Source organism: Andrena cerasifolii, chromosome 10 (assembly GCF_050908995.1).
Source record: "Andrena cerasifolii isolate SP2316 chromosome 10, iyAndCera1_principal, whole genome shotgun sequence".
Classification (NCBI taxonomy): Eukaryota; Metazoa; Arthropoda; class Insecta; order Hymenoptera; family Andrenidae; genus Andrena; species Andrena cerasifolii.
The window spans coordinates 9,788,072-10,000,000 of record NC_135127.1 but is presented as its reverse complement, the minus strand read 5'-3'; the positions used below and the strand labels follow the sequence as shown (position 1 = coordinate 10,000,000).

Below are 211,929 nucleotides of genomic sequence, written 5' to 3'. Positions count from 1 at the left end.
AGCGAAGTCACTCGCCAGAGGTTATCGTTTGACAGGCTCTCTACCCCTCCTGCTTCAAAGCTAGAATGCACTTGACCTGCAAGCATGCGCTTCTTATACTTCAAAGAGAGTCTTTATTTATAAATTTTCTAATAAAATGGTGTAACATGGTGCTATCGGGGAACATTGGCTCTTTTCAAAGGGACTTGCCTTGTTCTCCGTGGACCAGTTTGTAGGTGGATACCCCAGGGTGGAAGGAAGGATATTATGGACGGAAGGGTGCAGGCTTCTGGTATGCAGATGCATCGATCGAAGACAGATAAATACACGTATGTACGCGTGGTATAGGCGTACTGATACGTGCATACGTCGTAAATGCATCGATAGCAATCGCTATGGGCGGAATTCTGTAACGCAATGTGTTTCGCGAGATGGAAAGATGGTGGACATGGTGGTTGCAAATTATACGATGGCGATAGAGGCTGGTATGCACGCGAACACCTTTGTTGACGCGAAGGGAAGCTGAATATCGTATGACCGGATTATTTTGTTGCAACTATAGTCGATCATCCAGGTCGTCGACTTAGTTCTTTTCCCTTAGCCTTTGTCCTCGCTTGGGCATTTCCAATGGACGTGGGCAGAGTGCTCCATAATGCAGCTGCAATTTTTCGACCGGTCGGGTACGATATTTTTCTCGCGACATGCCTGCTAAATTAAATTTCCAGTTTGTTTAAAAGGAGAGACGCCGCCCGATGACCGGGCAAATATTTGCCACGAAGCGTACGCGTGTAACAGGTCCCGTGTTGACGGTTACAATATTTAGTCCCGTTATTAACGCAAACTGAATTTTCAATCGCGCACCGTTTTTTCTGCAGCGGGCACGGTTCGTTTGAGCCTGCAGATATCCGACGTCCCGACGTTGTTTGTCGTGCTACTGTTTGCCAATGTTCAATTCGTCAACTGTCGATTTAACGGGGAACAGCGGCTATCGTGGCAGAGGATTTTCGGGAACAGCGCGCTCTGCGAAATTAGAACTGTCATTTTCTCCCTCCCGTTCGATAACGGACTTATAACGATTTACAAGAGTCCACGGGTCGAAGATCCTAGCTTTTAACGCCGCTAGGAATTACGTCCCTCAAATCCTTCGAGACTTCTCGAATGTCGAGGGAACCTCCGCATCATGGGTGGAGCGTTCTTCGATCCTGTCAACCCTCCCTTATTATTATTCGAGATCGCGCGCGACGTGTCATTTGAAAATTCGTGCACCGTCAATTTTCGCTCTTCCTCGCCGGCAGTTGCTGAAAAATTTATGAACACTACGCGTCGTTAAATCAAGCGGCGACCGACGTGGTATTCCTGTCGTCGCCGGGCGCCTCGCTCCTTCGCTTCTTCCCCCCCGGTTTGGAGATGAAAATTGCGGTTAGGCTAATTGCCGCCCTCCTTTTTCCACGGTAACAATGAATTTTTTCGAGACTCGTCAGGGTTTGTCGCTCGGCCGCGTCTAACGCGCAGGGTAAATAAGCGGCTGTGGAACGTATCATTACGGGAATTAAGTTTCAAGCACGTCCTCGTGTTCAGGCACCGCCGCGGAATTGTATAGCGGCTACTTATGCTCGTTTCACATTGGCGCTGGTTTGTTGATTATTAGTATTACGTCTTTATTACGCGGGACGGAATTAGATGCGAAGAAAGTAGCTTGTACGATATAAAAAATAGGTTCAATCTTTTAGAATAATTCAGAGAAGCTTAGTAGGCAATTGTAACTTAAGCTGAAACCCAAACTTGCATAAATCCAACGCAAATAAGTATCGCGTTAAATGTGTAGGGTCGGGTAAAAGTCTGGTTTAGACCATGTGCAGAAGAATGAAGGATCTACAGGAGGAATCATTCACCAAAATACTGTTTTACGAATCAGAAATACATCGGTGTTTGGTCACGTGCCAAACTTTGACAAATGGATTTCGTCCACCAAACTACTTTGCATTTCTGTTAGAAGCTATTAGAGCTCCATTCTGGACTCCTCACGTTGACCCATAACCTTCACCAGTTATTCAATTAATTTTACTCATCGTTCGACAGGCATCCTTGCTCCATTCGAGTTCTTTCAGGGGGGATTCTCGGGTAACAGCCCCCGAAATTTATGATTTTTTTTTGTAAAAACTATTGTTAATATTGCATTAAACTCTTTTGGAATATAAGGAGGCATCTTTAAACTAGTAAAATTTATTTTTCCATGTCGATCCTTCCTATAATTTATTAATTATTGTGGAATCGTGTTAACCTCTTCGACGATGTTGGCGTCAGGTGTAGCACCTGTCACAATCATCTGATTGCAAAAAGGAGAGAATTTTCTTAAAGCTAAATAACTTGTGCTGGAACTGGACCCAAAATTGTAATTTTAGTTTCTATTTATAATACTTATATAAGAATAATATGAAAAATTTGTCTAAGGAAAAACTCACTTTTTCTTTCAAACGCTATAACTCCTTCAATTTTTCATTGTTTTTCTTTAACAAATAATAAGAAGGTTCAACATAAAAAAATATTTTCTTCAAGTTGAAAGATGCCTCCTTATATCCCAATAAGAGTCTAATCCAATACAACTAACAGTTTTAAAAAAAAAAATTCTTAAATATCAGTTACTTTTGGAGCTAATAGACCAGACTCCCCCCTTAATCAAACTACCTTTCCTACATTCCCAAACATTCCTGACACCGAATCCACGTACACACACTACTTGAGTAATATTATCAACGAGAGCAGATATTCGTTTGTTAACGACAATTGAGCGTAGAACGAAGCAAGGGGTCCACACTCCACACCTCGTCACTGCCTTCCTCCGTCACGGTTGCAAGGGGTGCTTGTCACTACCCCTGATCGATAGGAGACCTCCCTATTCGGATCTAGCGCGTTCCTCCTTCGAACCTCGCCGGCAATTCTTGTCAGCCGACTAAAAGGGAGAATTTTATGGTGGAAGCTGAGGCGGTGGATAGAAGCCGTAAAATTCGCCTCTTTCTCGGGCGGGCCGCGAGATAGATCCCGTCCTCGTCTCTCGTCGGAGATGCAGCGGCGGATGAAGGCGACAGGGGAGGGTGGCCAGGATCCCAGGTCGTAGGAAAAAGACGAAGGGGAGATGGTGACGATCGAGGGAAAATCAGGCCTCGGGATATTAAACGGCGAACGATAGATTCTGACGGGAACGGAGCTCGCCGAGGACCCGTTATCAATGACGTTGACGTAACCCAATTCTCTAACAGCCGGTAACTACGTTGCGACGGTGGCTTGCGGGCTGCGTACACTTTCGAGGTCGAATCAGATTTACGCGACGGCGAACGGTTAACCGGATAATTCGGCCCGGAGTCCCGTCGATTTGCCGGCATCCTGAAAGAGGTCGTAATACGATTTCGACGCTGGCAGCTGCGACAATTATTCGATCGGTCGTCGTCGATTACCCGGCTCCCATTCCTATTCCACGGCGCCGTACGGTTCACTTTGAAAAGTATTCAGGACCAACCGCGGAAACCGAGCCCTGCTCGGAATCAGCGGCTATAAATGTATGGAATTGATATCACGATGGATTCCCATCCAACAAGAATGTTGGAAGATTCTCGTCGAATCGGTGCGGTGCTGCCGCGAGAAGGGGTGGCGCGGCGTGGGCGCCTGATTCGCTCCATCCAACGCGGATCAGATTCCTCCGCGGGCACGTGTGTGCGTGCGCGCAAGCCTTCAATTTACGAACACGGTAACGACTGGCATACGTAATTGCAGTACAAGCGGATTTTATATTATCCCGGCTCTCGTGGCGCAAAGCAGGCGCGCGTAAAGTTACAACGTCGGACGCGCGTTACTCACTCGGCCCCGGATACAAAATTGCGCTCTTTATGAGAGGGATATTGCAATTTACATTTATACGAGACGCGCGTCTCTCCGCGGGACGGGTGGGCGGGAGGGGGCGAGGATGGCGGCGAGGAGTGGGGTTAAAAATGTTGTCTTTCTGGGGCGGGAAGCGGTATTAATTAAAATGTTAATAACACAATGGCGACGAGCGCGTTGCGCGCTGCGACGTTTCCGCAATTAAAGGGATTCAACCGGGAAGCCGACGCAGAGGGCACGAGGGTGTAGCGGGGAGGGGGCTGGGAAAAGTTATTCGCGGGATTCCTCGCTTTGATGTTTCTGTTCCGGGATCGTTTAGCCGACGCGAATCGTTTCTCCGATGCCAAATTGGAATCCGTGGGCGTCGCTCGGCGATCGCCGCGAATTTTCGTCCGAAGGGGGAGGAAAAAGGGGGGGGGGCTCGAGGGGCTTCCATTCTGCTTACCCGGCGGAGAAAAGACCCCGAGGAATTATTGTTCCTTCTGATATCCAATATCGAGGTAAGATAACTCTTTCCTTTGAAACCAGTGGGACGTTCGAGTTATCGGAACAGGGGTGGGCGACGGTTTCGTGGACGTTGCAATTACGCCCCTCTCCGCGGCCCCGCTTGTAAGTCAGTCACTCCTCTCTACGTTTCAGGGGTCCCTTTTGTGGACGCGTAACTACCCGACTTCGCAGAATCGATGCTTGTGTTTTGAGCTGCGCTTCGGTGCGCGCAATATTTTTTAGTCGTATCGATACGTGGCAAGTGGGGTGGAAGTTTTCCTCTTGATTGCAAATAAAGTGATTACTTTTAGCTTCCGCGGTGTTTTTATTCTTTCATGAGACTGTCTGAACCACGGACACGCGGCTGGGGTTCCGTCACGCGGCAGCGCGAATGAGCGCGCCTTTGTTTTTCGTAATTAAGTGAATTCCATTCAATTAGAGGTCCAGCTGGTCCAGCACCTGCCACAGAGGCGGCGCTTGTGTACGCCAGGACACCTAGCCCGCCGTTTCCTACCATTTGCCGAGCAATTCACTGCACAGAGGGTACGCGCAAAATTCTTTACCGCGGTTTCGGCTCCGTTGCTTCTGACTGACGTTTTCGACCGCGAATACAGATAGCACGGACAAGGATGGATGGGCAGGCAGGCAGCAGACTGGTTAACGCACCTCAGACCTCTTCATTAGCGGGAATGAACGTTGACTGGACAGTGGCGAGGGAGTAAAGCAGTATCTACTTTGAGGAGATGTTAAACGTCTTTATAGAACGTCTAACTCAATTATTCTTTCTGCTCTCCCTGTTTATTTTATAGTGACAAATTTCACCACATCTCGTTGTCCGTTGGCTTGTCCTTCCTTCTCGCCTAAACAGCTGAACGGATTTCAATGAAATTTTGAATATACATTATATACGCCCTAGATTAGATTATAGGCTCTAATAACCGTTGAATATACTAAGTTTTTTAATATTAATATAGGAATAGGATATGGAGAAACGTGGGAAGCAACATAAATAATTCCCAGGTGAAACTGGGCAACGGGTCAGCTAGCATACAATAAAATTCATCCCGCTTCTGTCTATCCATAAAATTGAGAACAAAGTAAATGTAAGTAGCATATCAAAAGTGGTGAAGGTGATTAGTGATTCTTAATTAGACGAAACACTCGTTCCCTTCGAAGTCATTCTTAATACTCGTGAACATACAACTGCAAGTTTTTCCAACAAATGGGGTGCGATATATCACACGTATCCGTTTACATTTCCACCCGTTGGTACAAGGGCGCGAGTCGATTCGTAAGCGCTGCATGCACCGACAGAAATAGCATCGGGGCGAATTAGATATGGCAAGTCCAATGAAACTGCTTACACACCTATCCCCCGATACAATCTACCCCCACCCCCCGCATTGAATAGGTGCGCACAGTTCCATCGAGTTTGATGTTTCCCGCGATACCGGTGTACGTACGTGTTCGGTTTCCATTGAATTTGATATTTCTAATTCGCGGACCGTCGCGCCGCGTAAGCTCTGTCTGCGAGATGTAAAGTTATTGCACGTACCGTGGCGTTTTGTTCTCGTTTCCCGCGGACGAACCGACGATTCTGTCCTCGTTAATTCCATCCCCTGTACTCCCGTGCCGAATTACCGCCGATCTACTCCGCAATCGCCTGCTCGTTAACAATTGCCGAGGATTTGCGTGTTTTGGGGCGAGCTCGATTAAAAAGCTGCAGAATTTCTACAGTCTTCCTTACCGCGAATTCGGTGAGAATTTATCCGACGAATAAAGGTGAGTTTTTTATTCGAAGAGTTGCATCCGCAGCGGCGAATAAATTTATCATCCGCGGCTTCATCTTTTATTCGAAATAACGACGACTATGACGGTCTGAATTTCCACCGTTCTTCCTCGATCGCGATCAAAGTCGACCAGGGGGTGGTAGGAGCTTATCGACTTGAGAGAACTTGCCAGGCGTTCGTCCTACCCCGGCGAGGGTGTCCAGTGGCACGATAAATCTTGATATCAGAGATCAGCGTGTCATTAGTCGTCGCGTCGCCTCGTGGAAGGGAAAGTCGAGGCGTCCCTTCGACGGGGTTGGAAACTGCAGCCGGAGCACTTTCTCCCGCGACCCTTATCGCGGAGTTATCCGTCCGGTCAGTCATAGACGAGCGAAGTAGCTGTCGCAAATCTCTAACCACATTTCACTTCGTACGTAGGCGGTCTTTGTACAGGGACGGTGGTGACGTAGTTTTAATGAGCGAACGAGGTTGTCGACGAAGTGTGATCGCGAGCAGGATGGTAGGGGGTTGCCGGAGGACGTAGGGAGGCGAGTGAGAAGCGCTGAGCGCCGTGGAGGAAGAGATCGAGTGCCTTACTGCTAGGAGATCGAGAGTGGACCTTGCGGGAGGTCCTTCGCCGAGTGGTTTTTGATGAGTGCATGCGTGGAGCGGGATGCACCCACTTCTAATTACTTTGTTACTCCCCTACTACCACATACATAACTGCAGAGCCGCTTTGGAGAAAGAAATTAGAATTCGCGACCAGTTTCCTGGTGGAAAAGAGTATGGAAGTTCTGGGAAATTTGATTGAATTCGAAGTGGAGGTAGACTTTTGCTCCTCGAGGAGTTCGCGTCCACGCGAACGACGGAAGTCATGGAACAGCCGCAAAACCGAAGGGAATCTTCGTGTTAAGCGGTGAGGATCTGTCGAGCAAACTGCTTTTACATAAATTTTCCTTAATTCTTTGTTCTGCCGCGCCGTCAACGTTTCTGTCTCGACTGCGGGTCCATTCGTCGTAGACATCGTTCCGATGAGAAACCCTCGGGTACCTTTGTTCAGGCGACTTTAATACCCGCGCATCTGAACGGACACGTTGAAAATTTAATGCAGTCCCGCGAAGAAATCTCCCTCGTTAACAAACCGAATCTCCATAATTCTCCTCGGCCTGTCCTTTTGCTCGTTACTTCCTTCCAATCTTCTTTAGCTATCCTCGAAGGTCCCCGCGTTCTTTTAATCATTAAATCGCAGCCGCGCGACCACTCTGTCTTGCACAGTAAAACCAGCAAGATTCTCCACGCGAATACGTGTTTATTAATTGCTAATCCGTGGAATAGCGTGTAATCTTGAACCTGCCAAACTTAGCGAACACCCGCGGTACCCCAGGATTTAGCATTCGCGGTAATTTCTGATCCGAGTAACTTCCGACCTTTCAGCGGTGATTTTCGAGCAAGTTTGATAACCTGCTGGAAGCAGCTGCAGCTGATTTTTCATACAGAAGCGGAAAAGTTGAACTCGAAATTCGGTTGGCCGCGCGACTGCTCGCGGAATAAGAAATTAAGCGATGGGTGATAGCGAGAACGCGGGATCCAGGAAAGGCTTGTTAAACGATGGAAAGGGAAAACGGTGTTTCTGAGTCAGCGGCTGACGGCGGTCGAATCTTCGGAACTTTCCCCGCACAGGTCAGTCTGACGAACGAAAGCCAGACTGTTGGGACCGGAGACAGCGAAATTGCACAGACACCTGTAATACTTTGGATATACCTTGAAGAAAGTCAGCAGGGTAATCGGATGAAGAAGATAGAGTGGAGAAGATACTGGAGCGAAATGAAAGTAGGACGAAGTTGAAAGCCCGAAGAAAATGGAAGAAATAGTAGTTTAACGAGGTAGCTACTTCTAATTAAGCGAGCGGAGAGTTAGAGAGGCGGATGTTGAATAAGAGAGCGAGGGAATAGAGGAACGAGGATGACCCGGTGCGATCGTGAGAGACCGATGATCCCCTCACGCTAAATCCCATAACTCGGTGAAAATTGTGGAAGTTGTATGGCAGCGGGGGTCCATCGTCGCCCCGGCAAATCGAGTCACGAAGCCGCGTGCCCGCCAAAACTGGGAATCGGGGCGGGGAATAAATTTTCCTCGAGATCCCCGTCTCCTTCCTGGACGAAAACTGCATACTTAGGTTTGTACATAGCCGAGCGGCTCGGGGCCCGGAAAGCTCCTCTTCTTGCCTGTTTGTCTTCTCCCTTCGACGCAACCGCTCTCCACGCCACGTCGAAATAAGCGTTTCGCCGGTGGAATATTTTTGGACGGCAGCCACCGGCGTCTGGGAATCGCGCGACAAACCCGCGGGGATGCCGAACGTCGTCCAAGTACCGTGTTCTCTTATTTATTCCCGCTTCCCTCCATTGTCTCTGCAAACACGCGGGGCCCTCCTCGTGGCCTCGATCACGAAGACTCGCGGCGCGGCGCGATTAATCTGTGCCAGCGGAGGTGTTCCTTCGTTATCGAAACGGCGGGGGTGTGTAGGATCGCTGTCGTCTCTGGATAAATGTTACTTAACACTCCGGGTAGCGCAGGGTTTTGAGAGATGCCTCTTCTAATCGGTCTTAACATTCCGTGGTCGCACCTTCTTATAATCACAAATTGGTCACATGGGGTTCTGCACCCCAGCGTCATTTTTGAGTTACCAGTTTCGTATTTTTAAATCTTTTAACTTCCGAGTGATAATTGTACATTCGGAACTTTGATACGATAAAGATTGTAGTTCAAGAAGAGCGATTTTCTATGGTTGTGGAAAAAAAGATATTTTTTATTTTTTTTCGCGATAAATCCCCATTTGGATGTCATAAAGGCGTGACAGTTGAAGTCGAAAATTGCTCTTGGGGTGCGATACACCCCGCGTGAGCTAGAAAGGTTAAGGGGTCATTCCGGTTAGACGATTTGAAAAAATAGATTTTTTAAATTCTTTTTGGCAAGTAGGTGCATATCCTCAATACTGTTAAATTTTCATGGAAAAATTCCGATTATTTTAGCTTTCACAGAGGCATTTTATAGAGAGCGCAGAGGCTCGGCCTCCATGGATGAAAACTTTGACCGCGTTTTTCTCGGAACGTCATTTTGTCAGAACGTGGAGATAAAATCTCAAAATCTATCGAAACGATTGCTTTATAAATTTTACTGCTAATTCTGCACACCTATGACTCTCGCAGGGACTACAACCAAGTATTTTCATTCAGTCTAATCTACTTTTAAAATCGAAAATAGCAAAAGAAAAATGCCGAAAAACATTTTCCTTGTATTTTGTCCGCCCATTTTGCTAATTTTGAAGATAAATTCCTGATTATAGTCCGAGTAATAGCCACAGTCATACTGATCAAGAATATATTTGAATTTTTGTGTTTATACCGCTTTTAAAAGCATTTGAAAAGCAATAATATTATTACTTTTATATTTTTTATTTACCGTAGAAATTTAGTTTAATAAATAGAAAAATATTTTACTCCATTGCTATAATTACTTTCGTCGCAATAAGTTCCTGAAAATCGCTGAATTTATCGGCGCGCTAACCGGAATAACCCCTTAAGGGGGTATACCCGTTTGAACCCTCGGAGAATGTATACATTTTGTGGATTTTTTTACAAGTCAACGGTTTGATACAGATTTCCCGCTTTTTAACTATGTTTACATAGTATTATGAACTACTTATAAAAAAAGTTTCAGTTAAAAAACTATTGTTTTTCGGAAGTTACGGATACATGTCCGAAAGTCTCTCGATTTTAGACGGCTAAACGGTGGCCCTAAAAACTCGCGCTACGTTCAACCAATTCACTTCCAATTTTGCATGCAGAATCATAATAAGATTCCGCATCGTCCAACGAAGGCTTTTTTTATTTCGATTCCCCGTTTATTATTTATAAAGGAAAAAGGTGGATTTTTCTCTTAGAAAAATTTAACTTTACCTTTGATCTCTCACCATTTCTTTATTTTTCAAAATTTTCAAAATCGCCTTCGTTGGACGATGTGGAATCTTATTATGATTCTGCATGCAAAATTTGAAGTAAATTGGTTGAACGTAGCGCGAGTTTTTAGGGCCACCGTTTAGCCGTCTAAAATCGAGAGACTTTCGGACATGTATCCGTAACTTCCGAAAAACAATAGTTTTTTAACTGAAACTTTTTTTATAAGTAGTTCATAATACTATGTAAACATAGTTAAAAAACGGGAAATCTGCATCAAACCGTTGACTTGTAAAAAAATCCACAAAATGTATACATTCTCCGAGGGTTCAAACGGGTATACCCCCTTAATTCAGCCTGAGCAGGGATATTCACGTGAGATCAAGGTGTCACCGCACCTTCATTATTTCTGTGCGATACGTATACGTTAACACGCGGTGTAGAACGACAAATAAGCCTTCCTTCTCGCGTTCCTCTGTAAACGTCTGACACAGTACGGACGTTTCCACTGGGACGAATGACCACGCGCAATTAATGGAGAATTCCGTGTACGGCGAAGGGATTCGGGTCAGATTTAATCGCGTACAAATAATTCCGCCCCTCGCCGCCGCCCTTCCCTCCTTCAGCGCCAATTTATTCCCGAACGCGGATAATCGAGCAAACAGCAATATTCCCCGTCCAAAGTGACGCGATTCGAAAATATCGCCGGGCGCACTTGCATAATATTTGTCGACGTTTTCGCGGCTGAAGCGTTAACAATGAACCACCGTCAGGTGAAAAGGACTGCTCGATATTCCGTTCGTCGACGGAGTTTCGAATTGTGTGGAAATCGCGGGCGTCGATTTACTTCCCTGTGGCGTTCGAAAATTAATTAACACGCGGCTGAGTTTGTCTGCCTTTTTCTAAGGGGGTAGGGCGAGGGTGGTGGCAGCGATCACAGCTATTCGCCGGTGGCGAAAAGTTTCAGCGTGTCTCGATGATTTAAATGGAACAACGCCCCGGTGCTTCCGCGTTTCCGCGCGGAACGAAGAACGCGGGGCGGTTTGCCTGTAAGTCGGGCGTAATTACGCGAGCAACATTAATTAGTAGCGGCGTTAATTCTCTACTTACGAACCGGCGCTCCCTCTCCCACGCCCCCTTTCTTCATTGGCGATGAGCGATCGCGGTTGCGTTTCGCGATCGAAATCGCCCCGGAATCCTCGCGCAAAACGATATTCATCAAGCTGCAGCTCGCGCTCTTTCTCTCTGTCTACCCGGCGATTGAATAATTTCGCCGAGGAACCGAGATTTCGTATGAATGCTTGACGCTGTTTGTGCTCGTATTGATCACGCTGGTATTTAGTCCATGCTTCGCGCCAGACAGGCGTGGAAACTGAATCTGTCGATCTTATCGAGTAGTTCTCGTGGAAACGCGTCCATACATTTCTACGTTGTCTCGCGATCGGGTGTTTCGTGGTTTAGACACCGATTCCTTTTGTTTGTTACTAAATTGCGAGACGTTTGCTAGGTTATATTGTCGCGAGTGGATGGCTGTAGCTAATTCTTCTTCTTGACTTCATTTATTTTCATCAAGGAAATGGTTAACAAAATATGCTAGTTACATCATATCCTTGTTAACTTTACTCGATTTTTTAAAGGAACAGTTAAAAGTCATTGCTTATTTCGCTAAACGAACGCGGAGAATTTCTAAATTCTCTATTGAAAGACTCTCGGCGTTTAAATGGGAAACTTCGGAGGGACAGCCGCGATTATAGCGGTCGTTTAAAGTGCGTCTGAGGAGGGGAACGTTAATCGCGCTGAATACGTGTGTATAGAACGTCAGGCGTATTTGGGTTAATCGCGTTTCAGCGAAAATTGCAGCGACGACCACGCATAATGGCTTGAATACGGCCGTGCGTAATAGAAATATAATTTCGCGTTAAAGGGACCATCGGAATAAAAAGGAAGATAATAAAGAGAGAGAGAGAGGAAAAAAAAGGAAAAATTGTGTGAAAAGTGATGAAATACTTTGCCTCGTTCTTCCCTGCCTCTCTCGCCCTAATTATTTAATGGCGACGTTCAATTTGCGACGCGTTCCGCGCCAATACATTTCTCGCCGGCCGCTTTCCTTCCTCCGAACACTGTGCCGCCCCATTGTTTGGCGAAAATTTCAGTGTGCCCGACGTTCCTCTCGCCGCACCCCTAAAGAATGAATCATCGAATTCCCTCCAGCGAAACTGATGGCTTCTCCATACATATTCCCCCACCCTTTGCGCCGCGCTCGCTAAAACTTCCCCACCCTACAAACAAACACCGAATTCTCTGCCTCTAAACCAAATCCGACCATCAAAGCCAACGACAACTATCGAGCTGCCTTCTAGCCCCTGCCAAACATCAACTTCCCCGAAAGTGACTTAACCATCGGTCAGGTGGCGTGCAGCCGCAGGTGTGCCAGTGGAAAGGCCCCTGGATACGCTCGGCCCCTCTAACTTGCCGCCAATCGAGGCAATCGTGATTGCAATTAGCCGCGGGATTTCAGACGATCAGCGGGGAGGCGCGCGTGGATGGTTTTCGTCGCGTGGAAATCGAGGGAGGGTGGCCGGTCGGTGTCGGTGGTCGCAGATTTACACGGCCCAGCTGCCGCTCCGCTGCCGCTGAGAACCGGGCCAGATTGTTGTTTACCCCGTCGCATAATTGCCCGCTCCATTTACGTATCAATCGGCGCATTACTGTTGCGCCATAGCCAATTAACGTACGTGCCCGTTCACGCCCGCCAGATAATGCGCCCTCGCTGGCCGCACAATGCGCGTCCGCACGTTCCATATGCGGGCGCACACGCGTCAGCCGTTCCACTTACAGGTCGATCTGCGACCGATCTTCACCCCCGCATCCTCGATTCGGGAAACGACGATGCAAGCGTGCTTTCTTCGCTGCGTTTTAATTCACGAGCCACCGGCGGGGACAAACGTTTGCCGGGCTAATTTCGGGGCCACTCGTTTCAATCATGAATCGAAACGTTTGCGGGGGAAGCGGGAGGGGCTGTGGAAATATTAGCGGTCTTTATTTGTGGTGCGGCAGTGCCGGGTGCAGAGATTGCCGATTGATGTTCAGTAGATTTTGAAGCTCAGCGTTCGCAATGATTTTTCAGGGAATTTCGGTGGTGCGGAGGTTTGGTTTGGTTTGATGTGGAGGTTGGTGGAGATGCAGGCCTAAACTGTGGGGAACTAGTGTTTTAGGGAGTACATTCGGTTCTTTGAATGGGCGTAACAGGGTATCGGGGTTTCAATCGAGAGCACTCGAAATTGCAGTGGGGTTTTCCTTTTAATCGCTGATCGAGAGATTAGCAATGTGGCTTTCAGTGGTCTTTTCAGGCTTTTCCTGAATCACAGATAATTAAATCGAGGCCGGATAAGGGGAGGCTTTGAAGCTTGCGATACTAGTTGGAATATCGTCGAAAGTGGCTTCTCACTTCCAGAGGAGTAAAATTAATACTGCTTTGGATATAATCACGAGGTGTTCTAGTGGTCTGGTAGATCTCCCCTTTGTTTCACACAAGGACACCGTCACTTATTGTGGGCGAAAAGGGCGTGAATGATTTAGAGTGGAGGGGTAAAAAAGCAGAGGAGACGCTTTCAATCCAAATTGCTCGATCCAGCGAGAGGAATTTTTTCAAAGCTCTGTCCAGCCGCCCTTTGAGCGGCCCGCACCTCATCGTCGATCGCGGATTATAATCACCGAGATAAAGGGGTAATGAAACGTCGATGGAGCATATCATCTGCCCGCGATAAATTCAATGCATTCTGCTGTGCACCGGATCTGGCACATTCGAGTCGCTGCGCGGTGAATTTATGCTGCTGGGAACGAACCGTGAAGTGCTAGAATCCTGAAACGTTTGCGGTTCGATGGAACACGTGCACTAATTCACCAAGAAGGAAAATTGTCCCTCTCTGTAACAAAGTGTACTGACGTTTGCATTCCGAGATCGATTAAAGCCATCGGTTCAAAGATACTTCTCAATCCCACCCTTAAAAATAAAAATACTAGGGGACGTTTCCCAGACGTCACCAGCTTAATCAGCTTTCAGTCTACTTCATCGAAACAAGTTTTCCCATCTCCAGTACCGTAGCTCCAACTTTGCTCCCCGATTGCTCTATGCCAGATAAGAATGCACAGAAAGAAATCTTTCCCAGCGACTCGTTACGAAGCGAACCGCAGGCGCCACGTTCGTCAAACGTTCTCGTTACCAGCGTCTCTGGACGAAGGCTTAACGACGCCGGCATGAATTTTAATTGCCGATACCGAGCTCCGGATCTGCGGAATAGCCGTGCGCGGCGACGTTCAGATAGCCCGTGCTATCCCCGCGCGGAATGATAATGATAACGGTTATTACAGGGGCCGTTAGCTTGAGTAAGATCGCCGTCTTGTTTGGTGGTCGGCGTTAAGTGTCTCCGAGGCTCGATCGCAATGAACGAGCTTGGCTGGCGTTCTCTGCAATCTGGTTGGAGTAAGTGGACGGTGCTTTGGTGTTTGAGTAGCTTTTGCAACTATTGGCTAGGTGGTTGATAGGTAGATATCAGCTAAATTTTAGAGTTATAGCTGGAGGCACTAAGATACTCGATGTGATGAAATCTTGATACCATCTGATGGGACAAATGGGAGCCGTATATAACACAGTTCGACAGCCATCTGGACTTGTAACATTCAATAGCCGTTCCTTATAGGTTTTCGTGCGCTGAAAACGAATATGCAAACTGTTTGTCGCCATCAACCTCAGTTTCTGAGAAATTTCATTTTATAGAATTGCAAATTTTCAACTTTGAACATCTTTTGCGTCGAAACAGTAATAGTTATTCGGTTGCTTGTTGCGTCAAATTATTTTAGGCACCGTCCCGAATACAATGGTATAAGTTATTAGTGCATTATGAACATTTAAATATGTTTAAACACCGATCAAAAGTTGTCAGATATATTTCTGTGTAGTTCCAAAACTGAGGGTCTAGGAAAACATCTGACTACTCCACGCGATGCAGCAGACATTTTTCCTTCGGAAAGCGTCAATAGAAGTTGTAAGTCACGTTTTGTTTTCAATACAGAATCTCAAAAACTGAGGATGATAGCGACAAACGATTTGCGGATTCGTTTTCAGCGCACGAAAACCTATAAGAGACGGCCATTGAATGTTACAAGTCCGAAAAAAGTAAAATTTTGTCAATCTGTGTAATCAGTAACACTCTGCTCCGGTAGATGCAGGTCTTCCTTATTACTTAAATCCTGGAATAAAGAGACACTGGGCCGTTTGACCGTGGAACAGACAAAGCTAAGAATGCCTGTTGTTCGCCACACACACTAGGTCCATGGAACTGTGAACTATACCACCAGACTGCACAGTTTCCATTCCACCGTGCCTTTTGTTCCACGCACCGTCGCGGCTATAGCTCGCTCCACGGCGCAGATAACATTATCAGCGAGTGAAAATAACGGCGTTCACGAGCGTCAGCCATTTATCGAGCCGATATAACGCGTTAAGAGTCATCGCGTGCCAGCCATCGGGCGATAATCGCGATATAATGCGTTCGCCGGCCGTCCACTCTGTGTAATTATATCGGAGCGGGCGCGAAGAGGCCCGTCGCCGCCAGCGAATAATTTTCAGACCGCGCAAGGATAATTCCAGGGGCCATGTGCATCCTCCAGGGCCAGGCGGACTCGTTGACACGCCGACGGTAAATTTCGGCGGAGCCGCGGCACGCTGGACTTGCGATCCTAGAAGCCGCTCCGCTATTAATGCGACGTTGATTCACGGGCAGCTGCATCGCCGACAATCCGTCCGTTTAGCAACCGCACTCTCCAATCGCGACTGATTGCTGTGGCTGGATAGGTGTATCCAGCATGATTGTTCGAGTAACGCGAGACGTCCGGAAGCTTGGGGAGGAAAAAGGCCGGAGGCGTGATTTTTCTGGACGATGAAGTGCGTGCAGCATTTGCACCAATCGGGCTTTTCATCTGAATTTTACGTTCGATAGTTTCTTTTCAAGTAGTTGTTACGTACCACTGATGGTTTTTTCGCATATGAACACTGATGATTTCTGAATTAAATATTAATGTCACATGATATGTGATATATATTATGGATCGCGCCAGGATTTTTAATCCACGAGCTAACTATTCACTCCAGCTTTCAGTTCTTTACCCAGGCATTCATCTTTCGAGCGTTTCAGCTATGAATGTAAGGCGCAGTAGTATATCTGACGAGACTCTATCAGCTCATAGCAAGGCGCCATCAAAGGTTACATCGTTGTCGCGTGCCAGGCTGAACGAATTAAATTCCTCCCGTTGAATTCCGCGTGGAAAGAATTCGTCCGCCAGGGGAGGCTATCGCGGAACCGCCCATCGCGATCATCGATTTGGAAATTCGTTGCCCCAAGGAACGGTGGCTTCTACGTTCGAAGCAATTGCCCCGGTTCTCCAGCGACACGCCGCTGGTAAAAGTTACAGGCGACTCTTCTTTTTACCAACCCCCTACCCTCGCCGGCTTTGATTGTTCCTGGACGCGAGCGCCGCGCGTGGCTGGCAAGCAATTTTGCTAATTAGCACTGGAACAACTCGCCAATTAACATAGACGTACGCCAGTTAACGGCTGGAACCTCCCAGCGGGTTATTTTGACCGTTTGCGTTCACTGGAACGTTTATTTCTAATTTTCATTTGCACGCGCCCGGGGAACGACGCTGTTAAACCTTCCGGCGACCAATTCACGTTGGGACAGTCTATTTAATTATCGGGCAACCCATTGGCTCTGAGGAATGGTCGGGCTCGCGGTGTCTTGGTGTATTAACTTTACAGCAGCAATGAAAACCGCGGTGTCGCAACGGCTGGACATCGCGTAAATCATTTATCTGAAGAATCACTGTCCGTCCCGCCGGACTCGTCAAATATGAATCAATCGGAACGCGAAGCAATCCCTCAGTGCTCGCGGTCATGGTTCATGCAGGAAGTCTATTTAGAAAATAGCTCGTGACTCAGCAAACCGAGGCCCACTCCATCTACCCCCTACGTTTTCTATCTTTTTACGGACTTCGTCTCTTCGGCGGGAGATAGAAGTTCGGTAAAGGTTTAATTTCCCAGTGCTGGGTCCAATATAAATTCAAGCCTCAGGAAAATAGTAACGCTCCGTGGATGGGAGGGTCTGCCTGGAATTAGCGAAAGTTGTCGGGGGTGTGTTTGCCTCGAGGCTCAGAATGCACAGAATTTTTGTCGCGCTGCGCAAAACGAACGCAGCTAACGACCTGGAAAATGAACTAACCTTTTTGCGCGTTTCAGATCGGAATCGATACACTTTATTATAAATAATAGGACGTCGCGCTCGCGACCGAGTCGTTACATAGACCACTGTTTTTACACAACAGTTCCGCGCATGGTCGCTGGCGAGTATCGGCCGAAGGTACCGGCGGTGTTTATCATCCTCAACTCGCACTGTCAACAAGCATTTGTTATTGTTCGTGCCCAGCTAGCCAATTCCAACGTTGCCTCTTAATTGCTGGCATTATTTTTGTTTTTCACCGCGCCGTTTCCACCTGCCTCCACCTCGCTCGTTTGTTCGTTGCCTTGGTGCTCTCGAACCCCGGTCTTAGCGGGGAGCTCCTCGTAATTTTGTTCGCGAAACTGCCCGGGGGAGTCGTTCGCGAGATTATTAAGAGGGATGGTTAATCTTGTGGTTAATTTAATCTTTCTCTAATGGACTCTTGCGAGGAAAGGAGCACTTCAAAAGGAATCTACTGATTTCTGTGAGCGGGTCACTCGAGATTATTCCATCTACCTCCGCGTGGATGATATTCCAAATTATACTTCGTTCGGTACACTGAAAAACATTTGCACAGGCTTCGCCACGTCGGAAAAGAGATATCCCGAAATTAAAATCAAACACCCATCCCCCCAAACTTATCCAACGATCTCTGATCACAGAATCCATCCCTCAAGTGCGCCCCACGTGCTACCCCCCGCGACGAACGCCGCAGCCATTTTTCCTGTCGCCGATTACAACGTCCTTTTTTCGTGGAAATTAGTTCCCCGGAAATCTGAGCCCTCCGACCGGTTCCGTGGCGCCAATTAATTACGCCCGGCTCTGTCGCGATGTTTAATTAAAAGTGCAAACGAGCGGCGACGGGGAGCCCCCCGTCCGAGTTTGGTCGCGATTTTCGCCACGCGAGCCGCGCTTCTCGCCGTCGTCGACGCCGCGGGGCGACACTTCTTCCGCGTAATTAATTAATGGATTTCGAGGTACCGTCCAGTCGAAACGCCCTCTACGACCAACGCTCTCCCCCTATTGGAACAATTTCTACCCGCGCTCCACTATTCCTCCCCCAACGTTCCTCTTCATTTCCCTTCTCCCAGGGGCGTGCGTACGCGCGCGGACGGTCTCCTCCGTCGAGCACGGAATCGTCCAGTTCCCGGCGCGGGAATCACCCGAAAAAAGGCGATTAATCCGTTCGCACTGCGACGGGGTGGCAAGGGATGGGGCTGAAGCAGCGGACAAAAGGAAACGGGAGCGAAAACGAGAAATACATTCGTCGACGACGAGGCTGGGGGGCAGTGAAAAAGAAGCATTAACGACCACCTTTTTTCGATGGTGTTCTCTTCTTTTTTTTCGTCGCGTTCCCACGGCTTATCGTCGATCGCGATTCGCAGGCGTTTGCATTTTAACAACCTCGTTGTCGATCCTGCTAACGTCCGCGAATGAATTCCCGAAGCTCTCCGCCCCCCACGGCTCGAGCCCGCATCCTCGCCAAGGACCCGCGTTTTACGAGCCTTTCGAATTTTCCACCGAACTCCTGTTAATTCGCGCGGAACGGATTAACGAGGAGCGCGCGAAATATATTTCCGAATTCGCCAGTCGAACGGCGCTGCCCGCCCGCCGCTCCAATCCACCATCGAAGGGAATCGTGTCAGTCGTTTCTCCAAGCAGAGCTGGGATCGCTGGAACGCTGAACCAGTGGCTGGAATGTTTAGGATACCGGGGAGCTCCGGGAGTGTTGCGTTTACTTTGAGTCTTCCTAATCACTGGTTGCACGTTGCAGTTGCAGATTGAAATTGTATCGCGGGCGTCAGAAATAAAGGCGGAATACGCTGACTCGTTCGCGTTTATCTTTACTGCGGCAAATTCGACGAGAAACGCTTAAATGCCCCGCGGAACGCGAACATTCAGCTCGATTTCGTTCATTCGCCACGTCTCGCGATGGCTGGTCCAGAGAAACAGATTTATGTCTTATAAAAGTGTTTACAGCCTGCGCGTTTTTATGTTGCATCGGCGTAATCACTCGGATTCATTTCAGAGCCAGGATCACTCTGTATTCTGAATAAACTCGCCAATTTAAGAGCCTTTGAGTTTATAAGTACCTGTCTGTTTGCGCGTACTCGAGCCTCCGATTCGAAATATTCATCGCAGAATCGTCGGTGGATCGTTGAAGCTTGCGTAATTAATTACCTCGCGCGGTTGGACACGCTTATCGACTTTTCATGGTGAATTACAAGTTGCCGGGGGCGCGTGTTTAGGGGTGCGTCTTATCGTTTCTACATTAATGACCGGAGTCATCGCGCGAGAGCGTTTCAAGGGAAACTTGGCGTCTCGTAGCTTCTCTGTTTTCGCATCAATTTCAAGCCATCCAGCTGGAAATCACGTGCCACGACATGGGTGCAAACACGGAGGAGAAACGTCCACATTCTCGCCATTATTTTATTAAAGAAGCAAGGGTATTAATGCGCAAAGTATTCTCCAACAATTCGCTTTGAAAGTCTAGAACGGTCGATTGGGATACCGGGAAAACAGTCTCGAGCAACGCGTAAGAATCTGGAGTATCCACTCGCGATAGTTTCGCTGGGGAAAAGTAAACGAAAAGAAGGGGGTAGTTTTCCCCATCGACGAGGGTTCCACCGATTCTTCGGAGCAGACAGAGGGGCAGGGAAACGGGGGCTGGGATCCGCGGGAGCTTAAGGAAAACGGAGCTGGAAGTATCGAAGTGAAACGAGTAAAAAGGGCGCGCTCGAGGGAAAAAAGCGAGAAGACAAATATTTGTCGTAACTCCCTTTGGTTTATGGAGGCCGCAAGTTATCAGTTGGTAACTCCAGCAACTTCTTCCTCGCGCTTCCTCCCTCCTCCACTGCGCCGCGCTTTCCACCCTGCGTTTTTCTTTCGCAGCGAAGTTTTTTCGAACGCGGAGCCGGGAAATTTCCATCCTCGCCCCTTGGCGACGCTCATATTCAAACAAACCCCCGCCCCTGGCTCTTTCGAAATCTCCGGACCTTAAATATTCTAAAAGAACGAGCGCTCATTGATTCCATATTCCTCCTTCGCGCCGGAGCACCCGCCGTTCATCGCTGCCGATATCACGTTTCGAGGCGCGCGATTCGAGAGTCACTCGAACGGGTAAATGGAACGACGAGCGTCCAGAATAAATCAGAGGTCCCTGCGTCCGTGCTCTTCTAATTTTGCATTGGTGCTCGGCGATCCGTGACACGCGAAGAAGAAGAAAACGCCACCCCCCGCCGCACCCTACGCTTTCCTCGCGCTGTCCCCTTCCTTGCCCTCCGATACCTATGATTCTTTTTTTTTTTCTTCTTTACGCTCGTCGTTAACTCGTTTCGCTTCGAACCGTCTGCTTTTGTTTTCCTCCCACGACGCCGACGTCTCGTTACAGACGGTCTGCTCGCGAACACGCTGAATGCAACGGCCAGCCTTCCAATTATTTTACTCGAACCGGGTTACACGGTGACAAAGCTACTCGATGTCAATTAAGGCCTTAACGAATTCGTTGTCGACGGCCTCGTTTTTTCTCTCTCTCTCTCTCTCCCGTGGCTGCGTTTCGATCGAAGCTTCAGCGCGCAGCCGCGATCAACGATTTCGCCGCGGCCCTGTTACCAGTCGTTAATTGGACTAAATCGCTCGCTCGAAAATCAAGGGTCGACGTAGGCTCCCCGCGCTTTCTGTCTTCGGGAACTGCAGATTGGTCTGGGTGCATCGAAAAGGGTGGATGTTCGAATTCATTTAGGGACTCTGAATGCGCTTTAGAGTGAAAGGATTTCTGAATGAGTTGGTTTGTAGTGAAGAGTGAATTTGATGGTTGACAGCGACAGGTGTCTGGGCGAGGAACTTATAGTCTTAAGCTTTTGAAGTTTTGAAGTCTGCTATCTCGTAGAGCTGGGTTCAGTTTAAACTTCCATCTTACAGAGTGAAGTTTGTATAGACTGGACTTCATCAGCAGCCTGCACAATGCAGCTTGCAACTTAGCTTGACAGACGCGAGCTCGGAGGACCTGTATAGTCCGCTCCGGCAAAGACAAACCAATCGGCCCGGTGATTCAGGAAGTCCAAAGGATTTCAGAGTCGCCGATCGTAATTGATTCTCACGCGGTCGTCCCGTAATATCAAGCCCGTTGCTCACCTACGTCTAATCTACGTCGATAATCTTGACAGAGAGTTTATTACTCCGAAGCCACGGTCTCCCGATAATTGGCGAATTAATATCTCTTCAGGGGTATTAAGGCCTGGGCCCGAATGCCTCGAAGCAGAACTTATCGCGAGCCCTCGCCCCCTGGACATCTTATCCAGCGGGGAAGTTTATTCCGAACTAAAACGATCAATTATTCTTAGTGGCTGGTGAATCGTGTCCCGTCCCTGTTACAGGGACTCCAACACCGTAGATCCTCGGCTCGATACTTAATCCCACCCGCAGCATCGATGCATCGAGTCATTACTTACCAGTTGAATCCAACCGAGAGGCTTAGCTCGTGGCTAATCGAAGATTCTCAAGGAGTTCTGAAGGAACTCTCAAAGAGTTTCCCAATAGTACATTCTAAGCACCCTAGGCGATTAACCCTTTACACACTGAGTTACGTTATCCATTTCTATGTTATCTATATTGCCCAATTTATCACTGAATCATTCTCCAGATCGTTCCCTAAATCACAAATCCATATCGCTTGAGAATTAATAATCACGATTCCTCTTAGATAGAGGTACGCATGTTCCTCTTAGCCCAGAGGTGCTCGCTAAGAAATCTTTTCAAACTCATTCCCCTTCACCGAAAAAAGATATATAACCTCGGCAACGCCGTGAACTTTAAGCTAGTAATATTATACAACGATCCTCTATAAGAGCCACGTTAATTTCAACTCCGCTAACAACATACTGCCAAGTAACTGCCAAGTATCGAAGCTAATGCACGCTAAAAATTCATGAAATAGACCTCGCCGGCGCCGCTGGAAGTCACGTTCGACCGTCCCATGGATTAATACGGGCGATCGTGTAATCTGGAGAAGCTTATCCGCGCAATCTAATGGCCCCGTCTAATACAGTCTCCCCAGGGGTGGCTGGTAAATATTCGCATTAAAATTCAGTGTTGGTTATCGGCGAGGGTAGCTCGAATTAGCATTGTGCACGTATAACAGGCACGAATGCAACGTGACCAGAGGGCGAGTGGTCTAAATCAAGCTTTAGGCGTCCGCGCACGTCACGACGCCTCCAAGTAGCGCGGCCACGTGCTGCTGCCCCCCCGACGAACACGTGCGAGCGCAGGGTGACAGAGAGAGGGAGCAAGAGGGAGAACGGTGTTTTAATTTCGTCGACTAGCCAGATGGACCGAATGGCTGGCCATTCCTTTACTACCACCCTGTACCGCTCTTGATTAACGTCGATTCCGCGGTGGTCGCCTTTACCTTTTCATTTTCTTACCCCTCCCTGGCGAGATCGCCTTTCTGTCTCTGCTCGCGAAGAAGTCGGGACACGGGCGACCTAATTTCACCGCGAGGCAGTTCGAACGCGAGCCTCCAGGCATAAACGCGGGGTCTTCCCTCTGTTACTTGCGCCCACGTGTAACAAAACGCACGTACGTATTCGTTCCGTGAACACTTTCAGGGATTCCATTATTTCTAATCGTTCCTAAAACCAATCGTATTCCAATCATATTCCTAATTAATTACTTTGAGACGTAGCTTTTAATTATTTACCGAGCAGCCTGTGATTAACCGAACCTTAGACGACTCTGCTCGTCGGACATCGCGACAGAGCGTTAAGGATCGCGGAGCTACTTGCGCTCCGGGGTGAGCGTAATCCGAAACGTTACTCCCTTTGACCCGTCTCGAGATTGATCCAATAAGGAGCGGACCCAGAAAATTGCCACGGCTACTCGTAAACGGTGAAGTGCACTCGGTGGGTTACGACGTCGAAATACTTCCTGGATACGAATTATGCCGGCGTAGCCGGCACGTGACTCTTCCCCTCCCTGTAATTGCGCCCGAAAGAGTTTCGGCGGTGCGGTTTATCGGCTCGTTAAATCGAATTATTAAATTTATCCTTTCATTCGCCGAGGACGTGTGCGTGCGTTGTGTGGCAGGCGCGCGTCCATGTATTTACATAAACTGATGCTCGTTAACTTGCATCGTGGCAATTCGAGGAATTTAATAACGCCGCCCTTGTTACTCGTTTCACGGCGAGCTCGAGGGGAGAGTCAAGAATGGATCCTCAATTATTCTACCCATCGATCGGCAAAACTGCACCGCTCCGCGCGATGCAACGTAACGATTTGCACCCTCCAATTGACCATCGCCGATTTGCTAAATTGAATTCATTCGAATCAAACTTATTATCCAAAGGGGGCAATTATTCTAGCAGTCGGGTGGCCCTCATTTTCAATCTGCGATTTCTTTCGCTCTCGCGCCTTAATATGGTTGCATTTCATAAAGAAATAGTCCCTGAAAAAGATTGTTGCAATCGGAGAACAGTAAAGGGTGCCGACCAGGCCTTAAAGTTTAGAATTCATCAATGGTTTGAATTTGTAAAATATCTCAAAAGTGATAAGTCCTATCAAAATTTTGATCAAATAATATTCAAAGAGCGTTAAATTTTCTACAATTACTGTATATATAATTTGATCGTGCTTCCAACCATTTGTTAGATAATAGCGTTTGAATATGTACAGCGTGACGTATTGTCTATACGTGCGTAGTGCGGACCTCTCTATGTATATTTAAACGCTATTATCTAAAAAATGGTTGGAAGCACGAAGAAATTATATATACAGCAATTGTAGAAAATTGAATGCTCTTTTAATATTATTTGAACAAAATTTCGATAGGACTCACCATTTTTGGGAAATTCTTTAAATCCAAACTATTGATGAAATCTAAACTTTAAGAACTGGTCAGCACCCTTTCCTATTATCCGATTGCAATAAACCTTTGCAGGGACTATTTTTTATCAAATGTTCTAGGAGGTGAGAGCAAAGAAATACAAAAAAAAAATCGACACATAAATAAGGGCCACTCTATTCTAGCAACTGTGCTTCAACTTGCATCCCGATTTAAAGCGTACGCGACACGGTTGCCTTCTGTATCGTCGAAATCCCGTCATCTCCTATGCAACTTTCCTTTATTCGACCGATATGATGTAATCCAGGACGTACAGGCTACAGCTTCCCCGGGATTGGAATGCCCCTTGACCCGAACAATAACATCGAAACGATCCACTTACCTCGAGTCCTCCTCGACCTCGTTCCCGTGCCAAGATGGGGCAGGACGAAAATGAAAGGCGGGAGTCGGTTCATCGAACATACTTCGTACGGTAATTTATTACAATTTGTACAGATTACAAATCGGTACCTATGGTGTCGCGTCCCCCCCAACCCCCCTTCCCACCCCGGTTCGACATCTTAAAAAGGAGCGGATATTGAGCAGAACGCCGCTCGTCGCTGCGCTAACGTTAATCATATCAGTTAGATTAATTACCCCTCTGTATGTATATCTATTCCTCGACGCGCGGTGAACACTGGGGTCACTAACCAATTACGAACGCGAACGGAACGATGAATACCAACAGAAGTAACAAGCGCTCGGCGTGACTCGTCGGGGTGCGCATCGCTTGCAGGAGGTCACGACGAAGACTCGACACTTTCGCACCCCCGAATATCACACCCCTCCGATCTTCGACTTTAGCCCCTTCTCTGCCACCCCCACCCACGCGTGCCTAGTCGCGCATTGCTGTGTTCACCAGGCGGCCCCCAGGAAGATCGCGCGATTTCGATCGTCTGCATCGTTGTTCTGTAAGGATCAACGATATTCCTTGTAAATGATAATTGTAATGCAATGATTGGCTCGATCCTCGGGGCCGTCTACGCCGACCTCCCGCGTACCCAGGCCCACTTCGAATAAAAATCATTGTTATTCCGACTATCTACTCCATACATAGTAACATACATAACTGGAAGCCCTAGACTACTAGGTTTTACATGGACGATGTAATCGGGTCAGATTGTGGCAGCGGTGTCCTCGTGGACGCGCGCGAGCTACCTGCTGTCGCGGGTATCCACGACCATCGTTCTCGTGGCAGACGGCAGGAGCACGATCGTCGCCAGCGCCAGGATCACCATCGTTCCAGTAGTCCAGGTCGAGCTTAAGCCAGGCGATCCGTTCCCACCTGTCGACAGACGGAGGGTAGTTTAGTCTTGCTTCGTCTTTACGCTTGATTGTCATTCGTGAATCATAGGAAGTATTGTGTCAAGCAGTGGCGCACGCAGAGGAGGGCCTAAGGGCCCTTGGCACCCCCAAAGAAAAAGAAAGGAGATTAATGTAACCACGACTGAAGTTTTTGAAAACTGGATTTTATTATTTAAATAATTTTTATAACCACCTACGAATTTGATTAAATTTGCATCGAAAATATTTTTATCCGTTCAACTCGGCTCCCCCCAGATTGAATCCTGAGTGCGCCACTGGTGTCAAGAGATTCGAGTATCCTTAGAAGCTTGTGAAACCATCAGGGTTTGAAATATTGATAATTAATCTAATTTCACTATTGTAGATTCTATTATAAATGATTGTGGGACACGCGAAAACGCCCGGCAGATTCGTGTGTCTGGGATATCACGTGGCACCGCGGGCGAGGGTAATGATACCCGAATTCCAAAGCTCGTTTGAAGGCAGGAATTAATTTCGAGATACTTTAGAACCGATAGCGGTCATATCGAAAATCCATTTGTCGGGGACTTCCGGAATTGCTGGTATTAATCAAGCTCTGTCGTGGTCCCGTGGAACGCGGCCTAGCGTTCGTGGTCACCTTCGTCAAACGAAGCCCTCCCCGGCAATTATAAATCCGTTGCGATGAGTTACGGGGCGCGGATCACTTTCGCCGTCTTTTTAATTATAATAAAGAGCGGAACGATCGTTGGGGCAGGCAGGGCACGGTGCTCGTTAGTTCGGGGAAAAATGTGCACCCTGGAGGATCCAGCGCGGCTTCGTTGCCAAGTCTTCCAGCTCGCACTTGTTTCCGCCAAACTTTGCTGCCTCCGATAGCTATTCTTAACCCGTAATCCTAAGTTATTTGCAAAAGAGCGCGGCGCTACGGAGAAAATTGTTTTTTTTTCGGCGGGTGGCCCGCTGAATTTAAGGGTTCAACCACCTAAGCGACTGCGTGCGATACTTGGAAAGGCTAATTAAATCCTGGGCGGTAATTAGAGAGAGAATAAAAGTATCTCAGCCTGTTAGAGCTGTGGAATTGTTTGAATTTTATACTCAAGTGTCTACAAACTCCATCTGAAAGGCAAGGGGGAAAACGGGAACGTCCATTTTTCGTAATTTCGCGATTTATAGCATATTTTGTGGGCGACAACTGGAGCTACGGAACTGACGAATCACAAAGGGTTATAAAGCTCAAGTACGATAAAGTTGAAGATTTGGTAATCTGTTTAAAACTAGGAAATCTCCACTCCGCACTGGAACAAAATACGGAATGCCCAGACTCTTTGCCAAAGCATAATCTTCTGTCTAAAAATCTTAAATTCATTGAACCTTGTTCCAATATTAATGAACCAAACTATTAAAACTTAATTCTCCCGATAACGCTGCTTTGTGACATTCCCTGTCCCCCCTTACCCTTCATTTGTTAAGGTTGTGTTGATTTATTCTAAGTAGATCGATCCTGTAACACTAAATAGTGTATCAGAAATTCTGTTCCCTTTTCGGAACATTGTTGATACTACCTTCCTATTGTTCTACAATCTTTGCTGTCTCGTAATCCCCAAATAACAGAATTTACTGCCTGCCATTTAATAGAAGGGTCCATTGCGATGTAACAGCTTTGTCCCATAGAAATAAACTTCGATTAGTGCTCCATTTAATCCCGCATTTTGCTTTATGGAAACGTGTGTGAAACGGTCAGGTGACAGGTTGAAAAGCTTCGAATCTCCTCCAGCTCGTATTACCCTGTCGTTACAAAACGTCCCCGCGATTATGTCCCTCGATTAAAGCAACGATTGAGGGACGCGTGATGGGGCACGTGTTCCATACCAGGCATGGTAGAAATCATTTCCACGAAGCGGGCGATTCGATTGGTTACCGCGTCTATAATGTTGCACATTCTGCGCTGCATCCCGCCATCCGCCCCCCCTTCGATCCCGTAATTTCGCCGCGTAACAACGCAGGCGGTAATGCCCGTTTGTATGTAAACGATCCCCGACCGGTGGAATAATTATTAACAGACAGTATCGAGCGGGGTGTAGTTTAAATAGTCGCCCGTTAAATGGATCCAGCGTAGCGGGAGCTTCGCCTGGGAACGAAGGGTTCTGCGAGCGTAATTCGTGGGGCGAACGGAAACGGGGCGATCCTTTGCAATTAGAATAATTAAAAATATGCCGGGAAGAATTTCGATACGATGCTGCGCGTTCTCGGGGGAAAAAAAACACAGCTTGACGTATTAAACCCTCCCCCGTCGTCGGATAATGAACATAAATTTAAAAGAACCGCGCATCCTCTTCCTCCTACCAATATTCCTTTATCGGCGGAAATTCATCCGTAGCACGTATTTCTCAGTTTCCTCCCCTCCACTCAGAAATTCGTTATCCCCGTTCAGTTCCCATGTATACGCTGCAGTGTTTCGCCATAGCGCAGCGTTTACGTCATATTACTAAGCGAAAGATTAAAAGCTAGAAAGGAAAGTGGAGGTGGGCAAGCGTGTCATCGAGAACGGAGGCGTGGAAAAAAATATCGTCAGCCGGCGAAATCCAATTAATCGAGTATCGATCGCCGTCCTCTCCTCTGTTTCGTTTTTCTCCAGGCGTCCCGACGTCCCCGTACCGTTCATTACGGAAACAGTGACCCGCCTACCTGGACAAACCGTGCGATTCCAGGTTTATGAAGCTCCGTATATTTCGCCCCGACCGGCTGCCGCTAAATTCACCACCCTCCTCCTCTTTATCGCCCGTACGTATCGAGAGGGGGGGTGGGCTAATAAAGTTTCACGCGGGATCGCCAAGGAAAAACGAGGAGAAATGGGAGGCGGGTGGGAAAAAGCGCGGAAACGAACGGACCCCTGGCTATTGTCGGCTAGAAAAGTTGGGGCTGAAAGTTGGTGGGGTGGGGATCGCGGGTGGGACACGGATGAATTATACATTCGGTCACGGGGAGGCGGGGGCGAAATTAAAAGCGATCGCGCGCGTAAATTGGGAGAGAAGTGTTCGATCGAACTAGTTATTTTCATCCCTTTCGACTGCTGTTCTTTCTGCGTTCTTCCCCTCTAGACTGGCTGGCACGATGCGCGACCTTTATCTACGCATCGAGCTGTGCGATTGGAAACAGTGAGACCAATCGGTGGGAAATTATCGAGCACACGCTGGGTGTTGACCTGTATCGCGGGTAAACGGAGGGGTTGCTCGAGGCACGGCTGCTTGCACATGAATTAAATTCACGGGGTTTACGTCTTTGCCGATCGATTCTATACTCCGCGTAGAATCGTACAGTAGGCGACGCGGAGAGGGAATTATTCTTCGAGTGAATTAATTGCAGCGGGGGCTACTTAAAATCGTTCATCTTTAAGTGACTTTCTGGAGCCATTCTTGAGTTCGAAGCACAGCTTCTTGGACGTAGTTAATGTGCGCCATTCTGCGACGGGCGAGGAAGATACGAAGAAGCCACAAGGCGGGAGCAGTAAATCGGGGGTCGTAAAAGAACGAAGGATTTTCGAACGGTGAATCGTTCTGTCGATGGGGCTTGTTCGAAGGATAGCCGTTGCTCGAGCACGCGGTTAAATCGAGAGGATTTCATGGGCCAACGCTGTCAAAGTGCATCCTTTGAGGCGACAGTGTCCCGATCAAAGAGACTTCTTTCGGACCTGGCAGTCTGTTTCAACTGCGTCCTCGTTCTGTGCTATCGAAAATGAACATCATTCGGCTTCTTTCGCGGAAGCCGAGTTATTTCGTAAGAGAAGAGGCGATAGAGTTCCTTGGAAGGGGTCGCGACACTTTATTATTTAATAATTCCGGACGGAGGGAAGGATTCGCTTAGTTGCAAGCCCGCGAGTAACTCCAACGTTTTCTTAAAATATATTCTTTGCCGCGGAAGCCTCCTTTCCCTCGCGGGAACTACTTTTCAGATTAAATTAACGCATTACCACTGACACACGAGCGGAGCTTAAAAGCTGAGTTATTAAAATAATGCGTGCAAAGAATTTCCGCGGGATTAAGTTAATAAGCGCGGCCTTGCCGGCAGCGAAGTTTAAACGAACGTGTAGGAAAAACGAAATACGATATTAAGAAGCAGGTCGTTTGGGACGTTGTGAAAGGTTAATCCGGAAAATTAGGATAATCCAATCGAGGTTATTACAGGGACGATTTAAGGAAGTAGAACGAGATTATTAAGATCCCGCCGCACAGCTTCTGTCTTGAAATTAACCGGCATTTTTAAGACGACTTCCCTGCAATTCTCGCATATCCATCTCTGGAAACATTTCCCGTAAACCTTTATAATTAAAGGAAAATAACGAAAGGAAACATTCCTGCCTGGCTTTTAGAGCCACAGAAATTCCATCTCAGGGTGGGCTGGATAAAATTCACCCCTTTAATGGACAGTTTACCCGCACGTGTTTCCTCTTTGAGCGCCGCTGACAGTATTAACAGCAAAACGAAATGAAATTCAGATCCTATCGAGGCGCCGACATACCTCGCCGAGACCATTAGCCCCCGTTAAATTAATCTCCCATCCGCATAGTAAACGAAAGCAGGGTAAATTGAAGGCACAGAACGCGATGCGCCCGGCCGAGGGTGGCGATAATACAGATTGCGACGTCGCTCGCAGACGGCCCCTTGTGGGTACGGGGTTGAGAAAAAAACGCTCGAGATCTAACGAGATTTCGCGGAGGACCTTGTTGTTCGACGTAATAACTCGCATCGGCCGCGTCAGCCGTCCCGGCAGCTATCCAAGTAGCTGCCAATACGGGCCACAAGCTCGTTAGAAAAACGCTCTAAACGATTTTTGGTCTTGCACCGATCACTCGCGACACGATGGTTTCACCACCTGCCAGCGACAGGGTGAATTTCTCATAAATGCAGCCCTTCTTTTCCCCGGGAACTCCACGTCTATTCTCTGTCGTTTCGAGGTCTTTCGCCGAGCAGACTGCATTGCTGCACGGATATTTTTGCTGCATAGTCGTGTGGATATTCTGTTTTTAGGAGAAAACTGCTTATTGTCAGGAGCACCGAGCAGGGAACAGCATGGAAACGTGATGGTAGATAGAATGTTAAGGGACCTCGAAGGAAATAATGAGGGTTAAAGGGTGGAAAGGAAACAGAGAAGAGTCTGCGTAGAACCGTCTGATGTTACTGATAGTCAGACATGAGAAATCGAATATTGGTAATAGAGACCTTCCACAAAGAGCTCGTGCTCGCGATAAAACGTGGATAATAATACAGCAGTGAGAATCTACTGCAGTAATGTTTTTGAGTGATGTTTGATGTTAGTTACTTCTCCCAGGATCACTGAAAAGTATCTGCTCCAAACATCGCGCGTCCCTCCTGGGTTAATCCACATTGCCTGCCACGAAGATAATGAAGAGAATCCCCATTTTCCTGTAAGCAGGTGAAAAGTGACTGCGATGCTCTCATGGAAGAAATGGCCTGCATGTCACGGTATAGCATTCTCCAGCGGATCGTGAAACTGGGATGGAAAAATGGAATAAAATAAGGGCGACCGTCCGCGGCCCATAAGCGAATATAAATATCCGCTTTGTGGAATAATTATAGGATCGAGGAAGTGGCTCAGTGGCCGGCCGTTACGCTACCGGAGACTAATGGTACCCGCGAGTCGCGGCCTCGACTTTTAATTATGAGGATGACGATATTTCACATCGCGCGGAGAATTATTTCATTTCAGACGACGGGGCGAGATATTTTTCCCGCGGTCGGAATCGCCCTTACCGCATCCCCCTCTCCCCTCGACGGTGGAATTTATCAAAGATCGCGCTGAATAATGGAGGCTCGTTTGCGAGAAGACGTTGGGAAATTACTGTTGCCATTCGGTTCCGCGAAGAAATCGCCGCTGTCGCGCCTGACGGACACTCGAGTGGTAAATTTTCTCGGAAACCATTACTCCTCGTGGTCAATCAGCAAATCACGGTCAGGGTTAAGGCTAGAATTTTGTTTACAATTGAAAGTTTTGCCTTGAAGCTTTAGCATGGCCCTCATCACTGAAAGTGGTCAGAACAGACTTAAAACAATAACTCTTTCTCGCAATCCTTTTCATTATCCAAGCTGAGATCATTAGCTTCTACATTCAATCGCAGAGACTGCACAACCTGCAAGGGAAGTTAGGCGACCCGGGAATTCAGAAAATTATGCAACTTTGTTTTCTTGATTTTCTGTTTTTGAATTTTCTTTTTCGCGGAATATCTCGGGAACGGTGATAGATATCGCAAAGCAGTATGAACAAAAGTTGCAATAATTATCGGGTTAAGGGTTGGTGGTAAACTTGAAAAATATGAATTTTTCGATAATTATTTTTACGTGGTTTTGTGGATATAAATAAAGATGCAACTTTTGTTTATACTTCTCTTCGATATCTCTCGCCGTTCTCGAGATATACCACGAAAGAGAAAATTCTGAATTTTTTCAAGGGATGATTTCACCCCCTAAACACGTACTATGACACCAACAAAAAATAAGTTTGCCTTACCCACTGTACTTGCACACGGAGATGCATAATTTTCTGAATTTCCGGGTTGCCTAACTTCCCTTGTTAGTAACAGAACGTATGAACGCTTCTTTTTCTGTTCCCTCATCCGACCCCGCAGAACCCTCCACGGAATAAAGCTGCCCGGCCAGCTCGCTCGCTCGCGATCTTGAAATCCCCTGGAAATTTCGAGCGTCCCACTCGTCGCGCCGACACGACCCGATGTATCATTCACGCGAGCGTTTTCGCGTTCGCCTGTCAACAGGGAGAGGCTGTCGACGAATTACGCGCGGCAACAATAGCTCGCGCCTAGCGTAGCGGGTTGTTTCGAAACGTCAAATCGAAATAACGTCTAGCGCGTGCACGCCCCGTAGCTTGGCGGTCGGCCAATTATTTGTTGGCCCGGAAACGTCGGTTTTCGGTCCTGGGAGCCGCCCCTCGCTCTTCACCCAGCGCCCCTGTCAGTCGAAGGTAGGAAGGAGCGCCAGGACGAGGGGGTGGAGGCCTCTCCAGCTTGTCAAAACGTATTCGTACGCGGATACAACGCATTATAGAACGCGCTAGTCGATGGATCGCGTCGTTCGAATCGCAGGTTCCGGTGATTGCAGTCACCGGCTCGAAAATCCAGTTGAAGCGGGGAGAAACGTGACAGGGACAACGGCGCTCTGACTCGTGTCCATCAACTCGCCCCCATCCGCCTAGCCACCCCACTCTGACGCCCGACCACTGGCCGTTCCCACTTCATAACAATTTCGATAGCGGCCGCTGGTTGTAATTGCTTTTTCCACGCGCAACGAGCTTTTCGAAAAACGTCTGCACCGGCACTGGAACCGCGATTGATTCTGCGACGATTCATCCCATTTTCGATTGGGGAGAGATCATCGAGGACCCCCAATACTCTAAATCCTTTCCGTATATTCTTTTTAGTTGAATGGCTGAACGGTTCGCGAAACGATTTTCTACGGTGTGCTCGTTGCATCGGCTTGCTTACACGCTTCTCTGTGTGGTTAACGGATTTAGGGCGTCGATAAGAGGGCTGGTGTTATTCCGTTCGTCGGGAGGAACGTAGAGGTTCGATTAGAGGAACGACGCGAGGGTGTCGTTCGCCGTGATCATCGATCGCTCGCTTGAGCGCGCTCCGCGGGAAACGTTGGAGCGTTTACGCGTGTAACGCGGTTTATCGCGTTACCCTCGGCGACAGCCGCGATATTGTTCGCTGCGGGACACTTTACCCGAAGACAAATAGCGTCGGGAAGCGACGAGACGGTATCGAGATACGGCGCGCTCTAAGTAGTACGAGCCTGGATGGGTCAGACGTAAGAGACGCGCGGCGCGGGGTTCGTAGCGTGGGCACTTGATTACTTGGCGAGTCGTGAATTAACAGTTAGGACGGCCCTCTGTGCGTGATCGATGGTCACAATGGTCACGTGAAAGCAGTTCGAGGCAGTAAATTAAAATTCACTGGACAGTAATGAAATACTGTACTATGTTTCTTAGCAGACAGCTTCCAGCTTTTAACTTCCTCGAAAAAGGGGTGATCCATTAATCATCCACTTGGGAAAGAATATAAACTCTCGGGAAGGGCGATTTATTTTCCTCTGCTAAGAAATCGGTGCACTGTAGCCATTGAATTCTAAGAAAAATAATAAGTATTCCAACTAAAATTGATATCGAGACGTCAAGTCCAATCCTCACTTCACGAATATATATCTAATCAATATCTCAAGATAATATCTAAAGACAGAAACACTTTGAACATACTCCATCCGATCACTACCCTCGTTAAACGCTGTCTAAATTCTCAGCATCCACATTTTCCAATTATGAAAATCATCCCCTTCTAAGAAACAGCTGGTAGATCTCCCAAGTCGATTCCCCCATCGACTCACCTACAGAAGCTTCCTAATTACCGATTCAGAAAGGTTCCCTGTAAAACTAACACGCTTGCGAGCACGGTAGACTTCCAAGCTCAGAGTATGGAACGCATCAAATCAATCCAACTTTCCAACTAGCCCCTGCTTCGTCACGATGGTCCAACCGCGTCGTCGCCGTGGTTAGGGGCTTATTGTTTTTTGAGAATTCATTCCTATACCTCCCGTAACCCATCTGCCGTCGACCAATTAAATTGCCGGGCGCGGCCAATTTATTACGTAGCCGAAATTGTTCCGTTTTGATTGACAAGCGGACTGGGATCTGACCGCGTGCCGAGCCAGCTCCGTCAAAGCGTTCACCGAGATAGCGTTTCACGCATGTATGCAGCGTATCGCCCGCATCCACCCCCTCCGCCGACAGATTATTTTAGGGGAGGTGGGTTAGGTCTGGATTCAAAGCGGCCCCGCCACCGACGAGGAATTGGGTCGTCGCGAATTTGCACCTGAATCGACATTAGAACAAGACGGGCCGAGCCGGAGCCACGAGGCCGTGATTGCGAGGGCGAGAGGGAAATCGAAGTCGATCGATCCCCGCTGCCAGCCAGACAATCCTCTGTAACCGTTACTTCGTTTTCTTGCTCCTATTCCGTCGGGCTGATTGCTCAGGAATCGAGTCTTTCTTATTCGTGGCCATTGGGGGATGATAGCCGGGCGGAGATTCTATGGGGTTGTATTATGAGTCGCAAGCTGCTGCGTCGTGGGATAAATCTGGATCGTGCACGAAGGGGAAGGTGATTTTTATATATCTGAAATGTTTGGAGGCTAAGGGATGTGTTAGGGGTAGAAGTGAGTGATTAGTATATGTACAGTTGGGGACAAAAGTATGTGGACCGTATAAAATCGTATAACTTGTGTATGATGCAAAAAAAAAATGCAATTGGGCGGATAGTGAAAAAAAAATAAAGGTCGTTTTTTCCAACTCTTTTTCGGAGCCTGTAATGGAAATTCAAAAATCGCGTTTGTAGATTTAACTAAGTTGTATACATGTTCAAAATTTCATCAAAATCGGTTGACGTTGCCCTGAGCTATAAACGCTTGAAAAACGTAGCATAAGGTCGAAAAACGTGAAATTCCCGAAATCAGCGATTTTCGACCTTATTCTACGATTTTCAAGCGTTTATAGCTTAGAGCAACGTTAACCGATTTTGACGAAATTTTGAACATGAATACAACTTACTTAAATCTACAAACGAGATTTTTTAATTTTCATTAAAGGCTGAGAAAAAAAAATTGAAAAAACTTTACTACTTTCTTGCTATTTCGACCAATTGCAATTTTTTTCAAAACGACAAAACACGTCACCTTGTAAACTAATCCTTCTAGCTTTTCAAAAAAAAAACTGTAGTCGTTTGGGCCAATTTGAAGCAAGTTATACGATTTTAAAAGGTGTCCACATACTTTTGTCCCCCACTGTAGATCGTGTAAGGGTATTGAAGCAGCGTTTCTTCAAAACGGAGTAAAAAAAGGGGGAAACGAATTTACCGCGCGAGTGGTTGGGCGGAAGTGCACACAATCTGATATTGCTGAACTAAAATTCCTCTTCAGCCGTTAATGGCACGAATTGTTAGGCATTCTGCAGTCAATTATTGACAATTTATGTGTATACGAAGCTGCGAAGGGTTGAAATGGTGGGGTATGCATTTAGCGAAATGCTGGAACGATGGAATGCATGATACGTCGAGTTTCAATTCGTTGCATTCTTCAACTCTGTGTTATTTCGAAAAGCGTGGATTGCCTGCGGTGGAGAAAAATATTTATCCCCCGGTTTATATCGCGCGCCAACTCTTTCTACTATTTACAGCCGTTCGAAATCAAAAGATAACAGAAAAACGTCCCTTTGTTGCCCTCATAGGTGAAGTCCACAGTAATTCGAACCAATTTGAATTTACAGCAGCAAATTACAAACTGAATGGGATCAACAGCAGCCCAACCAGCTTCCATTGCATCTGCTCAATGGGAATGTTAAAGAAGCCCCTTTACACCCCTCTCGTCGAACAAAACCAGATTCTCGTTGCATGTATTACATTAATAGTTCATCCTGTTCCAACCTCCACTGACAAGAATAAATCTCCATATTTGCATTTTTCTTACACGTCCAGCTTTCCCCGCGCTTCTTCCTGCCTTTCGCTGCTCTTTTTTCCTGAAATCCCTTTCCGCCTTGCAGAGGGGTTGCTCGTAATTCCGGGACGAAAGAAAAACAGTCTCACTGGATCGAGCTTACGTTACCGAGTTACTAATCGAAGTAGATAGTTCCTTCTTTTCCCCGAATTCTCTCTCTCTCCTACCCCCGCGGGCGATCTCTCTCGCTCCCTTTCGCCTGGCCCTCCCCCCGCTCCCCTTCGCCCCCTTCGTTCGGCCTTTTTCCTACACTTTATTTCCCTCAGATCTCTCGTCGTTTCTCCCTTGTTCCCGCGCTCCCAGGCGCTCGCTGCTCTCATTCCTCTCGCGTGCTCTCACTCGACATACAAACGCGCAGCCAGCACTCTCGTTGCTCCTTACTATTCCGGGATACCCTCGAAAGTGCAGCCGAGAACTCGCCTCGCATTGATAATGCCCGAGGTATATTCCGTCGATGGACGAGCTGGAGGGGCTGCTGGAAGGATGCTCGAGGGAGAGTTCCACGAGGATAGAGGGTGGAGAAAGAAACGCTGGAGAGACTCAGCCCTCTCCCTCCTCCCTCCCTCAGAGGCGAGGGGTATCGAGCTCAGGCTACCTCGGGACAGAAGAAACCGGAAATGAATATTAACCGAGGCCTGTCGCGAACGACCTGCCCCAGTCGAGTGTCGACTGTGTCGGCGCGAATCCTTGATCTTTCCACTCCTGCAGCTGGCATCTATTGATCCTGGACCGTTGCGACCTTTCGGTCTTGATACCACTCGACGGTCTTTATTCCAAAGGCTTGGAGATTCACGGAACTTGGTGCCGAAAGGAAATACACTTAATTCTCTGCTGTGGCACCGAATTCGAGGCCACTTCAGCAGGAACGTTCGAGATTCTAGTTGCTCTCAGATTCAATAGCGATTAGTGTATCATAGCCCAGTGCAGTGGCTAGATCTCGGACATTTCCAGTAGGGAAACAGGCTGTGGGATAGAAGGTCCGCTTCCCCGAAAGGCACGCCAACTTGCATCGTCGCGATGAAGAATGCAAGGCTGCGCTTGCGTATCCCACGGCGCCATTAGTAAATTACTTTCCCCGTGGAGAGCCACGTCCTTTTGCGGCTAGGTTCCCTTTGCGTTTACGCCCCGATCTTCGGTCTGCGCGACGGATCCAGACGACACACATCCGCAGGCACGGTCTAAAGTTCGGTGATCGGTCACCGAAACCCGGGGTCCACCGTCCAATGGACACCCGTTCAAGAATACAAGTGGACAGTCCGTAAACGATCCTCTAAAGATAGCCGAAGCTCTCCCGAATACTTGGTTAGTGATATCACCAGAATTTGAAGAGTCCTTGTAGAAAAAAAGTATTATCAGAAGATGTTCTACGTGTGAATGGTAATACTGTAATACAGAATTTGATTTTCGGCAATTGCAGTATTTTCTACGAGGACTCTTCAATGAATGCACCCACGCATCCCTATCACTCAAAATCACCGCAAACAGAACTCGGCAGGGCCACAACAGAGACGTGTAAACTCGTAAACAACGACGCCCCAGATGCTCCCAGCTGCATAGCCCGAGAAGACCGGGGAAAAAGCGTCCCGGCAGATGCAACGTTAACGTATGAGCCGGAGCCTCCGCCGGATTCGGTTCGTTTCGTCCTGGGGAAGACATGGAGCTCGGTATAAAGGGGAGCTTCGATTTCCGTCTGGGGAACGCAGCGAAAGAAGAGCGCGAGGGGGCGAGGGAACACGCTGCAGTCCTTTAACGGTACGTTTACGCTCCTTTTACGGCGGAGTAATGGTATTGGCAATCGGGTAGGCACCGACGCCATTCGACCACCCTCGTGGAGTGGCGACGCCGTCGTACACGCTCCGTAGTTGTCCGACGACGTATGCCGCGAGCTAGTCAATATCGGCCGCGTAATCGCGACGGCACGCGCGTAAATCACCCGCGGACAATCCGCGGCCAGACGAGCTCCTTGGGCGATGAGTCAGCGACCTCGTAAACGAGCCACCCTCGTTGCAACATCCTGCCTCACCCTCGACCGCCGACGTCCTCCTCGAGTGTCTCGTGGATTGAGCCATCAAATTGATTTCTGGGGAGAAATGAGGGTTGGGGGAGGGGCCACCTGGCCTGGGAGAAATTGATTCCCCTCGACGCGCAGGAATTTTTGCGAGGGTCTTAAGTGGAGGCACTTTATGTAGGAATTAGTGGCAAGGTTGGGATTATATCATTGGATAATGACTCCCTTTGGAGATATTCTTCTTTATGAATTCAGGGGTTGAAGGTGTCTGGGAAGGTTCAAGTTTAGGGTACCCTCGACTTCCGCGCATTTGAATGTGTATTTTGGTAATAAAAGGCGAAATTAGTAGCAATAATGGAGGCGCTGGGCGCGCGGAATTCGCGCAGAATTTCAATCTGCTCGGTTAATTGAGACGGTCCCGCGGTGGTTCGGGAATCGAGGGTTGAAATCGCGGAATCGCGCCGCCAGGAATGTCCGCTCTTCCCCGGCAGCTGGTATCGGTGGTGGATTAAAATTGAAAAAAAAAAGAGAGTCTGCGGTCGAACGGGGCGGCAGAGCGACCGCGGTGATCGAGCCAGAGCGGAGGGAAATAGGGCAAAAGAAAGGGTTGGAAAAAGTGCGAAAATGTAGGGCTTCGTCGAGGTGAAGCGGCCGGAGGGGTGGCTCGATAAAATTTCGTATATAAAATGAGCTGGACGTGTGTGCGGGTGCATCGCTCTGGGTGCGTAATTGCGCGCGTGGACGGGTGTGCTCTTGTACGTGTGCGAATACAGGGTGTTAGGGGGTGAAAGAATAGCTCTGCAGAATCGAGAGAGAAATCTGGCTTTATTTGTGTCGTCCGTGAGATTTAAATTACAAGACAAGTAAATCACATAGAAATCGGGGGAGAAGGTGATGGTTTGAATGACGAAAATAAAAAATACAGAACCAAATAAAATGATAAATTCTGTGTAATTTAACTTCTACTGAATTCTCACTGTATACAGACGTCAGTGATATTGAAGGAACAAAGTGCGGTGGAATAAAAAGTTACGAGAATTGCGATTGATTAAAATTGTTCTGGATGGTCCAGCATCGTGCGAAAAATTCTGTGTATCGCAGCTGGTATTTTACAGAGAAGAGACGCCCTTTATAGCAGAGGAGCATATCCGTTCGATGCTCCATAGCGCGGGCGTGGGTTAGAGTGGCGCGTTAATAAAACCAGAGCGTTAATTGCTGAATTCCCCATTGATTAATGGCGCTGAAGGCTCGCTGAAGGCAAGAGTCAAGTGAGCCGACAATTTCATAAGCGAAGGAAATAGCTCGGCTTCTACGTCACCGGCCTCCAAATTGCGGAAATATTCCGTGATTGTGCCGCGTCGACAATATTTCCACCGCCGATTTCTCCCGTACTACCCACTTTTTCCTATTTATTTCCCTCGTAATGGAACACGCCCACAATTCCACTGGAATAACACAGACCTTCGGAAGCTTCAGCTTCTGATTGGGAAAACAGGACTTCCCGTTTTTCAACCCCCTGAAAATTCGCTTCTACCGCTTTCCTGTTGAACTACCGAATCTGCTGGACACAGTGGACATTTCACACCACCGTCTTGAGAATACGTATGTACGTACATAAGTTGCAGCGTTTCCCTTCATCGTGTATCTGTCATTCGCAGTCACGAACGTTCATTTTCACGCTCGTCCGACGTTAGCCTCGAGAGAAACCCAGCGTTGAGTTATCACGGAAATCTACGACGTGCACTCGGAACTTGGACCCAAACGAATCAGATTTCTGTAAAGTCTCTTCATCGAGTCGTTGTATTTTCCGTGAACATGGTATTCCATCTATCTAACATCACCTTGCTCTTCCTCCACGCAGGATTAATTATTATTAGATGCCTAAAAAACGACGATAGAAGCTGCGAGATTTGTAGCATCGCCCAGGTGACGGCCAGTGGATCGATCCACTGGCGTAATTAATACAAATCCGCATCATGTTCGGCATTAATCTTGGACGTTGCTAATAAGACCCAGAGAACGCTCCACTTCCTGTGCCTGATTAATGACTCATCTTGGATGCTTAAGGGCTGGCACGCTTCTCCGAGGGTGAAATACACCTACGTAGGTGCACGTCGAAGCGATGTGTGCTGGAAATAATTATGTTTGCCCTGCGTGCCGAGGAAATTGAAGCTTCTTCTGTTTAACGCCTCCACGCCTTGCGGAGTCACTTCGGGGACAGATAACCATTCTATCTGTATCTAAAACGTTGCACGAGAGCCTGATGGAGCAAGCGAGTGACAAGTGGGTCTCTATATGCTATCAACTTAAAAGATCAGCGCCCCGCGGAGGAGCGGGTCGAAAACGGTGACAAATGCCCTGGAAATTCCATAAAACGGGATCCAATACGCGATCGGAGCACCCGAGTGTTTTAAAATACAAACGGGGACGGAGTTAACAGAAATTTATGCGCATTTAGATACCCCCGAGGATCGTGTTCCTCAACTGCCTCGATGTCTCGTATTCTAATCGGAAATGGATTCCCCGCGTGTACATATTTCCTTCCGAGACATCCTCCCCCCCCGCGAAATGGGTTTCCTCAAAGAAGCCTACAAGGATCTTTTTCCACGGGGAGGTCGAAGGATTCGCAGTCCGGTTCCTCAGCTTGGTAACAGTTTTTACATCCGACTGGTCAGCGGAATTCTGATACGATTCGCGATAACGTTTCCCCTATTGCGCGCCGTGGGAATCTCCGTGGAACGACTCGCATACGCGAGTTCGCTCCAAATTGCACGTCTCCCGCATTTCCATCAATAACACAGGGAATCGAGGAAAGAGGGGATTGCAGCGACGAAAGCCAGAATAAAATTTCTACAATAAAAAACAGATATCCAGAAAAATAGCCTTGGACTTTTCCCTGCATGAGAACAATTGCTGCAAAGCACTTCGATCGCAAGATCGACAGTTCACCCCTGGAAACGCCTTGAAGTGAATCCTCGTTGTTAGCGCAGGGCTCGAAATTAAATTCAGCGGAATAGAGTGACCACGTGACGAAGAAGCCGTGAACAGGGCGAGGGTGTGTCCACTGCTCGTGGAATTGAAATCAGACAGGGGCGCGCAATAATTGCGTCAGAGGCGGAGAGGAGAGCACGGAAACGGAAAGCCACGAGGGGCGCGGGGGTGGTGGTGGTGGTGTGCTCGCGGGGAAATGATTCAGTTAGGGACGCGATCCTATTTCCCGTAACAGGGTAACGGCTTTGCTTTTCCAGCTGGAACAATCGGCCCTGCCCTCCACCGTGCGCCGTTGGCTTCTTGGCGAGGAGCTGATACGGCCGGCGAAGCCCACATAACTGCCATGGGGTTGGCGTGATTCACATGAGAGATCGCGCGGGACTCGATACATCTGTCCGCCAACGCGGCCCATAAACGTTATTGTTCCTGTTAGCGTTATTACGTTTCGCCCGAGGAATACCACCCCCGCGACTCGATCACTCCTTTGTCAGGGGCTCGGTACTTACGGGGACGAAATGGACATTGGCAAAACGCATCGCTCGTATACGTTCCGTTCCGATTAATCCTCCAGCAGTCACGTCTTGGCGTCGAGACACTTATCTCGGTTAGATTCGCCGTTGCGTATGGGGTGGAACAGCAGTTGCCAGCGACGTGCGCTAGCGCAGGCTTGCGCGATCGAAAACAGATAGGCAGTGTGGAATGAAGTTTCCCTGTAAGGGGCTTCGCGTGCGGGGAAATCGATTTTGAAGGGGCCTGCGATCCTTCGATAGCGAGTTGTTTTAGAATCGAGCTTCGTATAGAAGTGCATTAGACAGTGTGGACGTTAGGGTGGAGCTTAAAAGTTAAAAAAATATTTTTTTATAAGTCTCACCACTCTGATTTGTTCCTTTAGATATACAAACGCTGTATAAAAACTTCGGACAACACATTCTTATGCTTAGGGGTGGCTCAAGTGAGTCAAAGATTCTAGAAATTATGAAAATTCAACATATAATGGCCTTATTTTAATTTATACATTTACATTTATATGTGATAATTTGTTGAATTTATTGTTCACGGAAGCTCAGACATCAGACAGTGTCTGTTCCCTGCTCTCAGGGTATAATCTACTAATTGTTTTACATAATTATACGTCAGATGAGGGACAATGGTACCTTTTCTCAGTTTCTATTTTTCTTAATGAAAAAATTTCTAGTCTTCTATGCCCTTCCATATAATTATCACGTACAGTGGAAATTTCCCCATCATTGAGCTACCCCTAAATATAGATCAATTGTGCTCATATTCTGCTCGATTTTATTTTTTATGAATAGAAACAAATTGAGATGGTAAGAAGGTGATATTTTCATAGTTGAAAAATAAGCTCCACCCTAATGCTCATATTTATGTAGCATCACTTTATAGAGATCGGTGGATTGAAATGTACCTGAAGAAAATATTATAGAAATTTATTTGCAACAGTTGTAAAAAATTTGATGTTGTTACATCATGTACGTTGCACCTCGGTCTGCCCAGTTCCCCATAAACACTCCTCTCCTCGTTAACCGATCCCCAACAATTGCCCACGATTTACCATTAAAAATCACCCATTATAGCGGCGTATGCTTTAATGAATCCGCTCCTCGTTAAATAACACAATTATTTCATCGCTACATTTAAATTACAGGCCCGTGCCTCATTAACAATACCAATAGCACTGTGTTTGCCGCGTTACCTTCAGGATTCGACGGTTTTAACGAATTTCCATGCGAAATCTCGCCGCGGGAATAATCGTCGCGCTTCGGCCGATGTGTTCGCCCCCTCGGCCGGTATCCGAGCGTCATTAATTAATCTCGACTGGAAATCTCGTTTGCGCGACTCGAAAAAGCGGCGCGTACACAGGGCGGGCAGGCGCGAGACTCTTGCAATTTGTAAATTCGCCGGGGCAATATTTTATCGAGTACCTGCCCCGTTGTCGCTTCGAAAGCACCCCTCGAATTGCCTCGAATTTCAAGGAATTAGTGCCTGGCGGAGGAATTTAAATTATTCCTGCCGATCCCGCGAAGTCGATTCGCGTCGTTATAACTTAAGAAGAGAATTCTGAGCCGTCGATAGTACCCTCGTACACCTAATTCCAGCGGCAAGAGCGACCACGATCTTCCTCTATCTGTAACAATGCCTTCGATTCCCCAGCCCCACCTTTTCTTCGGCAGTGTGCATTGGGACATCAGAGCCAGCCATTCGGAAAGAAGATAAAATTCCTGGATGTCGGTCCGCCTCGTTAGATCAGAACGACGCAATTAACAACGCGATTCGATCGATATCGTGCACCGCGTCTGCTCGGACGGTCGTATTATCCTATCGAGTCTGATCCGTTGAATTTTACCGCGGCGGTGCATTGTTCCCGTCGTCGCTTTCCCTGGATATTAAAGGGGAGTACAAACGCCTGGCAATTGCCTGGCCCAGTTTCCCAACTTCCCTCCCCCTCCTGAGCCAGTTCTCGGGAAACTTCATCCCCCTTGTCGTCATCCCACTTTGTATCGACGATTCCAGTTGCCACCTAGCACAATCGAGGCTCGTGAGCGCGACAAACGAGCGGGATCCAGCGGACCCTCCATTAAACGCGATCTTTCTTTCGGCCTGTTGGTAAGGGAGGATCACCGTCGGAGAAGCTATGAATTCGCGATCTCCCGGCTGCTAGCAGTGCTTGGAACGACACGAACCGTTTCAAGACCATTACTACACCCGGATAAACGAGCGGGAACATGAATCGTCAAAAGCCCCCGCTGTAATTCTTTCAGCCTTGCCTTTTTCTCAGCAGGATTCCCGCCCCCACGAATTCATCTTGTTAACCGTGGCTCATAAACTGCGCTGCAGCTTGGAGCTCCCTCTATTAGCTGTGTTTACTGAGTTAATGGGGGGAGCAGCGGCAGAGGGAATCGTTTGATCAGGCGTACTAGCTGCGAGAATTCTTCCAGCTTGTAAATTGAATTCTTCCTGGCGAGAAGGGAGCTTTTGGTAGACTGCGCGGAATGTGTGGGGCTTTATGTATATTAATGTTGTGCCGTAACTCGTGGACAGAAATGGTAGGTATGCATTACGAGTTGACTATTACATTTTCATTCAATCTTTATTAATACAGAGTTATCTCTGACTCGATAAAGATACGTCGTTCGCTGCCGTTCTGAATTAATGATCGAGTCGATGCCCACGCGTTACGGGGCAGCTCTGTGTCACGGGGGTAGGTTTACTCACGGTGTCCTCGCGGCGGCGATTCCCCGGTGATGGACGCGATGCGCGGCGCGTCCTCGTTGATTTCGATGTCAGCCGATTTCCGGTAGACGTCCGCGATGAAGGCGGTGCAGCGCAAGTGCAGGCGGCCGTTGTGGAACATGTCGTTCGTCACCTTGAATTCCAGGATCGATTTCGAGACCTCGGAGTCGTCGTCCTGGGGGATCGGGAAGTATCTGCTTCTGTATTGCGCGCTGTCGTCCGCTATCTGCAACGAGAGACGTAAAGTTTCGCAGAGTTTCCAACTACGAATCACCTGACGCGAGCATCCCCTGCGCGCCCACCTAACGTGGGATAATAGCTTCGTAACTTCCTCTACGCTATCGCCACGGAATTTCTACGTTTCATCGAGCCTCGATCCGCGAACGGGGCGGTCGCGGGCTCCGGGACAGTTTCCTTGAGAAATGGAGAAACAGTTCGCGCCTTTTGTCAGCGAAATTTCACGGAAGATTTACCTGCGAGTTACATTCATTGCGCGGCAGGTGCGGTGGGATATCCGCGCGTTAATAATGCAAGAAAACAAGCGCGGAGGGCCCGAGTAAATATTTAGCGAGCAGAAAATGAAACAGATTAATTCTGAAACGCGGTGTTCTATGCATTACGGAAACGGGTGTGTGTAAAGCATGAATTATTATGCCACGTCCATGGTTACGCGAAATGCGCGTTGTTTGGAAACGTAACGCCGGTTTCACGCCGACCCAAGCATCGCCCGTTCTTTAACGTGTGGCTTATGCATTGTCGAGATTGCGAGCGCTTAGAAACAACAAGTTACAGTAACCGCGGTAAAGGTTGATTCCAGGGAAGCTGATTGGAGTTGAGGCTTGATTTATTCACTGACTAAGAAAAGCTGGAATTAGAGGCTAGAATCAATATTCGTATAAACCAGGTCCCCCATTCGCGTACACAATTATTCTGGTTATTCCTCAACGACCTAAGAGTCCCGAACCCTTTCCAAGCAGCTCTCAAACAAAATCCCCCCAGCGCGTCTATCAAGACTCACTCGCCTTATCCGCGAGCTCCTTCTGACATCATCAACGAACAACGCGAACAAACGACACTCTCTCTACTTCCGCGAAGCATGATCGTTTAATTAGTACGTTGTTTAAGCCGCTGTCGCAGCATTATTACGTTACAGGGTCCCTTTAACAGTTCCCTAGGCAAATACCAGCCTCGGTACCCGCCTTCGGTTCAAACACGGCGTTCAATTCAATTTCTCGCGACCCCATCGAAGGCGGCGAGATTTTCCTAGGCGAAGCTCGAGCGGACACGGTGTCTTGTTCCCTTCTGCTTAAAGGTATTACGCAGTTCCGTTGCTCTTAACGTAAATGAACGGGCGCAGGGCGCAGGCCCAGCTTCCGCCTGCTCGCCGACCATCTCGGCCATTCCCTATTTTTTTTTTTTTTTTATTCCTCTGCCCTCTACCGCCTGGCGCTCCTTGAGAGGAGCCGAGGGAAGAAGGAGCGATGGCAGGGTACAAGAGTCGCTCGCCGTTATTACTTCGGGGAACAAACGAGCAGGGCTGTGCATTAAGTCCCGCGGACTCGCGATGACGCGGTGACTATGGCGGCGTGTTCATAAAACATAATGCATAAAGCTTGCCGTTGTCGTCGAACCGCCACCCCTTGCGCCTCACCCCCGTGCCAGCCGGCTATCACCGGAGGATTTGCAGCCGGGTTTTCCTGGTGATCCCGCGTTTCCTCGGCGTTGTTCCGCCCTATCGGTGTCGTGGGAAAGGCGCTGGGACGCGGCTGCAGGCGTCCACGGATAAACCGTCGAGTGGAATGTAAATTCAGGCATCGGCGGGGCTGGAAAATCGTCGCTGATTGCATTAACGTATCCGCTGGATACCGAGCGCTCAGGATTCGGATACTTTGATCGCGAGCCAACTAATCTCGCGTCGCTGCGCGATCGATCGGGGACGGATGTTTGAGCTGCTTAATTGTTAGACACTTTGCTCGGAGATTCAGAGATACTGAGATGCTCGTTAGCATGGATGCTGGAAGAATTAAGAGGGCACTTGAGTTTTTGATACTGGTGCTGGGGCATTGTTTCTGGTTTTGTGAGTGGAAGCGGAGAGGATCTATGAGGCTGGATTAATCTGTGACTTTTTAATTATTTCTGAACACTGAAGCGCTTGTATGCCATTCTACCAGGGTTCAGATGAACAGTTGGTATTGTTCGATCAATCTTCAACGGAGCTGGGTGAAACTTGAATTCTTGTAGGGGAGGGCCGGGGCTAGTTGATATGTTATTTTGTTTTCATTTTTTTTTCATTTTTATTTGAATTAATTACTTAATAACAAATACGCCAAAATATACTTTGGTTGTTGCTCTTTAATATGTACTAAACGAAAACTTGAGAAAATGCATACAAAATGAATGAAAAAATGTTATTTAGACGATCAATGTGGATGTATCAGAACTATTTATTTTCTCTCTATATAAACGGAAACAGTTAATACACGATTGTTAACGTCAAGGTACACAGACGTACGCTGGATCGTAGTAAATAATTCAACAGCAAACTTCACATAACTCGCTCAAATGGAGACTCATATATACCGTGTCGAGATAATTCGTCTGAATGAACTACCCCCGGTCTCCCCTACTCTATCCGTGTAATGTTTTAAAAAGGAATAAAGTAGAGACTGTTCTCCAGGTCGTAAGACTGCGAAATTTATTGAGCAATCGCCGAAATATGGATGCAGCTAAAGTCTAAACTCGTCTTCATCTTTCATCCCGCGAAATTTCACTGCAGCAGGAAAGTATTCATCTTCAGTTTGTCACGCTGTAGATTTTACGAGTGTTTTGTGTCCCCGCGACGTTCCACGCTGATGCAAATTCTGGGAGCTTTCTCAAAATTCCAGTCGCCCTCGTTTATCTTTCGAACGTCAGCGTAACATACTGCTTCATACGAAATTCCTTCTACGGACCCTTCCCTCGCGAAATATAGGTCACGTTCTTTCCTCGTAACCGGAAGCTGACGGCCGCGTGACGGCGCAGACATTTTTCCAAGTCCATTAATTAGGATTAACACGAATTCAGGAATCCCGGCCGCGAATTGGGATGAAACTTTAACCGCGGACGCTATTCTGGCCCGCTTCAAGTTTCTTCGTTCGCCACCGAGTCCTTATTATCTCGCCACCTTCTAACTGCAAGTTTATACGTATTTTTCAGACCACTCTAAGCCCTTACATTCTTCGACCTCCTTTCTTTAGCTCGAGATTCTCTGCGTGGCCAATTTCAGCCTCTGCTGTATCGATCAAAGAATTCATTTCGCAGAACAAGTTTCTGTGGATGACTGGCGAAGTTGAAGAATGTGGACACATTTAGGGTAGGCCATACACCCCTGGGAGTTTCATATTTTATATTCTACACAGTCCTGCCATTCCCAGGCCACGTAACACCATTTACTCTTTAAAGTAATAGCACACAGAATGACTATACCAAAATAAGACTGTGCTGTCGATATAAAATGCCTAAAGTGCTTCAAATTCAGCTCCATCCATTACCAGGAACTGCACCCTTCAACCTCAGGCTGCATTCATTTGAATAGCTCAACGAATCCCACCTCAACGCGCAAGATGTACCAAGAACTTCGCGCACTCGTCAGGCAAGAACCTCTCGAAATAAAAGACGTCAACGAGACGTTAGTTGATAACGCACGGGACGTCCTTATCAGTTCTCACGTCGCGTCGGAAGGAAGCCCTAACGACCGATGTTTTCGTGCCCCCGATCCCCGCCATTGCCCCGACAAATCCGTGACACCGACACCCCCGATAATACCTTTCCGATGACCGACCCCAGAGTCGCTGTGAAAACGAGGAAAGAGGTGGTCGAAATTCCCCCCCAGCCAGTCGATTCGATCCGCCAAATTTACGAGGCACCGCGAGATCCAGCGGCTGATTTGTTGGAAATATTCGTCGATGTTTCACGGACCGGCGAAAAGCTTCTGAGGAAGGAGCACGCCGAGCGAGGCGGAAGAATTGGCGGCGAGAAAATACGAGCGGAAAGTTGATTCCGGATAGGTGGAACACGTCGACGATCCTCTTGGCAGAAGATCAAGTACGTTCGAGTTGAGTCGCTTAAACGTCGAGGCTCTTGAAGCTGTGTACTTCGCTTCGAATCCTCTGATTTTCTAAGGGGGTAAAAGAGGGGCGTGTAGTTTGCCCATGAGGTAGAATAATACAGTTGAAAGTGTACACGTTGTTATAAAATCATCGCAGGTATCCACGAAGCCAAATAAAATTCCAATTTCTTCGATTTCACCCCCAGCGACATCAGCAGCGTCCCCTTAAATGCGCAAAATTCCGTGCCGTCTATCTCCGTCGACGATTTCACGAGATCGCGACCGAAGCGTCGCTTGATACACGATGAGAGGTATTTTTAGTATCGCGAGGGGGCGAAGAATGCTCGGCGCAGTTTCCCTCCAGGGGATGGTCCCGTAGAACGCGGGGCGAGCTCGGAAAGCTAAGGGAACAGCGCCGGGAGGACATTAAGAGAAAGTTGTCGACAATGGCCAGGTTAGCTTCGTTCCTTTCCTCGAGCCTGTGGCCCTCCGCGAGAGGGTGAGTTACGCGAGCATGGGCGGGGTGACACGCATCAGAGTTGACTACGGGCCCGGGCGCCGAAAATGGCAGGGTGAAATTGCTGGCTGGGTGCACTTTCCAGCGGCCATTGTTACAGGCGTCGCGGCGAGACACGCGAATTTTCAGTTACGCTCGTGACCCGCGCGCGCGCCCACCGCCCATCCCGCCTCGCCCTCGGCGAGAGGAAACTAAATCGCCCTGCTTTCAACTCGTCGCCGGCACGCGTTAATTATAACCGATCCAATCCCATAAAGCGGCCGAATTTATTTCCCGGCCGTCGAGCGCGGCAAAATTATTTCGTCAAATAAATCTCCCTCCCTGTCCCTCCGGCCGGGCGGAGCCATCCGCGCGAAAACACACAGGGAACGTCGAAGAGCGCGTTAAACCCGACTACGGGACAGACGATACCGCGTTTAAATTCGCCGACGAAACGTATGATGGCTGTGACAACACCATAAGGCAGTGGGGCTGGCTCTAGACTGAAAGGGGAGACGCGCGCTGCGCGCGGGGTAGGGGGTTGTATTTCCTGAGCGAGACGCGCGCGTCGGAGTTTACCGAAAACAGGGTTTGCTGATGATGTTTGCTGGCGTAACAGCAGTGGATGGCGAAAATTCGGGAAAGGAGCTCGCTTCTATATGGCGAAACTGCGTAGGGTTGAAATTTCAACGGCGCGCGTGTACAGTTTTTTTTTTCCCCTCCTTCGTTCGTTCCAGCGCAGTCTCGTTTTTTGTTTTTCAATCAGTCCACGGGCCTGTAACTAACCAGTTATTTCGCATTTCAGCGACATCGGGGAATCGCGCGTTGGTGCACCGGGGCTGCACCGTTCAGGGAATTTAAATTTATCGAGATCCGCGGTGATACATCCGCGCGATGGCCGGGGCGTGTGGGGTAGGCGTTACGATGCCTCGTATGCAAATAAATCGTTATTCCGCGGTATTTGTTAAATCAACCAAATTATTCCGTTAAATCGCCGCGCCGCCGCGCATCGACGCGTTTAACCGGTTACAACGGCCGCGGCCCGAGGGGAGGGTGAGTTATATGTTTTCCGATCGACGAAAACACGCCGGGTTCGAAGGAGCGCCGATTGCCTCCGTTCGTTACCTTCCGTCCCCTGTTTTCCTCTTTTTCGAGTCGATGCCCGATTTAACCGGCCCGTGAAACAAATGGACGCATTTCCATATTGCCAGTGTTTTATGCGCCGCTGGGAACGGGTTAGCGGGGCAACGCGCTCCTGGACAATATAGAAAAACGAGGCGAGCGCGGGGGATGGTGGAATGCGCCGTGTACTTAATGTTGGGGAATCGGTTGAATATTTCTGGGGAATGGGTGTGTTGATAAAAGTAATGGAAGCGAACGGTGGAGGAGCAAAGGCGGGTGTTGACGTTGGGGTAGGTACAATTGATGGCTACCGAGGATCTTCTTTTGCATTAAGGCGTCATTCCTGTAATCACAAAGTTCGGCAACATTCAGGTTTTTTTTCTCACTGAATACAATGAATAACAATGTCAAACATTTTTTTCATTTATTAAGGGGGGGAACCCTATTTTTTTCTAAGAAACTGTTAAGCGGATCTTTTCCAAACCTTCAGGGTATTTTGGTTCACATTCAAACAATAAAAATTAATTTCTTCGTTACAAAGTGTTCGGTAGAAAAGGAAATATATGAAGACGTTCGTTAGGACTCGCGCCCTGGACTCGCAAATTTGCGATTATAATGGTGGCTCCAATTCTTCCCTGAAATAAAAAAACAGAGGATTTTCTTATTTCTAGTATGATTACATTGTCGATGAACGTAACAAACGGAAAAAAGTTAAAAGTTGGCAAATTGGTGGGACTTCAAAGAAAAAGTTACAATTCTGCCCCAAGATATTTCTTATTATTTATGGAAAAAGAGTTGTCCAATTCAATTTATTTATCAAAGTTTTAGGTTCATCGACAATGATGTCCACGTAAGTCAACATTTAACAAAATTGCGCACATTTAAATTTCAAGCAGAAATGGAAAATTTCGAGACTTCAAGTTTGAATGCGCGCAATTTTGTTAAATTTTTACTTACGTAGCTAATTCTGGCACCTGTGATAGGGGTACTCATAATGATTAAGAATCAGTTTGGTGTTTTTGTTTCAGAAGAGTCTGTGAGCTGAAATCAAAGATGCTTTTCAAAGATGCGACTTTTACCTCCAGATAACATTGAAAAAGCCCAATTAAAAGTGTATTTAAAAAATTGTTCCGTATACGTTATAAGTAGCTTAATAAATGAAAAAACCGTTTGACATTGTTATTCCTTGTATTCACTGAGAAAAAAAACCTGAATGTTGCCGAATTTTGCAGCGTGATTACAGGAATAACCCTTTAAATCTGGGTGGCGTGTGTACCTACACTTTTATTTGGTTAGCGTGTAACGTGTCTCAGTATTTCCTACGAATTTCGTGGGAAATTTGTATTCGATTGGACTCCAGAAGTAGGTCTGTAAACGTATCGACGTTTGCTGGTGCTCCTCGAGGTCTATTATCCGAAGCTGTGACAAAACGAATGTTGTCCATTAGAGCTAAGAACAAGGGTACGTGGGGAGTGAATAAGAGGTGTAGCAGGAGAAACGACATTCATTAGTTCGTCGCCAGGGCTCCCATTGGATATCGTGTGAGTAGAGTGTCTCTCTTCGAGGTGCCTGATTCATCTTTGCCCTCTAACAATAAGACTAGCAGGTGAATCTTTCTCCAGTTCCATTCAATAAGTTCCATTGACTCTCATTGAATCTACACACCTAAATTCGGAAAATTATTCCTGCGCTTTATGTACACATCAACGCCCCGGTATTAAACTTGAATCACCCCCAAAGAACAAATCGCCAATATGCCTCTAGAACTTCAGAATTTCAAAAATATTGGATCGAGCAAACGTGCCCTTCTGATTATTCATTCCTCAAAAAGTTCGCGCCAAAGTGGAGCCAGCAATCTTTCATCCAGGGCCATTTTAAAATCACATCACCCACGCGCCAGAGATTTATCAGACACTGGCAAAGCAATAAAAAAAATCTGTGTATGGGGAGTGCTCCCTCAAGACTTCTTCCAAAATCGATCCGCTTGGTAAAGCGATGTTGTCGACGTTGTTTCACGATTTACCAGCCACCGTCATGCTCGCCATTCCGTACTTATTCCAGGCGAGGACTCATTTGTGACAGGTGGCGACGAAATAATTGCCCCCGACCAAACAAACCGCCAAACTTTGCGGCACGGGCATAAATGTTTAAGCGTGTTTACACGCGCAGCGTGCACGTTGAAATAATTCGCCGGTGGACGCAAATTAATTACGAATTATAAGCGGAACATCAAATCGCTCTAATTAATTAATCCATCACAATGGACCCGAATACACCCGCGCCACGGCTACCGGTAATGTCGAGGGCATTAATAATTCACTCGAAATAATCGGCCGCGGCGTTATTATTACGGTCCGTCAGCCAGCCTCGCGGAAAATCATTTCGCGGACTTTTTTTTTTTTTTTATTTCCCGCTTTCGCATCGCTCGACAATCAACATTCGCATTGTCTACCCGCGAAAATTCCAATTCTCGCGCATCACCGCACTCATTCGCGCGATTCTGATCACGAAAAAGTGACCAGCCCCGAGGGTATGACCGGGGTGAATATCGCCACCCCGGCGATATTCCCGAAACATACTCTAAAAAATATTCCGATTTCGCTGCTCGGTGAGCTTCACACATAGAATTATCATTTTGATAGCTGGCGTTCCGGAAGGACCGGCGTTTAAATGCTCTCGGAGCTTGAAATCCGCGTGAAGTAATTAAATTCCAGCCGAATATGCGAGAAATTTATTATATTTATTATAATAGTCGCGCGAGTGGCGTACTTAGTTTAGGAATTTGTAATAAACAGTGGAATAATGAATATAGGAAGCTGCAGCAGATTAAAAACTCTCTAACCGTAGCGTTCGAATTTACCAATGATTATAGTTTCGAATGTTCCACACGTTGTACCTACACGCGCCTGTTGCGACGGAAGGAAATTCAAAATCAACGAGCCCCAAAAGTGGTGGACAGCGAAACACATCGGGAGATGTAGCGACGAGCACTCTCGCGATCCACTTACCCCTCTTGCATCCCCGAACAACGCAACCGACAAGTGTACTATCCACCCCCTAGAATACGCGCGTTGAATCCGTGATACCACCGCCCGCTGCAGTCCCTTTCGTTTCTGCATCAGCAAATATACCGCGCAATATTTGTCACCTACCCCTAAGCACTTAATCCCTAAGACTACTTCCTCGCGCCATCGACACCGGCGACAACCAGTACAACATTTCCACATTATACGGATCCTTATTCTCCCCGAGCCAATTAAATCCACTCCCCCGGAGCACACGCGACAAACATCCACCCACATCGTCGCCACAGTCTGCATCGATTTTCCTCAGACATTCCACCCCTGCATAACCAATACTCCGCCGCGGCCTCTTCAAAAGGAGCCTCTCCTCCCCTCGGCTGGTCCTCGACGCTGTCAAAAGCAGCGAACACTTTTCAGCAAGCAACGCCGGCCACCCCCGAACCTATCCACACTTTTCATTTGTCCCTTCCAGGGGGACACCCTCCGCGATAGTAGCAACACGATTCAGTGAGCGGCACGTGGAGCGCGGAGGGTGAGGAGCCGCGGCTATTGCAGAGGGGGTGGAACGTAAATGGAACGGAACGACACGGGCCGCGGACGGGGGTTCGGCGGGTGGTTGGAGGGTCGAGGGAAGGCGGAGGTGTCTTCCGTGTGGAACTTTAATCATCCAGTAAGGTCACGTAGCTACGGCTGGAGGACGTATATAGAGGCGATGCTGAGGGCTGAGGCGAGAGAGAGCTTGGCGATATACTTACCAGATCCCCGTTCAGCTTCCACGTAATGGCGGAGGCGGGCCTGGAGTTGCCGGTGGTGCAATTCGCCCGGAGCATCTCGCCCACCGCTATGCGCTCCTTCTCGGTGCCGATCGTCGGGTCCGTTTTTGGGGCGTCTAAGGCATAATAATTATGTCGTTTAGCACACGCGACCAGGGCCAGGCCACGCCGCTAACTCGACGCCTGGCGTCGCGCCAGACCATCGAGCCACCTCAGACACGGGGGTTGACAGGGGTTAGCGGCCAGGAAACACCTGTACAACCGGATCGCCAACGGACTTCCTTTATACCCGACTGTCCCCTCATGTGGCATGAATTTCGGGCACACGGGTAGACTTGTCATCCTTAGAGTTCCTAGACACTAAAAGGGTGTCTTCTATGTTGCTACAGATTCGAATATACGGACACGAATTTTACGAATATCAAAATTTCATTGCCAAATCTTTCAAATTGACGGGGCTGTGGTCAATTTTGTGAACACATGTTGAGTAACTGACCCTGACTCGGATCTAAGCCAAATTGTATCAAGATCTATGACTATTTTTATGACTATATTTTTTCAATATTCTATATTTTGTTTCAAATATTGTGCAAATATTAAATAATATTTAATAAATTCTCCATTCTATGTAAGAAGAGCCTGGGATGTTTATAATTAAAATTAATTTCACTGATTAATTTATTACACAATTCCAACTGTAATAATGTCTATAATTTTTAAATATTACAGACAGTTTTACGACACTTCACTGTGTGTAAAACATATCTAACTTCGTAATATTTACAGATACTTTTCTCGAGACTGACTTTTTCCACCGAGGCCCTTCTTGCATCCAACAGTACAATTTCTACCGATTGTTCGTCGTTAAGTAAGGGAGGAACTTGTCTTTAAATGATAGTTGAAATGAGTTCCTATTAAACGTTGACGATTAGAGGATAACTGGATGCAGAAGGCTCGGGTATTCGTATTTCCATCTCCCCCCAGGCGTTCTTCCAGAGAGGATCGGCGTCTACGTCGCGTTTCTTCCGGTGAACTCACGACGATCCTAAATCTGACATGAAAATGGGGCGCACGTACGGCGCGCACGTGCACGGCATTACGGTGCACGCGATTCCCGGGATGAGGAATTTGTCTACTCGGTGAAACTTTTTAATTCTCCGGCAGACTCGCACTTACCTACGACCTCCATTCTGGCTCTCTCGATCATGGTGTGATAGGTGGGACTTCCGGCGGACACCTCGCACTTGTACTCCCCCGTCAGCTTCCTGGACACGTCGACCAGCGTCACGTCGTGTGCGTCCGATTTCGTGACCTGCGAAAAAAAGGGAACGACACTTGAACACCTGATATCGTCACCACTTAGGTATATGCATATCGAAGAAGAATCAACTGATGGAAATCTTCCACCGCCATATTTCTTGGTTACCCCACTTCTCTGTCCCTCGCCCTTTCCTACGAACTCGGAAACGCACACTCCTGGCAGCGGATTGTCTTTCGATTACAATTCGCATCACATATTAAACAGTCATTCCGATTCCCATGTCAAGAGGGTAGGGGAGACCGGGGCTAAAAGTTCCGGGGGTAAGTTGCTCCGACGGCTCTATCTTCAAAATAAAAAGAGCGTTGTACTTTAAATTATTTTTTCCGTGTGAGTTGATCACGCCACTCTGTCGCCCACTATAATAGCGTCCGCGACAGCGAATTGTGTGGTTGTAAGCAAGGAGCTATTAGTCGCGTACCAGATAAGTAAAAAATTTTCTATCATTACTTTTTGGTCTATTTCAATTATTTAACGTCGATATTATAGATTGAATCGTTCTTATGGATCAAATGACATTTAAGAACATGGTGTAATAGTGTTTATCGTTTGAATACATGTATAAGCAGAATAGTCTTTGAAATTGCTACATGTGTCGGTAGGGGCTAGTTGTTACCGTGACTTGGGGCACGTTGTTACCGTAAAAACTTGCCCCGCCGCAAATAGGTCTGTGAAGATAGCACCCCCAAATTCGATTTTTTAAAAAAACTCAACTGCATTCGTTTGTTCATCGTATGCCCATGTTTGCCCATAACAAAATTTGTTTTGCCCACCCTCCAAAAAAAGTTATGAACAAAATAAAAAATTTGTCTTCATCACCCACGATGAATGCATTTCAATTTTTTAAAAGAAGGATACGAATATACCCGACCTGGCCACGTTTGCCCACTCTCAGATTTCATTTGCCCACCCTCCAGAATTTAAATAAAAAATAAAAACCTCGAAAAGAAGGGTACAGGTGAAGCGATCGCGTTAAAGTTCGATTTTTCTAGAAAATATTATCAAAATCGGTCTTTCAACGATGCAGTCCGTTAGTTTAGATGTAGAAGAGATTTGCCCATGCATTAATTTCGTATGCCCACCCTCCAGAATCGAATTATTAATAAAGATAGCCAAGAAGTGCGGTACCCGTTGAAGCGATCGCGTTAAAGTTCGATTTTTCTGGAAAATATTATCGAAATCGTTCTTTCAACGATGCAGTTCATTAGTTTAGATGTAAAAGAGATTTGCCCATGCATTAATTTCGTATGCCCACCCTCCAGAATCGAATTATTAATAAAGGTAGCCAAGAAGTGCGTCGTTGGAAAGAATTCGAGGGTATCGCAGACATCTGTTTACGTTTCGGCAGTGGCACTCGGCGCTGCTACCCTTTAGGGTATCAACGCTGCGTGTCGTCATCGAACGTGCCGAAACGTAAACAGATGTCTGCGATACCCTCGAATTCCTTCCAACGACGCACGAAAGTCAGTCGGTCTACAGAGTTCGGACGCAACTCTTGCAAGACCGTGCATTCATTTACGGTTTGTGAAGTAACTGTGAGATTATATTATTTTCCGTTGTGCGATATCATTGCGGTAATTAGTGAAAAATGACTAGAAAACCACTCTGGTGATATTCTGCACATGCTGCAGATGTGTGAAAAGTGTGAAGTGTTCGATGAGCGATACAAATTTAAGTGTCGTTCCAATAAAGTGAGAAAGAAGTGTGTGCAACATTTTTTGGATAACATGTCACCAAACACCTTCAACCTTTACGGTGAGTACAATTGATTTTGATAATTCATTCGGGAAAAAACGAACGGAAAGGTATTCGGTTCAACGGGTACCGCACTTCTTGGCTATCTTTATTAATAATTCGATTCTGGAGGGTGGGCATACGAAATTAATGGATGGGCAAATCTCTTCTACATCTGGACAAACGATATGCATCGTTGAAAGAACGATTTTGATAATATTTTCCAGAAAAATCGAACTTTAACGCGATCGCTTTAACGGGTACCGCACTTCTTGGCTATCTTTATTAATAATTCGATTCTGGAGGGTGGGCATACGAAATTAATGGATGGGCAAATCTCTTCTACATCTGGACAAACGATATGCATCGTTGAAAGAACGATTTTGATAATATTTTCCAGAAAAATCGAACTTTAACGCGATCGCTTTAACGGGTACCGCACTTCTTGGCTATCTTCATTAATAATTCGATTCTGAAGGGTGGGCATACGAAATTAATGGATGGGCAAATCTCTTCTACATCTAAACTAACGAATTGCACTGTTGAAAGAACGATTTTGATAATATTTTCGAGAATAATCGAACTTTAACGCGATCGCTTCATCTATACCCATGTTTTCGCGGTTTTTATTTTTTATTTAAATTCTGGAGGGTGGGCAAATGAAATCTGAGAGTGGGCAAACGTGGCCAGATCGGGTATATTCGTATCCTTCTTTTAAAAAATTGAAATGGATTCATCGTGAGTGATGAAGACAAATTTTTTATTTTGTTCATAACTTTTTTTGGAGGGTGGGCAAAAAAAATTTTTTATGGGCAAACGTGGGCAAACGATGGACAAACGAATGCCGTTGAGTTTTTCCAAAAATTCGAATTTGGGGGTGCTATCGTCACAGACCTACCGCAAATGTATAAATTGTTTCCGCTGTGCTTTAAGATGCGAACATATGAATGAAAGGCGGAAAGGGACACGACTTCGATCGAAGTTATGCGTAAATATAAATAAAAACTGTCGCTTTTGGTTTTCTTTTAAAGATATTACATTTTTGTTGGTCCGAACCTTCATAAATAACCATTATTAATAAAATTCTGCTTTATTTCATTAGAAAATGAAATATTTCATTAAAAGGCAACTCTTATATCATAGTAACAACTTACCCCAATGCGATAACAACTTGCCCCATGTAGGGGTAAGAAGTTCCGCTTCGATCAGCCACAAATAAATTACTTTCTATGGGAAACCTATTACAATATATTAAACACAAGCGTAAAATCAGAAGATATAATAAATTTAACAAGAAATTAGTCAATAGTGAAGAGAATAACTACATTATTTTCTAGTCATTTTTATGGTTTATCGAAATCGGAACTTTTAGCCCCGGCCTCCCCTACTTAGAAATCTAACCCAGACCTCGCGTCGACCTAACTTCAGCATAATCCCTCCCTAATCCTGACACAACACTGACCTAATCTTAACCTAATCCTCCCCTAATTCTGACTCCATTCTGACACAATTCTGATCTAATTCAGAGGCGATTCTGACCTATCTCTGGCTTAATCCGAAACCCAACCCTGGCCCATAAAACGCGTAATTTGTTCTCCGGCTTAATGAAGAGATGTTCCAAGAGCGAGAGATTGGGCGACCACGCTAACCGTTTCTTTTATACTTTTGTCCGTGTGTTTCGCGATAATCCACAGTATCATCCCCCGGCAGCTATAAACGGGGCTACTTCCTCCGTCCAGCGTTCTTCCGAGTAATGAATACGCTCGTGTACGCTGTTACACCAGCTTACGTAACATCCTCGATTTTCCATGGCCCCTCCTTCCTGCCTGGTGCACGGACAAATCGATCCAGCGGGCACGGGGGCGGGGAGGGTTTTTATTTCGATTCGTGGTTTCGTCGATCGCCCCGTTAAACGTGGGAAATCCGAAAACTACGGTGCTTTCGGGAACGAGGGCTCCATCCCGAGCGGCTGGAAGACGGGGTCGCTTGAAACACCGTTCGAAGAACGCTCCGCGGGGGTGTGAGATACTTTTACTAGGGGCGGATCGAACCGAGTTTGAAATCTGATAGCGGCAGACACAGGCTGCGAGGAAGTTTCTCCTCCGTCTTCGAGATACCGTTCCACTCGCACTTGATTCCGCCCCGTTATAGGATCGATGCGCCCAGTAAAATGTATTCTTCTATCGTTCACGCTGGAACACTTCAACCCCCCGTGCCCCGTCACGGATTCGATTAATTCACCCCGCAGTGGCATCGATTTCGGACTGCGTTTCATCTTCAGGTTCCACTGGACCATTCGAGGGCCGATATGGAATGATTTTTCGTCGAAATAGACCGATTCAATTCTATTTGAACGACGCTTGGAGAGCTTCCGAGCAAGCACGGAAATACCATAAAATATTTCAGCATTTGGGCTTGAAATGAAAAAAGGGATTGTTGGTCGATTTCGGAGTCAATTGCTTCTGGCAGGATTTCTATTTCGAGAGGGGGGACACTTGAAGTGTTGTGATTTATTTCCTGCATATTTTACTCAGTATCTGGTAATGAGCGTATAATATCGTAAATATAACACTTTTCTTCTTCATTCTTTTCTGGACGCTGCAGCTCCCCAAGAAATTACTTTGTATTCCACGCGAATGTCGGCCTTCCATCTAACCCTCTCCACGTCTAAATCTCGATCGGACTCTGCTCTCCCACCCCTCAGGCTCTGCAATCATTTATATGCATCGCAGCAGGTACCTCTGCCTGCTTTACAAACTACACCGGATGCGGGGACAAGTCCTTTTCACCGTTTCCGCCAGGCCTGATGGAAGCGTGGCTGCGTCATCGTCGGAAAGAAATATCGACGAGACTTCTCGAACGCTTCGTTGAATGGTAAGTCTCGTCTTTGCTGTAACATGGTCGTCGAGTGGCCAGGTAGACCCTTGTGCGACTCTCGAGCCACTCTCCACCACATTTTCGCGATAATTTTCCTGCAAATATTTGCCCTTTCTATAATAAACACTCGCCTTCTTGTACACTGCCGCGATTGAATTTACAGATTAGTCTTTGTTGTTTGATTATACAATATGGCTTTTATTTTCCAAAGCACCGTCGGAAACATATTAAAGAATATTATGAGGGCACGGTTAGGAAGTAGGGTAGTTAGTTAACTAAATCGAACAACCCTGCGCGGGTGTTCTTTTTTCGAACCTGACATTTTGGGATGGCGATCAGATTTGTTTGATTTCGTGTTGCACACTTGCGTAACGGTCCGTCATGTTGACAGACCTCCTCCACATTCGAAAATTTTGCGCTGTAATTCAGGGATTTCGACTGTGTACAAGGGGACATGTATTTGTTAAATCCCTGTTTACGAAGGGGAACAAATACAATATTTGTTTTCGAAATTTAGCTCGGCGCTGTTGCGCCATAACGCGGATTGCGTTCAGCGAAGTCAGATGAGATTGCAATCCAAACGGTAGCTCACTCGCCACGTTAAACTGACCTATTTTTAACGATCTTTACACGGTGACAATTCCACAACCAACAAATCACCAGAATACTAATTCGGAAATAATATAATTTCATCTCATTTACACAGGAGAATACAAACTCACTGTTTAAAGCAATCAAACATCCGCCTTCCCACAAAATGCACATAAAATATGAAACTTCCTAAACAAATTATCATTGCATTAATATCGCGATAAATTGAACACTCACAATCAGTCTACATAAAACTTCGAATTTTTCACGCACAATCCCCAAATTCCTGCGAACAGTCAATCACAGCTGAACCACCCCCTGGACACTTTACATCGCACCCAATCACCACCGCACCCTTCTGAATTTCTCAACGATATCTGGCGCAGAACACACCGTTAAATCCCGAGGATGTCGATAATCCTCTCCGCCGTAAACATCCTGCTTAAAGTTTCACGCGACAAAAATCGTGGCCGCTTAAGGGTGGATAAAGTCTGTAGCGGCAGCGGGCATATCGTGCGCGCCAGTTTGTTCAGGTTCAGTGTCGTGATAACGTGTAATGACCAATAAAAGGGGATACAGCTAAGTGGCGATAAAAAGGCAGGATTATCGGCACGGTTACGTCGAGACGTTTAGGTGGGCTGGGGGTTATCACCGTATTGGACCGACATAATTCCGCCCTCGACTATGGCCGCATCATAGTCGAACGGTCAGGTGAATGTCTGCCGTCGTTCGACTATCTCCCCCTTGTACACGCTACGTTCTTCTGCCTGTAAATATTATACGAGCAGCCGTTACTTTTACGCCCTTTCCCGTATTTTCATACTCCGAGCGCATCGTGGCCTAGGAATTTCCACCCTGCTAGAGGATTTACGAGCGATTTTTCACGTCGTGGACTCGCGAGCTTACTTTTTGGTCATCCCTCGTAGAAGAATCTACAAATCTCATTCACCACTCATCTTCACTCTTGAGAGAAACTCCTGTCCACCTTTAAAGTCTTAAGAGTCTGATTCTACTTGATTTGAACCGAAGAACTTGAATAAAATAATTTGAATTTCGACCGCATAAATCGTTCCAATTAAAAGAGTGTTGTTTCGGCGCACTGTTTCGGTCCTTCGAATATTTAAACAAAAACTAATTGCAATTTTGAAACATTTTTCAACATTTTCCAAACGTTTCGGTCAATAATTCTCACCACTTTCAAGGAAAGTTAAAATTTATTTTTCAAAAAGTGGAAATACTACTTTTAATAAATTCGTTTTGTAAACAGTTTTTACTTATACATTTGATTCATCCCTTTAGCGAACGCGATGAAAGTCAGAAAATATTATTTTCACGAGAATTTGTCCAAGGGCCGCTGTGGCAAGCCCATCCAGTGCGACGACGAGGAAAAATGATCCCCGAGCTGGGGAATTCCTTCCCGTCGGAAGTCCGGTACAAATTTTTATTAAAGATTCGTATCTGCGAGTGGCGCGTCGCTCGCGAATGAAGAATCTGTTTTCCAGTGTCTCGTGACTCCGTGGAAAGTTCGCGGGATCGAATCGATAGGGGCAGTTGCGAGCGAAACGAACCCCACCCCCCCCCCCCGTTTCTGTCTGCCTCGATTCTCGAACGCTGGCCTTGGCGAACGCAGGCCAGCCCCCTCTATTTATCCAAACGCGTCCCTCAGTTTCTTCGAGGATACTTTAAACCTCGCGGGATTACGTCGGGGCTGTCTCTGAACTCGCCGCAACCTTTCTCAACGTCAAAGGTTCTTTGCACCCTCGCCCCTGATTCGATCTATTTCCCTCGGTTTACGTCTTCGACCGTCCCTTTGATTCCACCACCCGCGCCGTTCGTTTCTTCCCTTTCATTTTTCGCCGCGTCGAATAAATTTGAACGAAACGGATCCGCGCGGCCCTTTTACGTTCCAGCGAGCAAACAGAGCAGAAACGTTGTCCGTTTTCCTGTCTATCAGCCCGAAAACACCACGATCGGATTTCACTTCGCGATATTTCACGCGGAATCGCGGGCAACTCGGTGTGCGAATTTTTTCGACCGGAAATTGCCGCGCGAAATATTATCTAAACACACTGTTCCATCGGTGCTCGCAGTTTCCGCTTTCCATACCCCGTTGTCGTCTCTGCGTGCTACGAATCGATGTGGGTAAAATTTTATTTCATTCAAGAAATAAGGGGGCATTAGTAAAATACTCTACAGAAATCTGTTAACCATCGTTATAATTAATTTTGCAAAGATAACTCAGACTCAGTGGATCTGCGATCTCCCACGTTCTGTCCATTATCTTCGCCACGGGTTCGTTCCTAAAACTTCAGTTTGCGTCGTCCCTAGCGATCATCGATACTCCACGATCCACGCTGCAACTCTCAGGTGTATGTTTTCCTCGAGAACGTTAACGAAGTTCCGTTCAGGTCTCGGACAAAGGACGGCGAACAAGAGGGACGTCGATGGCGAGGGAAGTTGATGCTCCAACAATTATTGCGACCACGGGGTCCAAACGATCCCTGGGTTAGCGGCAGGTTTCCGTGGCCGTTTCAAAGAAAGAGAACGAATGGATCTCCGAAATGGGCGAGAGCGAGGCGCGTGAAGATGGCCACGGTGCCTTCTCTAGCGTCTTTCGTTCGCATTGGGGCGAATTTCACGAACCACTGTCCTCGGCCAAGAGGACGCGAAACGTAATAATAAAGAAGCTCAGCCCGTGCCGCTCTTGGGAAATTCTGAAGGAGGTCTGGAAAGGCGAGCTACTTATTTACGGTCTTGATCAAACCACGCGGAGTCACTCGGAAGCCACGCGGCGACAGTGGCTTCCTTCATCCTCGACTCCCACGTTTTTCTCGGTTTACGCGACCTGCCCGTGCCTCTGGAATTATTACGTTACATTTCCCCCGTAATAATCAAGGGCGGCGAGGGCATTTTCTTCAGCTTCCAACAGCTTTCTCTGCTACCTGCTGGGATCTCAAAGCAGTCATTAACGTTTCTCTTCGGTCCTTCCCTTGAACTATTTAATTTCTCTTGATACTTGCATTCGTACGTATCGGGCCCAGTATTACCTTGAATTCGATATTATTTTCAATAAACACCTTGGTAATTAAAATAAGAGTTCACCTAAATTAAGTCCACTGTCGTCGAAATGGTTGACCCGAACCACTTGCGAGTTACTTTATTCTAATCACGGCCTCCAGAAGCCAACATGCAATCTTCCTGCCCCCTCAGAAACTTGCTGCGCGTCATTACTTTTTCAACGGCAGAGATAGCAGACGAAAACCAAGAACCGAGGTTGAACTGCAGAGGGTTAATAAATCAGCTCGCCGACGATTTCAAAAATCACGGCGGCTCGTTCTCCGCGGTAAATATTTAAGGGAGGCTGCGCCCGTCGGAAGGAAAAGTGGTACAGGTGGATGGCAGGGCGTGCAGGCGGAAGGTGGTCGCCGAGGCGGGGGGAATCGACGCGGGTAAAACACGGAACACGCTTGACCCAGGTTCAAATCCACTCGAACGGAATTCCAAAGGGTCGTGTCGCGGCGGTAGCACACGCCATAAATCAGCCCTATCGATTTCTTTTCGGTTTGGTCCACGTGCACGTTTTACCTTCGCACTTACGCCGCGGAAGAGCGGCCCACCCCGCCTGGGGGGTGATCTAGCAAAAAGTTTCACCTCCGTGAGACAGCGACGGCCCCAAGACTTTTATCGACTTTCCCCGTTTCCCGTCGGCAAAACACACGGTGCGCATTCTAACAATATCACTCCAAGCATTCCCCCTACTTTGAAGTATCGCCTGTGACATTACCGAGGGCTCCCACAAAAGCAAGTGCAGCTAAATTATTTAGGCAGCAAGTTTTCAGGTGAAACAAGGCGAACACGAGCGCGCGCGGAGGGGTGGGTCCTCGAGGGTTGCCAAAGCGCGGCGACGGGAATTCTGTTAGTTGGCCTTTATCTGCCGCAGCGTCATGGGGGTGTGTCTCCGTCCCCCCACGGGGCAGCTAACTGTCTTTGTCAGTCCTATCGAGTTTCGGGTCCGATAGAACTTGGGTAGTTTTGCAAATATTCCGCCAACAGTGCAACAGGAACTAGCAGGTTCGCCCGGGGAAGTTTCCGCTAAATCTTAAACTATCGGGGAGGACACGGTACTCGAGCGACGAAATTCTCGGATTCCACGGGATATTCCGCGCGCGAACACACCCTGTACATTTTTCCACGGCGGGGGAAAAAGGCGAATCCTCGAGTGGCGAGGCGGAAAGATCGGGACGCCACTCGGCCTTATCTCGACTCGCTTTCGAAACAGAGGCCAGGGACTGATAAATGGACGTCGCGGCGCGTCCTTGCGCCGTTTCGCCAAAGAAAATTGCAACTTCTTCTGCCGCCTCGACTTCCACCGCTCGCCGGTTCCGCGAGAATAATGTTGGCGCTGCTGGATTTATCGGCGAAACGGTATTCGGGGCGATCGGGTTTTTGCCCGCGCGTGGATTTCGTGAATTTTCGCGGAAATTTTAACGATAACGGCACCGTAATAACTTCGCAGGGGCCTGGGGACGAGCATTGTCCCAATTTCCGCGGATTTCCCAGCGATTTAGTGACCACAGGAGCGCCAAGTAATCCGAAATTTCCCGTTGTTCATGAATTCTTGACGAATTTATGCGCGCAATCGGAATCGTTGTAACGTTACGTTATCGTCGCCTTCTTTTCCCGTCCCCTTGTTCAGCAGTCGTGTAAACGGTTCCGCGTCTCTGTTTATCCAGCTCCGTTCGAGTGGAAGCGTGGATTATTTTTTCATTGGGAACGGTGATAAACATTTTCAACTCGATTCGGAAAGTTTGGCCTGATTATAATTCACTTTCCCCACCCCCGCTGAAGCTTGCCCGTGCTGACGGCCCTGTTTCACGGCGGCCGGGCACCGAATCTAACGAACGGCTCGCGGGACTTAATGAGATTTGCGTCATAAACTTTCATTGAAGTGCTCATTAAGAGAGCCGAAGTTTAATTGCGCGCATTAATTGAGGAATCGGGCGCAACAAGGCGCGCGTTTTCGGCTGGCCACCCTCTAGCGAAGAAGCCACGATTCCCATCCGTAATTAACAACGTTCCGCGTTAACGAAGAAACCGTGACGTCCTTGTTTCGAGTGCTTTGCGTGCGACTCTACAGTACCGTGCTTATCCGCACGTCCATTTCAATCGGGTGGGAAAGATGGGTCAATGGAGGGGACGTGTAGCAGAAAAAATCTCGCATCGACCCCTTCTGAATTGCTGTGTGGATAATATTAATAATAAACTCTTGATAAAAGCTTCTGTCTTTTATAATATGCGATGAATGCTTCAGTTAGTCTTCGCCCTTCGGTCTACTAAACACTTCTGGGATTGCAAACCTAAACCCAGATAGTAATCATGTTAGGAAACTACCTGTGGTTTGAACTTGCAAGGCTCGTGGAATATATGGGGGACTTAATAGTGAGATTTCTTGTGGATAAGCGAAGAGGCGTACTCACATTCACGTGTATTCCGTCCACGTTGAAGGTGGTGTACGGTGGGTTTCTCTCAGGCAGGTATCGATAGAACTCTTTTTCTCCGAAGAACCACTGTATCGTGTACAATGGCAGGCCTTCCAGGTCGTAATGGCTGGACAGTGTCACTGTGTCACCTGATCGCACCACTGCTGGCACGTTCACTGTCAAATCCTTCATTCCTGTCGCACCTGCAAGCAAACATCCACCTTTCAGGCCTGACCTCCTGGTAGCAAGACTCTTCTTCTATCCTAATACCGTTCGTAGGTATGTGGCTTAGAAATTAGAAACCTGACGCCACAGACTATTATTCCATGCTTCACTATCGATTTGTAAATTAAATGTGACTTCTGTGCTCCGTCGCGGCAATACGGTGAACGTATTTTTCTCTGAGATGTAAATAAGTTCCATTTGAAATTCGCTGTTCCGCTCGAGAGCCGAGCTTGTAACGATATTCCACTCGAATTCGCCTCTCGAACTGCGATTCTCTTTTTCGCGTGGCGGGGATCGAACGGTATTCGAGGGGGAAACAAAATTTTAGGGAATTCGGACCGTCACGGAATTTGATATTGTACGCGGCGGTAAATATTGGGATTGAAAAGGAAAGGGAGCTGTTTGGCGGGGAAGTATGAACAGATACAACTGATAAAAAAAAAAGTATTCCCTATCGCTTGCGAAAAATAGAGATCGCCTTATTGGAGAATATCGCGGTCCACATTTGAAGTCGTTGATCTTTCGAAACCCAGAAAAATCGCATCATGGTTATTTTTTAATCAACTTCAAAAAATAGGAGGTTATAATTTCGACCCGTAGGTATTTTTTTTTTTAATGTTTGTCCCCCCGCATAACTCCTCAGCATATTAACCGATTCTGGTGATCTTTCGTTTATTCGAAAGAGCGCAATGCCACGATGGTCCCATCCTACGCTGCATCAACAGTGGCTCAATATTTTGCCAGTTCTGATTAATAATAAAAACTATTATCACCTAATTATTATTATTTTATATACGTATGCGCTTATGTACGTATCTCTTCAGCATGTTGTGCCAATATATATAAAACTAAAAAGTTAAAAATAAAAAATTTAAAAAAAATTAAAACCTAATTGAAAATAATAAAAATGCACTAAAAAGTGAAAAATAATTTTTACCCTTATTTATCTACGACTCTCATATTTTTTAAGTCGGCGTCTCATCATTTGCACGGTGTAAATCTGGCGCCGGCTTAAAAAATATGGGAGTCGTAAATTAAATAAGAGACAAATTTATTTTTTACTTTTTAGTGCATTTTTACTATTTTGAAGTCGATTTTAAATTTTTTAAAAAAATTTTATTCAGAGAACGGTACGAACAAACAAAAAAAAGTATACACTGCTACAGGTATCAGTTTCGTAGATGCCCTACGACAGGCTGGGTGTTGTATTACCAATTACGAGGAAATACATCATAACCACGGTAGCAGTTTTTTTTTTTATTGATAGTATTCGTTTACTGCTCTAATTGCCAATGGAGAAAATGGAGGCAACAGAACGATGAAAATATACCTCTCTGATATTTCGTAATTACACATGTTGGGATTATTAAGTCTGAAATAAAAGAATTCCTATGAAGAAAGATTAGAAGCTACTTTGCATGGAACACTTTTTTACTTGCCACTTTCTATCCAGCGTTTATTTATCGTTCTAATTAGATATTCCAGTCAGGGAGAGACGCTAGAATGTACGACAATTAAGGCCCGTTCCCAGCGTTAATCTAATCGCGCGAGTAAAGTCCATTTAGACCGCCAAGTATCCCTTTAAACGGATAAGCCATCTCAGGGTATTACGTTCAGCCTGGAAAACGTCTAATCTTGACGCTACCCAGTTTCCACGTTTACGCTCGTCCATTCCGCCCGAGTGCAACTTCCTTTCTCATCTGCCCCGAGCACGTATCCATTGCGCAGCACGCTCTTAGAATTCTGTGCACCCGAAGAATCACCAAAAATTTCTTAATACAAGCCCTTACAAATCGACGATAAATCTCTGTTTGTTTGGTCTCCAAGAAGCGGGATACAGTTTCTGGAAGCGGGGAGCTCCAACATTGATTTACCGTTTTCTGAGAAACTTTCCGCCGAAACATTTTAACGCTATCTCGCCCGCTGGCGCCCCCAATCCCTCCGTGTTTCTCCCGGAGATGCTTTCTCGTATGATTTTACCGAAGCTCTTGTTTGGCCTGCCATTTCTCCGCGGTTTTATTCAGTTTTCGGCCCAGAAAGTATCTGTCGACGCGAACAGACGCACCATAATGTAATACGTTCCTCCTCCCGTGTCTCTCTCCTTCCTCTTCTCCCTAATTTTAAGGAACCGCTGCTCCAGAAATTTCAAGCAGAATTCGTTGCTCGCTCCCAGATGATTCTTTTTACCATTCGCGATCGTCATCGATTCCCCACAGCGTTTCAGCGCCTCGGCAAGCTTGAAAGCTTCCATCGTCGCGTTAAATATTGATTTTGAGGGGAGGGTAGCGCGATAACCGGTGAACACTGTGTATTTTTACGGGCGCGGTGTTTTTATAGGGATGCTTAAATAGCCAGTCGCCTGCCGCGCGATAGTCCGTGGCTAGGTTTGGTATGGACTTATTCCGAGAGGAACGTCCCCGCGAGAATATGGCCCCACGTTTCCACCATCCCGTGGGAAACAACGGTAATATGGCTCGCTGGACCAGCGATATTGGCAATTCCTCGTGGCACGACGGAACAATAACTCTACTTTGGGGAATTATTGCCCCCTTTCCTCTGTCTAATTCTTCCTCCAATTATTCAATACACACCGCGCATTCGAGTGAAATGTATACACCGAGTTCTTCATTGATATACGAATCTCAATGGGAGATACGTTTTATATTGACAGTTTAGTTCCCCCGGATATCCACTCCGAAACTTATGACTGAGCAAAGAAATAGCGACGTGGATAATACATCACTGTCAGAAACTAACAAACCAGTGATAGAAACAGTAATTCTTCGGACGTCCATAGTGGAACAGTTTTATATACCTACGCCGAGGACTGCAGTAGTTTATACGGAAGCTAATTACACGATGATTAAACGTTTGCTTGATTACCCACGTGTGCCCCTCCACTTTGCCAGCGAATTAATATTCCCAGCTTAATCGAGCTTCCTCCTTGCTAAACGTTCCGCTCGCCCGAGCGAAGTGGCGGGCCGCACGAAGAAAAACAAGCGTCCTATTGGGGCTGATTGCAAGATAACCCCGGTCTATTGGCTATTATGCCGCTCGCAGGCAAAAGTTTCGTTCCCCGGTGCAACTGCTCCCCGGGCAAACAGCAACGGTGAATTGGAACGCAATAAAATACCGATGAACCGCGCGCACACGCGGCCCCCGATTGCCGGTATAACATTACAGAATCGAGCGCGGGGTGCGAAGGGGGCGGTTAAACGCCCCCTTCGATCGTGCCTATCAAGAGTGAGCGTTTGCGGGAAGAGACTGCTCGTAATCCAGGTTCAGAATATTTTTCCACCGCCTCCCTTCCTTCCAAACGAACCACTCGGAGCCACTATCGAAAAGCCACCATTACCGGTGCACATACAAATTTTCATCAAATCGAACCACAAACGTGGACGCTGTTAACCACGCCGAATTGCCTCGAATAAAAGCGGTGGCGAACCGTGGTCAACGGAAGCTTATCGCGTTTTCTCCAGCGATTAATTGTCTGAAATTGGGGAAACGAGAATTCGAATTTTCCGCCAATCACGAATAGCTGGGATCATAGCCATTTTTCGTTCCGCTTCGTCGAAACTCTCCATGCCATCTAAAAGCATCAGTTCTCCTAGAATCTCGCTGGATGTTTCGCTTGCCTTTGAAACCGGACGTCGAAGCCAGGCGTAATTTGAATTTGAACGGTAACTAGCACGATCCGGCTGAAACGTCGAGGGAGGCGATCGTCATAATGTTTCAGACAGCCGCTGCGAATGCGGCGCACGTGGAAAAGTAATCGGGACCGAGCTGCGTTGAACGATGGAATCGGTCCAATTTCGTGGATCGCTGGTAAGTGAAATACACTGGATGGGGCCGCGTATCGGAATGGGTGTGTTTGAGCCCGGGCCGCGGCCTAATTACGTGGATAATTATCGCGGCTGATTGGTAGGCGACGTTGGTGTGGCCCACTAATGAATATGGATAAATCGTAAGTGGCCCGATATTGGTTTTCGCCGAAACGGGCCGCCGTGCAATATCGCTGATTTATGGGATCGACGGTGCGTGGGCGGAAAGCGCGCGATCATCGTTCGGTCCATTTTTGCCCCTCGCGAACGCACAGTGGAGAGGATTTGTTATTGATAACCCGAGGGAGGCAGGCCCCGTGCATTTCGAGTTCCACCCTCCGAGTGTAACTTTCGCAAGCGTTCCGCGGAGCGTGGATAAATTTGGGTGTTTGCGTAGCCTGATTAGCGGGGCATCGTTGCGAGCACGCGTTCGCTTGCTGGCGTCGAAGACGGAGGTGGTGCCACGTTTCATTGACACGTGGCTTGTAACTAGCCCGCGTGCCATTTTTTCACAAACTCCCGCGCCACGTAGCGCAATCAACGCGATCCACAAATTCGCGAAGCTTGGCTGCGCGGCCCATACATATTGTCCAATTAACACGGCTCAGAATTAACGTAGCTCCGTGTAAATCACGGCGCGCAGTCGCCTAATTCGTACGGTGTAATATTTGCGAAGCTACCCCCGCGTGCAGTTTAATAACGCGCTGTCTGCCGCTGCAGCCTGCTGGCCAATTCAACTTTCACGAGCTTCGCACGCGGAACAATCAGTGCTTCCCTTCAATTTCGCGAAGTTCCCGCGTCGCGCGTACAGCTTAATTCGCGGGGCGCTATTTTTGCTGCCGCCTGAAAGGAACTGGGAGAATTAGTCGACTCCGCTGTTTCAATCTCGCTCATTATTTATTCAACCGCGAGCCGGCGATCATTGAATCGGATAATAATCGAATTCAGAATTAACAGAGGCCAGATAGGAATTAATAAACGGAAATCCGCAATTCTTAACTGCACTCTCAGTTCGAGCTCCAGTGATCTGCGATCGCGTTGCAAAATATAGTTCCCTTCTCGTGGAAAGCTCTTTCGATACTACAGAATCCAGAAAATTTGCAGTTCAACAATAAATATTACACGAAATGTGTACAACCACGGTTTGCCAGTGTTTCCCAGGGTCCAGGCAAATTCTGCAATGATTCGTTGCATAAACGAAGGGAATGTTCATTAGGGGAACTATATCACGGTTGTATAACATAAAATCATCCGTGACAAACGCATTACCGCCATAACATTCGGCCATGCTGAAACAAATGGAGCCGCAGGGACGCGTTACAAGCGCGTCCCTAAATGCGATATAATTACCTTCGGCCGCGATATTCATTTCGCATCCACCGATCATTAACGCATAATCACGGGCCATAGCCGGGATTTTATCGCCTGAAACCTGGGCCGGCAAGCAATCACGGCTCTGCACCTGCGGAGGGCCGACGAATGAAAGATTAAACAACCGCCGACGCGGTTGTGATTAAACCAACGTGCTGGTGACTGCGGTAGAATTAAATATTTGCTGAGAATTGATCAATGTTTCGCGCGTGGGGCAGAATAAAGAAGATGCTGGGCAATAACACGCGCGTTATTGCCTGTGTGCAATGGGCGTTGCGTCGCTAATTAGAATTTTCGGGCCGGATATTGACTTTCGCCATCCGCGGCGATACAATTGAATTATTATTAACAGCGGTGTTTTAACCGATGTTTCCCACAGTTCCCGAAGGATATTGATCACGTTGCGTTTCTGCCACAAAGTCCTGCCACCTTCAGGTTTTCAATTCCCCCGGAGTTCTCCGGGGCGTGGAAGCCGCGAGAACGGCGGCGCGTTAATCTTCGGAAATGTCGCGAGATATATCGCGAGCTGCAGAGCAGTTGAGCTCGTATTAGCGGCAATTGGGTCGGGGGAGGGCGTGATAAGAACGGGGGATGTAAACTGCGAAGTTGCCAGCTTGGAACCGATCGTGTAAGCAGCGGTATCGCGTGTAACGCGCCTTAAGGACCTCCCCGATCGGCGTTCGAGTAGAAATTTGTAGCGCGAGCTTAAGCCTCGAACCTGCGGGGCCGAATTTGGCCCCGAAACTATCACAGGCGCCGGGGATTACCGTGGAAACTTCTTGTCTAAGCTCTTACAACGACTTCCCTCCATTCCAGATCCTAAAAACCATATTCCCATTCGTAGCTTCTTCTGCGCGCATTAAGTGACAAGAATTTGCATTACTGATGAAGCATGGGCCGTCTGTCTTCTTCATTCTTCCGTGGATTTTTTTCCCGGAGGTCTGGTCGGTTAATAAAATTTATTTCAAAGGAAGAAGCGAGCCTAGAGACACCACCGTCGAACGATACTCGCTGACTCGGGGAGGAACGGGCCGTTCCTCGCGTTACCCAAAGGCCAAGGGGGAGGGAATTGATTTAATCTGAAAAGTATTCGATCCCTCCGACAGACGCGGCACGCGCAAAAACTTGCGAGGCTACGTCGCTGGCCTTTAACAAGGGGATTCTTTCCGCCATCAGCGGGAAGGAATTCGCGTAGCCATTCGTTTCCTCCAACCCCCCAGCACGAAATCCTCCCGGGAGAAAGTTCCTTCCTCTGTAAAAAATTATTCCCCTGTCCACCCCCACTGCCGAGCTCGTGGGGATTTTTCTTTGAGAACCTATTGCCGTGAACGGAATGCTCGAAAATTCATTAAACTCCTTACGTCCTCTGGCTAAAGGGGACGCTCTCGCAAATGAAAATGCCTCCCTTTGTCCCGAAAAACTGGACTCATCGTCGCGAAAGACTTACCCGCGTCTCGTTCGATTCCTTTGAACAGACGCTCGCCCTTTGTCGCGCTCGAATATTTAATCGACGCGGCTATTTGTCTGCCGTAACGAAAGCTAACCAAATCCTCTCTCAACGCTCCCTTTGTTTCGTTTTCCATTAAAATCTCCGCCCACGGACGCTGCAATGTAGACACTTTCTTCGTCAAGGGATCCTAGGCGAACAACTGAATCGAGAATATTCAACGGCGAAGCGTTCCCGGAGCACACGTTTCCAAACTTCCAGAGTTTCTTAAAAACGAAGCCTCGTGCGAGCAACTTTTACAGCATCTTCTCGATTTATTCCTCCACGGAGAATCCCCTTTGGCGGACTCGCCAGGCGACACACTGTACTTTCCTTCGATTCGGTCTCGATTCCTTTATCGAGGCGCGTAAAAGCGCCGTAAAAGCGCGCGTGCGTGAAGCTACGTTCGCAATGGATCGCCATCGAGGTATTAACATCCCTCCACCCTCAGCCTGGTCCCCGCGTCGAATACTTGCGATCTTTCGATTGTCTTGCCGTGGCCATCGCTGGATACGGGGCAGAAAATAATCGCTGCTTTTACGACGACCCTCCTGGGACGACTTTCTTTACTCCGCTCGCGACGCCGCCATTGTTCTTCGGCCCCGTCACTTAAAACGCCATCCCCGTCGACTGACGTCGACTGGTTTATTCCACTGGCGGGGACGTAAAAGCGAAATAAAAAAATACGAGCGTCCGTCGCTGTGGTTCCGTCGCTATGGCTTATCGTTACAGTGATACGAGTTTTGGAAGGGTTGAAACGATCGGGCAGTTGGGGGTGGCTTGTCGTTGATACGCGGGCCTGTAAGCACGAAGCTTCACCGTTCGAACTCGCCCGTTTGTCAAGAATCTTGTAATTCCTCGGTTCTCGTTAAGCTGGGGATTTTTACACCTTTGAATTCAATGATGGATGGATGATTAGGGTGGCTCTTATTCGCGAGTTTTGAATTTTCATCTCCCAGAATATATTCCAAATAATAAAAACAAATCTGTGTAAAGTTTGAATAGGGGAAAAGGAGCTCCTGGTCCTTTCAACATTGAAATAATTACTTAGAAGCGCACAACGTCGATTTTATTTAATTATCCTCTAAGTTATTGATTAAAGGGGTAGTCCAGTGTAACTGCCCATTTTTCAACGCCATCTTCCGGAATTTATTTAACAAAAACTATAAATTTATACTATCTGGCGCTTTGCCTGCATATTAATGTAGGTTTGTAGTAATACTCAGAATTTTTTTGTTCTAGTTTATTGCACATATACATAGATATATTCGGAGGCATAAAATTCTTAAAAAAAAAATTCTTTTCCAGCGGGCGTTGGTGTGGGAACTTTTCTAGTCACACAAAATCGGAAAACTAAGATTTAATTTGGTTGAAAAAAAATTCTGGATATAACTTCAAACATATCTTAATATGCAGGCAAAACGTCACATACTATAACCGTACAGTTTTTATTAAATAAATTCTCAAAGGTGACGTTGAAAAACGGGCAGTTATCTTTCATATTGTATTCCTTTTTCCCTGGGGTGTGCCACGAAGAAACTCTTGAAAGAAATTTCACCTAAATAAAAGCCACCCTGATGGCGATCCATTTAAAAGAGGGGGTTGCAAGAGGAATTCTTCCTCGAGATTGAATATCTCCATTGATTAAGTATAATTACAAATTATTGTCATTACGCGAGGTTTTCTCGTGTTTAAGAAACTGTTAGCACTAAGGGTGCTCCCGAGGTCGCCCAGGTTTGCCCCCGACGACGCCATTACGTCGCGCGCTGCCCCGGTAGATCGTCGCGGTATCTCAGCCCGCTTCTATCATTTCTTATCGCCACTAGCCACATTTCCTAAGATAGAGAGAAAATAATCGCGACCCCTGCGATATTCTCGGCACGGTGCATCTCTTTTTCGCTCCGGTTGCCATGGGTTCGCGGCGTCGCTATTATTCTCCGGAGTCTCAAGCGCGGAGCTTAAAGCCCCGTTTACAACAACGCGCGCAACGAGCCTGCCGCCTCGCGTCTCTGAGAGAGGACTGAGTAAACAGACTGCAATATTCGACGCATGAAACTGTGATGAAACTGTGTTTCTACTTAGACTCAATTTTCACTGATAGATTCCCAAGCAGGAGGGTGGTGCATTCCTAAATGTACGATCCAATTGTACCGATGTGAACGGTTGCTTGAAATTCATGCGTTGCCTTGTTTGAATAATATATTTGCGACTAGAAGTTTCCGCGAATACTTCTCCCCGTGATAAATGCTGATATACAATGGCCACGTCTTTAAATAGAGGGTGGAGAAGAGCGATCGGCTGCTCTTTCCGCTCCCCTAGGCCGTTCCTCCGCGGTGTTCAAGTAGATACCCTCTCCCCTGTAGTTTCGTAGCCGTGAGGTGCGATATCGTCTTAAGTTTGCCTTAATTACGCGTTTCTAATTACTCGCTGCACGGGGGTGGATGCGTTCCCGGGCGCCTCGCCTGAGATACTTTGCATTTAGACTCGTTTACAGTAATTTCGTTCACGGTGCTCCTACTGTGTTACATCATTAGCAGTTGATTAGTCGATACTCGTTAATCAAAGCACGATCGATAGGCAACAAATTTCGCCCCTCTGCAGGAATAATTTACCGCCACCACAGTCTCACTTCGCGTTCACTCCTTCCACCAACGTTCACAATGAACGACACAGATCGTGTTCGTATAGTTCCAACATCGCGACTGTGGCAAAAATAATCATGTAGCATCCACCACCGGTGTACTCACCGAGCATCCAGCTTTTTCCCAAACGCATCTCGAAAAAAAAAGACAATCTTCCCTCGCCGAACGCGAAGGGACTCGCTCCCGAAGGAAAAGCGGCGCGCAGAGGCTCCGGCTTTAATATCGAGCCCGAGCATCGCTCGTTATTAACGGTTTACGGAGAGGAGAGGCGGAAGTGGGCGAAAAAAGGGAGTGGAAGAAATGAAAAAACGCCACTGCCTCGACCGTGGGCCCTCTTTAAGCTTTCAGCGGTGACGAGTGCTTAACAAAGTAGCCGGGGAGGTCGCTTTGAGGCGGTGGTTTTAGTGTTATCACCGTTACGTGTGCCAAAATCGCAGGGAGAAGAAGCAGGGTTGGTGGGGCGATGGGGGATAGAGAAAAACAGGATCGTGGAAACAAAACGCGCCGAGCAAAAAGGTAGGATCGGCCGGGGGCGCGGTTCGAGCTGCTCTTTCTTAAAAGGGGTGAGATACACCCTCGTACCTCCTTCTCTCCTTCAACCCTCCTCCTCTATTCCAACCCACGAACGAATGGGAAATTCAATTTGCCGCTCGCCTTTCTTATTTGATCGCGCGCAAACACAGTGCCCCTCGCCCCACCCCCTTGGCGCTCGTCGTGCATTTTTCAAAATCAGACCACCGCGAGGGAAACACGGGACGAACGCGAGCCCGCGGTTTTAGCGTATCGCGGAAACGAAATCGGAGGGTAGGGAAGGATCGTCGAGGGTGGTCCTGAGCGGGTGCATACCCTCGCGGAGATCGATAAGACGAGTCCTGGATTTTTTCCCTTGGAAGGGGCGGTGGAAGTGGTTTCATCTACTCGATACTCGAGACGCATTCGCGTCGCGTGGTTCGGAAAAGTAGGTTGATTTAATTGTCGCCCTTGCTCGCGAAAGCTACTCGAATTCTTGAGGGACTTCAGTGGAACCCTTGCGACGAATATGATGTGGTTGGTATCTCCGGAATTGATAGCATTCGTGGAGATTTATTCGTTGCAATTGATACTCTGCATTGGAGTCCCTTTACCCTCATTCCAGTCTACTTTCCGCCGTGAAGGGGCGTTCAAGAATAATTGATGGATGAAACCAATATCAGTCATTTTCTATGACACGTTCTAATACTGAAAAGTGAAACTGCTAGTGGAATAATTAAAGCCTGTCCTCCAGAGGTCTCAAACCACGTGTCAATCTCTTACACCCAGCATCCCCAGAAATATTCACAATTAGGGTAAACTGTACAATGATTGGCACCCTAAGCGGATATCTCAATTGGACTGTCTACATTTTTTTTGTGAAGTTTTATATGGTCTTAATTTTCAGTTATTATCAATGATTATGGATTTCTCATTAAAATAAAACATCTTGAGTACCTATTAAGTCTTTTACTTTAAAAATATTCAATGAAGACCAAAAATAGGCATGAAAGTACAATCATTGGCACCCTAAAATTTGAGGTTACATAGAAAAACATATGTACTTAAAAACGAAGTTTAAAGTGTTCAAACTGGCTATTTCATTCACTATTAAACACCTACAACACTTAGTAAATCTGCATTTCAATTCGTTACTTAGTTATAAAGCGACAAAATACACTTACCTACCCCTCATCAAAATTTAAAAAGAACGCCTAAAACTCAGCCCTTTGTCCCACTTTGTGGTGTTGCCAGATGTAAAGAGTGTAGTTCAGCTACTGGGCTTTGCAGTGTTGTAGTGAACGAAAAATAAGAAATTGTGAAAAAGTTCTTTCTAAGCTTGTACTTCTTAATATTTTACTTTTTAATCAGAAGTGCCAATGATTAGTGCAGTTTACCCTACTCTGATCAGGGGCGAATAAATTCAGTCCGGAGAACTCATCTGAGAATCAATAGAGACGGTTTTGTTGATCGATCTCTAAGGAAACAAGATTAACGGTGCGTACATTGTTGATGTCGATGGCCACGGAGTCAACAGAAGCATTCCTCTGACAATTTTCATCGGGAACCCCTAGATCGCTGGCTCGCGTCAGCCACGTCTCCGCGCCTTCCACGGCTATCCTTCGAGAGGCAAAGTTTCATCGAGTATCTGCTCTTTCCATCCCTCGCCTCTTATAACTGCCTGTTTCGCCCGTGTCGAGGGGCGTGCGCCACCCTCGCTGATTCTCCATTTCATCCCCTTCCACCGGCTCGTCCCGTTCACTCCCCCGTTCCATTCACCCGGGCACGGCGTCGTTTCCCTTGTTTCTCTTCTGATACAGTCTACCCCCGTCTCGCAGCGACAATAAACGTCGTTTAATCAGGTTAAGAGGAGAGTCTGGAGCCTTGCCAGCCGTGTACTGGGTGTTTCGAAACTGCGCGCGTACACACGCAAACCGGCGGACTCTGAGCTCCAGTTCTGCGGTATACGGATCGGTTAGCGTTCGAATAATACCCCTTGGAATCGCGGGGATAAATGTCGAGTGTTTAACGGTTCAAAGAAGGCGACGATGCTTGTGCTCTGCTACCGTCGATCGATCAAAGAGAGATCGATACACTAACAATAAGTAAGTGGAGGTAAATGGGAACGGAATGGTCCATTCTTCGACATCACCACATACTTCACTGTGCCAGGTTTTCCAACTACATTAATCCAACCACGATACTCCAGCTGTACCATTAACAACCCCATCATCCCAACGTCGGAAACTTGGACACCTTTCCTCGAATCGCAATCATTCCAACACTCCTCGTGTGTCTTGGGACAAACCTATCAGGCTTCTTGTTTGTGAATTACACGCGTATCGGAGGCTCGATGTGCACGAAGCAATCGCAGGAAGATATCGACGTGATGACCGTCTCTGCGTCAGCGGAACGAGGGGGGATGGAGCTCCTTGAAGAGGCACGATCGTTGATAAGCCCTCTATCCGGTTGTCCGACGTTAATCTAGGCTCTCCTGTCACGGCTTCTTGCCCCTTCACAATCGATGTTGCGCCTGCAATCGACCGGCAACGATGTAACGCTCCAGATACTTGGTATTGGCAGACGGGGGGACGCCCAGCTCGGACATGCGCCATTTCTTGCCCATCGTGGATGACGGGGACGGTGATGTTCGCACCCCTTTCCACGGTCGTTCGCCTCGGCTGGATTACTTTGACAAAGAGAGCTGGCCAAACTGATTGGATGTCGGCGAGACCTCCGTGGCTTCCCGTGCTCGGTCCCTTCCGTGGCCCACCACGATGCCAGGGAATCGCGGAAATTTTCCTTTATGCTGATGGGATGTTTGTACATTGAGAGGGTTCTTTGACTCGCGCCGAAAGGGAGGCAGAGATATCCCTGTTTCGGTATTGGATGAGGGTTCTTACAGATCTGTTATCTTTGCAGGCAAATTTTTAAATCGGTAGGCGACACAGTGGATCCATTTTGGCTATAAATGAAGGGTAAGAAGATAAAATAGGAATGTCCATTTTCCGTGATTTTGCGATTTATAGCATATTCTGTTGGTCGCAACTGGGACTACAGAACTGTCGAATCACAATTAATAAAATAAGCTGGTTACTTTGTTTTGATAATAATAGAAGTGGAAATTTCTTATTTCGTTTCAGTATGCTGCTCCGTTCAAACCTGAAAAAGTATTAAAATAACGGAAAACAATTATTAAATTTATTGCTAATTTTTTCCGATCCCTGATTACGGTATAAGCTTTATCTTATGAAGAATACAGATCGAGTAACCCAGACCTTCTTTCTTTACTAGTGAACCAAAGTATTTAAACTTAATTTTCTCGATAAAGCTATTTTGTAACATTCCCTGTTTCCTCATTACCCTTCAAATGTAGAATGAAGTCAACGTGGTCAGTTAGAAGGAGCCTAATTCCAGAAAAGAAATATATTCTTCCGAAAATATCTCTGCTGAGCATCATAGCCTACGTGTATGGCTCAAGAAGAATCGATAACTACTGTCGAAGATTTTAAGGCAGGCACTCCTCTCCATTGCGAGAGACTATATGCAACCTGTCGAGGTTGCATCGCAAGCTTTCATCTCGAGGAGGGGCGAGGTGGAGAGTACACAAACTTCATTCCCCTTACGTTCCGTGGTGGCACGACTGTTGGGGACGGTAATAGGAGGGAGGGATTCGTTTCGAGTCGGAGGATCGTCGGTCGTTGGAGAAAAAGGAGCTAATCAGTCGAGACTGGATCGAACGGAGGCCAGAGCCAAGACGTGATCTTCGCCGTGACACTTTGAGTGCAGGCACTCCGAGGGTGAAAAGTGGCCGTTCTTCGAGGGAAGGGATCCTCCGTGAGTGACGGGGACGCGTGTCCAGGGCGACTGGTGTCACCTTCATCCCCTACTGCGTCGATGATTGGAAATTGCCCCGCTTTCCCCGACGGCTCGAGCTGGATGCAGCTCGAGGAAGAGAGGGAACGAGTGAAAAATAATAGTGACAGGAAAAAGGAGGACGTAGCCAAAGTTGAGCTGCAAATTGTTCATTAAGGTGTCAGCGCGAGCACTGTGGGGAAATAAGATTCGACAGGGGCCATCCCTCCCCTGGCGGTGCAGTAGGCAAAGTACTTGGGATTTAATCTAAATCTTCACCGACGCCGCGTGCCGCGGAAAATAAGGGAGCCGGCGAAAGAAACTTTTCTCGTTAGAGGACAGTCCCTTTTCTGCGGCTGGGGTCCACTTCGGGGAGCTCGATTATCCTTCTTTAAATGCATACCGACGAAACGATCAGAACAACCGCGGAAGAGGGACTTAATCCGACCTGTCTGCACAGACTTGCTAATTTATGTTAAGGCAAAACACGCCTGGGAACTTGAACGACTCGGGGTGCTTTTCTCACTCCTTTTTTTTTTAACGTTCTTTGATCATTGTGAATGTCGCGGGACTTTCTGCTTGTCAGATGCGAGAGTCCTTGGGGAATTTGGAAGCAGAGTGTCTTGATGTTTGAAGATAATTGAGATAACGGAAATTAATAAGTCTACAGATGAATTTTGGGAGGAACAAGTGGCTTTAGTGTCGCGCTTGCTCAATTGCAAGCGGGCGTCTAACTTGGGGAAAGAATCGAGGAAGAGATTTAAGTAGGAATTGAGGCACGACTAAATCGATGGACTTGTCACGCTCGGAAGTTGCAGAATTTTTCCACCTACTTTCACGAACCTCAATTCTGTTTATGCTGAAAGTTTTCTTCAAACCCCGACGCAGGAAAGTCGATAAATTCAAGCATACATATTACAGTCGCGAGCTATGTTTCTTCGAGTCGTGTAACCAAGTTCCACAATAACTTACCGCGAACTCGTTCGTTCCACTGCGCCAGCCTGACTAATCCTCCCTGAGGGGTGAAACGAACCCTGGTAGTTCTCCCTCGGGGGGATGATTCGAATTATACTCGATGCGTCGTGTCTCCCGACAGTCTCGATAACTTTACGGTAGAACAGTCGAACGAGACTAGAGTTTCGTCTGCGGATCTTCATCCCTTATTCTCTACACTGCGAAATAGTGTAGCGAATAATCAAAATAGGTAGCAGAGGTTAAGTATCAGTTAGCTATCAGTTTAGGTATCAGATTTGAATTAGCCGAGCACTCGTTCGGTAAACGATCGAGGTTTAAACTGCAGTCTAGACTAATCCCGCGGTTAATCTACTTTCCCCGGTGCGTATTAGCGGTGTATATCAGTTGCCCCGTAAACCGTGGATTCCCGTTTCGAAACCATCCATTTAATTCCCGTTTCGGAACCATCCATTTAATTCCCGCACCGTGGGCCACGTCAAGACAAACTCCTCTTCACGCACCCCGCACACGCGTCTATTATTTCAAGCATTCTGTGTCACGCAGCCACCGCACGCGCACAGAACTAACTTCGCCTTCTCCATTGTAGTTGTCTCTTAGCGTGGGTGCTTCCAGCAGAACTTTGTCCCGAAGTAGACTAACCCCCCCTCGCCCGTTTCGTGTACTCCAGCGACGATTCGATGCCCGAACTCCATCGACGACTATCGTTCCCCAAGGGACTTCCAATTCTTTCATCTTAATTCATCGAGCCAACGAAGCGGCACGGCTATCCGGCGATGCTGGAACAATTTTCCACGCGATTTCCGCCATCAGTCGATTCGGATTAAACCTGACTTACGCCTTAGTGTTTGCCGTGTAGATCGCGGCTCAAAGAAACCGCGTTTGCCGCGCAATAAACCGCGACGAATGGCGTACAAGGTAAACTCCCTGGGAAAAGGCAGCCACCGACGGCGTCTGTTAGTAATGGAAGCATCTCGAACGCGCAATGAACACGGGGAAAAGTCGATGCTGGCGGATCGACCCAGCAGCGGATTCCTCTCAGGAAGTCTTGTACATCTCAGCGTTTAAGTTTTTTACCTCGCGGCTTACGTCGAAACGGATTCTGCCAGATGAAGCAGGAAAATAATAATAAGAAGCATAAGAGAATGGTATCCTCCGCGGAGATGGATTTCCTGGGATAAGGGTTGGAATACGAATCGAGGCTGCGGTCTACAAGGGAGAACTCTCGTGTCCCTCGATATCGATGGATCCTTTTCTTTCTTCCTTTCAAGGGGTAGTGGACTATTGGATACGAAAAATCGTTAGTTCCTTTAACGCTAAATTACTTTGATACCGAATAATCGTTATAGGCTTTTCACAATTTATTGTGGGCACGTTTTCGAGTAATTACAGCGAAAAAAATCATCGGAATCTATAAAATTGTCGAAGTTATTAATCGGTGAACCCCGGTACGGCGCGCCGCCGCAGGTGGTGTACATCGATTTAGGTGAGCCAATCATGTGAAAGCAAAATGCTTTGGGGTGAGTACTTTATACACCAAAATCTACAGAATGAAACTTTGCCGGTGAATTTGAATAAAAACTATGGAAGTTACACACGAATCAATTTTTCCCCACATTTTTACGGAAATAAAATCGCCTTAAATCGGTTATAAAATGTTTTACAAACATCCAAAGTTGATGCAGGAATTTCACTGTGTAGAGGAAGGAATTCTACACGTCCAGTAATAATTTCAAGTGAAAATATTCATTGGTTCAAGAGTTATGATGTACACCGTGTTTGAAAATGGTGTTTCGAGAAAAACGGCTTCAAAGTTAAGCTCCCTACGCCAATCCCGCTCTGCGAGGCCGTTGCTCGACGGTGCACTCGATTACGTTCGCTGCTATAACTTCTTCGTGAAATTTTGTTTAAAATGTTCATAAAGAATAAGACTTTCACAATCAGTAAAAAACAATCGATTTTCCGAAGCTGAAATAGGGTAGATGTCCTATTTACTGTCAGTGTCCCTATTACTGCCACTTTATTTATTTCACTTGAAAAAACGTGACGTATAAAGAATAGACGTATAAAGAGTGTACTATAATAATAAGAAAAACAGTCCCAATTTTATGATAATTCCAAATTTTCTTTTTTACACTATTCTTTATACGTTGCGTGATTATTAAGTAAAATAAATGAAGTGGCAGTAATAGGGACCCTGGCAGTAATTATGACATTTACCCTAGTCCACTACCCCCTTAATCGAGCTTCCGAATCGAGCTACCTCCGCAGGGATGTCCTTTTAATTTCATCCCCCGTATGAGATTACTAAGGATTCTTTAAAACAACAGTCCTTCCTCTCTACATCCAAGGTATAATAATTACACGGAATGTTTTCCAAAGCAAGCACCAGAAAGTGGATCTCTCAGAAGTGTATTCTCCACAGAGGTGGCGAGACGTGCAGTTGATTAAGTATTATAAACTCACCGTATCCTTCTCAACCACCGCGATGCTTCCTCCCCATTCCCCCCATTAAACGGACCGCGAAACGACCATCCACCAAAAACAGGCCACTCGGTTCTCCCAAAAGGCCTTCATCCTCCCTCCTCAAGTTAACAATTCCGTTCCCATAAAACGTCGGAATTCGGTGCCGCCTGCTGTTCTTGACAATCATTGCCACCAGTAATGGAGCGCTTTTGTCTCGTCCCTGTCTCGATCTCTGCGCGATCCGGCACTGTATCCCCGATCTTCCGATACGGGCTGCCGTTGAAAGCGCCGCTCCAACCCCCCGTCGCCGCGGTAATTATAACATCTGACCCGCACCCCGTTCGTTCTGCTCTGTGGAAACGTCACGGGCAGACGAAACGGTGCTCCAGCCCTCTTGTCGCCCACCCTACAGATGTCTCTGTTGCTATTTGCGCCGACGGCAGGGGGGGGGGAGGAAAATGGCATCCGGGCTAATTCACGTTCCTTTGCCGGTGACGTTGCCCAGGCCGTGTGCGGTCAGTCAAGATGCATATTCGGACGCGTGTTTCGGGTGATGCATTAGGCGTCGTTCCCGTGACGCCGCAGCGACGGGGGAATTTGCGGGTGTCGCGGCGGTTGTTTGGAAACGGGAGAATTGTGGCCCACTTGCCGCTCGATTTATGGATCGCCGCTGACACGTTGTTTCGCGCACTTGCACGTTTTATCCCCCACGGCTGCTGGCAATTGCTCCGGTGACGCGCTCCGGTCCTCGCTGGGCCCGGTGCTTTTCGTGCGGTTAGATTTTAGATCGTGAAAGGTGTAGCTGTCGACGTTAAAGACTTGCGAGCCTAACTAGTGGATGATACGGTGCACTTCCGTTTTGTTATTTATGATCGTTTGCTCCTCGGGATTCTTAATCGAATCCCCCGGATTATCTGAATGAGAGCAAAGTTAGGAATCGAGGATCCCTTCGACATCTTCGAAGAGACGCGAGCAGCTGGTCCCGCGTGTACGCGCAGTGTATCGGGCTTGCTTCCCCGCCGACACAATGCTGCTTCGATTACCGATAATCCGGCGATAAGGAGGGGGATGGATAATCCGTGGCAGCGGATGATCCGAAAATCCCCGACAAGAGCGCCATGCTTTATTACCATTATGAGTAGCCGCCCCTCTTAAAGTTTCAAGTTTAATCCAGAAAGCGGTATAATCCATTCGTGGATAATTGAGTAGTTTGCCGTGACTTTAAGGCGGCACGCCTACGCGAAGCGGCATCGCGACGCGTCGAAACACCTTGCGCGCGGGAAAAGCTCGAATTCTGCATACCTGCGAAAGTGATTGCTCCACTCCCGTGGGAATTCCGGCTGCGGGTGAAATTCCAGGCCACTTGTGGCCACACCCTCGTCGAAGCAGCTTTATTCATGGCGAAAGGAGATCAAATCGGGGGACGTATTTGTTACCATTTATCGTCACTCGCGGCTACGTTCCGTTGGCAAAGAATTCGCGAAGCTGGGAATAAATATCGAGACGATAATTGGCTGTCAAAGATTCCTCCTTTTGCAAATGCCCGCGAAGATATCTCTGTGATCCACTTGCGGGAGAATCCAGCGCGAGAAATCAAAGTTGAAGCGGCCAGCGTTGGTCCACGTAGGATCCAGGTCAGCTTTATGCAAACGAGCGCTGGGATTTTATAAAAATTCATAACATTCCCCCAGCTTCGCTGCAGGGGACACAAACTGTTTAACGAAACATTCGAGAATGCATCCCACTTCGCGTCGCACTTGATACTCGTTCCGTGCCGGCTCAAAGACCACTGGAAAGTGCAAACAGCCATTCGCTTGGCTTCGAACTTGCGTTTCGCGTACAGCGACCGTCCCTCCTTCTCCACCTGTGTCCAGTTAAATTTTTGTACGCACGGATGATATATATTCGACCGCGATTAACAGAGATTTCCCGTTTTCCCGAGGCAGAATTGCCCATTTGCCGCGCTCAGCTAGACCGTTGCCGGGTATTAAATTAAAGCGATAAAGCAAAACTAACCCGGCGTTTTATTAAGAAAAAAGCGTGCCGCATTAATCACGGCCGCAGTCCCAGATCTGTCTCGCGCTGCGCGGGTTACTTTATTACTACGTAAACTGCGTTTTCATTTCAGGGCGAGCCAGTCGGTGCGGCAGCTTAATGCACAATCGATACGATCGCCGGGGATTTCCCTCGCCGCGGGGGACAAGCTACAAGAATGTAGGAAAATTCTGATTCCTCCCGACGAAACGGTTTATTCGTCCAGGAGACTCGGCGCGACACACTCTTCAACCCCCCCAGTTGCAAGTTTCGCAATACAATTATCGAATCACACTGCAGACCCTCGTAATTAGAGAAACTGTAGGTAGGTACACAGTCTCCTGCCAGCCACTGACGTCAAAATCATTCGCTCCACACAAGATTGTGTACAAGGGCTGTTTCATTGTGTTCCCCCGGAGTCTCTTGAATGGAGGAACCACCCTTGGGCGAAGTTCGTCAATTAGAGGATTGTTGACCCGTGTGCATAGGGTGTTCTGGTGTAAATCAGGCAAATTTTACGTGGCTTCGTCGAAGTAGACAGGGAAGCATTGATAGTCAGTTGTTCGACGAACAATTTCAAGGGTAGTTAAAAAGGTACGGGAAGTGATTTCCAGCAGCTTCGCGGGAGAACACATAACTCCATTTTTTAATATTCCTGCACAATATTTATAGAATATATTCATTAATATATTCCCTAAACGTAAGAAGTATAGTAATAATTTTCAACCTCATAGTATTATAGAAAAAATTGTCTAATTTGGTGCGGTTTTGAACGTCTCAGGGTGGCTCTTAAACGCATGGTTTCACATCGAGCAACCCTCAGACCTCTCCGCGTCAGAATCTCTACTCATTTCCACCCCCTGCAAAGGGAAATCTCCCACCAGTTCCCCTACCTTTCAATTTTGATATCAGTATTCCATGTTCGTTGAAGCCCTCCGCGTATTTGCGAAACAAGCATGTTGCTCGTGGTTCATTCAATCGCTGCTGCATTGAAATTAGCTCCCCAGGCAATGGGAAAACGTGGCCATAAGGATTGAAAATCGAACAGACGCGACAACTACTCCCTGGCGAAGAAAACGTGCCCCTCGAGCACAGCCATTCACACCGGCGACGGGCATGTAAACGCAATCTCTGTCTTCGTCCCGCGAAACGTCAATGCCACCCCATTCCTCAGCCACGCACCCCCGTGGCGCTCAGCGCTTTCAATGCGTTCCACGGGGTTGCGGCGTCACGTATCTCGCGCAGCTTATAACAAGAAACTTCGCCGTGCACGGTGGACGTTATTTCCGTTCGCGTGGACCGATGTCGCGTTAATTTTTCTTCGACCCTCCCCGGCTGTCTCCCCCGCCGCCCGGTATCCAGCCGGAATAAGGGGGTGGCGAGAGTTTTGAAGCGTCCCACGGGGAAAATCCAGTTATCGCGAGTGGACCGGACTCGACGCCACGCCATTCATTCGAGCCTCGCTGCGGGGCTGGATGATAATTGCTTTAGAAATCGGCGTCTCCGACGTCGTTTCGTCGCCCTGGAAATCCCGGGCCCGTCAAATTGGATTTCATGTACCCGAGTGACCGGTCGATGTCACTGATCGACCCGATTCCAGCTCCTCCACCCCGCGTCTCGCGTTTCCTCGCGAATCTCCTCTCACCACCAATTGCCCCATTATTGTGGAATTTCCCGAGGAAATTGGGGGAATTATATAGAACGAAACTGTAGGAACAGCAGAGTTTGTAGTTTGTACAGATGTGCGAGTTATTTAGGGACTTTCAAGTGTTTTGTGTCCCATAATTATAATTGATTTGACTTATTTTATGAAGAATCTTTCCACGGTAAATTTTGCCTCGGCGTGTTTCCAACAAGAATACTGCAGCGATGTCACCTCACAGTTCGGAGCCCAAGATTAGCGTCCCTTAAGACACCCTATCTACCGGAAAGTGCAAGGAAGGACAACAATCAAAGGGCCAAAGAGGATCAACCCCCTTTCGTCTAGATCGAGTGTCAATTCGCTCTAATGGAAGTCATTGCGTCTGAAGGTGGAACGAGCCCTCTAAGTTTCCTGTTCCTATCGCGCCGTCGAGTACCTCGATCCTCTAATTAGACGCGACATCGGTAATTGCGCCGTTCCAGCTGCTGCGCCGCTTCGAGATCTCGTTTTAACCTGGATACGTAACGAAGCCGCACGGATACGATAGGATTTTCAAAATATAGCCTCGAGGGTTGCTTCTCTATCCTGTTTTAGAACTGTTTACCAGGATTTCACTAGGTCCTGATAATTTCGAGACTCGTTAGCGCAACAATATCGTGGGATTAATTAAACTAAGCCAGGTCGAGATATATTTTTCAATAGAGTGCATCTAATAATGGGAATCCTTGAAAGAATTTCCAGAAGCTATATACCTAAGGATCTTATTACATTCAACCCTAACAATTGAAGCTCAATTTCACCTCCAATTGAAGCTTAATTTCACCTCCAATTGAAGCTCAATTTCACCTCCAGCAGAGAGCAATTAGCTTCCTATTCAATTGCAAATACCATTGTACCTGACCAGAAGGCTTCCTTTTTAACGGAATCCTGATTTGGTCAATCGTCCTCGCATATCAGCTTACAAATGTCCCAGCGATTGGATTCTCACCGACTCTGTAACCAAAGCAGTCGCCACTAAATGGACGCGTTCAAGTGTCGCGCGAGACCTCCTCCAGCCATCGAGTCGCGCATACTCGTGCTAATTAGCGATGCAACGCAACTCGTCGCGCCCACGCGTAACAGTATCGAGCGGATAAACGGCGACGGTTCGATAGAGCCGCTAGTTAACGGAGTTAACGCCGTTAACGAACTCCTGCTCGAGGTGTCTACGCGACCGTCCGACCGGAATGCCCGGTCGAACGCGAATTTTCCCTGTAATTATTATACGTATAAATTACTTAGTCCGTGTGCGACGAAACTTTCCGCGCTTGCAATCGAAACAACTGGCCCGACCTGTCGCATGACTGGCATTGCCTGCGATACGCTATTGCGCGGGGAATTTCTCGAGTTTCCAACTGGCGTTCAATTGCCAAGTATTGAACGTTATTGCCCGCGAACGATACCATGGGAAAGTGGTTAATTGGTACCCTGCCTGGCTCGTGGGAAGTTCCGCAAGTGGGGTTTAGGAAATTTTTCTTCTTTTCCTCTGATGTCTCCTTTGTTATAATCGATCGATCTCGGTACAGAGGATAAACAGGTGATTTACAGAAGGTTTGTTAACTGAGTAATAACCACCACTTGGCATTTAAGTCGCTAAACTTCTGAAATGTGATTAAGCTAAAGCCCATTGGGGATCTCCTAGACATCCAATTTACGTTTCTTCAGCCTTCTATCTAAATCCGTATAAAATTCATCTGCACCTTAAATCCTCCCACACAAAGTCACCAAAGTCTTAAATCGCTCCCTGCTCTCGATGCACAGGTACGTTCGACCTATCCGATTCTCAGCAGACAGTGAATCGCGATCCGCGCAGAGTGCGCCATAACCGAAGCGTAATTGAAATATATTTTTATTCCCAAGTCGGTCCGGAGGCTTTACCGGTCGTAAAGCGGTGCTTCATAAAAATTTCTCAAGGACTTAAAAATAATGGACTCGAGTTAAGGCCAGGTTAAGATCTGGTCTACCTTCTCGCTTAGCCGCCTCAGCCAGCGTTTTACGGAGCGGCCCCGCGCGAAACGGCTGCTTCGGGCTGCGAAGTAAGTGCCACTAAGCAGCTGCATCGAGCTCCGCGAGATTCGAGGTTGCCCACGGCCCGAGGATCCACCCTCGCGGGGGCCGTAAACGCGAATCGCAGAGCCGAGCGGTACGTTCAGTTTAATAATGAATTAGGATGGCTGGCCAGGACGCGTCCGTTGCATCGGGGCGCGAATGAGGCTGCTCGTCGTGCCTGAGGCGCCCTTATCGAAGCTTCCGATGCGTTTAACGCCCCATCGATCCATCCACCCCCTTTCCTGCCCGCTCGGGCACTCTGTACCGCTTTTTAAACATCGACCCACGAGCCGGGAGCAAGAGATCGCTCTCTGGGACAGGGAAATATTGGAATCACGAACGGAGAAGTAATACTGTTGATTCTTATTCAACATTTGCCTTCGATAGCGCGGAACGGCGGCCTTCTCCCTTCGCCCAGGAAACACGAGACAGACGGGAAATGATAAACGTTTCCAGGACGGTATCCTCGCCCCGCTGAGAATACGTGAATTCGCGACGAAAGATCGCCGTTTAGCTTCGATGTATTGTTCCATGGTCTCCCTGGGTACACCTTGAATCACTTTCCTAGTTTCTGGTCCACCTACCCTTGCACGCGCTTCCGCTACGCCGTGAGATTCTACTGCATTTCTCTTTGTTTTTTCGAGGGAACCTTTCTGCCACCTTTCACCCCTTTGTTTTATTTCTCATCGTGGTAGGATCTTGCAGCGCGAGGCTCGGCCGTCTTATTCTCGATCTCTTTGGTAAAAGACCGGATGGAACAATGGCGAGCGCGAATTGAATTAAATTGTTATCGAGATAGAAATCACTTATCGAGTTACTTGGTACCGTCTCCCGGTAGAACTTGAGCGCTCTCAGCTCGAATTTGTCGATCCAAGTCGGAGGTATTTTTTACCAGGAAACAATACGAATGTTTCGTTCGGCGGAGGAATTGGCAATCCGAATAATACCACCGGAGGAAAGGCATTGAGCGGGGAGAAAGAAACTCGAACAACGACTTCGATTAAATCCTCGTGCTCGGGAGTGTTTCGTTCAAATGGAACTGGTATTCAAAGTAAATCCCATTCGAATCGACGGCCGAAGGAGCCCATTGGCTCGCGAGTAAAACCGTTTACTAGCGTTATAAAGGCGCAAAAGAAAAGCTCGACGAATTCGTCCCCTAATCGATGCCAGCGTCTGCGATCGTCTCTGTGAATTATGCACCACTTTCGAGCCACCACCTTTCACGAGAATGGAAGAGGCGTTGTTTAGAATTCAAGCGATTCCCTTTGTCCGCAAGGGAGAACGCCGAGGGCACGGGAAAAAATTGCATTTCGCCATGGAACCATGGCGAGTCTCCAAGGGTGAGCTGTTCAAACTCGCAGCAGCCATTTCTCTTCGCCTGAAAGAAGGATTTCGAAGTTTGATCCAGAGCGTCGATAATTCCTTAAGAGTATTACGACTTTCCTCCGGTCGTATTCAACCCTGACCACGGTAAATGTTTTCAAGAACTTCACGACAATGGTTTACAGCAAAGTGGGGGTTGAAAGAGCTGGGGTCCCATCCCCTTACCTATTTCGTTCGAAGAAGCCCGGCAGCGGGGTATGAACGAATTCAGAAAGAAGGTCCTAAAGTATCAGAATTTGCAAATTTTCAAACAAGTCCAGAAACTACCCCTTCGACGCAGCACAAGTAATCACGTCCATCATCGACAGAATGCAGCAGCTGCCATCGCTATCCCAACTTCAGGACTTCCCTCGGCTCTGAAATCCTCGAATTACGAAGATTGAAGAGGAAATCAGGGGGACGCAGCGCTATCACGAGGGAATTAACGCGAGCATCGTGGACGCCTCGAGCGTCGCGCAACGAGATTAAAAGTATCGTCGCTGGCCGGGCTAATTCGCAAGAAATTCATCGAAGAAACGCGTCTGTGTAGGTGAGACGGGCGGGCGTGTAAGTAGTCCATGGGATACGCGCGATTAAATGGTCGTTCCCTTCCCTGTTTCCAACCCGGTCTTCGTCCAGGATTCGCGCTTACACGCCGCTACTGAATAATGCAGCTAGACGCCGGTATACAGGAACAACCGGCGCGGTAATTACCGTCGTTCCATTGAAAAGAAGTTGGCTTGATCATAATTTCGCCATTAGCCGTCCAAGGGAGTGGGCTGGCTGGCCCTGGCCCGCGGAAAAGGGGGATGGACAGCGGGAAGGGAGTGGTTGGCGAGGTTCGAGAAAAAAATAGGGGGAAAAGGGTAGGAACACAGGTTCGTGGAACAAAGACGGCGAAGAAAAGGATTCGAGAAAGAAGTTAAGACGGAGAAACGCTGGGCGGGCGGTTCGAGGGTGGGGGAGAGGGGATAGAATTAAGATGAGACATAAAAGTGGGCGAAAAGAGTGAGAGCGGGGTTGGTTGTTTGAAAAGGAAAAAAGGTGGAAGTAATTCGCGCAGATACCGCCTGCAGATATTGCATTTTTATAAGGCGCGTACCGTCTTCCTTCCTTCCTTCCTTTTTCCTACCCCCGTTCGTCCTGCCCGCTTTTATTCCCTTTCAGCCGGCAGAGACGCCGGTTAAACTTCCCCGTGGACGATGCTAACGACGATGCGATTACCGTTCACGGTTCCAACCGCTGTTTAGAATAATTCACTTGGCACGATACGCCGTTTTACCTTGCCTTTCGACTTGCTGGATCTATGGGCGGGCGAGCGAGGGTCGGTGGGAATCGAGAGCTGCCCGGGTAGACGGTGGAAGTTCCTTTTAATTAATGATCTACTCTTCGAGATCCTCGCGAGACGTGTAGAGATATTTATTTAAACGTGCTTGAGAGGTTTAACGGTTATAGAAAAGCTGTGGCACAGTGTTTCACTCCAATCTACTCAGTTCATTGGAATTTCGAAGGTGACGTTTTCGGCTGAGAAAGGGGCGGTTCGTGGCGGTGTGTTCGTTAAATTATAGGGAGTTCGAAATCGAGAGAATTAAATGAACGCGAGTGACTTCTAACTAGGAAACACATTCTGCTTGCAAATCTATAATTCCTCGTTGCAACGTGGAAACGACAGGCCCCTGCTGTTCTACATTCACGTCAGAAAGCGCACGGTATGGGTATTATATTTCAAATATTCCTCATACTTTAAGTGAGTCAAGCAGTTGACAGTCCAATGGTAGGAAGTTCGAAAGGAAAGTTCCCCTCGCTGGATTCTTAACTCCGAACGGAAGTAAGGGTATCGATATAATTTCCCTCAAATACAACTTCCCTCTGTCTTTCCACGAGTTCGCGATCCCCTTCTTCGCAGGAAGCCGGCTGTCTCGAGCGAACCAGGGAAAAAGAGCAGAAAGGGGGTAACTTTTGTTCGTACCTGGTGCAACGGGCGCGCGTCGACTTCGTTTGCGGTGCGATTCCATTTGTTTGGGAATTTCCTGTTTCCCGTGGAAACGATTGTCGAACACGTGTCTCGGAGAAGGCGTTCACCGCCTCGCGTTAACTTCCACGATGCTAATTACCCGAGATCGCTGTTCATATCCCCATACGCGCAGCCATGAATATTCATACCGCTCTTGATTCTTATGCCAGCCATATTTCTGTGCTGGCGGTTGTATGTTAATTATCTTCTTAACAGGAAATTCGCGGTGGCATCTGGAAAGCTTGTTACGCGCCACGCGACTTAGTATTCTGCTTTTTCAGCGTATGCTCCACGGAGCGGGGCGTGCGAGTTCCTCGCTCCACTCTTCCGTCTTTAGAATTATAATACTTAATGATCTGTAATCTTATTTTGCTGCTAGTGGAGGCGATGAAATTTCTTGCTCGATTGATTAATCGAGGTTAAAGAATGTCGAGGGATAACGATCTAAAGGAAATCACGGTGTATTCAACGCGTGGAATTCAAAGGATTCCAGCCTGGATCCTCGAGCATTCCATTCACTGCAGTATCGAGCACATCTTTTCAAATCCTCCTTTCGTTATTTATAGGGCTCTGTTTAAATACATTTACTGTTCCCCGCAAGAGGTACTCTGAGTCTTTCAAGTAGATTGAAGAAAGCCTGCACAGCCCGCAGAGAAAAGGGACGTACTCGAGGATCTGCTTAAGGATTCGAGTCCAGGCTTGTTCCCCGGCTTAATCCAGGCCTATCTCTGTGCCCCGTCGCTCTTCTCCTGTTTGTTATTCCCGCGTAAAACGCTTCCAATCCCAGAAATATATTACGCAAGTATTACAGAAGAATGGAAGGATAAGCTGTCGGGGGTCCCATCCTGGGCATACTTCGTCAGAGCAAACAATATTCAGCTCACATTCCGCTGCCTAAATCTTCCAAATATCTCATCCCGGTCCCCCCCGAATTGCCCTGCATAGGAATGTCCATTTTACAGAAGGACTTCTACATCCCGTCATTAATAAAAACCTCTGTAATCGTCGACCTCCACGTTGAATGTCCTTAGAACGTTTTAGGCTCGAAGAACGGGTAGTTCCTAAGAATTGCAATCTAAATTTGAACCAGAGAACCATTCTAAATATCTGATTGTCCGTCAGAAAATTTTCGATGCTCCGTCCACCGGTCGTCATTAGTAAAATCAGTTTGGTCTACCGAATCGCTTGGCCCGCCCCCGATTCGCCAACTTGCGCGCATTCTTCCTTAGAGCACGTCTATTAGCAGGATCGGCCAGCCAATATGTACGTAAACAATTGCGAGAGCGACTCGAGTTGGCCAGCTCGCTAAAGGGAACTTTCGACTTAACCAAACTCCCGCCTAATGGGAACAATGCCAGGCAAGTTCCGTCCCGTAGCCAAGTTCCGTCGGGAGTAACTCGCGACCACCGAGTCAGGACATTTCGAGGCTTCGCTCTCGACCCGTGGCCCTCTCGATCCTCGTGAACGCCACTCGAATGACCGCGAGCTGCACGGGAAACAAATTGGCAGGATGAACGGTATTGAAACTAGCACCGATCGGTACTACTCGAGGCTTGCAAGGTAAATGGCCCCGTCGTTGGCCACGGAGCGACTTAATGCCTCAGATACGAACAGCCTTTTATCGATACACGAGAAGGAATCAAAAGGGCAAAAAGGAATCTCTGATCATTCCGACCATTGTCGCTCTCAGTCTTCGAGTCACATCCATTTTTGCAATGGAAGGGCCTTCTGAGTGTGTATTAGGAGATTTCAGCTGTAAAGGAATGCCTACGTCGATGAATCTGATACGGAATTTAATTGGGGCTGAATTATCTTGCAAGGTGCATCTTTCAATTGTCTTTTCTTCAACCACAGCTGGATAGGAACGGAGGAAACTGTTTCCAGCGAGATCAAGAGTACTTAAGAAGATCGCCAGGGAAACTAATCGGATCTTTCTGCTGGGGAAAGTCGAACGAAACAGATTCAGCGTATCAAAGACTGGCTTCCTTTTCTCTGCGTGAGCGTCTCGTTTAAAGTAGAACGAATCGCTGAGAGCTGGGATAGAGCACGATCTGTCTTCCAATTATTTCACCTTCGAAGCTTTTTGACCGCCCCAACGCCTGCGCCAAATTAGCAGCACGCATCATGTCTTTGGGAAACACGTAACTCGACGCTCGTATCGAGTCGTATGGAGTTGCTATAATTGTCGATGAAGTTGCCGCCGCGAATGCACATGTTCTGAAGCATCGCTGGGCCGGCTAATTAACTGGGAAACTCTGCTTCTCGCTGTCTCTTGCCTGGAAGGGGCTGAAACGCGGATCTAAATTCATCGCCGTGCTCAATAATTGCTGATTAATTTACGTGCTCACCCGAAGGCGGCGGGGATGCAACGTTCTGCTTAGCAACGATCGCGATTGGCCTCTGGCTCGAATCTGAAGCAGCTTCCACGCCTACAAACATTGTTTTGATTCAATTTTCGGTGTTTGTTACTGTTAGAACGCTGGGGAGCTTGACGATTTCGGCGTTGAGTGGATTTCTTTCGCGGAATTAATTACATTCCACCCTTTGGTGACGCTGCTGGAGGTGCTAGTCGGGTGCCTGCATCGTCGCGAGTAAAGCTTGGCCCTGTTTCTGATGCGCTTTCTGGTCGGTCATCTTGACAAAATTAAAGCGGATCGAGGAGTTCCCCGATAAAATCAACATGAACGCATCGACCATTCTAGCGTACAAGAATAACGGAATAGCGACAAACGTAATAAAGAAAATAAACCTTAGTTTTTCCATTTTGGACGACAGTTCCTACACCATCGCCCGACAGAAAAGAATTTTTTTAAAGAAGCTTGCGCCACCGTCTATGCGATAAAAAAGCTAAAAAAAATCTGAGTATTACCTCAAACATACCTTAATATCCAGGCAGAACGCCAGCTAGTATAAACTTATCGTTTTTGTTAAATAAATTCTCGAAGATGGCGTTGAAGAATGGGCAGTTACACTGGAATACCCCCAAAGGGGGGAATCATATTTTATGGGCTAAAAACATAGCAAAATTTAGGAATTTTTTTTAAGAAACTAGAAAAATGAAACGGCGTTTTACTTTGCACATATGTAGCTTCAATTTGATGAACCAGAATACCGCTAAGTTCTGTACTTCTTTTGTTACATAAGAAAATCGGATTGCAAAAATTAAAGGTTCAGAGCTTTCAGTTTGAAAACTCGCCACACTGCTCAATAATTTTTTTTGTCTTTTGCTGGTTTATCAATTTCAAGCTACATATGTATAAAATAAAACGCCGTTTCATTTTTCTGTTTCAGATTACCTGGTAGACAAATATCATGCACAACAACGGTCGGCGAATTTTACGCGGCGTGATGGTCGATCCTGCATAATTACTATTTTTACGGTTAAAAATTATTAAAAAAAAAACTACAGCTTCCTCAAAGATGCATCAAAACATGGTTCGAATTTCAGATGAATCTTATCGCTGGTTTCTTAAAAAAAAAATCTCAAATTTTGCTATGTTTTTAGTCCAAAGAATAGGATTCCTCCCATAAGGGGCGCCGCCTATGGGCCACACTCGCACCATATGCCGATCCTAAACGCCGAACTCCCACGCTAGATCGCTAGAATGTATCGCGCAAGGGAACAAACTCTCGCGTCACGTCTGTTTCGCAGCTCGCCCTGGCTCGTCGCACGCCTCTCTGTTTGCACGTCGTTAGAAGTCGCCCGTAGAGCTCGACACGGTTGTTGCCAGGACGAGCGAGCGAGGGCTCGAATCGAACATTAAGGCAAGTCCTCTTAATTTCGAGCAGCCCCCGTCGCCCGTTTCCTCCGTAGCCTGCGTCGGCCGACCATCAAATCCCCTGTGTGCGCGAGGCTGGCGAACGAAGCGAAAACGAAGCTTCTTCCGCGTCCGCGACTCCAATTACGTCTCCTCTTCGACCCCCTTTGCCGCCCTTACCCTGACCCTCCCTCGCTCCGCGCCCCGTGATTTACACCATTCCCCTCTCTGTTCCGTCGTCTTCCACCCTCGTTTCCGTCTGCCATCGCTTCTCTCACCTTTCGCTCGCTCCACTTTCCGTCTCTTTCAGCCCCCGCCGCTTCCCTTCAACCACCTCCTCCTCCCCTCCGTTCGTGTTTCCGCGTTTCCCTCATCCAGCAGTGGCACACTCGAGCCGAGTTTCCACTCTCTCGTAAGGAGAGCAGACATAATTAGCCGCTCGTGTTTTGATTAAGTTCTCCATCGAGACCCGACGACGACGAGGAAACGAACCAACTCGTCGCAAGTATAGCCTCCACCCTGTCCCGACTGCCTGGGAGCACGAAAAGACGCCGAGCAGGGGCAGGCTCGGGTGACACCGGGCGAGATGAGATCGTGTCCTCGATGCCCGAATCCTCGGTTTCATTAGCGGACACACGGTAATTAGGCGAGTTCCCGCGCGACGAACGATATTTTTTAACGACAGACTTGGGGTAATTAATCCTCGACGCGGCTATGTGCTCCCCTCCTTGCCCCGCCGGGCCTCGAGGCGATCCTTTCGTTCGGCGGGGTAATTAATAATTTAGCGGCTGGCTGATGCCACTGCCGTTGAACTTTCTCCCGCGGACATTTGTGCTCGTTTTGCGAATTAGTTTTAAAGACTTGTAGGGGAAACTTCTTCGTCCCCCGCTGAGCGTGTTTCGGAGGAAGATTGAGTTGTTGTTTCGCGACCAAGTGCACGAGGCACCCTTCCAGGTCGCCAGGTGGTTGCGCTGGTTTAATCTGTTAGTTAAATCATTCCGTCGAAACTCGAATAGACACTCAACGTCCGATCGAACAAGTAACACCTTATTCTTTATCTGTCGAATCGACCGGCACGAGTCCCTCCGACACGGACCAACAGTCGCGTAATTGGACATCTTCGAGCAGGTCTCATCCTTAATTAAACCAGTCGCGGAGGCAAGCGCCGTCTGCGAGACAAAGACCCTCGCGTTAACGACCAGCTTGTCGCTAGTGCGTTTTCCCCTGCATCGACAGCCTTCGTGAATCGTGAGCATGGACATTTCATTCGTGCGCCGGGACACGAGACGTCGATGCAAACTCCGGTTGAAAATGCAACGATACGAGGCGAGCAGTCGGAGACTTCAAGCAGCCTGCTAACTTTTAATTAACCTCCAACGGCACAACATTTTCGTAATTGCTGTATTGTGTCGTTAATTGAACGCATCAAGAGTTACATTCACGAAAACTCGCTCGACGAGAATAATATTCCATCAGACATCAACGACTGCCATTCCAATCCCTCGTGGCTCATTGTGTCGGGAAACAAGAATTTATTAAACCCTGCACGGATCCCTTTGTTTCCCATTTTTTAAAATAGACGTTACGGGATGTCAGAGGCTGCAATAGATTTCTGGTGGACGTTCGTAATGATCTCCCGGGCCCCGCGAATAAATCGAGTATCGATTTGGAGGGATACAGAGGTCGTATCCTGGCTATCTCAGGACCCCAGTCTACTGCTCCCTAATTGATCGAACAGGAAGACCGTTGTCGGGACGCGCGATTCCCTCTTTCTTCCGGGAACGGCGGTGGATTAAAGTAACGAGATCGAAGGGGTGAATTCGAGTCAGGGGCGAAACAAAAAGTGAGAATTAAAATGGCGGGCCGCGGATAACGAAGCGAGGATAAAAGGACGAGTTTCTCGTGACTGGAACAGCCGTCCTTCCGGCCTCGTTATCCTTCCACCAGGACATCCGAACACCTTGCAGACGTCTCCATTTATTTCTCCCTCGTCTCCTGTTTCTACCGAGCTGAGGGGAATAGTCCAGTTTCCCTACAATTTCATTGTTACTTCCAAGCTTCTAGCCTTTCGAACGACGTCAAATCCAATGCGAATGTATAATTTTAAACATATTCTGTCCCTGTAATCAAACCTAAACAAGTATTCAGCATTTAATTCGACCACGTGACAAATTACACTGTACTGTATTCGATACACTCTCGAACCCCCTACTTAAGTGGAACTTTTCCGTTAATTAAACTATTACTATTATTTAACCACCTACATGCTGTAAAAATATCGAAACGTTTCTCGAGGAGCTTTAACGCTTCAAATATTCATCTATGTGCTCACTTGTTGACCACATCCCTTATTTCCAACTCAAACCGTCAACGCTCTACGTCGTTCACCAAGGACAAACCGAAGAACCTACCAAAACAATCCAAGCCGCCTTTTTCTAATCGCCACGATAAGACCTTGCCACAGAAACGTCCGCGCGTTCCATGAATATACACGGTCGCGGAGACAGCGGCAGAGAGGGGCTCAGAATTTTGTTTGCAATCGGAGGATCGAACGCAGTCGCCTTATCAGTCCGTTCCACGGCGATACGGTCGCGTTTCTTTTATGCGGCGTTCGCCGTCGACGAGGCGACGCGCGTACGTTTCCACGGGAACGACAGTTTCGCCCGAGTTTTCTATCGTGCTGGCGGAGATTTTTCTTCGGGATAAGTGGCGGGGTCTTATCGCGTGTGTTTGGTAACAACTTCGACGGTATTATCGCGTTCGAGGGGGCGCACCACGGGACGAGGATGACTTTCGGGTAGCAGTTGCCGCAGCCAGGCAGCTTCGCCACTTTCTACTTCGTATAAGACTGGAGTTTATCCCAGGTACCTTCCTCTTTGATAAATATTCCTTATTGATAAATCGTGTCAAAACAATCTTGCTATAAATCCAGTAATTGAGGACATTGCAGCAAGACGGGTGCAGCTCCATTTTTTACAGTTTTTTTAATTACGACGTGTAATATACTTTTAAAAAAATCTACATCGGTTCGTGCACGTTTTATGCAAATGATAGATTTATTGGAAATTTTGAACCTGCACCCTTTAGTGCTGTGTGCAATATTTTTCTTTTGGACAGCTCCAGATTTGAAAATTTTTCCAAAAGTCGAAATAAAAACTTATCAATTCAATAACTACTACTTATTGTGTGAAAAAATATATTTTTTAGTTACTATTCTCTAAGTCAAAGCAATAATTTTATGAACAGTTTCTTCTAATTTACTCCAAATTGGTAAATACGGAGCTGCACCCCTTTTGCTGCGAGGTCCTCGATTCGAATCGACATCCAAAGAAGGTGATTTCGATTATTGCTCGTAGTATTGTCTCGCAGTATACTCGGGTGTAGCATTACAGTTGTCGTTTCGAGGCATGCAGCTTTCGCATGAACAGCTTTGCGAAACTGCACTAGTTGGAGAAACGAATGTGTATTCACACTTAAGCCGAGCATAGTGTGTGGTTCTGAATAGCTTTCGATGAGGATATTCGTTCAGGATACTTGAGGCCATTTCAATGTCACAGTGCTGTAGTTTCGAACGAAAAAGAACGGAGGCCAAATTGACAATGTTCAGGCATCTTTCCAAAGAGTTCTCTGCACGATGCTTATCGTTCGAAAACTAAGCGCGATCCCAGTTCCCGGCGACGGCTTTGGATAAATCCTACGCAATTTCGAAGTTCTCGAAGCTACCTCGAATTTCACGCGTCAACGGGTCTAAGGACCATTCCCCTCCACTGTCAACGCACGCACGTAAAAATAGGGAGAATCGAAGGGAATCGCACGTCGCGCACGCTGGCGCTCCTCCCCAAGGGGCTTCCGCTTTCACAGGGTCGATAGATCGCGGCGCGAACCCTCCGGGGATGTTCACCGGGGACATTCTCTTCGAAGATAAACTGCTCCACCCCTGGGGGAGTTCTTTGGAAAATTTCTGGGTGCCCTCGGAATCGTCCCACCTACTACTCAACTCCTGCTCCTGCCCCCTAGCGCTTCTACCCTCGTCGACATTCCCCGATCCCTGTGGACGTTGTAATACAACACTGTTGTAATTTAACTAGCTGTTTAGTTAAAACTGTTACTTCACCTGGAAGTACATTCACTGGGGAGATTCTTAGTTCTTAGCCATACAGTTATAATTAGAACCGTGGTCTTTGCTTGATATACTCTCTACTAGAAGACAATCGTTATTTCTCCACTTCTGTCGAGTTTCATTTAAGCTACTAACCATGACCTGTCATTAATAAGAGTAATGCTTTAGTGAGTTACAAAATCCACTTCGACGTCCTTATAATATTACAGAGAAAGAACCTCATTTCCCTTAAGAAATTCCACCTCATCCCCATCCTCTAATAGAGAAGAAAAGATAACCAAGTCCGTGTGAGATTAAGTCCTGCATTATCAAGATTTTAGATGATAGTACTCGCTGGTTCGTATTAATTAGCCACATTAAAATCCACGTCTGCAAGCGATGCAAGTAGTTATTGCGAGGCTTGAGCAAAACCGTTACGAAGTCTTAAACACGTAGGACCTTGAAAATTTCCCTCACAGACGAATAAAACGGAATGAAAGGAACGGAGCCGACAAGTATAGAGTCGAAGGAAGCCGACGGTGCCAACAGGACGCTTCGTTCGATTCTCCCATGGCTCCGACGCCGAATTTCCATTCCGTTGTCTTCGCAGGATTTTGTTTCCGCGGGAAATCGCGCTGAAAAATCGTCGAGGGGCCAGGGATTCGTGGGCCACTAGGGGAAACGAAATCCAAAACGCAGTAGATGTTCAATACGACGATTAATTACTCTCTGGAAAAAGGAACGTTCTGCCGACCTCGACTGGAATCCGATTTCAGCGTTATTCTCCAGTGAATTACCATTAACAAAACACTGTTACCGATTGGAGGGACGGACAGGGGGATGCAGATCACAATCCACGCGTTTTTCGTGCTGATACACGGCTGACGTTGATATGAAGACTAATCTAAATCAAATAGCACATCGTTAATTGGGACGTTTTATCAATATCGCTCAACCAACGGTTTATTTCCAGCTCTTTACAGCTAAATCCAGTTACAGTCCAATTTTCGAGCACCCCATTTTTCGCTGCCCCAGGCTAACACAAATTGACCTACTGCGTTTCAATTACTTCCTATAACGAACCTTCCACTGCACGAGAAAAACATACAAGAGATCTTCGCCTAATTTAATAAACTTTAAATGTGGGATCATCAATGGCTAGAAAATATATTAGAGTTCATGACATTTTGGGGGTTTTTGTTTCAGTTGACCATCCCGGATATTCTAAGCGAATACATTGCATGGCGTAGGAAAGCTATTATTTAAATATTACACTCTTTTCATAATATAGTAAACTGAAATACAAAGCCTTGTATCAATCGATTATTAGCTTTTCTTGTGATTATCGTCTGCTTTCTTACCCCGTTACTGTGTTCTAACCCCTTAAACGAAACGATACCGCAATTGAAAATTGATTTATTCCGTAAGCACGTAGAAGGATAGACCCTGATCCTGGCGTGCCAGTAAAAGCGACGGAATTGCAACTCAGGAATTCTCTGTCCAGTCGTGTCACTTTTCCACTCCGCACGCCCGATGGTGATAAACGTCGCGCCCAAAGAGATTCCCCGCAATTTTCAGCGCGCCCGCCCGTTCGCCATTTTCGCGAGTAATCCTGGCCCGTGCACAGGACCCGAACAAAGGGCGAGCGCAACGGAAACGGATCTCTTGGGTGCTGGTTCGGAAGCGAGGGGGCTGGGATCGATGTTGTTTTCGCGAGGGGCGCGTCTGGCCAGCGGCCGACCGTCACTACTGCGAGACATAGGGCACTCGTAATTACAAAGCCAGTCGTTTTATAGCACCCCCGTTTTACGGCTGGCCATCTGCATACGGTTCTGGATCGCAACGACGTCGGTCCCTTTTATCTATTTTTAGCGCGCCGAGGCGTCGGATGCCGTTGGCGGGCCACCAAATTTCGGCTTACGGAGTCGCGGTGTAATTGAATTGTTCTCGGGCGAAACTTAACGCCAGCTGGGTTAGCGACAAAAAGAAGGGGCGGCGGGGGGAGGTAAAGGGTGAAAGATGGACCTGGGCCTTTAAGAGGCGATTCCCAGGCCAAGAATTTAGAGAATTCGTGGCACTTTTGGTGGGCTCGTTGATTTACGTTTGGAAGGATTCTTCTTTCTAAAGAGAATTCAAGATGTAGAAAGAAGCCTCGTAACTTTCATGCGCCGGGCTTGAATTGAATAAAAACTATTTGCCAGTGATATATATGAACGGATTCGACAACCGCGCAAGGTTATAAATCTCGATCGAGCGCGTTACAAATGCCTGTAATGATGCGCGGCGAGTGTACGGCCACAGATAAACAGAGCAGAGCTCTCCAGCGAAGGGTCTGGGGACTATCTAAGGGTCCACTCGGTCTGGGTGGCTCGTAAATTCCAAGGAACACGCCGGGGAAGAAAAATCTCGAGTCGTCGGGACCTCCGTGGACCCGTGGGTGTTCGAAGGGTGGCGATCGGGGGATGGACCGAATCGGAAAGGACATAGGGGAGGTTAGAAGACCCGTTTAGTCGTATCACGTGCGTCATTACTAAGAAGTTTAGTTACTACAGAGGAGAAGATCCCGAAAATGTCTCGCCCGCGAAGTGGATCCAGCAATCTCGCTGCCGACGTAAAACTATATAAGACAGAGCTTTGCAATCAACTTGAGAGGCGCAATCAATAGCGAGAAACACAAATTCCAGAGAATTTCTGCCAGGCGACGATCTAAATGTTTGTTGAAGTCGTTAGAAGGTAGTTCTCGAGGAACTTGGAAAATCTCGGGCGATTTAACTTAACAAGCTGAAACGTCTCGAAAGTCTGGGAGGTCTTAAAAGTTTTCAATATTCCGCGGTGTTGTAGATCTCGCAGAAGTTGCCGCGCAGTCTGGGGGGGGGGGAGGAATTATGAAAAATACACGGGACAGCCGTGTCGTAATACACATCTCCCCGTTTAACGCTCTATTTATCCGTCGGGGCCGAAATTCGCCGCCCAATAACCGGCGGCCGTAACGAAGATAAGGCGAGTGGCTCCGCTCAAACGTCGCAAACTTTTCGCATAGAGATCCGCGGAAATCGCCGCGACGTTTTCCGGGGAAACGCCTCGAGATAAAGCTCGTGAACCCCGACGAGCCACTATTTACAATTACGTGTAAACTGGCGGCCCGTAACGTCGAAGTTCTACGCGCTTAGTTCTCGGCGAGCTGCATCGAAGTCCGTAGAATTTAGGCGATACGTAACGACGGCAAGGGAAGAGCGAGCGCGGGGGTAGAAAATTCCCAACACCCTGGAACTCTCCTTGAACCACCCGCCGTGCGGAAAAGGCCGTTTGTAATTCAATCTACGAGCAGCATCATCGAACGTGCCCGACTCGTCTGGACCGAGGAACAGTTACCGCAATCTGACCTATCGCCAGACCACGATGGAAATAAAGATACTGGGGAAGATGGATTAAGCGTTATCGATAAACCACTTGCCGCGAGACTGAAGGACGGGGAGAGAGCACGAGGGTGAGATTGCAGCTTTCCTGCGGACGCTCGGTTCTTCAAAGGGCTGTTTCGTGGCTGCAAAGGGGGCAACGAGGCCAGAAGGGGCTGCTTATCGAGAGAACTCGAACGACGAGGCAGGATAGCAGGCTACGTAGAGAGAGGAGTCGTGACTCGGAGCTCGCCGGCCCCACGGAAAAGGAGGCTGCCGTGTTGATCGCTTGCTTTTCAGCCTGGACGATCCGTGGACGTGTGCGCGCGTGTATCGCACGTACAGGAGCGGGACAAACGACAGACAAAGGGTGCAGCGTTCAGTTGTGCAGCGAAAACGTTTGTCGGGGCACGTACGATTCTATTCGCTGCCAAACGAAAAACCGATAACAACGCTCTCACGTCGTAGCCGAGGGAGCAGCGGAGGGTAGGAGGATTGACAGAAATCGAGGGAGCGGACAGGTGGACGAGAGCCGGGGATAGGTCTCCGGGGCTGGGAAGCCTCGAAGCCTTTTATTAATGCCGAGTCATCGATATCGGTCGAGAGGAAGGATGCCCCAGGGGGCTCGCCGGGATTAGGAGATGTTGGGACTGTTTTATCTGGTGCTTTCGTTGGAGTTATAGTAGATATTTCACCTGTAATAGCCTCGATCTGTCGGTGCACGTTTGAAGAATGGGCGCGACCGCGTCGATGCCGAGCAACTACCTAATTGCACGCATGGCTGCTGGAATCTCAGCGTGACCCGCTGTATGTATATTCGCAGGATTGCAGAGGAAGAGAAACTGACTTAGCCTTAAAGGGACTAGGTAGTCGAAAAATCGAATTTTTTATTGCATTTTCCGAAAGTACTATCTTTTCTCAATAAAATGCCGTTTGGTTTATAGTAAAATACGCAAATTTGTTGATTTGGCAGCTAAACAGGTCAAGCGGTAACTTAAAGCGTCGACTTTGCCCAGAAACTTTAAACGCGTTTTTCTCGAATCTTTCTTTCTCTTCGTTTTGTCGTATTTGCGAATGAACGGAGGTTCAGATAGACTTGAAAAAATTACAGGATGTATAAAACATGTACCATTTCCCGTGCAACCTATTATATGGTCCGCAAAAATTCGAAATTTTCATAAAAAAATTAAAGAGTCGCGGATTTTTAGGTGGTGTTTATGCGCTACTAAAAATCCGCGACTTAATTTTTTTATGAAAATTTCGAATCTTGTCGATAAAAAGGTTCGAAAAAATTCTGGGTATTACTTCAAACATACCTTAATATGCAGGCAAAACGCCAGATGGTATAAACCTATGGTATTTGTTAAATAAATTCCCGAAGATGGCGTTGAAAAACGGGCAGTTACACTAGAGTATCTCCTTAAAGCAAGTTGACTGATCCTATCTTAACAGTACAACTTTAGACCACTCGATAACCTCGTTTACTATCATACAAAGAAATGAAGGAAATGCCTTTAGTTCGAAACCTATCACGCCTGCACACATCCTAAACGCAAACTTCGCGTGAGTGAACTGATCAGCGCCAGCGAGGCACGCATCGAACTCGATTACCAGTCCTCTGTCCCCGGATCGTGGATCGATGGGCTGCGACGAGACGCGCGCAGTTTCAATTAATTTTCAGCGCACAGGGGTAACAGGTAGCCATTGTTCGCCGGACTGTTCCCCGGGTAAAGCTGCTCCTTGCTTCAGACGTCGGCTCACTTGGACGCTCGCGCGCCCCGACGGCTAGCGTAAATATTGAAACACCCTGGGAACAATTTTTCACAGGGGCTCAACTCTTTTCGCCGCGAGCTAGCGTCAAGCATGATGTAACCATAATTTCACGATTGCTCGCCTGATGCCTTCCCCGCGACCGCCATACCATTCGGCTTCCGTCGAGGCCAGGGAACTCGCTAACGGGCGATTCCGAATTAAAGCACCCGAAAGACCAACCGAAGAACCGTTTCAAGTGGCTGGGGATGGAGGATGGGACCGCGGATTTCCTCCGGGCCGCGTGTAATGAGGAAAAATGAGCAAATGCTGATCGAGCGCGCCGGGGAAAGTTTAATCGGGGGGAGGAAACGGTCGAGCGACGAGGGCGAACTTGCAGGCAGGCTTCTCGCGGCCTCTTGGACCCGCTGACGCGGTGAGCCGCGGTCGCGGATAAGGAATAGAATAAACTTTCGCCCGGGGTTGTTAATAAAAAATTAAGAAACTCGGGGAGGAGGTGGCCGCGCACGGGGCAGAAAAGTTTCGTCTATGGAGTGAACCCGGGTCGAACGGTGGCGGCACGACGCCACTTATTCCGGGAATTATTGGAAAACTGAGCAAGTTGGAGGACCGTGTCCCCGCGGGGGAAATTGGTGACGAGTGGGCGCGAGTTAACGTGGCTGGAAAAACGTGGAAGAAAAGGGATTGTGGGGTCCGACGAGTCCACCTCTACTCCTGGATGGATCGTTGGTTCTAGACAGTATCGTGATCATCGAGCGATCGATTTAGCTACTAAGCTGGGAATCGCGTGTCTGAGAAGAAGAACGGGGAAATTACGAAGGATGTCATTCGAGGAAACTGCCTAGTCCGTCTAAACAGCCTCTATCCTTGCAACTAATTCATAACTGGCTCGTGCATTAGCAATCCTGTATGCAGGGGGAGAAACGAGGAAAGGTGACGTCGCAACATTTCCGTCAACTAACGCGACAGCTAAAAATAGAGAAGGCAGCATGGAAATACATCCCATTTTCGCGAAGTGGCGCACAAAACGCCGGGGATCAGGAGCCTCGAGTCTGAGAGAATGCCAAGGAAATAAGCTGCCGTACATCTTACCGGGCGAAGTTTCGCCGGTACATTTCCCAGTTGAAATCGTCCAGATGACGTTGACGCATCTCGAGAACCCGCTGGCCGTTCCACTGCGCCCCGAGGATCGCGTTTACATCGCTGTGTAACATTCGTATGAAAATACGCAGTGTTACTTGGCGAGCGATAAGGGAAAAGGAGGGAGGATCAGGTTAAAATGCGCGTGAATATTAAATGGGCGTTCGCAGACGAGGGAATCGTGTGTTATTACGTGCCCCCTCTTGCGCCCCCGGCCCCGGCGCTCCGCTGTAAGAATCGAGGAGTGTGTTATCGCTGAAAAACCCTGTGAAAAATAGCCGAGCGTCGATGGAGCGTGGCACGTTCGCCGTAGCAGATAGCGGCTCGAGCATCCGCGTAATAATATTAGCCGGGACGTTGAAATATTACCGTGGACGAGGGAACGATCGGTAATTAATTCGTACTTAATGTAACGTTTATTGGGCTTTAACGGGACCGCTGGAGCGTTAATAAATAATAACGCTGGATCCGCGGAAATCGGGACTGCGTGTCCCGTCGACGACGTCGCTTTAACCCGTTAACGAATTTCGGCTGGCTCACGGCGCATTCGGCGAGTTTCGTTTCGCGGAGGGGCACGGGGGAGGAGCCGCAACTACCCCGTGCTCATAAGTTATTTACGGTATTCGAAATTAGATCCCGTAAACTTCGTCAGGGTAATTTACCACGGGGCCAAGGGCGGCCGGGAGGGGGGGCATCGTCCCGTTTTTATCGCCGAATTTCCCGCAGAATTCTCGCCCCGGCTACCTCGCCCCCTCGAGCACCGACTATAACCGTAAACTTGTTTACGCGATGCAAAAGAAGCCGAGAAGAAAGAAAACTAAAGAGGCCTATTTCCTTGACACGATTGCGCTACGTGGCTTCAACGGGCCTCCCTCTTCGTTGTCGCCATCATAAACACTTTTGGCGAGGCTTGCTTTACGTATCCCGAATTTGTTGCGCGTCTGTGAGTACAGATTAATAACACGAAGCTAGCCGATGGAGGTGAAGAGTAAAATGGTTGGCCACCTGACAGTGATTAGTCCTATTTTGAGAAATTAAAAAATATAAGGGAATACCAACTGTTTAACTTTTAACTTTCTTTTTGTCGCACTATTTATGTCGATTTTCATTTCAAAATTTAGTTAATCGAGATTTATAATTCACTATTTATGTGACATTTTTACTTAAATGGCCAGCTATTGTACTCTTTACCCTATCTCCCTTTCGTCTGCAGCATTGAAGTACTCGCTTTTAAAATATTGAAACTTCAATTCCCTTTGCCCACCTTTTTCCACCAGCCCTGGAAACACATCGCGAATTCAGTGCATAATAACATCCCTCTGCTAGAATTTGAAATAAACCGTTCCGCGGTAAATTGTCCAAGTACATCGCCAGTTCGAATGAAATACAATGGGGAATTCGAGGCCGAAAACAGAGGCAGGGTGTCAAAGCCTCGATTCTTCTTCGTCGAGGGTAGCATCCGCAGGGTGGAAGTTCGGAACGCAGCGTTGTTCAGCTAGGAACCCGATCGATACGATCTTTCGGCGAACCGGGACCACCTCTCTCTCCCACCGGAACGTTACTCTCACTCCGCCCACTCTTTCCCTCCCTTCCACTAAATCCTGTTATCGCCGTGTCATGGCGCGTTATCGGGGCGATTGTGCAGGCCGAAACCCCCTTTCGCGATAGATTACTATAGGTCGTAGCCTGCCTAACGTGTCCAGCAGCCGAGCCGCCATGAATCACGGCTTATGGTACGGCGGATCCAATTTCCAAAGCGTCGCGACGCAACGAGTGCAGGCCATACAAATAATGACAGCGACGATGATCGTGAATCGCGCCGCCCCTCGTGATAGGGGTATAGTGATTCCTTCCGCGGCTGGAACACGCGCTTTCCTCTCAATTCTAGGCAGCCCAGATCGACGCAGAGTAAATCCTAAGAACCCGAGACGAGAAAGTACTACGAACTAAAAGTTCGCGATGCTGAGGTTGCGTTTAATAATCCTGGAATGAAAAAAGAATCCCAGGTACCATATCTCGGTGTCGAAATTCTAGAATCTCCGTGAACTCTATTTCTTCATTTCCTTCAATTTAGACGCCGCTCGCAGCAATCTCGATTGCGATAAAGTGAAGAGCGGTTAGTAGATCGTTGGCCGGGATTGTTGCTTCTTTGTAATGCAAAACGCCGCGTGATAGCGGCAAGTTATCGCCAGGCCGTTTCATTGTCGACGAATACGCGGGTCCGATACGTCAGCCGTCGCGGCGGCCGCAGTGTCCTGATCTATTATTGGTTTATCAGCTGGATCCTGGGGTACGCGTCTAGCCGCGTTACAGTCGATTATCGTAAATCGTTACAATACGTCAGTCACGCCCGCGACAGCTAGGGGTGGACAATAATTCTCGGGTTGACAATCTAATCCTAGATAGCAAACCGATGCCGGATGTAATTTAATGGCGAAACAAGTCGACCGTACGTCAACCGTTGATTGAGAAGGAGCTGCAAGATAACGATGTCACCGTCGAACCGAGGGGAGCTGGCTCGACGGAGTGGACAGCTCCAACGGCTCCGCGTCGTCAAAATTCTGTCGCGTCCAGTCGATCCGTGTCTGCGTGTGTCCGTTCACCGTTGACGAACTACCGTTTTCTCTTCCAATTTTTCCGCAGTTCCGCCTGGTCCCATTGACATCGCCAGCTGGCTGTCCTTTATTTTCAGACCCTTCAACAAGCTTCCCAACCTGACTGGATATCGAATCAACAGTGAACGGAGGTGGAATATTAGCTTTCTATCTTGGGCTGTTCTGTTTTATTCCTATTAGCTGTCTTCGTATTACCCTGCTCCAAAATAATTAGCCCCCTTCAACCCTGAGCTTCTATCTTTACCATCGCAGATCACAGGTTCCTCTTCCCCTCAATAATTTCTAAATTCAATAACTGATCTTAAAATTCGTCACGGCACGTCAATCATCGCGTTCCCATCTTCGAATCCCTCCACAACTCCGTTCACTTCGTCTACCGATCGCGCGCCCAATGTCCTGCCATTCTACCGGCCCTGTTTCGAGCGGAAACAACAGGGCACAGTCGCACCGTGTCGCAGGGTCATTTATTTCCGGCATCGGGGCCGGCCCGGCTGAAATGTGAGAAGATTACCCGTTGTCGGTCGGATACTCTCCTCGGTGGCGGTTATTGAAGATAATTGGGGGGAAGCCGGCGAGGGAGCGCGGCTCTGTGTACCCAGACGTGTCTGAGGCTGATTGCCAGCAGCTACGTGAACCGTGTGCTTCGCGGCCGCGATTTACTGAACCGACGAAGGGCGCTTAAGCTGCCGTAGAATCCGCGTGCACTCGACAATTTGCGTATCCGCGGGGCGAAGCGTTACGCTAACACTCCGCACGGTAAGTTACACTCCCCCCCAGCCGCGCATTGTTTGGGTTAAACGAATCTTTGTCTGCGAAGCCTGACGGATCGTCGAGAATCCCTGCTTCAACGTGCACCGGCTTCGCCTCCATCGGATGAGTCGCTTGAATCTGTCTCACGCGCACGTGCGACTATGTTTTCTTTGCTGCCACAGTGTTTGTTGAAAATTGATTTCGAGCCGCGATAATACGTTATCGATCTTTCCGCGTGGGCATACGAGAGATACACAGCCGCAAGCCTCAGAGTTCGGAGACTTCAGCGTGGCACACGTATTCGAAGAAGAAATGCGTGGTAACGTAACGCTGACTGAGATTCAGTAGTACAGGTCAACGCAGTAGAAGCCTCCCTCCCTGGCCAGACATTCACAGAACGAACTCCAGCGAGCCTGTTCGTTTCATTCCAACTGTAACCACTCCCTGTAACAAACATACTTCCCCACCCATCTACCCCTAAAACTACCGCAACCCCTCTGCCTCTCCAACCCCGAAAATCTCCAACATTGAGCACCGCCACTGTTCTCCATTCTCGTCCCAACAATCCCCGCAATCCTTCACCCTTAAACATCTCCGCAACTTCTTGTTCCTTGGGAGCACAGCTCCGCGAGTCAGCAGACCTCCCCCAGCACCCCCGACACCCCGGCGATCTTCGCAGTATTCTTACTATCTCGGGCGTTCGCGAAAGGGTGCACACGCCGGTGGAAAAGCGCCCGGTGTTCACCGATTCAGTCGCATCCACCCGGGGAAGTTTCGAGCTTGTACACGCGCTCGGTCGAAAGCCGCGCGGCCCCAAGGGGTTTGCAGTGTGCAGGAGTTGCGGAGGACGCGTGGATACGTGTTTGTTCGTAATCCAGTCGGCGAGGCGCGTAATATTGCGCCGCGCCGGCGTTCACGAGCGGCCAGAGGCCGCCCGGGGGTGTTCCTGATCGTCGAGGACTGGAAACTCCGCGGAATCGTGTCCCAGCCCCCGTTATTTACATAGATATTCGCCCCACGACGGCCAGACCAGGGCGGATTAAGGTCGACGGTCGCTTTACGCTAGACCCAACGACGCCTGGACGGCTCCAACGGTGAATTCATTGCTCCCTCGTCTCCCTCGGTGATCCATCGCGCGTATTCGGGGATACGGGTGCGGCGGTCGTTAGGATGGTAAGTGGCTTCTCACGGTGTACAAAACTCACGGCTCCGGGGGGGTGGACGCTCCGCGCGCTGCTCTGGGGCGGGGTAATAACTTGGCGCACCTTGAGATATTTCTCGTTGTTTGAATGGCGGGAACGAGCAGCAGCGGCGCACAAGGATATTGTAGACAATCCTACGCAAGCTAAATGTTACGTTTCAGCACTTAACACGAAAGCTATAGCCCGATTACCTGCTGATAAAGCTCTTTCAATAATAGTAGAAGCAAAAATATCTAGGCATCTGGACAATACGATCAGAGCCTCAATGAAGGAAACCAACTGTGATCTGTATCCAAATTATGAGACAGTCCGGGTAGCCAAAATTCGTTTTTAACAAATAATATTAACAATAATATTTTTCGCAAATAATATTAATCGAACATTGTCCTGAAGTTAAATTACAGTCGTTGCTAGATCACACGGTAAAGCGTATTTTAATTGTTCAGAACGAAATATTTGATAGTCTAGCCCCAGAAACTATAGCAAATGTGATTTTAATTTGTAAATGGGGATGCGACGGAAGTTCAGGACAAAGTGAATACGAGTAAAAATTTAATGACAATTCAGTATCAGATTCGAGTGTATTTTTAACGTCACTTGTCCCCTTACAACTCGTGTCAATTAAAGAAAATCCTACAAAGGAAATAATTATCTGGAAGAATCCTAGACCGTCATCTTCTCGTTTTTGTCGCCATATAAGAGTGCAATTTATACACGAAAGCACTGAAATAACAATGAATGAAATGAATTATATAAACGAACAAATTCAATCTCTTGTTCCTTTTACAACTACAATAAATGCCAAAAATATTTCAATATCATACAAGATGCTGTTTACAATGGTGGATGGCAAAGTATGTAATGCTGTGTCATCTACAAAGTCTACCCTTCGTTGTTATTTATGTGGTGCTACAGCAAAAGAAAATTAAACGATATTGATAGTATGCTGAAGCAAAAAGTGAAAAATTCGAATCTAAAAAAGTAGCGACAAAATTTTTCTCGAAAATGCTCAAGAGAAAAAACTATAGAGGATGCTTTTAATTGGCTGTTATTATCGTCGAATTTGATGTATTAAAAATAAGTTTTGAGGTTCTGACCACGAAAATGGATATAGTTCTTCAACTGACATTTGTATTAGATTTGTAAAATTGAAAAATTTCATTTCCGTAGTTTTGCCCATAAAATCGCAAAATTTCCCCACTGTGCGCTGGTCAGGCATATTAACGTAAATGCAAGCACTTGATTTCACCTTCGCTTGCACCGGCTCGTAACCGTTCCCGTTTCCTTTGCATTTTCTGTACACTTTCAGAAACGCCAAGTCAATTGCGCGGTAATGGCAGCGTTTACCTTGTTCACTACCTTCCATTTTTATTGGCAGCAGGGTGTTAGAAATTTCAGTAGTTATTTCGAGGGTTACTCGGTGACTAATATTTCCGCCACCTTTTCCGTAATCTAAACCACCTCTTTAAACTTCGCGCAATTACGCGCCCCCACAATCCGCGCCCTGTTAAGGTATTATCGAACAATCCTCTTTCGATGAAACTCCCAACTATTATTCCCACCGTAGAAATATTCAATCCTGACAACCGTCCACCCCGTCCACGTCCATTTTACGCCCCCGCTCCCCACCCCCGCGACCCCCATCACCACGGAATTTGACTTTGTACGGGCAAAACGGGATTAAGTCTCCCTCGAATTCCATTAAAACTTTGCGCGTTCGATGGCCCGTCGGGCGGAAAAGAATGAATCGAAACCATTGCCCGGCTTTCCCCCTCGTTGGAGCCTTATATACCCGTGGGCACGAAGCGAACGGTGCCCCGAAAGATTTTGATAAAAAGCCAGACTCGGCTGATTCCTTCCGCGGCGTTGGAGTGGTCACGTTCCCGGCCAGTTGCGGCCGGCGATTCGCGCCAGCACCAGCCGGAAACTTTCGGCAAGTTCGGAAACTGCGCTCAGAAAATGACCGGGATGGCTCAGGAGGGGGAGATTACTTTGACGCGACGAACGGTTCTTAGCCGCGTTTTCGACTGGGAAACATTTCTGCCCGATGACTGACCATGTTCGCGCGCGTGTGTAGAAGCATGCCAGCCGGTTCAGAGTGGCAAGAACTCGTTGAAAAGTTTGCCGCGGAGCCGCCCGCGTCCCGGCCGAACCGCTTTCTCGTACAACACCCCGTACATCGGGTTTTCCGCGCTACCAGCCCGTTCCCTCGCCCGTCACTTTCCACTTCTGCCGTTCCACGCGCTGTTTCGTCTTCCGTCCTCCGTCTTCCGTCAGTTCCGCCACTCCACCCCGACTCGTAGCTAGCCTTTGCATCGCGGTCTCGCCTCTGACTGCGAGGGAATTCGATACCAGCCGCGGGGAACTCGCCAGACTTCGTTTTCGCCACTTTCTGCCTTCGAATCTCGTGGATCTTCGAGGCGAACACTCTTCCGACGGACTTTGAGCGGAGCTTTGACGGCGCTTTTGGATCGTGTTGGTGAAAGATTGGATGTCAGCGTGACGCACAGTTACAATCCCCTGCGACGATTAACCCATATTTAGGAATAGGCAGACGTTGATTGTAAGCTGGCAGACACGGGCGAAATCCGTGTTTCGCGCAACCAACCCGTTTGCGATTCGAGGGCGAGCGGATCGCGAAAGTCGACGGATGCGATGAATCCGCGCCCGCAGGGACAAAAGTTTCCATAAATGGTTCGAGAAAGTCAGCGTTCCGTTCGCGTCGACGCTTGCGGCCCATTCAGGGCCGTCGGGGCCGAAGGATTCAAAAGCGCGTACCAGAGGCGGGGGATAAATGGATAAACAGACACGGATCGGTGGAAGCAGCAACGTCAAAAGAGAAAAGGCCCGGTGCACGGCAACGACTTGGCGTCGTCAAAGCTCGGGCTCGCTCAATGGAGGGGCGAAGAATGGCGGTCAGACGTTGAGAAACGCTGCGCGCCTTTTTTCCCAGCCCGCGTTTTCCGTCGCTTTCCTCGTTTTCACGGGGAGCTGGCTTTGCAAAGCCAGACGCAGCAGAATGCCGCGCGCCGTTCCTTTGTCTCATTTGCAGTAATCGAACGCATTAATCATCGCGTCGTTCGAGGAATCGACGCGACGTTCGTCGACTATAGAACCCGAACGTTAACGAGACCTCTAAAAAGACGGGAAACAGAGGCTTCTATTCTATCGACCAAGTCACCCAGTACTTAAAAGTCCTCGCCGATATTGCGCTCGATACCCACTCCACATTCGGAGCAAGGTTCCTCGAAACAGAGGAGGGACACTAAGAATCTGAAGATCGTCTTTGTCGCATTGGAGAGTTCGAAAGATTCTCGCGAAAGGATCAAGGTTTGATTCTTCTATTCAGCAGTTCATTTGTCTCGGAAGATTGGAAGACACTCCAGGATTTTTTACACTGGAAGTGAGATGACGTGGAAGTTCGTGTATTTAATTTAACCGTCGAGCTTTCTACTGTCGACAGTAGAAAATATTTTTGAAAAATGCTGACGTCCAGTTTGCTCTCGTCAAGCGGAAAGTACTTGTGATCGCCAATTAGGAGCACTTTCGCGTCCTTCGTGCAGGTTTGAAAGGAGACCGAGAGTGAAAGAAAGGGAACAAGCAGCGAAAGCCGCGGAGAACGATAGGCGCGAGATCGCGTTCGAGGCTGGATTTGTCGGCGTTATTGCGGGGGAAACGCGCTGGGAACCGGCGCCGATAGATTTGCGGCTTTCTCTATGCGATATTCAGGGGTAGACGCCATTGACGAGCGTTCATTCGTGCCCTCTTTCGAAGTCCTTCCGTCCGCGTACCTGTTCGCTAAACAAAGAGCTGTGGCTGCAACGGAAGAATACCTTCTTTTCTCCGTCGGCGTTTTTTATCCGTCGACTCTCGCCGCATTTACGTGGACCTGAATACGCGAGCTTTCTATCGACGACGGTACATCGGGCGGCACCCCCTGCAGGTATATCGGGTCCTGCCATTGCACGAAGTACTCCCGGACGAGAACGGGATCAGATTTCGAGATCATTCATGTGTCTACTTAAAAAGATCAGAGATTTATTCAAGGACTAAACTAGAATCCGATATTCAAGCAACGTCCACTATGACTAAAAGAAGATCGCTGTGAATCGATGCCACACTTCAGCCGGCCGCAGTAAACAAATGGAAGAAGAAACTATCCGGAGTAGTAGTAATTCCTTTCCCCTCAGTCACAGCAGTGGATGATTTAAAGAAGACAATTCCCTCCGTCAAAAGCGCTGGATATATCCGGGCCGGGATCGCGATAAAACGGGCGTCCCGTGTAATCGAAACTGTGGAAGTTCGATCGGAAGCGTTGCGTATAAATTGTAAGAGTCGTGGGTGGACTTATCGGGCGGAAGCCGGCGGGGAAAATTGCTGATCGCCCGAAATTTCGGTTCACCGTGCGGAAATAGATGCACACGTATCGTGGCAACCACCCTCCAGCCACCCCCCAATTGGATCTCGTCTTCGGCGGCTGATAAACTCGCCCGACTGGAATAATTCCACTGTACGTATCGGCGGTGGTTGAATCCTATTAAGTCGAGGAAGGGGATGGCGCGTTGGCCCGCAGCGTGAAACAGCTTTTTGCAGCGGGCAATAAGTCGCCAGCAAATTAAGCGGAAGCGGGGGAAGGGGCGGGAATTATCGGGCAACGAGTTTGGTAAGCCCGAGATTCGATCGCAGCTTCGTAGAGCTGCAGGCGTGGTCTATTCTCTGCTGGGGCCAGTGTAGTCTTCTGTTTTCTGGCAAATTAAACGGCTACCCAGTGGTTATCGCGCGTCGGTTGCGCAAGCAGGACAGTCGCATAGTTCGGGGATCGAAAATTGTGAAATTTTTTACCATAGTTTTAAGGGCTTCATTCTAGAATACGTTTTGGAACTCTGAATTTTGTGCCTTGCTGAGTTCCTTTTGTAGGAATAGTTTCTTATAATAAAGTGCCAGGGTTGGTAAACTGCTGGAAATCGAATAATTAGATTCTATGGTGATTTTCATGTGAAAGGGATTGTCATTAGAATGTAAATGGAATGAAATAGCTCTTAGGCAATAACTGTGTGAGTAGAATCAACTATGTTTAATCAGACATCTTAAAATAACAATTTTATACAACTGCATCTAGCCAGAGGTTCTTCAAGTAGAATAGGGAAGTAGTAGTCAGACGATGTACAGGAAAAATACCACGATCACTATGCAAATAGGAACGGATCTACATAGTCATGCTACAAATCAGTAGAATAACCCCACGTTTGGGCGGACAGCCTGCCAGTAGAATAGACTACAGGTGTATCGGTGCAAGTCTAAGGAGAAGAGGACCGTGTCTAGTCAGACGGCCCAGATAGAACAGAGCGCAACGCGCATCCATCACACAGACAGACAAAATTTACTACCATAACATCCTCGAGCAGCTAAGAAACTCATCGCCACTCATCAATCTCACTAAACTCCAAACTTTCATCGCGCCGCATGCACTTTCCAATCACTCCTACCCACCAGCCAACTCTTGTTCGTTGTACTCCTCGCTTTTGATACGATTCTAGCCAGACTTAAAATTCTATTTTGAAACGTTCTATCAGCTTAACGATCACACTGTATAGCCCCTTCTTAATCGACCTCTTTCTCGAACACCAGCCTCCCTCCCAAAGTGGGAGGGTTGGAAACGCGCTGAGCAGTGCACCCCGAGTCCCAGATTACTCGATTGTCGAATTCGATTGGCCGGGCTGATTGAATCGCCAGGAATCGTTCCTCCGTCCGCCAGGGAATTCGAAAAGCCGCGACGCCACGTCTCGCAGCCGTTTCTCGGGCGTCAAATAAAATATAACGAGCCGGGTGGGGGGGGCGGGTAGGAAACACGGCCTTCCGAAAGATGGCCTCGGGGAAAAGCCGTCATGGAAAGCTCGATGAAATGTCTTTTTCGCCCACTGGTTCCGGCGGCCCAGCGTCTTGTCGCCGAGTGGACGATAAGTGTTTTCCTATCGAGCTTTCCATTCCCGATTTTAATGGGCCAACTGGGCCGGCTCGTGCCTCCCCCCTGGACAAATAAGCTGTCTGGGCAAATGGATCCTCCAGGTCGATCGATTTGACGAACGACCATGGAACGTTTGTTCTTCCCTTTGCTGGGCGAGGATAGCATCTTGCCTGGTCTAAGATCGCTTTGAAATACGCTCTGGACTTGCCTACTTGAATATTTTACAGGCTCAGGAAATGGATACTGATTTTTCTGTTCTGGGAATGGGAAGTGACTTGCTGTATTTTCAAATTGTGTTCGAGTTTCAAAGTATTCTGATAATTTTCTTTAGTGTAGACGTTAGAAGTGATAGTACTTGTGTTTTAGTAGTTTATTTGTAATTCTTTTCCAAAGAACTTCGACTTGCTTCGATAATACTTGGATCGTAGCTTCCAGTGTGGAGAAACGACGAAGGATTCTAGAGACAAGTCATATTAATATTGCAATCTCAAATGAAGCGCGGAGCTGATGCGCTCGTATCATCAATTCCTTCCCCTCGCAGCCCAAAACGTTCTTCTACGCTCGAATTTCAATTCAAATCGCGAGATTTGAATCGCAAATGCCCGTCACGAGTCACATAAATTCGTGAAACAATAAAAACTCGGGGGAACAGTTTGCATAACTCTGTGGCACAGTTGCCTTTCCTCGCGTTCATTCGTAACGACGTAAAAGGAATTCCATTAATTAAACAGAGCCCCACCCCGTTTGAAATACAAATTTCAGGCCAGATGTGGCGTCCCCTTATTTTTCTCTTCGCTGGGAAGAAGAGATTCTCCAATGGGAGCCGTGGAGTGCTGCTGGTTCGTCAACTTTCTAAAAGGTTATTTTCTTCCTCGGTGTCTTCTCTCTTATTTGGCGTCGGGACGGTGCGTTGCCAGGAAATCCGTGGTTTCATCGATCGCCGGGACGACGGGGAATGTAGAAATCTCGGGGAGTGGATAAAGCGCGATGAGGGAACGTCTTCCTTGCATCGAGGACTCGCTTCGACCGAAAGTAAAGTATTCCTCGTCTGGTTACAATTTTGCAACGCATATCAGACGTTTCGGAATCATTGCAGCAGATTAAATTCCCGGTGCTTGGTCTCCAGGGAATATTCTAACAAACCATCCCCATTTTCGCGAAAAGAGCAGGGAGATGAAACGACGAAATTAATATTTCTATTTTACTTCCACTCATCCATGAACTGTTGTAATGAAATTCGAGGACCGAGAGGGCGCGCACAGTTTCTGGTATCGAGTTCCCTTAATTCCCTCGTACAATAATATCGTTAGACTGTAATGTCGCACGAGAAAGCCTTAGGAGAATGAAAGCTCTACGCCGGGGTTTCATCCTTTCCCCTTGAAAGCAGATTAGTCGCTACGTGAACGCTCAGTTATTGGGTAAATTTATACAACCCGTTATCCTCCAATATAATTCCCGGCCTCTGCGGTGTGTGACTTAATTAAATTGATTTAATACACACAAAGTAATTGCCGGGACCACCGTCGCTACGTTCCCTGCTGCTCGGCGATGAAAAACAGCCCCCGAAGTGTACCGCAGTGGTACGTGTCCCTATCTGCGCGTCCCCGACGATGATTTCGAAATTGTTGATAAATGTTTAATATGTAATTCCACGTCGATGGGGGAGGAAGGGACCCGGGGCTTTGGGATTTAAGAGTGGAATCAGAAACTATAAATATGTGAGCAGGGGTTGCTACGTTTCGCAGATACTTGGACCTCCCGAATGTACCTACGTGGGATGGGAATTTATGCGTGGAACTTTCCTGGGTCGCCTGCACAGGGTGTTTCAGGTTTATGGCTAGGAATTTAGCTGGTTGGTAGGGATGATAAATGGAAACGAGAAGGTTTTGGCGAAAGCTGTTCGAATCTTCCTCCTTTCCTTTTTTTTCTGGACTTTTATTAGGTGATCCACGAAGAGACACTGACCGCTGAAATAGTAACACAACAAGTTCCACTTCTCTAAAACAACGTCTCCTAACCCACTACCCATTAGGGTGGCCCTTATTTTCAACCTGCGATGTATCTTGCTATCACTCCCTAATATGGTTCCATTTGATAAAAAAATAGTTCCTGAAAAAAATTATTGTAATCGGACAACAGGAACGGGTGTCAACCACGTCTTAAATTAAAAAATTTAATGATTTGAATTTGAAGAATTTCTGAAAAATGGTAAGTCTAATCGAAATTTTGTTCAAATAATATTAAAAGAACAGTCGATTTTCTACAATTACTGTATACATAAATCTTTCGTACTTCCAACCATTTTTTACATAATAGCGTTTGAATATAGAGAGATTATCTAAAAAATGGTTGGAAGCACTACAAAATTATATGTACAGTAATTCTGGAAAATTGAATGCTCTTTTAATATTATTTGATAAAAAATTCAATTGGATTTACCACTTTTGAGAAATTCTTCAAATTCAAACCATTGATGAATTATAAACTTTAAGGCCTAGTCGGCACCCTTTTCTGTTGTCCGATTGCAATAAATATTTTCAGGGACTATTTTTTTATCAAATAGCACCGTTCTAGGGGGCGAGAACAAAGAATTACAAACAAAATTCGGCGCGTATAAATAAGGGCCACCCTACTACCCATAGCCAAGTATGTACCATTATATTCTACTTAGAAAGTCTGCTCGAGTACCGTCGCATTTTACTCAGGATTCCTGCCCAGCACCCACCATAATCTACTTATATCGTCTAACCAACTACTGCCTCATTCCACCGAGGGTGTTCAATCAAATACTACCCCACCTTACTAAAATCTTTCCCACAAATCCCTCCCTCCTCACGGTCCACAGTGTTCATCCAATTCTCTAATATTTGAAGATTACCACACGCAATTCGACTCGTATCTATTCTCCACCTTCCCCCGCAATTATCGACCGAAGTTAAACCATCTACGCCCTTTCTCGTGTAAAAAGTAAATTCCCATTAGAAGAGCCGTTCAAACAGAACGTTCCACGATCGCAGCCGATATAAGTCAGACACGTTCCCAGAGCATTGAATCCCTCCCCCTGTTAAAAGTACACCTGCTTTTTCGCCGCAGGCTCGCGCTAGTTAATTGAAAATCAGCGGTGCACGTGCGGCATGCACGATGCCCTGCGGGCGTATGTCTTATCGCGAGCCAGTGGCTAAACTCCGCCTAATGAAGCACTGCGTTGCCCGCCGCGCTAAAGCATAAATTTCCCTGGCGTGCGGGAGAGAGAGAGAGAGGGAGGGAAAAAACAGGGACGGTGGATGTGGATACACACGCGCTGCGCCTGCGGCTCTTTTAAATCATTACGTGACCCAGGGGGAAAGTTTCGCGCGGGGGGTGTAAATTCCTTGGGGCGGAAAGGGCGGGATTTAAAATTAATTTTCCCCATTGCAATTGCGGGTGGCAACGCGGTGATTAATCGACTGGACCCGAGGCAACTACCTGGGATGCTTTTCGAAGCCAGTTACGAAGGGATTAAAATAATAAGGCCGCTCCTCGAAACCTGTTACGAACGGATAAAAATGATACGTCGATGAAGGATAATGGAAGACCACCCCTTCGACCTTCTAGTTCCTGTTTCTCCTATCATTTCCATTCACGATCCCTAAGCTTTCGAGGACTTAAAGGGGTAGAATACAACAGCATCACCAAGACAACAGTGGGAACACTAGGCAACCCGTGATCCGTTTCTTGTCCACGAAAAAGGGAGATATGTCGAGCACCACTCAGGGTGTGGGGAACAAGGGATGCTTCCGCGAAGTAAAAGCGCGCTGGATAAAGTTGCGACTTACAGGAACTCCGTCTTCTAGCCTGGCTATATAACAAGTAACATCAATCTTCCTCCCAGCTAAACAGACTTCGTCGAAGGTCCCCGACCAGGAAGGATCGACAATCGTAGATCCGAAGCGGAGTAAGCGCGGTGTAACGACTAATTAACCGAATGCAGGCACCCGAGGGCTCATTACCGCTCATTTAATAAGGTCCACGGTCGAAACTTCGCCGCCTTTGTTCCCGTCGCATTGTGTCCTCCCCAGCTGGCTCTCCATGAAATACGATTCCGCTCCACTCGCCTCGACACTGGATTACCAGAGGATCCAGGGATCCACCAAAGCCGCGAACAATAACCCGATCGCGGAGCGTCGATTCACGAAGATTGGGGGAGAAAATTAAGCCCCTCCGCGCGATTAGGGGAGCAGACTCCAGAAGACCGGCTCGCGACGAGCGAAATCGCGTCGGACGAATTCGTAATCAAGCCCGCGTGAAATCTCGTTCGATTGGCGGTCGCACCGGCAACCACCTGTTTCTCGATCGAACGCCACCTCCTCGTCGCGTCGTTTCTCGCGGCGGAAGTGGCACTCGAGCGACGAGCCTCGAAGATCCGATCGGGACGCGAAATAAAAGGCACGCGGGAGGGGCTGCTCGCGCGAGGAAGCAACCGGCGGCCGAGCGCGACGAGGCGAGCTCCGCGACGCGTGGGGTCTCTGAAAAATTTATGAGCGAGGCTGGGGACGCAGTTTGACCCAGTTGACGGGATCCCGTCGGATGGCTGGCGTGCTTTCGACGGATTCGCGCGGACGTCTCGTTAAAAAGCACCGACGACGGGAGGAACCACCTGTTTCTGGGGGTTGAGTGCCCCTAGGAGACAGGGGATGCGTTCGGCGGAGCCGGTTTTGTAAAAATTCATAACGACACCACCTTCTGCGGGAGTGTCGCGGAAGAACGACTTCGTTACGTGACAGTAATTCTGATAACGGAGTCTCCGGCGTGTCGCAGATACGGCTGCCCTTCGGGCTGGGAATTCTGTATGCTGTTTTACCGTGGATGTTCCTGATGCTGTTAAGGAAGTTCGAATTCGTGGTGGGACGCGGATGGTTTTTAAACGACCGGCTTGGTGGAAGCTGCGGAGTGGAAGCAAGATTCTTGCAAGTGGAAGCTTCTGCGCTACTTCAAAGTGTGTATATTCTTGTTAGAGCTTGAGTTTCTTGGAGCAAGTCGATTGGAGGGAGCTGTCGCTATTTTATCGCGACACTTGTGCGCTTATCTGCTATTTCTGTAGCAAGAAACAAGTGGATACTCGCAAGTGTCTTTTCGATCGCTGAATTTTCGAAAATTCCACGTAGAAGAGCCTGCTTCGGAATTCCATTCGCTGCAGAGGGATTCCGAGAATCCTTATTGAGGAGTTAACCGTGACAATTCATCAGAGTTAAAGATAATTCCCCAAAGAAATGAAGGGAACGTAGTCCCAGCGACGTGAAGGAATCGACGTAGCTTCGGAACGTCGTTTTCTTAGAATTCCGGACGACGATTAAACCCTCAAACGAGACGAAGACCTTCAGGGTCCATTGAAGCTCGTAATTTTTCTTCGGTACACTTTCCACCGGCATTGTGCGGATCGAATTGCGATTACTCCGCTCTCCTTCCGCCTTTGTTAAGCGCTATCCGCCGTTTAAGCTGCTTCCACTCGCGCAGCTTCCCCTCGCCCCTTCGCCTTTCCGCTCATCTCTCTTTCCAGCGAGCCTCGCAGCCAGCGCCGTGCTAACTCTAAGTAATGGGCCAGCGGCGTGTTAATCGCGCGGCGCGTAAGTTAATTAGTCGAAACTTGTAATCGCGGCGCAACGTCGGCGCAGATAAAAAGGGATGGACCTGCGCAGGGGTCAGCATTCGAGGCTTCGCAATTCCTCCTTTGTCTTAAAACCATCTCCGCATTCTCTTTCCCCCGAGTTTCGAAGCTGCTGGAACTATTCAGAAACCTCGTTCACAGCGATCTACTCTCATTTGTAACAGGATGTTTGAAGGTTTAAATAAAAGGACGAGTCGTTCTTTCGGCTGGTTAGCAACTACTGTTTTATTCCGCAAGTCGGCTGCGGACGGAGGCCTACCTCGATCGCCCTCTGTTTTTGGCCAGACGCTCCACGGCGAACGCTTTGTCGCTTTGCGCGCTTTACAAATGTGCAATTCTGTTCTTACAAATGACTCTTCCTGAGCTGCGAAATTAAAGCTCCCTTCACCTCAAATTCATAATAGAAAAGGTTCCTATCGGCCTGCGGAATTCAATTTTTATATTTCGTGTTCTCAAACCCTTGCTAGGAAAATACTGAAATGTGCATTGAAATGGAAGGCAGATACGTGGAGGAACTTCCACGAGTACCTGAAATAAAAGTCTGACTCTGAATGAGCACCCCCGATCTTCATCTCGCCCGATGTCCATTAACGTTGATTCATGGAATTACTGCTTTTTATTTATTTTCGCGAATGTCACGTGTCCCAGAACCCGCGATCCACTGTACTCACACCACCCTGCACTTACCTCTGCCATTACTCTACACGGTCCCGCATTTTTTTTCGCGCAATCGTCGTTTTTTCCTCGCGCCCTATTCAGCCCCCGTAATTCCAGCGCTGTCTTACGAGACCCTTTTTCCCCCGGCCTCCACTTTCCTCCGCTGCACCTGAATCCACCGGCACGTCCCCCTGCCCACCCACGGGGGAAAGGTTCTAATTAATCAGCGAGCCTTCGTCGCCTCGTTCCGCGAGCAAATTCACCCGAAGTGGTTTACCTTTGTGGAGGTTAAGGGCCTGGGGAAGATAGGGGCGAAAGGGTTCTGTGGAGATTGGCGCGAACGCGTTCCATATTCCACGATTCTGTTTGAAAAAGGAGCGGCCCAGTTTCCCTCCGACCTGAATTTCACTCGAGGATTTTAACCGAGCTCGAATTAGACGTTCCCAAGTCCTTACCATCAAGGAATTAAGTGGATTACGATTAAATGCTGGGAATTATGGACCGACCATCGTAGGTGTTGCGTCGGGGGACGTAAAAAGGCAAACTTCCCGTGGCCGAGTATTTAACCCTGTAGGAAAAAGTTGGACGTATCCAGAATAGGAGGAAAAACGGTCGCGCAAGCTGCACCATCAACGATTAGGGTCACGATACCGACTTCTTAACTCTTGTGGAGAGTTTAAGGTCGATCCTCTGACTCTAATAAGCTCTGCTTCCAAGCAAACCGAGGCTGCTTCCTCCATGGCGACTTTGGAAAATTGTAATCTTACTGAGAATCAAGAACAAATCTTGTTTAATCTTGAAACGGGGGAGCAAGTAGTACAGGTCAATATATCTTGCAGCGAATCTGTTGTTATTCTCCAGACACATTTGTGACTAGTACGGATTCATGATTCTCCATAGCTACGAAATGGAAAAGAGGCGCTGCGCGTCATTGAAACTCGTTTATAAAAAGAAATATAAAGTATCTCGTTGTCGTCGGATTAATACCAGTTCGTACTACTTTCTGCGACAGAGGTAGGACGTATGTATGTATATGTATGAGACGCTTCACTGTCGATCCAGAAAGCGATTAAATCTCGTGGCTGTCAACTTTCTCGCTTCAAAGACCTACATTTTACCCTGCTTCGTGCAAGTGAAATAATTTTTCATCGCGTAAAATGGAGGCGTGCAATGAGCCAGCTTCCACGTGTACTTCTCTGCGCCCGCCAGCAGCTTCCTCTACGTTTATTGACGTTAATCTTACGTTTCCAAGTCCGGGGCTATAAAGGGCCATTCGGAATTGAGTTTCTTCTTTTCTGGTAGCAGGCGAGGGATTAATCATACAAGGGATCGGCTCGCCAGCGAATCGAAATCCGTGTAGCTTGAATACAACGGTATCGTGACTGACGTGGTGGAATAATAGAGACACGAGCTGTCGACGGGAGCGTGTTTCGTGATCCCAAGACTTAAATCAAACATCGTCCAACTTCATCACGTGCCGTTGAATTATTAACCCAGCCGTAATTCCCAAGTTTTCGGTAAAACCGAAGGAACTCGTCCACGAAGGATTCATGCAGATTTATGCGCCGATATTCGAGTGAAAGAATTACGTTGCTTTCTGAGAGCAACCTCTCTCGATTCAGATCAATCTTAAAATCCTATTAAAAATTATAATTTTACAAGTATCTTATCCTTAAATTACTTCTCCTGCATCTTAAATACCTAAGCTCATAATACTTCGCTGCACGTTAATAATATAATTTAGAACGTAAAAAAAGGACATTTTAAGGACGTTGATCCTCACTCGGTAATTCTAGAGTTAGCATTCTGGAAAACTCGCGTCACAGCTGCGTGAACGGGAATTCTTCGACTAGTTTGCGAGCTTATCCTCGAAATTTCCCAACTCCGGCTGGGGAAGCTTCCGCGCGTCAATCGGGGGGTCGGAAAATTGGCCATGAATAATTAACCAACTCCCACGGTGCGTTTGAATCCCTCCACCCTTTAACGCTCTCGCGTGGACAAAGGGTTCGCGTTTTTACAATTAACTGCTTATTAAACGGTGCATGGTTTCGCGACAAAGGGCAGAAAGAAGCGTCTGGTTGTTCTCTGGCATGAAATTCCTCTTAATTTTCATCCACCTACCACGAGCAACCCCCTTGTTGATTATTTACACGTGCACCCTCGCTGAACAGTCGTATTAAGAATACTTCACCCCGAGTTTCGCAACGGAAGTGCAGCAGAATTAATGGGCGACAAAGGGAAAGCAATTAATACGCTCGTATCGATCGCTTTCACCCTATTTCTCGTTGCCGAATCTTACCCTCCCTTAATTCCACTTCACTCGCGGTGCTCAGACGAGACGATGGCCGTGGGAATTCTTCTCGCCCAAGTCTCTGCGCAGATGGATCCTTCGCTCCTGAAAGGTTGGCGTGTACTTAAGGAAAAAAGGGGGTGGCGTGGAGCTCGCGCGGGGTTAACGAATTCGAACGCGAGGAAAAGACTGCCGGCTGTCAGGCGGCCTCGCTAAAGGAGAAAAACTCGCGACTCCCTCCACCCTCGTGCTGGGGGAAATCCTTTATTAAATGTGGCCCGAAGAAACAAAGACACACAGAGGGAGGGCAGGGTGGTCGGTGGGGCAGGGGACGAGCGCATAAATTATGCTTATGAGCCACTTCGTGTGTCCCTGCGTCGCCATTTTAAAATTATACTTTTAAATGTGGACCGCCACCGCTGCTGGAGACGCTTGCAGCCCTTCCACCCCCCCCAGAGACGGCTCACCACGCGTCATCCCCCGTGCACAGGGAGGACCACCCTCGAAAATTTGTTGCCAGCCTAAGAGCGTTATTTTGTTAAGAGTCCCGGCAGCCCGGGGCTTGGAATAAATTCCCGCAGCCACCCTGCGAAAGGAATCGCCCGGCATTTATCCTCGCGAACCAAAACAACAGGTTTCTTCTGCAGTCCGAGCCCTCGTGCACCGCAGCGATATCATTTATTATTGCACGGGGAAGTCGGATGCCGCGAGACTCTCTGACTGCCACCCCTTTCGCCAAGTTATCGCTCCGGGAAGGTTAACTCCGTGGATTCTATCATCACAATGGTTCTGCTTTAAGTTTCGTCGTCTATCTTCCACCGGGCATTTAGTTGCACAGACGTTTCCTGTTTCGACGCCCTTGGCATCTTGCAATTTTATTAACCACAGTTTCTCCGCTTCGCGGTGAATCGTAAGCTTCCTTTCTCTAATTCTTTTTAAATCTTCGTGGCTGGTATTTAAATGAATTCAGAGCGACTGACGTCGCATCACCTGACCGATGGTGGATTCGATTTTCTCTGAAATCCCTGAGTAAATTCAACGAGACTCAGCCTCCAAGGTACCGAGACCTCGTGTACCTAACCCAGTCCTAACCCACCAAAAAGCACAGAGTATTTTCGGGACACTCACAGGAGGAGCATTAAAATTGATTCCATCTTTAAAAGCGACGATCCCCGTCCCTCTATATCCCGAATCTCCAATTCCCCCGTGATTTACTCTGGCAGCGAGAGATTCGAAATTTTCCGTTCGATTAAAACGAAGGGCGAGTTGCGGATTCGGCGAGGGCGTGAGGGGGTTGGGAGAGTGTCGAAGTGTTCGGATAGGACGCGGATGCACTTCGCCTAATCAGTTTTAAGGCGGATAGATTTTTAAGTCCCAGAACGTTGGCGAAAGTTTCGCAGCGAAGGGTGGTGGCGGTGATGGGGGAGGGTGGCACCGGAGTCTCCGGTTCCCGGGGAAGAAATAGGAGTAGAATGCAGTAGAAGAAGTATGTGATCCACGGTAATGGCCGACGCCTTGCAGTTCTCTCAAAAACTTTCGACTCGAAGGTGAGTCTCTCTGTTTCCCACCCGCTCTGCCACCCCGGTTCTCGCGTTTTTTACGCGCTCCGTTCTTTCTCGATCCACGTGTGAGCCGTCTCCGCAGCCGTTCCTTCCTTTATACGAAGGCTTAACGTCTTTTTTACGCCAGACTGTCGTCGCCGGGCGAGAAGCAATTCTTCTAAGAGCAATGTTACTCTTCAGATTTTCTCCCGGTTATCGTTTCACTCTCGAGCTCGCCGGCTTCGATATCTGACACTGGCTGTGTGTCTAATTGCAGTTGCCTGTTTCGCGAGTCTAATGTTTGCGTCGTGTTCCAGATGGCCCTCGGAGAACGAGGGTTTCCGAGAGCTCCCTTTCGAAACAGATGAAAACTGCTGCTACACTTCCTGTCTTTCTGCCTCACATTCTAAAAGTCTTCACATCGAACCGAGAAACTTCTTTCCGGCACTATTTAAACCTTTAATCTGCAGTGCCGAAGGTGTGTTCTATAATCCGAATTGAGCACCCCTCGAGCCACGAAAAGACTTCAACCCCCTCGACATTTTAAATGCAATATAAAATAACGTTCGCGCGCGAGCATGAAGTAACATCACGTTACTCGTAAGTTTCCGTTCAACCCTTAATTACCATAGCAGCGCGTAATTATTTTCCGCCCCAGCGGGCAGCAACAAGTTTTTTTTTGCCTCGCCCAGCATTTCCCAGGACCTCTGAACCAACGGTGTAACCATCCCCTTCCCGTCCCCCTCTCAATCTTGCTCGGCCACCGGCTCTTTCTCCTCCCCCCATTGTTTCTCTTCCCCCCCGAAGGCTTAACGGCTCTTTTATCGTCGGCCTTTCTTCACCCGCGCTTGGTGCAACCGTTATAAAAGCTCGGCTGCAATGTAAGAAACGCGCGATCTCAGCGCGTTCCACGACAGGGAACAATGGAAAATGGAGCCAGCCAACGATCCACGCCTCCCCCAACCGTACATCCCTTCCCCTCCTTCTCACCGTTATATTTCTATGGATCGCGACGTAGATTCCTCTGTTCGGATTATTGTAAACATTCCAGGCCGCTGTCGTCGCGCGTCGACCATTGTAACGCGGCGAACCGACGGCAGAATGGGGAAGAAAATTAAAACTGGGGATCGAATCAGCGGAGACTTTTTAGGCGGCTGCCGTTACCATGGAATTCTGCATTGAATTTCGACGGAACTTGCGGGGAGGCAGGAATGTACAGGATGGAATTGAAAGTGCTGTACGATGATATCTGCTGCTAAATGGCATATAAATCTGGCTTCCCGAGGATTACTTAATCCCCAGAGAGATATCGAGTCGATTTTATTCAGATCGTGGTCACCAATTGTTTTGCAACTGCTACGTTAATTGGCCAACTCTTGACGACTAAAATGACCTTCATTTTCACTTGGGGATGATGATTCTTTCGTTTCCAAAGGACTGTTCGTTCCAAAGAAATAACAGCCCCCCTCGTTAAATATGTCGACTATGCCACAGTATATTATATTTCCACAAAATTACCTTTTTTAAAACAAAAGGTACAAAAATGCGCGCAAAGTATACGCGCGTGAAGACGAACAAAAATAACTGTCGTAAATTTATTATGTGCTATATTTAGCTTTACAAAACTAATGATATACAAAACTTGCGCCAATTATAACAGTGGCTATTTATACAAACAAAAAATCTATTAAATAATATTAAGCAGATATATTTTTATACAAATAAATATTTTATTCAAAATACTTGGCGCCGCGAAACCAAAAAAATGTTAATTAGTATGTAGGAACAAAACGAAGACACTTTTCTCATGTAAATCAAACCCAAGCTATCCATTAAGACCATTCAAAATCGAATCGGATCAACCATTATTGAGATTCGGTAATCGAAGTGTATACTTGGCGCGAGACACTGCCGTGTCTCTTGATCCTCCTTCATATCCAGGCGACAATCTCCCTTTTACTATAATAGTGGCAGAGGAAATGGTTTCCTAGACGCAAGCCTAGGTCTAATTTCGAGCGATTCGATGGTTCGACCCATTTCGCGGTGAAGCATCGGCAGTAACAGTTTCGACGGTGGAAATCTCGCGGAAAACAAGTCGACGATGTCGGGAAGTTGGCGCGGAATTCCTGGAATAGCGATTCCGCTGGGTCCCCGTGTTCCCCAACTTCCCTAATATCCGAGGAACGCGGGGAAGAAAGGACACGATGTTTTGAAAGGGGGGGGCGGCGCGTAAACGCCCCCGGAACATCCAAGACGGGCGCACCGCCGCGAATTTTAAGCGGTACATCGCGCGACCTTATTTCCCCCGGTTGTTGCGAGACGCAACAGTATAAATTGGGAGTGTTCCTGGGACAGGGAAAACTGGTAAACAAGTGCTGGGAGTGGATTAACCAAAACGCGGGGATTTATCGCGAGGACGTTGCAACAGCTCGCTGTTGTCAGGTTGACTGGCTTGGCAAACTCGAAATTGTTCCGCCGAGTTAACTAGGTGGAAAGAAAAATAGTCGAGCTCGAGGAACGTCGGCATATAGGGCGGGAAATGGTGAAATATCCGTAGAAACCTCTACTTAGAATTTTGAAAAGTGGTCGTTAGTAGACTCGCCAGCAATATTCGATAATTCAAAACAGTGGCAAAGATCGAAATTTATTTACGTCTCCGATTTCATCGTGCATCATGGAGACAGGGATTTATATCTCTATCTGTCGTTAAGTGTTACATACGAACGACAATATATGACAAAAGTGTGTCAAGTAAATTTTTTTATATGAACAAAGGTCCCATGAACAACATACAATTATACAATTTTCCATTTCATTCACACCTCTCGAAGAAAAAATCCCCAAAGTGATAAATTATTAGTCGCCGAGAACGTAACCCCTTAAACGCAAATTATTGAACTTTACTGTCTTCAAAGAACACCGTGGTACTTCCACACCAATGACCATCATAATTTCTGAATGATCCTGTGTGGACTCCTTCAAAAGAAGATAACAGTGATATAAAGATTCACCCTCTGGATCCCTCAAAAACAACAAAACACCCAACCTACGTATAACACTGTAGAATCCAACGAACTCACCATACTCAATGGAACCTCCTGGTCCCCAACCCCCTCGACCCGTGCTCGACTCTCATTACAAAACAGCTTCGCGACACCGGGTCGATCCCCGAAATCCAGCTACTCGTCCCACGGTCCACCAAAGGCTGAGAGTGGATCGTGCTTCCGAACTCGATTCTTTCTAGCAAGGACGAGAGAGAGAGAGAGAGTCCCAGCCGTCTTGCATCGATTGCCAAACGGCGGAGGGAAAGAGAGCCACGGGCAGCGAGGGAGAGTCGATGGGGAAAGCCGGCGCACATAAATAAGGCGAAAGGACAGCGGGAGAAACGGGAAACGCTTCCGGATGTAATTCTCGAAATAGGTTCCGGTTTCGGTTCCGCTCAAGCGAGCGTGGCCCAGCGCGCCGCGTCGCGTCGTCCGGCGCGGAAGGGTGGCGTGCGGTGTCCCTGCGGTCCACGGCTCGCCCCTGTGGCTTTTTTCGCGGCTCAGAGAGCCAGAAAATGGCGTCACACACAGGGGCCACTTTGCTTCGTCCAGGACGGTCGTTCCATCTGTCCCAGGTCCGCGAAAGAATAATTCCATCGACTATGGTGAGAGGCTGGATTAAAAGCCCTCCCCTTGGACGCTATGCTAAATTGCTCTGGTTCCTTAGGTCCGTTTATTCTTCTCCTTCTGCGAGTCCCTCGACGAGCACCCAACCCGGGTCTCCCTTTGCGCGACGCCTCTGATTTAATCGCGAGCGAGGGGGCTGATTGCGCCGGGACGACGGGACGCGATTCGTTATGAATCGTCGTTGACGAGCGACGCTTGTGTCCTCCCTTCCTGCGGCAACCTGGGGAATACCTTCTGGATTTCTGTGCTGCTCGTTGGCGCTTTCGAGCTTGCTGTTTGAACAATGGTGTGTTCGTGGTTGGTAGTGACATTGGGGCGTTGTTAGATTCGCGGGAGATTCTTTTGGTGGTTTGCGATTGATGGAGAATTAACTATTCTTAGGAACGGATGTTGAAGTGGATGTGTCTCTATATTCTTGCATTCCTAAACAATTGTAATTTGCGTATCTAGGATGAATTAACGGTTCAATCTTACTGTATACTTCTGTATGTAGGGGAGACCGGGGCTAAAAGTTCCGGGGGTAAGTTGTTCCGACGGCTCTATCTTCAAAATAAAAAGAGCGTTGTACTTTAAATTATTTTTTCCGTGTGAGTTGATCACGCCACTCTGTCCCCCACTTTAATAGCGTCCGCGACAGCGAATTGTGTGGTTGTAAGCAAGGACCTATTAGTCGCGTACCAGATAAGTAAAAATTTTTCTATCATTACTTTTTGGTCTATTTCAATTATTTAACGTAGATATTATAGATTGAATCGTTCTTATGGATCAAATGACATTTAAGAACATGGTGTAATAGTGTTTATCGTTTGAATACATGTATAAGCAGAATAATCTTTGAAATTGCTACATGTGTCGGTAGGGGCTAGTTGTTACCGTGACTTGGGGCACGTTGGTACCGTAAAAACTTGCCCCGCCGCAAATAGGTCTGTGAAGATAGCACCCCCAAATTCGATTTTTTAAAAAAACTCAACGGCATTCGTTTGTCCTTCGTTTGCCCACGTTTGCCCATAAAAATTTTTTTTTTGCCCACCCTACAAAAAAAGTTATGAATAAAATAAAAAATTTGTCTTCATCACCCACGATGAATGCATTTCAATTTTTTAAAAGAAGGATACGAATATACCCGACCTGGCCACGTTTGCCCACTCTCAGATTTCATTTGCCCACCCTCCAGAATTTAAATAAAAAATAAAAACCTCGAAAAGAAGGGTACAGGTGAAGCGATCGCGTTAAAGTTCGATTTTTCTAGAAAATATTATCAAAATCGTTCTTTCAACGATGCAGTCCGTTAGTTTAGATGTAGAAGAGATTTGCCCATGCATTAATTTCGTATGCCCACCCTCCAGAATCGAATTATTAATAAAGATAGCCAAGAAGTGCGATGCCCGTTGAAGCGATCGCGTTAAAGTTCGATTTTTCTGGAAAATAATATCAAAATCGTTTTTTCAACGATGCAGTCCGTTAGTTTAGATATAGAAGAGATTTGCCCATGCATTAATTTCGTATGCCCACCCTCCAGAATCGAATTATTAATAAAGATAGCCAAGAAGTGCGGTGCCCGTTGAAGCGATCGCGTTAAAGTTCGATTTTTCTGGAAAATAATATCAAAATCGTTCTTTCAACGATGCAGTCCGTTAGTTTAGATATAGAAGAGATTTGCCCATGCATTAATTTCGTATGTCCACCCTCCAGAATCGAATTATTAACAAAGATAGCCAAGAAGTGCGTCGTTGGAAATAATTCGAGAGTATCGCCAGACATCTGTTTACGTTTCGGCAGTGGCACTCGGCGCTGCGCCCCTTTAGTTAGGGTAGCAGCGCTGCGTGTCGTCATCGAACGTGCCGAAACGTAAACAGATGTCTGCGACACTCTCGAATTGTTTCCAACGACGCACGAAAGTCAGTCGGTCTACAGAGTTCGGGCGCAACTCTTGCGAAATCGTGCGTTCATTTACGGTTTGTGAAGTAACTGTGACATTATATTATTTTCCGTTGTGCGATATCATTGCGGTAATTAGTGAAAAATGACTAGAAAACCACTCTGGTATTATTCTGCACATGCTGCAGATGTGTGAAAAGTGTGAAGTGTTCGATGAGCGATACAAATTTAAGTGTCGTTCCAATAAAGTGAGAAAGAAGTGTGTGCAACATTTTTTGGATAACATGTCACCAAACACCTTCAACCTTTACGGTGAGTACAATTGATTTTGATAATTCATTCGAGAAAAAACGAACGGAAAGGTATTCGGTTCAACGGGTACCGCACTTCTTGGCTATCTTTATTAATAATTCGATTCTGGAGGGTGGGCATACGAAATTAATGCATGGGCAAATCTCTTCTACATCTAAACTAACGGACTGCATCGTTGAAAGAACGATTTCGATATTATTTTCCAGAAAAATCGAACTTTAACGCGATCGCTTCAACGGGCACCGCACTTCTTGGCTATCTTTATTAATAATTCGATTCTGGAGGGTGAACATACGAAATTAATGCATGGGCAAATCTCTTCTATGTCTAAACTAACGGACTGCATCGTTGAAAGAACGATTTTGATATTATTTTCCAGAAAAATCGAACTTTAACGCGATCGCTTCAACGGGCACCGCACTTCTTGGCTATCTTCATTAATAATTCGATTCTGAAGGGTGGGCATACGAAATTAATGGATGGGCAAATCTCTTCTACATCTAAACTAACGAACTGGACCGTTGAAAGAACGATTTTGATAATATTTTCGAGAATAATCGAACTTTAACGCGATCGCTTCATCTATACCCATTTTTTTCGCGGTTTTTATTTTTTATTTAAATTCTGGAGGGTGGGCAAATGAAATCTGAGAGTGAGCAAACGTGGTCAGGTCGGGTACATTCGTATCCTTCTATTAAAAAATTGAAATGCATTCATGATGGGTGATGAAGACAATTTTTTTATTTTGTTCATAACTCTTTTTTGGAGGGTGGTCAAACGAAAATTTTTGATGGGCAAACGTGGGCAAACGATGGACAAACGAATGCCGTTGAGTTTTTCCAAAATTTCGAATTTGGGGGTGCTATCTTCACAGACCTGCCGCAAATGTATAAATTGTTTCCGCTGTGCTTTAAGATGCGAACATATGAATGAAAGGCGGAAAGGGACACGACTTCGATCGAAGATATGCGTAAAGATAAATAAAAACTGTCGCTTTTGGTTTTCTTTTAAAGATAATACATTTTTGTTGGTCCGAACCTTCATAAATAACCATTATTAATAAAATTCTGCTTTATTTCATTAGAAAATGAAATATTTCATTAGAAGGCAACTCTTATATCATAGTAACAACTTTCCCCAATGCGATAACAACTTGCCCCATATAGGGGTAAGAAGTTCCGCTTCGATCAGCCACAAATAAATTACTTTCTATGGGAAACCTATTACAATATATTAAACACAAGCTTAAAATCAGAAGATATAATAAATTTAACAAGAAATTAGTCAATAGTGAAGAGAATAACTACATTATTTTCCAGTCATTTTTTATGTTTTATCGAAATCGGAACTTTTAGCCCCGGCCTCCCCTACATACTGATATCTTTGGTTTTTTTTTTTTTCTTTCTATGTTTCCTCCCTTAAATACTGTGCATTTTCTGTAATACTGTTTTAATAAATCTCTTATGAGATTTAAAATAAAAAAAAAAAAATAAAAAAAAGTGGATGTGTCAGATATTTTACTAGATAATCAAGCAGTATCGTTGTCAGGTTGTAAAAGAATCTTTCTCAGGTATTCTGCAACAATTTCCCGCCTTTTCCAGCGCCCAGAGGGATAAGCCTCAAAAAGCGCGTAATTTTTTCATTGCAACGATAAGTCGCTTCATAATCACCGCGACGCTTGCAAAGAATAATAACATTTAACAGAGAATAAACGTCCACGCTGTTCCTTTGTGATGCACCGCGCGGAGCTTCATGCGAGCGGGATTAAAAACGGGCAAAAAAGTGGGAGCTGTCTCTGGGTTGTTTAAAAAAAAATCTCATATCTGACGCGCGTTGCGGGCTCCTCTCTGGCTTCGTTAATGAAAACACCGGGCCTCGAAGCGTCTTCGCGGAGCCCGGCGCGCTTCCCCAGCCCCAGGGAAATGTCTCTCTGGAAATTTGAAGATGTTCTTAGAAATTCGATGCAGCAAAGATCGTAAGTCTTTCTCGGGATTGAATTAGGAAACGCTTCACTTGGTGTTTCCGTCTGCCTCTTTGATTCTCTCTCTCTCTCTCGCAGGGGATCATTCCGCAGCTGCGAGTCCCTTTCCTTACCCTCGCCCCCTTTTTTCCGCGCAGACAGCGAGATTTGCATGCATACCCGAGCTCTTTTCTGCGCGATCCTTCACCCATTTGAATATAGATCAGGGCCAACGTATGCTGCTACTTCGGAGCGTTCCTAGCTCGGTAATTCGAACCTTCTCGACTCGGAGGAATATCACACCGAGTCGCCATACAGAGTGTTATAAAAGGCTAGCAGAGCTCGGTGGACGTAGCACCCATTGAACTGGATATACAAAGTTCCATTTGCCAATTTATACTTCAAACGCTCCAGGTTAAACGATAGCCTCCGAGAAACTCGTTCAGAAGTCGCAGACGTCGAAAAACACTTTTCCTAAGGACGCGTCTTCTTTTGTCTGGCGTAAATTTTCTCGTCATTCCACCGATTACATCCGAACGGCGGTCTCGTTGGGCGTTAGCGCGACAGTTGTTCAGAAACAAGCCTTGCCAACACGTGTGGATCCCGCAAAAATTGTCCGCCACTTGAAAACACCAGTTCACCCGCCTCGTCCTGTTCGAATTACCCCGCTGTACTCCTGATCCACCCGTCGAGCAAAACATTTTCCGCGACCTGGGAACGGGGAATTAATATGGAAACCGCAGTGGGCTGTGCCCGCTTCAGACTAGCCGCGGTTGTTCCGCAATAATCGGCGCAATGCTGCGTTTTTCGTCCTTTTCCCCTCTGTGATCGAATTCGGTGTATCGACGTACCGTTCCGACCTTCCTCAATTTCCACGGCTGCTGCACGCTTATTTGGGTCGATGGGGGAGAATTTCGGGGGTGGAGGGTCGCTTCAGTCGTCTCCCAGCGGACGCGAAGTGGGAATACGGGTCGCAGCTAACGCGATAATCGACTGTGTGTAATTCTTCCGCCTTGTGGGAAGGGTGAATGAAAGGATATGTGTAACCAAATCTGCCGATTGGTGGATTTAGTAATTGGCACCTAGCTAGTAATATTCCCTGCCTCTAGCAGAGTCGTATAAGGCGATTTGTGATAGTATTAGCTTCAAGACCAGTCTAAAATCTACATCAGATAATTAGTTCACGACCAACCCCCGCTAAATCGTTCACACGTCCACTTTATTAATTATTACCCAGTGGTATTTAATCTGTTTTCGTGAATGGCGAAACGAGCGTCACCCCATCGGACGTAGGAATAAAAACTGCGAATTCTCGATCGACTGGATGACCGAAACGGTATCTGGCACTCGTGACGAATTGTGCCCCGGCGTAAAGCGAATTATTCCGAATCGATTGGACCGCGATTAGCGCGTATAGCCGCCGAAAATGGGACGAAGGCATGCGGAGGCACGCGCCGGTGTTTTCAGATTTGGAAATATTCATCGAACTTGTTTCCATTTGCGGAGTGGCTGACACATTCGCCCGCTCCCGCTGTATCTGCAAAACGAACGGTCCCAGTGAAATACACGCGAGACAGGGAGTACACCCCTATCCTGCCAGAGGAATGGATTCCCAGTAATGGTCGAATGATACATCCCGAATACAAGGATCCAATCGCCTTAGTAAATACGTACATCGCGTAGCCATCGATAGAATCATCCCCCGTGGAAGGCCACAGCTGCCGTCACCAAGGGGTTCCAGCATACATACGAATTTTATTCTCATTCCCTCCGAGTCCGTTATCGTTTCGATACAACCCCCGACTGGTATGTACACTCGTAAGCGGGCCCAGTGGCAACAAATCAAGATCAGGTGGCAAGTGTTGCCCCGAGGCGCGAGTGGAAACACCCCCCACGCTGGAATCGAGTGCCAAGTGGGCGATCGAGACGGTATAATAAATAAAGCTCAAGAGGGAGGAGGCTGCGCCCATACACCTTACAAGCGCAACCCTTAACGCGGCCGTCGAACGGGCGGGATTTACCATTTCGAAAAGGCCCGGACCTTCGTGGCAAGGTTCACCCTAGGGTTGCACGGGCGGTGGAAGGGGTTGGTGAACGCTGTTGGAATTCATGCGGGGGATGATGGATGGACCGAGGCACGCGAAGTCGTCGGGTTTATAGTCGATGGAATTTTGCCACCCCACCTGCCGTGCCTCCCAAAGCCTCCCGAGTTGTTTATTCTTGGGAAATTCTCGGCCGGGTGCGTTGGAAAAAATCGTCACGTAGCCGGGCCGTGCTCGCGCGCTTTGATTTCCGCCGAATTGTTTGCGAAGAACATTTCAGAAAAGCGTCACGTAGCCTGTTCGCCAGCGGAAACTTGGGCGAATTGTTTAGCTTGCCGCGGGCCACTCGGCTGGAGGAATTTTTCGGCGAACGCCCAGGGACGATTGTGACAAATGATTGCCTGGAGTTGGGCAAATGGAACGTGTTCGCCGCGCGAGAAGTGGAGGGCGAGCGTGGCGAGGACGACGCCGCGCGATGTTTACGAGTCAATCGCCGGGGAGAAAGCCGTGGCGTCGGTGTCTTTTTAACGCACGCGACTGGCATTCCTTTGCCGGGACGATCGGTGATGGCTCGTGTCTATCGATAACTACCCCGCGTGCGACTGTCCGCACGAGTGGGCGAGAAAAAGGGAACCAGAGGCTGGGCTCGACACCAGCGGAATTCAATGGGAATCGGGGTGTTGCGTTCCGTTCTTTGAAACAGTGCGCTTACAAATCTACTGTTCCCCGCGAGGTATCCCGTTGCGGTAGTATAATACTTCGACTGTACAGTGGATATTCTCCGTGGCCGTTTCGCGGAAGTCGGAAAAAGTTGACAACAAACTTCGACGGTAAAAAATGATAAAGAAAATGTAGACCAATAAGTTTTTACTTTGATGTCCCTTCGTGTCTCTAAAAGTGGAGTGTTCAGTTATAAAACAGGCCAAGACGATTTTTCTTCTGGCGACTGAAGTGCGCCAGCTCTCACGGAATTCATTCCTAGTCGAGGCAGAGGAATGGAATATCAAACACAGTCATCAATCAGGCGCGTATAACAAGTAGAGAAGGTTCGGAGCGTATCAGACAAGCTGTAGAATCGTCCTTGGCACAGCAAATACGGCGAACCACCCACGATCACGCAAGTGGAATAAGGACAAACCTTCGGCACCCAGAATGGGGCCACCCTCTCATCACCAAGTGGAGCAGGATCATACTACGTCAGACACACGCTGCAGGATCACGCGTGGCTGAGCAAGTAGAACAGGACAGTGCATCGCCAGACAACTAGAATAAAATCGTACCTGAGTGGGGAAATTCTGCGATTTTATGGCCAAAGCTACGGAAATGAGATTTTTGAATTTTACAAATTTAATACAAATGTCAATTGAAGAACTTTATCCATTTTCGTGGTCAAAACCTCAGAACTTATTTTTAATATATAAAATTCGGCACTTTTATGGTCTAATATATTTGAGAAACTAAATTATCCGAAAACATACATAATACAAAAAAAGCAAACAGGGCATCGAAGCTGAATAAAATCGTTTAAAAAAGAATAAAAAGGTTTGTAATGTATAACACGTGAACCAGTTTCGGTCACAGTTATGTCGTATGTTAGACAACACACAGTGGATCGTGTTTAAAAAAAATGCATATAATTACAAGATTAGCAACTATTAGCAATTAATAATTGCATTTATAGAATCGAAATAGTTCAACGTAAAATAGGAATGAAAATCATTGCAGGATATTATGGGATTGATAACTATTTTATGCATTGAAAATTGATTCTTATATGAAAAGGTAATTTCTAAAACACTACTTTAAACATTGTATGAATTACGTATTAAAAACCGAAACATAATTATTTTGAGGACAAAAAGATATCTTACGCACCTCTCATGAACATAAACATTTGCGAGTCTATACGAGCTTTGTATTAAAACATTTAACAGTAAAATTGGTGGCATTTGATACTCATATTAGTTCTTCAATTGACATTTGCATTGATTTTGTCGAATTAAAAAATTTATTTTTGTGGTTTTGGCCATAAAATCGCGAAATTTCCCCACTGTGGGGCGCAGCTGTCACGAGCCAAACCAGAGCAGAAATGCTAAAGAATTCAGACTAATTGAAGCGGACAATCGAAGGTTCCCCGCGCGATCCCCTCGAATTTTTCCCAGCAACCTCGCGACATTCACCCCCGAGAGGAAATGGCTCGTGACCCGAGCCACCCTTTAACATGCTCAATCCCTGGTACCCGAACTAATTAGTGGACTGTCATTCACGCCCGCGCGAGCCCAATAAAAGGGACATTTCCGCAGGCCTCGTATCCGGCCAAAACGACGCTGAGTTTCCCAGGGAATCGGAAGGAGCGGGACGGGGGGTAGCTCCTCCGCGCGATTGAAATAAAATCGTCCACAGTCGGCGTAACGAACTAATTGACTCTCCTACTCCACGGCGCTGGCTTTTTCCCTTTTTCTTCTCGCTGGGAGAGCACGTCGCCGGGGGGGGAGTGTGGGTGACGAGGGAGGGTAACAATTTGCGAGCGATGAATAAAGAAGCGAGCGAATCCGTGGCCGTTTCGCCCTCCATTACGACGAAAACTTCGCCCGTGCCTTGGGGGGATCGTAACGAGCCCCGATCCTGAACTGGTAACGCGGTAAAGGAAATACTCCAGGACCTTCGTCGACGATCCTCGCTCCCTACCCCCTCCGCCGCCCCAGTTTCCTTCCTTCAACCCCCGGCCTCAACTCCCCCCGCGTCGTTATCGGCCTGTTTTTCATTCGTCATCTCTTACAGCTTCCTGCACGGCAAATTGCGATACTACTGCCACTCCTAGGGCCAATTTCAATTTCGTCCTTCTACTCAAGCAAGTAAAAGCGCCTGAAACTTCGTTGTTTCCTGGGGAACAGTACCTCCATTTTTCTCAACGTCCTATTGCGCTGACTCCTTTTACATTCCGAGAAGCGGTATGTGAGTGCAGCAGGGAGGTATCGATTAATAAAGTGCATGTGCCCGGTAGGGTACCCACAGAACTTTCAATATCAATTTCTCTAAAAATGATGCCTCGTATCGATCAATTTTATCCACCTTTTTTCAGTTGTGGTACTCACTGCGGGACAGCGTTGTACAGTGAGATCACATTGGGGATGGTGAAAATGGCTGTAATATTTGCAAAAGTAGTTGAATATTGATGCGCAAGCTTTTTACCGAATAATCGCGCTCGTGTATTCCTCGGGACCGTGTTTTCCATCGCTCCGACGAGGAAACGGCTGCCTCGTCGACCCATGAAAAACGTGCCTTCCTTGTTCGCGGCCTCGAAGGTCTCGAGAGCGTCCCACATTTCCTTATCAACGACGAAAGCGCGCACAGGCCACCGCGTGGCTCCGTAAACAAGAAATCCAATGATAATCGCTGTTGGACCCGCGATGTTGATAAACAAAACACGCTCGCGGCTCGTGGGCCATTTTTCCGACGCAGCGGCGTGCTGTCCGTGAAAAGGGGGAGGCTCGAATCGACCCGATGGAATTGAAATGTCGCTAAGACAAAGGGAAGACCGAAGGGAGCATCGCGGCTGCAACGCGCTTGGGGTTTCGCGCGATTCATTCAAGAATCATTCGACGGAAAATTTGAATCCGATTCCGCGTTCGTGGCGCCCCCTTTGTTTCTTCCGCGACATCGAGCAGCAATTGAAACGGGCGCGAAGTGGAGAATGGAAATCGATGGGAACGGTAAACCGGCCGTGCAGATTAACTTGATTTCTCGGATGAAAGTCTGATCGAAGGCGAATGATATTTATAGATGCTATTACTCTATATCAGAGGGTGCTCGCTCTTCGTTCCGCGCGAGGGTAGGGGTCTGGATGGTGTCGCGTGGATGAAGGAAACTCGCGATACCTACTCGTGAATGGTGGATGAACAGTGTAAGGCAACACTCGGCTGGGTAAATAGATGTGGTCGGTTCGTGGGTAGGCAAGTGGAGGTCGGTGTTAAATATGCAGTCACGTGCAGTGAGACTGTGCACGATAAGAATCGCGTGGCCATTTTTCGTCGGGCGAAGGGGGAAGAGTTAGACGCGCTGCAAGTAGTAGAGAACCGTGATGGGCCAGACAGGTAGAATAGAACCGTCACTGAGCGAAGAGGTGGAATGGGATCACTCTTGGCTGGGAACGTATAATAGAATTGTAGGGTGTAAGGCAGATGGAATAGGATCATCTTTGGTCGGCAAGTAGAATAGAGCCCTCCCTGGTCAGACGTGCATAATGGACTACATAGTCCATTCGTTCACCAAGCAGGATACGGTATTCTGTGCAATCTGTCAGTGAAATAGGATCGCGCTGTGTCAGACAACTAGAATAAACACGTGACTGTTTGAATATAAAGGGCAAGATTGAAATAAACAAATCAGTGGGAAATCAGAGGAATTTAAAGGAATAATAAATATCTTTGAGCATAGGCGAACGTCAGCTGTCGCTGCATCTGATTTAAAAGATACTAAAGAGAATTCCTATTCACCTATGTCACGGAGGAAGAGTACTGACAGAGCGCGATGGGATTATGCCTGCATGCTGCATGCGAAGGATGTACTTTCTTCGATGTGCATGCAACCACCTTGAATATTCATGAGAATATCGTGGCCGTTGGAAACGTCATTGCACCTTCCTCAGGTAGACACATAGGTAAATTGAATTGCGATAGGAAAATCATCATATCCCACGTAACCAGAGATAATGGATTCCCAACAATAAATATCCCTCTGCGACGACAGACATTCGTCACTGAATAACAAGATGCTCAAAAAATCCGCGATAAAATCGTGTAACGCGAGAACACCCTGAAATGTGTCTTGAAGGAGACACCCCTTTATTGCCAACTCGGGAGTGCGTTGGAAGTTTGAAGAAAACGAAAGCTTTTCTGATCGTGTGCCTGCGGAACTTTCAATATATCCAAAACCACTGCTTCCACTCACTCTCCTATACAGTCTCGTTGGCCGCTAATGAAATCTCTCTCCGCAGAGAGGACCGTGAGCCCCTCGAACGAAAAATTACACATCTCGTCGGGCTAGGAGCGGCGCGTTTAATCCGGGGCGTTGCTGATTTAATGCAGTCGTTCGAGCGTGTCCCTCGAAATACCCGGGGAATGTAAATCCAGGGGGCGATGAATCATCGCGACCGCGGGTCTCGTCACGATGAAACCCACCCCTTGGAGAAGCGTTCCTCGACGGGATCGGTCCGATAACGGCAACAAGAAGAATTCCGGTCACGTACGCGACGCGGAACAACGAGCAGGGCGGGGAGGGGTTACAAAACGTCCCGAGGACGAAGGAATCGTTAAAAGGAGGACACCGTGCGGGGGGACTGCGAACGAAATAAAGTTAATCCTCTGTGTCGCGAAGCTGGGTCGAATGTCCAGGGCGACGTGCCTCTGGAGGATCCTTTTCCACAGCCTCGTCGTTGACGAGATCGTCGGAAGACGTCCCAGGAACAAAGAGCAAGATGACGTGCCACGGCTGAAACACGAGTGGCAGAACAATCGGGGGATGGAAAGGGAGTGAAAGATGGGAGGCGGGCGATGAGGGTGAAGCCGATGAGGTCTTCGAACCGCGCGCCGAACTCTTCTCTCTCTTCATTTCTGCATCCTTCGTGCACGGATTTCAAAGAGGGGTGGAAAAAAAACGACAACACATCGAGAAGGAAACAATGTATCGCCGAGGAGGCCGCATCCTGAATACCGTTGCCTCGAGGAAATCTTCCGCCTGGCCTGCACCCTCCCCTCCGCGGCCATGTTTGATCCCAGACCGTCGAACGTGGAAGAATAGGGCATGGACAGAGGTCTGAACCAACCCCCGTCCGGGGGACGGAAATATTTCGCTTGTCGGTTGATTAACAGGGAACTGGAAGCGGGTTTTCCCCGCTCCCTTTCCTGGAATTTCGATAGGCAACCCCACGATGATTATTAACCGCGACGCTCTAGTTTCTTAACTTCTCTTAACAACGATCGCTTCGTGGCTCGTAGCCATTTACTTTGAACTCCTGGCCGCTTAAAAAGGGGTTCGCTGAAAAGTAGACAGCCATCGAAAGGGTATTAGTGATTTCCTCTAATTTTTCTCAGAAAGGAAACTTGCGAAATATTATTCATAGTCTAGTGTATATCAACCCCTGCATTGTTGATAAAAAATTCCCTTTTCCCCTAAATCGTTTGTAGTCACTGGGCATCTGGTTTTAATATCATCTTGCTTTCGGTCCGCGGTGTCGGAAAGTCGTCGGCTGGCAGACACTGAGATCGTTTTCATTTGAACTTCCAGCGGGCAGCGCTAACGCGATTAAGTTGCACGACGATTGAACCACGGAAGTCTTGCTCGTCGCCACCGCGAGTCGTTAAACGGTGTAACCGACGAGCGGATAATTCGATCAAGTAATTCGGAGTAATTGGCCAGCAGCAGTGCGCGCCAAGTTTGCCACTCTGCCCGAGGTCCTCGCGACAAACGCAATAATAAGAAAGCTTGGACGGGGCACGAGGCTTGCAATTAGCAGCTTCAAATCAACGAAGTCAGCAACGACCGTCGCTGCGCTAAGGAATTTCATTTCCTGCCTGCTTCTGGGACCATTGTCGCGTCTAAAACAGCGAAACCTGGCCTTGTTCGTCGTTCTCTGTTTGTATTCGAGGCAAAAGCACTCTAAAAGTATGGCAGATGGAAAAATGCGTTGGGGTGCTGGGGAATGAGAGCTGCGATAATTAATTCCATCCGATCTCTCTGAATATACCCTCTTAAAATGCAGACAATTATTTCGAAGAACACGCGATACCTACAACAGAACTAATTTTCATTTGAATAACTATTCAAAAATCAGAGCTGAAGAACATTCAAAGACTCGAGAACACCTGTTATCGCATCTTCAAAAAACACTATACACAATTGCCCCATTTCCCAAAATAGTGAATAAAGAATTCACAGTAATAACGGGAGCAACATCGTCGCGTAAACTCTCAAAGAAAATATCCCACGTCGGACAGAACAATCCTTTCACCCTGGGCGCAATCGTGGGACCACATTCGCTGCATTGTTCAACTTCCCTCGTTTCGGTTAGAGTAGTCATCGAGCCGCGAGAACGCTGCCAGACGTTCGTTCGCCGCGCGACTGTGGCCGAATTGAATTAGATCGCCGAAAGAGTGGGTGGATCAGGCACGAACGAAACGTGCTGGTGCCTTAACCAAATTAAGAATTTATTCGGGAAGTTTCCGTGCAGCAGCCAGCCATCCGCCATTCTCGCGGCTGGGACCGTGGAAAATCACTTCCCGAGAGTGAAGCGAGCGTGTCGCGTGCGCGTGGCGCGCGAACCGTGCACTCGCCGCTTCCTGGACCGTGCTCTTTGTTTCGCCGACGACAATGACAACAACGACAACAGCCACGACGATGGCAGCTCCACGCCGAGAGGGGAGAGGTCAGCGGGTGTGGGAGAAAGTAAAAGAAAGAAGAAAAAAAGGGGGTCGCGTAACCGCAATTACCAGATTAAAGTCGAGAAGCTTTCTCCGCTTTTCCTCTGTTCTCCGCGGGGATGGACTTTTACCGGGGGAGGGTGCATCGGATAAACCATGCTGCGCTATGCACCAATATCGCGTCGTTCCATGGAAGAAAGGGTGAAGGGAGCTGGTATCCCTGCGCTCGCGTTTCGCCGATTTTTTTCAATCCTGCCCCCTTTCACGTCTAAATAACCGGGGCTGGTAAGGAGCGCCGTGCACGGGGGGGGGGCGGGAGGGGGTGGAAAGCCGGGCGCAATTAGCAGATTGAAATCAAAACAAAGTTTGGGAGGAAGAATCAAGGGTGAGAGCGTTCGTTGAAAGGGCGAGTCGTGTTGTCCTTTCAGAGAGTGCAACCCGCGCGGGTGCAGCGCAGGAAATACTAATTAGCGATATGATAATGCCGACAGTGTCGCGAAACGGTAGGTGGAGCGGAGAATGGTTGCTGGCAAGGTGAAAACGAATATGGTGGATGATATGTGATGGGTGCAGGGTTGGTATATTATTTGCGAGCAGATTGGATGTTGTCCTTTGTAGCAGATGAAAGTGGCAGCGAAATGTGGCACGCGATGCAGGAAGGATTGTAGATGAATATATATATAAATGGTCATTAGGCGATATTATAATTGAGAAGATGAAAATTCAATGAACTAAGTAGGTATACGAATGCCTAAGTATCTTCTTTTGAGGGATAGAAAGTAATCGGTAAACTAATGAAGGATAGTAAAATTGTCGACGGATATCTAATAGGGGTGGTTCGCAACGTGAACTTCATAGACCTGGAGAAACCTAGCTTCTTATTTAAGAGGAATGAGAAGCTGAGTCTTAGTCTAGATTCTAGATGCTTTCGGAGTGAACATAGTTTTCAAAAAAAAAGAGAGGGCAATGCATTTTATTCCTTCTTCAATTCATCGTCAAGTTAAATGAAATCCATCAAACCCTTCATTAGCCTGCTGCAAAGTGGTTACCATAGTCCCCTACGAGGAACACAGACCATTGGGCCAAGTTCAATAAAATCCATTACCCTGAAACCCAACCCTCGACCAAGCATCCAGTGCTCCTGGATTCCGCCCGTCATTCTCGTGCTGGATGAGTCATCCAGCCCGGAAAACGGGAGGGAAAGCATCTACGCGAGGGGAATCGCCAGCAACATTATTCACGCGTTCGATCACGCGGTTCAGGGGAACGACAAGGCTGGATTCCAATATCGCGAGAGCTTGGCTGGAGTTACGGTGCGAAGGGGAGTGTTTGGGAACACGCTGAGATACGGTGTCAATGCACAAAACCAGCTGAAAGCAACGCCAAGAATTGAGTGCGCGTAGGACGTGTACATTCCGCCGTGCACTTCCCCCGATCTGTCCTGCTCTGCGGTACCAACGTCGCGGAAATCCCTCTGCCCGTTTTCCGAGGGGCAGAGTCAGCCGGCTGGAAAATCTGCGGATCGAGGGGCTGTGTGACTGAGAAAATTCCGGGAACGGGAGGAATAGACGGGACCCAGAGTCGATGGGAGAAGTCCAGGCTTCTGTGGGACTCGTTAAAGAAACTTGAATGGAGGGATGAAGAAAGGAGATTGAATTACATGTGCAGCAGTAACCGTAGACGGAGAGCCAGGAACGTGGAAGAAGGTTAAGGGAAGTTGGAGATACGAATTGGAAAGGAAATCTGGGAGATTGTCGCGGACAGAGGCTCGGCGAATCGCCACCGGGGCGAATCCGCCTCAGGGCTCGATGGTTGGAGCGTGTAAAGTGAAAGAGGCGCCCGTAGTGGGCGCGACGATCGAAGGAGGCAGGAAGTACGATGTAACAGCAGCAAGGACACTGACACGTCCTGGGGATTAAACCGAAGGGGACCATTGGTACCGCCTAGCAATCCAAATGGGATCAGCTGGGGCTAGCGGACAGAAGTCACCGGTAACGACGCAATTCCTGCTAGCCCGCGTTAAACAACCCTCATTCCAGGGGACTCCAGCCAATCCCCGGCTCCTCCTGCATCAGCAGATCCTCCAGCGTTTCTGGGAACACCGGGGTCGAAGCGGTCAAAGAGGCTGGCGAACGCGCAGCGACTTCGAGAACGAGGGAACCAGTTCGCTAGGTTCTCCAGGGGTCTTCACGACGATCAGCCCACTTAGTGGGTAGTTACCAAGAATCGCGCTGCTTCCTAGCGATACTTAGCGTCCCTCGTGGGACCGTACCTCCAGTTCCTTCAGCGAGGAACTATCAAGGACCAATGGATTCACCAAGCACCCCGAACGAGGGCTGCTATTTAGCCGACGCTGACGCGGTACCGATGCTCCTCCGTAATATCGTCGATCACTGGTACAGAACTTACCCCCCACTATCAGCAGCAGGTGGAACAGAGCACGCCGCACTTCTCCGCACTTCCGTCGAACGTCTTTATCCATCCTGCGGCAGGAGGATCTTCTCTAACGGCGCCGATCCTGCCTCGTCCCTCCGTTGGCGGCCGGTGGCTGTCGAGGGAATTTTCACGGTGCACGTCAAACGACACACGTCGCGCGGCCGGCTGACATCAGGCCCAGGTCCCGGGGAACCCTCGCGGCACCGTCTCCGTCGATCCTGTCGCTGGTCACTGTCAGAAATCCAGCGGAAAGCTCGCACCACCGTGACAAGAGGACCGGGGCACGCGGGCGCTTCACACCGCACGCGGACGCGACAGTTCCTGACTTGCAACTGACGATGGATGCTGCACGAAGAGTTTGCGCCGGCCTCGCGCCCGCGCACAGAATCCTTACTCCCCTGCGCTCCTGGCACCCTCGGTCAGTTAGTCACCCTCGTCGCTCTGTCTCTCGCCCACCGCCTCTTTCTCGTTCTTCCCGTTCTTCCTCCTCCGGACGCGCCGTTCCCTCGGTTTCTCGCGGTCTTGCCCGTCCACCCCTTAACCGCCCCTGCGTCGTCGTTCCGTCTCCTTTCTTCCCGACATCAACACACCCCCGCCTCTGTGGCCACCCTCCTCCTCCTCCCCAATCGCGTTTTCTCCACGATCTCGTCTCTCTTTCCCAGTCCCACTGTTCCTCGGCTCCCTATCACGCCTTTTCCACAAGCACCGCGTGCACGGGGCGGCTGCCGCGTCTCTTTTCGGTTCGTTCTCCGCAGTCCTATGCTCTCCTTCGTCTTGGGGAAGTTAAGCTACCGGGAAGTTCAGAAAATCATGCAACTTTGCGTGCAAGTAGAGTAGTTCATCTGTAAGACAAACCTATTTTTTGTTGGTGCCACGGTGAGGTTTTAGGGGGTGAAATCACCCCTCGAAGAAAACGTAGAATTTTCTCCTGGTTCTCCCGCTCACCAGGTTACCAATATTCAAGTAGAGCACTTCAGTATATGTCAGAACACGTGAGCAAGCACACAGAAATCGGTAGTTGGCTGGGGTTATCATTAAAATGACGCGGAATCGAATTGATGCTGATAACCTTGTCTAAGTTTATGTGTGACTCTTTCGGCAGAAAGAAAGAGAATGAGGATCACGGCCGATGCCGCATGCGTGTTTTATTTTTATTCTTTGTTAAAAATGTGACGATACTTGCACAGAGTTAGGGTACTACGGTGTGATCTTGAGGAGGAGGCGCTAAATAAAATTTTCTGAATATCCGGGTTGCCAAACTTCTTAGTTGGTACAGCTACCCCTGTGTCTGCTTCGCCGTCCTCTTTTCCTCTCGTCTACGCCGCGCATCCAACCTCACGCGCATCCTTTCGCCGGCTGTATCTCAAACGCTAAAGAGTTTCTTAGGAAATTGAATTGAATCCCATCCCTCGGCCCTGCTCCGTCCCTCGAGCGACTCTACCCTTGTTGCGTCTCCTCTTCTTGTTCTACCAGACGGTTCTCCTATCCTACCCTCGATTTGTTTTCGGGCCGCCCCCCCCCTTTTGTGCCTTCGACCCGTGCTCGCTCCACGATCTGTCTTCGTCTGTTTGCTTCGCCCTCCAACCCTCTCGAGCGGCTCGTCGCCTCGATATCCTCTCCCTTTAACCGCCCATCGTCACCTCTGCCCGCTAGCTTCCTCGGGAACTGATTGTCTCGCCGTTAAGCGGCAATTTATATGTTAACAGGGCCGAATCGGTCGAGAGTCATGCATACGTTTAAGAAAAGGGGGGTTGCCGTGGGGGCCGAGGGGCGGCGGACAGGGGGGACGGTCGCGTGACGATGCTCCAACCGACACTTTGCTCGTTAGTCGAGCCAACGATCGCGCTGTTCCGTCGATAAGGATCTCCAGCCCCCGCTCTCTGGTTATCGGTTACATGTAAATTCGTGGCGAGCGTGTAGCAAACATTTCGTCGGGGGTTGGGGGTGGCACGTGGGATCGAGGGTTCTGGAATGGTCTATCGAATTGACGTGGATTTCGCGTCCTCTGGGAATTATTGCGCACCCTGATGGAGGGCTTGGTTCGATGAGTAGAGAATTTACCTGGGAAATGGTGGCCAGAGCGACTGTCGCGTGAAATGATTGGTAAAACACGCGTGGCACGGTTATCTCGATTTCGTTCTCAGAACTTTTCAGAATCATTTTTGAAAGTTCATTCCGAAGTGATCGAGAATCGATGGGGATGTGATCGCAATCATTTACTACTTTCCGACCGGACCAGCAATCGTAAAGTAATGCGGCAATGTAACTCGAGGAAGCTAGTGGTGCGGCCATGAATTTAATTTAACCGAAACTATAGCGGCGGGGCGAAAGTTAAATTACCCCGACGCTAGACGCGTTAGCCTTGTACGTACCGTGTGCGACACGCTCGTGGATCAAAGCAGAATCGACGCGTGCAACTCGAATAGACGGGCATTAGTGCATCTGGCCTGGTCGAATCGTGCCTTGACACGTGTCCCCAGCCTACAGCCTCCCTCGGCATTCCGTAATCCCCTCGAGTATCCACGAATCGCGCGTTTAAAGTCACTCGAGTAACGCGAACCCACCCTTTGATCCCGTGACACTCATATCGATTTAGAAAGCCGAGAATCCTTCTAGAATTCGACGTTATTCGGGGTCATCAATGGAGACTTTCGATTCACCAATAATATTCATTAGCAGAGGCATCCGTGCTCGCGGGGAACGCAATTTTTCAACCTCCTGGAATCGGAACGAGCACCGCCGATTTCCTTTCTATCGCCAATTAACGGCGAACGGTGCGCTAACAACCCTCGCGTGCTACAAACATCGAATTCCACGGACGTGACGAAACGGCACGCGCCCTTCCACGCCCTGAAAGTTAAATTACTCCCCCGCGGGGCGCTTTCCAACGAGGACCGCCACCTGAAATCGAACAACAGCCAGAAGACGGATTAAGAGGGGCGGGCAGCTGTAACGTTCGATCGAATTACGTTTATAACCGTGAAATACGCTCGAATTAACCCCCGGAACTTTATCCTCCCGTGCCTTCTACACCCCCATCATCCAGGTAATCTACTTCAACTTTTCACGATTCCGGTCAACCCTGTTATTTTCACTGCAACCCCCTAGAAGCCTCTTCGAAAATCCGCTGCTCTTCCAGCGAGTGAAAATACCTGCTTCGCGGTGAAAGTCGGGTCAATTCGCGCCCCGCTGCGGCGAAACTTCCACGAGGATTCCCCAGGTTTTTAGTTCCAACCCCGACGCGGATTAAAAACCACCCTCCCGGCGTGGACCGTGACACGCGACAGTTTGCGCGCGAATCAGTCGATGTATGTTTATACATCGAGTTTGTAGCGGTTGGGTAAGCTGTCGGAATTGATTTCAAAGTCGATTAACCCTGTCTGCCATTAAAGATCCTTAAAAGAAAAACAGAAATGTATCGCGAGGAGGTACATTGCGGCTGCGGGGAAAAGAAACGCGAAGGAGAAACACGTTCTTCTTCATCTTCTGTGTTCTTGCATTCCACCAGCTATCCTTCCTGTCGCTAACGAATATCCTGGTTACCTCCACCCTCGAAGATCACCCCCGCCCCCTGTAACGCAGCGACGATAGAACGATCCGTTTCCGTCGCGTTCGCGCGGGCAATCTGCGCGTGCGCCGGTGCACAACAGCGACGAGAATGGACCACTCAACTGGTGCCGGCTAACAACTTTAAAAGTTCCGACTAAACGAGAAATTGCATTAAATCGCGTTCCGCCGAGCCCTTTCGGTGTTCCCGCGCGCCATGGGCGACGTTAATGTCCCTCGTGGCCGCGATAATCCTTCTGAAATCACGAAGCACGTTGGATCTGCGACGCGCTATCACGTTGCACTCCCATCATCACGTGATCTGTAATCCCGAATTCGCAATGATAAGTTGGATTAGGTGCAGCATCCACGCTGCTGCATCTCCAAGTTTGCTCGTGGTCCCTCGAGGCCAGACTCTTGTGTATCGCGGTTCAATTTTGCAGCAGGGTGCTTTCCGAGGGGAGGTGGGAACCTCGGCGATATGTTCGATAAGTCGTTCCGAGGGAAACGTTTCATATACTCGTGGCTAATAATACAATTAATCTCAGCGCAACAAAGCTTCTTTGCCGCTGCGAGGCACAACAGTCAAATGTGCGCAGTCAGTTCTAAGTTTAGTCGTATAAATTCAGAAGAGTAACTCCATAAACCACTGTACTGTCTTTGATCGCCCACGTTCGTTCGCTTTGATAAGAAAGACAAAGCTGCGCGTGCAACGTGGAACGGACAAGCTATTCGCGAATAAAGTGAATCACTGTGCGTTCATAAATCGTGGAAGCATCAAATGAAGTTCCCGGCAATGAGCAGAAATGTTCTCTTCGATCGAAACTCGAGGAGCAAGCTTCGAGCAGTTCTTTAAGGGAGATATATATAAATTGTACGCCGTGGAAACGGAGCGAATACAAAAGATTGGGAGCGTTAATAAGGAGTTACACGCTCCTGACGTTCGCGGCAATAGACCCGACAGAAGGACACTTCGGATCGAATATTCCCCGCGACACATAACGGTCGGATATTCTTTTTCTGGGTCCTTTGTCGGGCTGCCGGGCGGGAAACTTGGCTGCACCGCGCTTTCCCGAGCTAAATGAAAATAAACCGCCATCAGAAAAAAAAAGATAATTCACTTTGCCGTAGTTAAGGGGTTAAGAGTCCCGAGTTTAGATTCATTATGAACTTTCAAGACTTAAACGAGACAGTCGCCGGCGAAGAAAGCAAGGGGGCACCGTCGCGTCGCGAGGAAGTTAATTTCAGATTCGTCGTGGACTTTTTGTCGACGGAGCTGAATGAATGAATTGAACGAGCGATTTAGCCACCGAATTCTGCGTACCCCTGACGTCCACTGCGTTGATCATTACGTACGTTCATCGACATTTAACTAATTGCTATCGACAAGTGGCCTGGGAAATGACTTCGTGTGTTTATTCGAGTATGCTAAGTGTCTACTCCAAACAAGTATCAATTTTTAAATAACCACACTGATTCCGGGGATTAATCAGAAATTGGTTGTTGAAAGCCTTCATTAGCTAACACCTGAATTACAAATTCACTATATAGCAGATCAGCGTGTAATCCTACAAATTTCATTTAAATAGCAACGATTAAAATCGTGTTGTAAAAGCTGTATAAATTGCGGAGAATATCAGTGATTCACTTGAAGCATCCTCCAAAACGTTCCGTACTTAATAATTTAACAAGAGATCTACTGCACTCGCGTGTTCTCTACAATCATTAACGAAACCATCCCCTTAGTCCTCTAAGTGCCCAAAACAATTGATCGTCAAGCGATCGATCTGCCACGAGTTATAGAGCGAGACCTGCCATCTTGGACGACGATAATACAAGAAGAGCCAGAAAGGTGTCGAACAATCAACGACAATCGACAGTTTGCTCGCTAATTGCAGCTAAAGGCGCGAGCAAGCGCGAGAAGTTCGGCGTCGATCATTGTCGATGGTAGACAAAGCGGGGTGGCTTTGTCGTAGGCCAACTCGGAAGCCGCGAGTCGGATTTCCGGCTGCCTTGTTCGGCGAAAGGCGTCGCGACGCTGGTAGCTAGGGTAAATTGAAACAACGTCGCTCTTGATCCAGCTTGGAGAACCTTGATGCAACGATCCCACGAGACACGAAGCCCTTTCAACGACATTCTCCGCGCCCGCCCCTTCGACCCTCGTCCCGCAATCCCCCGTTTCGTCCCCCTTCATTTTTCCAATCCTCGAAACACATCCACCGCCGTGTGGATAATCAAAATCGCCACTTACGGGGGCCATTGTCGCGACGAGGGCCAATTTGTCGCCACTTCAAGCGAAACAGGCATCATCCTGGCCAGGCTTATGTTTTATTTAACCCGCCATTACGCTCTGCGCGCGAGCCACCTGTCAAATAGCCGTGGAAATTGTTTAAAAAAAAAAAGGAGAAAAATCCCCGTGCAGAGAGAGTCGCGTGCCCGTGCCCGCCCTGTTGACAGTCCTTTAAATCGAATTCAACGATCAAATTGCTCTTTACATTCGCTCGCCATCCCTCGTCGGCCGATATTGTTAATTACTTGTTTGTCGGGATGTCGCGGCTAAACAGACGTGCGCGCAAATTGCACGTGACACTACGTAATTCTAAACGTACACAGCGACAGGGGAAAAAGTTGGCGGCTGATCGGAGAGCGTGATGAGATCAATCGATGATCATACGGATGAGGCTCTCGGTAGCTATGGAGGTTTCGACCGAACTGACACAGGCTGATTGCTGTGATTTTAGGTGGGCTGTGTTTTGTTTTAAAAAGGGTACCTAAATCGGTCGTTAATGATGACTGTATTATGCACAAAGCAGGTACGCGAAGCTACGAAGTTCTCGAGGTATATTTATTGCATCGAAATGGCAACGATCGCATATGATTCCTCGCTGCTCTGTGCCTGGACTCTCCCAGTCGAAGCGAAGAACCAGCGAAAGAAAGGAATCCATAGATCTCCCAACGAAATTGCGTTTTGATGTCCATCTGTCCTTCTTGGCGAGCCCCTTCGTCATCTTAATATCCAACCAACGGCACAGTGGATCTGATAGCGTAACAGTCCGCGAAATTCGCCTCTTTAGTGCCACCAGAGAGGGCATTAAAGCCAGACGGGATATACATTATAGTATCCGCGGTGTAATAGATGCAGGGTAGCGCAATAACAACGATGGCCGCTTGCACGACGGAATTAGGGGGTGGGAGAGCGTAAAGTTGCCGAGCCGCTGGCAAAAATGGAAGATTTTCGCGATAAATTCCGGCCGGGGACAGTCTTAAGATTTATTCGCGCGCGCGAATGCACCGACGTCCCTCTGAACAACGGGGGGTGAGGGCGCGGTCACGGGTTGGGGGATGGTTTAACACCACGCCCCGAAACAGTGACACGGTTTTTCCACCGTCGGCCGTCCCTTTAACTCGCGCTTAAAATCGCCCTTATCCGGCCGCGCTTCCAAGTGATCGACAGAGTCTTTTCCACCCCTATCGTCGATAGATGGACGATTCGATATTGGTTACGCGAGGGCGTGACGATTGGGTGAAATTTCTGGGAACAGTTGCTACATTTTCTCCTCTCCAATACTCTGCTCTCCGGCATCCCCCTCGATTCTACACCCCCCTGTTTCTCCGCTCCCATCCACTTTCCGGTGGAAACACGAATTGTGGTTAGTGGAGGACTCGAGGCTCTGGAAATTAATTACCAGCGTCGATTACTTTTTTTTTTCGTTCAGAAATATCAGCCAACTTTGCAAGTTCACGAAAATTCGAGCGATTGTTTACGAAGATCAGTGGAAAGGAGAAAGGAGATGGGGATGATAATTCTCTGGTGGAAGTATCCCCTTTGCCAGGCGATTGATTGCGGCACATAGAGATTCAAAGGGAGGGTGGTTTTATTCCCCCTACAGGGCGGGAACGTTTACATTCCGCACGTTTCGATCGTTCTGTGCGTCAGTCGCTCTCACATAACAAATTCGACTTATCGATCATTCGAGGCCGACATACCCCTACCAGCCTCCATTAATTCACCGTTACGGACGCGCCGTGATTTCCATCCAATGATGTTAATTGTTGCGGAACAGAGGAAGGGAAAGGGTGGAACGCAGTGGAAGTGTGACGAGGGGTTGCTTGAACGCCTGCTTCCAACGATTTTGCGTAGAAGAACCGAAAGAACTCGGAAGAAATCAGGGAGTCACTCGTCATCAGATCGCTCTGACCACTTTACTCAGTGTAGACAATAATTTATCAAATGACGTCGGCACGATAAAAGTCTGCCAGCAACTCCAGTCCCCATAACCGAAATTAAGAAACGTCCGTTTGGTCATCGAGACATTGCTAGATGTAAGTGGGCAGCTTTTTTCCGAGAGGAATGTTATTTATTCGTACGTACGACGGCGCCAGCTTTATAGATATTAAGAAGCGAGCCGTGATAGAGGCCACGGGCCGCAGTAACCCTTCAAACCGTCGATTCGACGGAATTTATGCGCGGACGGCTGGCCGAGATTGCGTTCCGTGCCCCTCGCCCCTCGTTCCCCGTCCTCCTTTGGCCTCACGGCGAACCTATTATGCTGGCCGTGTACTCTCTTGTATGATTATTGTATTTCTGTCGAGCAGCCTGGGATATCTCCCCTTGTCCCGTGGCTGTCTCCATCCCCTCGTGCCAGCCTTTCCTCGTGATGTCTGGACTTGGCTGGGCTTGAAGAATCGTTGCTCCACTTCCCAGGGAAACAGCTTTTAAATATTGAAGACACTTCTCCCGTGGATTGTATTCCATCACTACCTTCATTTTAATCTATACAACCACATCCACCCTGAACAGCACGCCAAGTCGACGCTTTACGTGCAGAAACAATTTCTATCCGGAATTTCTGTTCTCTCCTTCAGCCAGGAAAACGTGAACTGTCGTACAGAAGAATTGCCTCGGGGAGTTCTGCAGGTGGCAGAGCTTCGCGATCTTCTTGAATTTTCATTAATTACCCCCTGTCACCTTCCCCTGCGCCCCGAAAGTGTCCACGGGAGCAAAGCTCGGAAACTTGCAGCGCGAGAAATTAATGGATAGCAGGTATTTTTGCAGTGAATGTTCCTTCGGCGAAAAGGACTCTATTCAAAAATTGAGAAGATTAGGGGAGAAGGTAGCCGACGACGCGAGAGAGGGAGGAGTCGCGCGGGAATTAGAAAGCATTATCGCCTGTCTCCGGGTGAAAATTCAATCAGTACCGGTCGGCTGGCGGTAATTGAAACGGCGAACGACGCGAAATTTCGACGCGAATTCGTCCAGCCCTCAGGAACGCGATGGAGTGTGACATCGGAACCCGTACAAATATGCGACCGTCCGGCAAACTGACCAGAACGATAAAAACGCTGCGGCCGCACTCGAATCCGTCCACGCTGGGAAGCAGCGTTCGAGCCTGCACGCCCTCGATCCTCCATCGTTAATTAACGGAGACGGTGTCACACGTAGCTGTAACCACTTTGCGGAATCGTTGAATCGTTGGAGACTGGCTGGGCCGCGGAATTGCCACAGGGAAACTACTGTCACATTTAAGGGAGCATTTAGAGCTTGACGTCCGCATTTTATAGAACGGAAAAGGGTAGACAAAGCACGTGTGTAACTTCATCAAAGAACGCGCGACGCAACCTCCAAGGAAATCAATCTGCTCGCGCAGGACGCTGGGGAAGTTGAACAATTTTTTCGTTCGCGTTAAAAATTGGAGCCACGAAGCTGTGACGTTTCCTAGTTCTCCTCAAACTTCGGGGGATGCTCACCCGGGTGTACCGCACTGTATCCAATTTATTTCACCATACTTTGAGACTCGAACGCGGGGGTTGATAAAAGAGTTATCGTCGCCCTCGCCTCGTCGTTTCCCTCCCCCCGCGGCTCGTTTCAGCCCGTGATCGCTATAATTCGTGGCGACGTCCAACGACGCTGGCCGCGATGCAATATTTTAGAAACGGCCGCCTTATCGCCGCCGCGATGCGTCATGGGCGTTATCGCGGCGTCTCCCCGAGAAACGCCCGTTGCCATGACGAGTCTCCGGCAATTGTCTACCGAAGAGCTAAGTCCGCGCGAGTGCTATCTGCGACTGCACAGCGTCGTGGCCGCGAGCTTTTTCGGTGTAAAAATGTTTTCATTCGCGTCGTAACGCTGGGCCTCTCGTCGCGCGTTAAATGTAGCTGCGGAGGGACAGAAGTGCGAGGGTAATTGAAAGTCCTCCGCTTTTATAAGCCGCGAGTAATATAGAGCGGTTTATTTAATCGGCCGGCCATCTTCGTGATGCAGGGATGTTTCAAACGCGATAACGCGTTTAATTGTCGGGATTCGAGGGATTTTCAGTCGGATTTTACTGGTATTTGGAGCCGGTGAATTAAAGGTTTCCTAATTGGATGGTACCGAATCAAGGGCCATTGAGATAAACTATACCGAATTCGATACTCGAAGGATCGTATTGCCAGTGGAAGGCTTCCGAAGTCTCAGCGTATTCAACGCTTGCGAACAGAACCTGCATCAAATTGAACGGTTCTGTATAGAATTCTACCGAATCCCTCCATCTCCGCGCTGAATTCTACCGAGTCCAGCTTCCGAATTGAATCTCATCGGATCCATCGCTCCCAGACCCCGTCCCGTCGACTTGTAACGCCTCCAATCGAAAGGCGCCGATTTTTGGAAGCCCGCCAGATTCAATCGTATCGACCTAAACGGCTTCCAATCAAACTGCAGCGATTCATTATACTCCCAAATCGAGGCCCGTCAATCTCGACACCTTCGAGTGGCATCGCGCGCAATTCATAGCAGACGCACTTTCTCAGCGAACCTGAAGGAACGCCACGGCTCGTAGCCGGACCACGTAGAACAGCCCTACGGTCGAGTCAGAAGCCACCCTTCGCCGCAGACCGTGCTGACAAGCGTGCGGCTAGCTGAAAGCGACAGAGGGGAAATTCCATTGGCCTCTGTCGACGCGCGATTTAATTTTCCGCCTATCGGCCCCGACGCGTCCGAGGCCGATCGCTCCTAAATGCTTCGATGAATTTTAGATCGTCCCGTCGCTCGTGCTCCCCTCAGCAAAGTTCACTGGGTCACCCTCCTCCGCCGACTCCCCCGAAGACGGAAACCGCGAGGAAATCCCCGGCGAGTTTTTCGCGACTCGCCTCGTTAACGGCGATGATCGTAACGTAAGCACGACGGGGGAGGATCGCGCGGGGTAGGCGGAGAGCATCGGCTTGTAGAATTATCGGGAAAGTGCAATCGAAGATGGCTCCCTGCCAAATAATCCGCGGAAGCTCGACACAGGAAAACGTAAAAGCGACGCTTCCGCGGCAGCGGGATAGACAAAGGGGAGGAGGAATGTGGTGGATTGCAATCGATAGCATCGCGGGGGTAAACGATACTAGCCAAGGGGTCCGGGGGATGGTGGGTCGGTAGGAAAATGCATCCTCGAACTACAGACGGCCGGATTATAATCTAAGATTTCCTTCCATTCGCGGGGGAGGAGCGGGGATATAATCGACGGTTTCCTGGTATCGAAGTCAATGGATGGAACGCGAAACTTTTCAGTGGGGAAAATACGCTCGGTGGCTGCCGTCCCTCCTCCCCGCCCCGTTTCTGCGCGAATTTTAATGGGGCTTCGTATCGGGATGCTGTTACGACGGGAATATGGACGGTGTTATTTGTCTTGCAGCTTCTGGGGGGAAAGGTTAAGGTTCGCTATTTGAGATGCTCCGAGGAAATGAACGTGGGACTCGGTTCGACGCTCTCGAACTGACAAAACGTGTTTACAATCCCGAACTAGCGAGTAGCAGGTAATATACGAAAGTTTCTAGTGGATCGGTGCGTTTATAGTAACAAATTTATTAAAAGGTGCGCGGGAAACGCGTTCAGTATTTAAAAAAAAAAATTAATTGTTCCTCTGACAATGCCTCTGACTACAGAGACACTGTCAATTAAAAGAATAAAAAACCCTAAACCACAATGGATTCTACAACTGTCTCAACTCCGCAAGCACCGTCCGTTTCTTACGCGAGAATTCTGCAACAAGGACATTTTCCTACGAAGGAACAAGCCATTATACTTGATGCCATCAGTGGATTCACAATACATGATTATACACTCGCAGTAGCCAAATTAATCGAACCGAAAGACATACGGTATGTATCACGCATTCCGCACAAGGAGGTCGCGGACAAACTTACAGATAATAAGACCACCGAAAATATTGGCCCAAAAAGCCTTGAAATAAGGCCGCTAATATCGAAGGCCGTAAGCGTATTACTGTATCGAACGTATGTTCCATCATTCCGCACTCCCACATAGAACATGAACTTACTAAATTCAACAATAAACCAGTTTCGAACATAATTAGTATTGAAGCATGATAGAAATGATAATTGAAACATACGAGCTTGTAAATGCTTGTGTAACTATTTTGAAAAATGTAAATTACGCGTATGAATCCGCTGCTCAATATGTATAAATCTCTGTACAGCTAAAGAGAAGAGGAATATTCGATGCTAATTGGAAGAGCTTCTCGATTTTGGTTGCTGCGTATTTGGATAGAATTTAGGTCTATGTGTTTCTTGATGAATTGGGGGGTGTTTATTGCGAAAAGTCGAGGGAGAACGCAGAGGGTATCTAGGTATTTTTGTGCCACGTTCGACGGCAAACCACTTCCGCTGATTCAATTTCCATACGCGGTGTTTGCGAATAAACGTTGATACACGGCAATCGGAATGTTTAATAAACAGTGCCGCGGCTGTCAACCTCGAAACGTAATCGGTGATTGATTTCCCACTGGCAGTGTGATACGATACGCCCGCTCTGTGTCCGCCCAGTTCTCTGATTTCTTCCATCGCAGATGAAATCTCTCTGATTACTTTTTAAATGATTTTCAATAGAAATTCTTTAAAATTCATTAGGTGATTATAAAAATTTATTTGAAGAATAAAATGCGATTTTCTTTTCTTTTTACAAAGCCCCTTCTTTTGTGGGTGTCAGGGCCCCGTGGGCTCCCCTCTGCGCGCGTCACTAGCCCCGATCAATTTCTAAACTCAACGAAAACCTGCGCTATTAAAACGAACCCACCAATAACATTATAACAACCAACAAATACAACATGAGAAACTAATGCACCAATTCGACGACGCCGACTCGAAGAACCCCCGAAGCCACGTATCAAAAGAGCAACCCGTCCCAGTCGCTGTGCACACATCGCATGCGCCTCGACTCGGCTCGCCACCCCCTCGCGGCATAATTATGCGGCACATAATAATTGCTCGGGCGTTTATGCAAATGCATAACTAATAATAGCTGCGTCGTGTGCATTCATCGTAATGTTATTACACTTAATGGACGGACCGCGGAAGGGGGAGGAGGAGTGTGGGCAGAGTCGCGAGTGTGTTTGCGTCGCAAAACAAATCGCAGATATACAGCGAGGGTTGCATCGCGATGCACCGCTGCGAAGCTCCATCCGTATGAGAAATAGGGGCGCAGAAAGGGAGCGGAAGGATGGACCATGGGTTGGGTGAAAGGGCGAAGAACCGCTAGCTGCCACGATGCGGGAGGGGGTGGTTGGCGCACACCTCCGCACAACGACGACATTCAGCGGGAATGACAATGCACACTCGGCTGCACTTGCTGCTTAATGTCATCCTCAAGCCGTGCCTAGTACCATTAGTGCACGCGTACACGCGCGCCCATCTACGAGCTTCGCTGTGTCGGGGCCCTGTGTGCGTCTGTTTGCGGGCACGACGGCTGCCTTCCATTCTTGGGACAATGACGATGTTGCCAGTCCACCCTGCCACCCCCTAACCGCCTTCAACGGATACTGGCCACGAGGAGGGCCGTCCGACACCCCCTCGCCGCCAGTCGAAGGATCCACCTCGGACGTTCGGGGGCAAAGGGGTTGCTGAAAGATGCGTCGAGGGGATAATGGGTCGTGTAATTGCTTGATCACTGGGGAGGGGGATAATTCTGCGTCGGCTTTCCGCGAGGTCTAATTGGGCTGTAATTAAATGGAAGAAGCGGATGGAAGAGTCTGGGGGGATGAGGGTGTCTTGAGTTGCTCTGTTGTTCCTTGAGATTTTGACTCAGGTTTGGCTATTTGCGGGAGACATTTTTGTGGATAATGATGGGATAATGATCCTTGGTTCTTCGTATGCAGGGTTGTTTTAATAATCGCGGATAGTGGTGTGAAATATTCGTCATGGATTAAAGGAGGTTTGGGAGAGGGTGTAGCGCTAAGGGGAAATCCTAATTTATGGACGGAAAGAATTTTTTTTAAGAAACTAGCATTTCGATTCATCTGAAATTTGGACCATGTTTTGAAGTTGTAGTTTTTTTTTATTCTTTTTTCGTAATAAATATAGGAGTTATGCATCACGCAGCACAAAACTCGTCGTCCGCTGGTGTGCATGATATTTACCTTCCAGGTAATCTGAAACAGAAAAATGAAACGGCATTATACTTTGTACATATGTAGCTTCAAATTGACGAACCAGAATACCGCTAAGTTCTATACTTTTTTTGTTACATAAAAAACATTGGCGCAAAATTGGATCGCAAAAATTAAAGGTTCAGACCTTTCAGTTTGAGAACTCTCCACAATATTTATGGTTAAAAATTAATAAAAAAAAAACTGCAGCTTCTTTAAAGATGCGTCAAAACATGATCCAAATCCCAGAGGAATCGAAACGCTGATTTTTTTAAAAAAAAATCCCAAACTTTGCTATGTATTTAGCCCAAAGAATAGGATTCTCCCCTTAATACATGGAGAGTTATTGTTCATAATACTCGAGGAAAGTCGAATATAGCTTCACTCTGGAAGGTAAACAGAAGCAAGGATACCGCGGCGAAATATTCCGACCCAGTGACGTCACAGCTCAGGTAGCAAATTATGTGTTTATGATCCCTGGAGGCTCCCACCAAACTAGATCGGAAAGGTCGTTTAGTTGATCGCGAGGCGTTGTCAGTGATGGACGACGAGCGGTGCTTACGTTCCGAGTGATTTCGCGAGAGAAACCGTTGAGTCCGAAGCGTCTCGATTTACATAACTGCTACCATTATCCAGGTAATTCAAAGCAATTTAACAAATGACGACTAAAACATACAAACACACCTGTGTCTCCTAAACCTCAAGCAACTCTGCTCTTCCAATACTATCATTCCAATTGCTAACCAACTCTCAGCCTGAATTCCCAAAGACACTGCAATCCAAAGGCACGTGCATACCGAAGGAAGAATCTTTCAAGGCCCCTGCGACTCCAAGAGCCAAATATCATCCACCGATTCGAAGCACCGCTGTTCCCCGGCGGCTCCGGGTTTCGCTTAATTAAGTTCGCGACTGCTTTGGAACGCGGCGCGACGTGCACGCTCCGGGTTACGAACCGACATGGATAACCGAGGGCCACCGACGCGGAAGCTGAGAAGAACGGGGAAGAAAAACGAGCAATCGGAGGCGCGATCAAACGGCTCGGCCGCGATAAAGGGCGAAAAAGCGGCGGCGCGTGGAAAACGAGGCAGCCGAGGCGAGTGTCGCTCGTAGTCAATTCGATAAACGGCCAGCCACGTGTCGGCGGGAGGGGAATGGAAAACGGTAAACGACCGTCGCCGGGGTGTTATTCAATTTCGCATTCATTACGCGCGGAAACAGGGACGTCGCCTCTCGCGATCGCTTCGGGCGTTGCTGGTTCGTTAAAGCTTGCCTCTCCGCGACTTCGCCTGTCCGTGCGCGGTCGAACGTTGCGTTCCACGGGCACACGGGGTACGTGTCCGCCGGGGAGAACGGTGGAGGCACGCGGCAGGGGCGCGAAGACAATGTCGGGAGCACACGAACACAGCTGGCAGCGATGTAGGAGGCGGTGCACGGTCTCGCAACGAACGCGAGACACGCGAACGATGCGCGCACTAATATTGACGTTTGTGTGCGCAAACACACGACAGCCTGCGCGATGCTATTTGCCAGGGGTTGGGGGGCGGATGATATTATGCTCTCGAACGTGTTCCGCGAGGCAGGTGTAGCCGAGCCGAGCGATACCTCGACGAATCGCACGGGGGTGGTACTGTATACTGTAAGCAACGTTACGAGATGAAGTTTAGGGCGTTCAAGCTCCCTTTTCTTCGCTTGAACCCTGCCGAACCTCTGCTCCGGTATCCGGGATCGCGAGAATAGTCGAGGGTTGAAATAACGGGGGTAGGTAATTGGAGTGGCAGGGTGGTCCTGAGTATAAAAGTCAGATGCAAGCAAGAGAGGTTTACAAGTGGGTAATTCGGGATTGTGGTACTATTGTGGGCAGCTAAGGAAGCTTATTATTCGAGATGCATTAGTACATGTTTATTATCCATTGGTACAATAAGTTAGCGGATGCTTCTCCGAGATCCACGCTTCAGTCTCCTACACCCTCTCTCTCTCGCCAGCACGCACTTCAGACACGACAGAATCAATGCACTCGAAATCCCACTGTTTCCGCAACGAATACCGCCCAAACAACGTATCCGCGTGAAAAGAACGGGATCTTCTTGCGAAACAGAATATCGTAGGCATTGATCTTCCACCTCCGCGAAGATACACGGTACAGTGCGGGATACACGCGTGAGCTAGACCACTTCGCACGAGTCCTTTTCCATCCACGAGTTTCACCGTGGTGTCGCAATAATGATAACACGAATCCGCGGCTTCTCCTCGCGAAAAACCGTGTCCCCGCCATGCGCAGGAAGGCTGAAAGCGCTGCGGCAACTCGTAACGAATATCCAGCGGAATTTCTCTCGCTTCGTTTTTATGTACGAAGACGTGTGCGAGGACGCTTAGCGACCCACGTGCTTCCCTTTCTCTTCTCTCTTTACTGAAATGAACCACGTTTCTGTGCAGTGCGGCGAGCGCATGAAGAATATCGACGGCGCTTGGCGGCGAAAGGCTCCCGCAGAATTCGCAACAGGAAGTTTCCAGGGGCAATCGATTGCCAGGCGGAGTTGCGGCTTCCGGAGGCAGTTCGCCGGGAGTTTGAGCGCGGTATGTGATCCCCACGGCGCCGCGGCAAGGTAAGGATAAAGTAATTAGCGTTTAACTGCAACTTTTCGCTCTTATTTCGCCGTCGGTTCGGCCGGCGAGCTTCTTAACTGGCGAAAATTGCGGAACGTGCGTCGAATGTTCCGTATCGACGGAATTTTATCTCGAATGGTGGGAATTTCCTCCGCGGGGGGGGGGGGGTAAAAAAATCTCCGTTATCGGGGAAGAGTGCTGGTTTTCATTATGCCCTTACTCGATCGGAATTTCGCCCTGCGAAATTTCGAAATTTAATGCCACCGCCGCGGCGCTTTTTAATTCGCTTCGCGATGGGCTCGATTGGAAACGAAGTGCCCGTTCTTGTTCAACTTGACGTTCGGTTTGACTGGGAAATTATATTAAAATACCCGAGAGGGTTGTTATGTTAAAATATTTGGAGGGCTGGCCACTTCTCCCTACTTGCCAGGGATTTATTTCGCTGTATAATTCGTTAGGCTTGCACGGTTTTTGCAGAAGAGGATTTTGAATATTTGATAGCGTTAATTAATACAAATTGCTCGAGACCTACGCGGTAACAACTTGTTTAGCAATTATGTAACTTTAATCAGAATACATAAGTAACATTATACAGTGTAATTCATTAAGAATTGCAGGCAGGTCAATTTAGGAAATGTTATTCAGCGTATTAAATCCACATGTGTCTGAAATCTCTGCTCCGATTAGTTTACGAACTAATTGTAAATGATAGTAGTGTCTGATAATTTTAAAAGACCTGCGGAAATCCGTAGAATTCAATGCGATTCTTTCTACAATATAATCAACACCCTTTTCTATAAAAAAAAAAACAAATCTCATGCTTCCCTAAAATGTCGTTAACCGCACCATTCCGAGCAGCATACAGTTACGCTTTCGTTAACCAGACCACGCACCCTTTCTACCTTTCCCGTCCACACCCACGCCCACAACACTTTCAACCCCTTCGCATCAGTACTCTCTATTTCAAGCCCGACGTATCGAGAAAATAGGGAAATTGCCGTCATAAATGGGCACGGAGGCAATCAACCGATACACACAGATTCCTGTAAAGCGATATGCAATCTCGAGCGCTAGATATTGTTATCTATCGATTCGATGATCGTGCCTGTTGTGTACGCTCACCCGCACCCCCCGCGACAGCCCCCTCGCAATATCGAGTCGTTTATACATTTCCCCGTGATCTAACCCCTCCGTCCACGCTTTTTATCCCAGCAATTGCTCGTTAATGTATCGGCGCCCGCCCACGCGACTCGATCGAGAACAGTTTTTAAGCTCGCTAGCCTGGGCTTTTAATATCTACTCGCGTGCCACGGGAAATTTTCGCGCTGATCGGGGGAAATGACGAAGTTGCAGCAATATTCGCGACGAAATAAATTTCATTTTCATTCCAACTATGCCAGCCAGTTAAACATCGATTAAATTCCGAATACAACGACTCCATTGAATATAAATCGCTCATTTATACGTATAAGCTACGATCGTACCTCTTCGTTAAACAAAATATTCCGCGAAACAATAGATTAAGAATGATCAGAGGTTTCCAAGTGCTTTGAAAGGAATACGAGAGCGTCTCAAACCCTTCCCTACTTGCAGCCACTCCATCCCGCGGAGTAGCAAAATATTCCCACCCTTGGACAAACAGTGGAGCGATAGAAGGGCGCGTCTATTTTTCTTCCCTTGCCATAGCCCCGCCAGAGGTGTCTGTACGAAAGCCCTTCCGTGTCCGGGGAAGGAATTCGTGAAACGTAGCGCGGTTCCCAGGCGACGCGCTCGAATGCAAGGAGAGGCCAAACTCCGGGGTTGATTCCCGCGGGAAGACGGAAGCCGTGGACGCGAGAATTCTACTTGAGACAACTACTGACCCGTCGCTCGTGCTGTCTTTGGAACTCGCCAACGGGGAGCTTCCACGGGCAGCCCGCCTCTGCACGCCTCGGCAGACGTGCGCGCACATACACACACGGCCGATTCAATTGTTTCGAGAACGAGCCAGCACGACGACGCCGACGGTCTTGGTTCCGTTCACCCTTTAACCACCCCCGAAATTGAGGGCTCCTCGGGGGTCGGGTTACCAAACAGCATCGATCGGCGAGGGGAGTACAACGGGTTCGGTCTTCAGCCCGGGGAAAAGCGCGGCCCTGGGCCACTGGGGGGCGAAATCGAATCGATATTTAATGTAAAAGGGAACGCCGCTTTGGGGAGCTTAATGCCCCGCCATCTGGACCCGATCCTCTTCCTCTTTTCGCGCTCGGAGCCAGCCCTTGTTGTGAGAGCGGAGGGCGCCGCGACTCGGCGAAATTTAATATTGAGCAAGTCGACGGAGGCCACTCGTGGAGCCTGCTTTCTTTTGTTCGACGACGCTCGGCAAGCGTGATATTGAAAATTCATGCAACACGGTTATTAGCGAATAGTTTGTTGGAAGTTTATTAAAAACTTCCGCGGACGGAGCTAGGCGAAGGGTTCTCGAGGGGGCTAGTGGGTCTGTATTCGGTGGAAGTTTAGCTTCGATTCCTCTCGAGTCGAAAACTTCCCTCTTCCGTATCTCTCCGTGGCTTGTGAAACATTAGTGGGGATCGATGTGCAGGCATTGGAGAGCCATTCTAGATGAATTAATACAGATGGTTTCACAGTATGATGGGCAAGTTTTTTCTGCTGGAAACGTTCTCTTTTGTTATTTTCCTCTTGTGTACTCCAGAACGTTAGTATAATACCTGTTTATGTAATTACAGTGGTATTAAGATTGCATACAATGAACGCTACTCGTGTATTCAATCGCTCCGTTGACATAGATTACCGATGGCTTAGTGCACAAATATTGTATGTCCACTTTTTGTGAAATTTGAATTTTTATATGCGACAAGTAGTTCTTGACTGTTTCTTTATACTGTATAAAAATCACATTTATATCTATTTTATAAATTTGTCATGAATAATATTTTTGTTTATGTGTTTTTCGAAAACGCTACAAATGGACATACAATATTTGTGCACCGAGAAATCGATATTTCCCCACGTATAATATTTTAGAAACTATTACATCTTCATGAAACTATACATCATGTTTCACACTATTTCTTGATCATTGTGACGAATGTTCTTCTTCAAAAGTATTGCTCGAGATTCATGAAATAAGGCGCCGGTAAGCTGCAGGCAGCCATAGCCAGAGAGACAACAGCGTGATTTACAAAGAGGGATCTCAGCAGTCTTGGCTAGGGTTTCGAAAACTTTCCCTCTCATCACCCTGCTCGATCCCCTTATTGCTTTATCTCTTTGTTCGAGTTAATCCGCTCGATAAACTGACACTCACGATTCCCCCGGAATTCTCGATGCCTTTTTTCTCGTCTCCACTTAACTACCCCCATACCCGATCTCTAGGAAGTGCCTGCCGTTTCTTCGCGGTTCGGGGTTATTCTTCGCCATTTGCTTAATTTCGTCGAGAGTCCGTCCTTCTGTTCGCCCCGGATCCTTTGTTTCCCGGCGATTGCCTCGCGAACAGCACCGGGCGATCATCGTTCCCCTCTTCCCCTCGATTCGCTTTGATTTCGACGACCCATCGACGCTTTCGAGGCTTTTATCGGGCGCCCGTTTAATTAAAATTTATTACTATCCATCAACGCGAATGGGCAAGCTCCCTCCCAGCCTCCTGGCGAAGCTTCATATCATTTCACGCTCGACTCTGTTTTTAATAATATCGAACCGCGGGTCCCCCGTTGCTTTATGATTTCGGACAGCGGTGGTCCGAAGTGGCGTGTCTGGAACGATTAATATGTTTGATATTCGCGCGTCGATCTTCCATTACCTGATTTGCAAAATTTGCTGTGTTAGCGTGCGAAGCTATTCATCTTCCAAGCCTGTGTCACCCAGGAAGCACAGTTCCAAATTTTTTGCCACCAGAATCTCTCCAGGAAATGTTTTCACTTGTACAACATAGAATTTCTTCGCCGCCAAGTAGAAAAGTCCGCGCCTGGTCAGACCGGGCGAGACATTCATCGATAACGCTCAAGTCTCGCAGGGAAATGCAATTCCACGGAATCTATCGTTATCAGGAAGCAAGAGCCACCGCGATTTACATAACGCTTCCCCCGATGCTCCAAGAAAAAAAAAAAGGGAAAAAAGGAACTCGGTGCCATTCTAATGAAACAGCCCCTGTAAAACGTAACTACGTGTCTCTACCCATCCCATTTCAAATACAAACGCGTTCGAATGTCCCCTATTATCTTGCCAGCATCGCGTTACCTACTACCTATCAGGGTACATGAATCTCGAAACCGAAATCAGCCCCCATCACTTCCAGGATGATAAGTAATTCTGGATACATGCTGTCCGCTCCCGGTGCCAGTTATTCAGAGCGACAGAGATTCATATTTCCCGTTGCGACGGATCTGCACGCAGGAAAAAGGGACGAAAGGACACTCTGCAGGCTCCGGGAGGGTTGCGATGGAAGCGGTTCGTGGGTGGGGGTTGGTTACCGATGCAAGTTGAAATTTTAACGAACGACCGACTGCTTCTCCGAATTCAGCAACCCGGGGAGCACACGGGCTCGGATGCTGCGTTACCCTCGTCCTCCTGTCCCTTCTCGCTTCGGATGACCCCGACGCCACCCCCGTTACGACCGCAGCGACCACCTACGGAGGTGGGGGAGGGGTTGGTCCGACGTAAGGCAGAGTTGCTGGCGGATCGGGAGCACCGAAACGGGACGTGCCTCGAATCCGCGTCGCGCACTCATTTACGATCTGCCGAGTGATAAGAATTTAATGGCGTATTAACATAAGCTAGAAGAAGGGGGGTGGTCGCTGCGGATTGCCAAGTCTTCTTCCCCGAGGGTTCCTCGTGTAATTTCTCCGCGAGCGTGTATCTCGAGTCTGCGATCGAGACGCTGATTCTCACCCTCGAGCTTTGGAGAGTATTACATTTCGAAAGTGGGGTGGCAGAATGGTGCAGGGTGAGTCACCTCGGGTAAGTAATTCATTTCTTCTAGTACAGAGAAACAGTTTTCTTCCCAGCAGGGTGCGATTGAATGCTTGAATATGATTGTTCCTAAATATCGTAGTGTCTTTTGGATTTTTCATACCCTTTCGGCGCGAAGTTCACATCACTGGAAGACTTAAAAATGGTGGAGTCCGTAGGAGTAATTAGTTTCGAGTGTATAATGCGCTTCATTAGAGACACTATATTCGTGACGATTAAGGGAGTTAGAGTGTAGTTAGAAGAGTTAAGCTGCAATGACTCAGCGAGTATAATAAAACGTGAAGTATAAAGAAGGGGAAAGCAATCTACGGGTAGAATAGCTTATGCAAATGCGTGGATTAGATGGTGGCCCGTGGTTTATTCCATTCTCCTTTTTTTTTCTCCATCGTTCATTTCCAGTTTATTTCCGTGGAGGCTGTCGTAAAGGGGTGGCCGTTTAAATTCGGGTTATTTCTCATGCAAGAGGGTGGTTGATGCCACGGGACGTCGACGAAACTGCTGTCTCCCCGTGTCTTCCTCGCATTGACCGTCTCAACCGCCTTCCCTCCCGGTCGTTTCCTCCATCTCGCCTCCCTGACTTCACTGCGGCCCTGTTACACCCCTGGAAACAACTGCACGGCCATTTTGCCCGTACTCTTCGCGAGGTAACTCGATTCCCTCCACGTTCCACCTGACGGAATGGCGTATTATACGTCGTCAGATTCAGAAGAAGCCCTTATCCTCTTCGAAGCTCGCCTTTATCTTTGTATTCCACCACGATTCCACCTCTTTTCAATTTTAATAGTTCAGGCACGGTTAACCATACTGGATGTATACTTTAAAGACACTCCTGTTGCTATTCGAACACTTTGCTTTCGACTGAACTGTGCTTATCAGAGGCAGTAATAGGAATATCAACCCTCGATGCTTTCTAGCACCCTTTCCTCTTGAATTATCTCGCCTTTCACCCTCCTATCGGGAGGAAAAAAAACAAGGTGCAGCTTCCTGACTTCGTTTCCCAGGCGAAAGGCGAAGGAACAAAACCAATGGACAGGTGAGGCGCATCCTCCTCGTATTCTATCTTCCTGCAACGGAAGATGGCTGGCTCCTTTCAAGCTGCCTCCTCTTTAATGACATCATCTATCATTAAGCGATCATTAAACTTTCATATCTGCTTAGATACACCGGAACGCCTCCCTTTCATCCTGGCCAACGTCATCAATTACACCGTCCGGAATCTCGCGAGTTCTTCTATTTACGAAGGGTTAATCCGCCGCGTAATCTTCCAAGACATTAGCGTCAGAAGAGCCAATGATATTCGCTGTGTGTCGCAGATTGCTGAATACACTGTTCGGTTTTTAGCTGACAATTCTCGAGGACACTATCTTCCGGCCCCTTCGAGACGCGGGTTGTTTAAAATTTTCAGGGTGCGCTCGAGGAAAAAGGAGCACAGTTTCTATTAGGTTATTTAAAATTCATTTTATTGTATAGAATATTTCCATGCTGCTCGAAGCGGATGCTTCGTGAAATTGTAATGGGTTGTTCGAAATTCCGTGAAATCGAGTTCTTGAAATGTTGAACTTTACGCGCAGATTTCTGGCATTTAGTGTTCCCCCGCGGGTCCAAAACTCGAGAGTTTGTAACATTTTCATGTCGGCTGGGACGGAAGGAAGCAATTTTCCAGCAGCACAGCCACCCGCGAAAAGTGTGTTACGAACATTAATTACCTTCTTGGAACTTATTTCACTGGGCCACCCCCATCGAGGACCTAGATCGTCGATAAAGCGATAGAAACGAGCGTACAAATTCGACCAAGCCGGCCTCGAATTAATTTCACCGGCTGTTTCATTTACACGGTTTCCAGAAGCCCCTCAGTTTCCTCGTCTGGCCGTATTCAACCCCCTCCGAGCTAAAGTTCAAGCCCAGCAGGGTCGGGGGGGTGTTCGAACGAGACGCAAAGGTCATAAAGGTGAGGTCGGATGCGGTCAGAAGTCGTTGGCGTTTCTTTTAATTCCACAACAAGCCGAGCTGCTAGCGGCGAGTCGGTGGAGAAATATTATTAACCCCCAACCCCCGGAGCAAGCTGAACGAGGGTACCATTAATCACGATGGAAGGAAGGAACGATCGTTAAAATTTCGTTCCCCGATCGATTCCTCGCCCGCTGGAACGAAATATAATTCATTAGTTGGTGATGAATTACCACCCCCGCGCGGCCAGACATTGGCAAATTACTTTTCTATTTACTAATTGAATCGACATGCCCCAAGCTGCTCGAAGACGTTATTCACGGCTCTGTCTTCCTGTCTGGCCTCGTTATCGAAACCGTGGCTCTCGGTGAGCTCCTGGAAGAGATAGGGGAGAAACGAACGAACGTATGGGGGTGGAAAGCCCAACAAGGATGATGGAGTAAGCTGGTCGATCCGAAACAGCATCTTTGTCCTTTTTACAATACAATAAAGTGGTTTCTATGGAAGTTAGGTTGGGATCAGTTTGTCTTTTGTGGGGTGTGTAGGTGTCATAAGGTGAAAAGACTCTTTTTCTGGTTAGGGGGTTGCAAAGGAATTGTCGTACTCACCTAAGTGTCTTTTCAAATGAAGACTTTTATTCTTAGTCTCATTATTTGTGCATTCATCTTCGAAATTTATCGATTCGAAATTGAAATGTCTGGAACCACCCTTAGTAGATTAATTTAAGTTTCTACAATCGTAATTATATTAAATAATTAATCTTATTCTATTCCATAAATCAGTTAAGAAAACGTCCCATCTAATGAAATTGCTCCAATCTTAGATAATAGTTCGTATAAGAACACTCAGCATCCATCATTTATTTCAAATGTATTCAACTCCAGAGTCCATGCAAAGCCCCTCCATATTCTAAAACTCAACCGTCCAGAAAATCTGCCATGAATTATTTTCTAATCAAGCAAACGATCTAACTCAGATTCTTCGCCCCGACGAGCCACGCATTCCGTCCGTTTTAAACTTCAATTCCCCGTTGCTTCGCCCCCAAATTAAGGAAACCCCTGGCTCGATCGAACACGCGGGTAGAACCAACCCTGCCAGCCCCGAACGGGAAACATGATTTTCCAATAAGAGCGGCCAGCTTCCTCGCGGCGCAGTCGGTTAATTCAATCCACCCCACGGTCCAATTACGAGGGTGAAATCCGAGGTGCAGCGTCCAGTATACGGGGGGCGGGGGTGGTCGGGGAGGGGGTGGTTGAGTCGCTTGACCATGACAGCAATAATGGAGCAGGCTCGAGCGATATTTGAGTCGATCTGTAGCCGTCTTACCATTTACCAGGGATAAACAAGACTGATGAGAACCCACACCCCCTCCCACGGCCATGCTCGAGCTTTCTTCGTTTCCATCAAGCCTGCTCGCGTCTGGAGGATCTCTTGCCTCGTTTTCAACCGTCTTTCGACTGGTTCGCGATGGTTAATCGATGAGAATCGACGGGGAACATCGACCCTCCACTTTCTTCATCCCCTAATTCCGCCAGTGATCAGGGATCCGACGTTGCCTCGGGCGGAGAACGAATTAAAGATCGATGGTTTTTCCAGGGATTCAGGTAAATCGCCTTCCATTGAATCCGCCTGTTTCGACCCTCGTATGCAGGAGAGGGTGAATATCCTCCTGCACCCCTTTATCCTCTATTCCATTCTTCTTTGCTGGCCAGTGTCTGGATCAGTATGTTTGCGTTTTAGGAATGGAGGGTTAGAATGTATGCTTGGATTTATTGTTTCAATATGCGAGCAGGATCTTAAGTGATCTTCATTTACACTGGATTTGCACGCGTTACATCAGAGAGACGTCCCGCCCTGTTTAGCTGACTAGGATAATCGAGAGACGTCTCTGTAACGGGCGAAAAACGTCGTCAGTGTCGAATTAATCCCGTCCACGAGGACAAAGCTCCGTCGGGGTGGTCCGTCCTCGTGACAGGAGCGTTCGCGACGGAAAAAGTTGGACAGTTCTTGGACACCTGGCTCATTAAGCCCGGAATTTCGACTGTCCAGCGAAAGCCCGCCGAAAGTTCCTCCAATATTTACCGAATATTTTCGCCGCGGATCACGGCAGCTTCCGCTGGAACTTGTTGAAACGCGCGACCACAGGGGACCCCTCCGCTGCTTTTCTTCGCGATTCCACCAGTTCTTCACCGCGCTCCTGTCAATTTGCAGCTGCCTCGACGGCGTTCCTCGAGCTGGAGAACTGTGCGGCGAACTGACAAGAAAAACAGGAAACGCCACTCGTAAATCTCGGTCCACCTCGCGGTGACCTCGAATTAATCGAGTCGGATTAATAATTAGACCCCGAAGTGCTCTTAAATCCGGGAACACCGAGAGCACTCAAGCCCGACGAGTCTCCGGAGGGTTTCGATACAAGCTACCCCCATTCCAAATAGCCACCAAACTGCAGAACCTCCAGACACATTATCCACGGCTGCAATAACAATCTGGATCTATTTGTAGCATCGAAACGCAGACAGATTGGAGGCGTATCGTCCGCGGTCTGCACCCCCTCGTTAACTAACCTTCCTAACGACGTGTTCGTTCCCGTTCAGAAAGGAGCGCCGATCTCGGTTATACAATTCACGGTGCAGCGGGGCGAGCAGTTTTCGTTTCCTCCACGAGAGACCCGCGATACCATCGGCCGAGGTTCGCGTTCATTCGGCGTCTCGATTACGCGCCGCAGACGGCGGGGAGTGGGGAAGGAAAAGCGAGGGCAGAGAGGTTCGGGCGCGCGCGTTGTTCGCGATGTTATCGCGCCGCTGATGGTATTAATTAACGTCAGGCCCCGTAGATTGGACGGACGGGTATCTCCATGGAACGATACACAGCCTCTGTGCATTTGAAGGCCGCGAATCGGCGCTGCGATTCCACGGTACCTCCGCCTCGCGATCGTTTCGAGCTTTTGTCCACGCGGCCCTCTTTGTGCCCGGTTACTAATAAACCCGGCTCGCCCTCTCTGCCCTTTCAAACTCGAGAAGAAAGAAGCCTCTGCTAACACCGCCCTCGGTGTGCACACGGACGCGCAGCACACAGCGGCGAGGTGTAAAAAGACGTCTGGTCGCGGTGCACGCGTGTGTCCACCATAAATCTGTTCGCGATGCGCGTGGAAACGTGCGGGGAGATATATGGGGGTGGCTGGTCGGGGCTGCAAAGTGAATAAGATTCGCGTCTATGTGGGGTGGTTCTGAAGAGAAGGACACTTGGGGCGGAATGGAAAATGAGATTCTTTTGGGGGGAGGGAGGGTCGTGAGAAGGGTTGAAGCGATCCTAAATCGTTGGAAATCCCGTGTGATGGTATTGTGGCTGAATTGTAGATTCTGGGGTGGTTGTAATTTTGGAACGGTTCGGTTGTTTGATTGGATTTGAAGGATATCGTGGTGCAGTGCGATAGAGGTGATGATTTTTTTTTTAAAAAAAGGAGCTGGGAATTGTGGCACGCTGCAGAGATTCGGAAATATGATGAGGCTGAATTGTTTAATTTAAATTAATAGCCTTGTATGGTGGATTCTGTTTTATTTGCTTTAAAGGCAGAAATATAGGAAGCCTGCACGATTGCAGGATACACTTTTTGGAGCTCCCATTTGACAGCTTCGATCAGTTGAATTATCTAGAATCTGGATCATCGATACGTTCCTCTATCCTGGAATTAGTATTCAAATTACTGACGGCTGGAGTTATTTATATGTGACAGATATCGGCGTGATGTGAATTCATAATTGATTATATGTTGGAAATATATCGCCTTCAGATTTAGTAACACTTGCAGTCAGAAGTTTTGTCCAACAAGATCTTATTTCCCAAAATCACCTCTGAAAAACTCTGTCCTATCGTCTTCCACATCGTAAAACACATCTGACATTATCCTCACACATTCGTGACACTTCCAGCATAATAGGCATTGTACGTAATTCCTCAAGTGTAACAGAAGGCTATCGTTCCAAGAAGCTACAAACGACGTTGGTTTCAAAAATTGAATCGCTCGATCTACACGCGACTGGTTCCTAAAAGCAACCCCCTTTCCCTGTCTCCAAACTTTTACACAAACCGGGAAATAATTGCCACGTCTCCCAAAGGGGTTGTAAATCCCTGTTGCGCTGAGATTCCACCCTCCTCCTTGTACATGCAACTTGTAAATAAGCAAGCACCCTCGAAGGGGGAGGGAGGAAGGAAGGACTCGGATCGCGGTAAATACGAAGGGAAAAATGGGAATCCGTCGGCTGGGAAACGAGATTGCTTAACTAAGACCTTAATGAGCAAGTCCTCCTTTTCAGACGGCCGTGGCCGACGCGAAGCAAAAGATTGAACTCTGAATCCTTTGACTGGGATCGCGGTACAACGTTGGTGAAAAGCTAACGAAGGCTTGCCAAAGGACAAATCCCGTGCCGAATTCCTTCCACCGTAAGAATCATCCTTTCGTTTCATTTCCTCGCGCTTCTCTATTAGGAGCTCGCTGCCAGGGGTGGCTGGGAGTTGGAGGGGCGAATTACAGAATGACGTTTCTTCTATTTTTTTTCAGACGTGCACAACGTGAGTTATTGGCGATTCAATTACTCTGCTTATTGGAAAAAGATGGCGACTAAAGGAATTTCTTGAATTTTAACTTTCAACCTTCAAGCTCGGCGCTATCCTTAAAAGTGCTTTAAAAAGCCACTTAATTATTAAAGAGAGTAATATTCAGAGAAATGTTCAGTGCTTCCTTAGCTAATAGGACTTCTACGGTTAATATCTAGGACTTCTATATCTCCAGCAGAATTAAATGTTTTTGAGAAAGGAGGTTAGGGGTTCAAAGGTGGAACCTAACAAATATTTAATAGCGAGTTTACTTTGTTATTTAAACAAGGAAGTTTCATCAACAGCCGAGCAACGTTCGCGGAACAGTGCGTCGGTAGAACCTCCTTTAAGATAAATCTCGGCTGCTATTTGTATCGATTTAATTTACTAAATAACGGGAAAACAACGGTCCGTTTCGCGGGAAGCTGCTCCTCGAAATAGAAATCTCCGACCGTCAATATTTGCAGGCTTTATGAAAGTACGTACGGTACGTGCGGCACGTAGCTCGACTGTCCGCCATTTTAACCCAGAACCTAATATCAATTTCCTTCGGAGAACTCCACCCAGCCACCTGTTATCGTTCCCCGATCCAAAACAACGAGATTGTTTCGGTTCCACGTTCTCCGAACAATACATCGTGTTTGCTCCGAAGAAGTCGGACAGAACTCTAAAGAACGGGGCATGTCTCTTCCCGGTCGATCACTGGAACCCCTTGGCCACTTTAAACACGTCGCAGACTCGGGAAACGAAGCGATCGCGATTGCTTAGAAGCTATCTTCCTCCGATAAAATCAATGAGCTCTAAATGAGGCTTGCTATATTCTATTTAAAATTGATAATGAAACAGCACGATACACTTCCAAGGTTCACTCGGGTTTCGATATCGCATCAGACTACCCACTGAATATTCAAATTCGTTCGTTAAAAGTGCCAGAGGAAAGAAACAAGAAAAAGAATGGAATACACTCGCCGAGCAGGTCCGCTCGAATTAATTCCAGAGAAATTCCACTCGGCGCCTTTGGTTTATCAAACAATTACCAACACCCCATTGAGTAATACCCACCTTCTCCATCAGCGCAGACATAAAGATCCCCGTCGTTCTCGAGGCAATTACACGCACTTTAATACCGGAGAAAAACAGGCTCCTTGGAGATTCCCTCGGCACCAAGCAACAGAGATCTCGGTTTGGGTTTAATTAAAATCACATCGGGGACTGCAACCATCTCCGAGCATCCACTATCACCCATTGCGTAAATGGAAGTTGAGGAAACTTCTCCTTCGCGAGGGAGCTGCTGAGGGGGGGGTGGTAAAAAGCTGATCGAACGCTGGAAAGAAAGTTCGTGTGCGATTAGGAAATTGCGTTTAGGTGCTCGTCCCTTCTCAGAGCCACGGATTCGTTCTCCACGATTAATCGCGAGTTACCAATCGTCCAGAAGAAGGCGCGAGACGATACAACGAACTTCTTTACGTCAGAAAGCCGAGAGCGACTGGGGACGATTATCACGGCCTCCTAACCCGGATTATTGCGCTGCGCGATGAGGATTTTATTGGTTAACGAATTTATGCGGCGCCTGGAGGCCCCAGTAAAATCTAATATAACGAGACACAGTTGGCAACGGTTCGCCACCTCGTAAAACATCGCGGTACGCTGCACCAGCTCGGCGTACGACCCCCTGGGGACGCGTGCAGCGGCATTTCCGCCCTTGCGAGAGGGAGACACGCGCCGTTGCGCGACCTTTTTCCCTTTCGTCGATGCACGCCCGCTCTCCCGCGAGCTGCTCGAATTCGTTCGGGGCTGAACTGATTCCGGGTACCATCGCCGACCAGCTCGAGTGGGAAGACACGAGTTAAGACAGTTAGAGACAGGGAAATTTCGGCATCTAAACCGTTCCGTAGGAATCTTCCTCGCCCTCGCGATCGAGACAACAGATTACCGAGCTTTTCATCCATGAAAACTGACAGGGGACCGAGTCTCCACTCGGCGGTGTAACGATATTCATCGTTGTTGGTAAGTCGCGTGCTCCTCCGCGCGAAGTGGCTCTCACGAACGAAGATGGAAGAGAGTTCTCCGAAGTTCCATTAACTTAAGGGGTGCCCATTCGCGCGGCGGGGAGAGGGAACAGGGCTTTCGAGGGGGGAGAGCCCACTCGATGGATATGAACAAGAAATTCTCGCCACAAACTCGTCCCTGGCTTCCCTCTTTGACTCCCCCGTCTCGTAGTTCCACTGGATCCTTCTATATGTCATTGTCTGTCGGCTTTTTCGTCCTCCTTTGCGATATTTGTACGTCTTCCTCCGGACTTCGTCTTCATCTCGTACTTTCCTTTCAGGCGAGGTGGTCGCTTCCAGAATTCCGGAAATGCTGAAGCTCCTGGTGTCATTAACCTTGTCTAAATTCATCTCAGGAGCGTCAAGCTTTCTTCTTCGATTTTTCACTGAGATGCTCTTAGAATTCTTGTCACGGGGATAAATATTTTAATAGAAACATGTGGAAGACTTTTAACCCTTTCTGCACCTTTCGTTTAATTTAATTATCCCTAGTCTGAAGTAAAATCGAAGGAAGTCTATGTCTCTTTGTATCCAGACATCCCCATTTTTAGACACAGCAGTTAAGCCAAAATAATCGCGTCCCGAGAACCCCAGCACTCGCATCAGCGTCCACGATGATTCATATTTCAAGAATTCCAAATAAAAAGGTCTGAGAAGTTTGCCCGCGAGGCGTGTCGAGATCCTTCAAGAGTCAGGTGCCTCGAGGAGCAAACTTTCCTCGTGGATCACTAGGAAAGAACACATGGTCCCTCCATCGAGTCGCCGGCGCTCCCTCGGCTGATCGAGAATCTTGGAACGACAGCGGTGGAGGAACGTTACCCCGGGATCGCACGGAGGCAGCTCATCCGGGCCCAGTCCCCTTAACATCTCTGGACCAAGTGGAATCGCGGGGGATGTGTCGTCGCGAACCTCGCAGCGGCGAGGGTCCGGCTGCCCGGGCGGGATCGGACGAACCCCACGTTCCAGGAGCCGTTATTACCAGCGACACGTAGAAAGTTTATAGCCGAGGAACAGGATCGATTCGAGCCTTTGAGCTCGGCCCAGCGAAACGTCTGTCGTTCCCCAGTTATGTGTAAAACGTTTACCCCGGGTCTCGAGCTGGGAGCAGCCCCGAGAAAATGTAATTCCGCCGGTGCAGTCGGCTCGTAGAAACTTTCGGCCGCGCGGCCGATTTATCGCTGGCTGCACTACTGTCGCCGCCGTTGAGCTCCACTACTGCGCCCACTTGGTCCCGCGCAGTAGCTCCATTAGCGGTTTCACTGTTGCTTATTCGTGTTTAATTGGTGCTCACGGAGAAACGCTCGATAAATATATAGGACAATACTGAAGGATCTTGTTAGGGAAAGTTTACAAGATTCGAGGCAGCGTTTTGGAAACTTTTTGGGCAGCCGGAGGTACATATGTGCTACGTGGAGGACCAGAATGCAAAGTTTCCTGAGGTATATGACGCGTTGGCAAGCGTAAACAACATTCTCGTAAACACGACGATGTGCTTCGCTGTTGAATTTGAGCAGTTGTGGGAAATAGAATCAATATTTGGTATGTTTAAATAATTTTAGAGAGACTAGCGTACCAGCGTTCATTTCGGGTTTATCAAATAATATTTCTGCTTAAAATATTTGGGCTTCCGCTGAGCGTTTCGAATATCATTTAATTAAGACGATAAATAGAATAGTGCATGACCACGTGCATATATATAATAGGCTAGAATATTATTATTGACACTGACCTCTTACTGATTCTGTCAACCAGAAATGCACACACGAATATTGCAGCAGCCTGGTGGCTGGATTATTATTTGATCCTGGAATTAGTATATTGTGCAGAAATACGTAGAGACATTCAAATATTTAATTCCGCATTTAATCAGAGAGCTTCTAACAAGAACTACATATTTGAGGTATTCCTTAGGGACTTACAGAGCCAAGTGACTACTTAAAAAAAGATTACGACACGGATGCAAATTATAATCTAAAATAATCCAGCATCAAATAACATTCTTCAACACGATTCGCATCCTTCATCATCGCCCCGATAAATGCTTCGACAAAGAATCTCCCTGCTCCCCGCACAAATATCAATAATCAACCATCAATCCCCGACCCTCAAACCACAAGCTTCCCCAACATCCACCCACCAGTCAGCCACACATCGAACTCCTTGGGTCCCAAACCTCGCCCCCGAAGAACCCACCGAGCAAACATCAACCCTCCACATCCCCCAACCTTTCAAAGCCAACATCTGACCATTACCATGATCCATCCACAGCCTCCCCCGCGCGCACGAGAACCGTGTATAACACTTTGCACCTCTGACTGCCTGACAAACCCCGCTGTGAGCTCCCAAGAATAATACAGAGCGTGACACGCGTGGGTCGACGAAAGGCGCGCCGCGTGAGTGCAGGCAGAGTTGAATCGATTTGTTCCTCGGGACGGGCGTCGCGCCTTTTTGCAGCCCCGCTAAGAAATCACCAGCAGCACGAGCATACAGGAGCGTCTTCCCCTTTTAGCCACCCTCCCGCTGCTTTTTCTCCACCCTGTTTCCGAGACGCGCGACGACGCGGGACACAAGGCGGACGCCCGCGCGAAGACGGACGAGCGATGGGACGGGGGTCGCCGTTGTTCTCCGCTGGAACTGGGTCGTGCTCGATAGTACGTCGCGAATCTCATTTGCTCGTTTGTTCGGGTGGCGCGGAGCTCGAAATGGGATCGACGCGACTGACGCGCGTCGCGACGCTGCGAGCCAGGGAAAGGGGGCTTGTTTCGCGATTTTTGCGATGCAAATCCGTCCAGAGGGTGGATGTCTGTTTCGCTCGGAGATTACGCCGCTCTCGTGTCCGTTCCCCGGAGCCTGAAACGCGTCCAAGAGGGTTATAGCGGTAGTTCGTGCGGCGTCCCTCTGTCATAAACGAATCAGGGCCGGGGGCGTTGGTCTTTGGAGCTTTACCGCCGGACAGGGTCATTGGCGAGCTTTGATTAGGGAAACTGGAGGAACGGTGGTGGGTGTGGTTTGAGGAAGAGGTCTGTGTATTTAAGGAAGTACGGTGATTGCTTGTATGGACCTTTATACACTTAGTTGTAGTTTGTCTCCCACCACGGGGCTGGGGGTTGCCTCGAAGGGGAATTTTCCTCTGGGGCAACCTCGAGACGGGACTGACTCCTCGTAGAAAACACTGTCAATGCCAAAAATTAAATTCTATACTATAGTATTACTATTCGCACGTAGAAAATTTCCGATAAAATTTTTATTTTTAATTTTGGCACTTTAAGGTGAATGTCCCAATTTCTGCTCATTTAAGAGGTTACTCATCAGAAAGAAGGTGTAAAAAAATTTGTTTTTGATCAAAATTTGCAGAGTAATTGATTAATTCTTTAATAATAAGTCAACCGGTCGAAAACTATTTAAGAAAGATATTTCAAGATGTTTAAATACTAGTAATTTGTAATTAAATATAATGCTTTAAATGTCCGTATTTCTGCTCACGAAAAATAGCGATGTACGTATTTCAACTCGCCATTTGTACCAAAAATAATGATAAACAAAAAATAAAATGTCTTCGAACAGAAATAGAGGTTAGAGCGTATATCGAATTGTGAGGTAATGTTGCTAAAATTTTGGTTAAAATTTTGGCTAAAATTATACTGTTCTCTACAAGGGCTGTTCAATTATCCTTTGCCTTCTGCCTATTGGTCTCCACGCATTTAGGTTTCATCCGCGTTACTTGTATCATACTTCAAGTTCGTGGGACGACTGAGGGACGACTGTTTACGCGGGCGATTAATTAAATTCCTCGAACACCAGAAAAGAAACAAAGGCCGTTGAATAACATTGGCGCGCGTGTTTCTTGCCGTGGGAAGCGTGGAGCACGCGAGGAGGGAGAGTAAATATTTGGGGCGGCTAATTAACATTTCGAGGCAGCCGGGGCTCGCGGGCCCGCGGAAAAACTGAAAATCCTTTTCCTTATTTACCAGGCCGGAAGCCGTGCTAATCCGTAAGAGGGGAATTAATTGTGGGGGCGGGACGATTACAGAGGGGGGCTGTTTAAAAGTTAAGATGCCGCGATAGGTGCGATAGCGCGCGGACTAGACCGCAGGACGATCCTATAAATCAGATTCCGCCGGCGTAAACGGATTATCGGCCGGTAAAATTTACTGCATCGTCGCTTTTACGCGCCGCGAGCCGAGAGCGCGGCCGCGCGGGTACGGCTCCGAGAGGAGTGAATTATGGAAACGTGTATCAGGGACGAAACTGAAGTGGGATTCTTGAAATAAGAAGGTCTACCGGCACGGTGGATCGGGGAATGTTTTAGTCCGACTGAGTCCGCGGGATTTTGAGGAGGACGTTCGAGGTTTTGGGTATTAAGGTTGATAAATGGGGATGGTCGGAGGAATATGTAACGGCAGGAATAGTGGGGGAGGCTTAACTGTTTTTAGCGACTATGCTAGACCATTGAAGTCGAAGTTTTGCTGTGTGAGAAGCTCGACCGTGTTTTCATCCAGCACGAGGTATAAGGAGACTCAACAACCCTGGGTTCTTGTAGTAGTGTACGTGGATCGAGGAGGAGGCAAAAATTTGCATATTACGCGCCGCGAACAGTTACTCGGGTTTGCTTGCTTTTAATTTCAATTTTTTCCGAAGCAATCCTTCTCTATTCTCCCTGGAATTGTTTACGGTGTTTACACGCTTCTGGGCCAAGCCCCGTGACTCCCCGGACGCAAGGTGCGGTAAAAACAGAAAGGGATTCGAGGGATCTCCGCCCTATCCTCGAGTTCTCATTATACTAGCGCCCCAATGTTTCCAACCCCTTCCGCGTAAATCAGATCCGCGGGATTAGTATCTTCGCAACGAACGTCTTTCGCGTAATGACGCCATAACCGGTGTTATGGCCGGCCCCCATTGCCCCTATTAAAGCTGAGGGTCGAGTGTAATTTTTCTCGGCGATTTTTCCAACCCCCGCTGCCTCCAGCACGCCCCACTTTTACGTGATTTCGGTGGAGACGAACTTTTCCTGCGATAAAATCAGCGGCCAGCATAAATGGGGCATCAAAATTATAGAACGGGCTAGCGGAAGGGTAAGAGGGCCAGAGGGTTGAAGGTTACGAAAGGGGATCGATGTTCTCGGTGTTACACAAGAGATATTGCAGGTTTTAGGGTTACATAAGCGAGTTGGAGGTCTGAAGGTTACGCAAAGGGGTTGAGGATCTGGGTGGGCTTGCACAAAGCAGTGGAGGGTTCGCGGGTAACGAAGTGGGGGTCGTGGATAGACGAGCGCTCCCTGCGAATTTATAATCGCCAGAGTGACAAAGTTACGCAGCGACGATAATCAATTACCTCGCAACCCTGGCCTCCCGCCGCGTTGGTCCTTTTACTATCGAGCCTGACTTTAATTTATATTCTAATGCCGCGCGACCCACTTCCGCCAGGTACAATTTGTAACACCGCCCCCCCTCAATTTAAATCTCGATCGCGCAGATTTCATCTCACCTTGTCATCGATCGGCTGTATTAGCTGGCCCAGCTCGGATCGCTCGGCGAGTATCTACGATCCCGGCGCTACGGTTTCACGTTTCCGATAGAGAATGGCGGCCGGAAAGGGGTGGATACTTCGCCGGGATCGCTTTTTCATCCCTCCGGCTCGAGCTGTCGCGCCCCAGTCGCGGGTGACTGCACCTGAATCGAATTAATCCGGATAACGGCAGATGCATTTTTTTCCCATCCACCGATAACCCTGAAAACAATGTTGCGCCCGCGCCCGCGCCCTGTGCGCCCGCCGAAACGCATTGTCGCTCGTCGCTACTAGCTGGCGCGAACCGGTGAATTACATTTTACACTTTTTGACGAGGCGTCTACCCTGGCCCCTCTCTTTTTCCCTCGTTTTTTTTTCCACGGGGATTACAGGGTGGCGGAGGCCAGTCCAGCAGAGGAATATCGAGGGTTCCTCGCTCGTCGATCGCAGCCGTGATTCATGTAGCTCCACGAGACCGTGTAAATTCTCCGGGAACGGAACAGAGAGTGTCTCCTCTTAGCCTCCTGTCGTAGAATGTTTTGGATAGGGGCAAAAGTATTCTCACTTTGCATCGAGACTTACTTGCGTACTTCTGGTGTATCACTCTGCTCAGAGGATCGTGGATTCATGAGAACCAAGTGGGAGGGAGGTTAAAGTGACTCCCGATCGTGATTGCACTGCTGAAAGTTTTATACTGCCCGCAGGAATCTAATAGCATCGCCATGCGTTGACTCGTACTACTTGCAGACGAGAAGCGAGTATCGCGGACGAAGATAGACGCGACTTGGTTCCACCGACGTACACCGGCAATCGTTCTACCCACGGCACGATAAATCATTGACTCGTACCACTGACTAACGCAAACCTGCCCCAGCCCCCCGCAGCTCGCCCATATCGCCCGATGAATTATTGACCTGTACCCCTGTCAAGAGTAAGCACTCGCAGCTACTTTCACCGAGCAGAATTTAACAGACCGCCATGGGCGGGGGGTATCCAGCGGCGGTGTACAATTTTCAGCGTTTCCAGGCCAGGAGCCCGACGTTGAGGGAACTCCGTTGCGTCGGAAGTACGAACAAATATCCCCGGAAGCAGTTACCGCTGCGTGGTTACCCTTTAAAATTTCTCGCAAATTGGAGGAACTTTTCCCGATTCCCACCCTCCGCGAGCGAAACAATTCGTACGGACATCCCGCGACCAGAAACGTCGCGTATTTACGTCTCAATTTGGTACTTCTAGTGGAAGGGACGTTGAAGGCGGCTTGTGTCTTGCGTTCCATTGGAGTGCAGCTCCTCTGACCTTGTTACAAGGGAGAGCAATGGTGGATGGTCGGCTTGGTGGAATCGGGGTAGGAAAGTAACGGTTAGAAAAATATCCTCGCGACGATTTCCCATACGCGGATGGTTCCATATTGTCGGACTTGGGGCTGGGAAGGTGGGAGGCAGGAAACGGTGACGTCGGGACACGCGATCGTACGGGTACGAAGGGGGAGAGGGTGGCTGGGCAGGGTTGGCGGCAAGAAAAAGGCAGCGAGAAGAAAAGTTCTCCGAGGAACGAAGTAATTTAAAAAGTTTCTGCTCCATGACATCTCGCGATAACAAATTATCCCCGCCCCATTATCCACAAACGCGATTATGATAAGAAAGAAGCTGCGGGGGTGGTGGTAAACTTTAATGCAGCCAGCCCCAGTTAGCGACGGAATCGCCGTCGGTCGGGATATTGTAACGTCCGCGTGCTCACAATTCACGGGAACGCTGGAAACGACCGGCTGGCCCGAGAAAAACAGAGGTACAACTTGTCCCACCCCCCGCCGCCTCTCTCTGCTACGTACGAATTCCACGGCCCCGGGAGGGTGTCCGCGTTCCCCTGGATTAAGGAGAAGCTACTGTCGCCTGTGGAGGGTGAGAACCTAATAAGCTGTTCAGGAATTCAGGAATTTTTAAACCACCTGTCCACTGGCCCGAGTCTCTCAGTATTTACGCACCACATCGCTTGCAATTCGAGAATAATGCTTCCCGCCGCGCTGCAGACGCCGAGGCAGTTTAAGTCTCGCGAATGAGTCTCTGCAGGAAGCGCAGCTTATCGCTGGATGCTCTTAGATCGTCGTTCTCTGTGACGCTCTAGCCTCCGAGCGCGATGCGTATCGCAAATTGCGAAGATCGACGAGTCTGATTGCTGCTGTGACGGATGAGGGGTGGGGGCGTCTTAAATCGAAGTTGAAGGGGTGCAGCGGGGCCTCTGGAGGCAGGGTAACACCTAATCTGTTGTTTAAATTGGGCTTTCCATCGAGGATGATTGATTAGGTGTTAAGTTACGCAGGCTGAATGGCAGAAATGAACGAGAGATTTTAGAGCGAGAGTATATTTTTATTATTCACGTGGTGCATCACAGGGAGAGTTCTACTGCTAGGTTATAGTTCGGTTAGTTCTTCTTCCCGTAGGGATATTTTTATTGCCAACTTAACATTAGGTAAAGAATTGTGAAATATCTATGGGATCGTGCACTCTGCTCTTCGTGCAACTGTAAACAGAGCTCCTACTTTCATATTAATAATTCTTCTATAACTACAAATTTTCAATCCGCAGAAGCGTGCCAAGTGTGACAATATACAGAATCCAAAATCTTTATAAAAACGTGCCTTCAACACACCTTCGAATGCAGCTCAAATTCGTGAAACAGTTTCCTCTGTCGTTCAGTAGAAATGACGTCGAACGGAATTAGCGCTTTGAAACCGGTGATAGATCCACCACTTTGGATTTAAACACGAACTGTCTTGAAGGAGCAGGATTTAATCTAACCGAGTTATCCTGCCGAAGCGTATTACGCGCGGAAGTAGCTGCGGGCCGATTAGACGCTGACATTGTTTGCATCACGTTCCGTCCACACGCGGAAAACGATGATGGAGGCTTTATAAACGGCAAGCATCTATCTATCCCCAGTATTAAATTCCTTAATGTCTGAATAATTACGTGGGAACGATGCTGAGGAGCTTGTGACGCGATTTCTGACGACTGTATGGTGACTCGCGCATCTGCGAGTCTACGTTCCTGAGTACTTGCTAAAAGTTCTAAATATAACTTTAAATTTCTTCGACTGTTCCTCTCTTCTGTAGATCTTTGTCCCGTCTTGAAGTCTCTGCTAGGAATTCTTCTTGATGCCACTCTGTGATCGTGAAAATTACTAATATCTCTGTTTACCTGCTACCCTAAGGTGGCTGAATAGTTGCAGAAGAAATATTTCCTGTTAATGAAACACGTGTGATTATTCACGGGAAATAATTTGTGCGATTCTTCAGGCTCTCGGTGCAGAAGGGTTCGCAAGGTGTTCCGAAGACACACCACTATTTCACCCTCGATATTTACGCTCCAGTTGAACGCAATACCTTATCCTTACAGCTACTTTGAAGCTGAAGGAATGCACTTTCTAAGAATATAAGCATCGAAGCGTTCCTGCACAGGCCGATTCAAAAGCGGCACCCAAAGTTTGCAGACGCGTTCTACTCCTCGAGATTAAGTAAACAGCCCTCGTACGGCAGCAACGTCCCCCCAAGCAGATCCTGAAATTATTTAAACCGGTCCATAGAAGCGAGCCCTTAGAAAAATTTACTAGCCTCCGCCGCAGTCAAGAATCTACCGCGGAGAGTCGCCATTCTGCTGAATTTCAAGGATTTCCCAGCATCGATCCCGCTCTTCCAGGACACAAGGCTGTTTAAGCTTGCCCCCGGTCGAGAGCTCGCACGAATTCGGAAGCCGAAGCAACGGTATCCTAGAAGAGCCCTGAGAAAAGTCGCGATAGGTTGAATTCCAAGGAACCAGGGGCCACTTGATCGTCAGAAATGCTCCCTCTGCTCTCCGAGCAGATAATTATGCCGCTTGAGGCTCTGTAATTAAGGATCAATGTAGGATCACAGGGGATAATTCTCGGAGAAAGAGAGAAATCCTGGCCACTGCACACGCCCAGGGAATTCTCCTAATACTTGGGAATTCACGAATGGAAATCTAGTAAAAAGGGGAACGAAATTCTCTAACAAACGAGGGATTAAACGCGAGAATTACGTGCTGCGTGGCTCCGGAACGAACTCAGAATAAGGAGCGAGAAAAAAAGGAGGAGCGTATAGTTAATTAACTAGAGCATACCTGCTTATCGTGACACCGGTCATTGGTATTATTCCACGTTCGCTGGCGCGTCGCAGATTGCATATTTATCGTGGTCATCGCGCGATAAATCAGGATAAGCGTATTTCTCCATCGCGGCTGATGATTGTCGATAGAACGATAAATTCATGGCCGAGTGATCCGTTCGGTAAATATGTGCCGTTTCTCTGGCTGACTTTCGCGGCGCTTCACTTGAGTGCTATTTTCCAGCTCGTCCGGAATGTTTAACAATTTTCCAGACCGTTCCGCGTCTCGGTCGTTGGACGTCGCGCGCGATGCTTTTAATGATAATTGGCGGCGTGATGTTCGTCGATTAACGGGAATGAAATTGCGAACCGCGTGGGACAATGCGATTTAGACGTTCCAATTAAAAAGGAGAAAAAGGAAGGCAGCAGGAGAATGATACAAATTCTGTGAGTCTATTCCGCGGTGCTGGAAGATTTTCTGAGAGGGTTCGAATTATACAGAACGTGCTCTCTTGTGTATAAGTGTTTATTCATCGTCTAGAGATACAGCTGGTTAATTTTTGTCGACGGATGGTGGAGACGTTGACAAAGAGACGGACAAACTTGAGAATAATCGAAGTTCAGTCGATGGAAGCGACCGCAGGCAGCCCGAGACTGATACCCATGGAAACTTTCCCATCAGCAAGTGCAGCCAGAAGCCGAGTCAGGTCGAGTCGAGGCGTGCTTGCGTCCCTGGCACCGTAAAAGCTTCCGGAAAATTCGTATTTGTCACTCTCAGCTCGCTTTCCCATGGTACACAGTAACTTCCGAATTCATTCGTACGCTGTCACATTTACTCATCCAGTAGTTCCATTCCTAGTACTATAATCAAAGTGTCTACACGTCATTCGATCCAAAAACTAAAGACTCCAACAATAGAACCAAAGAAATCGACTTCAGAATCACAATCAGCACTTTAAAACGCTATAAGAAGTTTATATAAACGTACTTCCAAACTCGCTTCGTTTGCAAGTTACGCAACGTTGACTTTGACTGGGAAATAGTGGTAGGAGAAATGCGAATTTTGTTAAGTGACGAGGCTCAGAAGATAGTCCGGACTGTGCCCTCGGTAACGCATTTTGTTTGAAGTCGATACGTGGAACGGTTCTGGAGATACAGGCTTCGGAGTGCGGCGCCCGAAGTGCGCGCTGGACGGTGAATGGCGGCCGAAATCCCGGAAGCGCCGTGACCTACTTTTTCCTCGGAATTACGCACGTCAACAGTAGTAGGAGTAAAAAACGCTGAGTCAGCGTCCTTCACTGACCAGCGCACAGGTGCAGCGCGTGGGGTAGGTCAGCGATGGGAGCGAGCGAGAGATCTTTAGCGAGCGAGTGAGAGTTCTTAGCGAGCGAGTGAGGGATCCGAGCGTGCGTGTGAGACAGCGACAGCTCGAGATGGTGAAAATTACGCTTCTCTTTACACGACGATATCTCGGCAACGAATCATCGTATCGACGTGAAACAAAGAGCACATTAAAGGGGACAGTCCCCCGCACCTGACAGTGCCTTCGCCGATTTTCTGCGACTACTGTACTCGCAGGGAAAACAAATTGAATTTCGAGTCATTTTAATCCGTTTCGGGACATTGTTAATCTGACTGTTTTTTTGGAGATTAGTTTAAGTAGTGTTTAATAGTGATTAGTAATGAATGTAGTTGAGCTGTGGGTGGTATTTGTTGAAGGGGAAAGTCTGTAGATTCTGTGAAAGGATATTGAAGTTTTGCGTAGAGTAGATTTTTGGGGTTATTGAAGCTTGTATTAGATGGAGTGTGTTGGATAGGACATTTTGGGGTAACGATGTATTTTTGAGTGTAAAATTAATGGATTTAGTGAATTAAAGTGATTAAGACTTGTGTATCAGTGTGTTCTTAGCACTCAGCTAAAGTTTCTCGACGGACATTCGCATTAAAAAGTATTTCAAAGTTCACTCTGTTACCATGTACTTCGCTCTAACGACAGGAAAACTTACAAGCTGTGTGCATTCGAGTACGGTTTCAGGCGGCGTGTACTAAGGAAGAATAAAATAAAAATTGTCAAGTGACATCCCCCAGCAGCGACGTTCTGTATCACGAAATCCTGATTTAGCGGACAAATTTCGTATAACCGATTCGCTGAGCCGGTCGCAAGAACAAGTGGCATCGAAGAAGAGTTTAAACGGCGCGCTAGTTATCGGGAATCTCCGATGCGATGCAGAAAAAAGCCGATAAATCAGTCGATACGTTGGCGCAAAAATAGAAGGCCGTTTCAGTTGTTTTTTTTTCCATCCAGAAGAACTCAACGTAGCAGCTTAAGCAAACTGAATTCAATTTCGCTGCCCTCCGTTCGCCGAGCGCGCGAATCGCCGAGAAACTTCACGGGCACATCAACGGATAACTATTTTGTCAAGAAACTTTTTCTCAACGTCACCGTCGTGTCACTTGTCCCATTTAAAGAAAGAACCGCGCGCCAGTTCAACGGGATTCATTCGCAAGACTCACTTTAACCCGACATTTCTCATTTATCCCCGAGAATGGGATCTAATCAGATCAAGAACACCCCCACCCGCCGTATCGTTTGAAGAAATTCAAACGCTCCGCCGTAGGAACCCGAAACCCTTCCGTTCCAAATAAAAGCCGCGGCGCATAATCGTATCAGGACGTCTGCAGCGCTCCCAGCAGCTAAAATAATCCTCAATAGACACGCGATACATGACCCACGCGGATGGATCATAATAAAATAAAGAGAATACCCACATATATGAAGCAGGGCCGTGCAGTTGCGTGCACGCCGACTGATTTTCATCGAAAACGGACGACGACCGAGCAGCTCCCCGCCGCCGTCGTCCCCCAGGCAACCCCCTCGGTGTTCATACGGGCGTACGCGAACGTAACGTCGCGTACTACGAACCGTGAAATGGACGAACATCAGCCGATACTCGTTCCACGGCGAAACGCTACATTTCGCAGCGGCTGGGACGAGTTTTACTTTCTTCTCTCTCTCATTTTTCTCTATACATGCAAACAAACGACACAGGCTCTCATCTCCGTCCCCGGAAAATCCTGCCATTCGCCTCACCCTTCCGGTCGCCACGGACGACAGACACGCACCCTTCCTTTTCCATTCAGCCGCACGACGATTTGTTCCTGTTCCTCGTCGCGCTTCCACTCTCGGAGGCCCTTACTGCGCGAGGAGGAACCGAAGAATTATTTCTGTAAATCGGCTCGTTTCCAGCCGATCTCATCACTGGATGGATCCGGCGGGGGCTGCGAGATGATGAAAGAGTCGCCTGTGCGGCGGATCGTGATCCCCTGGATGCTTGCAAAGTCAAACTACTCCGTCGCAACCCTTCGTTCTCTTTCAGCCGACGGTTCGAGGGGGTGGATGGTGGGTGATTGGACCTCGCAGATGGACAGAGGATACTGAAGGGCGACATGTTACGGTTGCGGTTCTGCGAGGCGCCGTAAGGGTGCGTCATCGAAATCTTGCTGCTGCGGGCTTCCCTTTGATAACTTCCGACGGAATGTGTCACGGCTGGCGTCGCAGGGGAATTCCTCCGACGTAGGCAGACCTACGCTGTTTGACAGATCGCAGTCTGATCAGTGACGTGGAATATTCAAGTACGTTTTTTGTCAGGGGAATATGGATGGCAAAATAAAGTTCGATACCGATAGTTCCAGTGGAAACAGTTCTATCTTAAAATTCATATGCGTCCCATAGATTGAGAGGCTGCTATAATAGCCCAGTACCACAGTTACTTAGTATTGAAATTTCTACACAGACACGCAGTAATATGAGTTGCAAGCTTCCTTTTCACTACCACTAAATTATGGTGTCATTCCACTGTGATGTCGTGAAAAATTGTCATTTTTTAGGATTTATTTTTTAGTAAACGGAATGTTCGACGTAAATAATACTTTGTCTACTTATTAATACACTTATTGACAGTATAAAAAAAAATTACCTTAAATTTTTAGCATTTTTTCTTAAATATATATCGCACGAAATGCGGTGAATTGGTCAATCATGTTGTCTTGTAAAAAGTATGAAATTTTTAATCGAAAAAGGTTTCCCAGGTCCCTGCGATACCCACTGATGTGCTGAATAACGTGTGAAAATTTCAGTTTGATTGGTCAAATAGTTTTTTCTACAATCACCTGCACCAGTTGGAAAAATGTCGTTTTGACATAATCGAGTTTAAAGTTTCAACACATATTAAAAAAGTTCTTTTAAATTTGTTTTGCATAATATAAGAGTAGCTTAATAAATACCAAAAAGATTTATCGCATCATATGTTGTATCTACGGAGCAACAAAATCTTTAAAAATAGCTTCATTTTTCGGCCGATCAAGACGGAATCCCGTAAGGGCCCAAATACAACAGGAGGAATCTGTACACAGGGAAATGCTACCGGAAGAAGTATTTCACCCATAGAAAACCGCGGAGTTGTCGTGCTGATTGATAAAGTTCAAACAGGGTCCAGAAGAGGTGCCACTTTCACAACAATGAAGAGAAAAGGAGACTTTGAGGGATGAAGCCCAGGGACGAAGGAGGCAGAGATCTGTTTGACTGTCGAATTGCAGGCGGCTTGCCCCCTTCTCAGGTTCGGGGTAACGATGTAGCGAGTTTCTTGAATGCATCCTGATGCAATGGAACGAAGGGAGGCCGCGTGGGGTGTCCCCCATCGAATTCGAGTCATATTATGCGCGAGGAGCGCGAGAACGCTGACGAACATAATCGCATTAAGGCCGCAACAAATTTCCACGCTGTCTGGATGCTTATTGCTTACGTGAGCATCACTGGATGCATACTCGAATATGCGCCTTGCTTCCCACCGAATTGCACTCGCCCCCCGCGCCCGTCCCGCCGCTCTCTGGAAGGCTCCTCGCGTGATCAGAGCCCGGGTCTCGAAATTCCAATGGCACCCGCGAAGTTTCCCCTTAAGCTTATTATACCGCCAACCGTTCCTTTCGTTTATTTATTCGCGCGAATCCTGGCGGAGTTAGAAGGAGACGGCCCCTGCCCGCCGCGCGAAAATAGAATTTCCTAGTTGCGGAGTGGCGAACGCGATTTCCATGCGACGATTTATCCACTCCTCGCGGTTAAAAGTTTCTGCCGCGGCGTAAGGAAGTGGTGGGTAGCTGCGGATCGCGAGTGGTGGTTGGGAGAGGATAGGGGAAGGTCGGAATGGGGATGGAGTATTATTTAATGGTGGTGAACCACGCGCGAAGCGTAGCTTGCCTTCATTTCTGTCGCTGGGTGCAAGTGAGTCGTTGGGAAGGGAGGAAGCGCGGCATGCCGGTGGAAAGTACAATTGCTAAGGGCAGGGAAATTGAGAAGCCGATGCCGCGCTCGATCATACATGCATCGAATATTCCTCTTTGACGCGAAAAGCCACGCAGGAGGCGCGCTAGCGCGGAGACAAACGCGCGCGGTAACTCGAGCAAACAAACCGAGCAAACGGCCCCTGTAAATCGTGCCAATCGATCGGCTCGATGGTCGACCAGCGGATCTATGCCTCAATTAACACCTGCCTGGTATGTATGCACCCGCCACAATACGTCGAAACGCGTCCTGATTAGCATACGTTTTCGTTTAATTACGCGGGGCCGATGACGTCGTTCTTTTCATTGGCGAGCTCGTTTCAATCGTGATGTTTTTCTAGCTGGCGTTAGTTAAACGAACCTTCGGGAAAGCTGATAGCAATGCGTTAGGACGAATTCAACTGTTCTTCAAGCTGCAGGATATTGAAAGGGATCCGCTTTATGAAATTTCTGGCTAATAGCTACGGGTGAACGGGATGCGGGCCCTGTCGGCTCGTAAAAAGGAGGATGATCTTACGTTTCACCCACGAGGAACAAGCTTCCTGGGGGAAAGGAGCCCGCGAATTATCCCCGGAGGAAAACGGTGACGAGGATTTTGGCGGGCGATCGAGCGTGACGCGAGAGTCACCCCCTTTCCCTGTCGAATCGTCAGGCATTGTAAAAAATCCTCCTTTCAGCCCTTTGAACCCTGATCTTTTATCATTTAGGGGTAGGCAGAAGAATTCCAGGGAGAAAGGAAGAATTTTCGCAAAAAGCTAAGAAAGGTATTTTTAACTTGTTCCTCGACGAAAAGAAATAAAGGGAACCATCAGATTCTCGAGTTCCAGCGGGATTTTAAATAAACTTTGGAATCCCCTCGTTTGTTTAACTCCCTCGAGAAGTGAATAATTATCTAACGTCGACTGACGTTCTCGTTTTATTTGAAGAAACATATGCGTGCCGTGTGGCTCGACGTTGTGGAAGGAAATCACGGTGAAATGCCTGCCGGCGATTGAAAACCTCGACAGTTAGCAATCAATGGGCACTATCGACGATAGTACAGAGCCGCGTTTAACCAGGGCTCGATGATTTTCCGCGGATTTCCGGAAACAAACGCGATAAACCGTGCTGGTCGTCGAGCAGCGGAACACGAGCCCACCGACGAAACAAGCTTAATGAAACGTTTTCATTGGCCATTGTTAACTAGTTTGCTATGGGAGTAGTACGGGGGGGAATTGAAAGAAGAAAAAAATATGAAAAGCGGGCAGGGGAGAGGAATCGATCTGTCGAATCAGTGGGGCTGAAATCGTCGCGCCATTTATTGACTGTATCACTGGGAAACACATTTCATGTAGCTTCTTGTAGCTTCGTGTATTCTCAATTGGAGAAAGTATTAATATTAAGACCTCTTATAACACAAAATTCCAACAGGTATTTTCACAAAATCCTCACAACTAAACGTCCTTCCCTTTTTTTTTTGAAAAGGGAAAAACTGGTTTATACAGAATTCTTGTACAAATAATTAAATTTAAAGTTCGTTTCCTTTTTCCTTCGACTGAATGTTCGGGGATATCGGAGGTAACCATAAACGTCCAAGGAATGAGGGCGGAATTAAAGAGTTGCCTCAGAATTCCCTTCGATGGCGACCCGTGGGAAGGAAGCGCGTGGCTGCGTTTTTATTAGAGCGTGGAGAGGAATTAATTTTCATTGGGGGACAGTATACCGGGATTTTCTGGGCGAAAGGATTGTTTTGACAGGGAAAAGGGGACGAGAGGCCATACGCGTTTTGCAAGTTGCTGCCTCGAGCACGCCGAATGCCTCCATATTCACTCGTTTACTTGTAGTTCCTGTCTTGTACGCCGCGCCCCTGTGTGCGTCCACGCCGCCGCTGCTGTTTGTATCGCCTGTCCATATACCGCGTGACGTGCAAATAATAATCAGGAAGCCGGCGACGAAATTGCTCGTAATTTCAATCAGCGCGAGACCCGCCTGATTTTCCAGGGAATTAAAAATTCTGTCGGGCCATAACTGACATTTCAGCTGGCCGTGGGAATTCCCAATGACGCGCGTTACAACTGTCGGATATTCCTCTTCGACGTGACTGAATCTCTGTAATCCGATTGGGACTTTTCACGCGCGAGCCTCCCCCGTAATTGTAGGTTCGCGTGTGCGCTCCGAATAACTCGCGGAGAAATTGGGAACAGATGAAAACCGGGATTGCCAGTATTCTGAGCTCTGCACTTCGCTCCACCCTGTGGATACTTGCGCGGGATACAGCGAAGGCTCCCTGGATACCGTAGAAATACCACGACGGGGACAGTTTCCGTCGTGGGAATGAGGAAATTCCGAATTCTTAGCCGAGGAACGAACGCGCTTGAAAATTCGCAACGAATTGCAGTGTCGGTTGGCTTGCCGAGGAATTTAGGAATATCAAGTTTATTTAATACACACAGTAGCATCTCAATGCGAGCGTGCTGTGAAAAAACGCGGAGGGAATCAATGAACAAAAGAAAGGCGGAATGAAAATGGCGGTCGGCGACACGAGGTTCACGTGGAGCCAGAGGAAACGTCTCCATCGTTGCTTGATCTTCGCAATTCTTACGAACCTTCTTATCGGACTCCTTCTCTTCTGCCTCGGACTCTTCGCCTCGTTCTCCATCACTGCAAGGATGCAATTCAATGAAAGGAACTTGTTCCAGATGGTTTTCAAGACACTAACACTGTACGGGCTCTATATTTCCGTTCATAACCTGATGGGCTTGAAACTGTGCTACAATTACTTCCACTACGCTGAAGGGTAATTCTTTTATCACGTCATTTAGGTCGTTTGCTTCTTACCGATTCAATAATTAATAGCAGGTTTTCTATCGTGTATATACGCTTTAATACAACGCGTTTTGAGACCGATATGGCTAACATCGCAACTTATTAACTAGGGTTTATAAAAAAGCGACTTTTGAAGAAACCCAGTTTTCAAATTCCACTAATCCCAAAAAATCGGTTACCACGGTTTTCGATTTTTCACAAAAACATATAATCAAAGCAGAATATAAATATCTGTACTTATTTTAAAAAATTTCAGTTTTTCTAATATTTGTGGAGTTACACAAATCTAACAAAATAAAATACACTACATACAAAATCAAATGAAAAAACCTAAAATAACTAAAATCCGTGAAAAATGTAAATTATAAATCTTTATTTCATTTAGTACTTTTCTTCAGAAAATATGAACTCATGAAGATTAGTTTTACAGTAAACTGTTACCTACTACAATTTCCTTGTGTCCGAAGCGATGTCAAGTCAAAATGTTAACGTTTTTAATTAAATAATTAATTAACTTCTACATATTAATTCTAGTATATAAAACCGTTTCTTCTTTTAAATTTAAAAACCAGTTTTAGAATTTTACAAATTTATAAAAAAAAACGGTTTCTAAACCCGGTTTTAAAAACCGACAAACCCTATTACTAACTAGAGGGCACTCTCGACTCACGCACGCATTCACTCTTATAAAACTGTGGGCGAATTTCACTTACGCCGAAATCGACCGCGCGGTCGGGATCGTTGCTGAAAATCACGGGCGTTGCGGGCGGTTTGGACGTAAGTGGAACGCACCCTTTATGGAACAGTAATGCCTTTGAATATCGCTGTGCCTGCACTGGCAAAAATCTCCCCACCCTGTTCCTCAACCGCACTCTTTTCTTTCCTAAGCAGTCCGACGCGCTTTGAAGCCTCGAAACGTGCGTCGAGCATGAACTGGAGCCCGTGACGTTGAACTTCGTCGCACAATACGCAGCAAATTGCAAATCAGCCGGCTAGGGCCCGTGATTTCGTGTAAACGCGTTAATGCGAGCAACACGAGGGGCGTCGGCTGCCCGGCAGGATATTTTTCGCCCGTGATACTTCCTGCCGGAAACCGCCGGTGCGATGTGAAATTCACCAGATTGCAGCATTCATCAGGCTGGCTGCGAATCGGTGAATACTATTAACCGACCCGTGTAATCGAATCCTCGAGTGAGCGCGGGGGATGGCGGTGGTCTACGAGCAGCCGAGGGCGAAAAATGGACGAACGAAATTTCCAGGGGGCGCGTGTGCACGGAGAAACTTTGGGGGGGGGGAGGGGTGGAGGTAGGAAATTGGGGAGGTCAAGGGGCAAGAAAGTGGTGAGCTAAGCAGAATGCGGAGAAGGAAATGAAAAGGAGGGAGGGCGGAAGGTCAGAGGCAGGGGACAATAGGGCAGAGAAGAATCAGGAGAATTTGGAGGAAAGGACGAAGGAAGACTGACCCAGATAAATAATTAGACCCGAGCATGTGCGCACTCCGGTAGAAGAATTTTACTCAGAGTCGCTGCAAAGGATTTGTAAAACCAGTAAAGAAGGAGGGTGGCTTAGAGCGGAGCAAAAGAAAATCGTGGCACAAGGGAAGTCCGCAGAAAGGGGCGAGGGACGTGAAAGACACAATCATGACAACGTGTGTGGCGATAGATGCAAAGGGAAAAGGTTCGCGGAATCGTTCCTTCTCCTTTCTCTTTTAAATTAAACGCAGAGGAGGAAATCCCAGCGGGGCGGGCACGGAGGATAAAGATAAACAGAGGCGGGAGGGAAAGGGCGGCGCGAACAGAGCGGCAAAGAAAGGGTGGAAAACGAGGGGATAGGGTAAAGTGAACGAAGCGAGAATTAACCCCGGGTGTGTTTTTCTTAATTTCAACGGCTGCGGCGTGAAATCAGCGACGGTCTGGAATTGGAAACCGGCCGGTTGCCGAAGGCCAATCGATTTGTCAGTATTTTCAAGTAATTCCCGCGGCGGTGGTTCATTTGTTTTAATTACCTTCCCCTCGTTAACGTATCTTTGCGGTTCAGCTCGCGGCGCAGAGATTTTCGCGCCCTATCGACTTGGAGGCCTCGATATACGAGCACGCCAGCCCGTAGAAATTGCAATGCCACTGAAATTGGTCCCGACGGCTTTTAAATTACTCTCGCCTTGTGAAAGATGGATCCGGCAGAACCATGCACAGCTCGCTTCTTCGACTCCGAAGCCGATCCACTGGCACGCCAGCTGATCTGGCTGGTGATTTCCTCTGTTCCAGGCCCTGGATGAACCTTCGACTCCTCGCGTGGACCATGATGGGACTGTTCCTGGTCTTCGTTGGATGCTTCATGGCCAGCATTTGCTTCTCCACCGCGGAACAGCTTGGGCTTCAGGTTCGCGAGACTCTTGTGGAAGGTACCATATATATATTCTCTCATTTCGTGGATGCTGCGACTGATTTTCTGTAGAGATTCTTAGTCGCGTACGATTTATTTAGCTGAAATCAAATTGAAATTATTTTAGGAATAGATATCATAATTCCTATATGTTCGGGAGCAACGGAAAAAAAGGGTTCTTAGGTGATGGGATTCGAACCTATGATCTTCGGGTCCTCTGTGCTAGTAGCCAACCGCCTTACCAATGTCGCCAAAGTCGACCCTCCGAGCTTCCTTTTCTGAGTGTGCCTAATCCCTTTATTTAAACAAAGAAAATTCAGTATTCACAGATTCTGATCGGAACCACGATAATCCATGATTGTCGACAGCGAAGTCGCAGTAAAATCGATTAGCTGCTCCACGGGAACGCGTGGCATCTCTCGTTACTTCCCGTGTACCCGCAATTTTCAATCCCCAATCGCGATTCTTTTACAGCTCGACCGTGCACCATCGACGGGGGAGGCTTCGAATTTGAATGTTTAATAAAGATGGCAACGGCACGGTTATATTCGGCCGCAATAACCGCCCCGCCACCCCCTTTGAAATCCACGGATCGTGTCTCCATGGCAGACAGATGGTGAAAACGGCACGCTGCGAAACAGTGTCCCGGCATAATATGCAAATCGGCGGTCGAGCATCCCTCCCCCCTTCCCTCGCCCACCGCACGTCCCCGCCAGCCGTGGAAATTACTGATGGAAATCTCATTTGGCGTCTACCTACTTAATGAGTAGATACGGCACGAGTGGATATTCTCTTGGAAATTCGAAACGTTTGCTCGCGATAAACTCGCCCGTCGACGCCGTCCTGTCCTGCGCGCCGCTGATCGATGATTCCGACCGACTAGTAGGAACGTCGATTTCACGGGGAGTCTTCTATTCCGTTACCTTTCCCTGTTGCGTCGCCTGTGAAGACGCATCTCGCGCTCCTCCGCGGATAGCCGTAACGAGGCTCGCGTAATTCCGCCCCGCGGTGGAGGATTGAATCTCTGCGCGCACCTAATGAAGCAGCTCTCGAGAACGAGGGACCGGTATCAAGAAGAATGAAGGAACCGTGCCGCGTACCAGTCGCATGAATCTCAATCGCTCGATAAGGCCGCTTTTATCTGAAAGTATAGCGTTCCATCGCTGGGAAACGCCGTGAAATTCCACGGCTGTCGCCCGGCTGGACGGTAATGCGCCGCGGGATATTTCACATTAACGTATGACTTTCCGATATTTTATCTACCCCGCTGGAAATTCATCAGCGTTAGGAGGCCGGGAATTCTATGCGGGGGTGGAGGGACGGGAATTTAAATTTTCCTGCCACGGTTTGAATCGCGTGGCTATCATCGAATTAATTAAAAACCCGCCTGTCGTAATAATTAAATATCGACCGTGCCGGTTAAATGTTCGCGCTTAGTCGGTCCGTTTGAATCTGCTCGCGTGCCGGGCGTGCCGGGCAAAGCGACCCTTTGATCCACCGCAGCAAAAATTATTTGACAAACCTCGAAGATCCTCTTGAGGATATTGCTGCGAACGGCGTTGCAGCGTGCTCCGCGATTTAATGGGAAAGAAAGTTTATCTGCGCGGCGGGAGTTTTCGGTAAATTTCGAATACTGTTTAATGCGTGTAAAATACAGCGAAATTACGGAGCCGGCGAAGTAGTTCAACGGAGCAGTCTCTCTTCGTAAATCTTCCAGAGACACGGCGCTCTGTAATCACTACTCTCTATTCTGGCTGCAACGCTCTCCGGGCACTTAGAATTCTGACGCTCGGCGGAACTTTGACCTTAAAGCTACCTTCGATGCCCTAAGACCTGTCGCGAGCACACACGCGCGCCTCTTTGGCGCGTAATTAGTCGCGGGTCACATCGGGAACTCGTTTCCACGTCGAAGTTCGCGCTCGGCAAATAGCCGTCCGAGAGGGAACATAATCTTCAGTCGCTGCCAGCTTCTCTGGCTGTATCGAAGGGCGGCGTGGATTCCAGAGGCACCTTCCCCGCGGTGAAATACTTTGCACCGAGACAGAAACTGTCGCGGGTACTCATTGGACGCCCCCGCTAAGTCCATAAACTTCACACTCGGCTCAGCATTCAAATTTACTTGGGTTTGTCATGAACGAAAATCGCAAGTCTCTCCCATAAGCACAGTGCGGCACGTAATGGACAAAAATCGAAATAATAGATATTCAATTTTGATCTAGTTATTAGGTATTCTATGTAACCATTAGCTCGTAAATAAGGAATATGAATGTGAGATATAATATCCCAATAAACCAATAGAGTATCAATAATTATCATATGCTTTTTGTAACCAAAAAGTAAAATATTAGCGACCTCGTGCATTATTCGTTCTTGTTTGTGATTTTTTTTAAATAGTGTTTGTTATACCTGAAATATGGATAATTTGAATGGAGGCATGTATAATATTAATTCCCAATTACAAAAAACTTTTTAAAAAAAAGTGTTTCAGAAAGAACGGTTTAAACCATCCTGTAATATTTATTCTTCTGTATCAAGAAGCTATATCACATTACCACATTTTTTCTGCTACAAACTGCTACACTGAATGTTATTTATCTTTTTCTTAGGGAAGTCCATTCGTTCAACGAGGACGTACCAACAAATTTTTGAAAAGTGGTTTTGTTCTGCATCGAGAGACAAAACGATGGAAGTTCTCAGCATCCGATCTGCTTTTTCTAATTATTTATACATTATCCATCATGACGTTTCCATGCTGGATGCTGTTCTCAGTTTTAAAACAGAAGTGAAACGCGATGAACGTGATCAAAATAATGTGACAAAAAAACGTTTCGAACAAACATTAATCAGCATTCAGTTCGCAACAAATTGCAAAAGTAGATATTGATAAAAAACTTTCTACTCAATAAAAAATCAAGATCATCCCAATTTATTTAATGGAACCGTATATTCTGTACACACCAATCGCTGCATCTTATTATTCTCTTTAAAAAATTATTAGGGTACTTAGGTCGGAAACAGATTGGTTCAGAAGTTCCGAGTTTTGTCCCAAACGCTCATATAGGCACGCGCCGCACTGTGCATAGTGTAATTCGAAATTAAAAATTTCGAAGCCCTCGTATATCGTGCACAGTGTTTTTAAAGCTGAGTACTTTATGTAGATCTTCTTTCATTTAATACACTTATTATAATACTTTGTAAGTCAAGGATACGTGCGTGCTGTCGAGCAGGCATGAAAAGGTACTTCACCGACGTGTCTTGGAAGAGGAGAATCGATACCATGCAGGTGCACCTGCGATGCTGCGGGATAGATTCCTCCTCCGACTGGCACAAGACGTACTGGCTGCCACGGGACCTTCTTGTCCTGGACTCCCCCGACATCCTGAAGTAACGATCTGTTAATTATTCCACAGTGGGGGACAATCGAGCCTCGGTTATCGCGGCCTGCATCGGCACTCGCATCATCGGGTCCCATATCCCATCCACAGTTATCGCCCATTATCCTTCCGCCCGATTTCCATGACAATGCACGGACAGCGCAAGCTTTATCGCCCCGTGATCGTCAAACTATCCCCAAACACGTCACCGCATCCGAATAAAATCCCAGCGTGCCTCCATTTCCGCCATGATTCGAGGCCCGTTGAAAAGAGGCTGCGCAAATATCCGAGCGGGACACCGGCGCAAGATCCGATCGGAACTTTCGCGGATAAATGTCGACGATAATTAACCGTCATAAATCAAACAGCGAATCGACGAGTCGCGCGCCGCGCCCCCTCCCCGACGCTTCGGAAACGGCGCGCCCCGCGCAGCGCGATAATAATTACGCGTCACGCCTGTCCGCCGTTGGCCGAGCGAGTTTTCCGAGGAACTTTAATGGAAACGCAGAAAGTATGCCAGGATTTTAATTACAACTACACGCGCCCGCCCAGCGCTGCCGCGAACCAGGCAGAAACGAAATTTTAACGCGTGGGCGGGGGTGGCGCTCCGGGCCTCGGGGATGGTCGTGACGTTTTAAAGGGACCGTTGCGCGATTTTCTAAAGCAGTTAATACACGTAAGACCGGCTCGCAGTGAAACCCTCTTACAATTCTCGCTGTGTACCCATTCTCGAAGGAAATTCACCTCGCTCCGTGGGGCTGGAGCGAGACGGTGCGCGCGCGTTTCTCCGGCGTCTCTTTCCACCCTGGAGTACACCTGACGAGCATTCCACGCCCTGCCAACGATGCTTCCGAAAAGGATTTAAAACGCCGCGAGCCGGAGTGCTCGCCTCTGGTCAGATTGTTCCGTCCAAGGGCCCTCCTGATCCTAGGCCCCCTGAATTACGGACAAGGGGGTAGTCTTTTACCTGAGCCACCCTGCGGAACGCCCACCTGAAAGTGTTCTCCATTTGGATCGTGTGGGAGAGAGGCGGAGTGGAATGTAGCTGATGGTGTTCCTCGGTGCTTTCGTTTTGTCCTGTTAGAGAGGTTGCCTTTGAATCAGCGATCTTATGGGGACTTTAAGGGGCTTTGAGTGGAATCGTTTTGCTTGCAGTGAATCAAAGATATTTGTAGTTGAATTTGTAGCATGCAGGTTTAGAAGATACATATTTGGATGTCGGGACGGGAAAAGGAATGTGTTGCAGTGGTGTAATCTTTTACAGTGAGAATGCTGCGAAGTGATGCACAGTAATTTGATTTGATAGTTAGCTCGTCAAACGTGTAAATTAACAAGGAGTAACTTCGAGATCGGTCGATGTTAATTCGAGTGTATGAATTTATTTTCTCTCGATTGCAGTCACGTTAGTCAACGTGCTCAGACGGTAATTGGCCAATAGTTAGGTCTCCAAGGGACTGATATACGCGAGCATTATGTTCCGGTGGTAATACGTTCAATAATAAAGGGTTAATAGCGCGTTCGGAACAGAAGCCTTTGTGTCGTGGCTGGTAATCGCAGGTAGAACAGTGGGTTATCGATTTCTCGTTATGTTAATTGCGGAATTATACCTCGAAGTGGATCGATACACCCGCCCCTCCCCTCTGGATGCCACAATTATTCGCTAGTGTCAACCGCCCCTATCAATCTCGTCAAATCAGCAGACATTATATTATATCACGTACGACATTTATTAGAGAAGATAATGAGGCGCGGCACGCAGTATCGTCGAAGTAGGATACGTATTCGACCGAAGTTTCGCAAAGTTCTATTCTGGTATTGGGGGGAACAATTTATAAGCTATATGCTTCCTGCGTTTACAAGAGATTTATAAATGCAGAAAGCAAATGATGAGAAATCTAGCAAACACGAGAAGAATTCAAGGAACAGAAGAATCTTAAAGCAAATTCTCGTAAATTTTCATGATCCGGATTATCAAGTAGCATAGATGGTTTCAATAATATGTGTAATCTTTATCATCGATTAATTGATTCTCAGAAAAAGCTAGCATCTATCGCACGAATCACTCCCGTTTAAAATATATTCTAGCTACTACATTACTTCGACTGAAAGGAGACGCGCGACCGAAGTAGCCAGTAGCCCACTTCACAGAATGATCCCGTCATAATTCCAACTTCCACGGTGCCCCGATGTCGATCCAGCCATAGATCGAGCTACGAACGTTTAATTACCCGAACGCAGCCAGCGTATCGGACACAGGACGAAAGTCCTGCGGCCAGGACCAGTCCCTTTTCACTCGGGAACTTGCCCCAAATGCCACGGACTGAGAAAGCAGCGGCAGCCAGAGTAACAGGGCTCGCAGCTCGTTCTGGACTTGGCGGACATGTCCGCGGACAAGTTCGAATTAGCAAGTTCACCAACTGCTGGAATTCCGGTCGTTGGCGACCAATGCTTGAGGGGAATCGCTGGAAGATTCGATGGAAAAACCTCGGGGAACCAAAAGTCAATCATGGTTACGATGGAGTCTAAATGGTCACTTTGAATAGTGACGTAAAAGGGTCAAATAATTAATCGAGACTTCATTGAGCACTTTACTCTTCAAATTGGCAGAAGGCGTGACTACGAGACTTTTCACAGGAACTCCAATCTGTGGAGTTCCTATGAAAAGTAATTCTCTGTACCCTGTTTCCAAATAGCTGCCACGTGACAAACTTTCACTTTTCCCTTAGAATCTTCCAAGGAGATAGATCCTTCACGCGATACTCCATCATTCCACCTCAATTTAGTATCCCATATCAGACGTTTTGTATGAAAAATTTAAGGCTCCAACTTGAAGCTTGATCGGAGTAAACGTTATAACTGTGAAGTAGGGAAGTCCCGTCGCTTTTGGTTGAACGAAGGCCACGCGGATCGAGGGTTGATCGTCCCGAAAATTTTCCCCGCGAAAGGCTCCGACGTAACGACTCATCCAGGACGATGGAGCGCGCGAAGGAAGGAGAAAACGCGACCTGACACGTGGGGATGCTTGTTTCAGGTACGCCGAGCTGGATGGTCGCGTGACACCGCCTGTGGTACCTTGGAGTTGCTGTCGAATCGACGTAAAGGGTCCCTGCTATCACGATCCCCTTCAGCTGCCAAATCCCGAGCAGAACTCCACTCGAGAGAGCCTGAACGCTCGAGGCTGTCTGATCGTCATGAAGACCGTGTTAAACGGGGCTCTCTACTCCGCCGTTGTGCTGATCGTGTTTCTGTTTGTGTCGCAGGTAAATCGATGATAATCGGGAAGCAGAGTGGAAGGGATTAACTTTGTTAAGGGAGGGCCTGAAGCAATCCGGGGTAAAACTTGATAAACCCCACTTTCTTTCCGCTGTAAATCAATTTTTACCATTTTAGATAGCGGAAATTTCAAATTTTTAATGAAGCCTTAAGAGGTGATTAAAAATTAGATTACAGTAGATTAAATTGGCTCTTTCATTCCGGCTCTTAAATTAGAGCGGAGTTCTTTGTAATCGATTTGATGCGAATGTTGAAGGAGCCGATAGGGAAATCTTTCTGCAAAGAATACTATGACAGGCTGGCCAAGGTGAATTCGAAAGTACGCCCTCCCAATGGGCAAGAAGGTAGCATTCCGCTTTACAGCAGAAGCTCGCGTGCCCGAAGCTCGTTTCGTCTCTCCAATTTAATCCCGTTTCCACGGTTCTTCGGCCCTTGATATCATTAAGCCGGCAAATACCCGCGGTTAATTAAGCCCGCCGCGTACCATCCACTTGTAAGTTTTTCCTTTATCAAGCGATAAATTAATTCGTTTAATTCGATGCCCCTTCTTCGTGGCCCCGTAACGTCCTTCGCGGTGCCTGTTTCCGTTCTTTCGGTGAAGAATCGTCGACGAGAACCTGTCGAGGGCCGTTCGCGGGCTCGGAACGTGAACTCATACCGGATCAACCCACTCCCCCTGTAACCTGCCAAATCCACCGGAGATACTTCCACTAAATGCTAAATTATTAAACAGAAGGCTTTAAATCAAGATATACTACCATTGAACTAGATTAACTCGAAACCCAATAATTCATGTTACCCAACCTGCTGCAAATTCTTTCCTCTTCCCAGAGTTTAACGAAAGCAGCGTATAACTAGAACTCCACTGTGTCCCTGCTTCACTGGCACAGCAGAAATTCAATCCTCCCCCGAAGTGTCATTAAAACCCAATCTCCGCAGGCTGCAGAAGCACCTCAATTTACACCATCGTTTCCCCATCGACGACCAGAGGAACCAAGCTCCTAATCGCCAGCCAAGAAACCCTGATCCCACCCCACAGACCATCCCCTGCGTCGCCTGATCAGGCACACGAAACTAGCCACCCCTACGTCGAAAAAATAACAAAAGAATCTCGACCACGTCGTAAACCGAGGCCACTGGCCGCGCCTAACGAAAACGTGGCAGAATTTTATTAAACCACCCTTATATACGCGTCGAGCAAAAAAGAGTCGAATACAGTCGGGGAAGCTTCTCGAGAACGGTGACAATGCTCCTCTCTCTCTCGCTCTTCCCCTCTTACTCTAGGGGGAAACGCGGGTGACGCGTCGTAAAGACGTGAAACACTGTTTTACGAGCGGGAGGGCGTAGGGGGGCGGGTAGAAAAAATTGCAACGCGTGGAAACGCCACGGAGGGGGGAAACGAGCTCGGGCAGGGGGTGGTTGGACTTTCGAGTCGGCCGGTAGCGTTATTCGCGCGTACGTGGCGTCACGTATGAAGGTGGAAAAGGTTGAAACTGTCGGTTCGCAGGTCGGGGTGGCCGTGTTGTCGAGGCTCGACTTTACTGCCGCGAGAAATGCAGTGGCGCTCGGTGATCGGCGCCGAGGATCGCCAGGTTGGCTCTACGGGCGCCTCGATTTCGGGAACGCCAGCGGACCTAATCTCTGCCAGATCGATCGGGTTAGTGGGATGGCCGAGAGGGGATCGATAGTTAACGGACGAACGGGCGTAGAGTCGTTTTCCAGCTGGCACCTGGAGCTCGGGGTCCACCTGCCTTCGTTATCGAAAGGGGATGAAGGCTGGACGTGTTGGGGGTGCTCCATGCGACTTGAGAAGGCTGGAGGTGTACTGTGGATGGAGGGAGGTTTGAGATTGATATCTGTAGACAGGGTGGCTAGAAGAGGATGTTTCTTTATGAAGGAATGTGCTTTCAGCTTTAATCCCTTGCCTTATAACGAGTCACACTCGTGGCATGCATCGTATTCCTTATAGAGGAGGCGTTGCAACTGCATTCAACGAAAAAAAGAAGCTGAGAATGTAATGTGGTTTTGAACTATTCGTTGATTATCAATCAGTGTATCTATTTAAGTTCATTGCAATGCTTACAAGCTTTAGAAAAATCGTGAGGCAAGTGGTTAAATATGGAAACCCTGCTTTTGGGAGTATCTAATCTTCTTGAAAGTTCGATGAATCCTGTTCCAGATACACTGGGCAGTGCACCCTGCTCCAGGTGTCTTCATGGAGCTTAAGGATGTATCGGACCTATCTTCGAAATGCTAACATGTTGATGAAAATTTTTGAGATTGTTCTTTTTAACTGTCCCGATGTGCTCCAAAAATTTTAAACGAATTCACTAAACGGTTGCTGAGTTATAACGATTTTAATTTTCACTGATATTACACGTACTCTTTTGGAAAGGGACAATCTTGACAGATAAATCAGCTGAAAAAATGGTACCATGTTTCATTTTTTTGTACACGTAGTAGCTGTATGGATAGATGAAAATGTCTGTCGAGTTTCAATTGTTTTCACTACACCGTTTTAAAGAAATAAATTGTAACTTGAGACAATCGTAAATTCAGGGCATTTTCACTGCCAAAATTTACCAAATAATGCTTGAAAAAGCATTTGAAAGTGAAAAATGCATTTCTAGGAGTGAAAATAAGACTCCAACTGTCAGTCGAGTTTCTTACATCGAGATTTACTACGCGCAAGACGTAGATATTCAAGTTTCATATACTTTTGTCTAATATTGTACATCCGATACATCCTTAAACAAATGTACTTGATACAAGAAAGCTTTTTTTGCCCACACTGGAAAACGTCTGTCTTTTCTCAGCTTCCCAAAGTAGAACGCAAGTTGGGTCAGTCGAAAATCACAAACCCCTGTCCTTCTACTGTCTGAAACAGTCACTTCTGTCTCAGAATAAACAGCGTATACAGAAATGGCTTGGTGTGAGCGTAAATCAGCTAGTCATAACGAAGCCCCGGCGACGCGTTAATTGCCAATAAAATTAAATTAAAGTAAGAGGGCCACTACTCGCGCGAGCGGTCATACTTTGCATAACACCGTCCAGACAGTTTCATCTTGCTGCGCCCGTCCTTCACAGGGTTTTATCCCGACAGTCTCTAATTTTCAAAGCACACGTGTGTAGCTAGGAGCTCCGGCAGGCGAAAAGAGTTAAAGGGAAACTGCGGCGGTAACTTCCCAACTTCGCGAGAAATATTTGCAGAACGAAGTTCTGCGCCTCTTTCGACCCCCTCCGACCCTCTCACGGAATAACACTTGGCTCGAGTGCCCGCCCGGTGGGTTTATTTGTTTAACGTTCTAATTTCTCCCGGTTAGAATAAAAGCGCGACCAAACGAAAAAGGACCGCCTCCCAGGGACTTTTATTAAAGAACCACGACGGTGGAAAGCTTTGAAAGTTCGCGGTGGCCTCTGTTGCCTCCCCCTTTCGACTAATTTCACCCCTTTGCGATGCATTTGGCAAAGTATAGTCCGATCGTTGATCTTCGACTGGATCACCTTGCGCACAGCCGGAGGAAATTAAAAGTCTGCTGAAAATAGTTCAAAGGGATTTAGAGTTTTACTTTCCTCGTTCTGGTTGAGAGTTTTTATTTCGAATCTCCATAGACTGTTAAAAAAATGCGCGAAATGGCGTCAGATACGCGGAGGAGTTTCCCCGCAACGACTTCTCTTTTCCTAATCCATGGATTTTCTTCTCGGCCCCCCTCGCAGAAGAACAGCGGACGCGGCGATTCGATGATCGACCTGAAGCCCCTTGTTTATTCCAGCGATACGGAATGAAATCACGAAGAACGAGCTCTCGTCAGCTAACTGGGAGCTAGACATAACAGATGGATGATATTTCTACCTCTGTCGGCTCGCATAAAAATCCCGGCCTCTGAGTGCTGTACATGGTGAATTGGTAGAAACAGGCCACATTTATGCTCGTTGGTTTCACGCTGCAGGAAAATGCGTGGGCAGATAATTGATGATTTTGGAGAACAAACGTGGCGCAGCGAAGAGTCCTTTTTATCTTCTTTAAAATTACCGAAATCATTGGCCAATTAACGGTGCTAATTGAACGCCACTTTGTATTGTACAAAATTATTAAAAGATTGTCAAGTGGAAAGCGTTCATAATAATGTTTCAGGTACAATGAACACAAGTGCAATAGCTGCAGGCTTCTTGCCTTCACTGGAACACAGAAATCCTGGTCAAACTTAAACTCCTTAACTTCCAAGCAACCCAGTGAAGTTCTACGGCACTGAACTTAGTCGAGTCTATCTGCATTACAGGAGAGAACGTGCCATTACCTTTCAAAAATGTTATCTACCCTGTTAGCTTTGAAAAAAAAAGTGGGAGTTTGAAACAAAGTTGTTCCCATACGATTGTTCGTTGCTTCAAGTCCTTTTACATAAAATTCTACGATGCCCCGTTTCTAATCGACCACCCTGTATATCAGACCCAAAGCAGCCGGTATCGATCACGCGGTCTCGTCGATCGTAAAGATCAGCGACGTCGTGGAACGTCGTCCAGTGTTCTCGAGGCTTTTATCGAAATGAAAAGCCGCGGAGGAGGGTGGCGCGCGTTTAACGAAGTAGCAGGACCGCGGGCGGGGGTAGGTTAATCGATCATCGATTACGATACACTCGAAACGGCCTGCCGAGGAACAAACAAGCTTCCGCGGGATCCGGCCGGAACGAGGAAAGGGGCGGTGAGATAAGAAGTTGGAATTTCTTTCCGCGGTAGCCAGTCGCCGAGATCCCGACGATGGCTTTCACTATGATTACTGGGATCGGTTAATCGAGTAGCGCCGCTAAATCGCTCGTATCGGGCCCGCCGATCGATGGAGCGGAGGACTGAAAGGGAACAGAGGGAAGAAGGAGCTTGCAATCTCGGAGGAGACTGTGGTGACGATCAAGAACCACGTCGACGTGATTTAGCGAGGTGCCACTGCTTTAAATGTCAACGTGTTAGGGTTTATGCTAGTGATTGATTAACAATAGCTGGGCATCCGGTTCGCTGTGCCGCGGATAAATTAATGCTGGGCATTTATTTTCCATTAATAGTGTCGAGGGAAATGTATATCGCGCGATGGTTGACAGCCGTGGTTCGGCGTTAATTATCCATGTAGATCATTAGTTTTAGTTAATGAATCTGCTGTTTGTGGAATCGGCGATTGATTATTGAAACGTGTGTGTATGAATTATATTGTAACGCGTTGTATTGTGCTGTGGGAACCGTGTCTACTACGCGAGGACACTTTTGCCGGATTCGGGAGACTGATCTAGTGATGCAGGTCAACGGATTGTCAGACATTCGTTTTTTTTTTAAGGATACTCGAGTCTCTTGTTTTGGATATAAGTATGGAATACAATCCCGGTCATTATTTACTCTACCGGGATTGCGGGATTTTTTAAAGTCTATCTCGGGATTCCGGGACTAATCCCCGGGATTGGGTAATAGAAAATTTCGGTAATTAAAATTCGATACATTAATGTTACTGCTTATACATATTACATAGTATTATATATAATGTATAAACCCCCCCCCCTAAACATGACTCATGTATGAAAGAAGCTAATTCCCTTTAATTCACGAAAAAAGTTCTCACGCACAGATTGTGACATCAACTTTGCTAATTCCAATTGTATTCCGTATCTGGAAAATGTTACTAATTGCACGATATCTCGAGTTCTATCGATCATAATTAATAATAAATTATACTGGGCGGTTAGTGTAAAGGTTGCTAACATTATTTGTCATTGCAATAGCCACTGGAATGGATATTTTAGCAGAAAATCCATTTTTGCCAAGAAATTCGGTGGATTTCGCAATTGTAATTAACCGTCGACCTTGTTTTGATCGGGGGACATCGTTTCTCAAAGGCTAGATAAGGAGCTCACAGAGCTCCATGTACTCAGTCGCGCGTCGGTCCTCCAAGCCTGGAGGACCTCGGGGGACCCTGGAGCTGCCGAGCCACCTGGACCTTCTCGACTTCCTGGACTTCCTGGACTGGCTGGGGACCTTGTCCTTCCTCCACCCCCGGAGCTCCCGAGCCCCCTGGACCATTGGGACCTACTGGACTTGCTGGACATGCTGGAGACCTGGTGAGGGTTTCAACCTTGGTTCTTCCTGCGGCCCCTCGCCCCCCTGGCCTGGGTTACCTTATTCGGTTGGTGCCGATGAAATTTTGGGGTTCGTTAAGCCATTTAAAATTTTATTATTCTGCCAAAGTCAAAACTTATTTCCCTCTCTATCTAATTGCTTTCTTCGATTGATTTTCATCATCTGTCCGATTTCATGCATTCCTTCCAGGATTTTTGAACCAGTCGTTCTATTTCGTGTATTTCTTCGATGGGTTTGCATGATCTGTCCTATTTCATGCATTTCTTCGATGGATTTACATGATTTATTTTATTTCATGCATTTCTTCGATGGGTTTTCATGATTTCTGTTACTCTTTCATGCATCTCTTCGGGGGGTCTACATTCCCTGCTCTCCTTCATGTATCTCAACGATGGTTTTGCATGATTTATTCTACTTCGTGCATTTCTTCGATGGTTTGACATGATTTATTTCTTTTCATGGATCTCTTCGATGATTTTGCAAGACTTCTTCCCTGGCACGCATATCACTGATGCGTTTCCTTTCTCTGCTCTCTTTGATGTACGTATCTCTACGATGGGTTTACATGATTTATTCTATTTCATGGATTACTTCGATGGGTTTTCATGATTTATTTCTTTTCATGGATTTCTTCGATGGCTTTGTATGACTTTTGTCACTCTATCGCGCGTCTCGTCGATGTGTCGTCATTCCATGCTCTTCTTCGTGTATCTCTACGATGGTTTTGCATGCTCGTGCGTGCTCTGCTATTAGTCGAAATTATCTCGATCGGCACCAACTAATTAAGTTTTTTCTTAGTTTCCTTCCAGGCTGACCACACCATTGATAACACAACGTACTTGATTGTTTCGGTTTCCAGGTTCATCCGTTCGCGGGGAAGAGAAAAGTGGTAGTGAAAAGTGTTGGTGCAAAGTGATAGTGGAAGAAGATATCTATCTAAGGAAGCGTAAGTTAATTTATTATAGCATGAAGTATTTAAGGCCCCATGTAAAATTGCGAAGTAGTCACTAAATCATCAACTTTGTTGCTTTTTTGTTGGCTCCTCATCTCCGATGAGGAGGTCGCCGCTGGTTCCGTTTTCGGGAGCAAGCGACTGAGCATGGAATCGGTATGGGTGGATCAGTTTCATCCCTTGGTGTTCTTGTCCAAAGGGAAAAGTTTCGGGCGTAGGGGGTGTACCTTTTGGTACACTGCCTGCGTAAGTCACCCGGTCCGATTACCCAATCTCCGTGTTGGACGGCTTGAGTCAGGTCAAGTGTGTGCTCCTGACGAGTCGCATCGGAGCAACAGGAATCGTCTGGGAGGCGCTGAGCGCTTTTCCCTTTCGACTCGGAGAGCAGGGTGGTAGGAACTGCGCCACCCTATACTCCTTTCATGCTCACCGGTAGTCTTTCCTTCTTTCCTGAATTTCTTTTAATCGCGTGATCGCTTGGCAGTTCCCTAGATTCTACATCTAAACCAAAGAGACCGATGGAACTTTGTTTCCAACCATCTCTTTGGTTTAGTTGGCTTAATGTACAGGGAGATCGATGGAACTTTGATTCCATCTATCTCCCTACGGGTCTCGAAACGCAGCAACCTCCTCGCGGTGAGACCTGGTAATCGGTGAGAACCGAGCCGATAGTTGCGATTGTCAAATATTCTAGTCGGATATAAGAATTTCTGTAACTTGCAATCCCCCCCATAAACATGACTCGTGTATGAAAGAAGCTAATTCCCTTTAATTCACGAAAAAAGTTCTCACGCAAAGATTGTGAAATCATCTTTGCTAATTCCAATTGTACCTTTAACCCTTTAATTCGCGATAAACATTAAAAACCTTCTCGCGCAAAGATTGTGAAATCAACTTTGCTAATTCCAATTGTACTCTCGTTCTCCGTTCGAACACTGATTCCTCTGTCACTTTTTATACTTGACATTCCTTTATTGGCCACAAATCAATTCAGTGCTCAGATTTTCAGCTTCGGTTTTAAGGAATTAGCGGGCGAGGCCTGTAGTTGACACAAAAACTTTTATAAGAGGGACGTCTTCTGTTAAAAATGTCGTATGAAAATAATAAAAACTTGGT

General features: G+C 47.8%; 2 protein-coding genes across 3 annotated transcripts; one reads left to right on the top strand and one right to left on the bottom strand.

Annotated features, from left to right (window-relative positions):
• Positions 1-24,723: 24,723 nt before the first annotated feature.
• LOC143374438 (uncharacterized) lies at positions 24,724-147,164 on the bottom strand. The gene is made up of 6 exons (XM_076822616.1): positions 146,820-147,164; positions 65,813-66,018; positions 54,992-55,127; positions 53,798-53,931; positions 44,297-44,540; positions 24,724-25,496 (listed from the first exon to the last, which is right to left on the bottom strand). Exons 1-6 carry the CDS (start codon positions 146,890-146,892, stop codon positions 25,366-25,368), a joined length of 924 nt encoding a protein of 307 aa, XP_076678731.1. The 5' UTR covers positions 146,893-147,164; the 3' UTR covers positions 24,724-25,365.
• On the top strand, positions 98,646-207,865 carry LOC143374439 (peripherin-2). Of its 2 annotated transcripts, XM_076822617.1 has the most exons (7): positions 98,646-98,925; positions 163,232-163,401; positions 196,983-197,119; positions 200,328-200,484; positions 203,506-203,734; positions 205,255-205,404; positions 207,465-207,865. In XM_076822617.1, the coding sequence occupies exons 2-7, from the start codon at positions 163,244-163,246 to the stop codon at positions 207,531-207,533; spliced, it is 900 nt and encodes a 299-aa protein (XP_076678732.1). In that variant the 5' UTR covers positions 98,646-98,925; positions 163,232-163,243; the 3' UTR covers positions 207,534-207,865. The 2 variants fall into 2 exon arrangements, with proteins under 2 accessions (XP_076678732.1, XP_076678733.1); XM_076822618.1 differs by lacking the exon at positions 205,255-205,404.
• Positions 207,866-211,929: the final 4,064 nt, after the last annotated feature.

Coding starts and splice junctions, on each gene's coding strand:
- LOC143374438 (XM_076822616.1), bottom strand. CDS start 146,892: ATGGATAAAGACGTTCGACGGAAGTGCGGAGAAGTGCGGCGTGCTCTG. Junction 44,541..53,797: donor GGAAGCTGAACGGGGATCTG/GTAAGTATATCG, acceptor CTCTCGTTGCAG/ATAGCGGACGACAGCGCGCA. Junction 25,497..44,296: donor ATCGCCGCCGCGAGGACACC/GTGAGTAAACCT, acceptor GTCTGTCGACAG/GTGGGAACGGATCGCCTGGC.
- LOC143374439 (XM_076822617.1), top strand. CDS start 163,244: ATGAAGAATATCGACGGCGCTTGGCGGCGAAAGGCTCCCGCAGAATTC. Junction 163,402..196,982: donor CCCCACGGCGCCGCGGCAAG/GTAAGGATAAAG, acceptor CCTCTGTTCCAG/GCCCTGGATGAACCTTCGAC. Junction 200,485..203,505: donor GACTCCCCCGACATCCTGAA/GTAACGATCTGT, acceptor TGCTTGTTTCAG/GTACGCCGAGCTGGATGGTC.